Source organism: Corvus hawaiiensis, chromosome 2 (assembly GCF_020740725.1).
Source record: "Corvus hawaiiensis isolate bCorHaw1 chromosome 2, bCorHaw1.pri.cur, whole genome shotgun sequence".
Lineage (NCBI taxonomy): Eukaryota > Metazoa > Chordata > Aves > Passeriformes > Corvidae > Corvus > Corvus hawaiiensis.
Window position 1 is genome coordinate 120,514,061 of NC_063214.1, and position 223,594 is coordinate 120,737,654.

General features: G+C 44.9%; 1 protein-coding gene across 3 annotated transcripts; it reads left to right on the top strand.

Moving 5' to 3' along the window:
* Positions 1–56,060: 56,060 nt before the first annotated feature.
* Positions 56,061–204,287, top strand: KCNJ6 (potassium inwardly rectifying channel subfamily J member 6). 3 transcript variants are annotated; one of them, XM_048291088.1, is made up of 4 exons: positions 56,061–56,277; positions 104,750–104,798; positions 170,791–171,711; positions 203,409–204,287. In XM_048291088.1, exons 2-4 carry the CDS (start codon positions 104,774–104,776, stop codon positions 203,732–203,734), a joined length of 1,272 nt encoding a protein of 423 aa, XP_048147045.1. In that variant the 5' UTR covers positions 56,061–56,277; positions 104,750–104,773; the 3' UTR covers positions 203,735–204,287. The 3 variants fall into 3 exon arrangements, with proteins under 3 accessions (XP_048147045.1, XP_048147047.1, XP_048147057.1); XM_048291090.1 differs by lacking the exon at positions 104,750–104,798 and having other exon boundaries at positions 56,062–56,277; XM_048291100.1 differs by lacking the exons at positions 56,061–56,277; positions 104,750–104,798 and adding an exon at positions 169,400–169,556.
* The last annotated feature ends 19,307 nt before the right edge of the window (positions 204,288–223,594 follow it).

The following is a 223,594-nucleotide window of genomic DNA, read 5'->3' on the forward strand; positions in this document are numbered from 1 at the left end:
AGTGTTTATTTGCAGTTTGAACAGTTTGTTTCTGAGAGCAGAAGAAAAAGAAATAATCTTTCAAGCTTGTCCATTAAATTATTCTACCAGCTGTCACCTTATTAAAAAGCCTGCAGTTATTAATAAAACTACTTTAAACCACTCACCAGCAATTGCAAATTTAAGGAGAAGCTCCCTTTCCCCAAGGCTTCCTTGGAAAGGTTCTGAAATTCACTGACAACCTCAAATCCGTCTCTCTGCTCCTGCCAATATTCCTGCACGCAGCACAACAGAAGCTAACAGGGATAGGAATGCAGATTTTCAGACCTGAAGGTGAGGAGGAACAGGATGGATTTGTTCTGAGGTAAAACCTGCCAAAACACAGTAAAAACATCTGAGACAAGCTGAAATTCTAAATAAACATTTGTCTTCTTGCGCATTTTTAGACAAATGGTGTAAACTAAGAAATAAACCAGAAGGAAATAGGGAGCTCCTAGATTTATAGGAGGTGGAGGAAATGAAAGAGAATTGTGAAGCAGAAGATGTAACCACCTCTTGTGCACCATAGTGCAAGATATCAAGATTTATCTGAAAATGTAATTTTAAGTGAAATTAAGTCAAGACAGTAAAAATTTATTACCAGCCTCCATCATCAAAGATCCTGAGCCAAAGAAAAAACAACAAAATTTTACAAAACCAACAAAAATGATAGCAGAAATCCCCTGTCACACACAGGCAAAAAAAAAACAAACTCAGAAATAAGTGATGATGTTGAACGGATCAATTCTGCATCACAGAAATCGAGATGAATTGTGACATCAGGTTGGGAAGTTGACACAATTTAAGGTGCTGGGCAGTTGTCAAAGCCCTGCTGGTGTGGATTTTGCTAACTCTGCACATGGAAGTGATTGGGTTACTGTCCAGAGCTCATCCAACTGGAATTGGCTCAGTTTCTGTCCATTTGTTCCAAGCAGGAAACAGAAATGAAACTACTGCTGGATTTGAGCCGTGACTATCTCAAGTGTGGGGCAAATGAGGTAGAAACCAAAGTGAGACCCAGAACAGAAGTGCTGTGGAAAGCCTGGAAATGGGGAAAGGAGGGAAACTTTCACTTTGCAGCACTGCTATCAGAAAGGAGGGGGAAAGCTGCTACACTTCTCCTATTTCTGAACTGGGAAAGCAGATCCCTGTGATCACAGTCACCGTGATTCTCTCTAGTTAAAAAAAAAAAAAAAAAACCACAGCATTTCCTCGAAGGGAGAAAGACAGAAAGAAAGAAGGAGAGGAAGCAGAGAGAGTTAGCAGGGAAAAGACTTTTTTGAGATGCCTCTGTGATTTTTGCCAGCAAAGAGAAAGATGTCTTTCCTCATCCCAAATGAGCAGTTCATCATGTCCATGTGGGAATAAAGGCAGTCCATCCACCAGCAGGCAGGGTGTTCATCTGTGTTTTCCACTAGACAGTGACAAATCTTTATTTGGTTTTATTTCAGCATCCTGGTCATCCTTCACTTCTTATTAAGCTCATCACGAAGTTCAAATTGCATTCAGCTGGTGCTGAACAGGGGAAACAGAGGTTCCAATCCTGTAAAAGCTGACAGCATTCTTGTTCTGCTGCTGCTTCCATCACATTCCATAAAGAAAAGTAGCACCACCAGGCTGGCATCAGAAAACCGTGTTCCATGTGGAAAACCAAACAGGAACAAAGGAATTCCATCGCACAAGGCATGTCTGTGATTTTCTTAGAACCACCAGCAGACTTGTCATCCATCTATTGGATTCCTTTTCCCAGCCTTATGTCAGATCAACTTCTTTGATTTTTCTATTTCCAACCTGTTCCCACCAAAACTCAGTGTGGTGCTCTCACAGCGTTGCCCATCTCATCACAGCAATTTGATTCAGTGCTTTTAGAAACCACAAGGGTTCTGTGCTATCCTAATTTCAGCACACCTGCAAAAGTCTGTGATTCCTACTGACTCGCACTGAAACGTGGATCCACAGGAGGAATAACACTCCTTTTCCTCACACTCAATCCTGAGAATAATGATAACATTTGCAAGAAATACTTAAGAGTAACCACAAGGCTGGGAACAGAATGAAAATCAAAACAAATCTGTAATTTTACAGTAATGTTGATACTGAAAATGTCTCATTTGCAGAGTCACTGGCATCTTTAGACTCAACCAACAAAGCCTCATTCAATATTCATTTCAATCCTGGGAAAAATTAAGGAAAATCATTGTTTACATCTCTGTATTTTGTAAATCCTTACCTTGATACACTGCAAATATTTGAGCTCAATTAAGTCTATTTTCTTTGCATGGTAATTCTGCTTGTTTGTCTCCAACCACTTCCTCCAATTTTAAATAGATTGATAAATGAAGAGAGTGGTGTCTGACAACCATTAAGCACTAATTGCTCATTTGCAGTACGGATCAACAACATTCAAATTCAGTCAGATCATAGGGTGAAAGAGCTGCCAGGAAAAATGGAACAGAAAAACCAAAACCAGCAACAACCCTCACAGCACCTCCCTGGGCAGCCCCTGCCAAGGCCTGAGCTCCCTTTCCATGGGGAAATTCCTGCTGCTGTCCACCCTGAGCCTGCCCTGGCCCAGCCTGAGGCCGTTCCCTCTCCTCCTGTCCCTGTTCCCTGGCAGCAGAGCCCGACCCCCCCGGCTGCCCCCTCCTGTCAGGGACTTGTGCAGAGCCACAAGGTCCCCCCTGAGCCTCCTTTGCTCCAGCCTGAGCCCCTTTCCCAGCTCCCTCAGCCGCTCCTGGGGCTCCAGCCCCTTCCCAGCTCCCTTCCCTGCCCTGGACACGCTCCAGCCCCTCCAGGGCTCTCCTGCAGGAGCCAGAACTGGGCACAGCCCTCGAGGGGCCTCTCAGTGCCCAGCACAGAGGGACAATCCCTGCCCTGCTCCTGATCCAAGAGAGATCCAGAAATGTGGGAGAATGAAGATGAAACTTCTGGTTTGGATTTGTGCTGGAATCAGTGTTGACAATTTGGGGATGCTTTGCTGAGCAGCACTTGCACAGAGTTGAGGCCTTTTCTGCCTCTCACCCCACTCCACTTGTGAGGAGACTGGGGGTGCACACAGATTTGGGAGGGGACACAGCCAGGCCAGCTGACCCCAAATGACCCCAGAGATGTCCCACACCATATGGCATCGTGCTCAGAGTCTGGAGATGGGAGCAGAAGGAAGGCGGGTGTTTGGGGTGATGGCATTTGTCTCCCCAAGTCACTGTTAAAGGTGAAGGATCCTGGCTTTTCAGGGATGGCTGAACAGCCGCCTGCCCAGGGGAAGTGGGGAATGGATTCTGGGATTTGCTTTGCTTGTGAATGTGGCTCTTGCTTTACCTATTAAACTGTCTTCACTGCAACCCACAAATTCTTTCCCTTTTACTCTCCAATTCTGTCCCCTGTCCCACTGGTGGGGACTGAGCAAGGGCTGCGTGGGGTCAGTTGCTGGCTGGAGTTAAACTCCACTCAAAACAAGATCTTGCATGGCCATGTCACAGTAATTTGCAGAAAAGAACTCCAAAATATTACAATTAAGACTGTTGGCCCACAAAGCCGACAGAACATAGAGCTTTGCTCATGTGCTGCTTTAATAGACATTAAAATGATAAAGAAATCTGTGAATCAAAGAAAATGACCCATTTTCCTACTAAAGTGTCTATTTTCCTGCTAAACCTTTTTAGTGGCAGAGAATCTGTCACTCTGAAAAACTGAAATGATTAGGCTTTCAATAGACTAATAGAGACTTTTTAATACACACAGACTATCATTTTCAAAATAGCAAATCTAAAATTAGGCTTTTAAGCTCGCATACACGGGATTTTTAAAAATAGTGGTGTGATTTGAGACTCTTGTGAGGTTCAAAATACACTCCCTAATTAAGAAGCATAATTTGCTTCGCTCTCATGACTTGCCAAAGTTATTAGAAAAGTGTTACCAATCAGATATGACATGAGAAGTGTTCATCAATTGCCTTTTTTAAGGATATTTGATTCTTCGCTGTCTTTTCTTGGTGAGCACGAAACTGAGCAGTGAAACGATTTATAACAAAGCTGAAATTTTAGTAATTATTACAAATCTAATAGAACAGGCACAAGAAAACATTCCAAATTTACAATTTTAAAGTATGATTAATAACATGACGCTCTCTATATATTAAAACTGATTTTTTAAAATTATGCATACAGGCATGGAGGTTCTGCCAAAATTTGGTTCTGCCAAAATTTGGTTCTACCAAATCACAAAATCACAGAATGAGTGGAAGAACATTTTGTTAAAATGTTTTCCATTGTTCCAGGCGTATTTTCTCTATACTGACCCAAGATTAAGGCGACCTAAATAAAATTATACCCATTATCAAATCAAGCTTCAACATAATACATTTTTGTGCCTGCAGGTTATCATAAAAACTGTTTCCAGCTATCTTCCAAGGATGAAATCAGTTCAGTGCTGATCACATCTCCCTCTTTAGCTGTTGCAGAGCAGGGATGCACTCCCTGTGATCCAGGAAATCTGGTTCTCCAGAGCGGGATGCTGACATGGCAGGTATGGAGTCCGTGCGGATCCAAGTCTCACCTGCCTCCGAGGAGCTGCGTAAATGCTCCATGCTGGGACCACCCAGCTGGGATTCAGCTACTTCATGACACATCCAATCTGTGCTGATAAAAGAATCAGGTCTAAATTAAGACGCTTACACAACGAGGGGGAACAGAAAATAGGCTGGAGAGAACATACAGAATGTCTTTGCTGGTCTTTAAGTGGGTTTTTTATGGGGAACCTTTCCCTTTGTGAAAACAGGAAGAAGGTTTGCAGGCTTTGCATTCACCAAGACCTCATCTGAACAGAAACATTTGCATTCTGGTAGAAAACATAAACAGTGAGTGATTTCTGGGACTGGTGGGCTCAATTCTTCCCTGTTGTCACACTGAATTAGCCTCAGAGGATCTACCTTTGGCTAACACACCTCAAAGGTACCCACAGTGTATTTGTACAGGGAAAAATACCCTCTTCTTCCCCATATATATCATCCTTTTTCTTTAATCTACACATTTAACATTTCCCTGGTTCCCAGTGGAAGATACTGTAGAAATTTCCTTCTAATCCCACTTTAAAAGACTGACCAGCTGAGGAAGTCCTCAAGTTTGAAAACTGTATATTAAAACTGAAGTGTTACTACAGAACAGCTTCTCGGTAGTTTATCCTTGACAGGACTTTTTTCACGGGGGAAATTCCCAAATGTTTCCATGACAGTCTCAAACAAGTTTTCTTCCCTGGTCTGTGGCTAAGTCTGGCTGGCTTCTGTAAAAGGGTATTGTCTAACTCAGCTAATGTCCAAAGAAAATCCAACATTTTCTCCAAAGTCAAGGGAAAACCAGGCACTGCCAGAAGTCAACTCAACATCCGTGTGGATATGTGAAATTTACATCCACTCTGCATCATTTCCATGGACAGAACAACCAGGGCACAGTTTAAATTTAAAACATTTAAATAAAATGTTATCATGGAATCAGAGAATGGTTTGGGTTGGAAGGAACCTTAAAAATCATCTTCTTCAACCCCCTTGCCATGGGCAGGGACACCTTCCACTACCCCAGGTTGCTCCAATCCTGTCCAACCTGTCCTTGGACACTTCCAGGGATCCAGGGGCAGCCACAGCTTCTCTGGGAAACCTGTCCCATTACCTCAGTTTTTATGGTGATGAAATCATCATTTTTGTTGTCATTATTTATTCCCAATAATGCCTAGAAACTTCAGTTCCAAGCAGAAACATTTTCTCAGGAGTTTCAAGGAACAGTGCCTATCCTGGAACCCCCAAAATCTAAACAGATAAAGAGAAAATAGACAAATTGGATGCAGCCACCCATCCTCATAAGCAATGTCTTCATCACGACTTTCATTGAGGTCTCTTGGGAAGTTAGAAAGGCTGTAAATGGCAGGGACTGTGCTAAAATTTGTCCCCCATCTCCCAAATTCAGCATCAGAGCCTCATGTGAGAGATCCAGCAGCAGAGGGGACTCTGTTTCTGGACCTGCCAGCCAGCTCTGGGGCCACCTATGCCTTGTACAGCACAGTTTGAGGTCAAACCATGACAGATTGTTTAAAAAATGACTGAACAAACAACACATATCCTGAGAAATTCGTTACCCATGGCGGGATTTAATAGAGTTGACAAGATAAAATAATTGATCACTGTTAAGAGAGGGCAATAATGTAATACAGAGAGAAGAATAGCTTTCACCGGAGCATTTTTAATTTACTGGCTTAATTTAATATTTTAGGAAACTAATTGAATATTCTTTGCTTCTGTTTTGTGCATCCATCATCATGTTTTAATCATTCTGTTTGCTTTTCCATTTTCCATTAGTTTCTGTCAGAGTAGCACTGCTCTACAACTTCAGTAATCGAATCTGCTTGATTTTTTCCTTGCTGATTTATAATTTCAATTTAAAATTTCTTTTGTCCTTTAATCTGGTGAGTAATTTATGGTCTTGCAGACAGATCTCTGTAACAGGAAACAACAACCTTCTTTTCTTCTCAGAGATCACCTTTCAACCCTCTCAAAAACATTAGGAAAATGAATAAACTGAGGTTAATTTGTTTATTCTGAAACGAGCTCTCTGAATATCCATGGATTCCTGACACACTGCTGACTCCTGCAAGGATTATGGAAGTGCTTCACAGTGGATCTCCGAGTCACAAATCTTCAGCATCATCCTGTACAATCATTCCCTTACTCTGGGCTTTACTTAACATGATTTGCTCACAAAATCATCTCTCCCAAGCACAACAGAATCCCTATGTCAGCTGATGTCAAATAAATAAAATGAAAACAAATGCATTGGCCATCTAAAAATTGAGGTTCTTTGATAAAGATGCTGTTACAAAGCAAGGAGGAAATGGAGAACAGGAAAGTTTTGATTTGCTACTAATAAAATCAACTTGACCGTTGTGAGAAAACCTAATTTCCTGAGTCTATTCATATTTACCTCCATGGGATTCTGCAGCAAGTTATAAATTGTTGTGATGACTGAATGTATCAGTCTTGCTGAGGCTCAGGAATTGGGGAATATAACATTAGAAGAAAGCAGGAAAAGCAGCACTTTCCACAAGAGTTTGCCAGGGAGTTAAAGCTGCAAGTCTTTACTGTAATTTTCATTTCACCCACTTGCAGACAGCAGAGTGGACTTTTACTTTCAGGTCAGGGCAAAATCAGAATTAAAACCAGGTAATCTCTTGGAAAGGTTGTGCAGGAGATTTTGAGAGGTGGTGTTACAATGTCAGAAGACTGAATGATAACACAGAGGTGTCTAAAATCAAGAAATAACAATTTCAGTGAGGTGACTTAGCCAGAGATAATTTAGCCTGCATGAAAACCTTCAGATGTCACAAAGTTCTGTATCACAACAGTAAAATTTGAAGTGTTTTCAATTTTTTTTTTTTTTTAATGTCATAGGAAACTCCATGCCTGGAAAATGTCAGTATCTGTACTCTACTGCTGGTGGTTTGCATTGCAATCTCATGAGTTTTTCCATCAAGGATTCTTTGTCCTCTCCTCTCACTCCCTCTTCAGACCTGCTTCCAGTCCAACCATGGCTGCTGAGTGCTGGTATCACTTTTTCCACTTTCAGTTCTTTCCACAGTATTTTATTTTGGTTTCATCAGTGAAAAACAGGTTCTAGGTGCTGGATTCAGCAGCACAGCAACTGAGAGCATGTTGCTCCTCTCCACAAAGGAGCACGGACGGAGTAACCCCCAGGTGTCTGAAATTCCGGTTCCAGGGAAGATCCTGCTCAGCTGGAACCTGCTCATGGACAAAAGGATGCGTCTTGCTAAAATCTATCTTTAAGTCCCAAGCACATGGGGTGAAGATTAACTTGAAGAAAAGATTATTGGATGTTTCACTGGAGTGAAAAGCACTTTTTGTTTTTCCCTTGAGTCTCTTACAGAATACCAATTATTTCAGTGACGGTCTCCTCTCTCCTTCAAAAATCTCCACCTAAGGCATGTGGCTTTCTGGAAAAAGTTTCATCCAAGTGGAATTCAAGATCAGTACAAAGATTAGAATTAAATACAGGCTCTTATGTGGGAAGTATTAAACAACCTGAATAACAGGGAATGGTTCCTCCTCCGCTAATAACACCAATTTACTGCCTTGCAGTTGGAGGAGGAACTACACTATCCCCAGCAGCTTGCCAGGAAGATCAGGCTTTTATAAACACCAAATTCCTTTTATTTTTTTTTTCTTAATATAAAAACTGAGAAACAATTGTGAATGATCTGTTTGCTCATGAAAAAGAAAGCTCTGTGTCCATAAATCTCCTGGCCATATTTGTGAACCAATATTGTATTGGTACTTGGATCCAAAAATTAAGTTTAGTGTCACACTTCCTACTGCATCTGCATAGGACAATCAAATGTTGATTTATAATCACCTAAATGAAGAGGTTTGGGACTTACCACTCAATGTATTTTAAGATTAATATTTATTCTTCCCTAAATTCAGGCACTTTCTGTTGAAGTGTAGAAAAATTCGTTTGTAGCACAAATGTTGTCAGAAGCAACAGAACCTTTTACAAACTCAGTGAGGTTAAATTGCAACACAAATTAGCTAATGAAGAACTTAATTAGTAATTCTTTGAATGCAAGAACTCAATAGGGGAAAAAAGTCCTAAAAATGACTGCTACCTAGACCTTCTGTGGAAAAACACCTCAACACTGTATAAATAAATGCAAAAAAAAAAATCACTGTAGAAAAGCAAGAGGTTTTATTTCTTAAAATGCAAACTGTAAATCCCCAAATATCTCCACAGTTTAACCAAAGGGAAAAACACCAATGCCATAAAGTGCAAGCAAAACCTAATTCTGCAGAATGTATGATATTTATTCACAGCCCAAGAGATGTATTTGTACAGATTCTCAATACCTGGCAGCCAACATGACCTCAGTTGTGACCTGTTTTTCCAAGGCATCATTAGAGACATAAATACCTTCCAATAATCCCAGTCCCTCTCTTTGGGAATACAATTCACTAAGTGAAAACCAGTGCCCAACAAGTCCTTCAATTCAGAGTTTGGAAGTACCTTTGTGGACCGAAGAAAATCCCTCAGCACATAAAGAAATGTATTTACATTTCAGAGAAATGAAGGGAAGTGCAAAAGAAGTGTTCTGACCCTGGTCTCCACTGATGCAAACAAATGCAGTGTTTAAACAGCCTTTTTAATCTAAGAAACAATAAATGAAATTTTTGATGGTGGTTTGGCTACCATCCTTCAAGGGGAATTCTAAGTAATTCCCTCTTTTACCTCTCCATCACAACAATTCCCATTCAGCCTCTCTTGGCATCCCTAGCAGAACATCATCAATGATTTTGGAGACTCCATCCCTGCTCTCCCAGCACTGGGATCTCTCCAGCCATGAAGAGTCCCCAGTCTCCAGTGATGTCACTCCTCAGTTTTTTACAGAATCACAGAATAATTAAGGTTGGAAAAGACCTCCAAAATCATTGAGTCCAGCCTTTGACTTATGACCAGCCTGTCAACTGAGTGCTACATCCAGTCATTCCTGGGACACCTCCAGGGATGGGCACTCCAAACCTCCCTGGGCAACCCCTTCCAAAGCCTGACCACCCTTTCCATGAAGAAAAAATGTTTAGATGTTCAGATTCCAAACAATGTCACCATTCCCACAGGCACACTTGTTCCATCTATAGGTCAGTCAAATCCCCAAATGTGAGGGTCACGCGTCTCCCGCCACAGGCTGGAGATGTCCAGTCACATAACAGGAGAGCATATCTGCTCCAGGACCATGAGATTCAGCTGCCAGAGGGGAAAGTAGGGAAGTCTGGAGTAGGAACAGCTGCTCCTGCCGGGTGCAGCAGGCACAGATGGGAACAGGAGGCAGAGCTGTCAGACAGGAGTGTGTGGAGGGGACACCAGGCAATGTGTCAGACGTGGCATGGCAGTATCCAAGGAGGAGACAGGTGTTAAAGGAGACTCCACAGGCCTGCTTGACATCTGCAGATACAGAGGAACAGCAGAAGGTGCTACAAATCCATCTGGGAGCCTGAGTGCAGTAGAGAGTGGTAGATCAGGCAAGGAGTGCCACAGGAAGGTCCAGTTCCATGAATTCCAACAGTCTGGTGATCTACAACTTGAACCACATCAACAAGACCAAACAGGAGTGGGGTGAGAGCCCTGCCCAGCTGTCTCTTCATAGACTTCCCACCTCCAGACACCTCGTGCAGGTGTTGGCAGGTAGAGAAGGCTCCCGCTACAACAAGGGGCAGCCTGTGCCACTCACTTCCAGTGTTACTGATCCCTTGTGTTCTACAGCTTCTGCACAGCCTCGTGTCGGGTGGATTGAGTAGATAAAGAAAAACTCTGCTTCCTTTTGTCTTACAGGGACCTACAAAAGATCCTAATCAGCTTCCAAACCCAATTCCCAGCTCCGGAGTCCCAGCACAGGGAGGATGTGGAGCTGCTGGAGAGAGGCCAGAGGAGGCACCAGGATGAGCAGAGGGATGGAGCAGCTCTGCTGGGAGGAAAGGCTGCGAGAGCTGGGATTGTTCAGCCTGGAGAGGAGAAGCTTTGGGCTGAGCTCAGTGTGGCCTTGCAGGGCCTGAAGGAGCTGCAGGAAAGCTGGAGAGAGACAATTCCCAAGGCATGGAGGGCCAGGAGCCAGGGAATGGCTTCCCAGTGCCAGAGGGCAGGGCTGGATGGGAGATTGGGCAGGAATTGTTCCCTGGCAGGGTGGGCAGGCCCTGGCACAGGGTGCCCAGAGCAGCTGGGGCTGCCCCTGGACCCCTGGCAGTGCCCAAGGCCAGGCTGGACATTGGGGCTTGGAGCAGCCTGGGACAGTGGGAGGTGTCCCTGCCCATGGCAGGGGGTGGGACTGGATGAGGCCCCTTCCAATCCAAATAATTCTATGACTCTGTGTCTCTCTTCATCCCATGTGTCCCTTCAGAGCTTCTCCCAAATCTGTGCACTGCCTGGTGCCTTTTAACCATCACTAATTACCCCTTAAATATTTAATGCCCTCCCCCCAAACTGTTCAGCAAGAGGCTGAGTTGGGACAGATCCATGGCCCTTTGCTTTGTCTTCCCGTTTGACACAACCTGAAAATTATTGGGATTACGGAAATAACTTCTGCCCACTATCATACCTGGGCATGACCCAGGCCAATTAAAATAAACTCCAGAGGCCCAAGCCATCACTCACAATTAAGGGACTGGGAAAGGAAGAATATTTTTAACATATTAAGAATCCTAAAGCTTTAATATAATTTATAGCTGTCAGAAAAAGATAAAGTTGTAGCAAAAGACAGCATATCCTCCTAAGTAAGCATGTGGTGTTGCTGTAGAAGACTTTGTTCCTTTACACTTGAGATGTTTTTGATTACAAAACTACGGAGTAGCAAGGATCAGTAAAAATCGAGAAATCATTTAAAGACTCATTTACTTTCAGCTGAGCACAGGGAAGAAAAAAACATTTTGGCTTGGAGGGGAAAAGAAAACTTGAGGAAGGAAATAAAAGTAGAAAACAGAAAAACATTATGTCACCAGAGATAAAAGTTTAGTTTCTGGCATCTCATTTATCTTCATAACTCGATAAAGGAATATAATGGATATTCATTTCTAAATTTCTTTTATACATATTTGTTGATAGGGATGTGATCTTTTGACTTTTTCATAACCTACTGGAGATAAACATCCTTAAAACAGGCCCTCCAGCACTTTCAGAAGCCAGCGTTCCATCTATAATTAACAGTGTTTTCTTCTTCTTCTCAGAGTTTTGACCTATCTTCTACATGGATTTCAATAATACTGTTTATTAGGCTCTTTATTATGTCTAATATGTCAGACAGTCTGTCACAAACACAGCTTAAAATGCAATAATCAGGAAAAGAAAGTCACAGGTTTTATCAAGCAATAACTCCCCAGTCACAGCCTGATCTGTGCATACATTATTTCCTCACACAATCCAAAACAAGGAGATTGGCAAGGAGAAACAAGGACTTGCCAAATATTGCCAGAAACAGTTTAACAGAAATGATAATACAGTACATCAATTAATGTTTAAAGCTTGCAAAAAGTTTAAATGAGTGAGAGAACTGGTGAGGTTGCCAACTAAAGTGAAGATAGATATGAGAATTACATACCTGAATGATATTTTTTTTTCCCCTGGTTGAGCAAATTTACAACCTTTTTATTATTTTAATGCTTTGCAGGACCATTTCCCCAACAGGTTTAAAAGATATGAGAGAGAGGGTTTGACTGTCAGATGGGTCACACCAGCCTCATTTATTTTGGAAGCCAGGCTAAGAAAGATAAATACCACTTGCTTCTGATGGAATACATTGCTGGGATTCTGATACCTAATTTGAATATGGGACAGAAGTTCAAGGGAAAGCAGGGGGAAGAGGGAGGATTGGTACAAATGGTTGGTGATCTTTAACACCCTGGCCCAGCAGGTGCTTTCTTCAGCTGGAAATGCTCTAAGACAGAAATGTAGGTAGGATGAGCTCAGACTGGCTGCTGAATTTTGTCTGCTCAGGCTTTTGTTGCACACAGGGTGTTGAGACAGGTTTATATTCCAAAGCTTTACCAGCTGAGCCCACAGTTGTTGGCAGATATTGCTTCCCACAAAGGGCCACCAAAACAGCAGGGTCTGGGCTTGCAGGGCCCTCGAGGTCACAGCATGAGGGCAACAGCGTGAGAGCCTCCAGGGGAAGATTTCTGCCACCAAATGTCTGGAAAAACCTGCCAGGGAAAGGGTACAGAGCCTCAAGCAGAGGGTAGCTGCGAGTTCACAAGTGGAAAATCTACGGGGGTTAATTCACCCACGGAACTCTGCAGCACATGGAACTGTTAACATTTAACTTGCCATTTGTGGAGGTTGCTCAGAGCATTTCAGGGCATGAAAGTCAGTAAACAAACCCAAAGTCTATTATTGTGTTCTGAGGCATTGTCTGCTCCCCCACAGCATAAATCAGTGTCAGGAACAGGGAGCGTGGAGCAGCTGCAAGGGCTGAGCACACAGAGCTTTCTCCTTCCCTAAGCACTGAATTTAAGGGCTAATGGTGTCCTGGGGTGCACTGGGAAGAGCATTCCCAGCAGGTCAGGGTTATCCTGCCCCTGTGCCCAGCCCTGGGGGCACCTCTGGGGTGCCGTGCCCAGCTCTGGCTCCTCAGCCCAGCAGGGCCAGGGAGCTCCTGGAGCGGGGCCGGCGGAGGCTGCGCAGCTGAGGAAGGGCCTGGAGCAGCTCCGTGCCCAGCACAGGCTGAGGGAGCCGGGGCTGCTCAGCCTCGAGAGGAGCCCCAGCTGAGAGGGGCCCTCAGCCCTGGCTGTCCCTGGCTGCAGGGAGGGCTCAGGGCAGGGCCCGGGCTCTGCTCCGGGGCCCGGCAGCGGCACCAGAGCCACGGGCAGGGCCTGAGCCCGGCAATTGCCCTGCACAGGAGGCAGAACTGCTGCCCTGGGCAGGGCCAGCCCTGAGCAGATTGGCCACAGAGGCTCTGGGGTCTCCTCCCTGGGGATATTCCAGAGCCATCTGGACACAGCCCTGTGCCCTGTGCTCTGGGATGGCCCTGCTGGAGCAGGGAGGTGGCACCAGTGACCCTCTGTGGTCCCTTCCAGCCTGGCCCTTTCTGTAAAACCAACTCAAACACTTTGGAGAGCATGAGTGCCCTGCAGCACTTCAGCTTTGGTCAGCTCCAGGTGAAGCCTGCAAGCTCCCACCCTCTCTCAGCCTCTCCAGTTTTAGCTGTATCCCTGTGATGTGGTCCCAGTTTTGGGTCAGCAATCAGTCTCTGATTGCCAGGTGGCAACAAAGCCCTTTGTACACCAGCCACGAACAGATAAATAGTGTAACTCACTAGAAGTGGGACAGAATTGAGGGGAAAAAACTGCTGCCTTTTCTCACAAAAGAACCATCCCATCCCCCTGTCCAGGAAGGGGAAGGTGAGGCTGCTGAAGGCACTCCTTGACTGGAAATGCAAAGGAATGTGGTACCAGCCATGTATAAGATGGACAGGTGCCAAATGAGCAAGTCTGGTGTCAAAGGCCTACATATCTCACTTCCTTTCTCAGAAGTCTAAAAAAATCTGGTGAGTCCAGTGAAGGACTAAAGTACTGATGTGCCACCCTCCTAAATCCTCCTGCTTTTATGTCCCAATTACACTTAGTAGGACACCTGCAGCATTTCACTTATGACAGGGAAAATACTTGAAAATGTTAACAGCCGTGGATGATCTCGTTCTAATGAGGAAAGATCCTTATACATGGTAAGGGGGTCATTTTAAACTATCAGGAGGATGTTGGCCAGAAGGATTCTCCTGTCACCCCACACTGCAATTCATGAAGTCTTTCAGGAGAATTTTTTACCCAGTCACCTGACAAGTACCAGGGATAACCAGCACTCCATCCCTCACACAGTCCCTGTATCTATATCCCACAACCATTTCCCATTCTGCTGCTTTATTAATCCCTAGGAGCACATCAAGAACTTGCCTTGGATCCCTTCCAGATGGAGGGTGATGGCTGCCAAGAGGATCCCCACACATATGGGGCTGCAGTCCCCTCACACTCATGTTCCCACATGTCCCCTGAATCCAAAAACTCAGAAAAAAATGGGCAAATTCTGCTGAGGTTCCTGTGCTCAGCTGCACTTCTTGGAGTTGGAATTACAGATTTATTTAAAAAGCACCTACAGTGGAATTTAAAATTGATTTCTTCTGGCAGCAAAGTTAATGGGGGATTTTTTTTCCCCCTCACAGAGCTGTAAGTTTCTTACCCTCAACAGTCAGCAAACATGAGACAGGTTGCCAGGTAAATTGTTTTCCCACACATTCACCTCTCCCTCTGTCTCACATTCCCACAGAATTCAGGCTCCAGGAGAGGAGAGGGCAGAATTCTTTAGCAGATTCCTTTTGGGACACTTTGAACCTTTCAAAACATTAATCCCATTTTACTGTCACCAAATCCACTGCAAAAATTATGTAAGGACATAATAGAGATGGACATTATATAACTCCAGCCACGGGCAGTGTCTTTTTTCTTACTGTGAGAAGCCAAGCGGAGGTTTTCTGATCATAATTTCACATTTTAGACCAGGACTAATATTGGACTATTCTACAATTACTTAAAGACACACACACACACACACACACACAAGGCTCATAATTAATTCCATTTGTTCCTAGCCATCAAAAATTCTGAAGAGAACAACTCAAGACCTGAATAGGTTTCAGTGATTTCTGAAGGACATTTTAGTATGAAATATTTTCTGATGAACTCTGTCATATTTGGGACCAGTTGAAAGGGTTTTCCTTGCAACACTAGGTCTTTTGAGATTTCAAAAATCCTGTCTTTCCTCTGCCAAATCAGTGCAGCAATTTAAAAAACATCTCCAAAAACAACAAAAAAAGTTGACTTGACTCCCATTGTGTAATTTCTGACTTAGAAGAATCGATATTTTTCTTAATATTATTGATATATTTTTTTTAGTTAGTGCTTGAAACTTTTTTAAGGGGAAAAATGCAAAATACTCACTAAAAATGAAGTTTTATAGACCAAAATAGTAAAATACTATTTGGTATTTGCCCAGGGTGGCTGTAGGAACACCTCCATCCCTGGAAGTGTTCAAGGACAGGCTGGAAGGGGTTCTGAGCAATCTGGTCTCGTGGAAGGTGTCCCTGTCCACGGCAGGAGGTTGAAAGTGGATATTTAAGGTCCCCCCCAACCCAAATAATCCTGTGATTCTGTGATAAATATGGTACTGATCATTTTGAAAGTTTTTTCCAAACCATTTACAGCCAGGCTACTCATTGTCACCATATCTGCTTTGTACTGAGTTTGGAATATTTGGGGGGAAAACCCACCAGAATTCCAACATAAACAGAAATATAAAAGGAAATAAGAGCTTTTCAATTAATTGCAGACAAGCTCTATTTGAAACAGCCAAATCCCAACATCTGAATGTTTTCTGCATCACATCCCATCAATATCCTGCAGCCAAACCTGCCCATTTCGACAGGGCTACAAGGAGAGTATTTCCATGAGACATAGAGAAACCAGGCCAAAAATGCCCCAAATATGGGATATAAACAGCCAAGCCAGTAGAAGATAACTCTGAGTTGAAACTTTTTCAAAAAGGTGTCAGGAAAATATGTTTGCCTCCGGGGTCTTTAAAAATTCTGGGAATAATCTGTCCTCCAGACCCAGGTGGAATCCAGCACAAATCCATGTCCGACACTCACTCTAAATTGAGGAAATGCACTTTGCTGCTGATTCAGCTGAAACTGAGACTGCCCAGTTGATGCCTTGTCCAGTGGGAACAAGGGAATGGTTATTCCAGGATGAGAGAGTGAAAATGTGAGTGAACATCACACGTTCTCTGCCTCATTGCAGAGCAGATGATTTTAATAACACACACCCTGTGCTCCAGCACGCTGCCAAATCCCAAGCTGAAAATTTGGAAGTATCTGCCTAATGATTGAAGACAGAAATGAATTCACAAGTTCCGTGCCCAGCAGTGCAACAAAAAAAAATACCACCTAGTGTGGATGGCTGACAAAAATATTCCCTTATCCCCTGTGCAACAAACGGGGAGTGAAGGACCTTCCTTCCCCTGTTCATTCCCTGAATGTGAAATGACAGTGGGGGATTTCTGCTGCCACGCTTCAGGCAGATTTCAAAGAGAAAATCTGCGTGTTCCCCTTGGGAAAAAATGCACAATCGCCAGGCCAGGAGAGTCTGGGAGCAGGGCACACAGGCACAGGGTTGGAAAACAAGATCTGAGTGAAATGCAAAGTGTGGAGAAGATGGAGGGGACAGCTTAAAGGAAAACCTGTGAAAATAGGAAAAATACTTCTGCTTTATGGCTGTGTGACAGCTGCTTTCCTTCCCCTCGTGACTGCAGCAGGCTGGAAGTGGTGCAAGAGGAATTCTGGACCCCAGGAGCTGGCAAGAGTCCCCAGGTTTTTGCAACACAAAGGGAAAGGAGCAGGTCATTAAACATTGTTCAAAACCGCCAGGAATGCAAAAAAAATGATTTTTGGTTTGTGTTTGGTGTCCTGGCAGGGGTGCAGCTCCAGATCAGAGACAGGGTGCAGGAGATGAACAAAACCCTGGAATACTGGTGCCTGGTGTGAGAAAATACATGGCACCCCAACAGTGGGAGCAGGGAATGGGGTCAGACTGTTTAAACATCTCCTGGGAAATCAGGGCCACCTCAGATGCATCTTTTTGGTGTATCCCATATCTGTAGCACAGCTAAATATCATCAATTTGCAATGAATGGACACAGTTTTGATAGAATCCTATGGATATTTTGCATGTAAAGCCAATAAATAAATAAATAGATCCACTGCTGGGGGGAGAGGTTTTACTAACAATTACTGGGGTTTTCCTGTATTTCCTTAAGAAAAAAGGTTTATGCAATTATACAGCCTGCCTGTCTTGTCCTTCTGTCCAATTGTTTTTGAACCTTTCACATGAGATCAGCATATTTGGAGGCACTGGGCAGGCAAAGAGGGCATTTGTGCTGGTGGGATAACCCTTGTGTCTCCTGCTGCAGGAGCAGGGAATTCGAGGAGTCTGTAACACAGACAGGTTGTTTTTATCAGTTAGATTCCACTGCCATCAAAACTCTCCTGAACACCATCACACCAAGCATGCAGAGAGTCTCTTGTCACCTTTCCACCCAGCTGTACCTGCACAGAGCTCTGCCAGTGTTCTGCCAGAATAAATCCAGTATAATTCCAGCCCAGCAGCCTAAACCAGGAACACAGAAAGAATCCCTGTCGTGACAAGAAATTTGACATTTGATTCTCTGTGCTCTCTCTTTACAATACAAGAAGAAATATGTCAATGAATAACCACAGAGCTACAACAATCAAATGCTGCAAATCTTGTGACGTCATAAAAAAGGAGAAGGGGACTGAGAGCATTTTGGGGTGCTCTGAAGTGATTGAGTTGCTAGTGCGGAATTCATTGCAGGCATTTTGGTGGTCAGGGTTTAGCCCTAAGCTTTTCCACCCTCATGCTTTCTACAGACCACATTCACCAGCAGGACAAACCACACCAATCAGCTTTTGCAAGAAGAGATGATCTGTGCAACACCTGAATGGCACCATCAGAAGGTCCCAAAATACACTATCACACAATTTATCAGCACATAATTACCTCAGAGGCTCCTCAAAGTAACTGGCGGCCTCTTGTCTCAGTGAAGTTATTATTATTATCTCCTATTTGCATCTCTATAATAATTTTTTGAACAATGTTTCCAGCAGAGATGTCCTGTTGAGCAGGTGTGAGCTGAAGCTTTTTCTTCCCAGAGCCTGAGCCAGAGGGGAGAGGTGGTGGGGTTTGACTCATTTACCCAAGGCAGAGTACAAACTTGCAGCTCGCCAGGGAGTTTTTTTTCCTGCCAGCCCACAATCTGTGATAATTTCTTTAAGTGTGGTATAAAAAATACAGCAAATATGTAAGATCTGCTGGAGCAATGGTAGGAATAAGCAGGAGACCTGCTGGAATTTACAAATCGCCTGTGACAAGTGAACACAGCACCATGTTTCATGGAAACAGTGAATTGGACACTTGCCTGATTCAGCAAAGAAGCTGTCTTAATAATTTGCATTTCACTTAAATTTTATCTGTCCCCTAGTTTTATTTCCAAGAACTTGGCTTTCATTAGACTGGGGGGTTTTTTTCCACCTTCTCCAAACTTCATTTCCCTCGAAATAATTTTTTAAACTAGATTTTTTTATTTACCAGTTGTCAAGCATAAAAGCTAATTTGATTCATCATCAAACATAATCATGATCCAGAACAAAGCTGAAGGATTCAATCAGTAGTGAAAGCTGACCAGCCAGTCTTCAATTCACATCAAAAAAAAAAAAAGAGAAATGAAACTTTCCAGTCTACTGAAAGTAGAGCTGGCATTTGGGCATGAAAGGCACGCAAGGAAGGGCCTATTTTTAACAGGAATGATCATGAGTCCAAACCTTTAAAAAATAAAATATTGCTTGTGAAAGTCAAATGCACAGGAGAAAAAAAACCCCAAGCCCTTGATGTATTCCACCCGGGAATCCTGGAAAGGAAGTGGGGGTGGTGGGCAGGGGCAAATGTTTTGAGCATGATTGCATCTATTGGCCAAACTCTCTTTATACAGGTGGTCTCTGTCTCCACATTTCTCCAGGATTAGGGTCAAATGCCCCTGTGTGCAGTCACTGGGCTGCATATTCCAGGGGTATTCATCTAAAGTGAGTGCCTGGTAAAGTTTTGCAGCTGCTTTTCAGTGCTGGAATGTTGGCAGAGCTGGTTTGGAGGACTGAGATGTTCTGTTTGCTCCCACATTTATCCAGCTCGTTCGCTGAGCAGTGCAGAGATGCAATTTTGTAACACTTGGACACATCTGAAACCCCACAGAGCCCTGGTGGGCTTTGGTTCAATGGAGCTGCTTAGAAGAGATCATGGAATCCCAGAGTGGTTTGGGTTGGAAGGGATCTGAAAAATCATCTCATCCAACCCTGCCATGGGCAGGGACACCTTCCACTGTGCCAGGCTGCTCCAAGCCCCAATGTCCAGCCTGGCCTTGGGCACTGCCAGGGATCCAGGGGCAGCCCCAGCTGCTCTGGGCACCCTGTGCCAGGGCCTGCCCACCCTCCCAGGGAACAATTCCTGCCCAATCTCCCATCCAGCCCTGCCCTCTGGCAGTTTGAAGCCATTCCCTTTGTCCTGTCACTCCAGACCCTTGTGAATATTTTGTTTCCATCTTTCATCTCAGCTCCTTTAAGTATTGGAAGGCCACACTGAGCTCAGCCCAAAGCTTCTCCTCTCCAGGCTGAACAATCCCAGCTCTCGCAGCCTTTCCTCCCAGCAGAGCTGCTCCATCCCTCTGCTCATCCTGGTGCCTCCTCTGGCCTCTCTCCAGCAGCTCCACGTCCTCCCTGTGCTGGTCCCAGGGCTGGGGCAGCTCTGCAGGTGGGCTCTCACCTGAGCACAGGGACACAGGGGCACCATCCCAATCCCTTCCCTGCTGCCCCCACTGCGGCTCAGCCCAGGACACGGGGGGCTCTGGGATGCAGCAGGTCAAACTCTCACCCACCAGCATTCCCAAGTCCTTCTCCCAGGGCTGCTCCATCTGCTCATCCCAGCCTGGATTGATCCCAAGGATTGCCCCAACCCAGGTGCAGCACCAGCCCTCGGTGGTGTTAAACCTCACGAGATTCCCATGGGATACTTCTGGAGCTTGTCCAGGTCCCTGTGGATGCCCCCGTGGTTCAGATGTGACATTTCACCTTAACCTTCCACAGTTCCACATCTCCTGTCAGGACTGGAGCAGCTTAGCAGGAATTATTTGGGAGGGAACAGAACCAGCTTTGATTCTACTCCACAGTGTTTAAAAAGTGGTTGTTAAAAAAATTCCAGTGCCTGCTGCAGATTCCTCACTGTACAGCAGGGAATTCAGTCCTTAGCAATGTGATACAGTTGGGACTGATTAGAAGTGGTTGAAAGGTTTCCTATTTGTTCCTAGAAAATCACTGTGGATTAGAGAAGCAAATGAGAAAGAAAAATTAAAAAATAAAACTAAACCCCCCCCAGAAAACCAAAACCAGGCTTCAGAAGGGACCTAAAAATGGCTGTGTTTTGTATGAAGAGGGACTTTATTTAATCAAAAATGAAAACGCTTGGTGGTTTAATATCCTAAAATTAAATATTGGGCTTCATGAAATTGCAACTAAAGAAAAATGACAGCAATATTTTTACTACAGCAAGTGGAAAAAATAGAGAGAGCTGACACTCTCAAAAAGTATTTGCATAGTGCAATTTCTTCAATTCACTGAGTCTTAAGGAGAAAATAGGAAAAAAATCTAATGAAAACCAAATAATATATCTAGGCCTAGATGGTGGACAAGGCTATTACACCATGTCTGGATGAATCCCTGCATGAAAAATGCATCTGTGACAGACGAATTTGCTTGGGACAAATTGCAACATGGAAGAATTAGGAGTAATGTGGGCCAGAATTTTAATCAAATAAATAAAGTCTGCAAATGGCTGTAAAATCCATTCCACATGAGCCTGATTTAAAACCAGTTTTGATCACTGAAAGGTAACAGTGGATTTTGTGTCAGGGGACAGGATACCTGGATGGGGGTTTGAAAGAGTATTAATCCTAAATTTGGGTTACATTCCCTTTTCAGATCCTTTGCTCACACTGTAACTCAGATGTGCCCTCTTAAAAATACACATTGTCATTGCTGATATCTATTTTTCTCTTTTAGGTGAGGACACTTGTGAGCTGTGCTGGGACATCAAAGCACTGCACAAGAGGGACACAACGAAAGACATACAAATTCCTCTCTTTCCACAGGCCTTTCAGAGATGTGAGAAGGTGAATTTCCAGGGTTTGTCCACATGTAAAAGAACTATTTCATGACCACACTGGGGATCTGAAGGGCAGGGTTCATCCAGAAGCATATTTTACAGACTCTCACTGGCTCAGAGAGCTTTGCAAATGATCATTTCCCTTTCCGACATCTTGCAGAAACACTTGGTGACAAGAATTGATAATAAATTGGGCCAACATCCATTCGTTTTGTTAAAATGATGTAACAGCATTTTATGCCACTTTAATAGGAAAATATTAAAGCAACAGCAAGTTTTATAGAACATTAATTTTTCTGGAGTAGGAAGCAATTCTGGCTTTGTTGCATAATGCTTAAATGGGTAATGTGGGAAAACTTCATCAGCAGCAGACTTAATGAGAGAGCTGATGCTTTCCTAATGCCTCTCATATTTCCTGAGTTTGCTACCTGTCAGCCTTTCAGGTTTCCAGATTTTCCAACAATTTTATCTCATTGTGGTACAATAATTTACTTCAGGTACTCAATGCTATCTCTCAATCACTCTTCTTTTTTCCCTCTGTGTCTTCCTCCACACTCAAAATAGGACATCAGGTTCCAACTTTGACATGGTTAAATCAGCCACTAAATCAGTTGTTACAACTCACCCACTGCTGCCTGAAGCCCTTGATATTTAACTCTTCCTGAGTGAAAAAATAACACATTCACATTAGAAAAGGACGTGTGGAAAATACTGAGGTTGCAAAATTAGTCCTTATGTGCAAGGAAACAACAGAGCTGCTGCTTTCTGTGTAATTCCAATTAAGCCTTTCTGTGTGCATGGGTGAGGATAATTACCTGGCCAGGTATTCCTTTCTTCCCCAGGGGATCCCTATTGCTCCATGTACAAAGAGAAGGACAATTACCCAAAGGGTTGCTCTGTGATTTTTTTTTACACCTGTAATTCAGTCTGTGGCCCAGCCCACCCTGCATAATCACGACTGAAGACTGATTTGTTGCCTTTCTTACTGGTTTATGTGTGGAACTTCGTGTATGGAAGTCTTTCTCCACCTGAAAAAAACAGCATTCAAAGCACTCCAGTGAGACTGAGCATTGGTTTTGCTTTACACATGAACATCTGGAATAAATAATTGCTTGGAGAGGGTTTTCTCTGTCCTCTGCCAAAACAGGCAGCAGATATGACAAGTAAAACTTTTAGTAGCCTAATATTAGTCAAGACTTACTGATCTGACCACACCATGGTGCTAATTCTGCAATAAGCATAGGGAGAAGTAACAGCTCTCCTGGGCAACCCTTTACAAAAAGAGATAAACCTTTCTTCAGACTGTCCCCCTTCTCATTCAATGCTCAGCTCTCAATTTTGTCTGCCAGACAAGTGTCCCCTTGCTAAGGTGCCCTTTGCAACCCACCCCATCCATGATCAGGATCACTGGTGAATCAGGAGCTGATTCTCCCACCGTGTCTGCTCGCAGTCTGCTCAGTCACTGCCAAACCCTCAGAACTCTAAAATTAGTCAAATATGTATTAAGATGTGAAATTCCAGGTCCCAGCTGCAGCACCAGTAATACCTGAGGATGTCAATCACCAGGACAGCCCTGCAGATCTGCCAAGGCATTTCCTTTCATCACGGTCCCCACTAAAACATTTAATCCACCTGCTTTAAATCCACTTACTTAATGTTGTAGTTTAGAGGACTGTGACACTTAGCTGCTGTCACAAGTTCCTTTCAAACCCTTGCCCTGGAATAACTGGGTGGGGAGGATTTAGAACTACCACCAGCAAGAGCTGAGGTGGTGCCTGTGCCCCACAGAGTCAAAATACAGGAGAGGGATGAGGGACAGCAGTTAAATGTAGGATTCTGTCCCTAAGAATGACAGACTTCCACCCTTTTCACAGAATCATTTAGGTTGCAAAAGATCTCCAGGGTCATCAAGTCCAACCTCATACCCATCTCTACATCAAATGATAAGATCAATCATTTTTCTCAGCTTTGCAAGGGGACAGATTCCTCCAATATCTGTGGCAGCATTTGCAATATTTTGTAGATCAACAAGTCCGGCATTTGAGCAGAGGGAAAAAAAATGACATTATCATGAATTACTCAGGTAGAGCTTTACAGAGGCTGCCTTCAGTTGCTATCATTTACTTTTTGGGTGAAATCCACTGTTGTGCAACTCGCTGTGAAAATCCTGGGTACTTCTGGAGCATGTAAGCCCGCAGGGTAACCAGGGAGGAGACATTGTGCTTGTACTTTACACAACAGCATATGTCATCCCATGGGCATTGGCTGCTGTGCCTTGAATGTTCAAAACAGATGGTAACAGAACCCTTCTTCTAAGAGTCTTCTCTGGATTTCAGTGAAAGGGCAAAAATATTATATCCCTTCGGCTCAGAACACTAACAAACAGCAGAAACACTTCCTATCATAATTCCCCGCTCTCCTTGTTATCATAATCCTGATTTTAAATGAGGACTGCAGTCAGGTGTCACAGACCTTTGAATTTACTCTTTACAAGGAAAAATTCACCATTTTTTCCTGTTGCCACTCTTACAGCTGGCATTTTCTGCAGCAGACCCACTGCAAAAGATTGGAAAACACATGAAATGTAAACCTTCATGTCTGAAGGGAAGTGATAGATTAACAAGTGGTGGGATAGGTTCTGTCTGGTTTCTATTTTAGAATCAAGGTATCTGTAAGATATAGAAGATATCTATCTATAGAGCTATACTATCCATGATAATACAAATGTGTTTTCAGAGCAGGAAAGGCCTCAGCAACAAAGGGAGCAAAATATAACAACTCAGGCTGTAGCTGAGGCCACATTTTACGACTCACTCGCTATCCAAAAAGCAAAGATTTGGTTTATTTGGGAAGAGGAGGGACAGAGCACACAAAGTCCAGCACACAGCCATGAACAAAGGGCCTACACTGAGTGGGAACTCTGACAAGTGTGGCAAATCTGAGTAGATTTTCATGTGCTCTCCATTGTAATGAGATGCCTGCGTGCTGGAGAGCTGATGGATCACTGGCACTTGTAGGAGGTGCGTGACTGCAGAACCCGTGTAGCTGATCACTTAAAATACATCACTTAACAAGTTCTTGATATTTTTCTATGCTTGGCATAGATACATGGATAGATACAGCAATCCCTGGCCCATTATCTCTGCCTCGTGGAGCAGTGGCTTTGCTCATTTTCAGCCGCTACGAACTGCAGCCCGTTAAACTCAGAGCAAGGAAACAAAAATTCACTTTCTGTGAAACTGTTTTTCCTCTCTGACCTTCATGTATTGCACTGACACCATCAGAGCACACTTACCTTTAAGAATATGAGGAATCAGAGCCATATCTACTCACCTATTCCAGGGATCTTCCCTGTGTTTGTGCTGCATGGAGCAGTGTGAGAAACTTCAAGTTCCAGACAGAGAAGGGCTTGACATTTTCTCCATAATTTTCTCCACATCCACCCAGCATACAAGGAACAGAAATGTCTCTTAAGTCCTAAAGTGAAAACATAAAATCTCTCCTCCTGTGCTGGGCCAGGGGTGTATTCAAAGTGCTTCTTGTACCTGAAGGAGACATGATACAGTTTCACTGACAAACTCTGAGATTCTCTTTCAGTTAATCATAGAGGTGTTTCAGCAGCCAAATGTGAATTTATTCTTTTTCTTTCTGACATTTGGATCCATGAGTGTTTCCTTAAGAGGGATTTCTTATAAAATGCTGCAAGCCTCCATGTTAAAACCATGGAGCAAAAACATTTTGGAAGGAAGGAAGTTAAATGGAGAGGTGTGGAGAGGGGCAGTGCAGTGGTGAGTGCTCCTGGTCGGAATGAATCGGTGCCAGAGTTGCTGCACAGTTTCTGTGCAATCCCCTTCTCCCCTCAGTTATCTTCCCTATAAAACAAGGACAAAACCAGGCTCAAGTGGACAGGAACAGAAAAAGCCATCCTTGTTCCACGGTCCAGGAAACAAGAGAAACACTTCACAGAAATCTGTGAGAGAGGGAAAACTGTTCCTGCTCTTTGCAGAGGAAGGGAGAAGTTCTTTCCCTCTCACTCTCTCCTACCTGCCCCTCTGAGGACTACAACGTATTTACTCACAGGAAATATTCTACAAGGCTTAGGTAGTGAATATTTGCACAATATTTGGCTCATGGAGAACGCCATGCAGGAATTATCATTCTGTGGCAAAGCTGACTGTAAATGTTACCCACAGCAAGTGGCACAAACCAAAAACTTCAGGATGGGATGTGACTCACATGCCTGTAGTGACAGCCCTGCAAATTCTGCTGCTTTGAAACACCAGCATCAGATACCAGATCAAGATTAATTATTGCAGCCCAGTTGTAGTGAGGACAGAAACTCAGAGTGACTCGTGTGCGCAAATAGAGGAATCAAGAGTCAGCACTGCCATAGATGTCCCCAAAATAATCCCAAATCATTCAGATTTTGTGATCACTTCCCACCAAGCATAAACAATTCACAGAGTTAAAACAAATGTTACACAAACAAACAAATGTTGAGGTTTTTTTATTTTTTTTTTAAGATGTAATGATGGGTTGCTCACAAACACATTCAGGCTGTGCTAGAGGATACTGGCTGAGAATATAAAATATGTTGCTTATTTACATAAAGAGACATTTTTAGCTCAAATTTTAAACCCATTCAAGTCAGTGACAGCTGCCAATTTTAGAAAGAGCCCAGTCAGACCTTGCCAGAGAAACAAATATTGCCCTGCCTGGGATACCAAGAAACAATAAGAATGTGATATGCCTCTGCTGCTCTTCTTTTCTCTTACATGTGCCTTGCAGGCAGGAAAGGAAAGGTAACTTGAGTTTACTCAACCAGCTTTCATTGAAAAAGCCACGCTTGCATAAATCACATCCTGTTTTCAGGGGAAATACAGGGGAAACACAGAGCACACATGAGTTGCCATCCTGTATCAGCTGTTGTATGAAGGGCTCTTACCTGTTTTTCTGTGCCCTCTATGAATAAACCACACCTGAGCTTAATGTGGTGAAAAATCTCTCTTCAGCTCGTCCACCTTTGCTCAAATGCAGTCATTTAATGCAAACACAAAGTGTGTTCCTATATAAAACATAAAGGTGAGTTTGGAGGAGCTGGGATTGGGTCTGTAAGCAGGAATCACAACCCACTAGTTGTACAGGGTGTTGTAGCAGACAATTTGTATTTCACAACAATGAAAGAAAGATGATCTCTGTGGCCCTTTATGGAAAACCTTCAGCGTCCCCACATCTCCACCAGGAACTAAACAGTGAAAATAAGAGATATTTGTTTATTTTGCCCACTGTCACTGTCTGCTGCTGCTTCAGGATAAATGGAGAATTAAATTCCAAGGGGCCTTATAACTTTTCCAGCATGGAGCCATTTAAGTGACTTCTTATACTTCTCTTTAACAACACTAATATTTTTTTTCTTAGTTTGTGAGTCTGTCTTACAGCATCTACCCGCTGTCTTGAAAAATACACTGCAAGAAATCATTTTGCTGCAGTTATTTAGCTTTGGGGTGACCTAATTGTGGCCTTGCAGGAGCTGAAGAGACTCCACAAGAAAGATGGAGGGGCACTATTTCCAAGGGATGGAGTGCCAGGACAAGGGAGAGTGGCTTCAAACTGACAGAGAGTGGGGTTAGATGGGAGATTGGGAAGGAATTGTTCCCTGGGAGGGTGGGCAGGCCCTGGCACAGGGTGCCCAGAGCAGCTGGGGCTGCCCCATGATCCCTGGCAGTGCCCAAGGCCAGGCTGGACATTGGGGCTTGGAGCAGCCTGGGACAGTGGGAGGTGTCCCTGCCATGGCAGGGGTGGCACTGGAGGAGCTTTAAATTCCCTTGCAACCCAAACCATTCTATGATTTTATGATTCAGAGAGAAGTTCGAAACTAAACTCTCCAAAATGTAATTTCTCTCTCCTCAGTGATGGAAGATGGGTCTAGGAAATAAGCATGGACTGGTCATGAACATGAACTGAGCAGGAACAGGTGAACCAGCTGACAGTATTATAATTAAAACTTTCCGGACACAAAATTGTCTGAATAATTATCTCTGCATAGAATTGCTAAATCTCCCCTAGGACAGAATGCCTCCAAGTACAGTTCTGTAGATTTTGGAGATGCATTTTAAGTGTGCAGTGGTGAGGACAAAGCCCACTTTGTTTTCTACTGGATAAAAACATCATTTGATTGGACACCTCGGTGCTGAGATAAGCCCTAGATTTAGGATTTAGCCTGCATTTCCAAACAAACATGCTAAATAGTCCTTTTATAGCTTTATTTTGATAAGGCTTCGCTCTCCTAATCAGTCGCATTGTTGGAGTGGCACTTAAAAGGAACTGGAGCTGGCAATCTAACAATAGCAAGACCCAGATAGGTCACTGAATCACCAACTTTCTGTGACTCACCCTCAGAACAGCATAAATTACCTAAGGTAATGTTTGTTAAACGGTTTGCTTTTGACAGGGAGACATATGCTGCACTGCTGGTTCATTAGGAGGTGTTTTAATAGTTAGACTTTAGTCTGGCGTCTGCACATTGCCTTTTCCAGCTCATGCTCTGTTGAATCAGCTGAACAGAGTAGCAGGACTTCCAGCGATCAGCTCTCAGCCCAGGGGCTGGTTATTTTTGAAATAAATCCTGTCTCCAGTCTTTTAATCCTGTGCACAGACATAGGTCTCTTTGTTTTCCTCTCTGCACTCAGAGCTGGGGAATAAAAACTGCTATATTTAGTTTGGAGGATGGTTTTGCATAGAACTGAGACAAAAGGTGCTACGGTCTTCAAACTAATTTTTTTTACCCAGTTGGGTTGGATGAAAACCTACATTGATTTTGAGCTGTTTTAACTGTGCTCTGGATTTTAAATGAAAATGTTAAGGGCTGGACTCTGCAGGCACAGATGGCAACTGAGTCCCACAGAAAATGAGCAGGATCCAGGTGTTTCATTCCCCTACATGACATTAAACATCTCCCCCTAAGTCCTCCTATTAAGCACCAAACAATCCCTTTTGTTTTCTGCATTTCATTTTCCTATCTGAGTCTTCTCTCACAAAATTAGTTGAAAATGTTGCTCCGAGTGTTGGAGATTTTTCATGGAGACGGTAAAAGGGAAAAAAATCCACAGAGGTTTAATACACAGCTGGTGGCCATCAGCTTGTGATGAAACTTTTGAGGGATGTCTAGCACCTGGATAAGGGTCATCCCTGGAATTTTTTGGTTATTTTCCTGGTTCCCAGCCTGTCTGACTTCCCCTGGGACCTCCCTGTGAGCAGGAATTGCCTCCCTCAGGAGATCCTGAGAGTCCAAGCTCTCCTCCAAGACCAGGGGCATTCCAAGCACCTCAAACTTCACACACTGAGCTCAGCAAGTGCCAGAAAACAAACTTTAATCTGTATCCATCCCTACATTCCCTGCCACACGTGTCTGCTCACCTGGCTGGATTCACATCCCAGAGCACAACTATTTATCCTCCTCCACATGGGATATTTGTAGCACCTTTGGTAATACTGCAAAGAGATTTTCTGCTACATTTGTGCAGGAATAGAAATTGTCTTCTGCTCTGCTGTGCAGGGACACTGTGCTTTCATTCCAAATGCACTTTTTACCCCTTGAAAATTACTCTTTTCCTCAATAAATCAGTGCAGTTCTGGCTGACTTGTTCATGGGGGGAGACAGAGGAGAGGGAAGTTGGCCACCTTGATTTAATTTCCTCTCTGAAGTGGAGCGTATTTTGATTAAGGGAACCACGAGGAGACATTCCCTATAGGGACTCAATATTTGAAATTTAATTTCCTTCTCACTGAGCTGGATGTTGTTGTTGTTGGAATCAACAGACAGAACAGCTGACCAAGTGATGAAAGGACCCACCAGAAGGTGCTGGTAATGCAGGTGGCATTTGAAAATTTCTGCTAATGCTAAATTTCTCATAAACTTTCTGATGAAGAGTTGCAGAATTTCTTATGCAGTAATTTTTAATTAAAACACACAAAGTCTATTTTTAAACGCCTAAGACAAGCTACCTGTGCAGAGTAAATTGTGCAGCAGTGCAGGAATGTGAAAATTCCACATCTGGGGGTTTAAATTTCATTTACTGTTACAAAGCAGGGTTTTGGAGTCATAGTTGCTCCTAATTGAAAATAGGGAAGTATTTTGACTGTGCAATGGACACACACGACCCTCTTTTATTTTGATCTAGCTACACTTTCCTTCTTTTCCTCCCTCTATGGCAGGTGTTACTTAATGAAGTGAATTAGTAATTAGTGAGTTATGCTTGACAATGATGTATGTAGGGACCTTTCATGTCCAGGCTCTAGAAGTAATTTGCACAGTTAGTGGAACAGAAGTTTATTCTTTTAAGCCTTAATCAAATAAACAATGTAAGATGTGTAAATTTGTAATTTAATGAAATCACTTTTACACTTCTGCATCAGGCCAGGGTGCAGTTATAAATCTTATTGTTGAATCCTATTTGTTTTAATGGGATTTAGGGAAAACAGAAAATACCTTTCAATAACTTCACAGGAAGTTTGACATCCGCACTATAATAAAGTTTCCTCAAGTTCGCCCAAAAATTTCAAGACTTGATAAAGCAGAGGAAAAAACCCAATGCAAACTCTAAATATGGAAGTAGAAAAGGAGGTATATTGAGTCAAGTAAAGATTATAAAACATGGTTATTTAAATAACCAAATGACAGGGATTTGAGTGGATAGTCATCTTTTTAACACCTTAAAAAATAGTTAATTAATATAAAGGAAGGATGACACTGAGCTTTACCACACTTCCCAACACTGATTCTGTGATTTTATGACATTTTCCCTTTAGCTGGTTTGTACATGAAGGAATTAATTGTTTTTTCCATTTCCCCTTTCTTCTAGCAGGGAAAGTAAATGTAAAGGCAATTCTTGAACAGATTTTCCCTTAAGGCTCATAAAATAGAAACAATACTCAGGACAGATCTTAAAGTACATCCACAACTTCTATGCTTATGGTTTTTTTTCTGGTTATGTGCATAGTAAAGGCACATCTTGGACAATTGACTGTTCAATATTCTCTTTCATATTGCAAGGAAGTGCAGCAAGCAGACATAATCCTGGCAGTAATTCACATTAATGGTTGGCAGATGAATTGTGAATTACCACGGACTGCAAATTGATGAATAATCAAAGACAAGCAATAAGCAAGCATAAAGCTGCTCATAATATACTTTGTTCATTATCCCGAAGATCCCTTGGTTGTGTTAATAATTCAGGGGATTTTCCTAATAAATGAAACGTAGTAAATTTGGTAGCAAATCCCACAGTCCAAATAATAAGACTTCACTACAATGTCTCACTCAGTATATTTTTAAAAACTGCCAGATTCTTGCTGAGCATCATAAAATGCACAGATAACAAGGCAGTTTCACTTGCACTTTAAAAACTTTTCTCCTTTTTTCCCTAAAAAGAACCCCCAAACTGCAGCAAATCATCTCCAGAATAACACTGTCCTCTCAAACCTGAACGGGTGAGCCCAGAGGGCAAATCTGGTCCTTGTAAAAAAAAGCTTTACAATTTTAAAAAATAAAGCCCTGCCTAAAAAGGCTAGGTCAGTCTATCATGCTACTGACTTTTGACGGGTTAGAATTTGGGGTTATTTTAATCACACACTGCAAAATCCTTGGTTTCTCTCCGAGGTTTTCACATTTCCCCACTGCACAGAAATTAAAGTTTTTCTCTTAATTTCTTAACCATTACTTTTTTAATTTTTCCACCTATCACCTCATAAGCCTCATGCTCTCCCTCTCGTTACTCTGACCTGCCTTTATTAAAACCAGATTTAAAGATTTTAAAGACTTAAACTGGCTCTTTGGAAGATACTGGGTGTGAATGCACATTCATAAAAGAGGCCTTCCACCACTGATCACAAAGATTAAAGAAAAAAAAAAGGGTGTTCCAGGCTTTGCAATCTCAGTCTTAAGGCAAGCAAACCCCAGTTGCATCCCAGCATTTTCCACTGTGACTAAGAGTTAGAAATGTCAGTGTGCCAACATTCAGAGAGTTATTTTAGTGATACAATGTAAATGGAAAACGCTCTGATGGGGCCAAGTTCTTATCTTGTTAAGCAGATATTTTATTAAGAGAGCTAAGGTATTTTACTAAGAGAACAAAGTAGTTCTACAGGTCCACAAATTCACCCAGCTTGTTTAGGTTCTTTAACTTCCAGTCCTTTTTATTGCTCTGTTATTCCTTGTCCTTAACTGCTGAAAGAGAATATAACAAGTGCCATGTTTTAGTCTTTGTGAGGCTTGAGGTTTTGGAAGGACCTTTTGGGGATTTTATTTGGCTTTTTAAGGACTTTTAGAAAATCCAAGTTGCCTTTTTTCATTCAGAGGAATTAGCAATGGGTGTGATATGGAATAGTTCAAAAAATGTGTGGATGTGGCACTGGGGGATGTGGTTTAGGGGGAACACAATGATCCTGGGTGAACAGGACTTGTTGATCTTAGAGGCCTTTTCCAACCAGAATGATTCCATGAGAATATAGATCATGCAGAAAGGGGAGATGAAAATATGTGACATCTGTTACCTCTTAAAAGCCTGAAAAAAAAGCGGTGCAGTGCATCCCAATCTTCCACTCTGGCAATATTGGATTGAGAGACCCAGCAAAACACCCAAACCTGCTGCATAAACTCTGGGCCACCAGTTCTGATCACCAAACCAAGGAGAATTTGCTTTGAGTAAAAGTTCTTTGCAGGAAGATCTCAACTACTGCCTGCACATCTTGACTTTGCCAGTCTTTCCATGTCAGCAAAGATCCCATATAATTACGAGCTCATGCAATTTCTTCCCTGCCTAAAAATACTCTGATATTCCTACCTTCTGGGAAAAAATAGTTCCGCTGGAAGCTTGCACTGTAAAACTGTGATTTTAATTAGCTCTCCAAAGTTTTGAACTGAATAAATTATTGTTATCCACAGGAAACGTTTAACACATATTTCTGTTTACTAGGATAATTACTTTAATCCCCTTCACTCACTCTCTCTCCCCCTCTTTTGCCTTCCCCAAACTTGAAGGCAGTACAGACTGCTGTGAGAATACTTCTGCCTGAAAGAATAGCCAAGAAATTCTCCAGAACAATCCCTGTGCCTGAGACAACTCATTTAAAGCTTTCACTAAAGCAGGAGAAACGGCAAACAACAATTTTCAATATGCATGAGGCACTAAACAGCAGGCAGTGAACGGTGTAGGTGGGTTTAGACAGAAATGGGCTACAGCATCACTCATCTCCTCCTCAGGTAGACATTTCAAATAGATTTAAAACAGCAGAATCCCTTCCAGGAAAAATGCAGCTGTCTGCACTGACTCCACAGAGTCCCAGGTGAATTGTACAGCTGCAGATGTCTTGTTGGGATCTGTCTGAAGTCAAGTGAAGGAAATCCCACCCTGAGGGCTTACATGACTGTTAGATAAAATAATTGCACCAACTCCCTCAGAAGATTTTAGAAAACCAAAGGAAGGGTTGTCACTCCAAGCTCTAAGGGACACAACTCCTTGGAAAAGCACCAGGATTCATCCATTTAAATCATCCTGATCCAAAGTGTGCTATGAAATCACAGCTCCTCTCAGACCTGTTCTTAGTGGCTGGAGGTTCTCTGTTCCTTCAGTGGTGTCCCTTCCATGAGGAGCAAAGCCCTGCCCCCATCTCTCTGCAAAAGACATTTGCTTTCACAATAGTTTATTCTCCTCTTTCCCTTCTGACAAGGTGCTCCCTTCGTCTCCAAATGATCCATTTTTCCACCCTCAAATCTTATCCATTGGGCTCCTCCTTAACAAATTTCCTGTCCTGCATCAGTCTATGCTTCTTCTCTCATCTTTCCATGATCATTTGGAGCTATAGGTTACAAGAAGGCCTCTGAGTGCTCTGGAACTTTCTGGATTTCAAATTTCTCTGGCACCAGACCACACCTTGCAGCTTTTGAAACTCAAACAAACCTAGTGCCAGCTCAGCTGCTCTCTGTGAGGGTCCGTGCTGAGCAACTTTTGGCTAAATGCAACAGAACCAAAAACTTCTAAAATGCCAGACTGTAACCACAGAACTCAGAAATCTCTTTCACAAGATACCTGGAACCCAACACCTCCGTGGGATCACAGAATGATTTAGCATGGAAAAGGACTCCAAGGTCATCGAGTCCCAGCTGTGCCCGATGCCCACCTTGTCCCCAGCCCAGAGCACTGAGTGCCACCTCCAGCCCTTCCTGGGACACCTCCAGGGATGGGCACTCCAAACCTCCCTGGGCAGCTCTTGCCAAGGCCTGAGCTCCCTTTCCCTGGGGAAATTCCTGCTGCTGTCCACCCTGAGCCTGCCCTGGCCCAGCCTGAGGCCATTCCCTCTCCTCCTGTCCCTGTTCCCTGGCAGCAGAGCCCAACCCCCCCCCGGCTGCCCCCTCCTGTCAGGGACTTGTGCAGAGCCACAAGGTCCCCCCTGAGCCTCCTTTGCTCCAGCCTGAGCCCCTTTCCCAGCTCCCTCAGCCGCTCCTGGGGCTCCAGCCCCTTCCCAGCTCCCTTCCCTGCCCTGGACACGCTCCAGCCCCTCCAGGGCTCTCCTGCAGGAGCCAGAACTGGGCACAGCCCTCGAGGGGCCTCTCAGTGCCCAGCACAGAGGGACAATCCCTGCCCTGCTCCTGCTGGACACACAATTCCTGATCCAGCCCAGGGGCCAGTGGCCTCCTGCCCACCTGGGCACACATTGGCTTTCCTCTTGTTGGTCCCAGTTTGGACAGGGTAACCACCTTTAAAAAAAATGGCCTTTTTTTTCTCCTTTCCCATTCCCTAGGTCTTAATGCAGTTATTTTTAACAGCTTCCCCAAGCAAATCCCAAAATATATCTTTCAAAATCTCTTGATTTTTCCATAAATGACAATGCACGCCATGATTGAATATGAAATGGGCTACAAAACGAATGGTGTGATGAAATCTTTATCTTGCCTCAGGCTTTGGTACCTGCAGGTACCAAACATTTAAATACCAAGCTGCTGAAATCCCTGGTTAGAGCCTTTTCGTGTCAGCTCCACTGCAAATATTAGGCTTTTGCTGATGCTAAATAGTCTAAACCCTGAGTCAGCTATCAAAACTCTGCAGCTCATAAGGGATCAGGCTGTACTTAGGATCTCAAGATTTGTATCTGAGTTGACTTACAGCTCACATTAAGTAAATATATTCACAGCTCTGCCCATCACGCTGTGTTAAGAAGCCCGGAAGCAGCGATGGAACCTGTGTGGTAACTTTAGCTTTGTTCATCATCTGACTTATTTACTGTTGCTAGGTAAAGCCATTTCCTGAAAGACTGAGTGAAAAATCACCCCTCCAAATCCTAAGGAACGGATCCTGCATGCAGGGAAATGTAGAGGGACGGGATGAGTCAGGGGAGCAGTGTGAAAATCTTCTGCAGCTGTGCCAGCAGTGTGTGATGTTGTTGCCAGGCCAGCAGAGACTTTTTGTTAGTGCTGTTCTATTCTTCGAAAGATTGGCAAGTTTTGGTTCAATGGTCATAAAAAAAAGGTGGCTGAGGGCACCCCTCTGTCACAGATTTACAGCCTTAGTCAAAAGTCAGGTAGTGAACAATTTATCCCTGCAAACATAAATGGTGCCTCCAAGAAACAGCTGCCAGGGAATCACGGAAAAGATGGATTTTTGGTTTTATTTGTCCAGAGGACCAAAAAAAAAAAAAAAAAAATGGGCAGAGTTTATAGGTCTGGGCCTTATGCACCCAAACAGGTTCTGAATTACAACATCCCCGAGTGAAGCTGAAAAAGATTTTCATACCAACAAGACATGAATTTCCATGCCAACCTATCACTTCTACAGTTGCAATCTTGAGGAAAAAAACCCCAAGAAGAAAAGCAATCCTGTCTGTAGCCAAGTTAATGAATTCCACCATGCATCTTTCATTTACATTTGGTGATATGAAGTTTAAAAAATACATCAACTTCAAATTATCCTGCAGGCAATATGGACACATAGGAATCCTACTCCCACACAACTCATTTGGAGGCCAGCAATATTTATGACTAAAAAAACCTTAGCAGAATTTAAACAAACACAGGCTTTTCTGGGTGAAACTTCACATCTATTTTTATTTTCTGATAAATTAACCTCAGCAGCAACAAGAGATTCAGTGAGCTGAGGGCTCAGCTGTTGGAAATGAAGCCCACGGACTAAAGCAATTTGAATGACCTAAACTTGTGCCTCTGAGAGGTAATTCCTTCAAATCAAGAACTACTTTATACTTGATAGATATTGCCAGGTAAAATCTGCCAGAATGAGACATCTGTATTTTGAAAAATCAAATTTCTTCTTACTAAAGTGAGCACTGCTCTTCCCAGGTCACGAATTTTATAGCATTAAGTCAAAGTATTTTTTGTTTTGCCACCTTAGGATCTTCTGTGAGTCCATTAAACCAGAAAAAATAGCCACCACTGCAATATGAAAAGATCCTGCTCAGGCTTCCACCTTTCCTAGGGAAGAAAAAAATTGGTCATGGATCCAAAGACTTCCTTTACTTAGTAGAAACATGCCATTTTTATTTCTTAGAAATCTTTCTATATTGTGTGAATATCCTGTCACAGGAAGAAAAATCATCACTATTCTTGTTTTTCTCAACATAACCTCTTATAAAATAATATTAAAATCAGGTACCTCCAGGTGAACTTTAATTTGATTTAAAAGGATTAATTAATTAAAAAACCACCAAAAATCCCACCCCAATATTCTTTGCCATTTTTTATCCTTTTGTTAAAAGGTTTTGTTCTCAGTAGCAGGCAGAAACAAGGAAAACAAAACATATTTTTTAATCAGAATCTCCCTCATAACCTGATACATAAAAGCTTAAACTGATGTGCACAATTCCAGTCTCTTTTAGCCAGGAAATCTGTTCCCTCACAAATGAAAATTCCAGAATGGATATTAATCATGACTCTTCCCACTTGGAGCTGTGTTATTTATCACTCCATAAAGTGCCTGCATTTAAAATCTGATTCAGAGAACGTAACTGGTGTGTTCTTCACACAAGCCTAATAAAATATGTGCACTTATAAATATATATATATAAATATTTTATGTATTTAAATATATGTAAAGAAACTACAGGTTTGAATAAATATGGGAAGTGGATTTAGGACTTCCTTATCATTGGTAGGGTAGAGGCAAATATGTACAAATATTTGTGCATGCATGGAAAAAAATCCTATTAATATGCTGGATGTCCAGCTTCTCTCCTAATCTTATATTTTCATAATCTTCATGGGCTCACACCTTAAAAAGATGTGCTCACATTAAATAAATATATGGAGATAGAACCACAGAATGGTTTGGGTTGGAAGAGACCTTAAAGCTCATCCAGTTCCAACCAGGGACATTTTCCACTAGCCCAGGTGGCTCCAAGCAAGTCACAGAAAATCCTTTGGAAATACAGGTTTCCAGATTCCAGTCCAATACAACATGGGAAAAAAGCTGTTTGGAATAACAACAGCAAAATCTCTCAGGGTGTGTTTTAAAGCATAAAGAGCTGAATGAAGATGAAAGTGTACCCAGCATAAACTGCAGGAATATCTGTGTACAGGGATGGTTTGATTACCGAAGGACATGAGGCAGAACACAACGCTGCAAATTCCAGCAAGAATTCCCAGAAAAATCCCCATGAAGCCCAAAATGTTTTGATCAATACCTTCCAACATCTCCTTTTCATGATGAATTTCAAACTTTACCACTTCTGTATAAAACAATTCCACCTATATTTTGATGTAGTGTCACATGTCAGGGGTGATGCTCAGCAGATACATCATTAAAATTAATGGATGAAAATTAAAACCCACAAAAAGCGTGGGAGGAAGGTCAAGAAGCTGCATTTCAAGTCCCTTTTGGTCCATCCTTTATGCCTTCAATGAGCACTGCCTCACATTTTAAAGAGATGCACACACTGTGAAATCTGCAGAGATATTTTTACGGGCCTAATGAAAAGTATTATTAGTTTACATTCTAATCTTTACTAAGTATTTTAGGAATACAACCTAATGAATAGCAGAGACGGCTGTGTTTTCACACCATAATTGCATTATGTGTAATTCAACCCCGTTGTCTCCTCACCAGATGGTGCCCTGGTAGAATTTAGTGGGTATATAAATGATGGATTTGGACTGAAATAAAATCAACCTTCGCTTGTGAAGTGTGTTTTACATTCCAGCACTGATTTCAGGACAAAACCCTGGGATGTAAAAGCTGGAAAATCAGCAGAGGGAAATAACAATGGAGTGTTACAGAGCCATACAAATGAATCATTGCAATTCAGGCTCTTCATACAAGACACTTTTCTGCCTGCTCAGCTCTCCCTGATGTGGTGAGAGTGCGAGACATAAAATTACTCTTTATGAAATTTGTGGAGGGCACAGTGACTGGCAAATAACATTGAGGACTGAGCAGTTAGAAAAAGCCACCTGATTTGCTTGTTGAGCTGAACATATTGAGGTATTCTGCAGGTAGAGAGTGGAAAAAGCAGAGTTGTAGGAGAAGAGCTTGTATTTTCCTGCCAGGAAAACGTAGACCTCAAGAATAAACACTGGCAGAGCTTGTGCAAGTCTCAAAGTCACAGGAGTCACAGAGCTCAACAAAAAATATGTTAAAATTATAATATCTTTGTGTTTCCACAGGGAGGAGCAGCAAAAATATGATTTTACAATGGCAGTGGCAAGAGTGATATGGGTTTTTTATGGTCAGCTCCGTGGTCCATGGGGAAAATGGGAACTGGGAGAGTGCTACAGGAAAAATAAATTTACCCAATGGCTGGAAAAACAACTGCACAGTGTAAGATGTGGGTATTTGACTGGACCATCTGTGTGTGATGCATCAAGAGACCCAACTAATGTTTCTAAATTTCCTGGGGATGAGAAAATAATTGATAATGAAGAAAACTTCAGTCTGGTGCAAATGGGCCTTATGAATGGTGTATAAATAAATTCGCAGCAGATTTAAGACACTTATTTTTAACAGAAGTGTGATCAGTCCTGTGTGAAAAACAACGGGATGCCTTCCATTCACAAGAAGATGAGGGGAATTATTTGGAATAGAAGCTTTAATCAAAGGTTCTTCTTTGAAGGATGCAATGTCAGATTTTTTGGGTGACCTTTTCAAACCTTAAAATCTCAGCATGGACCAAAAGTAACCGACACAATTCTCTTGTAGAGACAGAAATCAAGGCAAAGATGTTGCTTTTTTTAAGTGAATGGACTGGGTCACATTTGGATCCCGTAGGTCCACAGAGATAGGAAATGTATGAGTTTTCCCAATTTTATGATGTTTAAAACCCAATTTTTCCATAAAAGTAAACATCAGGGAGTGTTTACAACTTTTTCTCCCTTAGTTATTATTCACACAACCACCTCCAGTGAAATCTCTGTAATTTTAACTACAAAAGGTATTCACCACTGAAGCCATTCTCGGGAATTAGGATTTTTTAGTAGGATGCAGCCCCATATTTCCCTTAACTCCTTAAGCACGACAAAGGCTGGAGGATTTGCCTGCTAATCCTGGGGAAATGACAGCCATCAAAAAGGCTGACTCATCTTCCCAGTCCATCCATGAAAGCCCCATCAGGCTGTTGTCCCTGGGAACAACACTGTGGGGGCTGTGCATGTGCAAATGAGCACGAAAGCACAGCTGGCATTTCTAATTCCGTCCAACCCAAGAGATATATGATCTCAGAAGTATCTGAGTTAATTGCACCGACTACATCAAACCCAAATACTGAATTCCCGAGTGAAAAAAATAAAATAAAATAAATAAATCTCCACTGTGTGTCATGTAGAAGGATTGAAACATTTACTTTCCATCTGGGTGCTCTCTAATTTTTCTCGTCACATATTCTAATTATGAATAATGCTCAGAACCCAACACGTGTTTACACCTCTTCACTGTTCCAAACCCTGCTGAGAGAGTACAACTTGTTTGCTCTCAACTTGTGATTTCAGAAGAAATAAACCCAATAATGACTCTGTAGCACAGAGGACGTGGCCAAAATGTATTTTCCGTGAGCAGAGGGGAGAAATTGCTTTTTGAATAAATGGTCTTTCTTTCCTGCTTGGCCACCACATGAGGGAAAACATCACTTTCCTCCTCCAAATGAATATTGCATTCCAAGACAAACTCCATTCAGACAGCATAGAATTCTTATAATTCCAGCTTTAAATCCAGGCTGGAGGTACTTTTGTTACAGTGAATGTGTTTCACAATAATTTTGACAACAGCAACAGTGAGAAAAGCTCTTTTCTAACAATCTTTACCACCACAGCATTTAATTGTTCCACAATGCAGAATGCAGAGGCTTTCCAGCACAAGAAGGACTTGGAGAGCCTCATGTGTGTGTGAGAAGAGGAATTCAAGGCTGTGGAGATGGAAAGAAAGGGTAAAAAGCTGTGGCACAGTGTTTACCAATTCCACTGCTAGAGTTCTGTTTACATTACATGAAACCCTGCGAGCAATCGACTCATGAGGAGCTCTCATGTTATATGCAAAAAGTAATTAACAGGAAAAACAGGCTGAACATAAATTCCTCCAGAATTCAAGTTGTGGAAATACCAAGCCCAATGCTGGGCAGAATTAATACAGTTTATTTTTCTTACATTCACGCTTCAATTGATTTTAGGGTTTTTTTCAATTTAAAAAACACCAACCTTTAATTTTTTTTATTAATCATATGCCAAGCAAGCTGCTCTATGACGATGTATAGAGCAGCATGGGACATAAACTCTGCAAACACCTGATAACAGCTGTGATATCCGTGACACTCTAAAAACAGTGGATATTTTACATATATATTCACTTGTTTTCTCCAGGTCACAGGCAGAAGTGCAATCCCAGAGTGAACAAAACCCTGACCTCCAAGTGACTCATTCCAGCTGCTGCTGGATCAGTTTTAGCCCCACTCAGGGCTCAGTTTGACCCTGAGGAACCCACACAGGTCTCTTTTAAAAGCAGGAGGAGTCCCTGAGCCCAAGTGTTTGGCTGAAGGACCTCATTTCTAACCAACCCTGAGAAGTGAAATGATTCCATGGGCTACATTGCTCACATTTTTCTCTCCATGTGCGTTCCACCAGGCAGGGAGAAGAAGTCTCTTGTTTAGCACCTCTAAATAAAGATGCTGAATAAGTGACAGCTTATTTATGAAATATTGTATCATTTGTTACAACTACAGCTGGCACCAAAATCCCCTAAACATATGTGATTGTTTGCAAACGTGTCCAGTGAAGGTGAAAGCAATAATATGCTTTGCCTTTAACCTTTTGCACCAGAAAATGTTGGATATAAAGCAGGAAGTTTTGCAAGTTATGGGTTTGTTGGCTCTTTTTTTTTTTCAAATACTCTGCTTAAAATAGGCAGAGAAAAATTTATTATAAGCACACACGTAAGCAGTTTTCACTTCACTGCCTGTTTTATAAGTGAGAGATGTTCATACAAGAGCTTGAGATCAGAGAATCATGGAATTCTAGAGGGGTTTGGGGAAGGGGAAGGAGAAGGGAAAGGTTTTTGGGATGGGGACCTTAAAGATCATCTTGTTCCAGGATGGGACAGGGACACCTTCCACTGTGCCAGGCTGCTCCAAGCCCCAATGTCCAGCCTGGCCTTGGGCACTGCCAGGGATCCAGGGGCAGCCCCAGCTGCTCTGGGCACCCTGTGCCAGGGCCTGCCCACCCTGCCAGGGAACAATTCCTTCCCAATATCCCATCTAACCCTACTCTCAGTCTGAGGCCATTCCCCCTTCTTCTGTCACTGCAATGCATTTCCATAAAGCACCAGGGCTCCACCTCTGTGGTCTCTTCAAAGTGGCTTCAGGGCTGAGCTGAAAGGCAAACTGCTAAACCATAGATAAACCATTTGCCCTCAGAAACACATTCAGGTACAAATTAAACCAGCTCAGAAGGCTGAGGGACAAACTCCAACTCTGCCCAGAGCTGGGCAGTGCACCCAAAGGTGCTCCTGCCTGAGGAGCAGAGGAGCTCAGTGAGATTTTCCCAAGCTATCCATCTGCAGCACATCCCACCTGCTGTCCCAGACTTGTCACACAAGAGCCTGGCGCCCAGAAGATTGGAATTGTTGTCCCTCCCACATGGCTGCTCCAGTCACCTGCTGGCAGAGCAGATGGGATTTGTCTCCAGCTTGAGCCTGTGTAGAACTACCTGCCTGACAAAGCCAGGCCTGAGGGGGTTCAGCACCATCTGAGGCTAAAGCTGAGCCTGAGCCCGCAGCACCATGCAGGAGACTCTCCTGACTGAGCAGTTCCTTTGCAAAAGGTGCAATTTTCCCATGGTCAGGCATCAAATGAGTGACAGAGCTGGAAACAGAGCCCAGGAGTCCCAGAGAATCCCAGAGAATCCCAGAATGGATGAGGCTGGGAGGGACCACTGTGGTCCAGTCGGAAGCAGGGCCATCCTAGAGCACATTGCTAGGACATCCCAGATCAAAGAATCCTAATTTATAACTAATAGGGCCAGAAAGCCGCTGCAGGAGGGTGAAGGTGCCTCTGCCAGCCCTCAGGGAAAGAGCCTTGCTGACAAAGAGCAGGATTTCGCTACTCAGTGTAAGAGGTTGATTTCTAAAGGAAGGGACTCTCTGAGAAACGGTGACTTAAGACTCCCTCAATATTTGTACGTCTCCTGTCTCCACGTCCCCAGCAGTTCTGCACGTCACCAGAGCTCTGCTGATTTTAGTGACTGGTTGCCAGAAAATGGTACAACCAGGAGAAAACGGTGCTGAGTAAGCTGCCATCATTTACTCACAGAGTAGACACGGAGTCACAAGCACAGAAGGTGCACAAGTTCAGGCTGTCTTCCTCCATCTTCCAAGCCAGTGCTTTGTTTTGAACATTATTTGGACACCTCAAGTCTCAGCAGTAAGTCTGAAGTGGAAAACAGTCAGCATTTTCAGGGTGCAAAAGCCCAAAGCCATGCAGGAAACAAAATGTCTTCTACTATTAAATATAGTGATATTTCATATCACTTTTATTAAATAAAAGTGATGCTGCAAATTCCAGCAGCAGGAAATCAGAGTTGGAAGAACTCAGAGCTGGGTTTGAACCCACAAAGTTTCCAAGAGAATCAAAGATCTAACTGTCTATATAAACAGGAGGGGGGGATTTTATATATCTGTATATCAGTATGCAAGTACACGCTGCAATTATAATTTATTATATATTAACATTTAATAACTTGTGCTATTCAGTTTATGTACATAAAAACCATATTTTAATACAGTACCATATTTTCATGACATCCCTATAGTAAGCAGTTCCTCCTTTCTGTACCAGGAATGGAGACATAAAGCACAGAAGAACTTCTGAGCCCATTTTGTTGCTGTTGTGGTAGAGGGGAAAAAAAACACCTTATGGACAATCAATATCCAGTGGTCTGAGAAGTTTCTCCCATCAACAATCAAGAACATTTCAGAGGTGATAAAAATACTACATAAATCTTCCCAAGGAACTGATAAAAAAATGAGCAAGGTCATAAATCCGTAACATTTAACTGCTCTCCACCCCACTGAAGAAACACATTTCCAAAGGGAGTTAAATATAGCCAACCAGTAAAAGGAATCAATATGAACCATAAAAGAGGCGACCACGGGGATGAGGGGAAATTCTGAGAGTTCACAAAAAGGAGACTGAGAAAAGCAAGAATTGCAAAGTTCTGCTGAACTCCCCAGGCCAGCGAGAAGGTCTCTGTTAACAGGTTTTTATCCCCAGCTAATTAGGAGAGTTAATATGTTTCCAGCAATGAATATGGGTTGAAAAGCCCCACAAATGCACAATCAGTCCTTCTTTTCCCCACTGAGTGCAAACCAAGCCGTCTGGCGTGATACAAATGACACGCAGAGCAAGTCATGCAGCTGGACCCAAACATTCCCTAATTAGTAGCAGCCATTAACCCTCAGCCAGTGGTCACTGAGGTCAGGCCTGAGGATTTATAATCTCACCAATTTACACCCAGCTTCCCACAGAGTCAGGTCTGCAGAGGGGCTGCTAATCAGAGGTGTTTCTGCTCAACCACAGAGCCTTTTACAAAGTTAGGACCAATTAAAACTCAACTGGAACTGCACAGCCGGCCTGTCCACAGACCAAGCTGGGCTTTTGAGTCAACTGAATAAACTAAAGCTGCCTCAGTGTGTTCAAATCCATGCTGGTTTTCAGCAGGAAATTTGAGGGTTTGGCCGTTCCCTCTCCTCCTGTCCCTGTTCCCTGGCAGCAGAGCCCGACCCCCCCGGCTGCCCCCTCCTGTCAGGGACTTGTGCAGAGCCACAAGGTCCCCCCGGAGCCTCCTTTGCTCCAGCCTGAGCCCCTTTCCCAGCTCCCTCAGCCGCTCCTGGGGCTCCAGCCCCTTCCCAGCTCCCTTCCCTGCCCTGGACACGCTCCAGCCCCTCCAGGGCTCTCCTGCAGGAGCCAGAACTGGGCACAGCCCTCGAGGGGCCTCTCAGTGCCCAGCACAGAGGGACAATCCCTGCCCTGCTCCTGCTGGACACACAATTCCTGATCCAGCCCAGGGGCCAGTGGCCTCTCGCCCACCTGGGCACCCCTGGGCTCGTGTCCAGCCGCTGGCACCAGCACCCCCAGGGCCTTTCCCAGCTTTCCAGCCCCTCTGCCCAGCCTGGACCTCCATGGGGTTGTTGTGACCCAAGGGCAAGACTCAACACTTGACCTTATTGACCCTCACACCTTGTCCTCAGTCCATGGATCCATCCTTCAGAGACTCAGGACATGCTGTTGAGACAGAAAAGTGCAAAATTCCCTCTCAAAACCATGAGTAATCTCAAAGGACCTGATTCAAACCTATTAAGTAAATGAGACTCTTTCTATTAACTTTCTATTTCTATTCAACTGGCTTTCTATTTGATCCCACGCAGCAAGAGGGAAATTGTCTTTCTTTAAAAAAAGAGTAGTTTGGATTAAAAAGCATTTCCAGTGAAAGGGTCTTCATACTCTCATATTTCAGAACTTTTACTGCTGCAATTCAAGCAGAAATCCTGACAGTTTAGTTCAGGGTAGTGCATTTCCCCCCTTGCTGAATTCCTTAAACATTTTGAGGGACAGAGGGGAGTACAGAAGCCACACAAGTGGAGGCTCCTGCTTTGCTAGAAAACAAACTGTTTCTCAGCACTTGAGCTGCAGTGGAAGTAATTTAGACCCTGGCAAATCAGGAAGAATCCACCAAATTATTGGCAGCTTAAACTGCAGGGTGCTGCCAAAGCCCAGACTGCTTCAGGCCACTGGCCAGCATTTAGAAGGGCTACCAGAGGACTGATAACTCAGAGCTATCCTGTTTGTTTGGTTTTTTTAACAGGACCTTACAGGTTTCCCTCTGAAGGGTGAGGATGCTGGGAAGAACAAAGCCAGGAAGGCACAGGGCTCAATACCAGAGGGAGAGAACAGCCAGCAGAGGGGCAGGAGGGAAGGTAGGCAGCAAAAGCAGTCAGAAATGGAGTTTTTAGGTCGGAAAAGATCTCCAAGACCATCAAGGCCAAGCTGTGCCCGATGCCCACCTTGTCCCCAGCCCAGAGCACTGAGTGCCACCTCCAGCCCTTCCTGGGACACCTCCAGGGATGGGCACTCCAAACCTCCCTGGGCAGCTCTTTCCAAGGCCTGACCTCCCTTTCCATGGGGAAATTCCTGCTGCTGTCCACCCTGAGCCTGCCCTGGCCCAGCCTGAGGCCGTTCCCTCTCCTCCTGTCCTATTTTCCCTGAAAGAATAATCTAATCCCCCCCTCACTACAACCTCCTGTCAGGTAGAGTGAGAAGCCCCTGAGCCTCCTTTTCTCCAGGCTAAAGCCCCCCAGGTCCCTCACCCTCTCCTCACATGAATTCTTCTCTAGACCCTTCCCCAGCTCCACTGCCCTTCTCTAGACACCTCTGGACACCTTTTCCTGTGCTTCTTCCCAGGTAGGAGAATGGCATTCTGCACCAGAAACAGGTGGACCAAGCTGCAGCTGACTCACCAAGGCCACCAAACAACAGATGGTGGCAACTTCTGATAGCAACCGACATGGACTGGCTTTGACCTAGCGAATTAGCAGCAAAAATATTTCCAGCCTGTTGTCTAATTCCTTCCAACCAGCTGTTTCACCCATGGAAACATTATCTATTATGCATTACCTTCCATTAAGTCCTGGAGAGGCACTTGATTAAAAAAAAAACAACGCCAACCTTCTCGTTGCTGTGCAGTACAAAATAGAAGTGGCAAACCTGGCTGCCTCCTGTTCACATCTTACACTGAGAGGGCAATCTCACACTGCCTACCACTGATGCTGCACAATTTCCACACCCACTTTTTCCTTGTTTGCTTCTTTTAACTCAGCTCACGCCAGAATTAACACAAGAGGATTCATTGAAAATGCCCTCTCCTTGGTGGGGAGTTTGTGTCACCCTCTGCCTGCATTTCTGTGTTGTGATAGCATTGATCTGTCCCCAAAACCAGGTCAGCTCTGTGGCTGGCCTAGATAAGGCAGCAGGGATCCATTCCTTGGCCTGTCCCTGCTGCTGGTCAGCCAAGCTGTGGCTGTGCCCCTGCCCAGGTGACCACTGGCTGCACATGTGGCTGTGGTTCTGATCCTACTGACCGTGGCAGGATGCTTTGATCCGGATGCTCTGCCCTGGAACGTGGTCAAGCAGCTCAAAAATGTCATGTTTGCAAATGTGTCAGGGTGGATTGAGAGGTGGCCACGCGTTGTTTTTGTTGAGTTATGATAAAGCTCAATCTGGCAATTAACCCTGCATGAACATCCTGATAATGAGGCAAAGATTTGGCAGATGAACTGCTAAACTGACCTGGAGGCCTAAGACTGGCAGCCAACCCCTTTACACTATGAAAGTCCAATCCACTTTCCTTCTAGAAGGTTCCCCTAACATATTCCTTCTTGGAATGTGGAGATCTCTCCCTTGGGAATTCGGGGATGCCCACCAGGGATAGTCCTTGAGGTTAAGAGAAAGAGCTGCCATGAGTGTTGTTATGGGTGAGTCACATCAATCTCTACTTACTAATTGTTTCTATCTTGCTAATTTAATATAATTGCTTTAATGTAGCTTTAGCTATTCTATTGTGTGGTAAATAATTCTGATGGAGTCCTTTTTGTCTAAACATTTGTCATAATAAAGAACTTGTTTTTGTACTAACAGATCTGATTTGCCATCATTAAAACCTGAAGGACAAAGTGATAAAATTCAAAACTGTTGACAAACTCTGGGGTTAGGACTGGGTCCAGCCCCTCCAGGCTCCTCTCTGTGAAGTTTAGAAAGCAAGGGGGGCCTTTCAGCACCTCATGACTCGGTAGCTGGGATCCTTTAATAAACTTTTTCTGAAGCTCCCACTCCACCCACGTCACTAAACCAACCATTTCCACCAGGAGACGTGCACAAATCTCTCAGGTTTGGAGAGCTTTTAGATCTGTGGTTATTCAGGTTTCTATTTAGGAGCTTGTGGTGCAATAAAAAAGTGTGCTGAGAGAAAGAGAGTTGCTTTTCCCTGTTATTGCTGTGACAGAAATTAAATTATAAGCTATTACCACCACTTAGGAGTGGGAAGTGCTGGAGGGTAGAAACCTCCTGGGTGAAGCCTTAACCCTCTGGGATCAAAGGCAAAATTACTACTGACATTCATAAAACCAGGATCTCTCGCTCTGTAAATTCTTGTGCATTTGGGTGGTTTGCATTTTCACAGAGAGTCAGGATTATTTATTAACTGACTGCCCACAGCATCATCAAAACTTATGGAAATGCTCCTACATCCTTCCTTCCTCTGAAACTGCCCGTGCAAGCCAAACAGGAACTTCCCAAGCCCAGGGATGTGGTTTTGGTTACACAGAATTTATTTGTGAAATGGAGAGCCCGAGTGATTACACGCTTTTTTGTTGTTTCCTGAGGTTCATATTCATTTGTGAAAATGAAAGTAGGAGTGTGTTACGCTGTGTTTTATTAAATCACATTAGTTCCTGAATTTTAAGTGGCTTTCTCTGTTGGAAGTAAATCTCACAGCACTGGCTAGAGAGTTTTGGCTGTAGATGCTGTACGAAAGCAAACTGCCTGTGAATGCTTTATTTTTATGCAGCATTTATTATTTTGGATTTATAATTTCTGCCTTCCCCAGCAGCAGGATGTACACAGCTTTCTGTTGTTTCTCGAGCAAAAATAAAAATGGAAATTTTGTGCTGTGATCATTTTTAACTCATCCATTCGCTTGTTCTGACATCTCCATGGAACTGGATCTGTGAATTTGATGAAATTCAGCTGTCTGGCTTTTTTTTTTTTTTCCTGAGCACTTTCTGGCAAAGGCAGATCCTCCAGTGACACTAATGACTACAGATCCTTTGGCATACACGGAACAGAACAAGTAACTCTGCTGGAAATCTCTTCCAGGTAACCAAAATTCTGGTTTTCTTCACATCTGTGAAGTTTCACATTAAATTATATCTGGGTACAAAACAATTAAAGAGAACTGATATACATATATATATATATATATGTATATATATATATGTATGTATATATATATATATATGTATATATATATAATCTTCCCATTTCTTTATTTATTTCTGAATAGATGAATATCTCTTGTCCTCACCAAAATCCTCTTCCAATTTGGTTTTAGATTTCTCCTGAGTGCCATCCCTGCATTGACTTCTATCACTTTTCTCACAGGTGAGGCTCAGGCTCTGCTCGAGGGAACGGCCTCAGGCTGGGCCAGGGGAGGCTCAGGTTGGACACCAGGAGCAATTTCCTCATGGAAAGGGTGCTCAGGCCTTGGCAGGGGCTGCCCAGGGAGGTTTGGAGTCACCATCACATTCTACCTTGAACCTAGGGCAGGAGCCAAAACCAAATCAGGGTAGCTGTTTCTTAGCTGCTCAAATTCAACAGAATAAAACTTCCTTTATTTTTTTCTTTTCTTTTTTTTTTTTTTTTTTTTAACGTTTTACCTCAGAGGACACCAATATATCCATTACAATCTACAAGACCTTTTTACTAAATTGCTTCTTTAGTTTATTTTCTGCACCCAGATTTGCTTTTATTCATACAGATCTTTAACTCCTTAAATGCTGTATCAGATTACCTGTGTTCCTTGGAGAAGACACCTGCAGTGACCCAAATGGCAGCTGTCAGGCCAAGATTTAACATCTTGATAAGTACCTGAAGCCTTTTGAATACCACAAGAGGAACACAATGGGCAGAGGCAACATCAGCCCTCAGATCTCTCCATTTAGGGCAAGGGGCTCCTTCCTTGCTGTGCTGAACCAGCCTGAAGTGCACCATGTCTCAAAATATTATTATTTTGTAGGAGCATAAGGATTTTAAACCAGTTATTACACACTTTGGAGCCTTACCAAAGACACCAACCCCCAGATAAAATTGTAATAAAGAGTGGTAGGGAGAAAAGTAGCTACTGCAAAGCCTAATTAAGTATTTTGATTAGTTCATACTTGCTACATTTTGGCTGCTGTTTATAATTAATTTTATTATCTAATATCTGTCAGTGCTGGGGTTTTTTTAACTACTTCTTTGTTTACTTAATTGAGCCATTTATAATCATCACTTTGGAGGAGCGAGTTCTCCTGTTTGTTTTTATAACTGATGGTGTTCACTAAGCCTTTTTGCCCTTTCAGCTTCCCTACCCTTCACAGCACTACCAGGAGTAACCCCGAGCAAGAATCCAGATTTCCAGGCACAATGGAGGGTGCTGAGCATCATTTCTTAGCCACAGTCAAACACAAACCTTCCTTTCAGTCAGCTTTTCCTGCAAGGTACAACCTATTTCACTCTAACACCAGTTTGAGTTGGTAATAGTGAATTATTGAAGATGGGGAGAAATCCGTAGAATGTCTTGTGGACTCAGACAGTCACTCCTGCCATGGAACAGCTGCAGAATTGGAGGCAAGAGCACCAAATCACACTGATTTTGCAGCAGGAAGGAGACACCATCTCCTGTAAGGAAAGGCTGCGAGAGCTGGGATTGTTCAGCCTGGAGAGGAGAAGCTTTGGGCTGAGCTCAGTGTGGCCTTGCAGGGCCTGAAGGAGCTGCAGGAAAGCTGGAGAGAGACAATTCCCAAGGCATGGAGGGCCAGGAGCCAGGGAATGGCTTCCCAGTGCCAGAGGGCAGGGCTGGATGGGAGATTGGGCAGGAATTGTTCCCTGGGAGGGTGGGCAGGCCCTGGCACAGGGTGCCCAGAGCAGCTGGGGCTGCCCCTGGATCCCTGGCAGTGCCCAAGGCCAGGCTGGACATTGGGGCTTGGAGCAGCCTGGGACAGTGGGAGGTGTCCCTGTCCCATCCTGGAACTGGATGATCTTTAACCCAATCTATGATTCTATGATTTTCAATACCTTGGTTTTTAATTTTCAATGCCTTACTTTGGACTGGGGCAAGGAGACTCCTCACATTTTTTTGGCTTTTGCCTCTGCAGTCAGTTTTCTCCTTTCTCCAGTTTAAACAATAACTCAGTTCAAAGAGAAGGGGGCATGTGGCCAAACCATTTTATATTTCAGAGTATGACAGTGGCTGTGAAATGTGTCCATTACCCAAACTGGGGTAACAGGAAGATTGGGAATATCCCAATGCATGACCTTGAAAACTGGAGTCGAGTAATAGGTATAGAATGGAACTTCATGGTACAAAGTGCAGAGTCAGGAATGAAACAGAAATTCCTGCCCTCAGTTATGAACATGATCAGACTGACAAGGGAAGAGAAGGAATTGACTTTATCTCCCTGAGCCAGGGGAGAACAGAGCCATGAGTGCAATGCAACTGTAAAGAAGTAAATGTGATCCTACATCTCATGGGCTGGGATGGTTCCCTTGGGGAAAGGGCAATATTGTTTCTGTTGTACATGACACTGATGAGCCCTTTGCAGGGATACTGTCACAATCCTGGTCCCTTCTGCACCAGGGAGATGAATGTGAACTGATATGGAGCAGAGGAGGACCAGCAGGATAATATGGAAAGCTTGTGGCACAAGGGAATAATAGCAAGGATTGGTCCAGTTTAGGAAAATACAGGTGAAGAGGGGAGGAAGTGGTTCACTATAGATGTATCAGCTCAGATGAAGGAGAGGGAGAAAAGGAGGTAATAATGGTTTTAAATTAGTGGAAAAATCACTACAGGAAAAAAAAAATTGAAATAAATAAGCAGAGTGCTATGTCAAAGGGAATTTCTAAGCATCAGGGAAGTGAATAATTATTCAGGAGTCGTAGCACGAATTTTAAAAAACAAACAAACAAAAAAATCCACAACACTCAAACAACAAGAAAAAAAAACCCCACAAATAACCAGACTGGGTTTATGGTAAACAGAAATCACAGATATTTCTGGAAGGAAGGAACTGTACAGCCCAGTGCAGACATGATCCCATCACCCTGCACGTTGTTTCCAGGCCTGTATTCCCAATCCAGAACAGCACAACTGAGCTGAGAAGTTTTATGAATGAATTTTCAGGAGATGGGAGGCTGAAATAGAAATAGGAGGAAGAGGAAACAGAGAGGAAAGAGCAGATGCAGTGACGGAGAGGCAGTGATGGACTAGACTGGGGTCTTTGGGGATTGGACTGGATCTCCAGAGGTCCCCTCCAACCCCAAGTATTCGGTGATTCTGTGATTCTGTGACTGCTTTATAACATAGAAACAAAAGATCACAAATTCAGTGTTTAACCTGGCCCACATAACAAAAATTTCCCAGTTGAAAATTAAATTTCATAATTGATTAGGAAATCTCAGCCGAAGAAGAGAGCTGAAGGGAGCCACTTGGGATTTAAAGAGTTGAAATGATTACTCACAAGAGGAGTAGAAGGGGATTAAAATAAACAGGCCTCAATTGATTAAATTTAATGTGAGGGAACAGAAAAGCTTCACATGGTTGGTACCTGCCCTGCAGTTTGCAAAGGAAGAGGAATTCTGAGAAAACACGAAGCTCCATTATCAGGGAAGATGGTTTGCACAGCAAATGGGATATTGGCAGAAAGATGGGGAGATTTTCCTCCTGCATGCAGCAAAATTCCAGGCTTGCCATTGAGTCTCTGGCTGCAAAACAGCTTTACATAAGCAGCTTTTGTAATGCTCCATGAAGATCAATAGCTTTAGGTTGACTTATTTGTTTTGTTTTGTTCCTCCGTTACCAAAGTACTCAATTGCAGGCTGGAAAGTTGCTTTGTTGTGTCAGATTCTATCCAAAAATATCAGGAAAGACAGACTTTACCTTGCAAAATACAGGAGAGAGAGAAAGGGCAAAGGGGAGAAGGTTATTGCCAACCTCTCCATAATAAATTTTGGCAGCTGTGACACCTAACTCCATACTTACAGCCATTCCCTGGCCTGGCATCCAGAAATGGGAAGGTTAGCAAGTGAAATAGGAGCTTTTGCAGAGGAAAGCAACCTTAAATATCAGGCAGCTTTTCCAAACATCTGGGCTAGGTTTACCAGATTGCACCATGGAAATGTCAGACACCAAAAATTCAGGCTTTGATGTGCAAATAGGGGGGGGAAAAAAAAAAAATGGGGGTGGTAGGCTGGGAAAGAGAATTCCCTCTGGTATCCTTCCTGCCAGAAAACAAAACCAGACAGCTTCCACCCACTGGTCTCTCCTTATCTTCCCTTCAGTTCCTAATGGCTTGCTCTGCAAAATCTCCCCAGCTCCAGCTCGCCACAAAACCTCCCGAGGATTTAAAATTCCCCGAGGATTAGCAAATGTTGACCCTTTGACAATATTATCAGCTTGTGTGAACCAAAACTGTTTCAGCTGATCTTCAAGCAGACATTTCCAACCACATCTTTCCTTGCTGCTGTGCAAAAAAAAACCTCTCAGGGTTGCCATATGGGCTGAGGCAATATCTAGACTTACACTTCTTAGGCCAGGCAGGGAAAGTGTCATAACAAGAGGAGGAGCAAAGGAGGCTCTAGGCAAGGCTTCTCCCAAGCTGCCAGATGATTTGTTCCCTTTGGATATCAAAACACCCCCGGGCCTGATCACAGAATCACAGAACCCTTTAGGATGGAAAGGACCTCCAAGATCGAGTCCAACTTTTAATTTTCATGAGGTTTTGGTTTATGGTGGTACCTAAAGAGTCACAGGTCAGGATCAGCCAGCCCCAGGACTGTCAAATGTGCATGTTAAGTCATAAAAACAGATGATTTTTGATGTGCTCAGGAGTGATTTTGATATCTCCAGGTAACTCCAGTAATCTTGAGAACATTGGAAAATTCTTGTCTTGCAGGTAAACAGTGATCCTTTGAGACAGGATAAAAAACTCAGACTCTTTAAAGTAATTAAACTCAGAGTTTATGTACAAAACACTATTCTGAGGACAAAATTCTTCTGCAGACATGTTTTGGATTTAACTACTTTTCATCTACTATTTACTAGCAGTAGTAGTAACTCCTACTTTTTAACCCCTTTTTAATTACTTATCCCTTTCAGAGGTAAGGAGGGATGTACAAAAGGAAAGTCAAAATTCCTGAAGAGAAGAACCAATGCCTCTGGCTCAGTTTCCTCAGACTTCAAATGCTGGTTTTTATGTGTGGGATTGCATTTGCCCAGGGAGGTTTGGAGTCCCCATCCCTGAAGGTGTCCAAGGAATACCTGGATGTGGCACTCAGGGCTCTGGCCTGGGTGACAAGGTGAGGATCAGTCACAGCTTGGATTTAATTATTTTGGAGCTCTTTTCCAACCTCAGTGATCCTGAATTCAATCACACTAACATGAATCTGCACAAACCTGTTGGATAAGGTCATGGGAATACCACCTGCATTCCCATTTTGTACTGGGAGCTGTGGGTTCACTGAAACACCAGTACCAAACATCCCTAAAAATCACTCCTAGAGATGTGGTGCAAGTGATTTCTCCTTGTATAAATGCCCTGTTGCTTTGGCAGAATGAAAACTGGAGGGGTTAAGGATGTACCAGATCCTGGTTTAGGCAGTTTGTCTCCATAAAATCCCTCTGCACAACCCCCAGGATTAAAACCCTCCAGAGAGCACATCAGAACTGAAGTTTATTTTAGGTGCACTGACCTCTGTGGGATCCTGTCCTCAATGGCCTGAGCAGAGCAGGCTCCTAAAGTAAAACCCAAAGTTAGGCATTTAAAGTAGGATGTACCCATCCCCTCCACCTCTTGCCAACCCATTCCTCTGCTTTCCCTATCGTTTAACCATCCAAAACCAATTCCAAAATCCTCACGCTGATACAAACTGTGCTTCCTGACATAAACTGTTCCCTCAGGCACGGCACAAGTCTGGGGAAGTCATTTCTGGGACTGTGTGCCCAAAGGGAGCTGGGAGGGAACGGAGTCAGAGCCCATTAACTGGAATCACCCTGAACGAGCAGATTCAGGCACTGCCAGTTCAAGTTCTGCCTTGGCCTTCGACTGAAGTGGAAAGGGAAAGGAAATCCCAGCAGCCCACCAGTCAGGCATCTGCCTGGCACCTTGAGGAAGCAGCAGGGATCTTTTCAGTGTGTCTTGGCATGAGTGTTAATCCACTCTGAGAGGCTCTGCAGGGAGATTCACGGAGCTGACACTGAGCGAGCTGCAATCGAGACAAATAGATCGGAGGGGGACAGCAGGCCAAGTATAAAAGAATTATTTGTGCACCTGTTCCAGAGCCATTTCAGTTTTTGTGCCCCAAGAGAAGAAGTGCCATTTGGAAAGCACAAGGGTTTGTGCAATTAAATGATGCTGTTATGGTTCCAAGCTCAACCTAACCGCTCATATGCTGCTTCTCCTGAAATATTTAACAATTAATAGAGTTAAAAGGGCCTGTAACACGTCACGTTGTGTCAGGACTGTGAAGGCAGAAAGGATAAGTTCCTACATATCCTCCTTTCACATAAACCCTTTCTCCATTTTGAATGTGCCCAGTCTTCCCGCTCTGTTGGCAAATGAAAGCACGAAAAATGAGTAACAAGTAGAGCAGGCTCTAGAAAAGCAGCTTCAGCTTGGAGAACAGCTCCTGTTCCAGGAAATTTGGTCCTAGCACAAGGGAAGAGATTTAAAGAACTGTAGTTTGCAGGAAGAAATTAAGAGTTGTGCAAATCTCCCAGGAAGAAGAGGCCTCATGTTGCTCTTTTCAGCGAGGTTCCCTTTTATGGGAAAAGCTTAAGGCACAAGAACACAGCCATTTTTTAGTCTAACATGATATAATAATACATTCACCACACAATTACACGGGCTCAGATGAAATTTCAGAGAGAAGAAAAAAAAAAATATTCCCAGAAAGTACATTAGGAAATGTAGGAAGGTGTGAAGAAAGGGTGAGGTGAGAAAGGAAATGCAAATAAGGAGATTTTACAAGTTAAAGTGGTGCTGGTTTAAAGTATTACTTTTGTCTCAGAAGGAGAAAAAAATTAGATCATTGATGATCCATGGTCAGAGAGCACAGATGGGGTGTGGAGCTGAGCTTGCTGCTAATCTAAGAAAAAAAATTACAGAGAAAGTGATAGGATTTTTGAAAGTGCAGATTGTTATTATTTATGTTACCTGAAAATCCACAATCTCATTCTGTTTCCCACTGACCAGGGGCAAAAGTTTGGAATATGGGTAATTTATCACAGTGCACATACAAAAGGTGACTTTCACCTTTTCAGCAGGTGGAGTGGTCTGGAAAGGATGATTGTGATGATGTTTGGAAAGGACTTCTGGGCTCCACTTTTCAGCCAGGTTTTCTCAGCAAAGGAGGTTGAAGTAAAGTATCTGTTGATGTCTGAAGGTGTGCACCTGCCTGTTCGCCTGGCAGCTGTTCCACCCAGGAATGGGGGATCTGTTGCCCGATTTCAGCCGAGCCTGAGAGTAGAAAAGCAATGCCAAAGACTCCATGAGCGAGGAGGGAGGGAAAGGTGCTGGGAAGTGCCCCAAAGGGGGTGGAGATTTGTTCATGGTGTGAGATCAGCCCTGATTATGCACCAGAGAACTGCGGGACACAAACCCAGGTGTTCCCCGGATACACCCGGGCTGCGGTTCTCTTTGCTGTGAGGCTGGGGAGGCCCCGGCACAGGGTGCCCACAGAAGCTGTGGCTGCCCCTGGATCCCCGCAAGTGCCCAAGGCCAGGCTGGATGGAGCTCGGAGCAACCCGGGCTAGTGGAAGGTGTCCCTGCCCACGGCCGGGGGGTTGGCACAAACTGATATTTAAGGTCCCTTCCAACCCCAAACCGCTCCATGATTCCGTGATCCCTGCGCGGGGCGGACGCCGCCGGGGTGGGCGGGACGCTCCCGAGGCAGCCGCAGCCGGCGGCCGCATCCCGGCGGGAGGGACAGCGCCGGGTCTCCGCGCTCGCCCGCGCTCCGCAGCCCCATCCCCGCGGGAGCGCAGCGCTCCCTTCCAGCGGGGGCGGCGCAGGCGGAGCGGGGCCGCCCCCGCGGAAGGAGCGCGCCGCCCCCGCCGCCCCGCGCCGCCCGCAGAGGGCGCTGCCGCCACCCGCGCTGCGCTCCGCGCTCCGCTCCGCGCCCGCCGGGCCAGCGCAGCCCCCGGTGCAGCCCCCGCGCCCGCCCGCCCGCCCGCGGCCGCTCCGCGGGGCCGCGCCTCCCCCGCCCGCCTCGCTCGGACCCGCGCACAGCCGCGCACAGCCGCGCACAGCCCGCACGCCCCGCGCACAGCCGCGCACAGGCGCGGCCGCCCGCTCGCCCCCCGCTCCGGCGGAGCCCCGCGGCCGGCGGGTGCCGCTGCCCCCCGGGGGTGCGCGGCTGGCGGGGAGGTGGGCGAGCGGGCGTGGGGAATGGAGACGCCCGACAGCATCCGCGGGGCCGTGTGACAGCGAGCGGCGCTCAGACGCGCGCACGGAGCCCGAGCCCCGCAGCCGGCGCAGCGCCGGGCAGAGCCGCCCTGCCCCGTCCCGTCCCGCGGGGAGCCGGCATGGAGTGACAGCAGCGGCCAGGTAAGCGGGGCTGCCGTGCCCGAGGGGACGCTGCGCAGGTGATGGGTCGGGGCTCGCGGGTTTGGTGCCTGTGCCCTCACGGCTCGCTGCCGCCGCGTTTCTCCATCTCGCCCCTGCCCCAAAAAACGCCCTTCCTCGAGCCCCCCGGGCAGCCACGGCGGCGGTGCCGAGAGATTCGGGGCGCGTTACTTATGTAACCCGGGGGCGAGCAGCCGCGGCCGCTTCCCGCTGGGCAAGGGGCGAAGTGGCAGCGGCGAAAGCGCGGCCGAGGGGGACACGGTGGGGACGGGCAGGCGGCCCCGAGGTCCCCGTTTCCAGCTGCCGTCGCGGAAACCACCCGCGTGGGAGCCGCATCCCCACGCCCTCGGGCAAAGCGCCGCCGCCGCGACGGGGCCGGGGCTGCTCCGGCCTCCCCCGGCTCCGGGGCTCGGCACCGGGCACCGCGGGAGGGGACACCGGGGACGGCGTCCCGCCCGGCCGCCCCCTCCCCCAGCGGCGCTCCAGCGGCGGTGCCGGAGCTGGGAAGAACTTCAAAGCGGGGAGGAGGCAAGGAGCGGGGGGGCGATGCTGTTTTGGCTGCTCCCGTCTCACTTCTCCGCTGGGAGGGCAGCGCGGGGAGGATGCGCTGCGGGGAGCTGGGGTCGATGCGGGCAGCCGGGAAGAGGCTGAGGGGAGCCGGGGTAGCTCTGGAGGTAGCCAGGGCCGGGCGGAGAGGAGCCGGAGCCGGGATGAGGGGGCGGCGCGGCCCCGCCGGGCGGTCGGGGAGGGGACAGCCTCCCCCGGGGGACACGGGTGGCGGAGGGGACGGGGGTGTTCACGGAGGGGTGCCCGTCTCCTCTTGTTCGGAGGGAGAGTGAGCTCGGTATCACCATGGCGACCTGAGGGAGGAAAGAGCTAAATAAATAAATAAGTAGGAGATAACTCCCCCCCTCTTCTATTCCCCCCGGTCCTCGCCGTCCCTTCCAGGCCAGGTCCGGTGCCAGAGGTGGGGAGAAAGAGACCACAGACAAAACTTTCCTCTCGTGGTAAAAGCGGGCGGCGAAGGGCCGGGGGACCGCGGTGGGGAAGGGGCCGCAGTTTCGAGGAGCCAGGGACTCCCGAGTGGCCGTGGCCGGAGCATCTTCTCCGGGAAGCTGCCTCGGGGTTTGCTCCTCATGGCTGCTTGGGATGCTTAGGATGCATCCCTTTTTCCCCCCGCTCCTCGACCTCTCCGACAGCCCCGGGGCTCTCTGCCTTCGGCTGCCGGGCCGGTCCGGCCCCGCTTCAGCACCGCGGACAGCGGCGGGGCGGAGGGGGAGCGCGGGATGCGCGGGGAGAGCGCGGGGAGAGCGCGGCTCGGGGGCTTTGAATTGGGGATTCTGCGCTGGGAGGACCAGGGGGAGTCCCCACCGGTGTCCCCGCTGTTAAATTCCCCCCCAGCCGCTCCCCGCCGGGTGCCAGGAGCCGGAGGAAGACTCACCCAGGGCCACTAAACTTTCCTGAGCCAAAGGAATGCGGGAGCTGGGAGAAAAGACGTTAAAAAATTACATCTTTTCCACGAGCTCGCTCGAGGATGTTTTTTAGGACTGTTTTGCAGCGGTTCTCTGTAAGTTGTTACAGGTAACTGCATCCCCCAGCAGGACCGTTCACACGCACAGCTCCCGTGAGAGGAGCCCTGCAGAAATTGTGAGAAATGCGTAGCCTCGGCTGGTTTGCCAGCAGAAAACTCGTGGAGAAATAGCACTTGGAAGGAATTGCGCTCGTAGCTCAGGGAGCCATCCCACTGCTGAGGGGCACAGTCGTACAGGTGGAGTTTGTGCCGGTCAGCCGTGACCAGCTCACCGCAAAAACACCTCCTGATCGAGCCCTCTTCTCCTCAGACAGCTGGTGACCAGTTTAAATCAATACAAAAAGGGAAGGGAGAAAAAGTGTTCGGGTTAGTGATAATGCACCAACAGCCAGCATACATTTCCTGCTCTGATGGGTTGTGAATCACTGGCTCAGCGTGCCTATACCTATCTCATTCTAGCAGTTACATATGCACTTATCACTTCAGACTGGGAAAAAATTAGTCTAGGAAAGCAAGCAGCATAATTAATACTCTTCACTGGGGAAGACAGAGATGGTTTAGCCACTTTTGGGCTGTTCACTGTGTCAGGATGTTCATTTTTCATTAAGCAAACAGAATTTATTCGATCTTGCCTCAGTGCTAATAGGCAGTAAACTACAGGTACACAGAGAATTACTGGTTTGGAATCCAAATCCCCGGCCTCTCTGGGCCATCCTTTAACTATCAGAAATCTATCAAGTCACACCAGGACTGGTTTCCTGCTTTGCCTGGCTTCCTTCTTGCTTTTAAATTCTCTGTTTGAAATAATTGTGGAAGAGACAACCACATAGGTGAGTCCTAGTCAAGTATGGGAATTAATTGGGTTTTTTACTGATTCCTGGGATGCCCAGGGTGGGCATTCCTGGGTAAGGCTCTAGTGGAAGGTGTCCCTGGCAAGGGGTTGGCATGGGATGATTCTTAAGGTGCCTTTTAACCCAAAGCATCCTGTGATTCTGTGCAGGGACTCCAGGCAAATTCCTTGCTGAGAATAACAAATCCTTTCTCATGTAAATCCACATTTTGCCCTAACTCCACTTCTTGAGTGAACTAATGAGTTAAGCCTCTATGGAAACAGAGACCTGGATATTTTAATGCTGGGTCTCCCATTTCCAGGCCTGTCTCCCAGGGAATATGGGAATAAAGGCCTGAACTGTAAGTACAAGCTCAGGAACTCATTACTTTCCTATGGGAAAAGGAGGAGTAACAGAAGCCAACTCTTCAGGGCAGCTACCAAACCATTTGCAATACTCGAAGCTATTGATTTCCTTACGTAAGGCAGTGCTCCTGCAGCGTCACAACAATGCCATCAGATCACTACCAAACGATTTTGCCTCATAAGCAAGTAAGGAAAGAATTAATTATAGCAACACCGACCGAAAGCCCCACAACCACAGCCCCAATCAGCTCAGTAAAAGACACAATTGCTCGTGGAATTTCTGCCAGTGCATTTGCACCACGTTCAGTTCGAGCTTCCCAAGATACATTATTTCACTGCAGAAAAGACTTGTTTTTCACAAGCATGTGTTTGGAGCCTTGTTTTGTAGTCATTTTGTTGAAGCGTGGTACTTTGGAAGGAAAATAAGATCTCTCATTCAAACTGTGTAAGAGAAACAGAATTTCATTTGTATTTTCATAAAATACCCATCACAAGGGATATATTCAAATATTTCACCATAGGTTGAGGTATAAGCTTTATGTTCTTTCACCTCTCAGGAACTCTGGACACCATTGGTGTAGGATTACTGGGTTTGTCATGATCTTCTCATGATGTTTTTACATATACAGTTTTATTCAGGATTTGTTTAGATCCTTCTATAAAAGTAAGAAGTAAAATAATTCCTATTAACACTCTCCCAAATAAATGAAATTATGTCTGCAGCAGCAGTGCTTGATGCATTGTAAAGATCACATTCCTATTTTATAATTTCTTTGATTTTTATTGCTGTTAAAAGCTTTGCACCTCTGTTCAGTGCTTCCATCACCTGCTTGCTCCAGGATGTTACTTTTTAATTGGGACAAATAAGCAGGGGCAGTTTTTAAAAATATGTAAGGTTCAGGTTAATGTGTTACATTTGTGTGGATGTACAATTTTTACTGGTGGAGGCAGTTCGATACTAGAAAACAATATTCCCAATATATTAAGTATTAATATTTATATATTGATTGTGCAGAAAGAATGTGATGTTTCTTGACAAATCCCAAATTTCCCAAACAGCAAACCCAAGGGAAAAGTTTTAATCTCATTTCCACTTGACTTTCTGGAAGATTTTTTTTTTTTTTGTTTTGGCTTTTACTTGCTTGGCTTTTGGAGGTTTTCTCCACATGCTTTGCTAGAATGCTGCTGATGTTGAAAATACAATTTTTATGTTTTATTAATAGCTGGAATAGAAGTATTGAACAATTGGAGGTTATTGAATCCAGTTTTTCCACACAGCACTGCAATTTTTAATGATGCCCAAGGACACTGGCTGGTGGAAGCTGGAGCCTTCTGACAGAGCCTCCTGACTGTGTTGTGGAGTCTCTGCCAAAAGGACATCCCACACCAGCCCATCCCAGCCCCACACTCAGCAGGACATCAATGGCATCAGTCCTGTCCATGCAGGTTCTGGAGGAGGAAAAGCTCTGTGATCAAAATTCTGGTGGAGAGACTGGAATTTTCCTGTCCTTAGTATGGCAGGTGTGGATCCTGTCCATAAGGAGGCTCAGAGCACCTTCAACTCCTCATTTAACTCATCACCTCCTCCTCAATTAACTCCTCACCCATGATCTGCCTCACAGAACATCACCCAGGGCCACGGGAATTTGGCAGCTGAGGAAACACACCTTGCTGCCATTTGAAAAGCTCCTTCAAGTGGATTTTTGCAGTCTATTCACGAGCTCCTACACGTGGCCAGCAGAACATCCTGTCCTCAGACACAGGACAAAAAACAAAGGGGGGAGATTTTCAAGTTCTTCAAAAACAGGCAACTTCTACCCTCAGAGTCACACAGTGCCCAGTAAAATCGTAGAATTATAGAATCACAGAATGGTTTGGATTGGAAAGGACCTTAAATATCATCCTGTTCCAACCCCCTGCCATGGGTAGGGAACCTTCCACTAGAGCCCCATCCAGCCTGGCCTTGAACACCCCTTGAAAATCTTCATGAGTGCAAGGGCTCTCCACAGCCCTGACTGCAGAAGCCCCAGTTTATGCCAGAGGTTGCACAAGAAGCTTTAACATAAGTGCCAAGGGCTGCTCAGAGAAGTTTTTTTTCTGGAGTATTACTCAAGAGAGCTTTGAATTAAAAAATAGCCACAATGCAAAGGCCCATTCTGCTGCTATTTGCCAGTTACAACCTCAGGTTAGACATTAATGGTAGCTGGAAGTCTATATCCACAATACCCACCAATCTTCAGCTGGAAATTATTTACTTCCAAGAAGTATTTACTTTCTTGACTCGCTCTGGTAGGAAAATACCGGAGTGTATCCAAGGGCAGAGCCTGCCTCGCAGTCAGAAAACCCTTCACATTTGCACACACAGCTTGCAATTCACAGGAGTAAATTAGGATTCCACAGAGATTTAAGGAGTTTTTTAGAAGCATCTACACTAATAACTCTGTGTGTGAGTGCAGACAGTGAAGGCTCAAATATTTAAGCCAGGGAGCCTCTTATTAATCCTGACTGCCAGCGACCTACCTACCCTTTCTGGCCATGTCCACACTGAGGGAGCTCAGCTTCCGACTCTGACATCTCTGGGGACATCCAAGCCCTCAGGAAAACCTCTCAGCCACAGGAAGCCCCTGACTCATCCTAAAACTGAGGAACAGGTTGTCCAGAGATGCTGTGGCTGCCCCTGGATCCCTGGAAGTGTCCAGGGCCAGGCTGGACAGGGCTTGGAGCAGGCTGGATTAGTGGAAGGTGTCCCTGTCTCACCCTGGATGATCTTAAGATCCCTTCCAACCCAAATAATTCTGGGATTTTATGGGTTTGGGATGCTGGCACAAATGTAAATATGAACTTTGCCAGTTGGCTTTGAGGCCTGATCCTCATGTGCCCCATGGCTAAAGGAGGTTACAGACAGTTTGGGTGGGGAGAGGTGCTTCAACAAACCCTTGGATATGGTTCCACAACCCGTCACAGGCCCGCAGGAACAGCCTCAGTCTTGACTTAATTTCACTTCATAGCTTTTGACCTGTGTTGGGTCTTCAGATTCAACTGTGCCTTCAGGAAGAGAAGTCCCTGGTCTGATTGCTGCTGCCGCAGCAGTGATGGCATTTCAGAGGCAAATAAACACTGAAGATCATAGGTTTGTACAGCTGGTCTGGATTATCCCACATCCCTCTAATCTGTAGAGACTGTTGGAGGCTGACCTGAGGAAGCCACCATGCACAGGATTTTTTGTGACTCTCTGGAGCAGAACACTGGGGCTTGTTTCCTGATGAAAGCCAAGTGCTGGCATTTGTGCTGAATTCTCAGAAAAAAAAAAAAATACAAAAACAACCCCAAAACACTTCTGGACAAGAAAACAATGTGCAGATTGAAAGGGTGAAACGGGAGGCTGAGGGAACAAATGGCACGATGAGAGCCTGCACGAGAGCATCGTTAATTCAATGCTCTAATCAACTGTGTTCTGCAGTGCTTCATCACAACCATCCCTGCACCAGCCTCTCCAGCTCAGAACACTTTGCAGCATTGCAGGAAATCCTCTGCTTTTTGCTTGCCATTTAAAAAAATAACCTCATTGTGTCTTGTCAATACAGACAACTTTGTCAATGAAAACAGAGGAGAAATTATCGTGTAATTTAGTATTTATCATAATCAAGAGCAGGGGTTCATTAGAACAATGAGCAATTGTCAAATTATTTCTCAGAGTAGTTATTTGAAGAATGAGAAAAGGGGTTTTCCTACCTTCCTGCTTTTTCTCCCACCATCTCCTGCTGACACACGGAGTCTGCAGTTTCTATCAGCCTGCCAGATCAATTTCCCATTCCTGAAAAGAAGCGTTTATGTTAAATGATTGTAATTAAGAACCTCCTTACCGCTCAATAGCTGTCTGGACATGCAGAGTTAATTCCCCATTGATTTCCATGAGGCCAGATTTTCACAGAAAGATCTCCAAAAGGCACTGCCTGCTTCGGAAGTGCAGCTTCCCTGGGCTTCTTAGAGTATCATAGAATGGAATCACGGAATCACTAAGGTCGGAAAAGACCTCCAAAGTCATTGTGTCCAGGCTGTGACCCATCCCCACCTTGTCCCCAGCCCAGAGCACTGAGTGCCACCTCCAGCCCTTCCTGGGACACCTCCAGGGATGGGCACTCCAAACCTCCCTGGGCAGCTCTTTCCAAGGCCTGACCTCCCTTTCCATGGGGAAATTCCTCCTGGTGTCCACCCTGAGCCTCCCCTGGCACAGCCTGAGGCTGTTTCCCCTTGTTCTGTCCCTTGTTCCCTGGGAGAAGAGATCAAACCCACCCTGGCTGCCCCCTCCTGTCAGGGAGTTGTGCAGAGCAATGATGTCTCCCCTTAGAGCATCAATGAAAAGAGCTGAGCAACTCCAAGGGGAAACTCCAAAAAGTAATTTTATTCCATCAGAAATCTCAGGAGGCTTCTAGAGACACCACAGTTTGGTGCCTCAAGTTTCATGGCATGCCTGTCTAATAATTAAATCAGCATGGCCATCCACAGGTGCAGAAGGTGGGGGAGACGAGTCCCTGTCCTCAGAGCTCCCTCACAGAACTGAGCCCACTAAACTTCTTTGCACTGTCCTGCATCACTCTCTTCCTGCCTGGCTTATAAAAAGTACCAAGTTTATGTAGAAGTCAGGCTTATTTTTATCTCACATTGTCCCTGACACTCTGCAGCTGCAGCCTGAAGTGGCTCAGTGCCCCCTGGTCTCAGAGGTGGCCTTGGACTCTCAGAGCTGGAACCAACAGCAGGGGCAGGGAGAACACAGCTGGGCAAGGAAATGGAAGGATTCCTTTTTACCTAATTAAAACCAGGGGCTGTTTAATGATCTCAGGATTGTCATCAGCTGCAATAGGCTGCAGATCAGTGTCAGTGCAGAGAGGAAAGGAGGCTGGGCTGGAAGGGAATCTGTGCCAGCTTTGGTGTGTTCTCCTCAGTACTCTGCTGGCTTTGTCTGCTACAAGTGCAGGAGAGCAGAGCTAGTACGTGAGAAATAAATAAAGTGCCTCATTTAGTCCTTCACCGAATGGGAGCTGGGGGTTATCAAACCTTCACCCACCAGCACTCGTAGAGGGGAGGAGGGGGAAGGAGGCAGCTGGATGCCAGCCCATCAGGGCCACCCAGCATGGTGTGTCCACCAAGCCGGGCATGTTTCACCAAATCCAGCGTCTCTGCAGTCATCTCAAAATCCAGGGCTGGTGTGATTCACTGCACAAGGATGCCAATACTTCAGGTAGTTAATCATGTTCAATAAACTAGATACATGTTTATGTCAGCAGAGTGTCCCGGAGGGATGTGAACAATCCTTGGGAAGCTGCTGGATTCTATCTACGAGGCATAATTACATTGAGGCATAAAGTGCATCCCAAGCTTTCTGTGATTACAAACAAAGCAGTGTTAATCCACTTTCCCCAAATACACCAAAGTTACCACTAAAACCTGTAAGAGAAACAAGCAAACAGAACATTGTAGTGACCAAGAAAATATTCCAACCATACCTGCAATATCCTAGCGATGGTGACTGTAATTAAATGTTGGACATTTACAATGTGCTATTTTTTGTTGGTAAGGATTGATTTACTGTAGGTGTTCTCCACATATTCACCACCGTGAAACTTTTCCCTACAACAGCACGTAAAGGTTTAAAGGTGACCCCAAACTTCTGCTGCAGTTCCAAATCCTGGGTCTGGCTGAGTTCTTCGTTTCTAGCCAGAGGAAGGAAAGCTTCCTTCAAAATGTAAGGTTGAAATTTGGCAGGGGTGGGAAGGAGAAGGGCTCGAGAGAGAAAGGAAAACAACATACAAAAAAAAAAAAAAAAAAAAAAAGGGAATGGAATAGAAGTCCTAGAATTGGATCATAAAGACTCCCATATTTGGAACAGCCCATTCCACAGTTCTGGCATGGCTCCCTGGAATTTAGGTGACCTGAAACATCTGGATGTTGCTGATCACTATTTTCTACTCCTTGCAAGTGGCAAATTTGTGGTCTGAGCTACAGCAGTGAATTCACTGACCCAACACTACCAAAGCCTTTGCCTTCTGGATGTATAGAAAATAGTTTTCCTTGAATAACTATTTTTTATAAACTTCTCTCCAGAAAAAAAATAGGACCCTGTGTGTATAAACAGCAAATGCCTGCTATTGACACGCTGCCTTCCAGTGGTGTTTGCTTCAGGAAAGAGCTCTGCTCTTCCATTGAGCAAGACACAAGGATGGCAGATATGAAGCCAATTTACCTCCAGAAGTTCAACAGAAATATCATATAAAGTCAAAGAAAATAATAATAATAATAATAATAATAATAATAATAATAATAATAATAATAATGTTGTTTGCAAAGAGCAGAACTCGTGGTTTGTTTGCTGTTTTGTTTTTAATTCCAGCTGCTTTCAGAAGCCAGACTGGTGGGTTTGGGCACAACTCAAATATTAGAAGAGAATTAAGCAGGCAAATCAGGTAGGGCCTTAGAATTACACCAGAGGAAAGATTTATGATATTAACATGAGGGGAAATAATAATAACAAAAGAAAGTGGAGGAAGCCTTGCAGGAAATGCTCAGGGCTAGTAAAACCTACCAAGCTGCTACAGAAATAGAATCACAGAAAATATGAGACCTTCTAAATTCATTTTAGTCAAAGAGCATTAAAGTCTCTCTGTTCACTTCAAGGGGTTTCATATCAGACCTTAAATGTAAATTTATTTTAAATAGGCTGGTATGGAAGAGAGAGAGGTCTGACATGCAGCTTCCTTAGCACATCCCAGGATGACTTCATTCCTTCAGACTGGCATCAGAAATATTTGTATAATCCAGCCTAAACTTTGTTCCTATTTGTGCTTTGTCGGTGTCAATGTACAGCCAGCAGAGAGAGAGAAGGTGATCCAACAACACATTCTAGAAACCTCTACAAATTCTCCAAATCCTTTCCCAGTGGGATGATTTTAAATGGAGTTTCTCACATTTGGCCACAAAACAAGCACGTGGTGCTCCCATAGGAGTTCTGCAGCTCCCCAGGATGAAAGAGCACATTTTCAACAGAGGTGGATGTGCATCAACCCAAACATTTACCAGGAGCTGCAGCCTGAGCGTTTCTGCTTGATCTTTAATTAAGATCAGCCTGCCTTAGGTCCAAAGCATGGATTTGGGAGTAAATATGAAAACAGATTTCAAAGCAGCTTATTTTAAAATTAATGGCTGTTGGCACCTGCGTGGAACGTCAGTCAAGAGCGGTCGAGGTGAGCACAGCTGAAATGGTGCCATAAAAATATTAAGCCATCTGTTATGTTTTAAATATTATTTTTAGAAGTGCAGAATAAAGTCAGATTTATTCCTACTTCGCCTTAATGAAGTTTTCCAGAAATAAGTAGTGCACTAACAGACTCCTGACAATTTATGGCAGTAACCAGTCCATAAAAAGCCCATTAAAAGTGATGTTCAAGCCATCGAATGTGTAGGCAGGGCCACCCCATAAGTTTCAAGACAAAAACCAGCCCAGGAGCTGGGCTGTGCAGTTGGAAAAGGTGGGAGCAAACAGTGGTAACTGAAATGGCAAGAAATCTTCATTTTGTTCTTGAAAACAACGCCTCAGGCACCCTCCTTACGAGCAGAAGAGGGAGAAAAATCCGACTTCACTGTTTGCAAATTACACAGAGGAAGAACTTTAAATTTCCACAACAATTTCTGGTTTCAGGCAAATTTCTCATTTCAGTGAAATCTGAAGCTGAGTGAGGCTGGGCCCAAAGCACATATTCCACATTTTAGCACAGTCACAGTCTAAAAAGTGCATTTTTCTGAGTTGACCTCGGATTGAATTGACCATCATTAGTGAAGGTGCACCATCAGGAAAAACCACAAACCACTAACAAAACCCAAAACCAAACCAAAGCAAACCCTACATACACACACACACTCACACACAAAATGAAAAAGCCTAAACTTCAAACCTAACTCTCCAGTTCTAATTGTAATTATCAAAACCATACTCAATAAATTAGAATTAGCACTTCTGCTCAATCTCCCACACCAACATGGGAGGCAAAAAGGAGAGGACCAGTGTAGCTTGATGCAGCTGCATAAACATGAATTAATGATCAGCAGAGAGGTCAAAATTAGAACTGTTAGAACTAAAATTTTTTTTTAAAAAAAAAGTGTAAAAAGTTTCTCTCCCCAGATAGAAATGTTCATAAAATTAACTGGAAAATAAAATGCTTTACCTTTATATTGCCTGACTATTTCCTCTGTGCCAATAGTCAAGGACTTAATCTTGTACAAGGACCTAATCTTGTTTGTCCTCCCAACTTCCAGGGTTTTGGTGCATGTGGAAAGACTCTTGTCCAGTGTATGTGGAGTTATTGCTCTAATTTAACACCTGTCATGAATCTTAAATGAACTCGGAACAAAACCTAACGAAAAATACAGAATATAAAAATTATTACATAATTCCACAGAATCATAGAAAAAACAGATTAGAAGGGAGCTCTGGAGGTCCTTCACAGGTGCCAGGCAGAGGGAATAATCCCATTCCTCAGCCATTTGTTCCCAAAGCATCCCAGTGTACGTTCAGCCTTCGTTGCTGGAGGTTGCACAGCTGATCCATGTGGAAGTGGATATTTGTGGAACTCCCAGATTTTATCCCAGTTACCAGCCTGTACTGATGCATGGGCTGCTCTTTTCCAGGTGCAGGACTTTGTTTTTTTTCCCTTGTTCAACTTCATGAGTCTCAACAGCCCATTGTTCTGGCTTTCCTGAAGAATCCCTGTGCATCCACTGCTCCTTCCAGTTTGGAGTCAGCTGGAGGCTGAGATTCCTTTGGTGCCCCAAAAGGAATCAGCCCCCAAGGGGTACCAGGAGCTGTGAGATTTGAATCTGCAGACCTTTCAGAAGTCAAGCCCATTTCCCACCCCTCCTTATGGTCCCTCCATCCCCTCCATTTGTCCTTTTTTTGGCCAGCAAAACTCTGGGATGGTGTTGAAAGTCTTACTAAAAACTTGCTACTCTCCCCTCATCCACAGATCCAGACATTTTGTGGTAAAAAACTATCAAATTTGCCAGCCATGGATAAATGTATTGCTTGGAGAGGTTATGGACTCCCCATCCCTGGCAGTGCCCAAGGCCAGGATGGACACTGGGGCTTGGAGCAGCCTGGGACAGTGGGAGGTGTCCCTGCCCATGGCAAGGGTGGCACTGGATGGGCTTTAAGGTCCCTTTCAACCCAAACCCTTCCATTATTCTAAATTCTACAATTCTAAATCCAAGCTGGCTGTTCCTGACCATATTCTTGTGTTTCATCTTTCTGGAAATGGCTTTTCTGAGAGTATATTCATTCATTTTCCCAAGGAGTGAAGGAAGGTTAATCAGCCTGTTGTTCCCTAAATGTGCCTTCTTATTTTCCTTAAAAGGACAATAAATCATTTCCCTGTGTACAGTCACCGGGGAATTTCTTATGTAGTTTGACTTTAAATGCTTTCATGTTCATTATTCTAATTTTTAGATTTCATAATTCCTTCCACTTGAAACATCCTTGTCTCTTGCTGCTAACTTGGCTGATTCTCAGGGTGTAACTTGACTTTCTGTGTGAGCAGTCCATCACTGGATGATTTCTTGGCAATCTTGTTCAGATCTGTGTCACATTTCTAGAAGGTTTATGTTTCATTCCTAAAGCCTTCTCATGCAGAAAGTAGGGGCACAGCATCCCAGCCCAGGAATGGGTTTGGAATTTTCCTTTATGAGGTGTTACCTTCATAAAATTCCTGCCTTTACTAAACATTTTAATTCTATCCTTTCCATGTGCACATGCACTGGAATAAGAATAATTTGAGAAACTTTTAAGACATTTGCAACAAAACAAAGGTCAATAAAAGAGTTTAATCGTTCACTTGGCTAATATTTGTTGTGTGAGCAGCTCTGCCCTGCCAGAGCCCACAGAGCTGTCTGGATATACAGAACTCTTCAGGAATTTTGCTTTAGTTACTTCTGAGTCCTCCTTGTTTGCTTGTGATATTTCCAAGTGGATATTTTTGATCCTGGCCAAACATAAAAGGTGGTGGCTGCTTTTGAAGTGACTGAGAGTTTCCCAACTCATTTCAGTGGGAATAAATTGAAACCCTTAATTACATTTTGTCATCTCTATCAATCTTTGTGGAAGAACTTTAGCACAGTGATATTTTCCTCACAGGCATATCCTTGTGGAATAATAATTGAAAATGTGAATTAACTGCATTAAGTATCATATAATCAGGGTGGGGTTTTTTTTTCCTAAGACAGTCACATTTTTGATTGACTTACACTGCTGCAGCAGTGACTTGAATTAAACATTTTGCCATTAAAAGCAGAGCAAGAGGATTACAAGGAATTCTGAAACAGATAAACCCTTGCTCCACTCTGCTTTTGCACAGATTGTTTTCCCCAGTTTCTCTCTCAGCTTCGTGACTACAAAGATCTCTGGACTATACCCAAAGCCATCAGAGCTGTTTCAGGTGCTGAAATGAACTAAATACTCATCATTTACTCCCTCTCAAGTGGCTGATCTTTGCCTCACCTTCTTTCACCTCTGCTCCTTCTCCTGCTCCTTATATTTGTAGGGGGAAAAAAAGGAAAAAGCCTCTTTTTTTCTTTCATTTTCTCAAGGTTGCTGAACAAAGCCTTTTATCCCCACTGGGCCTCTGAAAATGTGCCATGGTTACCCTCCACTCTTGGATGGATTTCCCACATCCCTCCTGAAGGTGTTCATCCCTTTTCCTCAATATATATCAATGACAAAGCTCAAGTTTTTAAGGTACATTGACAAGAGAATGAATTATCCTGTTTTGAGGAGCAGGAAAATTTTAATTTGCCCAGATTAGAAAGGAGTAAATTCCATTTTTTAAGCACAAATCCTCACCTGTCTTGAAGATTGTTGTTTCCCCACTGGATATATATTCTGTCTCCTACTGGAATGACAAATTTTGTTCTCAAAATATGAGGCTGAGGGACTAAGAAGTGCTGAAAAACCCTTCAGACCACGAACCAGAGGCAGGCAGAGAATGCCATTTTCTAAACAAAGAAGTGATTAACCCTTATTAACCTGTGCCCCTTCTCCAGGCAAGGGGCCAAGATGAAAGAACAGAGTCCTTACTAAAAAAAAAAAACCACAAGGAGAGTTTATTTTAGGGAACAAACCTGTGGCATCAGGACAGGGACCTGGAGGGCGACGCTGCAAGGCTCTGTTTTAGCCTCCCTCAGATCCATCAAAGTCTCGGAGTGTTCAGTGGACACACACTCAGTGCAAAATCAAATAATGGTTCTCTCCTAATTTCCAGCATTCTGAACTCTTCAGTAGCATCTAAAGGAGAAGCTTTTCTCCTGCCTCTAGCAACTCCCACAGAAAGAGGAACATTTGGAGCTTAGCACGGTTCCAGGAGATGCAGCACAGCTCTACTGTAGTGACAGGGCCAGGAAAAGAAGATCCGATGGAAAGAGATGCAAGAAGAATTCCATGGCCAACTCTTGTAAATAGTCACCTATTTGCACCAAACAAGGATCTCATGCTAAGTACACAATTATCCATGTTTTCATCAGGTCACTGGATTAAATCCTTGGGCTGCAGCAGCTCGTTGCACACACACACAGATGGACATTTTGCCTGGCACATTTATCCTCTAATCTGAATAATTCCCATTAAAGAACTTCCTTCTTTTAGCTGTCACAAACTGAGGCTGTTCACCTTTCTCATGGAATTCAGTGCTCCATCCCACTGTCACTCTCCTCATCGAGCAGTTCCTGTCTCTCCATGCTGCTGCAGCATTACATAACCACCCCTGTGCAAAAGCTGGAGGAAAACCCAGCTCAAGAGCCCAGCACAGCACAGCCACGTCCAGGTGCCTCCTTGGAGAAAGGCACAAACTCGAAGTTGACCAATTCCCACTGGAATTGCAGTGGTGGGATGGAGAGAGGAGAGAATGATGTGCAACCAGCCGAGTCCAAGCGAATACAGCACCTTTGGAAACCTGTTCACATTCCAGGGAAGAATTTCTGTCTTTCCTTCAGTAAGGGTGTGAATTTCTCCCAACGTGTCTGAACCGAGATTAATAGAAAACATTAAATGAGTAGCAATGCTTATTATTTATTAAAATCCCACTATTTAACATGCACATAAGGCCTTCAGCTCCGTTCTGGGCATACAGAGCATGGAACAAATGCAGTGCAAGGACTTAATTTATTCCCAAAACTTCAGTGTGGTGCTGTTGCCTGGAGAATTATTCCTACCAAGAGCCAGGACTTCTCCAGACACAGGAATACCCTCACAGTAGCACTGCTGTGCAACTCTGAGAGCCTAAGTCAGCAATTCTCTACAACAAAGTGTCCCAGGTTTAATTCACCACAGGATTCAGTGTCTTCCTTAAAACAAAGCACCAGAATTCATTTAGGATAACTGCTTGGTAAGGCACTGGCCCAGCAGCTCTCAAGAGCTACAAAATACAAGATACAGGCTGGAGTTTTAAATATAACATGTTGTATTTAAGTTAGATTTAAGAGCATCACAATGTCCATAAGCAAGAGCATGAACATTTTAACACAGGACTGCCGCCAGCATGGCAAGGTGGTGAAGTGCCGTGGCCTTCCAAAAGCATCCCCAACGGGACGGAGCCACTTTGGGGCCAAGCAAAGGTGGAGCCACACACCTGAGATGGTGCAGCCACTCACTCACACATCCACAGTGCAGTGATCAGTGGAAAAGAGGCGAGAAGGAGCGCCTGTATGGGGTTCCAGCAAGCAGGATTTATTCCACACATTGAGGGTCCAGCAACAAAAGGCAAAAGGGAGGACAAGGGTACAACTTTTATATGGGGCTGGGAGAAACCAGAGCCAATGGACTGAGGGCCAGGAGGCGGGGTAAGGGCAGGTTGAAGGTACAACAACCAGAAGGGAAAAGAGAGGGGAGGGCAGGAGAGCAGAAACCAATGGGAGAATCAGGAGTGGGGAACTTTCTAGATGGGGACCAAATAAAGTATAAAGGGGCAGAGGCCAACGGGCCAATCCAAAACACAGGAACAGCAGAAATTAATATATTAAGATGTGGGAAGGCTCCTTGTGCAAAGGGGGTGGTTCAAGACTTATGGATGGTCCCACTTGCAGACCTGTTTTGTCCCCACTGGTCCTGACCAGTTCAGTCTCACGCACTGCAACACAGGACATCTCAAAGACCAAGCAATAGATCATGGAATCATGGAATGGTTTGGGTTGGAAGGACCTTAAAACTCATCCAGTGCCACCCCTGCCATGGGCAGGGACACCTCCCACTGTCCCAGGCTGCTCCAAGCCCCAATGTCCAGCCTGGCCTTGGGCACTGCCAGGGATCCAGGGGCAGCCCCAGCTGCTCTGGGCACCCTGTGCCAGGGCCTGCCCACCCTCGCAGGGAACAATTCCTTCCTAATATCTAATCTGAACCTACTCAGTTCGAAGCCATTTCCCTTTGTCCTGTCACTTCAGGCCCTGGTGAAAAGTAACTCTCCATCTTTCTTGCAGTCTCCCTTTATCAGTATTATCATCTTTAGATGATTGCAAAACTTTTGCCACAGAAGCAATGTCAGCATAGAGAAAGAGGAGGAATGAAGTTGGGCATCTTCATCTTTGGGACACTTTGAAGTGGCACTTGGGGACATGGGTTAGTGGTGGCTTTGGCAGTGGTGGGGAATGGTGGTGCTGGATGATCTTGAGCATCTTTTCTAACTCAAATGATTCTGAGTTTCCAGGTGTGTGCAAACACCACTGACTTTGGCAAGGGCCTAAAATCAGAGCCAAGCTTCTTGAGGTTCTAAAAGGGATGAAGTCAGTGAGTGAATCAATCCATTGAACAAATCTGAGCATTCCCCTTTATTTCCTGTATTTTTGCATCAGCACAGACAACATATGAGATGATTGGGATAACAAGTTCCTGGTGCAATTCCTGTGCACAGAAGGTTTGTCCAGTGCTTTTCCAGTCATATTTTGCACAGGGAAGGACTTGATACAAATGCCAGGTAGGAGAGAAGAGGAACAAGGTGCTAATACACTGGGGATTGAAAGAAGATCCCTGATCTAAAAGGATCAGAACATCTAATCTCTTGTGGGCAATTAGAAGAATCACACAAATTCCAGGAGCTGTCAGTCATCAGGATTTGGGGGAACTCTGTAGAAAACTGCAGCAGTTAGGGAAAGCTGTCCCCCAGAGAAAGGGCACACACACACACACGCACACACAGAGGAATCCGGATCAAGTATAAAAAACCAAGAGGTTAACTGAGCTAAGTGGAGAATTTCACACCGGCCTCACAAGAACAAAGCACACACAGACTGTGCCGTGACATTAAAGATAATTTCTGAAGGAAATACGGGTTAACACTGGAAAGCAAGAAACACAAAGAGAAGTTCAGCTTGGAAGAGGCAGCAGTAATAGAAAGAAATTAATCTGGGAGTAAATCAGTAGTAAGAGGAAGTGTTGGGAGAGTTTTGTCACACTTTCAACAGGAAGGAAAGCTACAGATGATATTTAGTAGGATAAAGAGTATTTTTTGTGGGTTTTTGCACAGGAAAGGCCTGTGGTGAGCAAGGGACTACTCAACCCAAGAGGGAAGATCCTTCCCTAGAACTGGATAAGACATAACATAAAGCTTGATGTTCTCAAATCAATTAAACCTGAAGAATAGCCTAAGGACAGTCTGAGACAACATGAAATCTACCTCAGAATTCATGGAGAATGAGGGAAATTCCAGCAGGCTGGAAAGAGCAGATGTGGTGCCTGTCTTAAACATGAAGGATGTTTGGCAGAAAAAGGAAGAAACACTGGTGAATTATGGACCACTCACCTTAAATTAAGCTCTTTAAAAAATAAAAACTGCTTTAGGCAAGAGGAAATATAAGCCAAAATGGCTTTATCAACAGCCCATTGCATCAAACCTGCCTCATTTCATTCCACAGTAGATCAACACAGGCTAAGAAAGAAGCTGAACAGGGTCATATATTTTGATTTTATTAAGACATTGCACCATCTGCCACAGTGTTCTAATCGGGAAGCAGGGAAAGCTGATCTAGGAGAAATTACCTTCTCATGGCCCCAAAATTAATTGTAAAATGTGCTGAGGAAGAGTTACCAGAGGTGCATTGACAGCACAGAAGGATGTGTCCAGATGGGTCTGTGGAGTGCCCAATTCTGTCTTGGATAAAATAATGTTTTTAGTATTTTAGAGGGTAAGTTTAGCATCCAAAATGATCTCAAGAAGGTGAAGAAAAGGTCTGAAAAACCAGGTTCAACTCCAATAGCAACACAGACTATTGCCCTAAAACAGGAATAATTGGCTAGAAAAACAAAGAGTAACAAAACCCAAGAATAATCCGCTACAATAATAAAGGACAGGAAAAATTAGAGAACAAAATTCCCAAACACGCTCTAGATCTCACATATTCTGCCCTGAAATATGTGGATCAGGCCCAGGAGAAGCAGAGCATCCCACTCCTGAGAACAAGGATCCAAAGCCTTTCTTTGTGCCTGATGACTCTTTGCCACCACAGAGCCTCTACTTTAAATGCTTCCAAAGTTGTGTGACGTTGCTCTGAGCCAAATGTTTCTTTAAGGTGTTCAGCACTTCAGGAATGCAGGCAGGACAGATGTTTTACCAAGCTGCTTGTGGGTTCCAACAGCCTGGTTGTGTCTGCCAGGAGCAGATCCTGAAGGAGACTGAAGGGTGTTTGGCTGCCTCGCTGAGACATTTGGAGGAGGAGGAGGAGATGAGGGGAGGCCTTTCCCAAGAAAAGCTCCAGAGCTCTGACTGAGTCACCCCGGGCTCAGGACCCCATGAGCAGTTAGGACTGAGCCTAAATGCCAATCCTACAGTGCCTTTGTCTTGAGGCACTTGGAGCTCGTGGGCTGGGGAAAGCAGCAGAGCACAAAAGCGTGTGCGGCACTCCGAAACCCTTTCAGGGCTTTCCAGCCGAGTGCTTTGAAGCAGCAGAATGTTCCTCTCTTGTTTTTGGGCAGAAATCACAAAAAGCAGATGTTCCACTCTGCTCATTTTTGTCACTGGCACCCGGCCCCCTGGCAGGATTCAAACAACTGTTGGCATCCTTGGAGCAGCTGGGCAGCAGAGCTGCTTCCTTCGCTCACACAATGCCAGTCTGAACAACCTTTGAGCCTAAAACCTTGTTCCTTTATAATCTGTATTTTGGCAGGCTTCTCTCTTTTGGCACTCCCCCTGCTCAAATGTGGTATTCCCCAATCCTTACAGAGTCGGGGATGTGTCTTTATTGCACCGTAAATGCTGATGAAAAATAGACATAAAATCCACGACACTCTTTAACTTTCACTGCAGAAAGGACACTTTCAGAGTTGTCTTTGCAGTTTAACTTCTCAGGATCTTTTTGAATTCAAGCTTCATCAATAAAGGAGGAAAAAGACCTCGGTGTGATGCGTTTTACCTGGATGTCTAACATAATAGACAACTTTACATAAACGGCTGAATAATTCTGACATTAGACATAGGATTTAAAAGTGAAAGTGGCAGTCATTGGCAAGAAATCATTTGAAGAATGAGTGCTATTAGATGCAGCATTGATAGGTGGAAGGAGAAAAATGATGCCTTACAGATCACAGTTCTTTTGCTGGGAGCTAAATGTGATGTCTTCTGTGGCAAAAAATTAAAATAAAAACCCCCAAACAAATATAAAAATGATCTACCTGTTGGTCAAGTGCACAATATTAGGAATGTCACCGATAGAACATAAAGAAGTGGGAAGAATATACACCTGGTTAGGCATCAGACATAATTTTTCCTGTGTTTTAGTTAATTGTTATAAAGAAAGAAAAAAAAATTAGCCCAAAAATAAACAAACTGCAACTTCTCACTTCTGCAGGCTTCACTGTGAGTTGTGAGATCACACAATAAAATACTAGACAGGGCTATAGAATGTAAATCCTCTGGGTGGGAGTTCCTGCAGAAAAATTGGAGATGTACTCAGCAACTCGAGAAGAGAGTCATGATTCAAAGGAGAAAGGGAAAAGCTACAAGAAACAGTGTGTCAATATAGTGCAGTGGTCCAAAATTGCCATGAATTCCCGATATCTTCATAAAAATCAGCCATTTAAGTCCTGCCAGCAGTCAAAAACTCAGGCAGGCAGGGTGAGTTGGGCTGGACTGCTCCCTTTGCAGCCAGCCAGTGAAGAGGAAATAAATACTTCCTGCCTCCAATCCTGTTTGCAATGGGATCAAAATGATCTCTGGAAGCAACAGGAATGATCTAAGAAAGAAAAAAAGGAGGTGAAATGAATTCCACAATTGCCACCTAAGATTACTTTAGCTTTCTGCAGCCTGGGGGAATATCTTATCCATGGGAAACGTGGTCACACGGAAAATTCCACTGGAAGTTTGATGTGGTGCATCCTCTCGAAAAGAAAGGGATGTGTTACTAAAGGGACAGGGCAAGTTCCTGTGGGAAAGAAGGAATTTGTGGCTTTTAGCCTTTTTTCCATACTCTGGATCTTGCCAGCAGAGACAACCTTCAGTGTTTGGGAGGAGCAGGTATTTTAAAACTCCAGCAGTTTGGGGGAATACATTGGATGCAGCCACATGAATCATGTGTGAAATATCTGCTTATGTTACTCCAAAGGTTTCCAGGCAGAATTGTGCTTTATGGAATGAGCTTGAAGTGAAATGGTCCTGATGTGAGGATATGCTCAAACTCCTTTTCATATTTCACTGGACATGTGTAGGACAGAGAATAACTACCCAAAACATAGATATCAAAAGTGAATATTCTCTTCATAAATATAGAAAAGCTACACTAAAAACTCCACTAGAATTATCATATATCTGTTTATGCTGTTTATATCTCTTTGGGAATCATATACAGACCTCTGCACGAGATATTTTTAGATTACTGCATGATTTCACGTGACTTGCATCTAAATTTAATCCAAAATTAAAATGAGTAACTACATTTATTTCAAACCCCAAGAAGCTGGAGACTCTTCCAATAGATGATTCAATACCAAACCAAAGAATCAGAGAATTGTTTGGGTTCAAAGAGACCTTAAAGACCATTTAGTTCCAGCCCCCTGCCATGGGCAGGGAACTTTCCATTAGATCAGGTTGCTCAGAGCTTCATTGAGCCTGAAACTTGAAATTCAGGAAGTTCAAATGTAAAAAAATATATATTTACTTAACAAAATAGGTGATTAATTAGTTGAAAAAACAAGAGTAGGCACAGAAGGACAGTGCTCTCTAATGAAGTGAGAGATGCCATTGCATGAAGCATTCCACAGTTACACATTTTAGAACACTCTCATTAAAAGAAGATGATTCAAAGGAAATTTAAACAGTTTTTGAACTCCTTCTCCCTTCTGTGTTGAGTGGATCTACAGGAGATCCATAGATCTCTTGGATATATGGAAGATCTATAGAAAGATGTTCAGCTGCTGGCAGGGAGGACCAATGTCTCAAGAACATCTGATGGCACAAATTCCTTGTTCCCTGTGAACCTGTGCAGACAAAGCCTTGGCATTAGGAGCAGCCACTGATTTATTCCCAGGTCTGTTTAGGCTTCAGCTAAATTCCACTTTTGAGGAGCAAAGCCTGAAAATCTAGGGAAGAACATGACTCACAGATAGGTTCTTCTGTTGTTTCCAAGAGTAGGGGTCTGGTGATATCATCTCACACCTGCAGATGCCGCCACATAACCCCAGGCGAGGAGCTTGCCTTTGGAAAAATCCGCTTTTTCCAGCTGATGTCCCAGTCTTTTCATGAGAACTCCAGAAATGACCAGTCCATGTCACACGTGCCTGCTGGACCCACCGGTTATTATGTAAACATCACTAAATGTTTGTGCTGGTATTCCCAGAATCACAGAATCCCAGAATGGCTGGGGTTGGAGGGAACCTTAAATCCCATCCATTCCCACCTTCTGCCATGGGACAGGGACACCTCCCACTGTCCCAGGCTGCTCCAAGCCCCAATGTCCAGCCCGGCCTTGGGCACTGCCAGGGATCCAGGGGCAGCCCCAGCTGCTCTGGGCACCCTGTGCCAGGGCCTGCCCACCCTGCCAGGGAACAATTCCTGCCCAATCTCCCATCCAGCCCTGCCCTCTGGCACTGGGAAGCCATTCCCCCTTGTCCTGTCCCTCCAGCCCTTATATAAATCCCTCCTCATCGTTCTTGTAAATTCACCTCTTTTTCTCTCCTTACACACACCTTCCTCCACTGCATCAGCTGTGTCTACAGCACTATTGAAACTGTGATTAATTACAGAACTGAAATTAAATTTTCAGATAATTCCACATAGACAGAGACTTTCACAACACACCAGCTTAATCTTGGTCTAAACCAGAGGCTTAAAAGAAGATCATGTGTCACCTCTTCCGAACTATTTGATCTATCAGTCCATTCCCAGGTGCCCTTTGTACCAATCTCCCTTCCCCTCGTGTCATGGTTTAACCCCAGCTGACAAATAAATACCACATGGTTGCTTTCTCACTCCCTCTCACCCCACCAGTGGGCAGGAGGATTGGCAAGAACAAGTAAACCTTGTGGGGTAAGGACAGTTTAATAATAATAATAATAATAATAATAATAATAATAAACAACCACTGATACTACTGATAATAATAATCATAGCAATGAAAAGGAGAGAGAGTGACAGAAGCCAGGAGACACAAGTGATGCCCAATACAATTTTCACCACCCACTGACCAATTCCCAGCCTGTTCCTGAGCAGCCACTCCCAGTCAGCTCTCCCACTTTTATCCTGGGAATGATGTCCTCTGGTGTGGAATATCCCTTTGGCCAGTCCAGGTCAGTGTCCTGACTGTGCTTCCTCCCAGTTTTGTGTGCATCTCCTCGCTTTCAGAGCATGAGACACTGAAAAGTCCTGGATTTAGGGTAAGCACTGCTCAAAACACTAAACTTCAGTGTGTTTTTTCACGCTAAATCCAAACCAGCTCCTAGGAAAAAAATTAACCCTCTCCCAACCAAAACCAGGACACCTTCCAGAGTTTCCTGTCCAGCTGGATCACCTCCAGGGTGTCTGCATCCAAACTTTTTCAAGCCACAGCACATTCAGTTATTAGTAAGTACAGAGAAATGCCAGCTCATAACAAGCCAAGATGAAACATTTAAATATCCACTACTTTTTTTTCCGTTCTGAAACTGATGACAGCTTCCCAGTTCCATTATTTATGCAGTTCCATACCTCTGCTTCAACACTGCAAATCTACAAGCAGCTGTTTTGAACTGGTTTTCTCTGTTAAAGGTTATGTAGTCAAAAGTCTGTGGAGGACTTTGACTCCCAATAGCAAATTTCCCTGCCTGGTTTTCACTGTGAATCACTCTTATGTTCTCCACTGCTTCTGTCAGCACAACATCACTTGTAAGTACATTGGAGGTCCCCACTCGAGTAAAACACACAGAATGCATCAAAAGTGGTACTTTGCTGTCTGGAGAGAAGAGTTTTGCTCCAATTCTTTCTCCATTTATTGTCTTTTCTACTCTTTTGCCACGAAGGAGTCAATAAGTAGAGCAGAAAGGAGTTCATTAAAGTCACTGCTGAGGAATAGCAAGGAAAACAAGTGTAGTAAAATTAAAATGCAAATTAAAGGACATGCATTTGTGCCCATGTGCTTGTGTGTGTGACTCCAAAGGGACAGCAAATTCCATGGCTTGTCTGTGAATGGATTTGCAGGAGTCACCTCAGTTGTGGCAGGGAGTTGATCAGGCATGTGAATCACCTGTGTGAAGAGGTGAAATCCCAGCACAGCACTGAGGTGAACAAAGGTATTCAGAAAGGTGCTGGGGAGAGAATTTCAGCTGTTCCACAGCTCCTGGTCACGACATTGTGATACAATTCCAACATTCCTGTTTGTGCACAGAGGAGACAGGGCACTCATGAAATACACTGAGAGAAAACAGAGGAAAAATAACCTCAATGGCTCTAAGTCTCTCAGAATTCTCCCAGCACAGCACACTGCAACATTCACAACTCCTGATTGATTTCTGGCTCCTTGGAGAATTCCTGTAAATCTGGGGGGAAGGGAGCGCTGCCACCCTGTTCTCCTAAACAGATCACCCTCCTACCCCCTCAATTAAAAAGCAATCAATGCACCTCTGAGGGACAAATATTGCAAAATCTCTGAATTGTCAAAATCTAACTGAGTTAAGGCAGATCTAGTAACCCCAGTTGACAACTAAGATTTTTTTTTCCTGCTTTTAAAAAGAAAGTGTTTTGCTGTTGTAGGATGTTGAACCCTCATTGTGCACTGCTGCCATGGAAGATGCATTATGTAGATGATGCCAGGCCCCAGCATGTGTTTCCAATTAAAATTCTTCATTTTCTGCTAAGATGTTAGACTATGACCTGATTAGCTCTGCCAGTTATCAGAGCTCAGCTTCTGTGCCTCCTTATCTTATTCAACAACTACTGTCTGAGTCTACATTTGGAGAGGAAAGCACCACATCCCTCAAAGACCAGGCAAATTTTATGGAGTCCATAAAACTTTCCACAGAAAACTTAGTGTAGGTCAAGGGTAGCACTTCCAGCTGTTTTCTGTCCCTGAGTCTCCCCCTGTCTGCTCACACATCTTAATAAGAAACAATTAGCACAGCTCAAACTGCAGTTCCACCCTCACAGTGCAGGTTGATGTCTGGTTTTTTTAGAGATAACAACTGTACATGGTAGAATTTACTGCAGTAGAAGTACCTGCAAATTCTCGAGGCTTGAAAACAACAGAAAAGTTATCTCTTTTCATCCAGGATTCCTCCGTGGTGTTATCAGATAAGGAGCAGCATGAAAGCCCTTTCGTAAGAGGCAGTGTCCTTAGTCAGCAGGAAAAGAGCAGTGTATTATTTATGGAAAGCAGGAAATATGGGATCAGAGAGAAAAGGTGGTAGATGAAGTGCAAGATTAAGCCTGAGCTTTGAAAATGTATTTTATGTCACACATAAATAAATATGTCTGTTAGGTCAATTATATGCAATTATCAAAAGATGTCTTTTTATGTAAGTTTGACTTTGGATTCAAATTTCAGGTAGTGGACATTCATTTTGAATTCTTTCCTGTGAGGGTGGTGAGGCACTGGCACAAACAAGCTGTGGCTGCCACATCCTTGGCAGTGTCCAAGGCCAGGTTGGACACTGGGGCTTGGAGCAACTTGGCACAGTGGAAAGTGTCCCTGCCCATGGCAGGGGTGGCACTGGATGAACTTTAAGTCCCTTTTAACCAAAACCATTCTGTGATTCTGTGATTCTACATTCAGCGTCATGAAAATTCTTTTTCAAGCACTTCAGCCTCAGCAGTCGCCTCTCCTCACCTTCCCCAAAGACACACAGACATTATGCAGACGTTTTCAGCATCTTGTTCTGCACCAGCAACATGAAAGAATAGCTGGAGAGGTTGGGAAGACTGGAGCAGGTTCTCCAGCTGGGAAAGGGAATGTTTTTAGCACAGAGCTGCATACGCAAGGACTTCGCCTGGAGGTGGGTGTTAACGTAACTTTTTTAAAAGTGACAGTAAAAATGCAGTGCCCATAAATGCTGGGCCAGATGGATCCCCCCCTGCTTTCACGGGTTGTGCCTCAAATACCACGGTGCATATGGATTTGGGGGGTGAGGTGGTTTTCTGCTGGGTGAAACACACTGCCAGTCCTTGCACTCAGTATTGATAACGCCAGGGAGGGACTGGGAGCTTTCCAAGACTGGAGATGGCGAGTTTACACTGTAGTGACAAAGGTGTCTGTTCTCTCCAGCTCTGTCCTCATGTTTCCCCCAGGCAGCCTGCAGTACCCTGGCCTGTTCTGGGGCTGCCTTTGCCTGTGTCAAAGAGAGCTGAGAAGGCTCCATGCTTTCAGCTCAGGTAATCACAGAATCCCAGGATCATTAAGGTTGGAAAAGACCTCCAAGATTATCGAGTCCCAGCTGTGCCCGATGCCCACCTTGTCCCCAGCCCAGAGCACTGAGTGCCACCTCCAGCCCTTCCTGGGACACCTCCAGGGATGGGCACTCCAAACCTCCCTGGGCAGCCCCTGCCAAGGCCTGAGCTCCCTTTCCATGGGGAAATTCCTGCTGCTGTCCACCCTGAGCCTCCCCTGGCCCAGCCTGAGGCCGTTCCCTCTCCTCCTGTCCCTGTTCCCTGGCAGCAGAGCCCGACCCCCCCGGCTGCCCCCTCCTGTCAGGGACTTGTGCAGAGCCACAAGGTCCCCCCTGAGCCTCCTTTGCTCCAGCCTGAGCCCCTTTCCCAGCTCCCTCAGCCGCTCCTGGGGCTCCAGCCCCTTCCCAGCTCCCTTCCCTGCCCTGGACATGCTCCAGCCCCTCAATGTTTTTCTCAAAGTGAGAAGCCCAGAACTGGACATATGGAGAATATTTACTGCACAAAGTGAAAGGGAGGAGGACTTGTTCTAACCAAAAAGTTAAATTTCTAGGTTGGGCACCTTGTCTGGGTGCCCTTTCTAACCAAGGAGACAGACACCTCCAGAGGATGATTCCCTGTGCCATCTTTAGGAGGGAGCAAAACAGGTACTTTTCATCCCAATTTCCTGTAGTGACAGACAGGATGAACCAGTACAGGTTTAACTTAGGGGTGGCTGAAGTCCAACAGGTGAGAAGTAAAAACAGCCATCAGCCTGTATATTATGATGTATATTTTGAGTTATAGCTGAAATTATTTGTTTCAGTGCAGTTTAGGGTACATCCACCTCTGCTTTTCCAAAGCTTTTTCTGCAATAATCCTCACTCCTGGAGCGAGCTTTGCAGAGCTGTGTGGGATTGCAGTGCTGCAGATTGTACTCTGCTAGAACTTTCTAGCCTGAGTTGCACTCCAAACACCCACAGGCTTGCACTAGGAATTTTAGGCTCATGAGGCTCAATGTTACTTCTCAAAGTGGGATAACAGAACCGGTATCACCCTCATGATTTTATAGATTAAGCTGCTTTTAGCTTAAATCTGGATCCAGGTTCTTTCTCGTCAGCAGCCCTTTTCAGTAAGGTTGTTGTAACTGGAAATAGAAAGGCTGAAAAAGAAGGTCATTAATGTGCTTATTGTGAGAGGGAACAAACAAAGGAAAAACAAAAGGAGCTGTGGATTTCTGTGAAGCCATGAAGAGGAAAAATCCCCACTTTTTTACTGTACCTTAGGCTGGTTCATCACTCCGTGTTTCAATATCAGGAAAGAAAAAAAGAGGCAGGAATGTACAAGGTTCTGCCTTCAGACTCCTGCTGAGCAATAATGGAAGTAAAACTAATTAAGGGCCTGATCAAGGTCCCGTTGAAGCCAAGAGAAAGCTTCCCACTGGTTTCAAATGGCTTTGGATCAGCTCTGAGTGCATGGAGTGTAAATATGACTGCATTAAAAACATGGTCTGCTCTCAGTCAGGGCTGGCTGAAGGATGCTGCCACACCAGAGCTGGCCCAGACCTGCTCTGGAGAAAAGAGTCAAAGGTTATTACTCAAAATTAAAGAGATATATGAAAGCTGCTCTTGATCTGAGAAGGATAAGTGGAAAAAGTGGTATAGAGAAGCCTGTGGGAAAGCTGGGCTGAGCCATTCTTGTGCTGCTCCTGGCACTGGTGGGAGAAGGAGAAGAAATGAGAATTTCCCTCTTCTCAGCACACCTGGAGCACAGCATCCAGTTCTGGGCTCCTCAGTCCTCCAAAGACATGGGCACACTGGAAAGAGTCCAGAGAAGGGCTACAAAAGGGACTGGAACTTCTCTTCCCCGAGGAAAGGCTGCGAGAGCTGGGTGTGTTCAGCCTGGAGAACAGAAAGCTCAGGGAGGGTTTATGGATATCTGCAAACACCTGAAAGGAGGGTGCAAAGGGGATGGCCCCATGTGCTTTTCACAACCTGAACCACAGGAGGCTTTGTCTGGACACCAGGAAACCCTTTTTTTTACTCTGAGGGAGACTGGGGCCTGCCACAGGTTGTCCATGGAGGTTGGGGAAGTGTGTAGAATTTATTTTACAACTTTTTTACCTCAGCATCCTGCCTGGTCTGGTGATAAACTGTTTGCAGAGAACAGAAAATCCCTAATTGTGTTATATATTAGTCCTTAGGTTCCACAAGTTCTTCTTTACGATTCTTTTGCCATTTATAGGACATTTGCTTCGTTCTGAGGGAATAAATATTCTCCTCAGCCTCCGAGTGTGGCCTGACCTCCACCACAGTCTGTGCCTGTTCCTGAGGTCACTCCAAAAAGGCTGTGACAGAGCTGACTACAAAAGTTGAGACATTGACATCATAGGAAAAAAACAAGCCTAATTTGAAAGGTTATTCGAAATGGGAGCATGAAGAAGGAAACCTTTGATTTCCAGGGCTCTACTCCACAAAACATGAATAAATCAAAGCCTATCCTTGCAACATCTGTTTAATCCCTTGTATTCTCAGTCAGCAGATTAGAGAAGAAACAATATAATATGTTGACACCCAGGAAGAAAAAAAATTACTCACTCATCCATAAGCAAAAATCACAGAACACAATTCACTCTGGTCTGACTTCTGCGAGCAGCAAGAAAACTGCCACGTGAGAAACCACCCAGGCTGAAAAATCTCTCTTCTTCCCATTGCTATAGCAATTCTAAGCTGTAAAATGCATGTACTTTTCCTACAAAAAGGGGATTAGTAGGCAGGAGACAAGGATTTGTCAGAATTATTTATCAAGTTAGTGCACGAGTTAGTTTAAAGTCGTGGACTCTGCCAACTTTTAATACCCTCTTCAGCCTGACTAGAAGGAGGAAGTTAAATTAGTAGAGAGTGGTGCAGTGGCAGATAATTTAAACCCTTGGAATGCTGGAGCTCCACAAGCCAGGCGAGTCAGATGTAATCCTCCAGTTTTAACCAAAATGAAAGAATGCCCTCAGCTCCAGCCAGAAAAAAACACCACGGGCAAACACAAGAGCACAGGCTGGGAAAAAATCAGTCCCAATGAGCAATAAAAGGAAAACCAGAACCAGGATTCAATCTGCATCTTATTTTATTGTTGTTATTATCATTATTGTTTTATTCTTTAATCTACCAATTGGTCCATGAATGGTACATTGGAATCCCAAACCTGCCTTATAAACCAGCAGTGTGTGCAGAACACTGAGCTGACTATATCAGGAAAATAAATGTGCCCAAAAATAGCTGATGTGTTGTAAGTAGAGGAAATCACTGATTTTAGGTTGTCATTGATTTTGTGGGTGTTTCCTCCTGCCTTAAATTCATTCAGATGAACTTCTTAGGTGTTGTTTTAATATATTTTGTTTTCAATCAATGATTTATTGGTAGCCAATTCTGATAATTGATTCATTTTTTCCTTGAAAAAGAAGTGACTCAAAAATGCAAAATCTAGAAAAGCCAGAGTAAAAATCTTTTAACAGAGAAAACCAGCAAAAGCCTCTAGAACAAGAAGGAAGAGATTTTCCCCCTTGCAGACAAGAAGCAATTTATATTCTGAGGGGATGCATCATAATTTTGACTGAAGTAAAATATCTATCTCATTTTGCAAAGCAAGTTACCCTCATAGGCTTAAAAAATCTGCACATAAAACATGATGTCACCATCCATGTCTAACTCCTTCCTTCAAAGACAGGAGAACTTTTAAAAAAGTATTTATAAAGTACCAAGAGTTCCTTAAAAAAAAAAAAAAAAAGTACAGGTTAATGTACAAAATCAATTTCCCCAAAGAAAAGATAGGAAAACTGCAAAAACTTTCTCTTTGGACACTTATGACTCTATTTGTTTAAAAGAAAATTAACTTAATTTGCTAGATGAGTTCCAGCACTGTGGTTCTCTCTGCATCCAAAAAGATAAAAGAATTAGGATTTTTCATACCACTGATTAGAAAACGGGTACAAGTTTTTTGGGATAGAAGACAGGTCTCAGTGCAATTGTCTTTGGACTAGAGGTCAAAAAAAACCCAACCAAAATTTGGAAAAAATGTAGGTCCCTTTTTTATCCAAATTGAATGATTTGTCCATAATCCCAATCAGTTCATTTATTTTTAGACACAATAGGAAACCTTGGAGCTCTCATGGAAAAGCTCTATGGATTGGTTTCTACTGCAGCCAGTTCAGATATTTGGCTCAGAGCCTAAAGAAATGACTTTGGGGCAAAAATAAAATGAATATTTCAAAGGCCCGTTTTACTTCTGAAATCTTTGCTTAGTAGGAAGCAGTGCTAACATTTGCTGCAATTAAATTTTAATTTGTCCAGCTTGGAAAAAAAAAATCAATGTTTTAACCTAATGATTTTTTTCCAACAAGCAAGAAAAATGCAGGACACGGTGCTGGGTAATTGATAAGGAATGTTGAACACAGGAATTCAGGATGCAATTTTCCCAATACACACTGAAGTGTGATAACAATGAGCATTGGTCAAGGCTGTACCATCACTTTATTGGCTATTTCTACACCAGTTAGAGATGTGACAAGGTGTTGACAGAGCTCTCCTAACAGGACACCCTGGGACAGACACATCCACTCTAATAAATTCCATAATATGACACCTCATTTCACTTGGGACACACGAAGTTGCCACAGAGGTGATGCCTCTTACTACAACTCCAGAAGTAATTTCCACTAAAATATGAAATATTATCACCCAAGTAGAGAGATCCTCAAGTAAATACAGCCCTTAGAATAAAATATGTAACACACAGAGTGCAACAAAAGCCTAAACACCTCTCAAAACATATTTCAAACTCATTTTTCAGTGCTGCCAGTGCACACTTGGTATTGTTCACAGCATAGATTAAAGGTCTTGCTTTGAAAAATTAGTATTTTAGTGCTGACAAGAGTAGCAGTACAATCTTTGCATGGTTCTTATACATTATCATTTCTAGAAATTTAATCTGCATGTCTTTACTGTTTAAAATAAAAGAGGGACAGTTGGCTTTTGAGGTGTTCAGGTGCCAATATAAGAAGGTGTATCCCACAAGGTGCTTTCAGAGCTGTCTGGACATCGACTCCCATTTTATTTCTGAGTGCCAGCACCTGCCTGGATGAATTTTCCACCAGTTTCCATCTGTGCTGCAAGCAGATCAATGATTTTTATAATTTGCAGAGTGCTCACCAGGCTGGCAGGGTGTGAAAGAACAGCCAAAAGAAGCCACAAATAGAAGGTAAAAGAAGGTGCCTTTTCCAATCAAAGTTAAACCAAAGTAACATTCTTCTGAGCAGCCCTGAAGGAGTTAAATAATTCACAAGGATTGGGATGAATGGATTCCCTGTAGGAAGCTCCCAAAAGGAGACTGGGGATGTTAATGGGTTCTTGGAAAAAAAGTGGTAAAAGGTAATGGAGGCCACAAAACCTCCCCTGTCTCACCTCTCAATTTCCCCTCCTGATAGACTGTACACAAATTAACAGCTTTTTGTGTCTTTCAAGGCTATTTATTTCTGGCAAGGACGCAGACTTTTCTGTCAAGGTTTGCAGAACATTTTGTTCTGCACCACGTATGCACATGCTGCTGGATCCTATTCCTATTATATATTCAAACAGCACACTGAAGATTGTCATCACACAATCTGTCTGGAGCTGTCCTGATGAGCAGAAAAAGTCCAAATTGATGGGGGGGAAAAAAAATTCACCCTTTACAATTCTGATCCAGAATCAACTGGACTGGTCTTTGTGCACAAGAGGGGGTAAAAACACCAAGGTGTGTTCCCTGCCTCTCCTCCTCCCTTCCCTCATCCATCTGCACCTGCTCTTCAAAATTTCATGGAGTTTTCTCCTTTCAGGAGCATCTATCCCTAATGGAAGTATTCTATCCATACAAGCTCTCCTGCCCTTCCTCATGATGCCACCTCAAAACAATTCCAGTGGCATTCAAGCAGCTGCTGAAACAGGTGTGCAATTCCTGTCCTGACTGCAGAGGTTTTGCACTATCACTGCCTAAATCCATACATTATTACTGCCCAAATCTGTAATTAAGGCTGGCAAGCAGCTGAACAGACTTTGTCAAGGATTTTAGACACCAATAATTTGGTTGAGCCGAAAATGCTGCAGTCATTGTACAGTCAGCAGCAGATCATCCCAGGATGTGCAAAAGGAACTTAAAATAAGGAATTTACACTACTGCAGAAGAAATGAGAAAACAGTATTAAATTAAGTTCTGGAAGGGATTAATTAATTAATGCATTTTTTACATCAAACTGGTCCTCTCACTCTACTACTGAACAACTTTATGTGAGGATGGACAAAATGAAAAATCAAACTTGTTTTTCCATGGGTGATGTAAATTCTGAGAGACACCCGTTAAAAACTGAAGAAAACCCAACAACCCAACCCATTCTGATCAGGAGAGTTACACAGGGAGTTAGTCATATCACATTTAGGGTAAGGAGGATGTAACTTTGTAGTGGCAAAATGAGAAATACAAAAAGCTGCACAGCCACGGGAAGCTGTGCAAGCAAAGCTCCGTGCAAAACATTTACACAGAAATTGTTCCCTGATTAAAAATTCCAGCCCAGACCTAAAAATTTACAACTTAACCAAATACACCAAAGACAACTCTTACTCTAGAGCTGAAACTGGGCCCTGGGGGAAATTTATTGATTATCACAACTTACTGAGACCTTCAGGGAAGCTACTGAAATTTAATGAATCACAGAACTTTCACCATTTGAGCCCCTGAAGCTGAATATTCTCCACCATCTGTGGGCAATTTTTTTGGAGCAGCAGACGGCACAAATTCCTGGGGAACTGTCCCATGTGAATTCTCCACTGCTTAATAGCAATGGCTCCTTCTCAGCTGCCAATTTTCAACTAAATTCCAATAAATGAATGTGACTGAAACCTTCAACCACGCTGATAAATGGGGTTGAAACTGATCTCCAAACTGCTAGAAGGGGTAAAAAATGACACCACAGTCACAATGGACTTGTTGCAGCAGAAAATCAGAATAAAAAAAAAAGATAGGCCTGAGGTTATTTATAAATACATTGCATTTTAAAATGTTTAAATTAAAAAAAAAAGACACCAACAATACAGAAGTTGGCAAAAAAAAAAGTATTACCATCAATATGTCCAAACATGAGAGATTAGACCCTTTTTCAGTCCCATCAAATACAAATCTTTGTTGTAGTGACACCATTAAAGTGCAAAGAAGAAGTCACCAGTTTAAATTTTCCTTCAGCACTGCCAAATAAGACCAGTGATTCATCCATCTAAGTGTCAGTATTTTGGCTGGGGAAAAAAATCCCTAAAAAAAAAAATATTTGGATGCACATGTCCACGTAATCTACTTGAAACTGCTCATTACCTCATTTCTGGAGTAATTTTATTCAGGTCTCCTCCCTATTAAGCTGTTTTCATTCTCCTCCATCAAAGAACTGGAAGCATTAGGGATTGTCAAGGTCTAAAGTGAAACTCCAGAAGCTGATTTGTTTCACTTTTTTTCCCTCCCAAATCACACACTGACCCATCCAGCAGTGTCCAGTCTGCCGAGATGGGTCTGAGCAGGAGGGAGCCCCTCGCACAGAGCGTCTCCCATAAATTCCTGGCCCCAAACTCAGCACAGAGCTATGGCCAAGCCAGGAAACTGCTTCTCTGCAGGCTGGCTGGCTACTGCAGGAGATCCCAAAATCATCAGGGTTGGAAGAGCCCTTCAGGATCATCCAGTACCACCCCAGTCCCACCAGCATCACCCCAAAGCCTGTCCCCAAGGGCCACATCCAGACTCCTCCTGAGCACTCCCAGAGACAGTGACTCCAGCACTCCCTGGGCAGCTCATCCCAAGGCCTCACCACTCTGGCAGGGAAAAATTGTTTCCAATCTCCAACCTGAGCCTCCCCTGGTGCCATTTGAGGCCATTTCCTCTCCTCCTTTCCCTTGGCACACGGCAGCAGAGCCCGACCCCCCCTCACTGCCCCTCCTGGCAGGGACTTGTGGGGAGCAGTGAGGTCCCCCCTGAGCCTCCTCTGCTCCTGCACAAGCTGCTGAGTACAGAAAGCTAAATTCTGATGTTTCTCCCCAAATGGAGCAGCCCCACTCATCTCTTGTGGCACGAAGTCCGCCTCAATGCGGCTCTGTCATGACAAAAAGTCCAAGATTTGGGCTCACTAAAATCAGCAGCAGCAGCAACAAGAAGGAGAAGTGAGGGAAAAGCTGTAAATTTTAAATCCAACACAACCTGTAGGTCAGAGGCCTTCGGATTCAGAGAACACCAAAGAAATCGGATTTAAATCGTGATGTACAATCCAAACACAGAGAAAGTTGTATTTGCCTGTGCATCTACCAAGAAAGAGGCCAGAGGGGCACAGGGCAGGGGTGATGGTTTTATCAAAATTGTTCATGTAAAATTTCTCTAATCTAGCTCAGATGGCCACCAGGTCTTGCAAAATTGGAGGTTTTATGCCTGTAATATCTGTAGTAAAGAATGTGCTGCATTGTGCCAGTCAGAATGAAAAAAGGACTGAAAATCATCATAATAAAGGATGTGCTGAAGAATTCATTGAAGGATCTTAAAGACAGGTTTTATTCACTAAAAAGGTGCCGTGGGGTGTTTCTTTTTTCCATCAAGGAATTCTAAGTTAATTACAAAGTTCTGGGGTTAAATGTTCTCCGCACATTTTCTGGAGTGTGCTGTGATAAAACCACTAGTTGTTGACTACAGTTAATTACGTGTTTGAGCATGCCAAAGTAATTTTCTGGGCCAGTTTAGTAATATGCCAATAATTTCTGTCTCCTTCAATCTAAAATTCCCCTAAAATCACAAAAGAAGTGGCTTTGGAAATGAGGTGACCTTGTGGAAAAGGAGAAATAGTGACCAAAAAAACAACAACAACAACAACAACAACAACAAAACCCTCAAAAACCAACCAAAGGAACCATTCCTAAGTAGAAAATTTTAAATTATCCAGAGGTGCTAGAGGTCTCATTCCTGTCTGATAATGAAAAATTTGTCTCTCAGCGACCTGAGCAGCAGGAAACAAAAGGAAATTACCCTCTGACAGCTTTCTTTGTAGACAAAGAATTGGTGGCTCCTAATGGGCAGGTGTCCACATTAGAAAAAAACATTAATTAATGCCCTGGCTGGCAGGCTCAGCTGGGGAAAACATGGCTAAATGAGCGTGGAAACTGGAGTGCCTGCTGGGATGGTAATTGCGTGTCCCCACATTTATTGTAATTTGGGATGTGATTTTCCATTTGGATCCAAATCACTGAAAGGGTCTGGTTGTTGGGACAACACACAGGGATAATGATTCTATTAAAACACTGAGGGCCTGATTTCTAAAGAAATCAGCACCATTATTGGGATCAGGAAATTTTTGGTGGCTTGGAAAATTTGGATACTCATGATAATTTTAGGGTAAAAACTGCCAAGAAGGAATTATGTGAAAGCCACAAAGTGGTGGTGACTGTGGGCACAATGAAGAGCAACACCAAATTTTAAATGAACAATTTTGATAAAAACTAGAACACAGGGAAATGTGAGAGGAGGAAAGTTTTGTTTTCTTTCATTCTACATGAAGACAAAAGAGGAAAAAAAGCAGTAATAAATTATTTTTCTGGTAATTAAGTCAGCAACTTTGTTCAGAAGTGGAAACAAAAATATGAATTAAAAATTAAATTATATGGTTTCTAGATAAGTTGAAAGAGAGTTGTATTTTTCACCAGAACAGATTGCAGTCAAGAATGGAAAGATATGGAAAAGGCAGGTGGGATTTAACCAGATCCTCAGAGGGGTTGGATGAAGCCTTTCACAAGAGGCTGGTCCCCAAGGCTGCAGCACTGAAATGCCACAGGCAGGGACACCTCCCACTATCCCAGGCTGCTCCAAGCCCCAATGTCCAGCCCGGCCTTGGGCACTGCCAGGGATCCAGGGGCAGCCCCAGCTGCTCTGGGCACCCTGTGCCAGGGCCTGCCCACCCTGCCAGGGAACAATTCCTGCCCAATCTCCCATCCAGCCCTGCCCTCTGGCACTGGGAAGCCATTCCCTGGCTCCTGGCCCTCCAGCCCTTGGGAATTGTCTCTCTCCAGCTTTCCTGCAGCTCCTTCAGGCCCTGCAAGGCCACACTGAGCTCAGCCCAAAGCTTCTCCTCTCCAGGCTGAACAATCCCAGCTCTCGCAGCCTTTCCTCCCAGCAGAGCTGCTCCATCCCTCTGCTCATCCCGGTGTTGCTCAACTTAGTCTTTTAACATTTTTTGTTATGAAATCTTTTGTAGCCACATTTCATACCAGCATCAAATTAATAATTACATAGCAAATAATTTAGCAAAGTAAAAATCATCCTGGTCTGAGGAATTCATCACCAGGGATGAGTTCAGAGGGTGGACAGAAGAATAAAGACATCTTCTTTCAATAAACTCAGACAAGGAGATTTCTCCTCAGTAGGATGCAAACCAAGGTAGTCACTTTAATTTGGAGCTTTTTAACCATCTCAGAAGAGCCTGGAAGGAATTTGGAGCTTTAAGCCCTGGCCCTGCACTGAGACATCTCTGTCTAGACCGAGCCTTCCTGTGGTCTAAACACATCCAGCAGAGCTCCATGAAGATGGGTAACAGCTCTGCCTGCACATAATTTCAGAGTCAGCATGTACCTGCCTATGTTGGATCACATTCTCCAGGTTCTGCAGCTGAAATTGTCCTGGAAATATACAGCAAAAAAAGAGAAGGAGGTGAAAAATTATCCATAAAGCTGCACATCCAGCCTTTGCAAAGCAAAATGAGCTGTTCCATGCAATGGTTAGGGAAGCCTGGAACTGATCTCTTCTAGTACAAATGCCTAGAAGCAGAGCTTTGATTTTTTTCAAAACAAACAAGAAGGAATTTTAATTAAAAGACATTGAGGAATGGCAAAACATCTTACCTAAATCTTGCTCCCGTTTTCAGTGAGTAAAGATTAATTTACCCTTAAATCACACAGAGTTTTCTGAAGTGTTAAACATTTGAGAATTATGCAGCAGACGTTAAAATCAAGTCAAGCTGCAAAACTCAGGAGATTTTTGTGCATCACATCCAGTCTGCACAGTGGTAGAATGCTTATGTTAATAGGACAGCACGAGAACTGTCAGGTGCTTATCTTTTTATTAACCAGGTTTGCACTCAACTGAGTGAATTCTGGGCATAATCTAGAATTTGGGGAGGAGAAAAGACAGCATTACAATAGAAAATAAGAAGGATCTTTAAAAATGGAGAAACAAATTAAATACTTCTTCTGACTACATTTACTCCTGATTAAAATTTCACAAATCAGCTCTCAGGAAATATTCTGAGTAATACTGAGCTTCCTCAGAATTTTAAAATGAAGGAGACAATGGAGTTTCTATTGGGTTTGGGTTTGCATGGCAAGGTTTTGGTAGCAGTGGAGCTGCAGGGGTGGCTTCTCTGAGGAGCTGCCAGAAGCCTCCCGCATCTCTGTTTGTTGTCTGTAATGGAATAAAATGCTTTATCTCTATTAGAGCACATAATTTTTCCCTTTATAAGTTTACAGCTATGAATATTTTATCATTATTAACACTTAATAAGATTAAAAGCAGCAGCAGTGGCCAGCTCCATGAGCTGACCTTTAATCACTGGCATTATCCATTATTTTGGAGGTGTTTAAGCTCAGAAAGGACTCGAGTAGGCACAATTTGAAACATCTCCATTACAGGGCACTGTATCTAAAGCACATTCTGCAAAGTGGAAGTGCCATCAGCTGCACTGCCTCAAGAACACACAGATTTGCTGTGCTCAACTTGTCAATCTTTAGTCTGACTCACCCAGAGCTTGTCTGGAAATTCCAGTTAAAATATATCCTTAAAATATATCCCAAACCCCGAGACACGCCACACGTCTGCATGGCACTGTACAAAACACGCTGAGGTGAAGAGCTGCAGCAGGAACAGCACCAGGACAAGGCTCCTGCAGAATAATTGACTTGTTGACAGGGATTATGCTTTCTGAGGCTCCTCGGGGATCTCCAGGCAGCCTCTCACTGTGCTGAGCTGGCATTCCCTCACAGGGAACAGCCCTTGGGGCTGGTTTGGACAATAAACGTGGATTCTGTCTCCACCCTCAGCTGATGGCAAGCAGGAGCCTCCTGGAGCAGTCAGAGCTTGGTCACCTTGGTCTGAACAGCAGGAGAGCCACAGGGAAATGAATTTCACTCTGTTCTGCTTTTTTGTTAGTGGATATTCTCTGTCATTTACAATATAATACATCCATATGTATGGTATTCTATATTATATATATTGTATATCAGCACTCAGGTGAGAGCCCACCTGCAGAGCTGCCCCAGCCCTGGGACCAGCACAGGGAGGACGTGGAGCTGCTGGAGAGAGGCCAGAGGAGGCACCAGGATGAGCAGAGGGATGGAGCAGCTCTGCTGGGAGGAAAGGCTGCCAGAGCTGGGATTGTTCAGCCTGGAGAGGAGAAGCTTTGGGCTGAGCTCAGTGTGGCCTTGCAGGGCCTGAAGGAGCTGCAGGAAAGCTGGAGAGAGACAATTCCCAAGGCATGGAGGGCCAGGAGCCAGGGAATGGCTTCCCAGTGCCAGAGGGCAGGGCTGGATGGGAGATTGGGCAGGAATTGTTCCCTGGCAGGGTGGGCAGGCCCTGGCACAGGGTGCCCAGAGCAGCTGGGGCTGCCCCTGGATCCCTGGCAGTGCCCAAGGCCAGGCTGGACATTGGGGCTTGGAGCAGCCTGGGACAGTGGGAAGTGTCCCTGCCCATGGCAGGGGTGGGATGAGATGATCTTTAAGGTCCCTTCCAACCCACTCTGTGATTCTGAGAGAATTTCTTGCACACATTAATTACTAAAATATCTCCACAGTCTGAAGTGAGGAGGTGACGCTGTGACAGAGCCAGGGGGTTCAGGCAGTGGAGCCCCTGCCCCGAGGCTGTACAGGCTGTTTGGGGAGGATAATCCCACGTGTAGGACTGGGGGCAGAGCGGGAGGATGCGCCCTGTGACAGCTCCGAGCCGCATGCTCCTTCCACACCCGCTCCCTCGGGAAGTGTGGGAGAGTGTGAAGAGAGGCAGGGGAGAGGTGAGGGATAAAGTTAGATGGAGAGAAAAGGAAAGGGAGACTGTTTTAGGAAAGGTGATGGGCTGGGTAAGACAAGAGAGAAGGAAACGAAGAAACTGAAGGTGGGGGAGAGGAGAATGGGAGGTGAGGAAGGGATCAAACCTTTGGCACGGCACAAGGAGCACAGTAACTCCGGGATTTCAGAGAGAGGTGGCCTCACACCCCCTGTCTTACCCATTTAACACATATTTAGTCACATAGAATCGGGTCAACTCCATCCTTAATGGGCTGAGCACTTCCCCCAGTGATCTCTTTGCTTGAGACCCCCGGACAACTCTCCTGTGGAGGTGCTGCTTTCCCTCCCTGCTTAGACCCTGCATCCAAATTTTCAGTGAAAAAGCTGGACTCAGGGACATGAACCCCAAGGCTATGTCCAAATATCCACACCCGGCTTGTTTCTGCTACAGCTCCTATTATTGCCTTCATTAGCTCTGAAAAGTTAATGGTGAAGGTAAACCAAAAGCTGCTTTACCTCAGCATTTCTCTTTTTTATTACTTTTTCTGTCTGGCCCAAAAAGATCTGTGCAAGCAACCAAAAATTCGATTTTCTCTCAGGGAGTAGTAAATGGGAGGTATTTTCAGGTATTTTTTCAGTAGGACAGGGAGGTATTATCATTATTAGAATTTTTGCATTCATCTGACACATTACTTGTTCTTTTCCAACATCTCATTGCTTTTGAAGATTTTTTTTCCTTTTTTTTTTTTTGAGATGGATTTAACAACAAAAGGCTGCTAAAATTGGAAACTGTGTGAGACACTTTGGTATTATTCAATCGGAGAAAAACCTGACGCTGCAGACAGGTCTTGTTTAAGAACTTTCATTGAGGGAACATGATCACAGCACAAAACAAAGAAAAATGTCAGTTCCCCTTGTTCTGTGTTCATCATTTAAGTCTCACAAGGTACCTGAGGAAATAGGTTCAGGTTTGAGATGTTTGATCTGCTCTGTGCAGTCATGAGTTATTTTTATAATGCACCAAGGCAAGTAATAAACAAAACATCTTTTATTAGATCATTATTCTCTTAAATAGTTTAAATAATGGTTTCTAGATTAGTTCAGGTTATGCTTCCACTTACATTTTTCATAGGAAATCCTGAGCCTGTAGATTTTCTTAAAGCGATTCTTACTGAAATCTGGAATTTACAAGAATACAACCAACCAGTTGAGATTTTCCCTTTGGGGGGCACAGAAGCAATGAGCCCATGAAAAACCCTGCATGTGCATTATTAACAGCTGAAAAGATTGGATAAGCATTTTTAAGTCTCTTTTCTATAGTGAATCTCCTCTTTTGAGTTTCTACCAACTTTTTTTTTTTAAAAACAGGGTGGCTGCTGTTATCTCAAAGTAACTTACATTTCTCCTATTACAATTCAGAATATATTCATGATTTATGCCCTAAAAAAGAAAACCAGCAGTTTCTTAAGAGCTTGATCCAAAGGTCTCAGAATTGGTAAGAGCATTTCCACTGAAAATAGAGCTTTTCCCCAGGCATTAACTGCACACAGCCACCCCACCTGCAGCCTGCAGATTTCCATGGCAGAGCATATTTTAGATTATCCACTCTGCCTCGAAGACCTTTTGCTGAGATGTCATTTGTGCTGGTTTGTCCAAGCCTAAGTAAAAAGCTTTCAAACCTTCTCAGTGTAGCATCCCTGCCTCACTTTGTTGCCTGGATATTCTCCTTGATTTCCAGTGTGAACTTACACTTGCTTAATTTCACAGTGCAGGCAGGAAATGCTGGGTGTAAGACTGAAATCCTCCACTGCAATTACCTGCATCCATAATTTGTCAGAACACCCAAGCTGAGCTTCTCAAAAGCAGGCAGAACATGCAGCTTGTTGGCTGTAAAACACAGGAGTGGAAGCTCTCCTGGTGTTCAGTCAGCCCAGCTCATTGTCTTGGAGTAGATGTATTTTTACAGAGATCTGAGGGAATCAAATGAATCTTCTGACTCTCTGTGGGACCTTTGTAGTGGGAGAGGAAAATTCACCCTCTAGAGCAAAGGAACTAAGAAAATATACCTGCCTTTAATCACGTAATCACACCACAACATTGCTTTGTTCCCACTGTGGTCCTGTAGATACCCTAATTTCTTTATTTTATTAACCTAAACCAGAATTGTCGCTAAAATAATCTGCATCTCCTGCCACTGTCACCACTGTAAGTTAAGGATACTCAAATTCCTGCAGTTCTGAGGTTTTTCTGCCAAAAGCAGGATCTTTTAAATAAGTTTTCAGTTTCATGTTCTCTGCAATAGATTTTTATAGTCTAAAATTGTGAAGTTCTTCAGGTTCAGTAAAACCAAAAACCTGAGACTTGCTACAGCTTAGATCTTACTTCAAATGTCAAACCCATAAAGTCTGTCTCTGTGAGTTTTATCTTTTCATAGATATGAATATTCTCTCTCCTGCAAATGCTCAATTTTTTTCTCCTTATCTTGTCAAAATTGTATTTTATTTATTTATGATCTGCTAGATACAAGTGCATTAAAAACTGTTCCTATTTACTGCACAGCAGTCAGTAACATTTATCTGCTGATTCTGCTCCTCAAAGGATTTCCCACACTCAGAACCACCACACACCATCCCCACTGTTTAATATGTGAATATTTGTTCCTCCTCCTTGGAGAATGACACTGCATTTGCAAGGGGTTGAACCCACAATTCTGCGAGCTTTGTCCCTGGAGTCTGAGGGGACCTGACAAGCTCCTCTAGAACTGCTGCTTGATTTTTCTGCCTGGAAAAAAACAGAGATTTTTCCATACATATTTCACAGACCAAGTGTGAATGATGAGTAAGTTCACTAAGAATTATGAGAAATGTAAAAAAAACCCCTCGATTCTAGAACCCAGGGAAATAAATTCAGTTCCTCCTGCTGCTAATGCAAATTTCCTCCATGTAAGACATCTTAGAGCTCCTGAGAGTGTTTTATGAGGTCTGAACACATTAATGAGCCCAAGTCACCCCTGCTGCTCCATAACTCCAGTGAACCCAGCTAAGGCACTCCCTCCTTGAACTCTGCTCACTCCATCTATTCAAATATTGTATTTTAAGCTCATTCCAGCTGATGCGAATTGAAATCACCTCTTGTGCCACGAGAAGAATATTCCTATAAAATACATTCTCAGCCATTCAAGTGCTGGGATCACTGCAAGGGAGTGCAGATTAGTGCTCAGCTTTAAGGCTGAGGATGAAGCCAGTTTGCTGGAGATCAACTAGTGCTGGGTCCTGCACAAAAATAGTCTTTATAGGCCATGGCCCAACACTTAATTCTGGAAAACCAGAAAAAAAAAAAGCAGCTGGGACCAACCTCTTTTCTTGGGACAGGCAAGACAGGATAGGAAAAATAAACAAGATATCCATTATTTCTTATTTTGGGCCAGGGAGACAGGAAAAGCAACTCCCACAAGCTTAGGCAGGCCTTGCATAAAGCCTGAATTCTAGTAATAGTAAAATAATGCAGTAACACAGAGTATCTCGTTGTTTAAAGCCCTAAAGATGGGCTATTAAGCTATTTTTTTTCCTTTGTTGGATACGTGTGCAGATAGAAATGGAAGTTCCTACGGCGTTTTTCCAAAGGAAGAGCTCCAGCTCCTTCCAACAATCCCTCCCCACCTAAAACAAGCCCTGCTTTTGAGAGCTGGGTATAGGCTATTGCTGGAATGAACAGCACATAATGAGAGCTGCATTTGCCTACACACCATCGCCCCAGAACCTGTGTCTAATTCATTACTGAAAAGTGTTTGGGGATGTCACGAGCAGGAAAGACACTCCATAAAATTAAATTCTATTATTCCCACTTAATAATGTTTCGAAGATGAAACCGTTTTCATGTAGTTTGAAAAGTAATTGAAGATATCCCAAGATAGATTAGCCTGAGCTGAAATTTCCAAAAAGGTTCGTCTTTCCTTTTTGCTCATTGAATTGGTACTTAGTGATTAAGGAGCTATTGCCTTCAAGGATGTCAACTGAATTACCAGGGATTTGCTACTTCAGAAGTGAGAAAGCTTCATAAAATGATGTGTAATGGATATAATGGATGTGAGTTCTGATCCACAGCTGACAAAATACTGTTAGAACTTTTAGTCAAAGTTCTGGATTACTTCAACAGATTCCCAGTGTGTTGGTGAAGCTCTGCACTTGTGAGCTGACAAAAGCGCAAGAGATGTTTGAGCCATGCAGGAAACAAAAAAATACCCTCCCCTGAAGGCTGTGAAGCCTTTCAGAGGGACCTTGGCAGGTTGGAGAGATGGGCAGAGAAGAACTGTCTGAAATTCAACCAGGGCAAAGTCAGGTCCTGGGGAGGGAACAACCGTAAGCAGCAGCACAGGCTGGGGGTGACCTGCTGGGGAAGGATGTGGGAGTCCTGAGGGACAATGAGCTGTCTCCAAACCAGCAGAGTGTCCTGGGGGACAGGAAGGCCAGTGGCATCCTGGGGTGCACTGGGAAGAGCATTCCCAGCAGGTCAGGGTTATCCTGCCCCTGTGCCCAGCCCTGGGGGCACCTCTGGGGTGCCGTGCCCAGCTCTGGCTCCTCAGCCCAGCAGGGCCAGGGAGCTCCTGGAGCGGGGCCGGCGGAGGCTGCGCAGCTGAGGAAGGGCCTGGAGCAGCTCCGTGCCCAGCACAGGCTGAGGGAGCCGGGGCTGCTCAGCCTCGAGAGGAGCCCCAGCTGAGAGGGGCCCTCAGCCCTGGCTGTCCCTGGCTGCAGGGAGGGCTCAGGGCAGGGCCCGGGCTCTGCTCCGGGGCCCGGCAGCGGCACCAGAGCCACGGGCAGGGCCTGAGCCCGGCAATTGCCCTGCACAGGAGGCAGAACTGCTGCCCTGGGCAGGGCCAGCCCTGAGCAGATTGGCCACAGAGGCTCTGGGGTCTCCTCCCTGGGGATATTCCAGAGCCATCTGGACACAGCCCTGTGCCCTGTGCTCTGGGATGGCCCTGCTGGAGCAGGGAGGTGGCACCAGTGACCCTCTGTGGTCCCTTCCAGCCTGACCCATTTGTGACCCTATGAAAATAAGTATAATGATTTCATTAATTAGTGCCAGCTGAAGCCAACAGCCACTGGAGAGGGAGTTTCAGAATTGCCCTTGTCCTTCCATTAGAAAAATCACAAAAAGTTCATACACTGTCTTGTCCAAGAATTTTTCATTATGAGACAAGTGACCTAGGAACTCAATGTTTTGATTCCTATCTGGAATTCGATCCAGTCTTCTCCTGCTTGACATTGGAAATGTTATTTCTGTGCTGCCTGGTTGGCACTCCTGCTGTCTTCTTGTGCCTCTCTGACAGAGCCATGGCAGACTGTGCAGCACAGGATGTCAAACAAGGAAGGTTTCATGCAAAAGTGCCTGATTTTCTTTGGCTCAGAAGGGAAAGAGTGATGTGAAGGCCGCACTTTGTGTTGTCCCTTTAAACCCATGAATCTTGCAACAACGTGATAATAATTTGAGATTAAATTCAGTGCAAGGCAGGACACCACAGCCTCAGATATTGTAGGACTGGGCAACTGCTCTTTTGTCTGAAGGAAGCTGATAGGAAGGAAATACCTTTAAACAAAAAGAAAACAACTCCATTAGAAAAGGACAGTTTGCATCTTCTTTCTTACACCCTCAGCTGAATGAAAGGCCTCACAAACAGTGCAAAAAGTACAAAGCAGCATTTTAAATGGCCCTTTTTGCTAGTTGAAGTTATGCTTCACTTAATTTATATTTCACGCATCCCTTCTTGCATCACAGTATCACCTTTTGCTGGCACTTTGTAAAGTGCACATCACTCCAAGCATGAAAAGCAGGATTTGTTGCTTTTTAGGCACCCAGGAAGGCAGTAACCATGTGAGACATCCACACACAACAGGAGCAGGGTCTGGCTCTGCTGCTCCTCTGAGGCTGTGGAAGATTTGGGATCTTCACCTCAGAACAGGCACCGGCAGCAAGAGCCCACAGATTCAAAATCCCCTGAAGAAATCACTCCATGCTGACTACAGGGCTACAAAAAACCCCAAAATATGAGCATCATTGTGTTAGGAGAGATAAAAAATGAGTCCTGCTTCTCTTGATGTGTTTTCTGAGGTGGCAATTCTTGTTTACCCAGTAATCTCCAGAGGAAATGCAACCACAGTCAGCCCTTAAAGGCTCCTGAAATGAAACACGGTGTTGTTTGCTCTTTTTTTTTTTTCTTGTTTCATTTTGTTGTTTACTTTTTTTGTTGCTCTGTTTTGTGGGTTGGATTTTCGTTTCTTCGAAGGCAGAAAATCTCACTCTGCTGTCAGTCTGTATTCAAACTCGCATCTGCTAAAATCAGGAACAAAAGTATGTTTTAATCTTTGATTCTCCCCCAAGTTAATCTGCTAGAACTCATTCTGTCAGAGAGGATGGAATTCCTTTTTTATATGGCATCAAAAAACAAATTTCTTAGAGGTATTCTAGCTCCCTTAAAATATTCCATTTTGAAGAAACAGATGAGTGGAAAATTTTTCCTAATTTCCAGACCTTCATGGGTGTATGTGTGCACATCCTAGTGATCATTAGAGAGAGGGAAAAGGACAAAATTTGACATAACATTTTCATAGAGTCTTAAGTGCATTGATAACAGTACCAAAAGTTAATTTTTTCAATTAAAAAAACTGGAAATAAGATGTAATTTTAAAAAAAATTAATACTCAGAAATGACATGCACACAAACATATTTTTATCTAATAAAGAAGGAAGACCAGAAATCAGTAGTCCTGGGCATTTCTTTAAGAATAGTAAAATAAACTCAAAAACTTATAAATTTGTCCTTAGATAGTATATTTAATATTTTCACTTTAAAATGAAATGCCATTCAAGTCTCCTTTGTCATGATAGGCTTCATCATTAGTAAAAAGTATGTCATGATAAGCAAAAGTAAAGTAATAATATTTAAAATATCAATTTGTTATTAGTCTAATAAATCCAGCCCTCCATCTCCAGGGCTCAAATTGCTCTTTCCTAACTGTTCACTCCTGATAAACTCGGAGTTCTGCAGCAGAAGGAGGTGCTTTAAGGTCACTTTATAAATCATCATGGACACAAATTCCTGATGGTTTTCAGAGTGCTTTGCTTTCCTTTGATGATTAATGCCATGCAAAAAAAACTGCCATAGAGGACCTTTTTTTTTTTGTAAAAAGCCTGACAGTCTTGTGCTAGTTCTTTCTTTATTCCTTCCTTTTTTTTCCCTTCCATAGCAAAGCATGAATCTGATGCTGGATGCTATATTATCAGCATGGCTTAGGGCATTGTCCTCACTCAGATCCAGGGCATAACCTTAAACCTTTCTTTTAATATAAAATGCTCTCAGGGGTGTATGAACGCAGTTCTGAAGCATTATCTGCTTGTTTCATGAATGCCAATGGTTCCTATTACTGTGACATTTGAGCTGGTTCTTCAGTAGAGGTCCAACTTTTTGAAGTGCAAGTAGTGGCTTATTTGGTATAGAAAATATTTCTGTAGGTTTTTGCATCAGATAAAAGTCAGTATCGGGATAAGACACTTAACAAGAGAGTACCTCCTGTGAGGAGCAGCTGAGGGAGCTGGGAAAGGGGCTCAGGCTGGAGCAAAGGAGGCTCAGGGGGGACCTTGTGGCTCTGCACAAGTCCCTGACAGGAGGGGGCAGCCGGGGGGGTCGGGCTCTGCTGCCAGGGAACAGGGACAGGAGGAGAGGGAACGGCCTCAGGCTGGGCCAGGGGAGGCTCAGGGTGGACACCAGGAGCAATTTCCTCATGGAAAGGGTGGCCAGGCCTTGGCAGGGGCTGCCCAGGGAGGTTTGGAGTGCCCATCCCTGGAGGTGTCCAAGGAAAGCCTGGACATGGTACTGACTGCTCTGGGCTGCGGACAAGGTGGGCATCGGGCACAGCTTGGCCTCCATGGGCTGGGAGGGCTTTTCCAGCCTCAGGGATCCTGGGATTCTAAGGTAGAGCTGGACAGACTTCAGCTCCTCTGGAGTTATGAAATGGTCCTGCTCTTAGATAAAGGAGGTATCCCCTGAGCAGCCTGGGGCCCCTGCAGCAGGGTTTGCTCATGTCACAGCCAAAAGGCCTTGGAAAAATAACATTTTCCTGCCAAATGACACCTGGCAGGGACCATTCTCAGCCTGTGGCTCTCCCCAGTGCTGTTTTTACCACAGCCCCAGTCAAAGAGAGATGTCACCGTGCTGACTCCTGTCCCCCGCCATTCCAGCAGCTACTGAAGGTCACTGTACTAGTTTGAAAACAAACCAGTGGGAGGCACCAAGTCAGAATAACAATTCAATGGCAAAATCAAAGAAAAGGAAAAAAAATAAAAGAAAACACTGGTTCAAACTGACAGAGTCAAGATACAACCTGACACCCTGTTAGTCAGGGTGGTGGTAGCAGTCTGGTAGAATGGTGGCTGCAGTCCTCTGAAGCGGTGATCCTGTAGAAGAAGGGTCTGCTCTTCCTCAGAGGGTCCAGTGGTGGCTGTGTAGCTCCTGTCCTCTGGAAATCCAGTGGGAAGGCTTGTCTCTGGTGTTCAGCATGTCAGATTATATCCAGGATGGAATGCTTGGTTCCTCCCTCTGGGTGGAGCATCTCACAATGGGGTAACGAGTCATGAGGCCAAGTGTTGATTAGGCTCATTAACAGAAAATAGTCCGGAGGGAGTTATCTGGGAGTCATTCGGCAGGACAATGATGGGCCATTAACAGAAAGATAGTCTGGGGGCAGGAGGCAAGGAAACACTGCCCCACCTGGTTTCAACAGTTCATGAGGATGGTAATAGAAAACCCTGCAACCCAGGACAGTCACCCTGCCCAAAAACCTGCACCTCGTCCCAGAGCTGAGATAAGGAGCATCTGTTTGTGTTTCTGCCCATTAAAGTCAGATATTGGTGTAAATTTTCTCCCTTACTGAGGTTTTTTGGGGAAAAAAGAGCTGAGGTCTGCTCACCCATGGCCCAGGAGAGCCACTCTGACTACCTCTACATGGTACGAGGGTGGAGAGGTGGGGCTCAGTCACCAAAGGGATCAGAAGGGTGACAACAGCCCCACCACATCCTCTCAAAACCACTTAATTGGAGTTTCAAGGGCTTTGTAGTTTTCATTCAGCCCAAACTTTGTGTCTGAAATCAGGAGATTAGGCCCAGCCTCCACTGCTCTGGCACTGGGACATTGGATTTTCGCCAAACTCAAGGGCTCTTGATTGACCAAGCCTCTGTCTCAGTTACAGCAGCTGCAAGTGCCTGAAATGAAAAAAAAATCCACCAACAACAACAAAAAGGCAAAAACCCAAGAGACAAAGACCAGCAGGTTTGACTGGGAGTCCCTCAAGTATGCCCAGTGCCACACCACACACTCCAGCTCCCATATAAAATCGATTTATTTCCAAATAAGTGCTTTTTCCCTGCAGTGTAAGTGGTTTGTGGGTTGCTCTTTTGTCAGAAAGGCCTAACACACTTGTGTATTTTAGCAGAGAGTGAAAAACAGAGGAGGGTTTCCTCCTCCGTTATCACTTTGATTGGATAATTTCAATTTCTTCAGCTAGATACACTCAGATAAATACAAGCTGCACACTTCACAGTAGGAAAAATTGAGAAATGAAAAGGAAAAAAAAAAAAAAAAGCCCACAGAAGTTCAGGCTATTTAGGAGTGAAGTAAAATCCCTAAATAAAATAGAAATATATCATGGATTCATGTCCTCCCCTCACACTGCCACTTGCACTCAGGTGTATTTCTATTTCTATATTACATATACATATTTGCTTTTCATTTTGTCTGTTCCCCCAGGAGAAGCCCCAAAGAGAAACAGAGATGGCCAAATTGACAGAGTCGATGAGTGAGTACAAATAGGAAGTTCAACCACTTTCTTTTTCCATCTGTCCCCCTCCCTCTCATAAAGCCACAAACCCAGAACGCAGTGCTTGCATCCAGGGATCTCATTCAGCCCTGTCTTCACTCCCAAATTCATCATAAATCATTCCACTCCTGAAAAAAAACACCAAAAGAAAATAGGAATCCCCAGAAAAAGGGCTGCTATTTTCTTCATGCACTGCTTAAATCACATCTATTTGGGCTTAAATCCAGCAAAGAACCTGCTCCATGTTTGACTTTGTGAGCCTGAGGGTTTTTTTAAATAGAATGCAACTAATTGTGGACTTAATAAGTGCCTAATTTACTTGATTCGTGTGTTCCTTTACAAGCTTACTGAAGGTCACTCTAAATCCAGTGCAATTATTCAGGATTGTTGCCTGTGCCACTTTCATCCAACAGGAATTATGCCCAGCGATGGGTCCAGAAAGCTTTCAGTTGATTTCTTTGGTTTGTGAGAGGTTTTTGTTGTCTTAAATATGTGCCCAACAAGAAATAGTTTGTATTTTTGCCATAATTTGGGATCTAGGTAATGGAGTAGTGGCTGTAAGCTTTTGTTGCTGAGAGACTCAGGTTGGATAATCCATTTGTGGACAAAATCTGGAGACAATTTAGGGTGAAATCCTGGTAGAGCACTGCCTCTTACCCAAAATTTATCAGCTACAAAGTCTATGGAAGCTTAAATGAATTGACTCAAAAGGGAGAAATATTTCACTCTGCTTAACCAGAGACTACAGAAAGACAGAATCACAGCCATGAATGAAATGTTTATATCAGAACGTTGTTTCCAGTTACTTTTTTCTGCTTGTGTTGGAAGGGACCTTAAAGATCATCCAGTTCCAACCCTCGTGCCAAGGGTGGTGATGAGGCCCTGGCACAGGGTGCCCAGAGCAGCTGGGGCTGCCCCTGGATCCCTGGCAGTGCCCAAGGCCAGGCTGGACATTGGGGCTTGGAGCAGCCTGGGACAGTGGGAGGTGTCCCTGCCATGGCAGGGGTGGGGCTGGATGGGGTTTAAGGTCCCTCCCAACCCAAATTGGTCTGGGGCTCTCTGATTCTATATTGCTGCAGTAAATATACATATATATATATATATATATATATATATATATAAGTATAAAACCATATATAAAGAAATATAAATAAGTGTTTCTCCACGGTGCAGCCAAGCCTGGGTGGTAACAGAGGAAATCACAACATTCCAGCTTAGCAAGGCCCAGAAGGACAATGACACCAGGCCCCAGGGAAACTCTCTGCTGTAAGGATGGTAACTTTGCTCCTTTAATCTCTGTGGATGTTCAGTATCACTCTTAGAAGCATCCTGTGACCCCATCTGGTGGTGCTGGGTGTTGGATAGATGTGTAATTATGTCTTGATGGATAGAACAAAGGAGGAACCTGCTATCAAAGGTAGAAGCAGATAAATAATATCTCCGCTGTTCGTTAGGTACTTGCTGGACTTTGTGATGCCTCTTCCTGATCTTAAAATCAAGTGTCAAACATGGTTAGAAGGGGAAAAGGGATTTTACCTTGGTGTTTATTTTAAGGATCCTTAGGTGTATTACATCCAGGTCGAATGCACTGAAATGCACACAACAATGCCCCCCAAAAGGTCAGGTATATCATTATAGGTTTTACTAATTAGCACATCTATCAAAGATTCCCCAATGAGAGGCTCGAGTGAGCCCCCCTCCCCAAAGAACCTTCCCCTGGATGGTTCTCTCTTGGTTTACAGAATGTGTTCTGGAGAGGACCTTGGGGTCTGGGGCACACTGATCCCTGGCTACCAAGCTTCTAAAATGTTGAGTCTCTCAGCTTGACAAACAAGTCCAAGAATGTAGGGGAAAAGCACTAGGAATACAGAAGTTGTAAAAAAGGTATAACAGGGGTATGAAAGAAAAGGCAAAAAATCTTTATGGCATCATTTGCACAACCCTTCTGAAACAAGGTGAAGGAATATTGCCAAAAAGTGTTAGGGGAAAGCAGTCAGACTGTCCGAGTGCTCTGAAGAGTCAGAGGAGAGGCCTCCAGAATGCTTTGTAACTGATTGGGAACACAAACCCAAAAACGCCCTGTGCTGTTCCTTCAGGATGCATGTTTGTCTTGCCAATTATTTTATCTGACTTCTTTGAGATAGAATGATGCCTAAAGGGGTTTACTGCTGCTTTCTGTGAGGATTTCTTCATACTTCATGTGAGGCTTTTATGAAATTTTCAGATCATTTCACGGCATTTTAAAATACTTTTAATAAATCATAGACGGCATTGCAAGGTGTAAGTAAAATTCTTAGTGAATGTACCACGGTGCTTATTTTAAAGCTGCTGCAGACTAAAATGAGATAAATGCAGTAGGGTGGGCCTCTGGCTGGGACTGCAGGGCCTTTTTCTTGGAACTGAGAAAATAAAGAAGAGCATTCAAGGCCTGAGAGGGTTTCAAAGGCCTGGAGAAATGGCTTGATCATGGTACCAATAGAACAGAATTATAACTTGCCTTCCTGTTTCACCCAAGAGCTGCGCTCCTCTCCCCCCTCTGCTCATATCTTTGCACAGCCCCAGGAAAAATCAATCCCCTTCCCTTCACTGCTCTGTATTTTCTCTCTATCAGAACACTTGGCTGAAGTTGCCAAGCACTGCTCTCTGCCCCTTCTCCTCCATAAAGATCTTCTTTCTGGATGTTTCTGCACTAAGCAAAACCCCTGGACCTGAGATTCACATCACACCACACACCAAGAGGGAGACTGAGGGAGCACTGATGCAGAGGTTGTTCCAAGGCTGTTCTATTTTTTTTGCCTGCAGGGATAACAGTCTGTATTTCTGTCACATTTTGCATTTCCATTCTCAGAGGCTCTGTCACGTTATAGGGAGCATTGGTAAGGAAAACATTGTGTTATTGTTATTTTCTGTCCTCTTTCCAGAGAACCTTTATGGTGACGGAAAGAGATGAGGTATCATGACAGCGCCTTGTACTTGAGATTTGCTTTCCTTGAAAGTTAAAAAAACAAAAAGTGAGGGGGGGAAATCATTTTAATACAACAGTTAAAGTACAAACCAGCAGGAAATGTTCTGCTAAATTTTTCAGGATAGTCCCTAAGAGCTGATACAGAAGCAGAAATGAATACCAAATAACACCACTCCTTGCCCCAAGTTACTATTTCACAACTCTTGCACAGAATTAATAGAAAGCCACCACAATTACACTGAGCCCCAGGGAGCTGTCCAAGAATTCCTTTCTAATTCCTTAAAATCCATATGCATTTTTAAATTTCTATATAGCCTGAATTAGGCAATTTGCCTCATATAATCTCAGAATACTTAAAAGCTGAGCATATCCCTGAAACAAGGAATGAAATTCTTTTCCTTGCAACTTTTGTTTTCTTCTCTCCCTGTTGTTCTCAAGATTCCCATGCTCTGGTGATCATTTTTAACCCAAATGATGCCATCACCAGGCCTGCAAATGGCTAAAGCCCAGCAAGAAATGTAGGAGAGCAAATATTTAACAGCAGAGGAAGGAATCGATGTTCATCCTGATCTATTTGGCCAATATGGAAAATTTATTCAGAGAAATTTCCTCTAGAGAACTATCCAGTCCTTGGGAATGATCATTGCTGGGAATGCTTTCTGGAGTGAGTAATACAAGATATTTAGTGAGAAGCCAAATTTGTTGTTGTGTTTAAGAGAAGTTATTTTGAGGATGTCAAAGTCCTCAGCTTTGCAGAAACATGGATCTCGTGTGCCATGGGATGTGTGACATGAGCAGAGAGAAGCTGCTCCCGGCTGGGATGGAAAATGGGCAGGGCTGGATGTCTGACACTGACATCCAATTAGGATCTGCTCTGGCAGCAAGGACACATCAGTGACCAGCCCTGCTTGCTCTGCTGCCCAGTCACTCCACAGACACACCTGCCTGAGGACAGCCAGAGGCAGCAGAGCTGAGTTAAAATAAGGATATTCCTTCATTTGTTACAAAAATGTGAGCTCTGAATGTCTGTGGATGTATTTCTGAAGACAGTGAAATAATGAATACTGAGACCTCAGATGACTCCAGATAAACCTTCTGAATTATGGATGCCACAAATTTTACTCAGGGGGGGTGAAAAGAATATAAGCCAACATGAAGGAATTGCAGGAGCAGACAAACCCCAGGAGAGAGCTGGTTTGTCATGAAGTGCTTTTCCCTAAAGGTTTCTTTTTCTTGTCTCCGGTGTCTGAGTCTGAAGTGTCCCTATTGCTCTCTCAGACTTGTAAGCAGAGCTTAGAAAGAGAAAAAATGTTTCTGCTTTGAGTTACTTGAGCATTTCCAGATTTACCCGTGCCAGGGTAGTCTGGAACTTTTTGAGCAGTTCCAATTATTTTGCATTAGTGTTTTATGACATGTAAGAAAAACATATGGTATGTTACAGTAAATACACATCCAACCTTCTCTCTTGCAATAGGACACTGTAACATTCCTACTTCCACCTTTTTTTCCCCCCAGTACTACACCTTTTATCTCTGCCTTTTGTTCAGTACCCTGGGCTGCATCAACACAATTGTGGGCAGGAATTTAGGGGGGGATGGTGTCCCTGTGCCCTGCTCAGGTGAGAGCCCACCTGCAGAGCTGCCCCAGCCCTGGGACCAGCACAGGGAGGACGTGGGGCTGCTGGAGAGAGGCCAGAGGAGGCACCAGGATGAGCAGAGGGATGGAGCAGCTCTGCTGGGAGGAAAGGCTGCGAGAACTGGGATTGTTCAGCCTGGAGAGGAGAAGCTTTGGGCTGAGCTCAGTGTGGCCTTGCAGGGCCTGAAGGAGCTGCAGGAAAGCTGGAGAGAGACAATTCCCAAGGCATGGAGGGCCAGGAGCCAGGGAATGGCTTCCCAGTGCCAGAGGGCAGGGCTGGATGGGAGATTGGGCAGGAATTGTTCCCTGGCAGGGTGGGCAGGCCCTGGCACAGGGTGCCCAGAGCAGCTGGGGCTGCCCCTGGATCCCTGGCAGTGCCCAAGGCCAGGCTGGACATTGGGGCTTGGAGCAGCCTGGGACAGTGGGAGGTGTCCCTGCCCACGGCAGGGGTGGATTATGATGATCTTTAAGGCCATTTTTATTCTGATTTTAACCTTTTTATGATCACACCAGGAGTCATTCGTGCAGCAATGCCGTCCTGTGTGAACACAACTCCACTTGTGCAGGTACTCACTCAAGAAAGACATTTGCCTGTGCTTGGGGGAGTCACTTTTTTTAGAAATATCCAGTTATCCTCTAGTTATCCTTTTTTATGAGGTGTGCCAAGAGCAGAATAGGAAAGCTGGTTTTCCAGCTACAGATGTAAATGATATATCTAATTATTGCTGATTCAATACTGTTTATGTAGGTTGATAACATTTATTTCCAACTTAACTCCCTAAGTCTTTGGTCAAATTTTAATTACAAGTAACCAGAATCTGTATGATTTTATTATTGTTGTTGTTTTGTTGTTTCAGCAGAAATTAGCTGATACATACAATCCAAAGAACAGAAAGAACATTGCTATTATTAAAAGAAAAACCACTTTATTCTTCCTGGCAAAGGTCAGCTTTTGAGGGGAAGAACGAAATTCTAAAGCAGGAGTTCATTATGCAGGAAAGCAAGGATTTTATTGTCTCAGTGATGCACTGACAGGGGCCTAGAAGAGCTGTGAACTTACATATGCAATAATGAACAAAAGAAACTTGTCTTAGGCAGGAAGATGATTGACAACTTTTCCAGTCCTGGGGATATAACATTGTGAAGAGCATTTTCTTGGCATTCTCTGAGCTTTTAAGGGTCTTATCTTTACCTTTTCTCTGCAAGTGCGAAGGACAGAAATGGGTTTTCTTTCCCCAAATGAAAACCAAGGCTCTCACAAAGTCATATGATTCTAGAAGCCTGGATTTTTCAAAAACATATTAAATTTTGATAGCACTGCTAATATTCCTTGGCTAAGCTAAAATCTTTGTGAAAATTAAATTCAAAATCTCAGGGATGAGATAACCAAGAGTTGAATTATGAATGAGGTAAAAATTCCTGGTATTCTAGTTAGGAACAGCGATTACATATAGGCTACATTGGACTTCTTCTTGAAACAGAATATTTCCTGTTATTTCCACCTTTATATATGTTTTTATTAGCTCCAGGTTACCCACTGCTAAATCACACACTTCTAAGACAGAGGCTGCAGTCAGGCTGCCACTATTTCAAAATTCTCAGTGTTCCTTTGCATTCCTATGGCCTGGATTTTTCAGTCTCATCCTTCCCAGGGCAAAGTGGGATTTGATTCCATACTGGATCTAAGTGGTGTAGGCACAAAGCTTTTAGATAAGACATCTTCCCAGCTTCCCAGGACACCACTCTCTATGCATCCCAAGCCATGGTCCTGTTGCAACAGCACCTTCTGAAGGGAAAATTTGTGACTCTGGATGAGTTTTGGTATGAGATGCATTTAGGTATGAGACAGTCTTCAGAGGGCAAATATATACCCAGGGGTTTTGGAAATGATGATTAGTTTAAGCAAGTGCAGAAATTTAATATTGAAAGCAGATTTTAAGGACCAGATTTTGAGGAGCTTGGTCAAAAATGTCACTTAAGTTGTTCAAGCCTTTATTGAGACATCATTTTCTCCTCATACCCAAATAAGAAGTGTATGTTCAATGGGAGCATTACCCCCTTAACTATCCCTGGAAGTGTCCAAGGCCAGGTTGGAGCAGCCTGGGACAGTGGAAGGTGTCCCTGCCTGTGGCAGGGCTGGAACTGGATGATCTTTAAGGTCTCTCCCAGCCCAAACCATTCCATGATTCTATTTGGGGCTCGGTTTCACAATTTTAATGCTCATCTAATGCAAAGCTTTTCCTACATTTATTTAACATCCCCTCTAATCTTCCAAAGGTGCCAACCAACAACTTCAGCTGGAGAAGTGAACATTGTGCAGTGCTGGAAGAGCAGCTTCCACATGTAAAGAGCAGGAAGTTCACATTTACTCAGCATAAAAAAAGTCTAATCAGTTGTCTCCACAGAGAGCAGATGAGTCAAATTCTATGGTGAAAAGAAGGATCAATTTTTTTGAAAGCTGTAGAAACCTGTCTGTCCTGGAGCAGCCTTATCAAGCAGATAAGAGACCATAATGGATTTTAGTTCTAGGAAATAGTGTGAGGAATAGCAAAGAATGCTGGTCAACAGTTGAGGGAAAAACAATCCAGAAAAAAAATAAGCATTTGAGATGTACCAGAACAGCTGTTAAACAGGTAGTACCGTGAAGTATTGGATTTTTAAAACCTTAGACACTGAAAATTATTTGCAAAGGCATCCAGAATCAATGACTGGAATATACCATAGAGCATGGCAAGATAAACTACTTGATGTGCAAGAGAAATATCCCACTTCACTGCAAAAAGGGCCCAGTTGCACTTTCCAACATAAACAATGAGAGAAAGGTTTTATCAGGGTGTTTTGGACAGATGTCTTTTAAAAGCCTTTTAATCGGGTATTAAATTAATCCCCAGAGCTGGACTATGTTCTCCATGTGTTTTTCACCTGCCTCTATTGCTCTTCAAACATTTGACAGGGGATAACAGGGACAATATTACCCATATTAAAGGCAAATAATGCCTGGAAGTGTGTGCACAGAGCACATTAATTCAAAGTGTGTTATAGCTGAATGACTGCCCATACTCACAGCTCAGCCTCTTCTAACTTTATTTACCACTATTCCTTTCACCATAAAATATCTTGAACTACATGGAGGAGAAAACCAGAAAGACTCCAGTGAGAGTCATTGCCAACAGTGAGAGAGCTGCTAAAATATAAGGAAGGCAGAGACCTGTAAGGTCTGTCCTCTCTGAGGGACTCCAGCACTGTTTTCTGAGCCAGGGATGGCAGTCATTGTGCTATGGGGCTGTTTTGCTCCTCAAAATCAGTCAATCCCAGACTTCAGCATTACTGCCTTTGCTGTTCCTGCCCAGGAATGTCTCACAGGCATCTCTCTCTGCAGGAAAAGAAGGACACAGCTGTGTTCACCTGCTGATCATCGCTGTTAGAACTGCACTGAAATTCTGTCATATAATGAGAGATTGCTCCTTCTTCCTAAATGATTCCCCTACCTCCCTTCTTCAAATATGTGCTAGCTTGCAGAACCTCTCTCTAATCACCCTGTTAGATTTTATAATCCACATCAGCATCCAGGGCCTCCAGTCCTGGTTGGTCTTTGCTGCACTCTCTCCACTTTGTCATCCTCACACTCCGTAAGTACATTTCTTAATCCACATACCTGTAAGAAAAATAATGGAAAACAAAAAGGCTCACCCAAAATAAAACCCTGTGTTCCTTCAGGGCAGACACAGGTGAATCCAGCACAGCTGGTGGTAAAGTGCCTTAGATAGGTGCACTTCTCCTTGCCCTCCCTGACACCACTGACTGCTGAGGCACCACAAATCCTCAGTGCAGGAGAGCCCCGGAGAGGCTGGAGCGTGTCCAGGGCAGGGAAGGGAGCTGGGAAGGGGCTGGAGCCCCAGGAGCGGCTGAGGGAGCTGGGAAAGGGGCTCAGGCTGGAGCAAAGGAGGCTCAGGGGGGACCTTGTGGCTCTGCACAAGTCCCTGACAGGAGGGGGCAGCCGGGGGCGTCGGGCTCTGCTGCCAGGGAACAGGGACAGGAGGAGAGGGAACGGCCTCAGGCTGGGCCAGGGCAGGCTCAGGGTGGACAGCAGCAGGAATTTCCCCATGGAAAGGGAGCTCAGGCCTTGGCAGGGGCTGCCCAGGGAGGTTTGGAGTGCCCATCCCTGGAGGTGTCCCAGGAAGGGCTGGAGGTGGCACTCAGTGCTCTGGGCTGGGGACAAGGTGGGCATCGGCTTGGGCTCTGTGGTATTGGAAGTCTTTTCCAGCCTCAGGGATCCTGGGATTCCATGATGTAGGAGGTCAGATCTGACACTCCTGCCTGACTCCACGTCTCTATCCATGTCTTCAGGCAGCTCACACTTCACACATGGAACAAAGGGAAGCTGCGTTCTCCTCCGACTGCCTGAGGATAAGTGATGGGGAGGTGATTATTGCTTCCAAATCATGACACTTTCAATTACCATTTTCCTTCATTCACAAGAGCTAAATCACACAATGATTGTCACTGTCTGACATATTTATCATTGTCAGGCTGAGCCTGCTCTCTCTACATCACAGGATTCCTCTGTTTCTCCCAGGATCCTACACAATGAAGTCATGTCCTGTGTCACGAAAGATTTGCTCACCTACCTGCAAACCAAAGGACAACAAACATCATTCTCTGTCCTTAGAAATGGCACATTTTTGTTGAGGTTTCAAACCTATACTTTCACTTAACAGTTTGGGTGGCAGTTTAAATTTCTTTTCCTGCTCTGTGTTTTAGGATTGTTTGAGTAGTTCTTTTAATGACAGGTAAAGAATAATTTCCTCTGAGATCTACTGGATGGTGTACTGGCAAATTTTCTTTTTTTTTTTTTTTAAGAAAGCAGAACAGAACTATCCCCAGAGCTCCTGCTAAGTTAGTTTCCTATGGCATATTGCTCTTGCATGCAGTTGAGTGTCTTTTTGGTGATAACATTATTATTTAGGGGAGTATTACTATTTCGGGCACAAGTAACTCATGCTGGTGCACTAATTTGTGGGTGAAGGCTGTGTATTTTTAGAATCCATTCAATCATGTGTGCTGGGCTGTAATGTTTCAAAGTGAAATCTTGAAAAGCATCATACAAACCCCCTGAAAGTGAGCAGAAGAACTCCTACTGTTTCTCTGCCTCCTAATTTTATCAGGTGCCTGTGATGTTAACATGAAAAGGAAGGGGAGAGGCTCATGAACACAGTTAAATTATTTCTTTATCCCAATAATTTTGAGTGGGTCACACTAAGGTGTGACCTCAGTGACTGCTAGTCAGGTATATCAGGAAACAACAGGTTATTCAGAAAAGTTGTGCATTTCCTGGAAAAGTTTAAGGCCAGGTTGGCTCTCCATGGAACATTTCACTCCTGCAGGCTCCTATTTTGGACACCCCAACTCCAATCAAACCTTTCTCTTCTCCCTCCCTCCCACTTCCACTTCCAAAGCCTTGACAAAAGATTTTATGGATCTACATCTTCCCACTCAGCAGCAGAAGGCCTGGAAATGCTTCTTAAATGTTATTGAAATTGGTCAGGGATTATTTTTTTTTTTAATTCCTCATATTGAATGTGTGATAAACAGACCCCATAATAGAATTTGTCTAAAAAGACCAGATTTAAAATCCAAAGCCTATCACTAAACCTGATAAAGGCCTTTCCAACAGCCCTTGCAATGCACTTCTCTTTTTCCCATGGGATAAAGCAGTCATAGCAAACAAATTTAATAATTGAAGAATAAGAGGATGTGAAAAAGTAACCAAATGATACAGAATTTGTAATGTACAAATGAAAATGAGGAGTGGCAATGTGTCATTTTAAGTTCAGGGGAGTCATTTTAAGTTCAGCAGTGCTTTTTAATTTTAAGGAACTCTTTTCAAACTTCCTTAGGAACAGAGAAGAGGTAAAGCAGAGTGGCAAACCCAAATTTTTAAGATAAAGAAAATATATAGAGAAGGGGGCTGGGGGAAACTCATTTTTTATCAAAAGATTATAATTTCAAATTGAGCCTGCATTGTGTGTTACTATAGAAACTCCCATTTTGTGGCATGTTTGTGGGGAAAAAGTCAAAAGTTGCATTTTAATGAAGGTAGATCACACATTGGCTTTCCTCGGGAAAGCCAAATAAAAGAGAAGTTTCTCTCTCAAATTGAATAATTACCCCAAATGAGGTGAGCTAATTAAGGGCACAGGGAGGGGATATTAAATCCTGAAGTGCCAATATGTTATGTTCATTTTTCCACACCAGTCCCTGCCTTCCAGATTATGTATTAGATACTGCAGGAGCCTGATGGATTGAGAGGCTCGTTGCCATGGCAATATTTGCTGCTTTGCTGGTATTCCCTACAGAAAGTAAAGGAATTTTTTTTTTCCCCTACTCAGTTAGACAAATTGGCTAAATATAGCCAGGGATGTTGGGGAACTGAACCAGCAGAATCTGCTGGGGGGAGGATCAGGGGAAGGACTGGCATTTCTAAGTGTTGAGGAATTACAATGGGACACGGATCGGTGGGGAAACAGGGGAAGGGGGAATGGGAGAGAGAAGGGGAGAGAGAAGGAAGGAGAGGAAGGAGAGGAAGGAGAGGAAGGAAGGAGAGGAAGGAGAGGAAGGAGAGGAAGGAGAGGAAGGAGAGGAAGGAAGGAAGGAAGGAGAGGAAGGAGAGGAAGGAGAGGAAGGAGAGGAAGGAAGGAAGGAAGGAGAGGAAGGAGAGGAAGGAGAGGAAGGAAGGAAGGAAGGAAGGAAGGAAGGAAGGAAGGAAGGAAGGAAGGAAGGAAGGAAGGAAGGAAGGAAGGAAGGAAGGAAGGAAGGAAGGAAGGAAGGAAGGAAGGAAGGAGAGGGAGGAAGGAAGGAAGGAAGGAGAGGGAGGAAGGAGAGGAAGGAGAGGAAGGAAGGAAGGGTTCTTATCTCATACTTTCACAGCATATCTTGCTTTTAGAGACAGGGAGGCCAGCAAAGGAGAGCAGGCAGTGCTGCCCAGGAGGAAGACAGAGCTGCTGGTGATTTGCTGTGCTCCAGGTAATTTATAGCTTCAGGGACAGCTAAGAGGTAAAAAACCTCTAAAATGAATAAAAAATAAAAAATAAAAGCAATGGAATTGCTTACCACTGAAATTGCCAGTGTAAATCACAATTTCAGCTCCAAATATAAGCCGCCTTCTTCTGTTCTGTTTTTTTGGTTATTTTTTTTCGTTAATCTTTGCTCACAGCATTTTTAAAGCAAGGTGTTGATACCATTTCCATCCTCCTCTTGGCACAGGGAAAGCCAATGTGCTTCAGTCAGATGTTAGGGAGTACTGTCTCTTCTGTAGAGTTCAGTCTGTTGCTCGGAGGTGTGGGAAGAGTGTGACAATGTGCTTTCTTTTTAATATTAGCCCATCTCAGCCAAGCATCTATGGATTGCTGCAGAGTTTAAAAGAAAAAAGGCTGCTTTGTTTCTTCCTCTTCCCCACTCTTCTTATGCACAGAAATGCACTGACAAATCCATAGTGCTTGCCTTGAGGCTTAGAAAGACACTGTTGCAATGAGACTGACCAGGCAGCTGTGACTGTCCTTGGGGATAATTCACTTCCCAGACACTCTTTCCTCCTCGTTTCCATGCCAGTCATCCATTTGAGTTTTAAATTTTTTAGGATATCAGACAGTCACACCATACTGTGGCAAGCCATGAGTACAGCTCTTGCAGCAGAAAGTTCACACCCACAAGGAAGAGCACAAGGAATGTGTAATTCAGTGGCCTGGAGAGTCCCTGAGGATGGGACTTTTCCTGAGGGAAGGCGCTCGTAAAGGGTGCAAGGTGGAGAGGCAAAGGAGAGAAGAGCAGGTCCAAAACCAGGATCTGATTCTCATGCTTTCTGAAACTTCAGGAGAAACTTCAGAGAGAAAAAAATACAGGCAGAGAGGCAGAGAAAAGTGGGAACACCATTGGAGCCGGGAAGAGTGGAGGGGGATGAGAGAGGCAGGAAAGGGATATCTTGGCAGCAGCTGTGCAGCCTGTGCTTCACTCTCTGTGTGTCACACAGAGTTTGTATTACAGCAGTTCCAGGGATGTGATCAGACAGAAAAGAGATACAAGATCATTACAAGAACACCCAACCAAGCAGTGAAGGAGTGAGGGAAAGCAGTGGAATTAAAGACGATGCTGAAAGGATGAAGTGCTGTGGAGACAAAAATAACAGAGCCCTCTGTTCACACCGACAGCCAGAGCTGGGAATGAAGACAGGAGAGGGGTTTTTGGAAGAGAGGAGGAGAGTAAAAATCCTTTATCAGGCATATTAACATTCAGCTGTCAGATAGACCTGAAAGAAATTAAAATAAAAATCAGAGAATTAATTACAGTTCAACAGAAACAGAGAAAAGTTGCGAGGAGGGAAGAGGAGAATCTCAATACCCTATTTCACCTGTACAGCCTCATAAAACCCACATTTCTTTGAAAGTGCAGGTACTAGAAGCCTGTCCTTGAATCACTCACTGTTCAAAACCATCAGGCTGAAGGGTGAAGGATAATGAACAGGGACCAAAAGTAGAAGGAAGTTGTGGATTTCCCATCCCCGGCAGTGTCCAAGGCCAGGTTGGACATTGGGGCTTGGAGCAGCCTGGGACAGTGGAAGGTGTCCCTGCCCATGGCAGGGGTGGCACTGGATGAGCTTTAAGGTCCCTTCCACCCCAAACCATTCTGTGATTCCATGATTATTGGAACAGAGGGATCAGGCTAATGGGAGCGGAGCTAAATGAGCAGTGACCCCAGGGATGGAGGCAACCAAAGGAGGTCTTTGGGATTTTTGGTTGCTTTTGTGTTGGTTTGGGTTGGGATTTTTGAGAGGAAAGCTGTTTCTTTAATAATAACTCACACAAAATAAATGACAAAAAAAATCATCCTCTCATAGAAGAAGGATGTAGGATCATTGGGAATGAACACGAGTTTGTAAAACAAACAGAAAAAGAAGAAGAAGAAAATAAAAGATGCTTACAAATAAGATCCAAGGAAAAAGAGCAAGGGAGCTGAGGATCAACAAGAGAAGAGCATGGAAAACTCTGTACAGATCTACAAAAGCATAGGAGGGATTCATGGACTCCTTGACCAGAACAAATTAAAGATGCCATTAGCAAAGTGAGCAATTTCAGAGGAGCAGCTCCAGTAAATGCTTTGTAGGTGGGACACAGGAAAACAGAGAATTAGTGTCCCTTTGGAAATCCTCAACCACAGTGTGTCTCTCCATGATCATCACTTCCATCATTTCAGGATTATTCACTGCCTAATCAGCATCATGGAGCTGAGACTTTCCACAGGGACACAACCACGTATGCCAAAACAACATCCTCTCCCATTCCTGACCTTTGGCTATGAAGTCAATGAGACATTGTGCTTAAATAAACAGCAGCTGCACACCTGTATATAAAATAGTTTGATTTTCTTAGGAATAGACAGGGAGGAGCTTAAGTTTCCACGTGGAGCTATAGGTTTCCATGCTGGGATTTTCAACAGAAAATGTCAAAGAATTGATCAGAACAAAGATGTGGGTGAGATGTATTGTTCCAAGGCATTCCCAAAGTGGCAACAGCACGACAGATGTGGTGTTTGAGCTTCTGTGTGCCCCCAGCAGAGGGGAAGCTGAGAGAGAAATGTCTGTTATTGATTCCCACTGCTCAGAAACCATTTGTACTGGCTGGTTTGGGAGCCATTCTAATTTACAGTCTGTCACGCAATTTGCTCTTGGCCTGTGAAATATGAATCTATTAGATAGACATCCCATGCCTGCATGCTGAACACATGGACTCCAGATCCTTGGGGATTTTGCTTTTTAAACAACAGATTATTGCCCACGTTCACTAACTACTTCTACAAACAGCTCAGTAATTTCAAGCTTTAATATCCTCCTCAACTCTCTTCCTGCATAACTAGAGGTAATATTTGATGTACTAGGAATTAAAGACCTGGTTCTATTTTTTTTTTTTCACTTAAAAGGGAGCAATTTCAGTGTGCACAAAGTTTTTCTTCAGTGTCTGAAATGGATCTGTACACACACATATATATTAGCACAGATTTGGGGGTGTATAAATATCTATGTACCTTGTACAACCTTTGATTAGATTGGAGGAGGTGGTGATGGACTGAAGATTTGTTAGGGTTTATGCCAGTGTCATAAAAATCCTTCCCTGGGAGGGTGGGCAGGCCCTGGCACAGGGTGCCCAGAGCAGCTGGGGCTGCCCCTGGATCCCTGGCAGTGCCCAAGGCCAGGCTGGACATTGGGGCTGGGAGCAGCCTGGGACAGTGGGAGGTGTCCCTGCCATGGCAGGGGTGGGATTGGAAGATCTTTAAGGTCCCTTCCCCACTCAGAGAAGCTGTTGAACCCATGATCTGATTCTGCTGCCAGCTCTGGCCCAGCCCATGACAGGCAATGCCTGGCTTCCACTAATGAAGAGCCTTTGCTGATAAACAACTTCTAATTCAGAGCCCTGAGGAATCCCCTTCCTTCTTGGCTTGGTTTCTAGCAGAAGAAAGCTCATGGCACTCATGGCCAGACACCCCTGCCTTATCTATTCCTTATGAGACTCCTCACCCTCTCTAGCGAGGTGCTGGAGCAAGGCACCCAGTGCTGATGGATTTGGGAGAACACTGCCTTTTTGGGGGCCATAAAACATGGGCAGAAAGTGGCAACCAGGGAGGAAGGAAGAAGATCATTAATCTCCCTCAGCAGACACCTGTACCTGCTGCAGGGATGGAGAGGGCTGCGGGAGCCCTCAGCACCTTCTGTGGCCATGGATGCTCCCCACACAGAGAAGACCAGCTCCCCTTCTTTCACTTCTGACAATATTTCTGGGCTGCTTTTGCCCACTAGTCCTATAAGAATAAAGAAGACAGTCTTCATACACTCAAATACATCAACGTGGCAAGAGGCTGTTGTCAAAACGCCTGTTGGAGATGGAGGATCAAAGGCGGGCGAGCTGGAGACGTGTTTGCCTCTGAAAAGCCATCCAGGAGAATCTCTGGGAATGTGTTCTCACAGGTAGAGCAGGGAAGCACTTGAATTTTTCATCTCTCCCTGCCTACAAGGCAGGAAATGCATCACCCCTGTCCTCACAGCCCTGGATGTGATTTATCCAGCGGCACAGCACGGGATGTGATTTATCCAGCATTCCAGAGCCACTTCCCAAATAACCCAACAGCAGCAGGCCAGTTTATTATTTTACGGAGAGAAACAGCCATAAATTTCCTCAAATCCAAGCTAAACCAGCTTCCAGAGGCTCTGCCCTCTCTGTGGGTTCTCCTGAGGGTGGTGCACCAGAACCTTTAGAGCTACAAGGTCTCAGTGCTGCTCGTTACCACAGCGTTCATGCTAAAATCCAGCAATTATTCAAATATTACAACTCTGTGCTGCATCTCCACCTAAAATTCCAGCCTGTTCATGTGTTTTTCTCTGGGGTTTGAATTAGTGGAGCAGAATTTTTTATATATTAAGAGTTTCGTCTTAAATTGATCATGAAATTTGGTCACCTGATGGACTCAGCTGTATTTCAGTGTGAGGAAAGTCTATTTAACAAAGCCAATTGGTGTCCAAGCACACACACATATTTTAAAACAAAAATTCATCACTTTTTTTTTCTATTCCATTAATTCATACAAAGCAAAATATGCTCTTTTTTTTGTAGTTTATCCCCCAAACTTAAATGGATCACAGTCCTTTAGCACCATCTTGAGAATAAAGTGACAAAGTTGTCACAGTATTATTTTACTGCAGCAGTCATTTCATCTTCAGTATCACAGAAGACTGATGGGGTAACTCCTTGTTTTTTCTCCCTGTAATCATTACTTGACATTATTTTATATTCACCTCAATAAATCCATCCCAAGAGCAGCAACGTGTGACATGAAGATTATTATTTGCTGGTAGCTTTATTATATAAGCAATAACAGTTCAGAAAATGATAGAAAGCTTTGCAGCTGCATTGGCAACACCCTAATGAACTGTCATTTTAATATATGTTCTAACTAGTCTTGATGGAAGGCACTACAGGAAAGTTATCACTCAAATTTTTAAAAGAAATTAATATTATGAAGACTGTGAAAACATGCCAGGAAGGAATTGTTGCTCTGTACAGCGTGCAATTATTTATTCCAACTTTATAACATCAATAAAATCTTGCGTGAAAGAAAAAACCTTAAATATTATTTTAAAGTTTTTTCCTTTAAATAGCTTACGCAATCATTCATTTCCATTCCCTAAATGCATGAGGAACAGAGAGTCACTAAACAGGAACTGAGGGGATAAAAGGAAAAATTGATACAAATATTTTTATCTCCGATGTGCATCAAGGCAGAATCCTCTGTGATTACAGAACCAAAATCCCTCAGGGATTGCAAAAAAATACAATCTCATTTGTGTGACACACAGGTGTGTGCACAGGCAGGTACAGACACATACACAGGTGAAACATTTTCACAGAATCCCAGGATCCCTGAGGCTGGAAAAGCCCTCCCAGCCCATCCAGTCCCAGCTGTGCCCGATGCCCACCTTGTCCCCAGCCCAGAGCACTGAGTGCCACCTCCAGCCCTTCCTGGGACACCTCTAGGGATGGGCACTCCAAACCTCCCTGGGCAGCCCCTGCCAAGGCCTGAGCTCCCTTTCCCTGGGGAAATTCCTGCTGCTGCCCACCCTGAGCCTGCCCTGGCCCAGCCTGAGGCCGTTCCCTCTCCTCCTGTCCCTGTTCCCTGGCAGCAGAGCCCGACCCCCTGCTATGCGAATATTTTCTAAATATTCATGTTCATGATCTGTATCTGAGGTTGCCAGAGACGTGGCATTACCAAAATTCATAATGTATTAGCTGGAACTCCTTCCATGCATATTTCAGCAAAGTTGTACAGGCAGCGCTTCAAATCGCTGCTGTCTGGGAGATTTTCAACTTCTATTCTGTCTTGGTGCTTATGCAAATGCAAATGCAGGGGATAAAGCCAGGAGCAGCAGAAAACCATGCCTTGCAAGCTTCCCCTGACAAGTTTTCCAGCCACATCCCATCCTATCCCTCCCATATGGAGATGGAGAAGGACTTTGGGTGCTGGTGGGTGAGAGCTTGACCTGCTCCAGGCATCCCCATGCCCAGGGCTGAGCCCCAGTGTGGGCAGCAGGGAAGGGATTGGGATGGTGCCCCTGTGCCCCTGTGCCCAGGTGAGAGCCCACCTGCAGAGCTGCCCCAGCCCTGGGACCAGCACAGGGAGGACGTGGAGCTGCTGGAGAGAGGCCAGAGGAGGCACCAGGATGAGCAGAGGGATGGAGCAGCTCTGCTGGGAGGAAAGGCTGCGAGAGCTGGGATTGTTCAGCCTGGAGAGGAGAAGCTTTGGGCTGAGCTCAGTGTGGCCTTGCAGGGCCTGAAGGAGCTGCAGGAAAGCTGGAGAGAGACAATTCCCAAGGCATGGAGGGCCAGGAGCCAGGGAATGGCTTCCCAGTGCCAGAGGGCAGGGCTGGATGGGAGATTGGGCAGGAATTGTTCCCTGGCAGGGTGGGCAGGCCCTGGCACAGGGTGCCCAGAGCAGCTGGGGCTGCCCCTGGATCCCTGGCAGTGCCCAAGGCCAGGCTGGACATTGGGGCTTGGAGCAGCCTGGGACAGTGGAAGGTGTCCCTGCCCATGGGATGATTTATAAGTTCCCATCCAACCCAAACAATTCCACAATTTTTTGATATCCCTCCTGGTCCTGCAGGTCCTGCTTCTCTCAAGTGTGTTCAGGAACAGTTGATTCTTCCAGTTCCACATCCCTGCCACTTCACTTCTAAACTGCCCTGGAAGGTCCATGCCATCATTTAGGGCTGTCAGTATTTCCCAGCAGTGCAAACAAGCCCCACAGAAGCAGTGTGGCAGGGGCAGAGCCTGCTGTTCTGGGAGCCGATGGCTGTAAATGTGGGATCCACCAAGGAGCTCCATCTCTCTTCCCAGAGAATTCATAGGAATTTCAGTGCACACATGCTTTGCTCAGCCTGAAACCCTGCCATGCTCCTTCATAGAGCCAAAAAAGGTGCACAAGTGCCTTCCTTCCTTCCCACCACGCCTCGTTCTGCTCCCAGGGTGGCATTACTCATTTCACAGGGTGGCTGGGCAGGATGGCACCAGTGCTCTACCAACTGAGCTTCCTGAAGGAAAGCAAACCTCTCCCGTGGCTTTCCATCTGTCTGTGTTCCCTCACCGGCTCCTGCACCAAGGGAGGAGCTCCATGATGTGCCCACACTCTTTTCTAAGGATAAGTGGAGAAATTCCAGTTGGTTTTGGATGGATTTTGCCCTCAGCTGGAACACACAAACTGAATCATCACCTCTTTCCTCTTCCAGTGTTTTCCACACAGGAGGTGGCCAGTTCTCCCACCACCACTCAGAATTTAATGTCTCAACCTCTGCTCTCTGCATCTTCTCCTTGGTTCTCTTGCTGAGAGCTCCTTGTCACACCACAGCCCACATGGGAGGTGAAAGGACCAGGAGAATCTTCTATTCTCCCATCACAAGGATTCCAAGTTTTCCAAAGAAAACAGGATGTCCTGTTGATGTCGGTAGCAAGCAAAAACCCAAAGTCCTTTCAAAAAACAAACTGCCTGAAAATAAACCCCAGAAAAAATCTGAAACATAAACATTCTCTTCAGCAGAAGTAGCACAGCAGATAAAAGGTGCTGCTTAAATCAAAGGTTCTTCAGGAGCTGTTACAAGGCCTTTAAAAAAAGAACGACAGGTCTATCAAAAGCCTCTCTTCCCACAGGGAATTTGGTTTTGGAGCTCAGGAGAACATTTCTGGTCACTGGTGCTGAAGTCAGTGCAACAATAAGTCAAAATCCATTATATTTTATATTACAAGGTCCGAGCTATAATCTGGGGATGAATTAAGAGATAGAAAATAAAATTATGTCTAAATAAATGTATAAAAAATCAGAGCACGTTCTCATTTGAATGGTTGCCTTGGATCAGGTATTCCTCAGCAGAGCTACAGCTCATTTACCTCTAGAAGGCCAAAATTTCCCCTGCAAGACAAAAACACTGTGTCTCCAACCCTGTGCCTTCTGCAATACTGGCAATATTTTGGGTCAGGGATGTTTCCTGATGCACATGGACACCTTTGCCTGTAGACCCTGTCCAGAAACCATTTCAACCCCGCCTACAAACCAGGCAAGTTCAAGAAAACCCTTGAGCAATATTGCACAAAATGCACACAGAGAGTAGGAACAACCAGGAAAAGAAAACAAAGGGGGAATATTTCTAATAATCCTTTATATATAAAAAAATAAAGCAAATTGAAGTACATCAAACAACAGCAATCAGGAACTGAAACCCACCACATTCCACATGACAACTGGAATGGCTCTGGGTACCTTGATGTCTTGCTTTGAAAATCCATTTGTATTTTTCTCTAAGCTAAGATAGCCAAGTGCAGGCTGGAGTTTGGTATTCCATCTTCCACGTGAAACCCTAACAATCCCTCGGGAACAGATCATAGCAGAAATCCACCTGCCTGTGAGATGCTTGCTGATATTTCCTCCATCACGATTTTGTTGTTTTAAACTGTGTTACCTGACTTAATGCCTACATTGCTAATAAAACAGTCCAAAAGAGAGGTTTAGAACTAAAAACAGCCAAACAAACAAATATCCATGCTCCTGCTGCAATAGATCTTGAGCACCTCGTTGCATTGGTTGTTGAAAACAGGGACAGAATTGACCTAAAAAGAAATTTTTGACCTAAAAAGAAATTTTTTACAGTAAGAATAATCAGTCACTGGAAAAACATCCCCAGGGACATCTCCTGTCCCCATTGCTGGAGATTTTCCAGAGGTGATTGGACAGGGTGGTAAATAATCTCAGTGGGCTCCCTTCCCCACAAAATGGTCATTTAAGGTGCATTCAAACCAGGGCTATTTTGCAATTCTCTGAATGATATTTGAAAACTGACTCTGCCCCGAGAAAAAGAAAATAATAATCATCAGTTGTAGAAGTGGATGGAAGGATGTGAGACACACAAGGCCAGGCTGGATGGGGCTTGGAGCAACCTGGTCCAGTGGAAGGTGTCCCTGGGGTGGAACTGGATGATTTTTAGGATCCTTTCCAACCCAAACCATTCCATGCTTCCATGATTTATGTGAAGGAACACAGCAACTTGTTAAGGCTATTTATTTACCCTTGCTCCTTTTTACCCATATCCTTATTTACTCTCTCTCTTTGTAATTGTTCATTTAATTCCATAACTCCCATCTGAAATTAATCCTCCTGGGCAGAAGAACTATCTTTCTGGAGAAATGAATGTCATGTAAGATCACAGCTCTGGTTATCAGGAATTAGCCAGGAAAGCATCGATACAATTTTTATCTAATTAGTCATTATAGGCATTTTTTGCCCCCAGTATTCCAGGACAAACTTTAAAGTCCTCATTGTGCAACAGGCTCACCTGGTGTGGGTGGATCATTGTCCTGGAGCCTGGCATACATCTGCAGTGCATTCCCTGTTGTGGCCATGACTCCTGCAAACATTCCCTGCTGGATTTAAACCAGCTGGGTTAGACCTGCCTCGCAGTGAAAAACAGCCTGGAAGGTCACACCAGGCACAAAACCTGCCTGATCAGGTGATGGATCCGGCAGGGAGTGGGAAAGGCTTTTCTTGGGAAAACAGGATGCTCCAAGATGTTGTGATCATCCTCAGGGGCTCTCCAAGCACTGCAGCTCACAGCAGGGCATTTTAAGGGAATAATCAGCAGTGTCCAGGACATTTCAGGCTCAGTCCTACCCCACCATCAATTAAGAAACTGGTAATTACCCAAGCACTTAGTCTGGACTAAGCAGAGCCAGCCTTTCCCTTTCAGTGGCAGCAGAGGCAGCTGAGCCTGCAGGGTTTTGGGGATCCTCCTGGGAAGGTTCATCCCTCCCTTCACTGATCCACTCCCAGGTCCTTCAGGTCCCTCCTGGGCTCAGCTGCCTGACTTAACTCTGTGCCAGACAAGGATTAACAATTCCCTCACAGCTGGGCCAGAAATCTTGGGAAAGACATCCCCAAGGAACACACATCTATTTATAAGTGTAGTGTCTGAAGTGAACTCCCCATCCTGAGCTGTTCACGCTCTCACAGCTTTGACAGAATCCCAAGCAGCGACATCACTTGTTTGTAAAGCTGTCTGATAAGAACTGTGATGTTCCGTGCACTCTACAGGAATTGGAAATGCAGTCCCTGTCCCGGGGCACAGGATCAGGATCAGAGAAACTAAAACCACTTATGCAATGCAGAGCGGGAGATAATTTAGCGGAAAAGTGTTGGAATTTTATTTCTTATGCTCTTTATTGATTATTAACTCACTTCAGTACCTGAAGGGAGCCAACAAGAAAGATGGAGAGAGATTATTTACAAGGGATGGAGTGACAGGACATGGGAGAATGGCTTCACTCTGAAAGGGAGTAGGGTTAGATGGGATATTGGGAAGAAATTCTTCCCTGTGAGGGTAGAGAGGCACTGGAACAATTTTCCCAATGAGTTGTGGACTCCACATCCCTGGAAGTGTCCAAGGCCAGGCTGGACAGGGCTTGGAACAACCTGGGATAGTGGAAGGTGTCCAGGGGGTGAAATGAGATGATCTTTAAGGTCCCTTCCAACCCAACCCATTCTGTGATTCCTGCAGACATTCCAGACTTTCTGCCTGTTTTCCACTGCAGTTACAGACCCAGGGCAATCATTTCCTTCCTATCGACTGCCAACCAGGAGCAGGACTGCAGAGAGCAACCAGATAACCTGGGAGAAATTCCTCTCAGCTTCACGAATTAATCAAAGGTATCTGACCCACTTCTTCCATTGACTGATTCTCCAGCTGGTCCCAAGCCAGTTTCACCAATTAGCAGCACGAAATGGAATCCTGGGCAGGGTGACCAGGGACAGCAGGGGCTGTCTAAAGCCCTCCAGCTATCAACCAGCAACAGCAACATCTGCTGGAGCAGCTGCCCCCCAGTTCTGGAGAGGTCAATCAATGAATCACTGCAGCAGCCCCAGGCCACACCTTTTATTTTCAACTGTGCCATCAAGGCTGAAAAAGAAATCACCAGATCTCACAGGGAATCTGAACTTGATATCAATAATTCCATTGCCAGTGCCTTCCAATCTCTCCCAGTTAATCCATTTCCATACCAGTAGGTATAAGAAGGGGTAAAACCACTAATTTGTCTTTAAAGAATGTTGCCACATCGATGATATGTTATATACACATTTCCAAGATTGTTTAAAAATATTTCAAGAGGATTTCAGTCCCCAAATGCCTTCCACACATCTCTATATCAATATATTGCGTGCACAGTTTGAAGGTGTTGCTACGTGTGAAAGTTTTCCAAGCCAAGAAATTCACTGATTAAAGCCAAAAAAATGACAGGAATAGAAACAAAAGACTAAAAAGCCTGCAGTTTGAAGCTTTTGATAACACCTTAAGCTTTACTTGTGTGCAGGAGTAAAATAATCAAATAAAAAAATAGTCAATAAAAACTTGTGTACTCCATAAGCAACCTGAACTTGCATTTCCATTTAGCATTCAAACAGAAAGAAAACATCCTTTCAGGTGAAAATGATAAGAACATTTGAAAATGTTCCTGTAAAAGCCACCTAGGAGTGCAGTGAGAAGCCCAAACACAGTGTGAGCGTGCCCTGGCTGATTTGTCCTGCTATCCAAGGAGGATGAAAGCAGACTTCCAGATTTTGGCCTGGCAACCAGTCCTACCACAGGGCACCACAGAGTGGATTAGGGACAGAATTATTTCCAGCTTTAACTCTGGGTCTGATTCAAGCTCCTCATATTACTTTGCATTTGTATTCCTTAGATTTAATAATCCTTCTTTAGCTGTTTGTGGGCAAAAAGAAAATAGCCAATTTACCAAGAACGTTTGGCAATAAGAATTCAATTTCTTTAATTGTGTTGCTTTTTAAAGGCACTGCCACGTTATTTCAGCTCCTGAGAAACATTAGTTTTATTTTTCCAAAGGACTTCAAGGTGAGACTGTTGCTGCCTGAGGTGCAAACATGGGTTTATATTTCCAACAGAGCTGTGGGGCACAGCAGCAACCTGTGTTTGAGGGGCAACAAAGCCCAAAGCCCCTGGTTTCAATGGTCACGTGCCAGATTCAAAAATATCTCCTAATGAGACTTGCTGGAGAACCCAAAAAAATATTTATGGAAAATCTGGGAACAGATTTCCTGGGCTCTGTGCCTAGGGCAGAAGTAGAGTTGTCTTCTGAGGGGTCGCGGTATGAGTGTAACTGAGGCTGTTAACAGAAATACCTCAGGCCACCTTGAGTGCTCATTGCCAGCTTCCCAAAGAGTGTAAATATCCCAGTTATCCTGAGAGGAATCCTTGCCTCATCTGCACACCCAGGACAGGAAACCAAGGCAGTGTTGATCACTTGAGCCTAATCCCAGCCTAATCCCATTATTCCACTCACAGGTAGGGAATGCGCTGCCATGTGTCACCCTCAGCAGCAGCTACACCTCATCTCACTTGGAAACACAGGGAACTGGTAGAATTGAATTATTCCTATGAAAATGGTACCTTCTCCATATGTATTTCCCCCTAGCAAATGGGGTTTTTTTTTAAGGTTGAAAGGAAAAACTGCTGTTCTCGTACAAAATCTGGTTCTGCAGTTCAGGTGCTGTTTGTATTTGGGGGCTCTCCACCTCTCCACTGGATTGAAAGCAGCCTGGTGTCCATTTGGCCTTTAAGATGGGACTCAAAAACACCAGTAAACACTCAGTTCAGAAGTTTAATTTTGCTTTTCATGATTAGGGCATGAACAGCAATTCTTCTCTTGGTTGTGTGCATGGCTCAGTTCAAACAAATGCCCAGAGAAGCTGTGGCTGCCCCACCCCTGGAAGTGTCCAAGAGCAGGTTGGACAGGACTTGGAGCATCCTGATTTAGTGAAAGATGTCCCTTCCAACCCAAACTATTCCATGATTCTATGAAATTTTCCAGTCAGGAAGGTTTCTCTGCATATTTGCAGTGGAGGCAGCTCTGAGCAGGAGGGTAAAGGCGAAGAGGAATAAACATAAACACATGAACCATCTTCCTGGCAGATCCCCTTGGGCCAGAGGTGCAGAACTCTGTATTTGTGCCAGAAAAGGCCCTCAGGGATGTGCCAATCTGCCATTAGCTACTCAGTGAGCAGCACATCTACAGGAGCCGCTCTCACTGCCTTCAGTCAGAAATGCCCTGGAGTGATTCTTTCATTGAATTCCCAAAGACTGCTTAGGCACAGGGAGCGTTTTCAGTGTTCCTTTGCGGGGAGAAAGGGTTTTGAAGGCAACTCAGAAATAGCACTGAGTCTCAGGGTGCAGAGCCAGCACACAATACAGCTCCACGGCAGCTGGCAGTCACTCACAAGTGGATGTCATATCAGGAAAATCCAGAATTTCTCCTTCCCTCTCAAGCATGTGCACGCAAACAGCCTGACCCCCCCTTCCTTCACTGTGCTGCACCAGCTCAGTGTTTGAAGAGCCCAGGGTTCTCTGTTAGTGCCAGCTCATAGCACTTTTCTGACTGAAAGCAGAGGTTTTATCTCTTCTAGCTGGGACTGAGTGAAATCTGTCGCTCACCCAAGCAGAGCTTTTGAAGCACCACACCAGCGCTAGGGATAGACAAGGTGAGATCCAAATCAAACCTTGCCCTGAAGCACCTCATGATGTTTGGCAGAGCAGCCCCAGCAATTGAATTGGTGGCCACGAAATGCAAATAAAACAGATCTGTTAAGTTACAGCATGAAATGTATTGAGGAACCAACCTGCTGATCCTAATAAAATGGGCATAAAATTCAGCATATGCTCTTGCTTGTCATTAGCAGTAATATGAATACATGCCACTTTATTTGATTTCAGTGTTCCAAATCGTTGAATGAACAGCATCTTGTACCTGTTTTTTTATTAGGAAAAGAGTGATACACATATGGGCATGAACAAATGGATACAAGGATAGATTTACATGGACAGACAGGCATGGAGTTTTCCCAAAGATAAAACAAAAGCCAAATAAATGCCTGACTCTCCCTCCCTCTGAAGGAATAGACAGAAAGAGTCTGGCACATTTCCCCTGATTTCCCTGACAAGAGTTATCAAGAGGGCCTCAGATCCCTGGGAGTCTTTATCTGATGGTTATTACTGAAACACTAAGAATGATTCAGCCACTGAAAAAAAAAAAAAAAGTCCTTAGAAACAAAACGCAACCACCACGTTTTGTGAGGGGGTTTTGGGTGTGTCATTTTTGTGACACTTTCCTGCTGGTTAAAAAAAAAGAGAAAAACAAGAAGACCCTCAAACTGTGTCATATAACCATTAGATTTCTTTCTTCCTTTTTTCACTTTCCAAAATACAGTTAGTCCTTTATTCCTACTACCTTCATCTATTTTAGTGATATATGATCCTCATATGCAGCGCAGTTTGGTGTCTTGTTTTCATTGCTATCACTGAGATATTTTCCAATCCTTCCACTTCAAAATATCCCATTTTTCATTAAATGTCACTTGGATTGTGTCATCAAGAAGGCACTTTTAATAATCTGCATTTTAGAGCTAAATCAAGCTCGTTCAAATATTCCATTTTCCTTCCAGAGTCCTTATGGTTTTCCAGGCTGTAGTTTGGTCTCAGATATTCTCATGATCTTTGCAATGGGAACACAGGAGCTCAGCTGAAGATCAATCCTTGGGAATTGCTCTGTGAAAGGAACAAACTCTTACCCAGCTTCATACAAGAGCCAGCAAATGAGAATTGAATCTGTAGTCCTTCAGATTCCTTTACAAGAATCAATTCCTCCCATTTTCCTGCCTCCATGAAATATGGGCAAATAGAAAACTTTCCTGTAGCACCATCAAACACTGCCTGGTTGGAAAATCCACCCATGTTTCTTGCTAAGGAATTTCATTTTAGCCTTTCCTTGACGTTTGCCAGCTGCTTCCCTTTCCTAACGTTGTCCAGGGGGCATTTAATGAAACATCAAAGTAAGCACTGACACCCCCTAACTCCCAGTGCTGTGGCAAAAAGCTGCTCTTCCAAGGCTTCTGCACAGGTTAAAATGTCCATTTTGGAAATCTGGATTAGGGAGCTCTGGAGAGAACCCTTTCCTTTCACTGCTTACAGAGAGAATTTGGGGAGGTTGGCATCCAAGCTGGTGAAGCCAAGGTTTGCTTTTATCTCTGTCACCCTTAAAGGTAAAAAGCTTTTACAAATTATCTTATCCTTCCTAATCAAGCCCAGAAAATTTGGAAAACTGTGGTCAAACATACAAAAAGCCCTATAGTTTGCAGCTTCCAGAGCAGGACATTCAGAGTTGTCCAGTCACTCATTTATTGTGACCAAAAAAGAAGCTGCATGTGGGAAGATAATGAAAGAAAGAAATCGAGTAGTTACAGCTAATATATTGTCGAGTGAAAATCATTTCCTTTACTAAATTCACTCCAAAACCTTTAAATATGAAGTTTGCTCCTAAGGGCTTTAGTAAATACAAAACACAGACCTTGATGCTGTGCAAGCACTGGTCAAGAACAGCTGAAATATCCCTGGGTTATTAATCACAAATCCCAGACACAGCTGCTGAGAAGAAAATTAACTCTTATCCCAGTTAAACCAGTCCACAGAGCCACCAATGCAGTTTGCTGTGGCCCAGTCAGAGCAGGGGAAGGGAAGCCTGTGAGGGAAATCCCAACCCTTGCAGGAAAAACAGGAATGTAGTGCTGGAACAAAGAGAGCCTGTTGAGTGTAGTGCACTCAGCCCACGGGATCTTCACGATGTGTCATCTTCTAGTGGTGCTGAATGTGGAATGGAATACAAGAACAGCTTTGAAAAACTGAAAAGTACTTCTGTTAAAAGCCTTTTGGTACTTACCGTGTTTTGCAAATGCAGCGCAGCACACTCTGCGTGCTGGGATTTGTATCGCAGTGAAATAGGGTTTCTGTTCCAATTAATATCCAACTCCCCCCTCCATGGAGAGGAAGAGACTCCTGAGGAAAGATTTATGCTGAGAGCTCACCTAAATAACACAGAAGGAAACACAGCAGCTGCTGTGACTCCACACCACGAGCCAAGGAAGACCCACGTGTCATTTTCCCAGTACTCTTTTTCTGAAGAGCCCCTTAAAAAAAATCTTTTAAGAGTTTTGCAGCCTGCTGGCTGAGTCCTTCAGCAGTCATTAGGGTGGCTTCTTTTGCAGGAAAACACATCAGGATTTCTTTGTAACCCTAAGTGTTTCAGGGAGGAGAATGCAAAGTGACATCCTGTGGGTGACATCCATTGGATCAGGACACGGCTGTCTCCACTCACACAGCCAGGGATCCCATTTTAATAACACAGGTTGCATCACAGCCTGATGCAGAGTTCTCAGGGTAAAAGGAGAAGGCACAGGACTGAGGGGCAACACTGATTCCCTAAATTATCCTCCTCTTTTGACACAGAACAAAAGTGTATTTTGCAGGTTTTATCCCATTTCTTGTTACGCTGATTTCAGAGCAGAGTCCCCTCCTTCGAGTTTGTCACCCAGGCACTTTCTGCTTTCCTGCCAAAGCCACATTTCCTGAATGAGAGGTGAAATGTCTCATTTCCGTGCACAGGAGCTTAGCCTGAGGCCCATGTGAGAGCCGGGTAAGTGGGCACAAGATTATTTGCAGCAAAATATTTCCTTTACTGTCCAACCTTTGTTCACTGAGGTAAAACCAAGGGCTGGAGAGAAGGAAAAGGTGCTGATTTCTGAGCTAGTCCGCTCTTTGGGAACTGATATTCCTGTTCATGGAAAGCTAAAGCTCTCCATTAAAATGCTGTGCCATCAGCCCTGCCCTCAGCTGGAGCAACCTGGAGTCTAAAAGGCTCCTCCCTCCTTCACTGAGCCTCAGTAAAAGATGGAAGACCATCCTCTACATCCTCACAACGTTCATTATTAGAAGGGAAGCACCATTTTCTGGGTTTTCCAAGTTTAGGAGGATCAAGAAGAAGATTCTTAAACTTGGAGGGGATGGCTGGCTCCACCCAAGCATTAGTCAGATCAGTACCAGGCACTGGCAGCTCCCTCAGAGCCTCACAAGTCCTTCAGGGAGCAGGAATGTCCCAAGAGCTAAAGCCAGGAGAATGGAATCAATTTTTCAAGCTAACTGACAAGGCAAACGGGGTTGTCCATCGAGAGACACCAAACAGAGAAATCTGTTTGGCTTTCCAGCCCTGGGAATTCATCTCCCGGCCATGTCAGTCACTGCTCTGCTGTCCAAGGGGGGCTGCTGGAACAGGGATGTTTGCAGAACCAACCAGCTCTTGGATGACCTCAAAGCTGTGCTTTGGGACAGATCCTTCCCCATTTTCAGTGACAAGTTACAGCCTGGGAGAGGTGCAGAGAGAAGAATCTCAGATTGGTTGGGTTGGAAGGGACATTAAAGGTTATCCAGTGCCACCCCTGCCATGGGCAGGGACACCTCCCACTGTCCCAGGCTGCTCCAAGCCCCAATGTCCAGCCTGGCCTTGGGCACTGCCAGGGATCCAGGGGCAGCCCCAGCTGCTCTGGGCACGCTGTGCCAGGGCCTGCCCACCCTCCCAGGGAACAATTCCTGCCCAAGATCCCATCCAGCCCTGCCCTCTGGCACTGGGAAGCCATTCCCTGGCTCCTGGCCCTCCAGCCCTTGGGAATTGTCTCTCTCCAGCTTTCCTGCAGCTCCTTCAGGCCCTGCAAGGCCACACTGAGCTCAGCCCAAAGCTTCTCCTCTCCAGGCTGAACAATCCCAGCTCTCGCAGCCTTTCCTCCCAGCAGAGCTGCTCCATCCCTCTGCTCATCCTGGTGCCTCCTCTGGCCTCTCTCCAGCAGCTCCACGTCCTCCCTGTGCTGAAGAGGACTGACATCTTTTCCCAGGGATTTTTTTCCCTTTTTACCTTCACTTAGCTGCATCCATTCACATCCTTCTTATAGTTCTACAGTCCAAGTCATGAAGAGAAGAAAGGAGTAGGACAGACCAGGAGTTAAACCCCAGGGTCTGAACTCCAGCTGAAGGACAGAAGATCTCTTAAGAATCATTCCCTCCTTTGCCATCCCTTGTCCCATTCCTGGAGAGGAAGCAAATCCTGACCGAAGACTGGGAGTGTAGCTGCTAAATGAAGTGGGATGTGCTCTGTCACCACCAAGGCACAGCTCTCTTGTGCAGATTTTGGCTTCCTGCAGAAAAAAACCCTTCCCCCCCCCTCCTCCCCCCCAAGGGTCCTAAGTTTAAATGTTTAGTGCAAAGAAAGGGCTTCCATTGCTTCTGTTTCAGGATTAGCAGTGAACTCGGGCTCTAAATGATTTATAAACATAATCTCCAGCAGATGTTTAACTCTCAGAGTGCTAAGTGCTGACCTGGGAGAAAATCCCTCGTTTCGCTCTCGCCTGGTGTTGTCTTGTTGGTTCCAAGCTCTGCACTACAAACAGAGGAAACTTAATTCAGTTGCCTTTGAAATTAAACAGCTATATCAGACTTAGCACTGTGAAACTGCAGGAAGGCATTAGTCAACAGGCTTTAATTATTCACGTTCTCTGCTTGCTCCCTCCTTTCTCCCTCCTCGTTTTCCTCCAAGTGATCAAAAGCCAAGTTGTTCTCTGTGTCATGGAATATCAAGCGAATTTCCTCATGTTCTGCAGATATCAGTCATGATCTCACCCATCTGAGCAGATGAAAACCGCTGCTGCAGTGAGATCTGAGGTGCCCCAGAGACTTGGCTGAGGGAGAAATATCCCACATGGGTATTTTTGGGGCAGCAGTGCTCATTTCTACAGTTCTGACTGCACTCTGCAACATCTGGGAAAGTCTTTGCAAGGGCAGGATGAGTTTTTATCCCAATGTGGACCTAAAGTCCCCTAAACCTCACAGATTAAATCCAGCTAGAGCAGGCCAAGATGCCTGCACATCACATCTCCAGCTCTTTTCACTTGATAGTCAAAAGAAGTATTTCAAATATTCCAATTTCAAATTTCGTGTCCCGTATAAAGGTTGGACTTGATGATCTTTGAGGTCTTCTCCAAGCTTAATGATTCTATGTGAAAAATAAACAACTTCGTAGCAAACCATGGCTCAACAAACCCTGTTTCAGCCACTAGCAGAGGTTTTCATTGCATGTAAAAGCTTTGTTCTCATTATCCTTAACAAAAGTGCTTCTTTTGGTTAACTAAAAATACATTTCAACAGTTGTCACTGCAGATAAAACACTGGTAAGTCACACTTACTGACAGAAAAGCTTCTCAAGACAACCTGAGAATAAAACTCTTGCAATTAAATTTCTGCCCTCAGAAACAAGCAAAACATATCCAAATTCCCATATAATCCACAAAGAGGATGATGAACTGTCAAAATAACACAAAACAAAACCTAATTAAAGACAAAGTAACTTAGTGTTGATGTGACTTTAGTGATGGGTACACAGAGAGAAGTTAAAACCTTGCCTTTAAGCGTTAAGGTTTTTTTTCCCCTTTTCACTTGATATTTGGGAGCCTCAGCACAAAATGCAGATTTTTCTGGGTTGCTGTCACTTGGCTGTGACCTTCCTGTCTGCAGCAGAAAGGCAGAGCAAGGTGAAAGGGCTCTACAAGGAGAAACGAGGGGAATTTTGAGATCTTAGAGCCCCTTCCAGTACCCAAAGGAGCTCCCAGAGAGCTGGAGAGGGACTTTTCACAAGGGTCTGGAGTGATAGGAAAAGGGGGAATGGTTTTAAAATGAAGGAAGGCAGGGCTGGATGGGATCTTGGGCAGGAATTGTTCCCTGGCAGGGTGGGCAGGCCCTGGCACAGGGTGCCCAGAGCAGCTGGGGCTGCCCCTGGATCCCTGGCAGTGCCCAAGGCCAGGCTGGACATTGGGGCTTGGAGCAGCCTGGGACAGTGGGAGGTGTCCCTGCCCATGGCAGGGGTGGCACTGGATGATTCCCTCCCACCCAAACCATTCCATGATTCTGTGAAATAGGAGCCATTCATGACAGCTGCTCACTGGTGGTAGAATCATCAAGGAAGAAGAGCAACCTTTCCTGACCAGGAACATTCACACATCTCTAAAACTTCCAAATACCATTTTATCAGAAAAAGAGTGCATTAAAACACTGTTTTCCTTAGCAGTGGGGAATTTTTCAGTCTGAACCGGCCCAACAGCTCCTTCCCAAGGCCTCCCAGTTTCTCTCCCTTCATCCTTCCCAGTTCTTTGGACAGGTACCAGAAAGATCCTCAGGAAAGGAGATTGATGTTGGACTCTGCTTCATTTCCCCTTGCACTGCGCAGATTTCCAGGATCTTGCAGCTGCTTAACAGAGGGGAAAGGTCTCGCTTTGCCCCTTCTCTTACTTTCCTGCAGGGCAGATGAGGAGGAACAGGTCCCTGAAGGACACTGTGACACTGCTGACTGATATTTGTGCTCCATTCCATTGGAGCAGGGTGACTTTAAAACAGAGAGCAAGAGCTGCTCACTCTCCAAATTCAGTAATAACCGACCTAAACCAACCTGCTGGCAAAAAGCCACATCATGCCTGGAGCTGCAGCTCCCCTGAAGAGGTTGCAGCCTCTTTTCTCCCCTTTTTCTTCATTAAATAAGGAACATTCCCTTTTTCTGTCTCTCTGCCTCCTCCCAGTTTAGAGCAGCACACTTCCATTGTCATTTTCTGCCACCTACGAGTCGTGTGGCCTGTGGGTAACCCCAAAAGTGAAGAGGGACAGTGCAAACATCTCAGCAGCCTGTGGGAAGCACAGGAGCAGCCTGAATCCCTGGCACCCTTTGGAAAGGTGAGCTAATTGGAGCTGCATCATTAGAAAGGGCCACCACTGGGAGAGCCAAGTAACACTAATGAAACCTTGGGTGTCATCCTGTATTGATTAAACACTGCCTAAAGTCTCAGAATTATGGAGGAAGAAGGAGCTCAGGGGAGCCCAAAGCAGCAAAGGAAGTCAGCAAGCCAAATAAATTTGCAGGGATTTTATCATCCTAAACAGAGCTGTTTTGATGGGGAAATGGCAAGGAAAAATACGAAGCAACATTAGGAATTTTCCAGCATCTGACAATTCATCCTAATTAGAAAAATTCAATTAATTCAGCACATGCAACAATACCTTTATTATCTCCATCTCCCGTTCCTGCAGGAGAAAAGAAAGCTCACCTCTCACAATTGTTTTTTAATTCAATCTCCCATCACCCAAAGTCCTTCATTTCATCCTTCTTCCTGCACTTCCTGAATTTTGGCCGTATTTACATATCAATCACACCTTGCACATCAAAAAATCATTTTCTTCCTTGAAAATAATTCATATCAGACAAAAGCTATTATTATACAATTAAAGAGAATGAAAATGCAAAGCTAATGGCAAACCTTTCTGTTAATCTGCTGGCTTTGTTTTCAGAAGGCACTTTGAGAAGAAATGAGGTGGCTCCTCATTCAAGTACTTTTGTGGGTTATCTTTGAAGATTTGATTTCTGCCTTCTGCACATTGTTGAGCTTGAACTCATTATTTAGAACAACAGTTTTTAGGATGTTTATCATGCTCTGAATAAACTGAATAATAAAGCACTGACACAAGTGCTGTTAAGAGAATCAGCTGCACTAGCAGTGCCTATCCCCTCTGAAGGAGAGCTCATCATGTTTCCAGAAGGCCTGGTTATAAGAATCCACACTCAGCTCTTCCCTGTCAAAGGCAGCTCCACAGATCATGAAGGAAAGTTTTGGATCAGTTCACCTCAGAGAACAGTATGGACCTGGCACTTGGATTTTCCAACCTATCAGAGAATGCCAGAATGGTTTGGGTTGGAAGGGACCTGGAAAATCATCCAGTGCCACCCCTGCCATGGCAGGGACACCTCCCACTGTCCCAGGCTGCTCCCAGCCCCAATGTCCAGCCTGGCCTTGGGCACTGCCAGGGATCCAGGGGCAGCCCCAGCTGCTCTGGGCACCCTGTGCCAGGGCCTGCCCACCCTGCCAGGGAACAATTCCTGCCCAATCTCCCATCCAGCCCTGCCCTCTGGCACTGGGAAGCCATTCCCTGGCTCCTGGCCCTCCATGCCTTGGGAATTGTCTCTCTCCAGCTTTCCTGCAGCTCCTTCAGGCCCTGCAAGGCCACACTGAGCTCAGCCCAAAGCTTCTCCTCTCCAGGCTGAACAATCCCAGCTCTCGCAGCCTTTCCTCCCAGCAGAGCTGCTCCATCCCTCTGCTCATCCTGGTGCCTCCTCTGGCCTCTCTCCAGCAGCTCCACATCCTCCCTGTGCTGGGCTCCAGGGCTGGGGCAGCACTAATCTGGTGTTTTGTTCAAATTTTAGAATAATGGAGCTTTAAGATCTATGGAGGCACCAGGAGGAATTCAAGCCATCAGCATTTGGGCTTTATTAATGCTACAGTGTCAGCCATGTGGAACTCCAGTGGAGCAGGAGGACTGAGCCCAAAATGCATCCCCTCTGAGCAGCATCCTCGAGGACTGGCCCCTGTCACTCAGCAGCAGCTCTGTTCACCTGCAGCAGCCTCTCATTTGGAGGTTTCTCTCAGTTCAGAGGCTGCTCCAGGTCAGCAGGCTGACAGGCAGCTCGGGGTGCTGTGACAGCTAAAATCTTCATTTGGCATCTCCTTGCTTGTAGCTCACCGGCCAGAACATTCTGCAGTTCTGGTGACAGCCTGATATTTTGCCCTCTAATTGCTAATACAAATTTTTTCAGGCTAAAAGAGGGACAAAATGTGCCATTGCTGCTTGTCTGGGGGCAAGCAAATATTTGGGTTTCCTGCCCTAATCCCTAATCCAGCCTTGGGCAAACAGAAGGAGTGAGGGACCCCTATTCCTCCTCACAGTGGATTTAAACGTGGCCAAATTAACCTAATTGGGGTTCCCAGCCATGGCACCTATTGTTCAAACTGCCTGGTAATTTTCATTACAGCCACATATTCAGCCTATTGAACTCCCATCAGAGTCACTGCTTGGGCTGAAATCTTCCATGCTGAGGGTCAGCTTCAGGCAAAATATTTCACTGGATGTGGCAGGGAGAAAAGAAGAGAAATTAGGAAATGTGCTTATTCAGGAGGTACAGGAAAACTTCACCTTCCCACCTGCTCAAGCACATTAATTATGGAGGATCAATTAATTAAACACCACCAACATCTCTTGTTTCCATGGGCCCTGTCTCATTCACTGCCCAAATATGAACAGTGCTCACTTGACCAGAAGATGGGCAGGGTTTGTTTTATTCTCATTATTCACTCTTTTTCTTGAGGACCATTTCCCCACAGCTCAGCAGACAGAATTAGTGACTCTCTCGTGGGCTCTGCCACACAGCCACTGCCAGACAAAGGCAAACTGACAAAAATTTGCTCTGTGTTGCAGAGCCTGACCTTAGTATTAAACTCAGTGGAACAATAGATAATTGAGCCAGGCTTGAATGCATGACAGCCAAAAGAGAAATGGCAATAGATAATTACATTACCAAAGAATATCCCTCTCTCAATTAACACCCAGGTCCACTTAATGGTTCAATTATACTCTAAAATAGTTGGTTACATTAACTAAAATCATGTGGGTTTTGCATCCTCTGGCCTCCTCCCGCTTAACATCTTTTTCCTCCCTATAATAAAAATAATTTGAGTGGTGACTCTACAGCTTGTTCCGTTCATGGTGGCCCCTGCAGCAGCCTCTGCTGCATTCAACAAGGCAAGACAGAGTGGAAGGAGGGGAAATCACTCCACCTATGCAGTGCAGATTTAAAACCAGACCCGTTTTCAGCTTCTGGGGCTCCAGCCCCTTCCCAGCTCCCTTCCCTGCCCTGGACACGCTCCAGCCCCTCCAGGGCTCTCCTGCAGGAGCCAGAACTGGGCACAGCCCTCGAGGGGCCTCTCAGTGCCCAGCACAGAGGGACAATCCCTGCCCTGCTCCTGCTGGACACACAATTCCTGATCCAGCCCAGGGGCCAGTGGCCTCTTGCCCACCTGGGCACCCCTGGGCTCGTGCCCAGCCGCTGGCACCAGCACCCCCAGGGCCTTTCCCAGCTTTCCAGCCCCTCTGCCCAGCCTGGAGCTCCACAGGGTTGTTGTAATTCAAGTGCAGAACTTTTCCTTGCTATGCTCTGCATATCCTCATCTTTTATTATCTTCCTATCAAACATATCCCAGGAGAATGCCATGTGAGACATGCAGCAATTCAGAGGAGAAAAATCACACCATAGCCCCATCCCTTCTCCTTTTCTTCCATGAAACCACTCTCACAGCCTGTGTTCCTGCATTTTACAGGCCCATGCAGGGTCTTCCTTGCACTGTTGCACTTCCAGCAGACAACTGAGGCCTGGTAAAAAGGACAGCAAAGAGAAGAACAGAGTTAGAAGGTCTTTGCAGAGATACCCACCTCCTTTCATTGAAGGAAGCTCCCCAACAATCCTGGCAAAAAGCAAAGCAAAGCAAAGCTGGCTATGGAAAAGGAAGTTTGCAAAGATCTGCATCATTCAGGCACTGGTAGGGGGTGAGGCAGCCACGGTGTGGGGTCAAGGGGAAAGAAAGAGGGATCTTCTTTTGCAGTAAGAGGAGTTGAACGCACAAGTGCTGTGCAGGTCACCCTTCTCAATAGACCCACAGCTTCCCATCAGCAGGAAATAACAGATTTTCCTTCTGTTCTGGAAGGGGGATTTTTTTTCCAGCTTTCTCTCCTGCTTTTAAGGCCAGAAGAGACCAAAAGTTCTGTGTAACACTTGCAAGGATATTTCATCCAGTTACCCCTGTAGGGAGGTTATTACTTTGCTAATGTATTCCTCCTACATTCCATTTCCAAACTAAAAGAGAGTGTTTCTGCCTAAAAGCATGTTTGTTTGGCTGGGTTTGACCCCAATTATGCAAGTTGATCTACTAGAAGGTATAATTACCTTCCACAGGCAGTGTGGAGTCACCTTCCCTCCCATGTGAGTGTAACTCCAGGAGCAGTTTCCTACCCTGTTAAAAACAAGCCACTCCCTTCTTCTTTAGGTTTCTTTCAGGGCTCCAAGCCTTGGCAGCTCCATAATTTCTTCCTGTTTCTCATCCGGATTCCTATGCAAGCCCAAAAAGAAAGTTGCCAGCATTATGAGCAAAGGCAAAATACATCTGAGCACTATCTCAGAGTGAAGGAGACACAAAAAAGCAACAAACCCCCAGAATAGAAATCCAGCTTTTTTCGCTGAAGCGTTCCTTTTCGTGCCCACACGTACCCACAGCTCCTCATTTTCCCGTGCATCTCATCCTTCCTTGCACCTGTCTCAGCTTTCAAGCCCAGCACTTCACGAGGAAGATGTGCCTGACAGCACATTTGTAAGGGCTGGGGGATAAAGGGGAAGCTTCCTCAGGGTGTCTGCAGGCTGCATTTTCCCCTCCAGGAACCTTTCCCTGCTTGGCATCAGCGCAGGCTTTGTCATCCCACCACACCTCCCTCCCTGCCCCGTCCTTCTGGCTGAGGGCAATGAGCCATTTCCAGAGGGCAGGGAGGGGGTTCAGGTTCTCTGTCTCAGGAAATGAATGGGCAGGATGTGGAATAGATCCCAGGAAAACCCTAATCAAGTCAGTATCAAACAAACCTCCATATGCTGAGGGAACACTAAACTCATTTGGAAGCAGCAACGCAGCCCTTCCCTATTAACACACAATAATAAGGCTCCATCCCAGTGTGGGTTCTGCAGGGTTTTGTTTTCTCCCCCCACCACCACTGCAATGTTTGAAGCACTTCTTAAAAATAACAAAAGTGGGGAAATTACATTCATGGGTTTCTGCTTCAAATATTTATATGTTTTTACAAAAGTTGGTGGAGGGGAGGAGGCCTGGGGTGTACATATATATATGCAAATAAACATCTGGGAACTGATCGAGCCACTGAATGCAGGAAAGTTTGGGCAATCAAAGAGGATGCACAAAGATGTGGACACAAAAGGACAGAATATATCTTTCCCAGGAAAAGATGGGAGAAAGGAGAGAAGGCAAAGGAGGGCGTTGTGTTATTCAGCAAGCAAAGGGAAGCCTGGTCAGGTCAGACAGTTGGCACAAGGAGAAAAGCAAGAGCAAAATAAAGCAAGAAAGTATCAAGGTACTGCATTCCAGAGGGGGATTTCACTCCTTCCCAGGACACTGTGCAGTGCAGAGTGCCAGCCCTAGGCAGAGAAACCTTCCCTCCCTAATTCCCTCCTTCCCTCTCTTGCTTCCCTCTTCCCTCCTTCCCTCACCCCCCAAGTGCTGCCCTGGCCCTGCAGGCACAGAAACCAAGAGCTCACAGCCCTCCCTTCACTGGTGTAAAGCAGCCAAAAAGCAGCAGCTTTTTTACACAATTTAACACAATTCAAAACTCCCCTGATAGCACCAAGTGAGCAGCATTCAGACTTCACCCTAAAAGACGCTGAGCATTGGCTGACTTTCACCTCTGGACACACGCAGGGAAGTTTGAAAATTGGAAATTAGGAAAAATTGCTTCATGGAAAGGGTGGTCAAACACTGGGACTGGTGGCCCAGGGAAGTGGCTGAGTCACCACAGAATCATGGAATAGTTTGGGTTGGAAGGGACCTTATGGATCATCTAAACTGGATTGTTTTGTCAGCCTGGAGAAGGCTTCAGGGTGACCTCATTGTGGCCTTGCAGGACCTGAAGAGACTCCACAAGAAAGATGGAGAGGGACCATTTCCAAGGGATGGAGTGCCAGGACAAGGGGGAGTGGTTTCAAACTGACAGAGAGTGGGGTTGCATGGGAGATTGGGCAGGAATTGTTCCCTGGCAGGGTGGGCAGGCCCTGGCACAGGGTGCCCAGAGCAGCTGGGGCTGCCCCTGGATCCCTGGCAGTGCCCAAGGCCAGGCTGGACACTGGGGCTTGGAGCAGCCTGGGACAGTGGAAAGTGTCCCTGCCATGGCAGGGGTGGCACTGGAGGAGCTTTAAGGTCCTTCCAACCCAGGCCATTCTCTGATTCTGTGATTTCTCTCCCAGCTGTCTCTCCCAGCAGTTTTCCTCGCTCCCAGCTGTCTCTCCAGGCCTCCCTGTCCCCTGGCAGTTTGCAAATCCTCCTGCAGCAGGAGGCTGGCAAGAGCTGCTTTGTGCCAGTGGCTGAAGAGCTGTGGGAGAAGCACAGCTCCAGAGGGGTCATTACAACACTTCCCTCTGCCCCAGGCTCCCCAGCTATGCTGAAACACCAGAGATTTCCCCTAAAAAACCCCTCAGTGTCTGGGAGGCCTCAAATTTAAAACATGCCTTTCACTATAGCATGACTGAAGTTCATTTGTGTTTTTGAAATGGCTTTTTTGAAAGCTGAGGAGTCTGTTGGAAAGCACAATGGATTAGGACAGGCTGGTTTTGCTACAGATGAAGGAGGTGCTTCCTTTTATTTACATTTCCTTCAGGAAGCCCTAAGATTGGAGTTTCAGGAAGAAAGAAAGCATCTACTTAATTGCTTCACTTTCCTACTCTCAGAATAGTTTTCTTTTACTGTTCTACTTTCTTTGGGTTTTTTTTTTTTCTTTTTCTTGTGCGTTTCTGTGAGCCTTTAGTAAGAGCCTGAATGACTTTTACACGTGATTAAAGGGGTTGTAGGGATTTGATCAGAACTTGAGTCCACCACAAACTGGAAACTCTACATTAATAACGTTAAACACAGGATGTTTCTGAGGCTTGGGTGGATGTACCTAGAATTCACTGGGAGTTTATCCAGATGTCAGGAAACACCAGTGTTCAAACTGTACCTGCTTCTCACTGGAGAGCCAAAAGTTGAAAATCACTCACTAAATGCGTCATTGAAGGTCTTGATCAGATGAGGAATCTCATTTAGGATGTTATTTGGGAGTTTTATTTGTCATCCAGAGGGTTCTGGACAAACTCAGGAGTGGGGCCATGCAAATCTCATGAGGTTTGAACTCAACAAGGCCAAGTGCTGTTGCAACAGGACAAGGAGTAATGGGTTTAAACTAAAAGAGACCAGATTTAGATCAGATATAAGGCAGAAATTTTTTACAAAGATGGTGGTGAGGCCCTGGCACAGTTTTCCCAGAGGATCTGTGGCTGCCCCTGGATCCCTGGAAGTGTCCGAGGCCAGGCTGGATGTGTTTCTGAGCAATCTGGTCTAGTGGAAGTTGATCTTTAAGGGTCCCTTCCAACCCAATCTATTCTGCTTTTATGATTTATACCTGGAATATGAAACTGGAAGCCAAGAGACAAGGCTGATTCTATGTTTGCTGCTCTGTTTGTTAACATTATATCTTTTTAATTCCTTCCATGAATTGCAGAGTGCAGTCCTGGCTGCCTTGGATCTCAGCAGCACTGGAATTCTATGTACAAATGGGGCAGTGAACTGCAATTACCTCCAGATCAATCTTGCATGTGGACCTGTGGAGGATTTTTATTTTGCTTTGCAAACACAGCAGGGTAACCATGGCTGATGAGGTTTGTTTAAATAATATGTTGTCAAGAAAGGAAAAGGAATCGGAACAGTTTGGACTGGAAAGGACCTCCAAAGATCTCATAGTCCAACCCCACTGCCATGGACAGGGACATCTCTCACCAGACCAGGTTGCTCAGAGCCACGTTGAACACCTCCAGTGATGGAAGTATTCTCCTCTGGGCCACCTCTCCCTTGGAGTCTAAATGGCAAAGATGGATCCAGTTTTGGCCTTGGTCAACTGGAAGCAGTCCAAACTGGTGTCCAACACAGAAGTTTGGAACAGGAGCTCCGACCTCTTTTCACTTGCTCTCCTCCAAGTGGGAAGTGTCTGGATAAGGAGTTGGGGGAGGGGAGAGCTTCACAGGTTCTCTGTGAGCCTGCAGAGTGCAGACAGAGCCACAGTCACATCACCATATGCTAATGCATTTACTGAGGGCTGCTTTTTAATAATTTTCCATTGCAGCAAGCGAAGATCTCGTTTGGCTGTGAGCTGCATTGTGCCAGCACGGGATATTAGTCTGTGTTAGATCAAAATCAATGCTGTCATTGAGGTATCCATTCCTTTCATTGCTCTAAATAGCACTTTGTCCTAATACATTGACTCACTGCAGCAGCAGCAGCAATAAAAATCAGTAAATACTTCTGGCTTATTTCAGGGTATAAACAACCTTTAATCCATCCCCCCACCACAGAAGGGTAGGGCCAAACGGAACAAATTTGGATAGGCTTTATTTAGCACAGATGCTATATTTTCCCTCAAAGCAAACAAAAGGGGCTATTTTGGGGAGGGAAAACTGAGCAGGACTAGGAAGGATGGAGGAGGGAAAACAGCCCAGTGGGCTGGTGCCAAGAGAGAACAGGTCAACCTGCCTGAATATTGTCACCAGGGAGGTGGCAGGTTCCTGCAGTGAATGGATCAAGAGAGTGGATGGGACAGAGGGGGAGCAGCAGTGCCCCAGCTGGAGCAGAGAAGAGACTGATTTGTACTTCTGGTGTCACCCATCAGCATAAATGTTCTGCTTTAGATCATGTCTAATGTGCTGCACACGCTGCAGTTGTCTGAGTAGCCTCAACAGCGAATTGGATTGACGAGAGCATCTGCTGCCAAAAAACTTCTGGGATTCTGTGAAGTTCCCAGTCTTTGCCAAGGCAACTTCTCCTTGTGTCCACTGAACAGATTGCAGCTAGTCCCAGAGCCCTGGGGATGGCAGATCATGAGAGCAGAGCATGCCCCATGGATCAAAGAGAGCAGATGCGCCCTGGCTGGGCCCAGAACACGGAATGACTCACAGATCAAAGGCTGCTCAGTGCTTAATAGTCACATTAGTGCCTTCTTAAATCAGAGGTAACCCAGAAAAAACTCAACTCCCTCACTCAGCTTGTCCCAGAAAATCTCTTCCTCCAGTCCCTTGCTCCCCAGTGGCTCGTTTATGATGTAGGGCACAACAGCTGGCGGTTCCTGGGTGGGAGATGATGTTCCAGGCACTGCTGAGCCTCGTGCAGACCTTGGCTGTTTCTCAAAGCTCTGGTACAATGTGGTGCCTCTCACATGACAAGCCCAAACAGCTCGGTGTGAGTAACAGCTTGGTTAAATACAAGAGGGGAAAGGCACAGGCACAGGAAAGCTGTGGAAACATTTTGCACTTCTCTCAATCCAGCACGTGTCTTGTTCGTCCTCGCTTCCCAGATTTCTCCTCAGGCTCCCAGAGTCCAGTGATGTGCAAAACTTCAGGGGTTTCTGCAGAGTTTGCACAAAATCTTTATCCCACCCTGTATTTCCTCTGGTAGCTTCATGCTCCAAATAAATTGACATGAGGAAAGTCAGAGGAAGGTCCTACATCCCATTAAGTCCCTACATTTTATGTTGTTTTCACACATAGAGAAGCAGGGGACAAGCACCCTGGGAAGCCAAACCTGCTGGAATAGTTCTGACCAAAAAGCATCTTGAAAACTCTTTTTCTTTGCAAGCCAAAATATTTAGCAAGGTGAGTCCCAATTTCAGGAAAAGCAGCACTGGAAAGGGGTTTCTAAGGTGGGATCTCATGTCAGAGGGATTGCAGAAGGGAAACCAGTTTGAAATATCTGATCCTGCCAAGACAAAAAGGCATATTTTGCACAGGGGATGTTTCCCAAGAAGCATTTCTAAGGATTTGGTTTCCCTGCAGCACAGAATTAAAACTTCACAACCTCACAAAAAGCACAGAAGCTGCCATAAACCACAAATTATTCCCTGGCCAGCTTTACCTGCAAGTTTTCAAATAGCCACGGGTCAAAATTTAGGTTGGGAAGAAGGCAGAAAAGTCAGGAAGTGTCCTGCAGGTTGGGATTTCATAGGATGGGTGTGGTCAGGTCGTGGGTGAACAGCTACAAACCCCAACCCACAGCTGGGACCAAGAAATCCTTTGGGGAGATGGACACAGAACAAGAGCTTCAAACTTTTTCAGTGTTTATTTATTTACTTATTTATTTTAACTCTCTGTTTCTTGGAGTTTTTTGGGGGGTGTTTTGCTTTGTTTCTTAAACCCAGTCAGTTGTACCTGATTTCCAGGTTCCCCAAGGACAGCAGGTAAAATTACTCAGGGAATTACTTGCAAAGGAGGATTGCAAAGAAGAAATATGCTTTCAGGAGGAATTTCCCCATGGAAAGGGTGGTCAGGCCTTGGAAAGAGCTGCCCAGAGAGGTTTGGAGTGCCCATCCCTGGAGGTGTCCAAGGAGTTCCTGGAGGTGGCACTCAGTGCTCTGGGCTGGGGACAAGGTGGGCATTGGGAACAGCTGGGCCTTGATGGGTTGGGAGGGCTTTTCCAGCCTCAGGGATCCTGAGATTTTGATTTTAGATCTATATTGATTAAGGTACTTCTGGTTTCCATGGAATCTGTGGTGCCAGCTTTGTTGAGCCTGGTAATTTATGGCTTTAAAGCAATCAGCTTAATTTAAAAGTGTATCTTGATCTCAGCACTGAGTGAGTTGCACCTGCCTGCCAAGCTCCAGTGCAGGATAAAACACACCACAAAGAAGTCTTCTCGGGTTTTTAGGCAACTGGGGAGAAAAAAACCAAAAAAATGTGTGATTCAAAGCACTTCTAGATTAGCTATTTCCAAGTGCTGTTACCGTGTTTTTATAATGAGCCCACACTCAAATGTAAGGATACATTTTGGTGGTGCTGGATGCCCATTAAACACCTCCTGTTTCAGCTGCAAGCCAGCCATGCTTAGAGACAAAACCTTACAAAGCTTTCCTACTCATTTTTGTAATCACCCACCTAAGACAGGTTACAGAACAAATGAAAATTAAGGTCTAGATGGGGACAGCACGCACGAATATATTCAGATTTCTATGACTCAGCCCAGACTGGGAGCCTGAGCAGGAAGAGCAAGCAGGCAAAATACTCCTGAAAAGGAATGTTCACTGTCCTGCCCACAGGTCTTTGAACACTATCAGGGTTTTTCACTTTCTAGAAGCACCCATTATGTGAGAATCTCAAAACAAAAGCAGCATTTCTTCTCTGTCATGACTGTAGAGCCAATTTCAGGTTCAAAACCCTAAATGCAATGAGGTTTTTTTCTTTTAAACTTTACCAAAGTGAAAAATTACATTGGTGTTTGTCCAGTATTTAGAACAGACTCAACTAAACCATTAACAGAAAGAAAATATTTTTAGAAATCAGTATTAACAGAGAAAATCAATTTCATTTCCTTGGTCTTTCTAATTTGTGTCCCTCTAAGTTTTCAGAATTTTTATGTGCTAGGAAAACAAAAGTTGAGATGCTTTGATAAAGTTCTGCAGCCAAAAGGCAATATTTGAATTAAGCTTATACCTTTTTATATCTTCCCAAGATTAGGAAGCACAAAGGATGACTGAGCACTGAATAATCCACCCAACACTGAGTTGTGCAAGGTTTTCTTAATCACTGGTTCCCACCAGTTAATGGCTGGTTTGTTGTGCCTTTTAATAGCCTGAGAGCAGCAGCTTCTGGTAGCATTTTAGTAGGATTGGGGTTTTTCCTAAACAGCATCCTGAGGCTGAAGATTGTTAAAGGTAAAAGAAATAATTCTTTAAATAAAAGGACCCAGCAGATATTTGTCAGGACAGGCTTCACCAAGAGGCAAAAGATTTGAACATCCCTGTCAGGAAAGCTGGGCTGAGTGAGCTGGACTGGATGTGGGAGAGTATTCCCAAAACATTCTCCAAACTTTCCCATTGTTTTGAGTTTTACAGCTTTGTCCCTCAGGTTTTAATGACAGCATATCGGGTGTATTTATATAGAAATTAATTGTTTGCTATGGCAAATGATTAGACAAAGGGAACTCCATCAGTTTTATTTACTACACAGCATAAAAGCTAAATCTGCTATTACAAGAGAGAACAGTGTAATCAAAGCAATATTTAAAAAATTCTATTTAAGGTGGCAAAAAGAAATAATTATTAAGTAAATTATTTGGGATGAACTTTAATTCCTTGCTGAACAAAAACCACCTCACAGGACAGATCATCTGCTGCTCATCTGCACCTTCATTTTCCACTTACCAGCTCCACAAATGGGGAAAGAGCCCAAGAGATCTGACAGAAAAGAGATTCTTGGAAGGGCAGAGTGGAAAACACAGAGATGGAACCAAAATGTTCTTCCTGAAAACTTCCTGCACAAAACCTTCAGATTGTCTTTCTTGGTGCTGAAGGTTTAACTTCAACCTGAGAAAACAAGATATTACAATGGTATTGATTTCCACCATTTTTGTAACAAACCCTGTGCTATGAAGCCCTAAAATTTAGAAGGAGCTCTAAAAACAAAGCCAAGAAAAAAGCCAGAACATCAAAATTGGATTTTACATTCAGAGACATCCCAGAGCAACCAGGACATCACTGTATTCCTGTTTTAGTTTAGACAGAGAAGTTACTGAGGATGAAAAGCCTAGAGAAAAGAAATAAAAACCAAATCCTGACACACAGCCTAAATCTTCTTTGCTGCTTTATTCCACTGCAACTGGAACTGTTATTATTTCCCACATCTATTAAACTCTACTGATGCTTTTGCCCTCTTTAAATTCCCTCATTTACAATAACAGGTTCTCTCCTCTTCCAAAGCCTCTCTCTTTCATTCCAAAGGATTGTCATCCATCCACCACTTCACCCAGAGCAGGAACTATGAAGTGTAAGCAAATGCTAATTATACCCCTTGTCAACAGAGTGATCATCACACTCCTTTCATACTGGTGTTTGCAAGGGTCAGGAGAAAAATTAAATGCTTGCAATCCTCCTAATGTCCTTTTCCATAGGAGAAGTTTCTTTGGAATTTGCAGCTAGCAGGAAGTGGATTTATTAAAAGCTAAATATCAGCATGGCCATAAAAAAATGAGGGAATATGTTGCATTTATGCAGTTTTTAAAAATTGGTCAGGATGTTACAGATCCCAATCTGGAAGATGTACCCCAAGGGTTCCATTCTGAAAGAAACTTTTAAACAGGAGCAAAAGCAACTGAAACAGTTCCTGAGGAATACCACTGCAATAGGAAAAACCTTGGCGTTCAGGGCACAGTGATGGATTTAGGAGAGCCAGAAGTGGGATCTTTTTACTTGTCTCCATAGCAGGAATAGGATTTTTAATTTCTACATGTTGTAAATTTGTGATCTCCTTAGAATATCAGAGTATTTACACCAAAAGAAGGTTATCTTTCCTCAGTCATATTTCCCTTTGGTTTTCCACCGTGGAACTAATTGGATGTTTCTGCTCAGTCTTTGGAGAGAGGCAAAATCATCCAGTCCCACCTTCACCCCAGCAGCACCAGCAGCACCCCAAAGCCTGTCCCCAAGGGCCACATCCAGACTCCTCCTGAGCACTCCCAGAGACAGTGACTCCAGCACTCCCTGGGCAGCTCATCCCAAGGCCTGACTGCTCCTTCACTGAAAATGCTTTTTCTAATCTCCAATCTGCCCCTCCCCTGGAGCAATTTAAGGCCATTTCCTCTCATCCTTTCACTGAACCCCCCCCCCCCCCCCTCACTGCCCCTCCTGTCAGGGACTTGTGCAGAGCCACAAGGTCCCCCCTGAGCCTCCTCTGCTCCAGGCTGAGCCCCTTTCCCAGCTCCCTCAGTGGAAAATTGTCTCCCCCTGAGTGCCCCCACCATGGGACCCCCCTGTATGGAAGCAGCTGGTGCAGCAGCTTCCCACACCTCCTCTTTGGCAGCTCTCTCTGCCCTGTGCAGACACTGCTTGGAATTAGGGGGCACAGAGAGCCCAGCAATTCTCACCAGCACCCCGATACCTCCCCAGCAGGGAGCTTGGCACAGCCTGAGCCGTAGGAAATTGGCAGGGGCTGCCCAGGGAGGTTTGGAGTCTCCATCCCTGGAGGTGTCCAAGGAAGGGCTGGACGTGGCACTCAGTGCTGGGGACAAGGTGGGGATTGGGCACAGCTTGGACTCAATGGGCTGGGAGGGCTTTTCCAGCCTCAGAGTTTCTGGGATTCTATTAAATAATTTGGCCTGGATTTTACTACATTACAGAGACAGCTTTTATTTTTTTTTTCCTCTGATCCTCTCTGAGCCCTCTGTGAAAGCACCAGGCCACTTCAGCAATGGCCACTTGGACAAAAGCCTCACCTCCAGTGACCAGGGACAGCAGCCAGGGAGCAGCTGGAGCTGGGCCAGAGCAGGCTCAGGCTGGAGAGCAGGGAAAGGTTCTTCCCCCAGAGGCTGCTGGGCACTGCCCAGGCTCCCCAGGGAATGGGCACGGCCCCGAGGCTGCCAGAGCTCCAGGAGCGTTTGGACAGCGCTGCCAGGGATGCCCAGGCTGGGATTGCTGGGGGGTCTGGGCAGGGACAGGGGCAGGACTGGATGGTCCTTGTGGGTCCCTTCCAGTTCAGAACATTCTATGATACTACACAGGTTGCCAAGAATCCAAAGTCTCCAGGACAAGCTCATCCTGTGCTTTTGGACCTGACAGGTTGAGCACCTGACCAAGTAAAACTGGCTATGAAGCCAATACTGGGCCCAGAGATGCCATGGACAGAATTCTAGTCCCCTGTTTGTCCACTGGTCCTGGCTTTCCATAGGAAAACAGTGTAGGTGGGCACTCCTATGGATACACGCTGGTTTTCCAGCTCCAAGTCACTTGACCAGAGGCCAACAGTTTCATTTTATTTTAAGCAGGAAGAGAACACAACAGAAGGACTGAAAACAGTGACAGCTTTATGAGGAGGTGTGGAAGAACAAATGCTGGGAGTCTTTTTAATCAAAAGGTCAAAAAGGTCTTTTAAAATTGCTGGATCTGATGCACGGCATAGTATGGCCCTGAAATGTCACTCTGCCACTCCTGACTAAGCCATTACTTCCCTTAGACTAAATTCCAGGCCAGATTTATTTGCATTAATGTTCCTGGGATAACACCACAGAAGATTAAATGTGTTCAGCCTGCCATAGAGAGGGAGAATTTTGTGAACAGCACTGAACACTGTTTTTCCCCTACCAATGTGGAGATAATATAATATATTTCTGCCTCCTACAAACACACCAGTGCACCCAGCTGCAGGTTTTAGCTCCTGTTTTTAATTTTGTCTGGACCAAATAACACCAGCACACTCAAACTGGACTGAGAGGATGAGCAGGGTGAGTGAGGATTTGATTGATTCATTCATTGATTCCACAGGGAAGCTTTACCAGACACAAGTCATACTAATGCTGAACGTAAAAGCAAATAATCAAGGTAACTGCAGGAGAAAGAAGGCGAAAGCCAGCGAGTCAGGCAATTTGTTAAAGTGATCACAGATGAAAAACAAGAGGTTTCTCATTTAGCAATCCCATCCTGCAATAGGAGCTTGTACTCCATTTCCGTGTGAATGGCACTGAGGTCAGATTGCCTGCTCGGGTCAGCGCTGAAATCAGTTGTAACTGGTGGACATTTATCCCATCAGCCGTTCTTCATGGCTTGGAGATGTTGCTCTGCGTAAGAAGACAGAGATAATAAACACGTTACAGAGGGAAGGTGCCGCGCCCTGGGGGCAGATGTGTGGCAGGTCAGGCCATCAGCTCCTTGTGTGGATCAAACCCAAATTTAAGATTAACTTACAAACACGGTTGCCGCTTCTTTGATACCCACACAAATAACACCCATCGTGGGTTGTCACACATTTCTTTTATCTGTGGCATCCTGGGGTGCAGTGGGAAGAGCATTCCCAGCAGGTCAGGGTTATCCTGCCCCTGTGCCCAGCCCTGGAGGCACCTCTGGGGTGCCGTGCCCAGCTCTGGCTCCTCAGCCCAGCAGGGCCAGGGAGCTCCTGGAGCGGGGCCGGCGGAGGCTGCGCAGCTGAGGAAGGGCCTGGAGCAGCTCCGTGCCCAGCACAGGCTGAGGGAGCCGGGGCTGCTCAGCCTCGAGAGGAGCCCCAGCTGAGAGGGGCCCTCAGCCCTGGCTGTCCCTGGCTGCAGGGAGGGCTCAGGGCAGGGCCCGGGCTCTGCTCCGGGGCCCGGCAGCGGCACCAGAGCCACGGGCAGGGCCTGAGCCCGGCAATTGCCCTGCACAGGAGGCAGAACTGCTGCCCTGGGCAGGGCCAGCCCTGAGCAGATTGGCCACAGAGGCTCTGGGGTCTCCTCCCTGGGGATATTCCAGAGCCATCTGGACACAGCCCTGTGCCCTGTGCTCTGGGATGGCCCTGCTGGAGCAGGGAGGTGGCACCAGTGGCCCTCTGTGGTCCCTTCCAGCCTGACCCATCCTGCAACTCTGAAGGTCCATAAGTGACTCTCTCTTTTAGAGGCGATCTCTGAGACCCTGGAAGGCCTAGATGCCCGTGCAGCAGGAATTCTCTTTGTTCTTGATCCCAAATTTATCAAAACTCAGAGAATCTTGTTGGGGACCGTCTGGTGAAGCTCTCTTTAGAGTCCTTGTACATGTACAAGAATGAGAAATGTGAGGAGCCCAATATCTTATTACATAACAATCCACAGAAAGTTCTTAGGCCGTTATCTTTTTTATTCCAACACTAGCAGAAGTGTAAAGAGAGGGAAAAACCTCTCTATCCAGGCCACCTTCCCAGTGCTATGAATGTGAGCAGGTAAATCCTACTCTCTCCCTCCAACCCCCTCCACTGATGGAGGCTGTGATTATATAAAATAATGCTTTCTCCACTTCACTTTGGTGCTGCTGATCATTTGAGCTTCCAACACAAATCCTGATTTACAAACTCACTGCCTTCTTGGGCTCCAGAGGGAAACAGTAGATCCGGGGCTGTGTCCAGCAGCCAGAGGGAAATGTTTGTTCTGCTGCTGCTCCCTGTTGCCGGCTCGAGGAAGCATCAGATAAAAATGTCTCTGATGCAGCTCCATGTACAGTACAAAATACCAGTCTCACAAGCTGGAGGAGGAGTAACAGCCCCAAAATAAAGAGTTTAGTCACCATTTCAGAGCTCAGTATCCAATGGAAAAAAATTGTGTTTGTATACAGAAAAAAAAAAAGAAAAAGAGAGGTTTCTGTGCATCTCCCCCACTCCTCCTGAATGCACATTCCTTGTTTTGTGTTCCACACACCTCAGGTCCTCACTATTCATTTCACACATGACTCCCACATATTCTGTGTAGATGGAAATAAATATCCATTTGTTAACGCAAAGGAGATCCATTTTGGGATACATGGAGGTGTGAAAGTCAGAAACAAGGTCGAAAACTTCATCCAGGCCCTTTGAAAATCATAATAATGATCACAGAATCATCAAGAGCCCTCCAGGATCACCCAGTGCCACCCCAGCAGCACCAGCAGCACCCCAAAGCCTGTCCCCAAGGGCCACATCCAGACTCCTCCTGAGCACTCCCAGAGACAGTGACTCCAGCACTCCCTGGGCAGCTCATCCCAAGGCCTCACCACTCTTCCAGGGAAATTGTTTTTTATAATCTCCAACCTGAGCCTCCCCTGGTGCCATTTGAGGCCATTTCCTCTCCTCCTTTCCCTTGGGACACGGCAGAAGAGAGCAACCCCGCCTCACTCCAACTTCCCAAAGGGACAATCCTGCTATAAACTGGAAGGTTTCCCACTTTTCTCCACACAGGCTGTGTCCAGGTAACTCTCAGCCACACTGACCCTTCCACTATTGATATTGCAAAGGACTTATTTTCTAAAGCTTCTCCTTTAACATGACTCCAGGTGTGCCTGAAAGTTACACTGTGACAGAGACTATGAGGAAATTTAACAGAAAATGGTTTATTTGCTGAACATAATATTCTAGCTTAAAATCTGTATATTTTCATCAAACTAGGTAAATTTTTTCAACTAAACAGCACCTTTTCTAAGGAGGAAAATATAGGTATTATATAGTGAAATAGTGTTATATTGGCGGGTTAGATTAATAAAGAAATTCAGGTGATATTCCCAAGAGAGTCAGTGAGAGTAAAGACTGTTCCTACCTCTCCTTCACCCTTCCTCACTCCTGTCAAGTAAAAAAGACAGCCCAAGTTCAGTTCCTCTCTTTGCTTTACTCCAAAGGTGAAACAAAGATTTCTCACTCCAAGTCTGTCTTGCATAAAAAGGGGAACATGTTTTATACACGGACTTTGCTCCTCCCTTTGTCATTTTTTCTGAGCCCTGGGCTATAAACCCCAACAGTTATTATTTATAGGCAGTAGAATTTGTTGGATCTTATTTTTAATAGCCAGAGATCATGAAAAAAAAATCCCATCTGCATCCATCTGAGGACATTTTCCATTTTTCTGCTCAAGCACTGATCTGAAAGCCAGTTGTTTACAAAACCATGGTGTGAGGCAAATTAGGATGTCTGAAAAGAACTGATCAGAATGCTCTGATAGAACTGCTGGGAAATTTTGATTTTTGCCAATAAGTTCTTTGTGTCCATCTTGTTCGTTGCTGGCTAATTACCACCTTTGCAGACAATCTACATGGTTAGATCTCCTTGGAAACTAGCAAGGCTAGGAAAAAAATAAATGTAAGACTCTATATTTGAACTCAGAAATTGTTTTTTTAGCACAGAATTAGGGCCAAATCATCTCTGATGCCAACTGATCACAGTATTTACATGAACAACATTCTCTCAGAAGAGAGGCAAAATATCTTTCTTAGCTTCTGTCCACTCCTTATGGACCCCCTGTGAGCCTCAGAGAATGTGTCCATGGCTTCAAAAAGAGAAATGTGTGTATTGGACAGCTGGAAAAATATAAAAAAATGTAAAAAGTGCTCTCTCATGCCCTGACAGGGGAGCACATGAGCCTGGGGGTCTATTTCCCACTTATTCCTGTGTAACTTGGCATTAGAGCCCTTGGAGGGTCTAACCCTGTCTCTTCAAAGACCTTTTCTATGCTTTAAGCCAAATGAGGTCAGGGTTAGATTGGATATTAGGATTAAATTGTTCCCTGGGAGGGTGGGCAGGCCCTGGCACAGGGTGCCCAGAGCAGCTGGGGCTGCCCCTGGATCCCTGGCAGTGCCCAAGGCCAGGCTGGACATTGGGGCTTGGAGCAGCCTGGCACAGTGGGAGGTGTCCCTGCCCATGGCAGGGCTGGCACTGGATGATTTTTAAGGTCCCTTCCAACCCAGGCCATTCTGGGATTCAGTGGGTTTGCCAAACTTCTAGATTCCCTGATATTATCCAAATCCACATGCTCCCAGGGACAAGAAGCTTTGGAAGCCACGACCTGCTGTTAAAGGAAAACTTATTTATTTTAAAACCAAAAAAATTCAGCTGTTTTAAAACCTAATTCGTTGTGTGAGATCCATGGGGTTTTCCATTCTCCACCCATGTCAACCCTTTTGGCCTTCACCCTCTTTAGGCTGAATATTCCAGGCTTTCCTTAGCATCTGTTTGATGGCCTGTTCCACTAGACTGGGTTGCTCCAAGCTCCATCCAACCTGGCCTGGAAAACTTCATCCTGGACAAAGAGAAGGAAGTTACAGCTCAAAGATAAGAGGCTGTTTTGCCGCCAGATTTAAAAGAAATTAAACACAAATACTCTGGGTAACACCACAAAATCTATCTCACCCTATGAACAAACTCACACAAGGCTGGATCCTGCAAATTCTTTCCTGTCACCCCTCAAGTACAAATACAGTCCCTTCTCTCTGTTGCTGTAGTGCCTCCTTCCTTCCTCCTTCCTCCTTTTTCCTTCTTCCTTCCTCCTTCCTCCTTCATTTTTCCTTCCTCCTTCCTTCTTCCTTTTTCCTTCCTCCTTCTTCCTTCCTCCTTCTTCCTTCCTCCTTCTTCCTTCCTCCTTTCTCTTTCCTCCTTCTTCCTTTTTCCTTCCTCCTTCGTCCTTCCTCACCAACTGCTTCTCTTCACTTTCTCTTTCTCCCTGCTAAAACACACACATGCCAATCCCAAATATTTCACTCAGCCCACCATTCCCCTACATCTTGGACATTCCAACATCCTCATTTCTTTCCCACACATCCATGGCCTCTGATGCTTCAATGCACACCAGGATAGCACAACTAAACCTCCAGGGAAGGCCCTTTAAAGCTTTTGCCATGTCACTAAAAATCACACCAGGTGCCCTTCTGCCATGGAACATGGTCTCATCTAGAAGACCTCACTTGCAACTTGTCCATATTGAGAAAGTCTGAGTGTCTACAAAGCTGCCAGTCCCACCTTCACACCAGTCAGGTGGGCTCTCATGGTGCTTGGGCACCAGAGAGGGCAGAAAACCCCATCAGTCCCTTCAGGTGGAACGTCAGGAGGAATTTCTTCCTCGAAAGGGAGCTCAGGCCTTGGCAGGGGCTGCCCAGGGAGGTTTGGAGTGCCCATCCCTGGAGGTGTCCAGGGAAGGGCTGGAGGTGGCACTCAGTGCTCTGGGCTGGGGACAAGGTGGGCATCAGGCACAGCTGGGACTTGATGTCCTTGGAAGTCTTTTCCAGCCTCAGAGATTCTGGGATTCTGTGATCATTCCTGGCAAAGCATTTCCCTTGTGCCACTGGCCTCCACCTCATGGATGGGCCTTTGGGTTATCAAAAAATGGTCTAGTGAGTAATCTTTAAAAAGAAGAAAACCAGAAACCTTCCCAACACACAGGCTAATTTGTTTGCAAATGTTCAAACCTTATTTTGTGCACTGAAAGCTGCTCTGAAGCAGCCAATGTCTATTTTTACCACCTCAGTTCTCCATTTAATTTTGGGTTTGGATGCACAAGAAGCGTGTTCTCATTACCAGTCGATTCATTTATCAAAAGCTGCCCTCCATGGGCTCAATACTTTTGTTTACTGTTTTCTCATTGAAAGGTCAGCTCCTTTACCAACTACTTCTTTAAGTGAGTCTGTACCTGTCTAAGAAAGACACAAAATTCACATTTTAGTGCAGCGCTAATTCCTTGTCTCACGTAGCAGCTCTAACAAGACCAATCTGTATTTCTGCTGTCCATGGCCACATCCCTGAAAGGCAGCTCCCTCATTTCACTTTCCCTACACATCTCAGGAGAGATGGAAAGAGCAGAAACTCCACTTTTTCTCTCAAGATCTGAAGGCTACGAAAGCTTTGAATTATTTGTGCTGCTGCTGAGCTTTGCCAGCTCCAGTAAGGGTGGACGGGCTTTACAGGCTGAATGTACCATCAAAAATCTCAGTTCTTTAAAAAAAATAACACCAGTGCAGCCTGTTCTGGTGAGATCCATCCACAGAAATAAAACATAATTCCACAATATCACTTCATTTTTATGTTAAACTCTCCATTCAGCCACCCAGAATCAAAGGCCATCAAGACTCCCTCAGATAGATGCAAGAAATTGGATGTTGCAATCTGGGATAACGGGAGAGTCCAGCACTGCCAAGTCTTTCTACTTTTTCCAAAAGGTTTCAGTTAGCCCTCAAAGGACCTTATTTTTAGAGAGGAAACTGGTGACTCGTGCATGGAAAAATCCTGGGGAATGATGGATTATTTTTAGCCAGATTAGAAAAACCTACAGGAAAAATCAAGGGCAATCAAAAAGTCTTTTATACTTTTTAGCAAAGTAAGAAAAACAAGCAGAAAATCCCTACTTCACCCAAAATAGGGATTACAGAATTTTTCATATAATCCCTCCATTCTGAGTTTATTTAGTCCTTCTGAACAACTTTGTTTCCTAAAGTTGGGTAAAATATTACTGTGAAAAAGAAGTGCAAATCTGAATTATGAAACTGTTGTTAAAAGTACCAAAACTTCAGCATTTTGCACCCAAAATAGCACCTTTTTGAAAGCCTGAAATTCAATGTACTTTCCCTTATAAAATATTTTGGAAAATGCTGTTGGTCAAATCAAATTCAATTTACAAAAAATGTTTCCTTGCTTCTAATTCTTTTTTTTTCTCTGCTTATATCCATATAGAAAAAGATAATGGCAATTAGAGCAATTATAGCAATTTCAGAGCAACTCCTTTGAGATTTTTTCAAACAAATTTATAGACCTATTTACTTTATTATGTAGCTTAAGTGAACTAGCACAGTAAATGGTAATTTAGACACCACTGAATTGCTTATTTCAAGACAAAATGTTGCTATTTGTTAGCATGGAAAGATTTTTTTTTTTTTTGGTGGTTTTAACTTCTATTTCTACTCTTGTTGGGGCTGACATAGTCCCTGCCTGAATACATCTTTGAACAACTTCTTACGTGTAAAATGGGTATAAAATCCTGTGGAGCTGATGCTCATTGCAGAAAAAATATGAGGTTTTTCATTCAGATTAAACAAAAGTAAGCAAAAATCTGGATTGAAACCAAACATATGTTTACTCAACCTTTTACTTAAAAATAAAAAGCACGAGTTGAGCCAGCTTTATTTTCTTGCACTCCAATTGTTTTGTGGACAAACCCCCAAAGTCTGACCTAAACTGAGCTGCTGTTGAAGGTGGAAGTCCCTGTATGGAAAATGAGGATCAGGCAGATGCAGCCTGGAAAATCCAAGCACACAAAGCAGGAGCAGGGGTTTCTCCTTTTGAAGAGACTTCACAGGGACATGGAGTGGAATAGTAAGTTGAAAAAATATTTGACTGGAGCTTTGGGAGCAGCAGCATTTATGGAAACAAAAGAAACATTTCTTGTAGCTCGCTCTTGTAGAGATGGATTTCTTGGCTTCCAACGGTGTGGTTAACTCAGCCTGTTTTCATGACTTTGGTAGGAATTTAGTATTTCTGAGGGCTCCAAAATCTCACTGAAGATCTGAAAGAGATCTAAAAGCCTAAATACCAACCACAGTTTCAAAAGTGTTTCAGAGGAGGCCAGACAGGGTGATGGATAAGGCTCATTTCCTTAGGAAACATTGCTAAAGTACCATTCTGAACTTACCAGTTCCAGGTTATCAAAACACCACAGCCTGAAACAAAACATTGACTCAGCTGAAATTAAGGAGGTTTTAAAAAATTTCTTTTTTCTAAATGCCACTTCCAGCCTGATTTCTCAGTTTGGTTTTTTTTTTTTTTTCCTTCAGTCTATAAACTGCACAAAAGGGGAAATCATCAGCAAGAAACAAGGTCTTTGTATTTCACTGTGACTTTTTTTGGCAGGGAAAAGGGATGAAGGCAGTGATGGCCTAATTATTTAGCTTAAAGAAAGCAGCCAAAATCCCAGTATCACCTGCAAAAATGGAGAAGGAGCAGCATGGAAAGAACACGAGAGCTGTTGAGATAAACTCATTTTAAGAGGGATAATTGCCTGGCCCCTGAGATATTATTTGAGGCAACATTTGGATGGCAGAGTTTGGGTTTGTATCTTAGGCCAAATGAGCCAACACTTAACCAGCAGAAATCTGTGCACATCCACCAAGTCACCACCAAGAGGGACAGCAGCAGCCACAGAAATGTTGTTTCCCTGGCATCCATGTGAAACATTTCAGTAGTTTTTCTCCTCAAGTGCATAAAAATTAAAATCCTGCATGATTTTTGTAAAGGAGGAGCAGGAAATAGAAGCTCACCTGAAATAGAAGCAAAAGCCATCAAAATCCTCCTTTGACTGCAGGGAAGTTGTCAAGAAAGAAATCTCCATTACCAGATTAAAAAAAATAATTATAATTTCTGCCTGTTTCAATTTTTCCAGTCTTTTCAATCCCTTCTTTAGCTTTGTGCAACAGTAATAGCAGCAAGAAAACCAATATGCTTGGGCAACATCTGTGACCTGGGGGCAGCACGTTTGGATGGAAACTGAGTGAGGAAAAGAAAATCATTTCAGGAGGGAAGTTTCTGGCATTTTTTCATTTTTCTTTCAAGAATTGGAAGGCAGGAGGAATCACATATCTGTGCTTCAAAGTCATTCTGTCCCCTGTAGTTCATAATTTTTGGGGAAAAAAGCCCAGAGCAATTGACAGTTCTTCATAACCCAAACACATCTCTTTACCAGCGGGATTTGCGCTGTTCTCCCAAAATTTTGCTGCCCAAGGAAGCTGAAAAATCAGTGTCAAAGTACAGTCAGGAGTGTGTAAATATTTGCTTTGCACTGTAGCAAACCCACACCCGACCCAGGGTGCCAATGCCGGAGCTTTCTCCAGCCAGTGACCACCCTGACCTAGGGAAAGGTAATTCAGTGCAAACAATGTTTTGCAGAGCAAAAGTGAACACTCTCAAAGTCATCTGGGATCCTCTCACCTTAAATTGATCAGATCCAAGCTCTCTACCATCATATGAAGTCTTCTGCTCCTGGTAGGAAAGTGCTAGAAGCTCTTGGCCTTGGTCTGCAGCCTTAGACCATTGCATAAGTTATGGGTTTCACTCGACTGCTTCAGCATCTTGATTGAATCAAGTCCTTCCTTCTGACCAAAAATATTCCTCTCCATCATTCCTCTGCCTTATATTTATGAGAGTTCATTGATCAAAGCAAAGAAGCTGTCAGAGTGTGTTGTGCAGCAGTCAAGGTGGTTCCAGCACCTGCCCAAGGAGCTCTATGAATATTCAGGTACAAGGCTGCCTCAAGGTTGTTCAGCAATGCAGGAAAATACGGAATTTGGCTATGCCAAGGATGAAGATTCAAGTGAAAACACCCTGACTTCAGGGAGGGGAGGGAAAAAAGGACAGGAACTGAGTTGGGATAGGAAACAGCAAGGAGAGAGGGGCTGCCTTTTCCTGCAAACATGAAAATTGGTGACAACAGCTCTTCTGAGAGAGTGCATTTCTCTCCTCTCTCATGAGCTAACTGGACAGACAGACTTTGACAAGCTGCCTGCCTTGATTTCCAAGCTTTTCCCGTGCTGGAACATGCACCAGCCCCACCAGCAAGCTGACTCCATCTCCAATGTTAAATAAAACCAGGAATTGTTCTGCAGCCTTGAGACCAAGCAGTACAGGATGCCCTGCTGCAGAGCGCCTGGCCCTGAGTCTTGTGGGGACTTTCTCTTGGGTTTAGAGCATAACTTGTTTATTAATAGTGGCCTTTTTCCTCTTCAATTTCTCTGGAACAAGGTGAGGTCTGTGTTGCAGACCAGGGGTTTGTGTTGCTTTAAGCAGGGGTGGGATGGGAGCCTGTGGAGGTGTCTGAGGGAGCAAAGGTGGAATGGTGTTGGCAGATAAGAGTGAAAAAAGCCAAATCCGATTCAGTCTCATCCATGCTGCTGAATGGGAGCACATCCTGTCTCCCAAACCCTTCCCAGGTATTTTCTCAGAGCACTAATTGGGCCAAAGCCAAAACGATCAGTTTGCTAAATTAGCAGTGCAATCACCACTGGACAGGGCAGCCAAACTCCTATTTACGCTTCCAGAAACAACCAGGAGAACACCCCAGGTATCAGAGATATCACAAGTGCAGAATTAAATGAGTCAGGCTTATCCATATGAAATATTTGGGTCAGAATTATCTACACAAAATAGCTCAGCTGATCAGCTCATTTTTGTTCCCAGAGTTTTCATCTGGGAAAATTTTAATGGGGAAAAAATCTGGAGAATCTCGTCTCACAAAAGTTGGGAATACTCTTTTTCCATGTAATCAGTAAAGAGAATACATGGAGGAATCAGCATTTAACCAGCCCTCAACTTCTCTGGAAGGCTGAGCTCAGATTTGAAAAAGAAGCTGAAGAGAAGATGAAGTCCTCCTTTCTCAGAGGTGCAGAGGGAAGAACAAAGAGCGATGGACACAAGATGCAGGGAAGGGAATTCCAACAGGATGCAAACAAAGCAAAAAGAAGTCCTCAATGTGAGAGAGAAAGTGCTGAGACAGGGCCCAGAGAGGCTGTGGACACTCCCAACCTCGACCCAGAGCAGAGTAACCCAATTTTCAGAGAATCAGAATCCCTGAGGTTGGAAAAGGCCTCCAAGAAATCCAAGCTGTGCCCAATGCCCGCCTTGTCCCCAGCCAAGAGCACTGAGTGCCACATCCAGCCCTTCCTTGGGCACCTCCAGGGATGGGAACTCCAAACCTCCCTGGGCACTCCATGGAAGTTGGTTCTGTGTTGAGCAGCGCATTGAAACCTTTAGAGGTTCCTTGCAACCCAGAATATTCACTGATTTAAGCAGATTTTGAATTGATTGATTATTTTTAGCAGTTAAAGCATATAAACACAGTTTAAAGCTGGTAACAATAAGGTCAATACAGGTCTTTCATGCTTTCTCCTTTTCCTGGTACACCCCACAGAGAAGAAAAGCTTGGTTCTTAGTAAACCTCTGAAGAAATAGTGCAATAGTACAAAAATTTTGGTATCTGGACATGTGATAGCAACTGGCAGGAATAACTGGGGTTGAGTAACTGGAAAAAGAAGTCTCAGGGGTCACATCAGACAAGGACACCTTGCAGCAAGTCAGGGAACACGTCTGACTTAGAGGCACCAGGAGGCAAATGTGTGGCCAGGATTTGCAGCTGCTGAGGCCTGTCAGCACCATGCTCAGTGATCCCTGTTATCCCTCTGGCAGCACCTGGCACTCATTTGGCACATGGAAATACCAGAGAAGAGCCCAGCTCTGGTGTTGCTGGGTGGCACAGTTCAGGTTGGGACACCTGGGCTGTCTCTGCTGCTGCCCTTGCTGCCTTGCTGGCAGCAGCACTGACAATACTGAGCGTTTTTCAAGCGTAAAAAAGGCTTTTTCTCTGCTTTGTCACCTTCTCAGATGAAACAGGGCTCTAAGGTTGTGGACAGGACAAGGACATTACGGAATCATGGAATCACAGAATGGTTTGGGTTGGTAGGGGCCTTAAAGATCATCCAGTTCCATGGGCAGGGAACATTCCCCTAGACCAGGTTGCTCCAAACCCTGTCCAACCTGGCCCTGGACACAGAAATACCTGCTCTGAAGCTCCAGCTTAAGCTTTTCTGGGAGCCAAAGACCTGGTAAAAGACTAATCAGACAGGAAATGTCTCCTTATTCCAGAGATCTGTGTTCAGTGCCAGGCAGTAGAGATGGCTCTGAATAAACACTGACTCCAAGAGCTCAGACTTCAGGTAGCAAACAAGTTTCATCATCCAGTTTGGGACCCACAGCCTCATGAAAGGCTGAAGATGTTTATAATGAACTGTGTCTGCACATCTTTGCAGGTTCACAACGTGCAGCCTTTTTACATTGCCCCATAAATGTTGCCAAGCCAGGGCTGTTTGGCTTCCCCGTGATTCAAATGAAGATAAATTTAGCAAAGCAGATGTAAAAACAGCATTCTGGAGCCTTCAGTGGTAAATTCTGCAATGAAGTTGGTTAGAATCCAAGACAAAAACTACAAGGTCAAATGACTACCAAAAATGGAGTCGTGTTTTTCAATTTCAGTTACCAGCTTCATTTTCCACCCTCCACAATAAAAGGGCCAAGAATCAGAAGTGAATGGAAATGTTTGTGCTGCAGAGACACAAAGTGTTACTCAGACTGATTTCTTGCAGCTGTACAGGCTTAAAAGAAATGAAAATAGTAGAACATTATTTTTATCAAGTGGGATTGGAAGGCAGTGATGAAGCAGGTAATGTGAAAAAACAAAGTATCATCTCTACAGTCTCTTTTCTAATCATAAATATATCTCATCTCATGTCCTTTTTAGTGAAAGCTGCTGCTGAAATAAACCTCAGTCACACGCATGCTCCCTCTGAAATTAGATTTATGATTCCATGGGTGCAAAGAAGTAATTTGGGTCCTGAAGAGATTTGCCAAGTCAGTGTTTATTGAGCACTCCAACCTCTCAAAGCGAGGCCTAGCAATGCTTCCAGCTGAGTGAATAGACAATCTTGCATTGATTTCAACAGTGCAGGACCAGATCCTAATTCCTTTCTTTTTCAGGAAAAAGGATCTGTGTTCTGTGATAATGACTGCTTACAGTTGCTAGCTGATCATAAAAGGCTCCACTTTTTTCTCTAAACAAGACTCTTTCTCCTCATATCTGGGAGTGATGATGGCTCCTTGCAGTGTGGATTATCTGGCTGGGCTCATCCCACAGACAAATCCCCCTCTATTCCCAGAATTCCTGTGTTCCTGTGCCCCTCTGTGCTCATCACAAACGAGATTTTGCAGAGCTCTGAAACAAAAACCAGCCACAGATGAGGCAAAGCATTCCAAAATCTCTGCTTCCCTTCTCTGACTTCTTCCATTGCCAGCAAGAGGAGAAACAGAATTACCTGGATTTAGGGTGTTGAAGGCTACAAGAAATTCCTTGTGCTGTGCAAAGCCCAACAACCCCACAGAGGGAACCCAAACAGCCACCAGGTACTGCCAAATACTCCACAGCTGGATGCAGTGCCAGGGAGGTTTGGGAGCACAGCAAACAAGAGCTGAAACACTCAAGGCTTCCCAAAAGTCAAACTTGGACCTTAGAGATGCAAACACCTGCTTCACTTAAAAGTGGCCCTCATCCCAGCAGAAAGTGGGGAATGCAGACAGGAATGGCAGTGTCTGCTCAACACATCTGTCTACATGCAGCAAAGCCCATGAGAGCGATTTTTAGATTGTAAATGATTTTGGAAATCAGGGCATTTTCAATGAATCTGCACACAAAGTGTTCACAACTGTGTTACGAGAGTTAAAATCACTAAATTACAGTGGAACATCCACAGAACTTTCTGAGTCAGCTTCTGTTACAGAAAGGTCAGTTATAATTGGCAATATTCTTCGTTGAAACTCCTCATTATTTTACAGATCATACACAACCAAAATAGGCTTCCAGTACTTAAATTGGACAAGCAGGCCCTTTACATTCCTCCTTTTGCTTTGCATTTGCACAGCAGCACAACAAGATCTACCAAAATACGCCAAAAATCACATTTTTGATGAAAAAATGATTGCTTCAGGGTTATATTGATGTGTTACATTCACAGCCTCAAAGAGAGAGAGCATGTCCTGCACAGCTCTTTTGTTGTTGACACTGGTTTCGTGTTGTTCTACAGGCTCTAAATAAAAATATGTGCATGGAAGAACGGGATTGTGCCTTTCCAGTGCTGCTTTGGAGTAGACAAGAACATGACAACAACATTTGCTGCAATTTTACTGGAAAATAAAATGTTCTGAGCACTGGCACACAACCCCCTGCAGGGTGAAATTTCTAGAAAAGCCTTTGGCATGGTTTGGACCAGTGCAGAACTGAGGACACACAATTCCTGGCTCCATTTCAGGACACAGATTATTCCTGTTTGGCAGATTGTACAACACTAACCTGCCTGGAAAACAATTGGAGTTCAATAATCCAAGTGTGGGCTGCACCCTCCTTACCCTCCACGCTAAATAATAGGCCTGGGCACACTTAATTTGCTAAATTGGCCACAGCCAGGACACAAGTGAACTATTCAGGGACTTATTTAGGAGAACTCCTTGTCATTTGCTGGGAAATTAAACAAATCACTGAAATCTCCTATGTCTTGTAGGTTTTGCCTAAGAGAGTAACCAAAGCAGATCCTTTGAACAGAATCCCTTAAATTGGCTCGTTACCTGGCTGTTGTGTTCAAACAAACATAATGTTTACTGGGAGAGGAGGAAGAGTTCAGAAACACCTTTTTTTCTCTTTTTCAGTGCAGATTAATAATATGTATATATTTTTGTCAGGAAGAAAAGCAGAGAGAGCAAAAATAGCTCTCAAGTGAGGCTGCTGCTACTCACTCCCCTGTTCCTGGATCCATGACAGCCATTATGTAACCAATAGGAAAATTGGATGGAATAAACAGCAGAAGTTAATTGGGTTGATACCAAGTAAAAATATAATTAGTTAAAGTATTTTGTGGCAAAGGCACTGACAGTATGTGGCTGTGCCTCAGCCTCAGTGGTGAACAGGGATCCTGCCATGTGTTTAAAACTTATTCATCAAGCATTTCCATGGAAACACACAGATGCATAATCTTTGGATCACTTATTGAGTCTTTCATTAGTAAATTTGCAGATGACACTAAGCTGGGAGCTTGTGTCGATCTATTGGAAGGAAGGAGGGCTCTGCAGAGAGACTTGGATCGATTGGATGGATGGGCAGAGTCCAACAGGATGAAGTTTAATAAGTCCAGGTGCCGAGTTCTGCATTTTGGCCACAAAAATCCCCAACAACGTTACAAGCTGGGGACAGTGTGGCTGGACAGTGTCCGGGCAGAAAGGGACCTGGGGGTGCTGGTCAACAGCGACTGAACATGAGCCAGCAGTGTGCCCAGGTGGCCAAGAAGACCAATGGCACCTGGCCTACATTAGGAACTGTGTGGCCAGCAGGAGCAGGGAGGTCATTCTTCCCCTGTACTCGGCACTGGTGAGGCCACCCCTCAAGTGCTGTGTCCAGTTCTGGGCCCCTCAGTTCAGGAAGATGATGAGATGCTTGAGTGTTTCCAGAGGAGGGCAACAAGGTTGGTGAGGGGCTTGGAACACAAGCCCTGTGAGGAACAATTGAGGGAACTGGGATTGTTTAGCCTGGAGAAAAGGAGACTCAGAGGTGACCTCATCGCTCTCTACAACTCCCTGAAAGGAGGCTGCAGACAGGAGGGGGTTGGTCTCTTCCACCAGGCAGCAACTGACAGAACAAGAGGACACTGTCTCAGCTGCGTCAAGGAAGGTAGAGGTTGGATGTTAGGAAAAAGTTGTTCACAGAAAGAATGATAAAGTACTGGAATGGTCTGCCCAGGGAGGTGGTAGAGTCACCATCTCTGGATGTGTTTAAAAACAGACTGGGCATGGCACTTGGTGCCATAGTCTAGTTGAGGTGTTAGGGCATGGGTTGGACTCGAAGGTCTTGGAGGTCTCTTCCAACCTCGTTTTTCTGTGTGATATATATCTGTGTGTGATATTTCAGGAATTGCTGCTCCCAAGGTTCACTCTGGAGTGAGAACTCAGTCCAGGAGAGGGTAACAAACTGTGATTCTGATCTAGAAACCTCTCCACAAAGGAATTCATTCATAGCAGGATTGGGTGAGGGAAAGAAGGAAAGGGCATCTTGCAAAAAAAAAGAGAAAAAGACAAAAAACTTGACCTTAATTTTTCCTCTAAGAGACTGAGAGTTGAGAAATGACAGCACTGGGAAGAGCCTGGAGAGTTTATAAACAGCCAGATGCCCCCAGGAAGATGGAAATGTCTGTAAGAGTGTCAAATAAATGCTGTAATGGGAGAGACTTTGGTTAAACACTGGGTTTGGTTGTCCAAAGCTGCCCCCTTACAAAGCCAGATGAGAATTAGCTCAACTACAACCTCTCCAGGTTAAGAAAAACCCTTCCAATTTGGAAGTGTCACATCCTGATCCCACTTACTGTGACAGCAGCTCCTGGCTCCTACAGAACCTATGGACACTTGACAAAATGTGGCCCTTCCCTCGTGCTGTGAGAGACGGGTCAGGCTGGTTGTGATGCACAAACCCACACAAAGCATTTGGAAAGCATCAGTAAAACTTTGCTGTGTGAATAAAAGGTGCTTTGCTGCTCAAAGTACTTCCACAGGAAATAAACTCTGCATGCAAAGCAGGAGCCGTGTGGTGGGAGGGCAGCCCTGGATGTCCCTTCACGTTCCTCCTGCTGCCAGGAATAAAATCAGCACCTGGGTCCCCTCCCAGGATAATTTCTGGTAAGAGATGCTCAGACAGGGAGGTTTGGGATGTGGTTCCCTTCAACAGCAGGGCCAGGAGGAAGGAATATTCTCAAAACCAACAGGACTCTTCCACTCATGGTCTCTGGGTCCATGCCGGGCTCTGACTGGGAGGGGAAAGCAAATTATTCATAATGCCTGAAAGATAATGAACCCCATTATATCAGCATTAGTAGTTTAACATAAAGCCTCAAAAGCCAGAGCCTTCATAGGTTGTTCATAATTATGTGAGGATTCTGTTGCTGCAGTGATATGATAACTCCTGTGGACTGGAATTTCCTTAAGCACAACGGAGAGTTGAGCATAAAGTGGGAAGCCTTAACTTCAAATTTTCTGGCTTTGGCTTCAATCTGCCTCACAAGGGCCTTGCAATGCCTTTTGATTGTGTTTTGTCATGCATTACCCTGCATCAGGGATAATGCAAGCAGGCACAGTGTCACTGGCTGGGGGAGTTCCTTCAGAACTGAGGGCCTTGTGACACAGCTCCCAGAGCTGCCACTGCCATCAGCCCCGATAACGCTCTCCTGAGACAGAGCAGCAAACTGAAAAGGTGACACGGGATGGGGTGCACAGCCTTATAACGTGGCATTGCTCTCAGATTCTGTGCTACTGTAGGGCTTTGAGTCTTTCTTTGAAAGAGGAGCAGATCAGGAGGAGGGACAACCAGGCTACAACCCTTTTTTTCCCCCTGGGTATTTCGATCGCCCCTAAAACTCTACAAGGGTCTGTGATCTTTCTCTACAGGGATGAACCTGCACATCTTGAAAAAGCTACAGGTGCTGTGAGACTCCACACAGGACCTGCTGCACAGCACACATTTCTAAGAGTGAAAAATGCTTCTAGAGCCACACTGACCCACCGAGAGCAGCCCCTTGTGCAACCCTCTGTAAGGGACTGGTTCAACATCACAGCAGTGCTGCTCTTTAGGTGGGATATTGGGAAGAAATCCCTGGGAGGGTGGTGAAGCCTAGCACAGGGTGCCCAGAGCAGCTGGGGCTGCCCCTGGATCCCTGGCAGTGCCCAAGGCCAGGCTGGACATTGGGGCTTGGAGCAGCCTGGCACAGTGGGAGGTGTCCCTGCCCATGGCAGGGCTGGCACTGGATGATTTTCCAGGTCCCTTCCCACCCAAACCAATCTGTGATTCTGTATGCAGAGTCAAGCACCTGGACAGACCCACCAAAAGACTTTTCCCTTTACAGTCTGGCAGAAGAATGACAGCAGTTAGCCAGAAGGGAAAGAATTAGGAATTCAAGAGCTGATATTCCTGCAGGAAGAAGCCCCAGAAAACAAAAGGATTTCGGTTAAAAACAACAATTACCCCAGACCTCACCATGTCCTCCATGCTAAAGACATTTGATTAAACCACTCTCCTCCTCAGTACACTCTTTTTTTTCTCTGGCACACAACCATAATGAAGCTATTTATCTCCAAAGGCTGGGAAACTTAAGAAAAAAAAGCCCAGATCATTAGAGGACAAGGTACACTTGAATTGAAGGCCACAGGCACAGTGAATTCAAATGAAATCTGAAGTACCATAGGTTTTGCGTTGCTGGGAGAAGGACACACAATTCCCTGTCTCATTATCAGCAAGACATTGATTTTCTGTGGAAGTGTGCATGAATTGCTCTTGATGGATAGTACAACTGTCCTTCAACAAGAGGAAGATTGGTTCTTTCTAAAAACTGTTGGCTTTTTTTTTATAAAAAACCTCCTTCTACTTATTTAATACTTTCCCCACAGCAATGCAATTGATGGAAAAGAATAACTCAACAATAGCTCATTTTCTCTGCTCGCCCCCAAGTCAATCCATTCCCTCATTTATATCTTTTATCTCCATGAGATCTTTTTTGGTGCATAAAAAATTTCATTCATTGAACTCTAATAGGGGTGAGGGGGGGAAGGAATATCTGCTTAAACCCATCTTGCAGAATTTAAATAAGGTAGGATGTAGATAGGATGACCTGATAAGAAACGAGAGTTTGGTTTCATTTTATTTCTGTGTAGCAATAAAATGAGGGTGCCTGGAATCATTTGATTTTTGTGTTAGCAAAGAACAGGGATGATAATTTTATCGATTAACACAGGGAAAGGTTGTATATTGACTTAGAGAAATACTAAGAGGAATAACGACTTTTCCTTGTCTGTTTGTTTTCCATGGCAGCCAACGTCCTGGAAGAAGACTCAATGGAGCAGGACATCGAGAGCCCTGTCACTATCCATCAACCAAAGTTGCCCAAACAAGCTAGAGAGGATCTGCCAAAAAACATAAGCAAAGAATGTGCCAAGAGAAAAATCCAGAGGTACGTTCGGAAAGATGGGAAATGCAACGTCCACCACGGGAATGTCAGAGAGACTTACCGGTACTTGACTGACATCTTCACCACCCTGGTGGATCTCAAGTGGAGGTTCAACCTGCTGATCTTTGTCATGGTTTACACGGTGACCTGGCTCTTCTTCGGCATGATCTGGTGGCTCATTGCCTACATGCGAGGGGACATGGATCACATAGGGGACAGCACGTGGACCCCCTGCGTCAGCAACCTCAATGGGTTTGTCTCAGCCTTTTTATTCTCAATCGAGACCGAAACCACCATTGGGTACGGTTACCGGGTCATCACGGACAAGTGTCCCGAGGGAATTATCCTGCTTTTAGTGCAGTCTGTCCTAGGTTCTATCGTCAACGCCTTCATGGTTGGCTGCATGTTTGTGAAAATATCCCAACCCAAGAAGAGGGCAGAAACCTTGGTTTTTTCTACAAACGCAGTCATTTCCATGCGGGATGGAAAGCTGTGTCTGATGTTCCGAGTAGGAGACCTTAGGAATTCACACATTGTAGAGGCATCAATACGAGCCAAGTTGATCAAATCCAAACAGACAAAGGAGGGGGAATTTATACCACTCAACCAGACAGATATCAACGTAGGTTATTACACAGGGGATGATCGTCTCTTTTTGGTTTCACCACTGATCATCAGCCATGAGATTAACCAGCAGAGTCCTTTCTGGGAGATTTCCAAAGCCCAGTTGCCCAAAGAGGAGCTAGAAATTGTTGTAATCCTAGAAGGAATGGTGGAGGCAACAGGTAACATTTCTTATACTTTGTATAAGGTAAATGCTTTGATTTTAGCAAGGAAAATCAGTGGGTTTGCTTCGTTTTAAAGGAATCACTTCCACAGTTGTTACATTTGAAAAAGGCGTCCATTCTCTGGTGAGCTTCAAAATTAAAAGCATGCCCGGTTTAATTGTCTGTTCCATCTTGCCTAACGGAATTAGTGTTGTTTCTGCTCTGTTTGGAAAATGGGATAGCATCTCTCATTTTCTAAATTTTTCACAGCATGTCACCCCGTTATTTGTCATTCTATTGCAGGAGCAGCTCAACCACAGGGACCTTGTGGGGTAAAATTGCTTAGGAAAAAGAAAAAAAAAAAAAATCAATGCAAAACTCTGCTTGTGATTAACGTGGAAGCACCACGGTCCTGCTGCTTCCAATCACCCCTGGGTATCTGCAGAACAACTGCCAGCCCTGTGGCATTCCAAGCCTCTTTGGATCCAGTAGGAAGTCATGATGTGTTCGGCTCTCTCTCTTTTTTTTGCATGCTTGTTTTGCTTGGTTTTTGTTTTAACTTGTAACATGGGGCTTGTTCCAGTTTAGCTCACAAAAGATCTTCGATTTTGTATTTCACTGGGGCCCCCACAGAAGCACACAGAACACTGGAAGCTGGGATGTGCAAACACGGAATGTTGTGTCACCGGAGTCTTGTGGAGATGCTGGGTGGTTGTTACCTGCAATTATGCAGCAGAACAGCAGAAATCACTTGGTGCAGAGAAAATAGTGCTTGAAATTCGCAGCAAATGCACCACTAAAATAATGTTTCTTTTTTGTATTAAAGCCAGAATTATAGGAGGGTACTTTTATCTGTGTTTTAGAAGCTGGAGGTGGTTTTTTCCCTCTTAATAACAGCATCAATACCTGAAATAAGTAAATACAATCAACACAAGGGAATGGTGATTATGAAATGAAGATTTGATGTGCTTGGGGAGGAGAAAACACTGAATATAGAAATATAAGAATGAGATTTGCCATTTTTCCCCACGACTGCAGCAAAACCCAGGGAAGTTTGAGCACGTGGATTCCACAGCTCTGACAGAGGCACAACCTTTCCAACCCTGACTCATGTTTTGCAACTGGAGCCAGGAAATAAAGAGCAGTCTCTTACTAGAACATGTGTGTGTGTTTCACACATCTATTATGTGGTGTCAGAAGAAAACTGCATTTGTCACCATATAATAAACGTGTGAGACAAAAATGGAGCAGGGGGGAAAAAAAGAAAAAACTGAAAGGAACTTGGCAGGGAATTTGAAGTGGTAAGTGCAAGGCTTCCAAATTTTCTAGGAAGTAGGTGGTACTGAAGAGAAATCAAGATGAAGTGTTTAGAGCTCCTGATCTGTGCAGTAGGCACCGAGATTTCAAACATCTGCATCACCTTTGGGTGAGACAATGAGGAAATTGCTGTTTGTTCCCTGAAACCATCCTGAGGTCTCAGAATTGCAGCTGAAGGAACTTGACATCCCAGAGGGTGGGGAGTATTTTCAGGTTTGCTGAACACTGTGTTTCCCAGCAAAATGGTTGGCAGGTAGTGGAAGAATAAAAAATGTCTCACAAAACCACCTACAAGATCAAAAGACAATATTTGTGCAGTGCAGCAAATGTAGATTTGTTATCTTAAGTCTCAACACTCTCCATTTGTGACCCCCCCTTCCCTCACCTCATTTTCACCCCTGCACACCCCCAGGCTCTCCGGGGTGTCCTTTGCTGCTCTGGCTCTGACCACCTCTCCCACTCAGCCATCACCAGGCTTCACTGCAGCACAAAACCCCTCAGCCTGCTTGGGCTGGCAAAGTTGAAGATAAAAATCAAATCTGTCGTTATCTGTAACCTTTCCAGTCCATATTACGAGAGGAACTGAGTGCAGTGATTTGAAAACCCACAGAAGATATCCAGGATTAAAGAGTTTCCCCTGCACTGGATGGGTCCATTTCCCATTTTAAACTTCTCTGTTTGGGTAGAGTCTCCTGCTGAGTGAGATATGAGCAGAGGCCATCAGATAATGTCAGAATTACCAGCACAATTTCTAGAACATATTTGTGCAGAGGTAGCTGCTTGTACCGTCCTTTGACCACGTGCATCGAGTGATTTTTGTTGAAGGCACAATCAGGCCAGCCTTCTGCCAAAACGAGGAATTTTCACTCTTTTAATTTACAAATATTTACAAGTTGCATCCTGGCAAACACAGAAAGCCGATTTACGCTGTCAAATCTACACATTTCCTTCTTCCACCTGATGCAGAGTGAGAGCAGCAAAGTCCAACCCCTCATTCCTGCCAACAAAGTCATGGAATACAAAATTATTAAAGTTGAAGCCAGGAAACTGTGATGTCACCTATAGCAGTGTCCTCATTTAGTGTCGCTGCTGATGGATCCAAACCAAGTGAGCTCATCAGAAAAGCCACTCCTGAGTCTGACCAGGGGAAACAATCCTTTATCTATTTTCAGAGCTTCCCCACTCAGCTATACCTTCAATGAGAAATAAAATGGGAAGTGATAAGGGTAAACATTTGCTATTACTGTTGCTGATTATTGATATCATTCTGTTTAAATTTGACTGAACAGGTAAATACATTTATAATACTTTCCACCCTAAGTGCTCCAAAATCACATCTACCAATGAAACACAACTTTTTTATGGGTTGTCATGGGAAGTCAGCATGGTGTGTTAGGACAGGAAATTAAGAGCAATGCATTTTATTAAATGATGTTAAAATAATGAACCGAACTAAAATTCAGCAGAAAGTTCAAATCAAGGACCCCTTAATTCCCCATGGAAGCATTGCCATAACTTCCTGAGGTGCAAAAAGAAGTGGATGTGTCTTTACTAAGGCACATAACAAAATATTATCCCAGGGAGAATCCCTACCCCTTGGTTTTCCCATTCTTTCTACCATGAAGATCACTTTGAGGGCAGAATCTTCAGCAAGGCACTTTCCAAAAACATGAACTCAATCTGATTCCTTCATCCAGCATCATCAAACACTCAAAATAAGGCTGGTTTTTAAAAATATTTGTTACAGATCTTTTCAATATGCAATTCTCTTTATTTATTTACAACAGCATTCAAAAATATCCCTTTGGATTCAAAGGATAAAACTTTTGCAAAGATTTTTCTCTGTGCTTTTCCTGATGGTGGTGCACAGCTCTCAAGTGTCCAAAATCACCAATTTTGGGACAACACAATCATAGTGTAAAGCACATTAGGCTGCCATGGAACCACTAAGGAGCTTTGAGGAATGGGGGGAAAAAATCCAACCAAGCTTCACTGCATTTGGAGGACACCTCTGGTATTTCCACATTTTGCAGCCCCCATTTCCCAGAGTTTTAAATTTAAAACAATCTACTAGAATTATTAGATAATAATTATTAGGAATGTTTTATGATCATTGAATCCTAGCCATAGGCTTAAAATTTTTAAGCCTTTTTCACCTGGTGAAATGCTATTTTTAAGGGAAGTCTTATCATCATAAGCAAAGTAAGTATTTTAAAAAATTAAGCAAGGCTTGCAAATGTGTAATTCTGATAAGGAAATAGACCCATGAGAAGAAATGGAAACTCTTTTAAATTTGGGATGCAAAGTGGGAAAGTCAGGTGTGGTACAATAGCAAGAGAAACTGAGAGAAAGAAACTGAGAGAGAGGAAGAGAGATGCAAAAAAAAAAGGAAAAAAAGGGTGAGAAAGAGGAAAATTGTGAACAAACCTTGTGAAGTTTTATCTGGCCAGTGGGGTGCACTCAGTGACACTCTGGCAATTCCCTCTGCCTAAAAATAAACATTTGAGCATTGAACAGCACCGAGGAAAGAAAATAATCTGCACATTTGTAGCTCTCAAAAAAACAAGCAACAAAGCCAGACAGAGAACTTCAGGTTCAGAGGGATAATTTTACAAATAAACTCAGACTGGGATGCATTTATAATTCTGACACACGGGCAGCTTTGAGAGCAGCATCTGCAGAAGGCTTTACAGATACAGGAACAACCACACTTGCCAGCTGTGGAAAATATGTGTGCAAAGCAATAAAATGTTCACAGGGATGGTTATTTATTCAGTAAACAGTGCTATTGACCAGACAAACATTGTACAAAGCTGTTCCCCTCTTCACTACAGCCCCTTTGACTGACTGATTTATCGTGGGTTGGATTTCTCTGGGATGAATTGCCATATTTACCCCTTATCCTTGCCCAGTCCTAGCAAATATCTCCCTCTGATATGAATTTAAGCAGTTCCAATCCTTCAAAACCTCTCAGCAGACTTTGCTCGCTCTCCAAATAAACATTGCTGGGGTTAGAGTTTCTCACTTGAGTTTTCTACTGCTCTTCAGAGAAGAAATGCTTATCCTCTCCAGCTGCTTCTTAAGGGGATGCAGGTGAAAGGAAGAAAAGCACCAGCATTTCTCCCACCTGAGTGTTTCTGCAAGACAAAGAGTGAAAGTGGATTTCATTGTGCTCCAGGGTGTGACCAAAGCACATTGACTGAAATGCAGTTTAAGCAGGGTCAGGAATAGGTGGCTAATGCTCCAAACTGGATCCTCTTCTTTTCAGGAATGATCAGAACACAAGGGCTCTCCAGTCTGCAGTTTTCCTTTCCATTTTAGGGGTTTTAACATCTCCTGGTGCTGGGTGCTAGACTTGGACAAGGTTTAACTTCTCACACATCCCCACTTCCCTGGAGCTGCCAGCAATTCCTTTCACTTCTATCCCATTTTAGTTTTACTGATTGTAACAAACAGTTTCATTGTTATTTACTCCAACACAGGAAATTAGGGGCATTAGCAGGAGTGGAGTTCTAAATGCCAGCAGTGAAAGGCATTCCTGTCTCATTGGGATGTTTCCTTCAGGAAGATTTCTCTACAGGTGGAAAAGATGAGTTTCATTGCTGAAGAGGACTGTAAGGCTTAAAGGAGGCAATTACAATTTCACAATAGTCAAAACTATGAGGAATAGCAAGAAATCAGGGAGCAACATTCATGGGAAATAAAAGAGAGATGCTGATTATGAGTATCTCAACTAAAATTTTGCTGTATCTCACTTTCAGGGAAAAGGGAGTACACATTTGCTTAACAGCTTTATTCTCTGGGTACTGCTGTACTTTGCAAAGCTGTTATGAATGTTTGGCAATGGCTTTTTGTCCATCTCTCACACCTTCCTCACCGATTAATTCCTCAGCTCTTCACAACTCCAGCTGCTCCCTCACCCCTAAATGTTCAAATATAATATTCAGATTCAAGCAGTAACTCATATTAAAAGGTAAGAGCCCTAAAAAACCACGGGTTTAAGGATTACCTAACAGATCAGATATTATTAAATAATTCTGTGCTGACCACATATCAGACTTGCACGAGAAGAGCTTAATTTTGCACATCCTGCCTTTGCAATCCCTGCTAGATCTCTCTGGGCATGGAAAAAGGGCAGGTTCCAGTTCTTTCCACAATCCCACAGACCTACATTGTGAACATTGTTCCTTCCTAAACCAGGGACAAGCAGAGTGAGGTGCCCCAAAATCCTGTCTTTGCTCATCAGTCCTGAGCCTACACACGACATTCCTGCAGGGCTCATGATCTCCACGGCCAGAGGAATGACAGGATCCCAAAGTTTGCTTTAACACTGGCCCTGCTCCTGTTTTCCAAGCAGAAAGGCACAGTGGGAAGCTGGGCTGGCACTGTCTGCATTGACCAGCAGAGTCTTCCTAAAATCCTGTGGTTCCAGACTCCAGCACAGCATCAAGCAACAGTTTCCCAGCAGTTTTAGCCCAGAAAGAAGGCACTGCAGAGGTGTTCCTGCTGAGTCCCTGGGGCTCCAGACCCAGCTCAGACCCTAAGGAATGCCAGGAGGAACCAGTGCCCGTGTCCCTGTGCCCACACTGTCCCCACCTGGCAAAAACAAAGGGAGGATTCTCTGCAAAGGGCACCTGAGCCTTATCCAGGTCAGAGGATTCCCCAGGCAGGATTAGCTCACTGAACATGTTCCACCTGCTTTCTGAGTGGAGATGTGATTCCTGAGCCCCTCGGAGACGTGCTGGGGGCCCCTGAGGTGCCTTTTCCATTCCAGAGCACTTCCCAAAACGACACCAGGAACGTGAGTGTGCTCAGCTTCAACTTGAGCTCACCCCTTGCTCCAGTGCAAAAGAAGGGTCAGCACTGAAATATTTTCCTGGGAAAGGAAATATTTCGCTGGTATTTCTCATTTTAGACTTTCACTTTTGGTCATCCGAGGTTGTTGCCTGCCTGGAGACAACGGTGGTGAAATCCCAGGCACGGGTTTGAGTCAGGGCAGGGTCTCAGGCCTGGAATTCTGCTGGAATGAACTGATTCTTTCATGTCGATTACCTTGTTCACTCAGCTTGATCTCCAGATATGAAGTCTGTCTGTGCAGCCTGCAGTTCAAAACCCTGGGAAGTATTTTTAGGAAAACTCTGCTCCCTCCCATGTTTCTAAAAGATCTTTTCGCTTCTCCCCTTGGTGCTTATTTACTTCCAGCTGTAGAATATTGTTTCCTCCTGTCTCCCTGAATTGTAATGAAGGAAAACACTCTGCATATACTCCCTGATAACCATAAGGCCTCTCTGGAACAGCAAATATTTACACAAATATTTAGAGTTTCTAATGAATGTGAGCAGAAAGATTGTTCACCTTCAGCAGAAAGTTTTCACAAAGTTCAATAGAGCAGCAACTGCAAAGCCAAAAGGGACCTAAAAGGCTGAAGAATGAGAAAAGCTGTGAAGTAAACCAGAAACTCAAACTCAACAGCTGATAGATCAGAAAGAACGAGGCTATGGGCAGCAGAAACACCACTAGCTACATAAAGGACATCAAAAAAGACAGAAAATTCCTGCATTTATATTTTTTATCCTAGGAAGCAGCTGCCAGCACTAAAAACTCCCATCGTGGCACAGTTCCTGGGATTCCCAAGGCCACTGAAAAAAATCCTCGAGGGATTTAAGGAAAAACAAATCACAAAGAAAGGCAGTCATCTCAGTGGTCTCAATCACTGCATTCCAAGGAAAATCAAGCACGTTTGGACTCACTGCTGTGCTCTTGCTCACTTACTCCCTCTTTCCTTCATTCCCAACATTCCCAAGAATGACTTAAAGAAAGTCACAATCCTCTCCAAGATTTCTTTTCTTCCTGATTTTGACAATTTTCATTAGTTGGGATTTCTGTGGAATGGCATAAACCTTTAGTATAAGAAAATAGGATTTTCATAAATACAGGATTGTTGAATAGGAGATATCCCATTCTTACAACTTAGACCAGAAAGAAACTTGATTTAAAAAAACATTCCAAACAAAGCAAAAAGGAAGATCTCCAAAACCAAATTTCCAGTGGAACACGTTTGAGATATCTGAGGAATGCCAAAATTTGATTTAGAAAAATGAATTCAGAGGGAATATTTGGCTGAATTCCATTAACTTCTCAGAAATGAGTAGTGGGAAGGGTAACTCACACTCTGGGGTATTTTGTAGGCTCCTCCCAGGCTTCTCCCAGCAGTTTGAATTTACAAAGGGATGAACTGAACAAATAATTTCCCCTGGCAGGTCTGGTCAGGACTTATCTCATACCAGGAGCAAAGTGAGGTCAGAGCAGCCAAAATCTCTTCTTGAGGACACTCCATGGCAGTGGCCAAGGCTGAAAGGGGAGCCAAAGCCCCAGGGATTTGTCAGGGAATTCAAAGATAGAATAAACAGAGTTGGAAGAGGGTGATTTCAGGATGGCCCTGATACCACAAAAGTGGATAGAAATCCCCTCCAGCCTAAGTTTACCCGTGATTATAAAACACCAAGCCAGCTCCTCCTTGTATTTTAGAGCTGTGAAGAATGGAATGGCTTTGCAAAATTCATAGCTCGCCTCAGAGCTTTCATTGTTCTCCTCTGTGACCATTGAAGAAATTGTGGTTTGTGGGGGGTTTTGCATCTTTCTGCTCCACTGGAGAGTGAGGGAAGTTGAGATGAGTGTCCAGCATGGATTGGCTGCTCCTCTCTCTGTGGGACAGGCTCCCTGTGATTCCAGCTGCCAGCACGAATCCCAGCTACAAACAGGTGCTGAATTGTCATTATTAGCATTATTAGCATCGTCATCACAACAACTTGTGTCTCTCAAGACATTCCAGACTTTTTTGGGGTAACCCCTTTAAGGCACATCAAGGCTGACACCTTTGATTCCACATTTCTGACTGGTGCAGACCAATGTGAACGAGAGAGAGAAAGGGGGGCTTCCCCTAAAGGAGAAAAATCCATCTGACTGTGGCAGAGCTGCCAGGCACCACCAGAACAAAAAAGATTTATGACTCAGCCACTCCAATTAAATTGTGCTGGCACTTTTTTTAACCAGCCATTAGCTTCTATTTTTTTCTTTTTCTTTTTTTTTTTCTTTGCAACCTTGCATAAGAAGCATTAATTTATTACACTTAGATCTCCAGAGTGGGAAAACCCCCCAGTCCATTTTCATCGTTTTCCAATTCTTTTTCCATTAATCTCCTTCTCCAGTGGGAAGACAACAAATTAGCTGCTTTTTCAGCTATTAAGTGCAGCAATGAGTCTCAAACTGCCAATAGGGCTGTGACAGGTGCCATGAAGAAGTGTAGAAGAGTCCAAAGCCAAAGGTTTTGAGGCAGTCAAAGGTTCTTGTCTGGCCAAAAATCTTCTTCAAAGGCAGCAGCCACAACTCCACAGCTGTGAAGGGGAGGAGGTTTTGCTTTGCATTTTAAGGAAAATGCTCCTCTCCTACTGTGAGTCAGGGGCTAAATCTCCTCTTTGAGCCACTCCCATCAGGGCTTGATCACAACTAAACCAGGAGTTTAAACCCCTGCTAAATCAGTCAAGATCCAAGGTTTAAGACACAAAACATTAATTTTAACCTCGCTACATCTTCCTTTACCCTCCAAAGGGACATAAAATACCCTCCAAGCATTCAAAAGCCATCAGTGATAGCAATTCAGTCCAAAACCACCCCTTATCAACGTGGATCTGAGGTTTAATGTATAATTTTGAGCCTGATCCAGAGCCCTCCCAAACCTGTGGAGTGGGACTGAGTCTCTGGTGGCCTCTGAATTAGGACCCTAAAGGCCTGAATTGAGCTGTGCAGTGCCTGTCAGCTCCTTAATGGTCTCAGAGAAGAAGCAATTAAGGCTCTAATTAAAAGGCAAATGGAAGATTAGAAGCAGCTGAATGTTTATAATCTAGATAAAGTACCCACACTGGAAGTTTGGGCTTCACCATATCTGAGGTAAGTCCACAGCCATGGGAGGAAGGGTGGATCCAGGCAGGGTGTCCTTCCCTCAGGAAATCTGTCCTGCAGCCCTGAGTTTTCTGTTCTCTGCAGCCACTGTCCCTTCTGCAGCTGGATGGAAGGAGCCATTCCACAAGGACAGACCCAACAGACCTGGACTGTTTCACTGTCCATGGCCAGCACAGACACTGCTGTGGCCAAAAATGCTCAATCCATGGAAATTCTCCTTCCTCTGTCTCCCTTCCTTGGGTTCTGAGTTCATCCCTCCCACCACACTTCCCATCTGTCATCTGTGGTTTCATGCTTAATCTGTTACAAAGAAAGGAACCAAAAGCCAAAATTTCAGCAGATGCAGAGGGTCCATTACAAATCTGTGCTAATGGTTCCCTTGGAAAGATAACAGACCTGGAGTAGAGACCCTTGGAAACACAGATCTCAGGGCTGATCCTCTGTCTGGCAGCCAAGACAGAGATCATGTCTCTCCTAAAACTCTTTTCATTATATTGTGTAAATATCACACTCAGCAGAACAGAATAACATGGTAAGGGAAAAAATTGAAACGTTTCCAGGAGTTCCCTGGAAATTTTTTGTGCAGATTAAGCTCTTTCACTTCTTGCTAGCTGAAATATGAGGATTGGCTGTCTGCTACCCAATAGACAGACAATCCTCATATTTCAAAGTAGTCTTCTGAAGAGCCTCTGATGCTGAAGAGGACCTCTGATGCTGAACGGACACCAGTCAAGCATTACTGATGTCTACAAAGTGACCAAAATCAAATGCACAGAAAGCTTTAAATAACCAAAGCAATTTCTATCCAGCACCTTGTACCCGAGCCTGCAGCACAGCCAGGGCAGGATGTGCTGAACCCTCGCCCTTCAACCAGTTCTGACTTCCAACTTTATCTGCTGGGACATGGAAACCAACATGAGGGGAGCACAAAATGAGCCTGTTCATCTTTTGGGGGATGAAACAATGATGCAAATTCCCAGGGATGCAACAGCAGCAGCCAAGAGAAGGGTGAAAATTCTCGTCTGATTTGCACTGGGAGTAAAGGGGATTTGTGTGACTGAGGAAATAAGCGGAAGCATTGGAAAAAAAAAAGATGAAGAGAGCAGGGTTAGATGGGATATTGGGCAGGAATTGTTCCCTGGCAGGGTGGGCAGGCCCTGGCACAGGGTGCCCAGAGCAGCTGGGGCTGCCCCTGGATCCCTGGCAGTGCCCAAGGCCAGGCTGGACATTGGGGCTGGGAGCAGCCTGGCACAGTGGGAGGTGTCCCTGCCATGGCAGGGGTGGAGCTGGATGAGCTTTAAGGCCCCTTCTAGCCCAAACCATTCCATGATTCCATGATATTTTATGGGTACCATCCATGTCAGGTAACCAGGCCCCTCTCTCCTCCCTCAGCACACCCTCAGTTTCCCCCAGGCACCTGGGAAGATGTGAGAACACCAAAAAACATGCAGTGTCCCTCAGGGATACAAGAGGAATCACACCTGTGGGACCCCATGGAATCCTCAGAACTCCAGGCAGCACTGAGACAGCTGGAGTAGCATCCTTCACCCTCATTTCCCAAAAAAAGCCAGCACAGGGATACCACAGGGAGAGCAGTGCCCTTCAGCCAGACACCTTCCAGGTGAAAACAGCACCGTGCAGCACAGGAAATCTTATCTCCACTATTCTACTTATTGCAGGGCTGGAGAAGATAAGGAAAAATCCATTTTAAAGCAATTTCATAGAGGATGGCCATAACTTACTTAAATGGACAAAATACACAACATACCTGTAGGTTGTTTAGACAAAAGGAGAAGAAAATAGCAGGAGGAGCAGGTGTAGTGGCACAAAAATGACACTTAGTGTGCAACTGGGGCTGTGAGAGCCCAGAAAATGCAGGTTGTGCCATTAATCCATGCTAGCATTTACAAAATGTGTTATAAAGGCTTTATCATGAGACCCTGTGGCATCACACTGCAAGGAAATGATGAAACCACACTGAAGTAAAGAGGATGTTCCAAGCAGGTGGTGGCATTAGGCAGCAACTGTGTTTTCCATAGATGTCATGTAATTACAGTCAGCTCAGGCTGGGAAATCTTGTAAAAAAGTCTTATTTGTGCTGGGGTAGTTCCCTTCTGCTCTCCAGGCTGTAAAATCTTGCTTTTTCATTATTCTGAGCCTGAAGGCCTGGTGTTAAAGAGACCCCGGGAACAGTTGGGATCTGTCAAGGAAGAAATGTAATTTTCTCAGTGAGTTTTGAGCCACTGAAAACCTCTGAGTTCATAAGATTGCAATAAACACCAGGAAAGTGCTTGGGCTGAGGGCACTCAAATCCACATGGTCACTCAAGTGCCAGGCAAAATGAGTAACAGGGTCCTCTAACTCTTTTAGTGGGGAGAAAAGTTGGAGAAAAGCAGAGGGATTGATATAAATCAAAATTCACTTGCTCACACAGAGCATCTTGTGGTTGTCATTTGGGTGATGGTTAAGGTCAATCAGTTCCTCCACTGCAGACTCAGAGACCAATAATTGTGCTGAGAGAGGAAGCATCTGCTCTCTGTGAAGCATTTTGAGCACAGATTAGGGTTTATCTTCTTTTCCTGCCAGATTGAAAGTTGTACAGGTCTGTCAAGGAGGAGAAAAGGAAATTTGCTGGTGGAGAAGGGGTTTTTTTACAGCACAAAACCATCTTGCTGGTAAAATACAACCTTTTGGAAGGCCTTGCTGCTACCCAGAGGGCACTTTTTTGTCTCAAGATGCCAAGATCCCGAGTTGGAGTGGTTTTCAGGGCATGTGAGAGCACTTGAGTTCACTAAATCAGCAGAGAGGTTTGTTGCTTTGAGTCAAGTCCAACCACGTCATCACCAGGGATTTTGCTTAATCACTACCCTGAGATTTTGCATCCAGACCAAAAGATACCACACCAAATCTATCTCAGATATTCTATTTGTTAGGGGTTGGTGCAGGTTTTCTGCTTCCTCCCCTCTGTCTCACGTTAGAACAATGGAATGCAGGACCCTGTGATTAGGAAAAAAGAGATACCATGTGAGGAGTACTTCAAGTTCTGAATTTGAGCACCCAAATTTTGCACAACGCACTTTGCTTCCACACTGGAATAAGATTTTGAGGGCGGGGGGGGGGGGGGGGGGGGGGGCGAATCTCCCCCAAAAGATCCAAGTCTTTTGGACTCATTTGGCTTTGGGCTGATCCCACAGAGAGAAAGCAGGGACAAGCCCAGCACAGGTGCTGTGCTCCTAAAAGCAGGAGGGGAAGGACAGAGAGGAGAGGCTCCAAAAAGCAGGGTGGGCAGGACAGAGAGGAGAGGCTCCTAAAAGCAGGGTGGGCAGGACAGAGAGGAGAGGCTCCAAAAAGCAGGGTGGGCAGGACAGAGAGGAGAGGCTCCAAAAAGCAGGGTGGGCAGGACAGAGAGGAGCAGAGGGGCTGCAGATTCAGAGGTGGAACCTGCTTCAAGCAAGAACAGAACATTTCAGCATCAACCCAGCCTTGCTGCCTCTGTCCTGCAGCTGCTCCAGAGCCTGCTGTGGGTATGTGCTGAGTTATCCTTGCTGGAGCAGCACTGTCTGCCCCCAAAAAAGGGAACAGCATCACACAGCCTTGAGATAAAACTCAGATTGGGCCAACAGGAATGAAACACCTTCTGACAGGATCAGAAATGGATCCCTGGTGTGACACACACACTGGCGTGGCCCAGATGGACGGAGCAGATCCCTCCCTCCCATCTCACCCTCTGCCTCGTTGTTTCCACACCTGAAGAAGTGAGCACACAGCTCCCCCAGACTTCAGCTGCACAGCTCAGTGAGAGCTGAGACTCGTTTTTAGGCAATTTGCATGGATGGGAACAATTACAGCCAAGGCACATCAACAGAGAATCAAGCCCTGCATCTAATGTTGGTAATGCTCTTAATAATAACAACCCCACTTTCCTGGAAGAGAACATTAAACCTGTTCAAAATACAGTATTTTTTTCCAAATGATAGTATTTCTCCCCTCCTACACCACATCTACCTTAATCATCTGACTCCCACGTAGCTGGCTCGACTTCAATGACAGTCTCCTCTACTTGTTTAAAAGTCATGTTATTTCCACTGCCATCAAAAAGGCAGGATTTTCAAGTGAAGTTATTAAAGTTTCCAACACAAGGAACAGTGCGTGGGTGCTGCTCAAGTCGACTCTCAAGAAGGAAAAAGAGATTCCTTCACTTCTACCAGAGGATTGCGGCTCCCTTCTCTCGGGGGCCAGGAGACACCTGTATTTATGATGATGTTTTGTCTGTCTGCAAAGTGTCTCAGATGTTTTGTTTGTTCTACACCCCCAGTGATCCAAACCTGAATTTCCAGCAGGAAAAAAAAACCTAGGGAGCAGTCCTTCCTGCTGCTGGATAAATGAAAAAATACTTGGATATTAATGTGTCCAAAGTCTTCTAGCCAGAGTACTGAAGGCAATGGGCAATGTGAGATCCAAACTTCCCCCTGGAGGCTCCACAAGGCCATCCCATCTACTTATCTGCCATCCAGAGCCCTGATTTATTGCAGCCAAGAGTAATTAGGTCTAATCCACTGCCTGATCCCCACCCAGCTGCTAAGCCCCTCATATTGGATACAGAAGAAGGAAATTTTAATACTTTAATTGGAAAAAATCCCTTCGATGCTGACCTGCAGCTGTTCACCTCGAGCTCTGTGTCGGTGCTGACAGAGTCATGGGTTTTAATCAACTTTACTGAGTTTCAACAAGTTTCTGCAGCAGCCCCCCTGTGTAAGCACAGGCTTTGTCAAGAGACCGTGGTTTAGTCATTTTGTGCCACTGATCTGAGCTGAGAGGTGAGGAATTAATCTCAAAACAATTCACTGTTTTGGGAGACTTTCAGCTCCTTTTCTGTACAGCTCTCTCAGCAGCTGTAAGATCACTGCAGGCCTTCATTTGCTGAATCCACCTCCCTGAATTTTCAGCTCATTAGCTGCCCTTTCACACGGCCTGTTCAGTCCCTTTGAATTCAGCAGGATCAGGAGCTGGAGGGATGTTGCAGCTGCTCTGGCAGGAAAGGTTTATGAAAACTGCATTATGCAGCACCTACACTTGTAATGAATTAAATCCTCCAGGTTCATTCATCCATTGTTTCAAAACCTGTCAGAGCCCCTTAATCAAATTACAGCCCTCACTCAGCTCAGGATTACACCTGATGGTGTGTCAGTCTGACATTCTGTCATTCTCTGATCAGGAAAGAGAGAAGAACAGACAACAGGGAAAAGGAAAGAAAGTTTTTTTATATCAGAAGTGGTCCATCCCTTCCCTTCATCAGCAGAATTGTGTCCCAGATGTGATGGCTGTTTGGTTTTTTTTAGCATTGATCCATTCTATTTTGTGTTTGTATTAAAAAGACGAGGTCAAAAATGTCTCTCTGGCACTTCTGATGGAAACTGGGGAGTTTTAGTTGTAACTGGAGTTTATTCCTCAGTCTCTTGCCTCTGTACAAACAGAAAAGTTCTATTTTGACCACCTTTCCCCAAGATGGAAACAATCCATAGTTATTTGGGTCTCACGGAATGAGCACCTTGTAAACAAGCACCGGTTTTAATTCTGTTTCTAGAGATGAAATGGCAGGTGAGGTGTTTGGCATTCAGCATGGATTGGACCTGTGGATTTATGGCCTCTGTTGCCTTGCCCAGGTAGGAGGTGAAGAAGGGCCCGAAGTCAGTCCATTTACCTGAAATGCAGGGGAACCATCAGCTGTGCTTAAGACCTGTCCAAAATCTTTAATTCTAGACTAATTCCAACGAAATTCTTCCTTCAATTGAAAAACAGCAACAATAACCTTAAGCTCTTGTGTGGAAAAGATCCAGTGTGGCTCTGGAGAGCAGATTGCCTGCCTGGAATCGAGTGGTGGCAGAATTCAGCTGCAGGAGGTGTGTGTGACCCCTTGCTGTGTGTAACAGTGCCCAGCCTGATTGCCCATTCACTGCTGGTCCTGATTTAGCTGCCCTGCTCAGGTTGGGTTACTGGGGGTTTGTATCCTCGTGGGAAGGGTGAGCCAAAGAGACAGCAGCATCTGGACTCTCACAGCCCCTCCTTCAGTGTCTCTCCCTGGCTTGGAGTCTGATTTAGAGCAGCAGATTAAAGTTGTCCAGGTAAAATTGTCCCAGTCGATGTGGCAGTGCCCTGCTGGGTCATCTTCCTCCCCCTCAGACCTCAGAGCAGCTGGTGCCCTGCTCAGCACCGACCACAGCCACGTGCTGACACCAAATAAAAAGAGGGAATTGTCTGTTTAGTCAGCAAAGCTGAGGAAATTGATAAGCAGGAATTTCTCCCTCGCTGTTTTTCACGCCCCCTTCCAAGCGTGTAGTCGAAAGCAGCAGGGAGGGACCCACTTTGGGTGGAGGAGTGGTGGTGATGCCAAACTTGGACTCTTTCAATGCCCTTCCAGTCCTGGGAATATTTGTCCCATCAGTAGCTTGTAAAATCATTTTTTGCCCTCAGCCTATGGCCCCAAAGCAGCAGCCACTCAGAGTTAGGGAGGGTGGTGACACCTCTCACCCCTCTCCTTCCCCAGAAGGATTTGCTCCAGACTCTGGGCTTTTGGATGATCCCTTCTGGCTGGTCCATATTTCCTGGGACAGGGGGAGAGCTCCAGGAGCAGGAAGAGACTGCTTTAGAGCTGTTTTGCCCCTCTGAAGCCGCACAATGCAGCATTAGCACAGGGAAGGATCTGGTCCATTAACTTCTGAAATGAGCTTATCAAGGGAGATGGCAGCACTGGTGGGAAAACAAGACATTCAAAGCTCCTTGCAAATCCAAACTCTCCTCCTTTAAAGCATCACACCTCATCAGCTGTGCTTGTAGCTCTCTCTCCTACAGATGACAGTGTAAAAAAAGGCTGCAAAGTGGATTTTCTCCTGCGGTTGTCATCTTAATCTCCATCTTTCTCCTGTTAGCAACAAGCTCCAGCATTATCCCGGAGTTTTGCAGTGTCAGGGCTCTGGCTGTGCTCCCTCTTTTGAGAGAATTGTTCACAGCAATTTAGTTCAAGGTACCACACAACAGCAGCAGACCAGGCTGGTGTGGCTTGAACATGGCACAGTATGTAATGGAAAGTTGTTGTGGGATTGTTGCTGCATTATTCCTGAAGTGAATTAAACCTTCTACAGGTGACTAACTCCAGTCATGGCATCCTCATTATCTTGGGGTGATTTCCTTTGAACAAGTTCTTCCTGTTGTCAGTCTGACACATTTGCATTCAGAAACATCCATGTGGTTAAGCAGCCACATGAAAAACTGGAGAAATTCCCCAAAGATCCCAAAAGGGATCCTGAGGAGTGATTCCATTCCTATAAAGAGTTTTCCTACCTGCTCTCATCCAGAATTAATCCACTCCCTTCCAAAAGCCGAGTAATGCAGCAAGAAGATTCTTTGGGCTTTTGTGAAGCTTGGGTTGGGTTATCACCTTGTCAGTGACTTTGGAGCCTTTGGCTGCTTGGAAGCCTGGAGAATGGAATCACTGGTGGGCCCAAAAAGCACTGACCACAAGCAGCCTGTTCACAAAGGAATTCCAGTTCAGTGAGTAGGGGAACACAGTTCACAGGGTCCCAGAATGCTTCGGGTTGGAGGGGACCATAAAGCTCATCCAGCCCTGCCATGGGCAGGGACACCTCCCACTGTCCCAAGCTGCTCCAAGCCCCAGTGTCCAGCCTGGCCTTGGGCACTGCCAGGGATCCAGGGGCAGCCCCAGCTGCTCTGGGCACCCTGTGCCAGGGCCTGCCCACCCTGCCAGGGAACAATTCCTGCCCAATCTCCCATCCAGCCCTGCCCTCTGGCACTGGGAAGCCATTCCCTGGCTCCTGGCCCTCCAGCCCTTGGGAATTGTCTCTCTCCAGCTTTCCTGCAGCTCCTTCAGGCCCTGCAAGGCCACACTGAGCTCAGCCCAAAGCTTCTCCTCTCCAGGCTGAACAATCCCAGCTCTCGCAGCCTTTCCTCCCAGCAGAGCTGCTCCATCCCTCTGCTCATCCTGGTGCCTCCTCTGGACTGGCTCAAATAGTTTCTCATTATCAGTCAGGACAGTTAACGAGGCATTAATCACCTCCTCTTCCACTGACAGACACAAACACCCCATGGACACACAACCAACCTGTCCACGTTCCCAAGGGGATTTATTAACTGAAAGCCTTCAGCCCTGACCAAATTTTGAGGAATGCTCCCTGAAATGCTGGCCTTGAATCCTGTATCCAACCATGGGAGCAGCCCCTGATTTGCTGGACTTTTATCCTGTGCTGGCCTCTGAGAGAATCACAGGGGGTTACATTAATATTCCTGGTGAGACCAGAGCAAACCCTTTGCTCTGTGATTAATAATGTGTTAAGCCACAGTTCCAAATTATTTCAACTTTTCGATGGTTATGGGAACTTTTACAAGAGTGATGGCTGGGCCAGACACTGCCAAGAGGCTGAAAGAGCTGTCATTTATTACAGGGAATCCTTGCAGCCAAATTGTGTAACACTACCCTGCTAAACTGCAGGAAAAGAATTATGAGCTTTGCCACAGCTTCTTCCCAAATTAGAAATCGAGTGAAGCTTTCAGCACTACAAATGTTTTTGTGAGTGGGGAGAGGGAGGAAATGAGGAAATGCCATTAGACGTCACCAAAAATACAAGCCCCAAACATTTCTGTGCTGTGGTGGTGCAACAGAACTTCACTCGTGGGGTTGGCTGATTTAATCCTGTCACACCACAATATTTTGTGGTGATTTTTTGTTCAGTTTCACCATGTTCTCATAATCATGGAATCCCAGAATGGTTTGGCTTGGAAGGGACTTGAAATATTATTTTGTTCCAGCCCCTGCCATGGGCAAGGACAGCTTCCACTATCCCAGGGTGCTCAGAGCTCCATCCAACCTGGCCTTGGACACTGCCAGGGATCATGGGGTATCCACATAACCTGACCTATTCATGATTTCCCAATTATTTTCTTGTAACAAGTTCTTAACCCTCCCAGTGCCGCTCTGAAGTCTGTTAATTGTCTTCTCCCTGCTGCCAGTTAAATTCTCTTCTCCTCCCTTCTTATGACACAAGGAATTTTCCTTTGATGATAATCAACCAGTCTCATGAAGCATTTAAAGGGGCTGAGGATTTCCAAGGCTCCCACGCCAAGGCTTTGCTATTTTGGGCACAGGGGAAGCGCGGCGGCGCTGCCCTCGGTGTCTCCGTGTGTGTGCACGTGCCACAGCCTCCTGCCACCCCAGCTCCCCCAGGAAATGCCTCCATTGTGCTGGGAGCAGGAAAATTTCAATCATGATTGAAAGAATGCGAGAGCTCCACTGCACAGAGAACAGGAAAAGGCTGAGGAAGCACGATTGCAGCTCCAGGAAAACACGTTCGCATTCCATGACTGTTTCATCTCATCCTCCTCCTGTTCCTGAAACAACCCCATCCACTTTTGCCACCCATACCCTGCTCTGCTTAAAGCAAAAGGGAGAAAAGATGTTGAGAAAGATGCTGAGCTCTGCTGAGATCCCAGTACTGAGCCAAAACTTGCCTTGTGTTGAAATAGCAGGACCTGAAAAAAAAATGTTGTTCCAAAACTTTAGTTCTCCATTAAATCCAAATCAGTGCTCCAGGCCAAAAATTCCTCCTGGTTCCACCAAAGGCCAACAAAAATCCAGCAGCCCCCACCTGACCATGAGGATGTTGAAATCCTCACCAGAGCCTTTCTTTGCTGCACACCTTCCATGAGGCCTCAGGGCAAGTTGCCATTCCCTGCCTCAACTTCCCCACTGGAAAAGAAAAATAATAATGAATCCCTACCCTGGAGACCTCCAGATAAAAGGTCATGGGAAATAAGAGCCAAATATTGCTGGTCTTGTTCTTTATGAGCTTCAATTATTCATTTCCTGATGGCCTGCTGGATTTCTGTGCTTGTATTGTTGTGTTTCCATTGACCTGTACTTCCAGCAAAATTGGAATAAAAAGTAATTGAAAAATTGATAGGAAACACAAAAAACAAATGATCTGGGTTGTAGAGAGTGAGTTGCAGTTAATGCTCTGTGAATGTAGGGCCCAGCATGTGCCAGCTCTGCCTTTGCTTCCCATGTATTCCACGTGGAATGTCAGGACTTAAGCTGGGCTGGGACAGCTGCATTTCCAATTAATTTCCAGTGCTCACATTCCTACTGGGTATAAGGGATTGCTGGTTTGTCTCCCTTTTCCCTTTTGAAATGTGTGATTAAGATGAAAAAGAGTCTTCATTCTTTGAGACAGCTCTGAGAAGCTGATCTCAGCTGAGCCAGGCAGGAGTCCAGCCTTGGTGGGTGATTGAGCACTTCCTCACCTCGGGGTCCTGATGTTCAGCTGTGCTTTGAGGAGAAGCCAAGGTGGCCCTATTGATGTGTCACCTGTCCCAGCAGCCTCTCCCAGTTTTAGTTAAAGGGCCTTGTGCAAAATATTGGCTTCTTTTGTCTCTCTGGTTAAAAAAAACCTCTTCTTGGAGTGTATAGGGGAAGGCAGTGGCCAGATATTTAATTTGGCAGCCAGGGAAAAGTTTTATTGTGGTGGGAAGGGAGAGAAGGGCTCAGAGCCGGTTGGATTCAGCATCCTGGTGTCTTCTTGAACATCTCCCAGACTCATACCCCTTTTATCAGCCTGCCTTGTGTCCAACCTGTTGCCTGAGTCCTCCCAGGTGTTGTGATTGACACTGCAGGAAGTACCAGGAATAAACCATCCCTGAGCTCCCCTAGTACCTAAATCTGACTCCCTGCAAGCAGGAAGGAGAGAAACATGGAATCCCAGAATGGTTTGGGTTGGAGGAACCTTAAAAATCATCCAGCTCCACCCCCTGCCATGGGCAGTGACACCTCCCACTGTCCCAGGCTGCTCCAAGCCCCAATGTCCAGCCTGGCCTTGGGCACTGCCAGAGATCCAGGGGCAGCCCCAGCTGCTCTGGAAAACCTTTTCCAAGGCCTCCCCACCTTCCCAGGAAACAATTTCTCCCTAATATCCCATCCAAACCCACTCTCTGTCAGTTTGAAGCCATTCTCCTTGTCCTGTCTAAGGGCTTGGGAAGTTTTCAAAGAGACCATGCCAAGTTTTATTTCTCTTTCCCACCCTGGAGGTTAAACACTCCTCAGGACCCCAGCAGGAGCCAGGGGATGCTGCCCCACAAGCAGACATCTGCTGGGTTTCTTGGGACTTAGCAAGGATCCCATGGAGGTGTAAAACTGGGGGGATCTGAGTCAGGTGGGCAGTGTGGAACGGCGAAATCCCGATGGAGGACGCTGCTGCTTTGAACTGCTGCTGACTGGGACTGGAATCGGGACATTTTAAAATTTCTCCCCAAGCACTCACGTGAAATGTTAGAGACAGATGTTTTCAGCCAGAAATGCCTGGGTTTAGCTTTTCCCCTGTTTACCTCTCAGCCTGGGAGCCTTGATTTTGGTGAGGACACCTGGGAGTGAGGGATGTCCAGTTTTAGCCAAGAGCTCCTTGTACAACGTCTGGATCAACAAAGGGCTCCAAACCAGCAGAGGTCTGGCAGCAGCAACAGAAGCTGCAGGAGAGAGGCTGTGGCATTGTGCTTGTCATGCAGGAGAATGTGGTCCCCAGCTGCTGTCAGAACTGCCCCAAATCCATGTGGGAATCAGAAGGAAACCAAGGAAAGCACCATCCTGTAGCTCAGAGAGAGTTCAGCAAGGCACATCCTTCAAATAATCCATTCCTGCCACAACCCCACGACATCCTGCTGATCTCTCACGGCCTCCCTGCCCAGACATTCTGAAAGCAACTTTCGCAATAATCCCTCGACAATATTTTCCAGGCATTGCTGCTTTTGGTTTTTTTCCCCCTTAGACACACACTCCCTTCCAAGGCATCTCTGCTGGGAGAAGAGTGCCACCTCATGACTGATGCTGAGGATGGATCGAGCCACAGCGGGGGAGCTGGGATTGTGCAGGACAGGGACAGCTCATGCCCTGGGCTCCCAGCAGGTTTTCATCCAGCACCACAACACCCTGAGAGCATCAGCCCCCTCCCCAGCTCGTGTTTGTGTGCTTTGCTGAACACTAATCAATTAATTACTCAGGAGAGCTGACATTATGGAGGCTTTCACACTAAGTTTTTCTTGCTCTGCAAGACCCCTCATTGAATTTCAGACTCTTTTCCATCATCTCAGGCACCTCTCCCCTGGGAATTCTGCAGTTTGGGTGTGAGCACCCTCACCTTGCTGCCCTTTCCCCACACATTCTTCTCAAGTTCATTATTTTTTCCTTACTAAACCAACAGATTTTTCTCAAAATTTTCATCTGACATAATTTTTGTCAAATGAAGGAGAATTAAAAAGTCCTAATGACTCTTTGTTGCTTCCGTAAGTGAGGTGCAGGTGTCAAAGAAATTTAGAATTTCTCTGCTCCATCAGCAGTTGGAACAGTTTGAGGAAAATCTGACACATCTCTTTATGGATTGCTTTGTCTGTGCTCCTCCAGAAACAATTAGTTTAAGTATTATTAGTTTAAATATGAAGAAATAGAAAAAAAAAGTTTTGCTGGGGGTTTTGTTGGTTTTTGGTCCCCTCTCCCCCTACTTTAAATGAATTCAAGCATTGAAGAAAGTGCAGACTGAAAAGCCCAGAGCCTGACATGTGTTGTTCCTATTTTTTCCCAGAATAGAAATATCAGGGGAGTAGAACTGAAGCTTCCCTAAAATCCCAACCCTACTGCTGCTCTTCTCCTTTCTTGGACCCTTTGCTAAATGTGGGCAGTAATTAAAGATCCGAATCAGCTTTTCCACACCACCTCTGATAAAACCAAAGTCAATTAAAACCAGGTGAATATTAATTTTTCTAAAATGGTCATTGATCTACCAGCAGGTGTATTAATAGCCCCTACTATTGGATGGGATGCCAAGAAGATAAAATATGGAAATAAAATTTGACATCACTTGAATATTAAACAGCGTTTCAGAAGTGAAAGATTTTGCGTCTCATTCCCCCAGGCAGCCACTTTCTGCTCCCTCCTGCATTTCAAAAAAAGATGCTGCTCAAGTTGTCAGATAGCCAAATATTATTAACCTGAAAGCATCAACTTAATAAGTCTCATCCCATGAACTGAAAAAAAACCAACTCAGAATAAAACTCAAAACCCACTTGCTACACAGTGGGAGGATTTTAACAGCGCAGATGATTTTCTGTGCAGAACTGCAAGAAGGCCTGCAAAAGTTCATCAAAACTCAGAGCTGCAGGGAGCCTGGCATTGGCTGAGTCTTTTGTTATGATCAAGATATCAATAAACCCTCATTTAAATTTTAATTAAAGATCGTTGTTGTGTCAGATGAACTTTGAGCTTAATGTGTTTAATGGTTTCCCTTAAAGAGATTTTTATAAAGGGCTGGATCAATCATGTTAAATAATGACATGAACAAATGCTTGGTTGCTTAAATTCTCTCCCACTAAGAAAATTAAAGGGGTTAAGATCTACTATCCAAGCCCATCACTTAAAATAGCAACAAAACCAGCCCAGATATTCCTTCTCCCAGAGCTTGGGATTTAGAGCTTTCTTCTGCAAACCACGGAGCTCATCTCCCCCAGTCCTCTTGCTCCTCTTTCAGGTGAAACAGAAGTCAAAAACATCATCTCTGAAAGCGGGATATCTTTAGAAAAGCTGATTTCTTCAAGTTTTCTCTTCTAAAAGCAAGCACCACCCACCCACGTGTGGCTTGTCCCAGCCCACCTAAAAGGATGCAGCGTTACGAAACCACCCAGGCGACCCCACGGAACTGGGCTGTTGCTTCCCAAAAAATCCCAGTGATTTTGGAACCTTTGCTCGTGCTGCATTTCCAAATATCACTTCTCACCAGCATCTGCCTGGCAGGAACAAGTGCTTTCTCCTGAGCTCTCTTTCATCTCCCCCTCTTCTCTCACAGCAACCAGGCTTCAGCCACAAACCTCGAAACAACCCCCAGAATATTTGGTGGGTGATTCACAGATTTTGCTGTCAAAAAGCTCCTGATCTTGCCTTATTGCCTGGATTTTACAGCATGCCAAGCTGCATGTTCACGCTGTTTTGTCTTTAATCCTGGCTTCACAAGCATTTCCACAGGAAAATGTGACATTTTTATATAAAAAGCTCCGAGTCGGGAAAGTTCAGCACGGAGCAAACCTTGGATGTTCAGCATTTTAAGGAGAGGAACAAAAGCCATCCAAACAGGCAGACTGGAATTAGGTGTGGAAGAAGTGGTGGAATGGATCACACTTCTATTTTAATGGAATGTTTGTCCCCCAGCAGTGACAGCACAAGTGTGCAGCAGGTACAGAGTGTCACAGGAAACGCTTCCTTCGCAGCAAGCACCATTCCAAGGAAAGGGGTTTTTCTCCCAACCATCCCTTGGCATGAATTCCCATTAGTGGGAATTCGGCAGTGCCCACACGTGCCTTGTTTTAGTGTCAGTCCCATGGCACTGGGTGCTGAGTGCCCGTTCCCCAGGAGAGGTGCAGATGCTGAGGGTTGTGTAGGATAGAACCATTTATTTTTCCACAAAAGATTGACTCTCCGTGCACATTCCTTGAAGGATGCCATCTTGGAAGAGCTCCCTCACAAAAAATGTTCTATTCTTTTTCAAGGCCAAGTGAATTTCACAGAATCCCAGAATGCTTGGATTGGGAGGGACCTTAAAGATCACCCAGTGCCACCCCTGCCATGGCAGGGACACCTTCCACTGTCCCAGGCTGCTCCAAGCCCCAATGTCCAGCCTGGCCTTGGGCACTGCCAGGGATCCAGGGGCAGCCCCAGCTGCTCTGGGCACCCTGTGCCAGGGCCTGCCCACCCTGCCAGGGAACAATTCCTGCCCAATCTCCCATCCAGCCCTGCCCTCTGGCACTGGGAAGCCATTCCCTGGCTCCTGGCCCTCCATGCCTTGGGAATTGTCTCTCTCCAGCTTTCCTGCAGCTCCTTCAGGCCCTGCAAGGCCACACTGAGCTCAGCCCAAAGCTTCTCCTCTCCAGGCTGAACAATGCCAGCTCTCGCAGCCTTTCCTCCCAGCAGAGCTGCTCCATCCCTCTGCTCATCCTGGTGCCTCCTCTGGCCTCTCTCCAGCAGCTCCACGTCCTCCCTGTGCTGGTCCCAGGGCTGGGGCAGCTCTGCAGGTGGGCTCTCACCTGAGCACGGCACAGTCCCCCCTTTTCCTGCTGCCCACCTGCTTTGGAAGCAGCCCAGGGCACATTTGGCTTTCAGGGATGCAAATGCTCATTTCTGGGTTAGGAATTTTTTATTCTTCACTTCCTAGTTGTATTTTATATGTGCCTAATTCCCATCTCCTGCCTCCTCAGCAAGGAGTGGAGAGAGAGGAACCTGCTTCTGATCCACCCAGGATGCTCTCAGCTCCATCCAGATCCACCCAGGATGCTCTCAGCCCCTCATGCTGGTGCCTCAGCTCACACTGCTTAGTGAAAAATCCCGCAGGACCCTTCTCCAGGGAGGCAGCAGCTGGAACCAGAGCCTTGCTGCCTGTTCCTGGATGGCTGTCAAGGAATTGTGGACCAGGATGCCAGTGTACCATGACAGGGGAGAACATCCCATCTGCAGGACTCAGGAGAAAGCCCTTGGATTCGTAGGAATATATTTTTAAAAGGTCAGGACAGGTCTTCTCCTTACTCAGCACTTTGGAAAGCGGAGCTGCAGCTTCTTTTAACCACAATTCCCACAAATCCCCCTGTGGTGGGCACCCAGTAGGAAAAATAAATCTCTTGTGTGGTGCTGATCCGATGTCTGAGGAAGCTCTGGATTTATAAATGTATCCAAACACAGAGCAGAGCACAAAATCCTGGCACTTCATGTTCCAGCTTCTCTGAACTGAGCTCCCCATTCCCAAGGACTCCCAGTGCCAGCTCTGGAACAAGCTTCTCCCTCTCTGGTCAGGCATTATTGGATACAAGAAATTTCCCAGATTTAGGTGACAGAAAAATGTAATTATCACCCATTAGGTAAAGATCAGCTGAAAAACAACATCAAAGCTCAGCCACGTCAGGATTTGCTGGGCACGGCCTGAATAGGAGGCTAAATATAGGTTAAATATTGGCTGAATTGTAATTTTGCGGTAAAATTGTAATTTTTTGGTAAAATTACCATCTCTTTACAAGCAGTTCATTGAGAATGTGTTGGTACTGTTTGCTAAAAGTGGCAGCACATTTGAGGCTGGATCAGACAAACTCTTCTGCCTCACCAGGTACACTTGTCAGAAAGCAAGAAATTAGCACAAATTACCCAGTATTTAATTCCTGATAGGAGAAACAATAACCAAGTAAATCAAACATTTCTAATTCAGCATTTTGCCACTGGAAAATATCACTTTGCTGGCATTGAAATCTCCTGCTGGGGGGGAAAATGTGTATTTTAACAGTCTGTGAAAGACTAAAGCATGTCCATTTTTTTCTTATTTAGGTGTTGCATTACACAATACATCACATTTGAAGAAGTCAGAATGAAACCAGAATGCTTTGATTCACGCTGGGCTTTGTTTAGAATTTAACTTAATATCAACTCCATTTTTTTCTCATGCCTGTTATTTGTTTCAGCAAGAAGTAGAATTGAGAGTGTCAGAAAGTTCAACTGGCTTGAAATTGTGGCTTCTCATCAGCTCAGTTTCCTTTGCATATTCATCTCTGTGCAAATGGGAGCTGATAATCTGCGTGTTCTCCTGCAGAGCTGTGATTTTATTACAGGGTGGGGTGGTCAGAGCAGCTGCTCCAGCCCACTCACTCCATGGAAATTTGGATTTTCTGGATTGAGCTGGTCCCTGCTCCCTCCTCAGCTACCACAGAGACCCCTGAGCTGCATTCACAGATGGTGTCAGCAAATAAAATCTCAAATATAGTGATCTGCTCCTCAGGCTGATTAAGTAAGAGACGTGAAAATAGAAATATCAAATTACACGGATCCTTTGCAAGGAAGAAAAATAAACCACGCCAGTTTTAACATTAAAAAAGGAAAAAGAAAACAAACAAAACCTGGCAAAATTAACTCCTTATATTCTTGTAAGAGTAAAAAACATCTGCTCTCACTCCCTTCCTCTCCCACACCATTCATACCCCCACAGCACGAGGGTTTCACACCCAGATCCTCAGATGTGCTGAAGCAAAGATATTTAAAATATTTAAAAGGCTCCCAGGCACCTGTGCAGTTTTACTTCTTTCAGGAGGTTTAGACGTTGCTCAGGGTGAGATAAACATCCAATTTCCAGGTGTGCCTGGAACCAAGTTATCAGAACCCCTGGGAATTCCCCTTTGCTACCTCTGAACGGGAGATTATATACGTATAAAATATAAAATATATATTTGTGGGGTGTTAAATAAACTGAAACTACCATGGCTTTATTGTCAGCTGTACCTAAATTCGATGATTTTATGCTCCCAGCTTTAAAATGCTGCAGTGAATTCAGGCTCCAACATGACTTATTGCTTCCTTCTTTTTAGCTTGATTAAAGAGGACCAATTAACACCCATGGATTGTTTCTGACACCAACTTGGTGGCACTCTGGAGATTTTATTCCAAATCTCTCTTTTTTTTTTTTTTTTTGAGGCAATAATTTTCACACCAGGGAGAACTGTTTAGTACAAATTTGACAGCGAAAAAATTCTAGAGGAGGAAGAGAATCTACTGCCAGCACATCTCCTGCTTTTCCATTTCAGCGTGTTCCTGGTGGCACAGCAGGGAAACGGAGCCAGCAAAGCTGGGGGATTTGCCAAAGCCCACACAGTGTCTGCAGGAAAACTGAGGGATCAAGCAGGGGGTCTTGACTCCAAGCCTTTGGCTTGTTTTTGATAGCCCACGTTGCTTTCTCATTCTCTTGAGAACACCCAAAAATAGCAGAGTGACAAATCCTTCACCGAATCCATCGGCGTGCAAAGGGTCAGCGGGGCAGAGAGCACGGCTCTGCCTCGCTGGGGATCCTTCCCAAACACGGGAGCAGGGCTTGGATGCAAAGCTGGAATCCACTTGGGTTTCCTGGAGCTACAAACAAGGTGCACGTTCCTCCAACTCCCTCAGTACTGGTGTCATTGAGAGGGACTTTTCTGCAAGAGGGACTTTTCACACAGCCCTGGAGGGCCAGGAGCCAGGGAATGGCTTCCCAGTGCCAGAGGGCAGGGCTGGATGGGAGATTGGGCAGGAATTGTTCCCTGGCAGGGTGGGCAGGCCCTGGCACAGGGTGCCCAGAGCAGCTGGGGCTGCCCCTGGATCCCTGGCAGTGCCCAAGGCCAGGCTGGACATTGGGGCTTGGAGCAGCCTGATCTAAGAGAAGACTCCCCACCTATGGCAGGGGTTGGAACTGGAAGATCTTTGATGTCCCTTCTAACCCCAAACTGTTCTGGGATTCTTTGATCACAGTGATTGACTAAAATTCTCTCATCTTCTCCCCCTTGCCCCAGACAAGGTGCAAACTCAGCTCTAAAGCCTCTCCTGCTTCCTGATTCCCACAGCTCCATCATGAGCACACAGAGGCTGCAGAAATTAATAAGGGGCAAGAACTTCATGTTTTGGTTTGGTTTTAAAATGTTCTCATGACTCAAGTGAACTTTTTGCAAAGTAGATCAAAACCTCTGCAGTGATAGCTCAGCAAAGGCTCTTATGGATACAGACAGGGTGAAAGGAATTCAACAGGAGCATCACAGGCACGAGGAAATCTCAGCTCCCAGATGGAGACCCCAGACCAAATTTTGTCCTCCTGCACATGAGTGAAACCCCACTCACCCCAGAAACGGGGACACCCCTGTGCTCCATGCACAGTTTGCTGCTGAGTCTTACTCCAGGCTGAAGTGTGAGGCAGAATTCCCAGGCAATGATTGAAAACAGGCCGTTCCTGTGGGATATCCCAAATAATTCAGTGCAGCAGAAAGTCTGCCTGGCCCTGCCAAGTGCCAGCAGCAAATTGCCAAACCTCGAAATCGCTGTGACTGTCACAGAGGTGCAGCCAGTCGTGAGCCATAACTCTCAGCCCCTCATTTCACTGAGAGCCCTTTTTTTATCCCAGAAATGGAATTTGAAAAGAAAAGGTGATGCTGTAAAAAAGGGCCTGTCTTGAGTAAAACGAAAGCTGAATGAGGCTGTCCCTGTGTGCAAACTGCAGGGCTGGAAAATCACTAAAATCCCTGCATTTCAGCCCAAACATGGATTTGATCCCATGGTTCTGAAGCAACCTTTTCCCCTGATTTTTTCCAAGTGGTTTACTTTTGATGGCTCCCATCCCAAAGGGGAACACTGCATGGTAAGAGTGCCTGACACAACCTTTTATTGTCTAAGCCACCAGGAAATCTTCAATTAAGTGCACTCCGAGGAAATGCATCAGGTCACTCTGGGTCATCACAGCAAACCCTTGTGGCACTGTGAGACAGAGCAAAGCTTGAGCCTGAATAGCAGCAGACAGCAGGAACCTCCAAATTTCTGCACAGGGCAACATCTCAAGAGTAATAAAGCCAGAAGTGACATCGACTTTGTAATTAATTCTCATCAGTCAGAGGTGGGGGTGAACCTTATCTGCCTTTCAGCAACAGCTGTGGGGAATTTCTTCTGTCATTCTCTTAGGCTGTGTGGGGCAAACATTAATAAATTAATATACATTAATAACACCTTTCCTTCTGCTGCAAAGGAACCTTCTGGCAGGGCATCCTGAAATAAATAGAGGCCACACTCCCATCCAGGCACAGGAGCCACTGCTCTGGAGAGGAGCAAGGTCCCAGCTTCTTGTTGAAGCAAAGATCTTTTTTGTTCCCATTTAAAAGCAAAACAATAACAATTTTTAATAATAATAATAAATAATAAAACAAAAAAAAGCCAAGTTAGCTTGGTTGCTTAAAATTAAAAGTCTCCTTCCACTCAATCCCCATAATTTAGTTTCACTGACTTGAAAAATCCTAGCTTCCATTCTAGCTCTGAAAGTGCTTCATCCAGCTGTGGAAAAGGAACGGGAATTAAATCATTGCTGAATAGGAGCCTAAAGTAAAAATGGAGATCTACATTTCAGAGGAGGCTTTGTTTTTTATGAGCCGTAAACCATAGTTCAATTAACACAGTTCAATTAATCTTCTTGATTTCTGCAGAAAATTGTCCCTCCTCTTTCCCACCAGGCAGAGCAATTTTTCCTAACCAAAGCAGCAGGATCACCGAGTTCTTGCTTTCCGGGCATGGTGATTCCAGCACCTCCCTGGGCAGCCCCTGCCAAGGCCTGAGCTCCCTTTCCATGGGGAAATTCCTGCTGCTGTCCACCCTGAGCCTCCCCTGGCCCAGCCTGAGGCCGTTCCCTCTCCTCCTGTCCCTGTTCCCTGGCAGCAGAGCCCGACCCCCCCGGCTGCCCCCTCCTGTCAGGGACTTGTGCAGAGCCACAAGGTCCCCCCTGAGCCTCCTCTGCTCCAGCCTGAGCCCCTTTCCCAGCTCCCTCAGCCGCTCCTGGGGCTCCAGCCCCTTCCCAGCTCCCTTCCCTGCCCTGGACACGCTCCAGCCCCTCCAGGGCTCTCCTGCAGGAGCCAGAACTGGGCACAGCCCTCGAGGGGCCTCTCAGTGCCCAGCACAGAGGGACAATCCCTGCCCTGCTCCTGCTGGACACACAATTCCTGACCCAGCCCAGGGGCCAGTGGCCTCTCGCCCACCTGGGCACCCCTGGGCTCGTGTCCAGCCGCTGGCACCAGCACCCCCAGGGCCTTTCCCAGCTTTCCAGCCCCTCTGCCCAGCCTGGAGCTCCATGGGGTTGTTGTTATGTACAGTGCCCTGTGAGTTCCCACATTCCTTTCCCTCCATGATTTCACAGGAAAGAAAACATCCTTTAGAACTCAAAATCACACAGGAAACGACATAAGAGGTGATTTTGTCACAGGCCTTGGTGTCCTCCCACCCTTCCCACCTGTGGAAGAGGAGGAAAATGGGAAGATCTTTGTATTTCCATTTGTGCGTTTCTTGGGAATTGAAATGCAACTTGTCCTGGAAGAACAAAGAGACAAATGAAGGCTTAAATATTTGTGTCAGGTCTAAAGAAAGAGAACTGAGGTGGTGTTCCTGCCTGGCTGCAGCAGGGAGGTCCAGAGCAGCAGCTTTCCCACATTTTTCCTTGGAAATCAACATTCCACAGGGTCCAAGGAACTGCAGGAAGGGCAGAGAAACACTGGAGCAGTGTCACAGTGTGGTGACAGCTGGTAAATATCTTCCTAAAGGTGATGTTATAAGTGAGAATATGGAGAAACAGCAGTTTTCAGCCACCAGAAGGAAGAAATGAGAACTTGGGAGAGGAGGCTCGAAAGAATGAGGGCAGAATTACCTGGAACAGTCTTCACAGCCCTGAAAGAGATTTGGGATATTAAACGCCCAGCGCTGCCTCTTCACAGGACCCTTCCGTGTGACTTTCCATGATGTCACCAGTGCAGAGACACAATGGGCATTTCTACAGCCTGCCATTTGTGCTCTCTAAATTTATTATTTTTAACTGTTTATGATTGCCTTCTAAATAACTGATGTGTGGCAGGCTTGTCCAGGGCTTAAACAATTTCATTTACTAAATATTCCATATATACTGTCCAGCTTAGTAATACGAAGCTAACAATCTGCAGCCATCAAAGCTGGCATCATTTTTGGCCTCTTAAATTCATTTCTCCTGATATTTCTGCCTGGGATGCCAGGTAACCCATTTTTCCTGGGTTTTTCCACTCCTGAGCATCAGTATCTTATTGCAGTGCTTCCCTGAGGTTCTGGGATGGAGCAGGTTCCAAGTCACAGATCCCTGCCATTCCCAGGAATTTCTTCACCTAGAGGACACTCTGGAATGTGCACTGGGCTTGGATCAGCATCTTTTTTTTGTGCCTCTGAACAAAGCACAGTATTTTTTTGCCCTATAAAGTGAGGTTCAGCAGAGCTGGGGAGAGAATGAAACAAAGGAATTACTCCCAGTTATCCCAGTTCCACTCCAGACACTATCCCAACATCCTTCCGGAGTTTTATTGGTGTTTATGCATTGCCCACCAGCCCAGCTCTCAGATCAGAGTAACCAAAAGGTGACTCCCACCTTCAGGGGAGCCAAGGGACCCCTCGGATCTCAGGATGAGGGGTGGGCGCCAGCAGAGGGAAGCTTTGGTGACAATTCCTGTCACCCTGGGCACGTGCTGAGCGTGGGTTTGTGACAGCCAGGGGACAGAGGATGGCACAGTGCCAGGCAGGGGCACTGCCCACACCACCTGAGACCCAGCAGCAGGTGAGTTGGTGAAACCCAGGCAGAAGAACAGTGTCTAACAAAGAAATTATTATTAAAATCTTCGCTGACAGACTGAGCACTTCAGCTTATACACCTGAAGTTGATTGCTAAGCTCCACCTCGTGTGATGTCAAACCTCATTCTGTCCTGGCATGTGCCTTCTTACAGACAGAAAAAAGAATAAATTAAAGACTTGGGGAAGCAGTGGGTCCTGATTACAGCACTTGTTCCTTCTCTGTTCTTGCAGGGATGACCTGCCAGGCTCGCAGCTCCTACATCACGAGCGAGATCCTCTGGGGCTATCGCTTCACGCCCGTCCTCACGCTGGAGGATGGCTTTTATGAGGTTGACTACAACAGTTTTCATGAAACCTATGAGACCAACACCCCCGTTTACAGTGCCAAAGAGCTGGCAGAGATGGCCAGCCGAGCAGAACTGCCCCTGACCTGGTCTGTTTCCAGCAAGCTGGACCAACACGCCGAGCTGGAAACGGAGGAGGAGGAAAAGAACCAAGAAGACCAAAACGAAAGAAACGGTGACGTGGCCAACTTGGAGAATGAGTCCAAAGTGTAGAACCAGCGGAGAAACCAGGGCCACACCACCTCCTTTGTCTTCTCCCTCTCTGCTCCCTGTTTCTTCCTGCGACACGCCTTTAATTTTTTTCTCTTCCTGTTATTGGTAACTCCCAGAAAATGAACTCTTTAGATGCGAAATCCCCGCCCAACTTCAACCCCAGAGATCACCAGTGTCAGCAAAGGCGTGGGTTAAAGCTGCAACACCCATCAAGGATGGTGGAATCTCCCCCTGGCAGGGACTGATGGCACCTCTCCAGTGCAGCCCTCCAGGTTTATTCACATCAACAACACAAAAACCAATCCCTGAATGCAAAGGAAATGCATGCAGGGGATTTCAGAGGAAAGACTCATTAATGTTCATCAAAGCAATGGGCCTTGACTGTGGTTTTTCTGTATTTCAGGACAGTTTCACAGACTGGGTGACAGTGGAATGGGCCTTGCAGCTTTAAGAGGAAGGTGAGCAGAGGGACCTGCAACCCCACAGATCCTGTACATATGCCTTATGTAACTATTTCTCTCTACATTTAGTAATAAACACCGCATGTACAAAAGTACTGTAGTAAAGAACTTCTAAATAATGTACACAGCTGTGTAATTAATGTAGGTTTAGAAACAGAGCTCTAGAAATATTGGGATGCAAAAACTAACTACCCATCGAGTAGGCATTTCTCTTCAAATATTTGGAGTGTACTATTGATTTTAATTTGGGTTGGGTTTTTTTTGCCTCCCCTCTCTGACTCTTCTAGTGCATGACATTTTCTTCAGCGTACCAGACTGGCAGCTATTTAGAGTACCTCACTGTTTGCCAAACAGAGCGTTTCACTCACTCTAAAAAGCCATAAAGTCTGGGAGAGGGCAGGGTAGAGGAATTGTACCAGAACTCCTGACATACTGTGAAAATGTTTACAAATAAGGCAAAACCCTTCCTGGTTACTCTTTTTTTGGGGGCAGTTCAACGGAAAATTTAGGCTGTGGCAAACTCATGGCTAACCAGAATTTCCTGTATACTCTTCATAGAGCGAGCATGTGTCGTGTGGAGGTGTTATCCTCACTGTGCAATATCCAGGGAATCTCCTCCCTCCTCCCCACCCAAACCGTGGGATTTCAGCAGAGTCGTTTGCTACACAAAATATAAAACAACCAAAACCCACACAAGCCATTGAAAAATCAATGTTGCCCCTCAGCCAGCAGATTTTAGCTACTTCAGCTGTGAAAGAAACAGCTGGATTTCGTGTGAGAGGTCCATGAGGTTTGCCATGTGCTGGCAGCGCCGGTGCTGAGGCGTGGGGGGCACAGCATCCCTGGGGGTATCCTTCCATGAGGATTCCCAGGAAAACACACAGACCCTGCCACCCACGCTCAGGAGGGCGATTCCCCAGTGAGTTTTTCCACCTTAGGTAGCGCCCTGGTTGTTGTAAATCCCTGGAAAACCCTGGGCATTCCATCCACTGGGCAGAGAGAACTTTCATTGCTTCCACAGCAACACGCATGGGAGTGGGGGAGCTCAGCCCCACCAAGAACAGACTTTCTGCCAGCACAGGAGGAGAAGCTGCAGCCTTAATTTTGTTTTGTTTTTTTTAATGCCTGCCTACTTCGGGAAGAAAGAAAACACTGAAGAGAATCCGAAGCATTTTTTTGTACAGAAAAATTTATGTTAAAATAAAAGAGAAAAAAAATATATATAAAAATAAACCTCAGGAGAAACTTGGTGGGCAGGTGGAAAATTTGCACTGTGATATAGCTTTGGCATTAAATTCACACCTCTCTTCCTTTTTTTATTGTTCTTTTTTTGCTGGTACAACTGCCCCTTGCTGATTTTCAGAGAGAGTGGCTGATCTGGGGGGCCTCCAGGTGAGGAGGGCACAGCAGGACCTGGGGAAGGGAAGGGTCACACACCAGGGCAGGTCAGGCTGGACAGGAAGAGGTTTTTTGGTTTCAGCACTGACCATTTTCCCCTAAAAGGCTTTCCCAGGATGCAAGGAATGGTGCAGGATGAGGATTTTTGGTCCCTCCACCTGGGGTGGATGGTTCTAGCAGCTCAGTGAAGGTTGGAGACACTTCTGGGAGACAGCACCCACTTGGCCACAGCGCTCCCCAAGCTCGTCCTTCTGCCCCAGCATCAGCAGCTGCCCCGTGCTCCAGCCCATCCATCACCACCCCCACGGCTCCCCACGAGGGGTGCTGAGAGATTTTAGGGAAAGGCAGCTCCACAGCCCCTCTGGAAGCGACCCCGGTGCTGAGGAGCCACGCGCGCGTGTCCGTCCCGCCAAAGGTGCATGAGCTGAAAGCAAAGCTTTCCCTCTGAGGATAAACCTGCTTTTCGCTCTTGGAATTCACTGGGCCACTCTAGAAGTCATTGCTGCAGGTTGAGAAAATTTGTTGTGGTCGGAACAGCAGCTCAGGGCCCTGATGAAACCTTTTTTTTGTGTCCTTCAGCACAGAAAAAGAGACTTTCCACCACTGGGGCATGCGCATGTGTAAGCTTTATTTTTGTGAATAGGGCACTTACAGCTTAAGGTGTGTGTGTTTTGTCTCTTTCTCTCTCTCCCCTCCTTGTATTTTCTTGTCTTTGGTATCCATGTAGTATGGACTGTAAAGTTTATGAACTCTCATTTTTTGTAACATAAGCTTTAAAAAAAAAAAATATAGAAGCCTCCAAAGCTTTCAACGGGGAAGCTTCACGGAAACTTTGTACTAGAATGTCCCTATCAAACACCTCTATTTTTCTACAATGATTGATTAAGCAGTTTAACAATGTATTTTGTGTCAATGATTTCAACTGAATTGGTACAAAGACAATTAAGAATTGAATGCTGTTAATTAACAATGGATTTTCAAGCCGTATATCCTGAGTGGTGTTTTCATTGACAGTAAATAATTTAACCCAGGAATTTTACCTCTTAATCCTGAGCAATGTTCTAGGAAAGCTCAATTCCCTATGGGAATACTTGTGGCAGATCACATTTAAGGGATATGGATAATGCAACATCTTAATGTAATTGACTACATAATTAATCCAGACTCATTACAATTCTATTTCATTCACTAATATATTCTGATGGCTTTTTCTTGGAGTCTCTTATGATTTCCAGGAGAAAAATTATTTCCAGAGGTAAATGTGAGCTCCCAGTAATCTCCTGGAGCTCCCAATTCCTTCTTCAATGACCAGAAACCCTGCTGAATGAGAATGTAACCTTCAGCAAATACTCCAAGCTCAGGTTTATCATTTAGCAACAAATACCACCTTATCAGCATTGAAATACATCTCCACAATTATTTTACAATATCACCCAAAAATGCAGAAGTCCTGGTAGGTGTCTGTAGTTGTTCTGATCTGCGTCTTTGCCCTACAACACCAAAGCCATGGAAGCCATCCCAACAAATCCAGCAGCTGCCTAAACCAGGAGGGACAAGGTGCTGGAAAATCCAAGAGCATCAACAGATGGTTTGAAGTTCACTTCAGGTCTTTGGTTTCAAGTCTGGGTTGCTCATGTTCCTCTGTTGGAGTTAAAGTGGCTACTCAGGCCTTCCAAAACCAGGGAAGAACAAAATTCCTGAAATCTCTGTCCTGTTTCCAGCCCCAGGGCACCACTTTGGGCTGTTTAGGAGAGGGAAGGCCTGGACTCAGTGCTCTCTTCAGCCCAAGGATGTCCAAAGCCGCATCCCAGTCCTCCCAAAAAACAAACCCTGCCATAAGAGCACCGACAGCTCCAGCCCCATGCCAAGGGCTGACTTGCTCTAGAATTCTCCCAACAGCCCAACTTTCTCCTTCTAGAGTGGAAGGATCCATGCTGCTGGATGATCTTTAAGGTGCCTTCAAACCCAAACCATTCTAGGATGCTGCAGTTCTACAGTTCTAGGGTTCTATAAAATCTATGGGGTTTTTAATGGACGAATGGAAAATCCCTCATTCCCTGGGCCCAGCCTACCCATCGGGGTGTTCCTTGGCTAAATGGCAACGCAGGTTTCTCACTTCCTGAGCTGGAGTAGTTTGATCTTCACTGCCCAGCCCTGAGAGGATGCACGGTGTTATTCCCAGAAACCCTGGGATACCTGTCACTCCTGCCTTTTGCAGATTTGAACTTGAAGTGGTGAATTTATACCATTTCCTCCAGTTCTTTGATGTGGGTGTGAATTAGAGGTTCAACACAATTTGCCTCCCATGCACTGGGCACCTTGGACATTCCTTAGGTGCTACCACCAGAGCTTCTGGCTGGGAAATAAAAAATTTTTACTGTGGTGGTACTCCCTGTTGATCAAAATATCTTTCTTTTCAGATTATCAGCCTCCTTGACAGCCAGACCTCACTCAGGCACTTTTTAGGCCATAAATCAAACCTAAAACACGAGGAGTTGGCTTCTCTTCCACCCTTGTTCCCTCAGCTCCCAAACACCTGTTTGGAAACAAGCACGTGGAGAGCAGGCATAAATCTGGGCTTTGAGCCGTAAATAATTCCTAAAGACAAGACCTGAAAGCTGTTATTTGTTCATCATTTCCTGAGGGAGTTTGAAACTTCTAGGGTTTGGCATTTTGGAGGGGAGAGCTGGTGTCAGACATTCACAATTCATTTCGTGGCTTTCGCCGAAGCTTTTTTTTCCCAATTTATTCTCACAGTTTTATCAGCTCCTCTGGATTTCCAGAAATTATAATCCAGTGGCAAACCCCAGTGCGCTTATTTTACCCCTTCCACTGCCCCATTTGTTGCCTGTTGATGCTCCAAGGGTTTCCCACGTCATATCCAAAGACAGAGCTCCAGAGGGACTTGGATCTTCCTATTTCACCTCAAGTGTGAAATCTGGTTTCTATTCCCAGCAAATTCACAACTACAAACCTCAGCTCTTCCCTCATTCTCCCCAGCTCACATGTCATCCACACAGAGTAAAAACTTCAATTTCAAATAACATCAGCTGCTTTTAGGGCTTTTTTTTTCCAGAGGGCAGGAATGGGGAGAGCCATCCCTACTGTTTTTCCTTTTTTCCTTCTTTTAAATCAAAGGCAGCAGCTCCAAACTCACAGCTGAAGCTCCTTTCCCTCAAATGATTATAGGCAATCATTTGCACTGACTTTCCTGGAGAATTTAAACTGGGAGAACTGGTGGACAACTGTTATCCCACCAAATTCTCCTCCACATGTCCTCCAGAGGACTCCTTCCAGCTCAGGGAAGGAGCGTTCCTGGCTCACCAGGATGAACCCTCACAGTCACCTTCCCTGGCCACTTCTCCATCACTGTGTCTCGAATTCCTCACTGGAGCATCAACAGCTCTTTCATCTTCCCAAATCTTCCCCAAATGCAACTCTGATCAAGTTAAAAATGGCATTTTTAAAAGCAGATTATGATATCACAATGAGAAGTCTCTAATCTGAGAATATCAGTGAGATTTGGGGTGGGGAACCCAAACTGTCCCACTTTGGAGTCATTCCAAGGAATCTTGCTCACATGGTGATGGAAGTTATTTCCTTTTAACAGCAACGTTTTTGGTTTAGCTGGATGGGAGCTAATGGAGCTGCCTCCTAAATCTCTGTCCATGCTCCTCAGGAATGCTGAACATGGACCAGCTCTTCCCAAAATCAGCTGGAATTGGTTGGAAGGAACCTTAAAGCCCATCCAGTGCCACCCCTGCCATGGCAGGGACACCTCCCACTGTGCCAGGCTGCTCCCAGCCCCAATGTCCAGCCTGGCCTTGGGCACTGCCAGGGATGGAAATACAAAAGATCCCCGGAAAGGAGGAATAAAAACGAGTGCAAAGTCCACAGATGAAGCCAACAAAAGTCTCGGACACAGGGCAGGGCCAGTGGAATCAGGAGTTTGGAGCTCAGCCATGCTGAGCCATTTTTTACAGTTTCTCTGTCAATTCTCTGACATGCACCAAATTACTCTTAATAAATATATTAAATAAAGCATGACCAAAACCATTCCTTAAAAATGTTGGCCAGAAAAATCATCACCACAGACTAACCCTTAATAAATATATTAAATAAAGCAAGACCAAAATTATTGCTTAAAATTCTTGGCTGGACAAATCACCACCGTGAAATCTCCATGAGGAGAAGAGAAAAGGGAGAGAATTCCTCATTTCAACCTCACACAGAATTTTCCCCTCCCCCCTCATGAAATGCAGCAAAGTAGCTCCAATGAGAGAGGGCATCATTTCCAAACTCCCTGGATTCAAAAGAAAGAGGGAAAAGTTCAATGCACAAAAACCACTGGGTCCCTTCAAGATTCCAACTTCCTTTTGTCACCAAAACCGACACTGGAATTTCCCAGGAAACTGGCAGGGGAAAGTGGGGCTTAATTTATAAACTTAAATAACAAATTCCATTTTCTTTTTTAGTGATTTTTTGTTCTCTCTTTGTGTCAGCTCTGACTGATTTGCCAAAAATCTGCATGGCCATAAAAATATGACCTTTTAAGAGTATTTCTCGTTTTGTAACAAAGTCATTTATTTTAGGTCTTTAATTTTTAATTACTGAGGAAGCTGTGGATCAGAACTGATAATTAGAACAAGATCAATCCAGTGAACTCTCTCAGAGAAAAAATTCCCAAAAATTAAATCCCAGCACTTCACAGATCAGAACAGAATCTTCCATTCCCAGGGTTTTTTTCCCCCTCACATTCCCAAAATAAATTAATGAAGCATTTTGCTATGAGAACAAATGTTTTGTTCATCTGGAGACTTTCTTGAAATGGGTTGAAAAAACCCATTTTTGCTCAACTTTGCAGATAATGAACAAATTCAGGCATCAAATTAAATCAGTTTTCCTACTGCAAAATGGAATAGGCATTAATTTTTGTTATTTTAATCAAATACTCTGCTGGAGATATCTGGAAATGAAGAAATTTGCCATCAGCTCACCCTTGCAATGAGTCAGTCATTGCCAGACTTCGATCACAGATAAAATTAAACTATTCCAAATCTGACATTCTGTACATTTTCATCCCAAAAAATGGGACTTGGGAAGGGTTTGGACCAAAATGTCAAGGACCCACTTGGGATTTAGGAAGTGTAGGCTCAATTTCCTGCTGGTACTGACTCAGAGAGACTTTTTAAGTCTTGGATTATCTTAAATATGAAATTGCAGAAGCTCAAACCACGTCTCCTTCCTCCCCTGGCAGGTTCTACCCAGCAGGGTAGAAATTCTCAAAGTGGAGGAGAAAAAAGGAGAAAAGAAGGAAAAATGGGGGCAAGGGGAAAGAGAGCAAAAAGGAAAGAGAAGAGGCAAAGGAGGGGGGAAAAGGAGGAAAATTTAAAAAGGGAGAAAATGAAAAAGGGGGGAAAAAAGGGGGGGAGGAGGGAAAAGGGGCAAAAAGGAAAATTAAAAAACAGAAAAATGAGAAAAAAGAAAAATTGAAACAAAGGAAAGGGAAAGAAGGGGGAAAAGAGGAAAAGTGCAAAGAGGGGAAAAAGAAGAAGAAGGGAGAGGGGGGAAGGGGAAAAGTAGGAAAAGAGGAAAAAAAGAAAAGGGAATAAGTGGGAAACAGGAGGAAGGGGGAAAGGGAAAAACGAAAATAGGCAAGAAAAGGGAAAAGAAAGAGGGGAAGAGAACCAAATGAAAAACTCATTCCCAGAAGAGTAAGAAATAATAACATCTAGCCAGATTTCAAACTCATTTTTTCTGCGTTTCTGCCTGAATGCCAGAAGTTGACTATTAACAGGATTAGGTTAAAAAATGAGTAAATTGTATCTGCCTTAAAATACTCACAGAGAAGTTTAGGAATAAAGCAATAAAACAATATTTGCTCAAATCATCTCAGTAAATAAGCAGGAATGAGCAAAACCCTTCCAGGAAAGGTGTGGTCACCTCCTTGCTGTCCCAGCAGTGTCCCTGGCACTGAACAGCCAGGTAAGAGCAGATATGAGGCAGAAATAATTCCAACACACCTGGCAGTGGGTAAAGATCAGAGGATTTCATTTAAAAAGCACATAAAATAATGTAATTAGAGAACCAATAAAAGAAAAAAATATATGAAAAGGTGTTCTAGGAAAAGAATTTACCCCCTTTAAAATGAGATGATCTCAGTCTCTGGGACACCTTGAAAGCTGCTTTTCCACAGTTTCAGGGAGCTTTTGCTCACATTATATCAATGTTAATTTTCCTTCACACCTTCTCTAAATGTTACACCACCAGATTATCATGCAACACGCTGCAATCCGTTTCCAAATGAGGAGATATTTCTTTAAATGTGATTTATAATTGGGAAAATTTTAATTTTAGTTTACTCATTTTCTCAGTGAGAACTCAGCCTTTTACTCTATCCCTTGGCCCTCGTCTCTCTGGTCCTTGTCCTACACTAAATCCTGCCCATCCTTTGGGTCACATCCCAAGGCCAATCCCTGCTCCTCATGGCTCAGATTCTTTAGAACTGACCTCTGAAAAGCCCATAAGAATGAACTCTAAACCTCATTTGATCATTATCTGGAGTGGAATAAACTGAATTGAAGCTGTTTAAATTTTGAGTGAAGTGCCACAAACTGATTCTGTGCAATCAAACAAATCCACTTCAAATTACTCCAGCAGCTAATTTAGATAAATTTCCTAAGCAGACAAGTCTCAGCTACAAAGAGAGACAGAGATAACAGAAAAATATGAAGAGAAAATGCAGTAATGCAGCATTTTGGTTAAATTAGATAAGGCTTTGGTATCAGTGAATACCATTATTTAGGGTTTTGTAACAGCCACCAAACAAGTAGAAGTTTCAAGGAGGAAAATTAAATCTGTACATAAAACTATAATGTTTATTATTTGTGGAGAGTTACTCCCCAATGCAGAAGAGAAGCAGGAGGAAGAAAAGAAGACTTTGGATAATTTACACTTCAATTTATAACGTAGAAATTTGCACTTAAATATAAATTCAATTTAAATTTTCAGGCCATGAATCTGAGTGGAGCTGTAGGAACAGACAAGGCAGGGCTGGAAGAGAGAGAGGGAGTTGAGTTTTTCCCGTGTCAAAGGATGGGATGGGACAGAAATGGGGACAGGTGGGGAGAAGAGAAAGGATCCAGGAGAACAAAGAAGCTCCCACAGCTCACTCTGGAGGGAGTGGGAGAAATCCTCTGCAGAAAAGCTGAAGGAGCAGCTGTGGAGGGAAGATCTCCAGGAGATCCCAGTGCAGCAATCCAGAGGGAGGGAGAATCCAGGTGGTTTGGTGTTCCAAAGGCTCCAAGGCGAGGCGGGGGCACACGGAGCACCATGCCAGGATCTTCCTGCAGGGAAAGCTCCCCACATCCCTCCTGCTCCAGGGGGAGCAGGGGACAAGGGACAGCACGGGGAGGAACAGGAGGAGGGAGATGCTGGAGAGCGCTTGTGCTGCGATGAAATGTCACAAATCCCACGCAGCTCAGAAGAAAAGGAGGGAACAGAACAAAAACGTGGCTGAGGGATCAGCCAGGAGCCCTTCCAGGGGCAAGGGAAGGAAGAGAAGCAAAGGGAGAGCACAAAAGCAAAGGTTCTTTTCCTTTTCTGTGAGCTGTTTCTTCTGTTCTCCAAAATTCTGGCTGCTTTTCAGCTTTTTCCTAACGTTGCAAATTGTGGGTTATTTGGAAGTTTGCTAGACATAAGAATTGTAGGGGAGTGTTGGGCAAGGCAGAGATGGACTGGGGAGAAACCTGGAGCTGACAGCCTGCTAACCAATAATTGTCAGAGCAGACAAAGCTGGGGGCTTAAATATTACTTAAAAAGTAATAACTGGAGGGGGTTGGAACTGGGTGATCTTTAAGGTCTTTTCCAACCCAAACCATTCTGTGATTCTGTAGGAGTGGGGGTCAAACTCCTACACAGCACCATATCCCCTCTACACTGAATATTCAGATTGAAGGATTGGATTCAAACTGTTCTTGATAAAAATCGTGAAGAATAGGTAAGAATTTAAGCAAATCCTATGTACCGAAGATCCCCTCAATCCTGGGATTGTGAATCATTTAAACACAAACCAAACCCCACACCTGAGGTCTAACACACATAAAATATAAAAACCTGAAAATGAGGCTCTGAGGTTTATTTTTTTTGTGGGCAAAAAGAAGAGGAGAAACAGCATTTTTTTATTATTCAGTCCCCTGCTGATTTTAAAGAACTGAGAGCACTCAGATATAGTTTTATATGATGCCAACAGATTATTAATCCCTTCGCACCGAATTTGACATCACGTAAATTAACTCCTGGGAAAGGACCAAGGATAGCAAAAAGAATTTTTAAATCTTCATGGAAAATTTATTATCTTGCACAAAACTCAGGGAAAAGTTGCCTTTATACAAAGAAATCATGAACCCACACCCTCCAAACAACAGGAATGTGTTCTTTGCATGAACACAGGGATGTTGCTGTTCAATGTTTTGCTAAAATGTGCTGGAAGAAGAACAAGAAAGCAACATTTTTTTATCAGCATTTTATTTCTGCTTTGGTTTTGGGGGGAGTTTTGCCTTTTTTTTTTTTTCTCTGGGAATTGATGTTCTCATGACACCAAATCAGGCAATTTGGTGTTCAGGATCAGGAGCGGAGTCGTGCGTTGAGGTCAGGGGTGTGCATGGATTCCTTTCCCAAATTAGAGCCTGGGAGTGCTACCAGAGCTGCTCAGCACTTTGTGGCATGGCCTCAAACCCTTCTGGTTTGGTGAATGACACATCCCTGAATTCCATGGAGTAGGGTGGGCTGCAGAGCTGCTCTGTGTGCTCCTCTCTGAGCAATTCCAGCCTCATTCCAGGGCCAGGCTGCTCCCTGTGCCCACGGGATCAGCCAGGGCAGCCCCTGAGGGAGGAGGTTATGCAAGGAGCAGGATCCACCAGCAGAGGTGGCTGAAATAAATCCGGGTAAATTTGGTTCATTTGGAGCAACAGCAACAAAAAAAGAAGGAAATTGTGCTGGTTTGGGAAAGTCCTGGTGGTTCTCAGTGAGCAGCAGAAAATCCAAGGAGATTTTAAGTGGAACAATTCATTTCTTAGGGGATTTTTTTTATGTTTGGTGTTGTCCTGATCCATGAAAATCAATGTTTTCCTCTAAATGTCTTAAGATTTGGAGTACTTGGAAGTGACCATGCTGCCACTGGTTCATAATTTACCATTTTCACATGGAACCATCAACGTGGGAAGGGACCTTCAGGATCACCCAGTGCCACCCCAGCAGCACCAGCAGCACCCCAAAGCCTGTCCCCAAGGGCCACATCCAGACTCCTCCTGAGCACTCCCAGAGACAGTGACTCCACCACCTCTGTGACATCCTGGATTTTTATATGAACACTGAAAAGGAGAGAACAGTGGGGATTTTTTGGTAAATCTCTCTCCTATAAAGTGCAAATCAGGTCAGAGAGGCTCAAATCACGGGAAGAGATTTAACTCTGACTGTGAAGAAAAGAGGGAGATCTCAGCCCAGCACTTTTCCTTCAGCTGCACTTCATGGAAAAATCCCTGCTACCATCCAGGCCAGCCACATGTTACCTTTTCCACTCCTTTTCTTCCCCCCATATTCTTGTCCTGTCTCAAAGACAGGAAAACCCCTGTCCTTGCCTATTAGAAATCACAATTGCATGAGAAGAGGAGATGGATTTCATGAGGGTTTTATTCCTTTCTTTTTTGTGGCTCCCTTACACTCTTCACTTTCTTTGAGCTTTATCCCCTCCGCTCTCTTCCCGTCACATTCCACTCTTGACTGACATGTCCAAGTGCTCCTGCTTTCCATCCTGGATCAAATCCAGTCATCTGATCCAGCAGCTCAGCTGTTTCTCCAAGGTTTTTCCTCTGCTGTAGATTTGGTCAGCTCCAGAAATCTTCACTTGCTAAGGGACCTCCAGCTCTAGAAAGTTGCATTTTATATTCCATTCCTGCAGTGGCACGACTGAGAAGCATCCCCTGCAAAGATGCCTTTGCTATTTTTGCAAATCCTTCCAGCAGCATTTGTGCTCTCAGGTTTCCCCCCTGGGCGGCTGTGGGATTTTTTCGATGTCTCCTCATTATTAATAGCTGCTCCTCCTTCGTATCCCTTACCTCAAATCCACTCTCAGTTATTTCTGTGTTGACAGTTGCAGCCTCTGCACTTTATCTGATCCATCACGTGTGGCTTCCCCTTCTGGAACTCTGTTCTGCTGCAGCATCGTGGTCTGAGTTAGAACTTTTGCCTTCCTGCCCCCAGAAACAGCACAGATTCCACCTTCGCTGCATTGGAGCTTTTTGAATCCCCTAATGAACATCAAAACATCCTTTTGGTTTTCCCAAGTTGTGGAATCCAGCCTTGTGAAGTTTCTCTGCCCATGGTACACCCAGACAAAGAACTGCTGGACTCCAGCTTTCCTGTTCTTCGGCAGAGGCTTGTGAGCTTTTCCTTTGTCTCTGTACTTGAGACAAGTCACAAACTCCTCAGTAATTCCCTGTTTCCACAGGGAATGAGTAGGGACACCCATCTAGCAGAACTAAAATATTTTGCCTTATTTGCTGGGTCAGTTTGTGCCCATAAATCATTCCAACACACCCAAAAAGATACAAGGCTGAAACAACCTTTTATAAAAAGCTCCCTTATCACAGATTTTCACAGCAGGGTTGGTAACTCAGGATGGGAGAAGTGAAGGAGTTTGTCTGAAGCTTCATTGTCAAGAATCAGCTCAGAGCCTTGACCCTCCTCCCACACACACAAATAAAAATCAGGGGTCAGCATCGCTCCAGAGCAGAGGGAAGGAGCTGCACACCCTGAATTTACTCTCCCCTGGCAGAATGATGAGGGGATGTGTCCCAGGACATTTCCTTTCATGGAATCCCAGAATGGTTTGGGCTGGAAGGAACCTTGAAGGTCATCAAATTCACCCCTGCCATGGCAGGGACACCTCCCACTGTCCCAGGCTGCTCCCAGCCCCAATGTCCAGCCTGGCCTTGGGCACTGCCAGGGATCCAGGGGCAGCCCCAGCTGCTCTGGGCACCCTGTGCCAGGGCCTGCCCACCCTGCCAGGGAACAATTCCTGCCCAATCTCCCATCCAGCCCTGCCCTCTGGCACTGGGAAGCCATTCCCTGGCTCCTGGCCCTCCATGCCTTGGGAATTGTCTCTCTCCAGCTTTCCTGCAGCTCCTTCAGGCCCTGCAAGGCCACACTGAGCTCAGCCCAAAGCTTCTCCTCTCCAGGCTGAACAATCCCAGCTCTCGCAGCCTTTCCTCCCAGCAGAGCTGCTCCATCCCTCTGCTCATCCTGGTGCCTCCTCTGGCCTCTCTCCAGCAGCTCCACGTCCTCCCTGTGCTGGTCCCAGGGCTGGGGCAGCTCTGCAGGTGGGCTCTCACCTGAGCACAGGGGCACCATCCCAATCCCTCTCCTGCTGCCCACGCTGCTGGGGATGAAGGCACAAGTAAGAAATATTCTCTCCTCCTGAATTAATACTTGAGGGGAACTCACACGAGGTGTGTGCTGGACCAAACAAACACCACCCACGTTAATAAAAGCACCGTCAGTGTCCCAGGCCAAAACAGATTTCATTAAAATCTCCCCTTAAGAGAACACCTTAAAGTGAAGTTCAACCAACTAAAAGTGAAAAGAATCAAATGCTGAGGCACTTGTTTTAATTGGCCTTAACTCCTGCAGCCTCAATGCAAAGCATGAGGCCCATTAGTGTTTGGAAAGCTGCTGCTTCTAAACTTAGGGTCAGAATTTGGGAGTGATGAGGGCTGGCAGAGCAGCAGCTAAAATTAGCCACGGACAGCCCACGTCAGATGTGTCAAGAACCCACTGCAACTGAAATATTTTTGATCTCTTTCAAGAAGGCCCTTCCACCCAGCCAGACTGAAGTTTATTTCAGATAATGGTGGAGAGTTACTGGTCAGAATTTTTTCAAACTCGAGGAAAAACAAGTCAGGAGAAATGTGCCTGTTCAGATCTGCTTTTCCCTGCTTCTCCTGTTACCCCTCCTAAATCCTGCTCTCCCTTGGCTGCACTTTAAAACACTCCTGCTCAAGCTCCCGGCTGTGGGATTTTGGCCAAAAAAAGAGAGACAAGGAGCTTTTTCTGTGATCCAGCTGAGGCTGGAGGTGGATTTGGGATGAGGGAGAAGCTGCAGCACGGGCAGGCCTCAGGAAGCCCCACATGGACACAGAACAGGATCGCCTGAGGATCTTCCCCCCAGCCACAGCAGAACCCAAATTCTCAAGGGAGCAAGGATGGCTTAAGCAGCTTTTAATGATCTTTTTGTGCCTGGAAGTAGCCAGGAAGTTTCTCCTAACCTCCAATAATTAGGATTGATGCCTCTAGGGCTGAGGGTGCCTGGTCTCTTCAGTGTGTTCATTTTGATTTACCATTATCCATCAGCTCTCCGATGCTTTTCCAACCCTTGGATCCCGTGGGACTCATGGGAGTTACATCACATGGAAAAGTTTTGATTTTCCCACTCTCAAATTCGATTCCATTTCAACTTTTCAAGCAAAACCATTTCACCTCACAGAGACCAAGGTGTGTAGAAGGTCTGACTACACCACACCAGGTGGATTTTTGATTTCTCCATGGGTTTTTTTTTCTCTTTTCTCATTAATCAGCCTGAGTCTTTCCAGTCTCCATCCAGGAGAGCTTTTCCCATTCCCTTCATCCTTTCTTCTCCCCCCGCCCCAGGCCTTTCCATGGAGCTGCAGATAGCTCATGTGCCATTCCCTGGATTCCAGCCTTGGGGAGGTGCCTCTAGGGTTTCTCACAGCTTTCATGAACTTTGTCCCAGTTTGCCACGTCATTTATGGGATTTGCCATCACCCACTTCCCAAATGTCTGGTAAGGATGCAGAAAATGAGAAAAGTCTGGATTTTAACCCTTCCCAGGAGAGAAAATTCCAGCTCTGCTTTGCACCAGAACAGGTTGTGTCTCCTAAGTTTTTTTCCCTGGGCAACCCTTTTTGCTTAGGAAATTTCCCTTAGGAAATTTAGGGAGAAAAGCTCTCTCAGCCATTTTCACAGCTGTAAAACAAAATGTTATAAAGACAAAAAACTAAACAGAAAATGGGGAAACAGTTGAAAGAGAACTAAAAAGAATTAATGGAGCATTTATAGGTTTGGTAGAATCTAATTAGAATTATATAGGGGAAAAAAAGGCACCAAAAAAAAAAGGATGCTCCTTCCTTCCTCAGAAGTGAGAATAAAGAAAAGGGTGAGGGGAGAGAAAGACCTGTAAAGGGGTGAAAATAAATAGAAAGAGTTACAAGGATTGAAAAGAGAGAGGAAAAAGAAAAGCAAGGAAAGCAGGGAAAGATCAAGAAGGGAATCAATAGGGTTTCAAAAAGGAATCTTTTCATGAGGGGAGAAGAAAGAAAATACCTGAAAAATCAGTGAGAGTGAAGTCAAAGCACTGCAGGCAGTGGGAATGGGAAAGGAAAAGTAGGGAAAAGAGAAGGGAAGAGCAAAGAAAGGACCTGAAAAGCAGAGAAAAGCCTCTTTTAAGTACTGAAAAGGATGGAGGGCGTGGGAATAATAGCATGAAAAGAAAGGAAAATATGAGAATAGAAAAGCAAGGAAAAGGCAAGAAGGAAAAGAAGAGGGGAAAATGAAATTACCCAGAAAAAGCATGAAAAAGATGGGAGAAAAATGGGAAAGAAGTCAAACCAGGGAAAAGCAAGGAGGGGATGGAAAAATGAGCAAAGGGAAGAAGAAATACACCTGGAAAGCATTTGGAAAAAAGCAGAGAAGGAAGGGGGAAGAAGCTTGAAAGGAAGCACAGAAGCACCTCAAAAGTATTGAAATAATGGAGAAAAAAGAGGGGGGAAACAGAAAAGATTGGAAAGAAGAGGGGGAAAAGAAGGAAAAGCAAAGGGGGAAAAGCAAATGCAAATCAAAGGTGGAAAAGTGGGGAAAGACAGGCAGTGAAAATATAGGGAAGAATAATGAAAATAAAGGGGGACGGTGTTGAAGGATCCTGAAAAAATAATGGAAGAAAAGAGAACTCAAAGGAAGGGGGGGAAAGTCAAAGCAGGGAAAAAAATGAAAGCACCAAGAAGAAAAACGAGAAAAAGGAAAGACTTGGGAGGAAGCCAAAAGGGGAAGAAGGAGGGAGAGGAAGGGAAGAGCAGGGGATGGGGAGCAAGGAAAACAGGGAAAGAATGGCAGGAAAACAAAAGCAAGGAAAAAAGCAGGGAAAACAAGACAGGAAAAGCTGTGAAAAGAGAAGAAGATAATAAGCAGGGAAGGAAAAAGAAATGGAAAAGGAAATGGAAAAGGAAAAGGAAAAGGAAAAGGGAAAGGGAAAGGGAAAAAGGAAAAAAGAAAAAGGAAAGGAGAAGGAGAAGGAGAAGGGGAGGGGAAGGGGAAGGGGAAGGGGAAGGGAAAGGGATATAGTGAGAAGAGCAGAAAGACTGGGAAAGCAACAGGGTCGAGAGAAAGCAGGGAAAAGCAGTGGGGAAAGCAGGGAAAGACAGACATAGAAGCAGAGGGAAAATTCAAAGCAGAAAGATGGGAAAAGGAGAAAAAAGCAAAATGTGAAAAGGGAGAAAAAAGTGTAGGAAGGGGGAGAAGGGTCAGAGTGGAAAGCAGGGAAAGGGAAAGGGAGGAGCACTAAGAAAGGACAGGAATTTGGCAAGGGGGTGAAAAGGCCTTGAAATGTTCCTGAAGAGGGAAATGAACCAAAGCTTCAACCTAAAAGCAAACGCAAAGAGCATTCAATTCCTTTAGCCAAGGTTACAATGTTGGACTTTTTCTTCAGACAAAACTCTCACTGTCCCCGTGAAGGAACTCTGTGACATCTCTGCTTTTCCAAGCCCTGGCTCCTGAGATCCCTGGATTTGTCCTCACTGAGGTTGTGACACTCAAGCCTTGAAAATTCCCAGGGAATGGGCACGGCCCCGAGGCTGCCAGAGCTCCAGGAGCGTTTGGACAGCGCTGCCAGGGATGCCCAGGCTGGGATTGGTGGGGGGTCTGGGCAGGGCCAGGGGTGGGACTGGGTGATCCCTGTGGATTCTTCCCACTCAGGATATTCCATGAGTCTATGAGTGAATTCCCCCAGCTCATTCCAGACTCCAAAGGTCTCCAAAATGGGAATTTCCTTCAAGCACAAATTACGAAAGGCTTTGTTGAGTTCAGCTCAATGTGCTCCATTCAGGACGAGCTTTTCTTCCTGCCTTGGGTAAAGGGAACTCCATCATCATCATCCTCCTCCTCATCCCTGCAGAATTATTAATTCCATCTACCAGCTCTTGATACTGATGGGAAGGAGTCCTGGATTCCTGCCTGAGCTGGTTGGCAGGAATATCTGAAGGGAAAGAGAGCTTGGAAACACAACAGGAAGTGGGAAAGATGTCCCCAGCTGGGGATGGGGAAGAGAGATCCTGAAAAAAGATTTTTGGGGGGATTTTCTGCTTGAGATCTTCCATAAGTTTCTTTAGAACAAACAAATTCTGTATTGAATTTTCTATCTATCATTTTCCAATCATGAACTCCCTGGTTTTTGACAATCACCATCCATCAAATCCATCTCCTTTCTCAAGGGGAGGCCTGCGGGAGGGGGATTTGGTTATTAATTTCTCCTGCCTTAGCCACACTATTTTATTACTCAACACCACAAGCTGTACCCATAAAACCTGAAGTTTCAAGAAATTGTTACAATTCCTGTGATTTTTCAGGAGATTCATAAGCCAGGGCTCAGCAGGACTCAGTGATCACACAACACTGGATTTGAGAAGTTTTTAACCCATTTTTAACATAATCAAAGAAAGTTTGGGGTTGAAAGGACCTTAAAAATCATCCAGCCCCACCCCTGCCATGGCAGGGACACCTCCCACTGTCCCAGGCTGCTCCAAGCCCCAGTGTCCAGCCTGGCCTTGGGCACTGCCAGGGATCCAGGGGCAGCCCCAGCTGCTCTGGGCACCCTGTGCCAGGGCCTGCCCACCCTGCCAGGGAACAATTCCTGCCCAATCTCCCATCCAGCCCTGCCCTCTGGCACTGGGAAGCCATTCCCTGGCTCCTGGCCCTCCAGCCCTTGTCCCCAGTCCCTCTCCAGCTCTCCTGGAGGCCCTTTAGGCACTGGAAGGGGCTCTGAGGTCTCTCTGGATCCTTCTCCACGCTGAACAACCCCAGCTTGTGATTAACTCCGATGCTCCAGGACATCGACCATAAAACATCATGAACAGCAACTCCAAACCCCCTCAGGTTTAGGCAGATCCCATAAATTTCACAGGGCTCCTGTGGAGAACTGCTGAAATCAAATCAAGGCATCTTCATCAGTGAGGAACAGCTCAACAGTTGCCAGAAGGTGGAGAACTAAAAACCAGCTGGAAATTTCCGACATGGAGTTGTTTCTGTAGAACCCCACATAAACAGGGATATGGAACAGAAAACCACTGAGCAGGTGCCTTCCCTTGCTGGGCAAGTATTGTGCAGTTTAAAGGGAATCATTCAAAGTAAAATATCCCAGAATCCCAGAATCCCTGAGGCTGGAAAAGCCCTCCCAGCCCATGGAGTCCCAGCTGTGCCCGATGCCCACCTTGTCCCCAGCCCAGAGCACTGAGTGCCACCTCCAGCCCTTCCTGGGACACCTCCAGGGATGGGCACTCCAAACCTCCCTGGGCAGCTCTTCCCAAGGCCTGAGCTCCCTTTCCATGGGGAAATTCCTGCTGCTGTCCACCCTGAGCCTCCCCTGGCCCAGCCTGAGGCCGTTCCCTCTCCTCCTGTCCCTGTTCCCTGGCAGCAGAGCCCGACCCCCCCGGCTGCCCCCTCCTGTCAGGGACTTGTGCAGAGCCACAAGGTCCCCCCTGAGAGAATTCCAATAAATAAATTATCCAAAAGTCAGCCTAACACAATCCACCCTCAGGAGATCAACTCTCACAGTAACTCTACTCTGCAGCCACTTCCCCATGGAATTTTGACCAGAAAGACACTTCCTTTCTATCCACAAGTTCCAGACTGATCCTACTGGGATGCATTTGTTCTAAAAACCAACACAACACATTCTGTGTCACCACGCTGGAGTTCTCACTCACTCCCTCATTAAAAAGGATGTTCCTGATGGGTTTCAACGGGAATTCTTCCACAGAGGATCTTCAAGTCTTTTTTTCAGTTGTCCAGAATAAAATGCAAGCGCATAGATGGTGTGATGAAGACAGGGATGGCAGAGTGATAAGCAATGGAGATGAGTCACATTTCCAGGTGAATCCAACCCTTCTGGCATCCAGGCCCCTCCAGACACCACTGTACTTACGGGATGGAAGCCTAAATCCTGGCAGAGCAGCCATTCCCAAAGGACTGAGCAATCAGGATGGAGAATCATCTAAATTTACAATCTTTTAATGCAAAGAACTGAGACTGAAAGGTTGAAAACTGCAATCCTTGGAGGGATAAACAGACAAGGAACTGAGTGAGAGGTTCAAGGATGTACCAGCACCTCCCTGCCTGCACACAGCAGGACTGGCACCAATCCCAGGGGCTGTGTGCAGCAATTCCAGCTTTTAGAATGGGTTTGAAAACACCTGAAGTTCCAGAAGAGCCGTAAGAGCTTTACAGTTAACATATTCTGACATGGAATAGTTTCAAACTGGAGTTGTTACCCATCGTTCTGCCAGGCTCTGGCGGCCACCAGCTGTAACTAAACAGTCCTAGAACCAAAGGAGGGCTGAGAGTATGGAAATAACCTGGCTGAATCACTCCAGAGACACGGAAAAGTCCTCCCACTTGGCAGAATCTAGAGGAAAATCAGCTTTTTCAGAACTATGTCCTACTGCACCCAAAGACAGGGAGCTGGTGATGCAGGAGGATCTAGGCTGGGTTCTAGGGATGATGGCATGCCAGTCCCAAAATCCCATTCCATGGCCTCAAAACCAGCTCGTCTGGGATAAGGAGGAAGCTGCAGAGCACATAAGAACACTCAGACTAACAGATGAGGATTAAAGAACTCAAACTACAAGCACAGTCCATGAGAACCAAGCAGAGCTGTGTTC

Bases quoted from the DNA above. Each gene is read 5' to 3' on its own strand.
- KCNJ6 (XM_048291088.1), top strand. From the start codon at position 104,774: ATGGCCAAATTGACAGAGTCGATGA. The intron at 104,799-170,790 runs GTGAGTACAAAT...TTTCCATGGCAG, and splicing joins CAAATTGACAGAGTCGATGA to CCAACGTCCTGGAAGAAGAC. The intron at 171,712-203,408 runs GTAACATTTCTT...CTGTTCTTGCAG, and splicing joins AGGAATGGTGGAGGCAACAG to GGATGACCTGCCAGGCTCGC.